This window comes from Elephas maximus, chromosome 3, assembly GCF_024166365.1.
Source record: "Elephas maximus indicus isolate mEleMax1 chromosome 3, mEleMax1 primary haplotype, whole genome shotgun sequence".
NCBI lineage: Eukaryota > Metazoa > Chordata > Mammalia > Proboscidea > Elephantidae > Elephas > Elephas maximus.
In genome coordinates, this window is record NC_064821.1 from 196,813,933 (window position 1) to 197,102,290 (window position 288,358).

Genomic DNA, 288,358 nt, shown 5'->3' on the forward strand with positions numbered 1-288,358 from the left:
CACCACAAAAAAAGAAAATTACAGACCTATATCCCTCATGAACTTAGATGCAAAAATTCTCAACAAAATTCTACCCAATAGAATTCAACAACATATCAAAAAATCAGTCAGCATGAACAAGTGGGATTCATAGCAGCTATGCAGGGATGGTTCGACACCAGAAAAACAATTAATGTAATCCATCATATAAATAAAAGACAAGAACCACATGATCTTATCAATTGATGCAGAAAAGGCATTTGACAAAGTTCGGCACCCATTCATGATAAAAACTCTCAACAAAACAGGAATAGAAGGAAAATTCCTCAAGATAATAATAATAATGCAAAGCCAAGAGCCAACATCATCCTAAATGGTGAGAGCCTGAGGGCATTCCCTTTGAGATCGGGAACCAGACAAGGATGCCCTTTATCACCACTCTTATTCAACTTTGTGCTGGAGGTTCTAGCCAGAGCAGTTAGGCTGGATAAAGAAATAAAGGGCATCCAGATTGGCAAGGAAGAAGTAAAAGTATCTATTTGCAGATGATATGATCTTATACACAGAAAATCCTAAAGAATCCTCAAGAAAAGTACTGAAACTAATAGAAGAGTTCAGGAGAGTATCAGGATAGACGATAAACATACAAAAATCAGCTGGATTCCTCTACAGCAAAAAGAACATTGATGAGGAAAACACCGAATCAATACCATTTACAGTAGCCCCCAAGAAGATAAAATACTTAGGAATAGATCTTACCAGAGACGTAAAAGACTTATACAAAGAAAACTACAAGACAATACTGCAAGACACCAAAAGAGACCTACGTATGTGGAAAAACATACCTTGCTCATGGATAGGAAGACTTAACATTATAAAAATGTCTATTCTACCAAAAGCGATCTACAGATACAATGCAATTCCAGTCCAAATTCCAATGACATTTTTTAATGAGATGATGAAACAAATCACCAACATCAAATGGAAAGGAAATAGGCCCTGGATAAGTAAAACATTACTGAAAAAGAACAAAGTGGGAGGCCTTACTCTACCTGATTTCAGAACCTATTATACTGCCACAGTAGTCAAAAAAGCCTGATACTTGTACAGCAACAGATACACAGGCCAATGGAACAGAATTGAGAATCCAGACATAAATCCATTTGCATATGAGCAGTTGATATTTGACAAAGGCCCAAAGTCAGTTAAATGGGGAAAAGGCAGTCTCTTTAACAGAAAGTGCTGGCATAACTGGATATCCAACTGCAAGACAAAAAAGTGAAACAAGACCCATCCCTCACAGCATGCACAAAAACATCCCTCACAGCATGCACAAAAACTAACTCAAAATGGATCAAAGACCTATGTATAAAATCTAAAATGAAATAATAGAGATGATAGGAGCACTAATACATGGCATAAACAGTATACAGAATATTACTAACAATGCAGAAGAGAAACCAGATAACTGGGAGCTCCTAAAATCCAACATCTATGCTCAACCAAAGAATTCACCAAGAGTACAAAGATTACCAACAGATTAGAAAAAGTTTTTCGCTATGACATTTCTGATCAGCATTTGATCTCTAAAATCTACATGATACTGGAAAAACTCAACTGCAAAAAGGCTAATAACCCGATTAAAAAATAGGAAAAGATATGAACAGACACTTCACTAAAGAAGACATTCAGCTAGCTAACAGATACACGAGTAAATGCTCACGATCATTAGCCATTAAAGAAATGCAAATCAAAACTACAAAGAGATTTCATCTCACTCCAACAAGGCTGACATTAAATCAAAAAACACAAAATTATAAATGTTGGAGAGGTTGTGGAGAGACTGGAACACTTATACACTGCTGTTGGGAATGCAAAATGCTACAGCCACTTTTGAAATTGATTTGGCGCTTCCTTAAAAAAACTAGAAATAGAACTACCATACAGTCCGGCAATCCCACTCCTTGGGATATACCCTGGAGAATTAAGAGCCTTTATACGAACAAATTATGGATAACATTGCAAAGAATGGGAATTCCAGAACACTTAATTGTGCTCATGAGGAACCTTTACATAGACCAAGAGGCAGCTGTTCGGACAGAACAAGGGGATACTGATTGGTTTAAAGTCAGCAAAGGTGTGTGTCAGGGTTGTATCCTTTCACCATACCTATTCAGTCTGTATGCTGAGCATATAATACCAGAAGCTGGGCTATATGAAGAAGAAAGGGGCATCAAGTTTGGAGGCAGACTCATTAACTACCTGCGTTATGCAGATGACACAACCTTGCTTGCTGAAAGTGAAGAGGGCTTGAAGCACTTATTAATGAAGATCAAAGACCACAGCCTTCAGTATGGATTGCATTTCAACATAAAAAACACAAAAATCCTCACAACTGGACCAATGTGCAACATCATGATAAACGGAGAAAAGTTTGAAGTTGTCTAGGATTTCATTTTACTTGGATCCACAATCAACAGCCGTGGAAGCAGCAGTCAAGAAACCAAGACTCATTGCATTGGGTAAATCTACTGCAAAAGACCTCTTTAAAGAGTTAGAGAGAAAAGATGTCACTTTGAAAACTACAGTGTGCCTGACCCAAGCCACGGTGTTTTCAATTGCATCATATGCATCTGAAAGCTGGAAAATGAATAAGGAAGACCGAAGAATTGACGCCTTTGAGTTGTGGTGTTGGTGAAGACTTTCGAATGTACCATGGACTTCCAAAAGAAGGAACAAATCTGTCTTAGAATAAGCACAACCAGAGTGCTCCTTAGAAGCAAGGATGGCGAGACTGTGTCTTACATACTTTGGACATGTTGTCAGCAGGGATCACTTCCTGGAGAGGAACATCATGCTTGGCAAAGTACAGAGTCAGTGGAAAAGAGGAAGGCCCTCAACGAGTGGATTGACACGGTGGCTGTAGCAATGAGCTCAAACATAACAACAATTGTAAAAACAGTGCAGGACCGGGCAGTGTTTCGTTCTGTTGTGCATAGGGTCTCTATGAGTCGGAACCGACTCAACGGCACTAAACAACAACAACAACAAAGGGTGGAATGCCATGGATTGAATTATATCCTCAAGAGATAAAAAGGAAAGGAAAGCAAGCAAGCAGAGAGTTGAGGACCTCATACCACCAAGAAAGTAGCATTGGGAGCAGAGCGCATCCTTTGGACCTGGTGTCCCTGCACCTGAGGAGCTCCTCAACCAGGGCAAGACTGATGACAAGGAATCTGCCTTCAGAGCCAACAAAGAAAGAAAGTGGTCCCCTGGAGCTGATGCCCTGAATTTGGACTATAGCCTACTAGACTGTGAGAGAAAAAATTTGTCTTTGTTAAAGCCATCCACTTGTGGTATTTCTGTTATAGCAGCACTAGATAACTAAGACAGTAAGGGTAACCAGCTGATATGCATAATAATTTTCATACATTTCTTATTTATTTTCATAACAGTCCTATAAATAATGGAGTTCAGAAACTCCAACACTTTTCATATGAATTTTATATGCAACAAAACCCCACTGTGAAATTCATGTCCTTTGTGAGAGTTCACACTGTTGATTAACAATGAAACTGAGAAAAGGATTCAAGAACTTTGCCAGGCTTATATATCTGGATTTTCGTTAAGATCACACACTGCTTTTCTATGATATAACCTTCAGAGTATTTCTACATTTTTGCTGAGGATATAAAGAATTGTTAATGTGTTTATCTCATTTCCTGCCTTAATCACGGTGTGCTCTGCCCAGATTATTCCTAAACACTCCTCTCTGGCAAATATTAATAAAATACCATGGCATAATTCTTCAACATTGGCTTTTAAGCATCTTCATTTTACAGAAAGCGGTGCTTATTTCCAGCCTTCACTCATGGATTTTCCTAGGCATGGAAGGTGTAGGTTCTAATGTCCTGTTTACTCATTTCGATCTGTCTTAACATATCCCTTATACTCAAAACTTAGTATCTGATAGTCATTGGAAGGCCACAGTCATGAATGGTGTGTTCTTAAAAATACTTAGATTTCACAGAAACTTAAAAACACATCTTACACAATATATGCAGGGTGGCTAATGCACGGTGCCTTCCTTGTCAGAAATGCCTTACGTCTACGAATTGCAATCCAGTGTGTCATAATCTTGCCTACACAAATTCCTCATCCTTTATATGTTTAGATAATTTAATCAGTATTTTTCTTTGTACACACCATAACTTGTCCAGGACAGCCAGCAATGGATTGCCAGAGCCTAGTATCTGTAGGGATATGCTTCCTCTGATAGTAGAAAAGGGATGGATTAAACAAATTTCTTAACAAGTTAAGGAGATATCTGTTATGGTTTAGGATCCAAAGTTTGTAAAATGTTCCTCATATCTTAAACTCTGGAAAAGAGGAAGTGATACAGGTTCCTCCAGAGGTCACAGGGTAAATGTCCCTCTGCCTTCTGCAGACATTCAATAATGCCTTAAACCAGCAACAGTAATGCAAGATCATTTATTCTAGGTTATTATCTTTCCCACCACCTTTCTAAAAGCATTCTTCATGTCCTTATTCCTGAGGCTGAAAATGAGGGGGCCGAGGAAAGGAGTAATAACAGTGTAAGGGACAGCTATGAGTGTGTCATCTCCCCACGAACCCTCTGGCTTCAAGTAAACAATAGATGCAAAACCAAAATGGATTATCACCACTGTGAGGTGGGAGACACAGGTGGAAAATGCCTTTTGCTTGCCCTCAGCTGAAGGGATCCTTAGGACAGTGGAAAGTATGAAGACATAAGTGAGGGTAATGAATAGGAAAGTACCCAGCAAACCCAATACTGAGATCAATGTTACCATAAATTCTGTGAGGTTGCTGTCTAAGCAGGACAATCTCACCACTGCACGCATATGGCAGAAGAAGTGTTTGACAAGGTTGGGACTGCAGAAAAAGTCTCTGAATATCAATGCTGTCTCTATCAGAGATACAAAGAAGCCTCCAGCCCAAGCGGAGGCCACAAGTTCCCCACATAGGATGTGGGTCATAAGCAGTGGATACCTGAGAGGGTTGCAGATGGCCAGAAAGTGATCATACCCCATTAAAGTTAGGATGATGCAGTTAGTGCCCCCAAGTCCTAAGAAGAAATACATCTGTAAGCCACAACCTATGACCGAGATGCTTCTGTTCTTGGCCAGTAGATCTGCCAGCATTTTGGGGATGATGCCCAAAGTGTAGCAAGTCTCAGAAAAGGAGAGTGCACTCAGGAAGATGTACATAGGGGTGTGGAGGGCTCTGTCCACCCAGGTTAGACCCATGATGGTCAGATTACCCAGGATGGTGAGAAAGTAGAGGCAAAAGAAGACGACAAATAGTAATATCTGTACATCTGGGTAAAGAGAAAAGCCAATGAGGATGAATTCCTTCACTCTTGTCTGGTTGATTTGCATAGTTTGAAGGTCTTCAATCTGAAAGAAACAGCAAATAAACCATCAACTCTCCATTATTCTTGGATATCAGTAAATAGGAATTTTGGTGTTAATAAGACGAATCATTCAAGAATTCCAATTACCGATTGATTTTTCATTTAGTTTAGCAAAGCACCGTGTTTATGTAGGTGATGTGTTTCCCTTCGTTAATTTCTTCATTTTCTCAGCAACATATTACCAATTGTCTACTAAGTGCCAGAAAGGATTCTATGGCCAATTTCTAAAAAGATTTGTGTTGGCTGGTAATACAACAAAAGAAAAACACCCCAAATTAAATCTAGGTGAAGGAGATTCAGGTGCACTCGGACAGTCAGGTTTGGTTCAGATTCTGAACCCTAAAAAAACTCTTGATAGGGTAATAGACCGAGTTAGGATTAGAAAGAGCAATATCCAAAAAAATACATGGTTCTGAAATATCTACTGAGTGAAAGTTGAAAGTTTATTTCCTAGTAATTTTGGGATCTAGTCTGGACAATGGATTATAATCATTAGTGAAGCCGGATGAAATTATCTCCCCTGGAACAGGCATTTAGATTCTGAAATGGTAAAGGAAAGTGAATAATATGCACCCTTACCCCTAATCTGAGGAGCAGAAAAGAAGAAAGCTAGGATACCTCAGGACCCTTAGGATTAATAGTGATCAGTTAGGGTATATGATGGCATTGGTAAACAGCCCTTTTACACAAGTATAGTGCAGGTGACACTTGAGATTTTTACTATTTCTTCATTGCTGAGATAAGCATCCCAATAAATGCTACTTAGTCACTCTCTGAATCCTGTAATAAATCTACATTAGGTTTAATGTCGCCCTCCTCTGAATTCTACAACATGTTCCCTGTCCTTACATTTAACACGTTCCCTCTGCCTTGAATCATATTGAGCCGTTGCTTTTCCTGCCCTCACGCCAACACATTTAGTAATTAGCATTTTATAAACTCTATGTATTGCCAAATTCTTTCACATTTTTATTGATTTTACTCCTTTTGGCATACGATGAAGTGCAGAGAACAACCTGAAGTTTGTAGGGCAGCTGTGATTATTTTACATATAATATCATTGTTTCTAGGAAGCCACATATTTGCAACTAAAACCAAATTGTTTTGACTTTAATTGTACTTTCTACTTGTCTAAACTTCTTCCTTAAGGAAGATTATGAATCATATATTTCTGTATTTCCCAGGGTGGTAATATAGAGAATTTTAAAAAAGGTAATAATGTTCAATGAACTTTGGATGGATAGGCCAATAATCAAAAATAGTGCTTATTCTAAAAATCGTTTCTGTTTCACTTGGTTATTCAGTGTAGTACAGGGTGTGGTTTGTGAGCATGGAGATGAAAAGATCTTCTGCTCTAAGTTTGGTTGGGGCTAAACGAATGCAGTCTCATAGCAGACTCTAGCTGGTTACAAAGAATCAGAGGAATCAGTAGGAAAGTAGTCTAAATTACTAATGTTACGTAAATAACCCACAACCCAGTGAATGCTACCTTATAGGTCCCATTTGATTCTTTTGGCCTCTTAGACCTGAAAAGATCCTAATTCTTTATGGTCAAGTACCCCTACCCTAATATTTTTCATTTCCTATCAACCCTTTCTCTTTTCCAGTTACCTTCTTTCTCTCACTGCATCCATACCTTATTACATGTGAATAATCATAATTAGGAAATACAAATTAAGATTCACTCACAAAAGAATTACATATTCTTTCCAAAGTCAAAGAGAAATGATGATTTCTGAGAAAATATGTAATTTTATCCTGAGGATTCTTTCTTTTTATAGTGGCAATTAATTATAAGGAAAGGGCAGCCAACCTGTTCAGAATAGTTTCCTACCTTTTGTACTTTATCAGTGTTCCAAAGCCCGTTCAGCGCCACAGTAATATTTTTCCAAAAAACAGTCTTCACATTTTTGGAATCATGCTTCTTTTTTTCTCTACTCAAAAGAGACAGAGATTGAAATAGTATGAAAAGAACTGATCTAAGAGTCTGAATTCTTCTCTGTATCACCCCTACTTCGGTGGCTTTGAGAAAGTCCCTGCACATTCTAGTCCTGAGTTTCCCTAGTTGGGAAGTGAGGAAGAGGGTCCAGAGCTCATGCAAGCTTCACATTTCTATGGTTCTAGATTTTTGTGACTTGAGCTGTGAGGCTGGGCCATGTGTGCTGTGATCATTCCTCCATACCTACTAAATGACAATGGTTTAGAAACTTTCCCCCTCCCAGTTTAAAGATATTGTCTGTTTATCATCAGGGCTTGAGGTTCCTCAGCTCTAGAGGTTTGGTTCTGGTTAAGAGACGATAGGGGATTTCCTTTCTCCTCATTAGAGGGAGAAGAGAACTTTCTTATCCAACTTTGTAATTTGCTCTCATTAGTTACAGGGCTTTGTGTAACATGTGACTTTCTAAACTCTTCTAGGAATCTCTGGGGATTTAAATCTTGCAGAGTTCATATCCTATCTTTAACAAGGGTTCCTGCTACTACTTAAGTTGTTCCAGTATGGAGGGGGTGATTGGGAAGCTGCATTCCTAGTACTTATTCACTTCACTTTCCCGTTCGCTAGCAACATTCTTACCCTTTCACTCGTATCCCTGATTCTCTCCTGGGAACTTAAAAAGGGCCTACAAGACATTGTCGGGATTGCAACCACGTCACAGAACGATTTCTATATAAATTGTTTAGAGACAAATTTATTTCCTCTGTAAAATCTCCTAAAGCACAATAAAAAGAAAGAAAGAAAAAGGGACCACAGTGTGTTTAAGATTGCACTAAACACTGTGGGAAAACTCAGAAAAGTGTAAGACATAATATCTTCTTACAATGGGTTTATACTTTGGTGGAGGAAAGAAGATGGCAGCCATGAAACTTCAGTGTTTTGAGAACTAAAACAGTGACCAATCAGTAAAGGTAAGACAAAAAACAACTGGACCCCTGCAGTCTGAGAAGATTCAATGGAGGAGAGGTGTTGGAAGGTGCTTCCAAAAATAAGCAACGTTGGGATTTCTGTTCCTGGTATGACATAGTCTCTTGTGGCAGTCCAGTACTTCCAATTATGCAAGTATTAGAAAAAATTGATTAAATAAGCATATTTCAAAAGTATTAATTATGACAATGATATTTTAAAAACCTATTTAGCCAAAGAATACATATGGATGGGAAATAAGCTCTTGAAAAGATGCTCTACGTTGTTAGCCATTCCCACCTATCATTGTCAAGACGATTCCAATTCATAACTACCCTGTAGGAGAGAGTGGAGCTGTCCCATAGGGTTTCCTAGGCTGTAAATCTTTACAGAAGCTGACTGTCGCATCTTTTTCTCTCGTGGAGCAGCTGACGAGTTTGAACTGCCCACCTTTCATCTGGCAGCCAGGTACTTTAACCACTGCACCTCCAGTATTCCCCTGTCAGTCATTAAAAAAAAAAGGACACATAAATATGAAATACAATGGGATTCTGTGATTCCACTGCTTAGCTTTTAGAATGTCTAATTCTATGCTAGTAACTAAACTAATCTAATGACTATACTGGGGTTAGTGAGTATGTCAAGGAACTAGCTGTCATGCACTGCTTGTAGGAATGCAAAAATATGTAATCCCTTTGGAAAACAGTTTATCAATTTATTTAAAAGTATATTGTATTCCGACTGAAGCACAAGATATTATAAACCCCCTTTTCCCGGCTCGTTACCTCTAAAACAATTATATAACCTGGAAATAATTCAGCAGACAATAAGGACTTTGGAAGGTTTAAAGGAGAAGGTGGATTGGCTAGGAACCTCAGGATCTGAAGAACAATACCACAATGAGCTCCCACTGTTTCCTTTGTATCCTCCATGTATCCCAGACAGGAAAGCCTTGCAGTCTGCGACCTGGAAACATCAACAGGCATAGATTTAAAAAAAAAAAAAAGAAGGAAATGAAAGGAAATGCCTGCTGTCTCTGGCCAGAGAACCAAGAACTGGTAAGTCCAGCAGGGACTTAAAGGGGAGACCTGTGGCCAATAACAGCAGGATTCTGATCTGACTACAGTTGCAGCATCAGCAGAGCTCTGGGGCCAGTCTGTATCCTACCTCACATGGGCCATCTAGGCCTCTTCCACCAACAGTAGTGCTGCCAGCAGAGGCAGGGGTGGAAAATACATCCCTTGTCTCATACCCACAGAAGTAGTGATCTTTTTGTGGCAGTGTCACCAGGAGAACTTGGGGTGGGGCAACCCAGCCTCCACCTCACAGCAGCTGGTAGTAGCAGGGTGATCCTTCCAGCAGAGTCAGCGGGCTAACCTTGCCCCAGTACTGGTAGACAGGGGGCCCGTCTGCTCCCCAGAGGCAATGCTATTGGAGTCAGGGAAGGCCACCAGAACCTACACACTAAACGTAAACAAGGCTTGGTTTGCATCTGTTTCTCTGAATACCTAGTTCTCATCATTAGAGAGTCTAGCCTGAACTTCTTTACATGGCACCTGGCTTTCAAGAAGGTGAAAGTGGCAATTGCTAGGCTTTTAATGGGCAGGCCAAGAACAGGCACAGCTTTTCTTCCACCATGTTTTGTTGCTCAAAACAAATCATAAGTCCAGGCCAGATTCAACTGGAGGGGAGATGGAGTCCATCTTCCTCTGCTTTTATTTATTTTTTATTATTATTATTTTTTTATTAACTTTTATTGAGCTTCAAGTGAACGTTTACAAGTCAGTCTGTCACATATAAGTTTACATACATCTTACTCCGTACTCCCACTTGCTCTCCCCCTAATGAGTCAGCCCTTCCAGTCTCTCCTTTCCTGACAATTTTGCCAGCTTCCCTCTCTCTCTATCCTCCCATCCCCCCTCCAGACATGAGATGCCAACACAATCTCAAGTGTCCACCTGATACAAATACCTCACTCTTCATCAGCATCTCTCTCCTACCCACTGTCCAGTTCCTTTCATGTCTGATGAGTTGTCTTCGGGGATGGTTCCTGTCCTGTGCCAACAGAAGGTCTGGGGACCATGGGCGCCAGGATTTCTCTAGTCTCAGTCAGACCATTAAGTATGGTCTTTTTATGAGAATTTGGGGTCTGCATCCCACTGATCTCCTGCTCCCTCAGGGGTTCTCTGTTGTGCTCCCTGTCAGGGCAGTCATCGATTGTGACCGGGCACCAACTAGTTCTTCTGGTCTCAGGATGATGTAGGTCTCTGGTTCACGTGGCCCGTTCTGTCTCTTGGGCTCTTAGTTGTCCTGTGACCTTGGTGTTCTTCATTCTCCTTTGCTCCAGGTGGACTGAGATCAATTGATGCATCTTAGATGGCCGCTTGTTAGCATTTAAGACCCCAGATGCCACATTTCAAAGTGGGATGCAGAATGTTTTCATAATAGAACTATTTTGCCAATTGACTTAGAAGTCCCTGCAAACCATGGTCCCAAAACCCGCACCCGTGCTCCTCTGACCTTTGAAGCATTCATTTTATCCCGGAAACTTCTTTGCTTTTGGTCCTGTCCAATTGAGCTGACCTTCCACGTATTGAGTGTTGTCTTTCCCTTCACCTAAAGCAGTTCTTATCTACTAATTAATCAATAAAAAACCCTCTTCCTCCCCCCCCCCCGTAAACACAAAAGTATCTGTTCTTCTCAGTTTTTACTATTTCTCAAGATCTTATAATAGTGGTCTTATACAATATTTGTCCTTTTGCCTCTGACTCATTTCGCTCAGCATAATGCCTTCCAGGTTCCTCCATGTTATGAAATGTTTCAGAGATTCGTCACTGTTCTTTATCGATGCGTAGTATTCCATTGTGTGAATATACCACAATTTATTTACCCATTCATCCGTTGATGGACACCTTGGTTGCTTCCAGCTTTTTGCTATTGTAAACAGAGCTGCAATAAACATGGGTTTGCATATATCTGTTTGTATGAAGGCTCTTGTATCTCTAGGGTATATTCCGAGGAGTGGGATTTCTGGGTTGTATGGTAGTTCTATTTCTAACTGTTTAAGATAACGCCAGATAGATTTCCAAAGTGGTTGTACCATTTTACATTCCCACCAGCAGTGTATAAGAGTTCCAAACTCTCCGCAGCCTCTCCAACATTTATGGTTTTGTGTTTTTTGGATTAATGCCAGCCTTGTTGGAGTGAGATGGAATCTCATCGTAGTTTTAATTTGCATTTCTCTAATGGCTAATGATCGAGAGCATTTTCTCATTATCTGTTAGCTGCCTGAATATCTTCTTTAGTGAAGTGTGTGTTCATATCCTTTGCGCACTTCTTGATTGGGTTGTTTGTCTTTTTGTGTTTGAGTTTTGACAGAATCATGTAGATTTTAGAGATCAGGCGCTGGTCGGAGATGTCATAGCCGAAAATTCTTTCCCAGTCTGTAGGTGGTCTTTTTACTCTTTTGGTGAAGTCTTTAGATGAGCGTAGGTGTTTGATTTTTAGGAGCTCCCAGTTATCGGGTTTCTCTTTGTCATTTTTGGTAATGTTTTGTATTCTGTTTATGCCTTGTATTAGGGCTCCTAGAGTTGTCCCTATTTTTTCTTCCATGATCTTTATCGTTTTAGTCTTTATGTTTAGGTCTTTGATCCACTTGGAGTTAGTTTTTGTGCATGGGTCCTGTTTCATTCTTTTGCAAATGGATATCCAGTTATGCCAGCACCATTTGTTAAAAAGACTATCATTTCCCCAATTAACTGACACTGGTCCTTTGTCAAATATCAGCTGCTCATACGTAGATGGATCTATATCTGGGTTCTCACTTCTGTTCCATTGGTCTATGTGCCTGTTGTACCAGTACCAGGCTGTTTTGACTACTGTGGCTGTATAATAGGTTCTGAAATCAGGTAGAGTGAGGCCTCCCACTTTTTTGGCTGTTGGCTTTGCATAGATGCCCTTTATTATGTTGAGGAATTTTCCTTCAATTCCTATTTTGCTGAGGGTTTTTATCATAAATGGGTGTTGGACTTTGTCAAATGCCTTTTCTACATCAATTGATAAGATCATGTGGTTTTTGTCTTTTGTTTTATTTATGTGATGAATTACATTAATGGTTTTTCTGATATTAAACCAGCTTTGCATACCTGGTATAAATCCCACTTGATCGTGGTGAATTATTTTTTTGATATGTTGTTGTATTCTATTGGCTAGAATTGTGTTGAGGATTTTTGCATCTATGTTCATGAGGGATATAGGTCTGTAATTTTCTTTTTTTGTAATGTCTTTACCTGGTTTTGGTATCAGGGAGATGGTGGCTTCATAGAATGAGTTGGGTAGTATTCCGTCATTTTCTATGCTTTGAAATACCTTCAGTAGTAGTGGTGTTAACTCTTCTCTGAAAGTTTGGTAGAACTCTGCAGTGAAGCCGTTCGGGCCGGGTCTTTTTTTTGTTGGGAGTTTTTTGATTACCGTTTCAATCTCTTCTTTTTTTATGGGTCTATTTAGTTGTTCTACTTCTGAATGTGTTAGTTTAGGTAGGTAGTGTTTTTCCAGGAATTCATCCATTTCTTCTAGGTTTGCAAATTTGTTAGAGTACAATTTTTCGTAATAATCTGGTATGATTCTTTTAATTTCAGTTGGTTCTGTTGTGGTGTGGTCCTTCTCGTTTCTTATTCGGGTTATTTGTTTCCTGTTTTTCTTTAGTCAGTCTAGCCAATGGTTTATCAATTTTGTTAATTTTTTCAAAGAACCAGCTTTTGGCTTTGTTAATTCTTTCAATTGTTTTTCTGTTCTCTAATTCATTTAGTTCAGCTCTAATTTTTATTATTTGTTTTCTTCTGGTGCCTGATGGATGCTTTTGTTGCTCAGTTTCTATTTGTTCAAGTTGTAGGGACAGTTCTCTGCTTTTGGCTCTTTCTTCTTTTTGTATGTGTGCCTTTGTCGATATAAATTGGCCTCTGAGCACTGCTTTTGCTGTGTCCCAGAGGTTTTGATAGGAAGTATTTTCATTCTCGTTGCATTCTATGAATTTCCTTATTCCCTCCTTGATGTCTTCTATAACCCAGTCTTTTTTCAGGAGGGTATTGTTCAGTTTCCAAGTATTTGATTTCTTTTCCCTAGTTTTTCTGTTATTGATTTCTAGTTTTATTGCCTTGTGGTCTGAGAAGATGCTTTGTAATATCTCAATGTTTTGGACTCTGCAAAGGTTTGTTTTATGACCTAATATGTGGTCTATTCTAGAGAATGTTCCATGTGCACTAGAAAAAAAAGTATATTTTGCAGCAGTTGGGTGGAGAGTTCTGTATAAGTCAATGAGGTCAAGTTGGTTGATTGTTGTAATTAGATCTTCCGTGTCTCTATTGAGCTTCTTACTGTATGTCCTGTCCTTCTCCGAAAGTGGTGTGTTGAAGCTCCTACTACATATGTGGAGGTATCTATCTCACTTTTCAATGCTGTTAAAATTTGATTTATGTATCTTGCAGCCCTGTCATTGGGTGCATAAATATTTAATATGGTTATGTCTCCCTGATCAATTGTCCCTTTTATCATTATGTAGTGTCCTTCTTTATCCTTTGTGGTGGATTTAAGTCTAAAGTCTATTTTGTCAGAAATTAATATTGCTAATCCTCTTCTTTTTTGCTTATTGTTTGCTTGATATATTTTTTTCCATCCTTTGAGTTTTAGTTTGTTTGTGTCTCTAAGTCTAAGGTGTGTCTCTTGTAGGCAGCATATAGATGGATCGTGTTTCTTTATCCAGTCCAAGACTCTGTGTCTCTTTATTGGTGCATTCAGTCCATTTACATTCAGCATAATTATAGATAAATAAGTGTTTAGTGTTGTCATTTTGATGCCTTTTGATGTGTGTTGTTGACAATTTCATTTTTCCACATACTTTTTTGTGCTGAGACGTTTTTCTGATTAAATTGTGAGATCCTCATTTTCGTAGTGTTTGACTTTATGTTAGTTGAGTCGTTACGTTTTTCTTGGCTTTTATCTTGAGTTATGGAGTTGTTATACCTCTTTGTGGTTACCTTATTATTGACCCCTATTTTTCTAAGTAAAAACCTAACTTGTATTGTTCTATATCGCCTTGTATCACTCTACATATGGCAGTTCAATGCCTCCTTTATTTAGTCCCTCTTTTTCATTATTGTGTTTTTTTACACATTGATTTCGGTGATTCCCTGTTATGAGTATTTTTTTTAATTAATCTTAATTTGTTTTTGTGATTACCCTATTTGAGTTGATATCAGGATGTTCTGTTTTGTGACCTTGTGTTTTGCTGGTATCTGATATTATTGGTGTTCTGACCAAACAATATCCTTTAGTATTTCTTGTAGCTTTGGTTTGGTTTTTGCAAATTCTCTAAACTTGTATTTATCTGTAAATATCTTAATTTCGCCTTCATATTTCAGAGAGAGTTCTGCTGGGTATATGATCCTTGGCTGGCAGTTTTCCTCCTTCAGTGCTCTGTATATGTCATCCCATTGCCTTCTTGCCTGCATGGTTTCTGCTGAGTAGTCTGAACTTATTCTTATTGATTCTCCCTTGAAGGAAACCTTTCTTTTCTCCCTGGCTGCTTTTAAAATTTTCTGTTGATCTTTGGTTTTGGCGAGTTTGATGATAATATGTCTTGGTGTTTTTCTTTTTGGATCAATCTTAAATGGGGTTCGATGAGCATCTTGGATAGATATCCTTTCGTCTTTCATGATGTCAGGGAAGTTTTGTGTCAGGAGTTCTTCAACTATTTTCTGTGTGTTTTCTGTCCTCCCTCCCTGTTCTAGAACTCCAATCACCCGCAAGTTATCCTTCTTGATAGAGTCCCACATAATTCTTAGGGTTTCTTCATTTTTTTAAATTCTTTTATCTGATTTTTTTTCAGCTATGTTGGTGTTAATTCCCTGGTCCTCCAGATGTCCCAGTCTGCATTCTAATTGCTCGAGTCTGCTCCTCTGACTTCCTATTGCGTTATCTAATTCTGTAATTTTATTGTTAATCTTTTGGATTTCTACATGCTGTCTCTCTATGGATTCTTGCAACTTATTAATTTTTCCACTGTGTTCTTGAATAATCTTTTTGAGTTCTTCAACAGTTTTATCAGTGTATTCCTTGGCTTTTTCTGCACTTTGCCTTATTTCATTTGTGATGTCTTGAAGCATTCTGTAAATTAGTTTTTTGTATTCTGTATCTGATAATTCCAGGATTGTATCTTCATTTGGGAAAGATTTTGATTCTTTTGTTTGGGGGGTTGTAGAAGCTGTCATGGTCTGCTTCTTTATGTGGTTTGATATGGACTGCTGTCTCCGAGCCATCACTGGGAAACTAGTTTTTCCAAAAAATCTGCTAAAAAAAATGCAGTCAGATCCCTATCAGAATTGCCTTTGGGTTATAACTGCTACCTTGTTCCCTGTAAGGATGAAAGTCTGAGATTTGGATTATACATGCTTGGCTGTAGCTGGTTCTGTGTTTTTAGTCCAATTAGGGGTGGATTTTTGGTCCCTGGGGCTTTTTTTTGTTGTTGTTGTTCCTTCTCTCAGGCTGAAAGAGTGGGTTAGGAAAAGACCAAAAGAAAAAAAAAGGGGGGGGGGAAGCAAAGCTGCTGCGGAGCCGGAGCCATTCTCCCTCTGGCTCAGGCATTTCCAATGTTAATGAAGCCGCCTGGGAAGGGTGGGGGAGGGATCAGAGAGATAGGAGAGTAACACCTCAGAATATAGCCAGAGTTGCTTGTCTTGCTTGGAATGACTATTATATCTGAGATTCCCGCGGGGCGTGTCTCCTATGTGTGCTGGCTGTGTGGAGATTGCCCCCGGGGGTCTGGCCCTCTGACGCCACCTGCTGCCAGTCTAAATCCTAGCGTGAAGGTTCCCCTGCTGGGACGCTTTACTCCCGGCTCCAAAATCAGTCGCTGCCTCCCGGGGACTTCTCGTCCCACCAGCCTTCACCGCGCCGCCTCCGCGGACTGGCTGGGCCCCCTCGCGGGGTTAGTTCAGGGGAGTGGAGTAGCTTTCAGTGCTTGTGCTGTGCCAGCACCCAGTCAAAATCCCGGCGGGACGTTTCCCCGGCTGGGACACTGCTCTCCCAGCTCCAAGACCAGTCACTGCCTCCCAGGGACTTCTCCCACCGGCTGCGTCGTCACGCCGCCCACGCGAACTGGCTGGGCCCCCTCCCGGGGTGAGTTAAGGGGGTTGGGCTGGGCCCCTTGTTTGCTCCATCTGCTCCCCTGGGCTCTGCCCTAAATAGGGCGCCAAAGGTTACCTGACTGGGACGCTGGCTTCAGGCTCCGAAAACAATCACTGCCCCCCGTATTTGTTCATTTTCCGTCTCTAAATCTGTGTTTGTTGTTCAGGGTTCGTAGATTGTTATGTACTTGATCGATTCACTTGTTTTTCTGAGTCTTTGTTGCAAGAGGGATCAGAGGTAGCGTCTCCCTAGTCCGCCATCTTGGCCCCACCCCCCCTTTTATTTTTTTTAAAAATATTTTATGGGGTTCTCAGTGAAAGCTTACACAGGGAATTAGATTCTCATTTAACAATTTTTCAGAGTCCTGGTGGCATGGTGGTTAAGAGCTTAGCTGCTGAACAAAAGGCTGGCAGTTTGAATCCACAAGCCACTCCTTGGAAACCGTATGGGGCAGTTCCACTCTGTCATATAGAATCACTGTGAGTTGGAATAGACTAAATGGTTACAGGTTTGGGTTTTTTTTTTTTTTAACAATTTCTATACATATTTTTCAGGAACATTGGTTACATTCTTCACAATATATCAACTTTCTCATTATTTCCATTTTGTTCTTCTGTTCACATTAATCTAACTTCCCTGTCTCCCCTAGCCTTCTCATCGTTGGTCTAGGGTAAATATTAACATTTTGTTTCATCTTGGTGGTTATTTCAAGAAGCGCAGTACTCACAGATGATACTACTCATTTTATGGACCAGTCTGTCATTTGGCTGAAAGGTGATCTCTGGGAGTAGTCTGAGTTCCAGGTTTAAAGAGCCATAGTCTTGGGGGTTCATCTAGTCCTTACTGGTAGAGAAGTCTGGCCTTTTTTTTTAAGGAATTTAGTTCTGTTCTACATTTTCTCCCATTCTATCCAGGACTATCTATTGAGTCCCTGGTAGGACAGTAGTTGTATTGGGGAGCCATCTCGATCTTTGGGTCTCAAGGTAGGTGATGTCATTGTTCATTTAGACTGTTGGTTCTGTAGACTAGTTTCTTCTTTGAGTCTTTGGTTTTCTTCTTCCTGCTTAGCTCTGAATAAGAGGAAAACCAATAGCTGTGTCTTAAACTGTCACCAGGAAGAGTTTAAGACCCCATATGGTACTTACTCGAGGATGTAGAACATTGGCCGAGTTGCCTGCCCCGTAAGGCTATGGTCCTAAACTCCCAAACCCAGTTGGCCAATTCCATGAGGTATTTGGTTGTGTGGAAAGTATTCATAACTGTACCCTCTATGTGCTTTATTTTATACTTGAAATTATATGTGGCACACATAAACATGAATATACAGATGCATACAATTTTTATATATGTCTTCCTGTACGTATTTATACATACTTGTTTATCTACATAACCAAACATATTTTTTAGTTGTTATTACTGTTGTTGCAAAGCTGTATATCCCACAATGAATTTTTTTTTTAATTTCCAGATAAACTGTTCATTGACATTAGTCACATTTATCAGAATTTGTTAGTGTCTTCATTCATTGTGTCTATATCCTTTTACTTATGCTCAAACACTCATCTTTGTTATGGTTGTTCTGTGCTTAGTGCTTCTGCACTCAAAGGCACATTTCCCATCACCAAAAGTATCACATCTGTTAAGGTCTAAAGCATGGTTACCCCTCCCCCTTCTCCAATGTATATTGGTCTATCTATATTTATCTGTTCTTGTCTGCTTATAAAAGAGGAATCATACAATACTTGTCCTTACATGCTTGACTTAAGTCACTTAGCATTATGCCCTCCATCTATGTTATAACGTATTTTGAGAACTCATCATTGTTGTTTAAGCTTGCATAGTATTCCGTTGTGTGTATGTACCACAATTTGCTTATCCATTCATCTGTTGATGTGAGCTTTGGCTGTTTCCATTATTTTGCTATTGTGAATAAAGGTGCAATGAATGTATTTTAAAAAAAAGAAAAGAAACCATTGCTGTTGAGTCAATTCTGACTCATAGTGACCCTGCAGGATAGTAGAACTGCCCCCTAGGGTTTCCAAGGAGCAGCTGGTGGATTCAAACTGCTGACCTCTTGGTTAGCAGCCAAGCTCTTAACAACTGGGCCACCAGAGCTCCTCAATGAACATAGGAGTGCATATATCTGCTCATGTCTGTAGTTTCAGGTCTCTAGGGTATAATTCCTAGGATTGGGATTGCTGGATCATATTTCCATTTTTTGAGGAAGCGCCAAACCGTTTTCCATGTGGTTGTAGCAATTTACAGTCTTACCAGCAATAAATAAGTGCTCCAATCTCCCCACATCCTGGCCAAAATTGGTTATTTTCTTCCTTTATTTTTCAAATCAGTTCCATTTTAGTAGGAGTGAGGTGGTAACTCATTGTATGAGAGTAAGTCACAAAGTACTGCTACTAGGGTTCCAGTTCATACATGCACAGGTTTATTCCAAACCAAATGTGTTTAAACATGTCTCTGCCATCAGTGGATAGCTGTAGACAAGTTCTGTCAGTAATACGCTTGTCTTAGTCTTCTTAGGGTGCCTTCAAGAAAAAAAAAAAGGATATTTTTGTGCCATGGAAAAAAACGATTTTGAGATCAGGGTTAATATCAAATTTGTAACAAAACTCAAGTGGATATCTTCTCAAATCATTGGAGCTTACCAAAAAGTTTATGGCAGAGAGACGTCCCACATAAAACAACAGTTTTTAAATGGATCAAATGTTTTAAGGAAGGTTGGGAAGACCTCAAAGATGAGTCAAGTGAGGGAAGGCTTCTCAGAAAGCTATGGAGACTGTTTTTCGGGATTCCAAAGCGGTCATCTTGACAGATTTTCCTCGATGGACACAGGACGGACACAGGATGATCATGGAATCTTATTATGAAGAAGTTCTAAGAAAATTGAAAACTGCATTGGTGAGAAAAAGACCAGGAAATTTGTGTCGAGGAATTATTTTCCATCATGTCAACAAACCTGCTCATTGTTCGAGGGTAACAGGGCAGTCCTATAAAAATTTTGCTGGGAAGCATTATCCCTTCCATCCTAGTGCCCTGATATTGCCCCTTTGGACTTTTTTTATTCCCAAAACTCTAAGAACGTTTAAAAAGAACATAATTTGTCCCTTGAGGATGACAAAACTGCCGTTTTGACGTGGTGTAAATAGCAGAGCTCAGCATTCTTCGGGGAAGGATTAGAGAGATGGATACATTACCTTCAGAAGTGTATAGACCTGGAATGAGGATATGTTGAGAAACAATAGCTTCCTATTTTGATATTTTTGTTTAATAAAGATTTCCATGAATTTGTAGCAATACTTTTTGACTTGCCCTCATAGTTTTCATTTGCATCTCCAGGGTCACTATAAATCGGAATCAACTCGACAGCAATGGGTTTGTTTTAATGGCTGGTGATAATGAACATCTTTTCCTGTGTTTGTTGGCTGCTTGGATGTCTTTTAGTGAAGGCTCTGTTCTTGTCCTTTTCCATTTTATAATTGGGTTGTTTGTCTTTCTGTTGTTGAGTTGTTGACGTTTTCTATAAATGCTGGACATTAGACCTTTATCTGATATGTCTTTGGAAGATTTTATTCTTTTCCAAGAATTTTTCCCAGTGTGTAGGTTTTGTTTTTACTCTTATAATAATGTATTTTGATGAGCAGAAGTTTCTAATTCTCATGACATCTCATTTAGCTTTTTTTTCTTCTCTCTTTGTGCATTTGCTTGTTATACTATTTTTAAAGAAGATTAGTCTCCTTCAGTTTTCTCCATATGTTTTCTCCCAGGAATTTTATGGTGGTTTCAGATTTGACATTTTAGGTCTTTGATCCATATTGAGTTAGCTTTTGTGTTTGGTGTGAGGTATGGGTCCTGTTTAAAGTTTCTACAGGTTTATATCCAGTTTTGCCAGTACCATTTATTATTTCTGCCCTACTGGAGGGATTTTGACCCCTTGTCAAAGGTAAGTTTTCACAGATGTCTGGATTTAGTTCTGAGCTCTCAGTTCTATTCCACGGGTCTGTGTTTCTGCTGTGAAACCAATACCATGCTGTTTCAATTACAGTGCCTATTCAGTATGTTTTAATATCAGGGAGTGTAAACCCCCCTAATTTGTTCTCTTCAAGGTTTCTTTCCTTTCCTTATGAAGTTGGTTGTTAGTTCTTCCATTTCAGTAAAGAATGCTGTTGGAATTTGTATCAGGATTGCATCGAATGTGTATATTGCTTTAGGTAGTATTGATATTTTCACTATATTAAGCCTTCCTATCCATGAGCACTGGATATCTTTCTATTTTTGAGGTCTCTTTTAGTCTCTCGTAGCAGAGTTTTATACTTTTCATTGTATAAATCTTTTATGTTCCTAGTTAGGTTAATCTCGAGGTATTTTATTGATTTGGGGCTATTGTAAATGGTATATTTTTCTTGATTTCTTTTTTGGAGTAGTCTTTGTTAGCGCTGAGGAATCCAATGGATTTTGTGTGTTGTTCTTGTATTCTGCAATGTTGCTAACTTCTTCTATTAGTTCCAGTAGTTTCCCTGTGGAATCTTTAGGGTCTTCTATGTATTTTTTTCTTATATATAGGATCATGTCATTTGCAAATAATGGTAATTTTACTTCTTCTTTTCCAATTTGGATACCTTTATTTCTCTTTCTTGTCTTATTGCCTTGTCTTGGATTCCAGTACAATGTTGAGTAAGAGTAGTGATAATGGGCATCTTGTTGTGTTCCCATTCTCAGAGGGAAGGTTCTCAGCCTTTCTCCATTAAATATAATGTTGACTGTTGGTTTGTCATATACACCCTTAATTATGTTGAGGAATTTCCCTTTCATTCCTATTTTGCTGAGTTTTTTATCAGAAAAGAAAGCTGAATTTATCAAATGCCCTTTCTGCATCAATTGATATGATCATGTGGTTCTTTTCCTTTGTTTTATTCATGTGGTGGATTACATTGACTGATTTGCTGATGTTGAAGCACCCTTGCAACCCTGGTGTGAATCCCACTTGATCATAGCGTATGATTTTTTGATATATTGCTGTAGTCTGTTGGCTAGAATTTTTGCATCTATATTCGTAAGGGACATTGGTCTGTACTTTTTTGTGTGTGTGACGTTTTTGCCTTGTTTTGGTATAGGGGTTATGCTGGAGTCATAGAGGAGTTTGGTAGTGTTCCTTTCTCCCTATGTTTTTGAGGAGATTGAGGAGGATTGGTGTCAACTCTTCTCTGAATGTTTGGTAGAATTCCCCAGTTTAACCATCTGATATCTTTTTTTTTGTTGTTGAGGGGGGCACTAATTTTTGACGACATTTTTAATCTCTTGTTTTCTGATGGATCTGTTTAAATTTTCTCTTGATTCGTGAAAATTATGGTAGCGTGTTTCTTAAAACACTTTAAGTCAAATGATGCATTGCATTGGGGAAATGTGTTGCAAATATGTCACCTTGAAGACTAAGGTGCTCCAGATAAAGACATGGTGTTTTCAATCACCTCATATGTATGCAAAACCTGGACGATGAATAAGGAAGACCAAAGAATTGATGCTTTTGAATTGTTGTGTTGGCAAAGAATATTGAATAAACCATGAACTACCAAAAAAAAAAAAGGAACAAATGTGCCTTGGAAGAAGTACAGCCAGAATGCCCCTTAGAATCAAGGATGGTGAGGCTATGTCTTACCTACTTTGTACATGTGATCAGGAGGGATCAGTTCCTGGAGAAGGACATCATGCCTGGTAAAGCAGAGGGTCAGTGAAATAGAGGAAGATCCTCAATGACATAGATTGACACAGTGGCTACAATAGTGAGCTCAAGCATAACAATTGTGAGGATAGCACAAGACATGACATTGTTTCCTTCAGTTGTTCATAGGGTCGCTATAATCGAGACCAACTCCACAGCACCTAAAAACAGTGTGTTTCTAGGAATGTGTCCATTTACTCTAGGATTTCAAATTTGTTGGTGTATAATTTTTCATAGTAATAGGTTATGATCTTATTTATCTCTGATGGATCAGTTGTAATATTACCCATTTCATTTCTTAATTTTTTTTCATTGCTTTTTCTGGGTTTTTTCTTTTCTTAATCTAGCTAGTGGTTTGTCTATTTTGTTGACCCTGTCAAAGAACCAACTTGTGGTTGTGTTAATTCTTTCCATTGTTTTTCTATTTTTTATTCATTTATTGTTGCCCTGATTTTTATTTAGTTATTTATTTGCTTGTTGTTTTTTGCTTGTTTTGCTCCTCCTGTTCTATTTGTTCAAGTTAGTGATTTTGGATCTTTCTTCTTTAATGTAGGCATTTGTTGCTATACATTTCCCTCTGAGTTCTGAGTCCCTCTTCTGCTGTGTCCCAAAGCTTTTCATATGCTGTGTTTTCTTTTGATTCTAGAAATATTTTAATTTCACTTTTGATTTCTTATATGACCGAATGGTTTTTTAGTAGTGTATTAATTTCCATGTTTCTATTTTTTTCCCTAATTTATCCTGTTGTTGATTTCCAGTTTCCTAGCGCGATGGTTGGAGAAGATGTTTTGTATAATTTCAATCTTTTTAAATTCGTTGGGACTTGTTTTGTGTCCTAGCATATGGTTGCAGTGCAATGAATTACTTAATATGGCCCTTCTGGCCATGGCCTTTGTAACTCACACACAGTGACTGAGTGGGACTATGCAAATAAGTACATGGAACCTGTAATGGTTGAGGTTATGTGTCAACACGGCTAGGCCATGATTTCCGGTATTGTGTGGTTGTCCTCAGTTTTATGTGTTGTGGATCTTCACCTCTATGTGTTGATGAGAAAATTTTGGTATAAGGTGTGTCTTGAGTTGTAGCCTTGTAGGAGGGCATGGTTGAAATCTCTCATCCATCCTTACTACAGTCATGCCCTTCCCTGGGGTGTGGCCTACATCTAAGATATATATGTGTGTCCTGGCGAGGCTCTCTCTCCATATCTGGATCTCATGTTTGGTTCGTGATCATTTGATCTCCCCAGAGGCCTGCTGTCTGACCTCCTGATTCTGGGATTTGCCAGTCTCCACAGCCCCTTGGGAAGGTGGCCTGTCTTGTGACCTGAACTGCCAGCTTCTTTAGCCTTGTGAGCCAGCAGCCCATGATCTGAACTTCCAGTTTGTGTTCATCTGCTCTTACAGCCACGTGGGTCTGGGGAAGCCTGCACCTACCATGTTTTTTGAGTGTTTCATATTTTGTTTATCATGCTGTTTTTTCTGTTTCTGTTTGTATTGGGCCGTTTCTTGTGAGGAGCCTTTTTGTTAACTTGCTTCTTTTCTGAGTGTTTCTTCTTAGTGATTTCTTAGAGGTTACCACATATATTACATTACAAGACTTAGAATTTCTATAACATCTAGAGTAAATAACTGTTAACATACAACCTTTATATAATAAATCTATTCCTGATATGCTTCTCCCTTCCCCATTTCTGTTGTTGTGCCTCCATTAACACCAATGTATAACCTATATTCAATAGGTTCAGTTAGTACTTAGTTCTTAATGCTCTTCCTTTTCAATTTGGAATACTCCCTAGAGTGATACTTGCAAAGCTGGTTGGTGGTAGCAAATTCCCAGAGCTTCTGTTTATTTGGGGATGTCTTGATTACCAACTCATTTTTAAATGACACTTTTGCTGGGTAAAGTATCCTTGATTGGCAATTGTTTTATTTCAGAATTTTATATATGTTACTCCATTGTCTCCTGGCCTCTAGAGTTTCTGGGGAAAAATCCACACTGATTCTTATGAAAGATCCTTGGTGTATTAAATTGTGCTTTTCTCTTGCTGCTTTCAAAATTCTTTCTTTGTCTTTGGTTTTCAAGAATTTTATTAGGATATGTCGCATTGCCGATCTTTTTGTGTCTCTTCTGATTGAGGTTCGTGTAGCTTCCTGTATTTTTATGTTTGGTTCTCTGTTCAGGCCTGGGAAATTGTCTTTGATTATCTCTTGGAAAATTGTTTCTATGTCTTTATTGCTGTCATGCTTCCCTGAGATTCCAATAAATCTAATCTTAGTTTCCTTAACTGAATCCCACATTTCTCTTTGGGTTTGTTCTCTTTTCTTTTTTCTTTTCTCTTGTTTCTCTTGAGATTTTGTAAGTTCAGATATTTTGTCTTCTAATTCAGATATTCTACCTTCTGCTTTGACTCCATTGATTAGCGTTTCTCTTGCTTTTTCTAATTCTTTATTCTTCAGTTCAGTAGCTCTCTCTTTTTTTAATGTTTTAAAATTCCTTGTTGAATATCTCACTTAGTTCCTCCATTTGCTTCTTGAGCTCTACAAGTTTGTTTTCTGTGTATTTTTTGCTTTATTTAAACATATTTAGCACCATAGTCTGAAAATTTTCAGTTATTTGCAGTATTCCAGCCTTGATAGGAGAGATTTCCTCTACTTCATGTTTTGCTTTAGAGGGATATTTCTTCTCTTGTGCTTTTGTGTCTTTTAGCAGCTTTTGTTGAACTTGAGCCATTTTGTTATTTTTCTTTACTTTTTTAAATTCTGTTTACTATTGGAAAATTCAAGAGATTTGTAAGCTTGTTCTCTGGAATTCAATAGTCATATATGATTGGGGGAGGCTCGTTTCACAGGACACCTCCACTGTTGTGTACAGTGGGGATCGACTTTATTGTGGTGGTGGTGAGGGATTTTTTTAGCCTTTCCCTCACTGGCACCCCTGCATTGTCGCACTCACTACTCACAGTGTCCCGCTGGGGACTGTATCCTGCTTGCCTGTCAGCCTGGACTCTATCTCTCCTCCTGTTGCCCTTGCAACTCATTGTGCCCTGGGGTCTTAGTGCCCATTAGTTCAGGCCCCAGTAAGGTTCAACAATACTCCAGTAGTCTCATGTAGCACTAATCTCTTATTTTTCCCCATCCCACTTGTGAGGCCTGCAAACTCCCACTTCCAATTTGTACCACCTTAAAAAAAAATCTGGCTAGTGTTTCCTCAGATAAGCTCCCCTTTTGTGTTGCCTGCTTGAGGAGTTACCCAGGCCCATCCCAAGATACCCCATGAGCTCACACTCCCAATTTTAGTGGGTAGAATCTCTCAGCCTCTGTGCTGACCTAGTTCTTCTTCTCCCCTAGATAAGAACTCATCCCAATTCTCCAGTTCCTCAACTGCTGTTTGGAATTCCAAGATCTCAGTCTGTGTTTGCTTTTACTTGTTGTTCAGTGTGTTAGTTGCTGGGGCTGTGGATGAAAGCATCAACTCACTTTGCCTTCTTGCTTCACTCCTGAGAGCATTATATTTAAATGGGGAAAGTAAAAAGAACTAATGCTTGTAAAACTTCAATGGCTAATTGAAGTGACAAGCTGTTTATATCAGTAGGTTGTGACAAGTTGTGTATGTATATTGTAGTATGTATGGCAACTACTAAAATAACTATACAAAATGATATAATTAAAAACACTAAAAATAAAGTAAAATGTAATCCTAAAAATATGTTTGAATAACTCTCAGGGCAACAAGAATAAAGTATTACAGGAATGAAACAAAATAAATAAAATGGAAGACTTAAGCCCTTTTATAGCAATAATTTGGAGCCCTGGTGGTGCAATGGTTAACAGCTATGGCTGCTAACCAAAGGATTGTTAGTTTGAATCCTCCAGCCACTCTCTGGAAACCCTAAAGGGCAGTTCTACTCTGTCCTATAGTGTGCCTATGAGTCAGAATCAGCTCAACTACAACGTGTTTGGTTTGGCTTGATTTATAACATTAATTACTTTAAATTTAAATGTGGTAAATGTACCATATCAGGAATTAATGTTAGAAAAAGAGCTTTTAGACTGATACCAAAAACATGAGGCATAAAAGGCTAAGCTGATGAGCTGGATTTTATTAAAATTTAAATGTTTTGCTCTGTGAAAGAATTAAGAGGATAGGAAGACAAGCTTCAGACTAGGAGATTACATCTGAAAACTGCATATCCAACAAAAGTCCACTATCTAGACTATATGAAGAGCTCTCAAAACTCAACAGGAAAACAAACAACAACAACAAAAACATATGACCTAATTAGAATATGGGCAAAAGACATGAAGAGCCATTTTACCAAAAAAAAAAAAGAGTGTATATAAATTACATATAAGCACATGAAAAGATGTTCAACATAATTAGCTATTAGGGAAATCCAAATTAAAACCAGAATGAACTACCACTAAACACTTACCAGAATAACTATTTTTAAACATAGTTACAACATGAAATACTGGTGACAATATGTAGAAACTAAATCACTCATTGCATAGTGAGAATGTAAAGTGGTAGAGCTGCACTGGAAAACAATTTGGCAGTTTTACGAGAAATAAAAATAGAATGTAATTGCCATATAACCCAGAAATTGCACTTTGGGGCATTTATCCTAAACAAATGGAAATTTGTGTTCACACATATCGGCAATCAAAATCATGAACTATTGACATTCTTAACAACTTGTGTGAATTTCCATTTCCCAAAGGTTATACACTAAAAGCCAATTCCAAAAGGTTACATAATAAATAAAACTGCCAAATTGTTTTCCAGTGCAGCTCTACCACTTTACATTTTGTTGTTGTTGTTTGTTTTCCTGTTGAGTTTTGAGAGCTCTTCATATAGTCTAGATAGTGGACTTTTTTTGGATATGCAGTTTTCAGATGTAATCTGAATTTGTGACATCCTTGAAATAACAAAATTATAGAAGTTGAGAACAGATTCATAGTTACCAGGTTTTAGGGAAAGTGGGGTGGGGGGAGCTGTTGCTGTTGTTAGGTGCCTTGAGTTGATTCTGACTCATAGTGACCCTATGTACAAGAGAAGGAAACACTGGTTGGTTCCTGCACCATCCTCACAATTCTTGTTATGCTTCAGTCCATTGTTTCAGTCACTGTGTCAGTCCACCTCCTGGAGGCTCTTCCTTTTTTCTCTGACTCTCTAATTTACCAAGCATTATTCCCTTCTCCAGGGAACGATCCCTCCTGCAAACATGTCCAAAGTATGTGAGACTTTGTGTAGCCGTTCTTGCTTCTAAGGAGCATTCTGGTTGTATTTTCAAGACAGATTTGTTCATACTTTTGGCAGTCCATGATATATTCAGTGTTATTCACCAACACCACAATTCACAGGTGTCAATTCTTCTTTGGTCTTCCTTATTCATTGTCCAGCTTTCACATGCATAAGAGGTGATTGAAGTCACCCTGGCTTGGGTCTGGCACGCCTTATTCTTCAAGGTGACATCTTTGCTTTTCAACACTTTAAAGAGGTCATGTGCAGCAACTTTACCCAATGCAATGAGTCTTTTGATGTCTTGACTGCTGTTTCCATGAGCATGGACTCTAGATATAAATAAAATTAAAACCTTGACAACTTCAATCTTTTCTCCATTACTCATGATGCTGCTTATCAGTCCAGTTGTGAGGACTTTTGTTTTCCTTTTGATGAGGTGTAATCCATACTGAAGGCCGTGGTCTTTGACCCTCATCAATAAGTGCTTCAAGTCCTCTTCACTTTCAGTAAGCACAGTTGTGTCATCTGCATAATGCAGGTTGTTAATGAGTCTCCTTCTATCCGGATGTCCCGTTCTCCTTCATATAGTCCAGCTTCTTGAGTTATTTGCTCAGCAGACAGATTGAATAGGAACAGTGAAAGGACCAACCCTGACGCACACCTCTCCTGATTTTAAACCATGCAATGTTCCCTCATTGTGTTCAAACATGTGCCTCTTGATCTACATATAGGTCTCTTATGAGCATAATTAAGTGTTCTGGAATTCCTATCCTCTGCAGTGTTATCCATAATTTGTTAAGGTCCACACAGTTGAATGCCTTTGCATTGTCAATAAAACTCAGGAAAACATCTTTCTCGTATTCTGTGCTTTCAGCCAGGATCCATCTGACATCAGCAATGATAACCCTGGTTCCACATTCTCTTCTAATCTAGCTTGAATTTCTGGCAATTCACTGTTGGTCTATTGATGCAACAGCTTTTGAATGATCTTCAGCACAATTTTACTGGTTTGCTTTATTAGCAGTATTGTTAGATAATTTCCACATTCTGTAGAATCATCTTTTTTTAGAATGGGCACAAATATGAATCACTTCCAATTGGTTGGCCAGATAACCCTCCTCCAAATTTCTTGGCATAGATGAGTGTTCTCCTCCAGCACTGCATCCGTTTGTTGAAACATCTCAATTGGCATTCTTGTTTTTCACCTGTGTCTTCAGTGCAGCTTGGACTTCTTGCATTAGTACCATTGGTACCTGATCATATGCTACCTCCTGAAATCTATTCTTAAGACAGTCTCTAAATTCTAGTGGGGTATATTCAAGTTCTTTCTTTGACTCTTGTGGACTAGTTCTAATTTTTTTTTAACTTGAACTTGCATATGAGCAATTAATGGTCTGTTCCACAGTCAGCCCCTGGTTTGTTCTGACCAATGATATTGAGCTTTTCCATCATCTCTTTCCGTAGATGTAGTTCATTTGACCACAGAGATCACTCGAGAGAATTTTGCAAGAGCAATGACCTCTGAATATCAGCAGTCAGAGCAAGGCTGGGGGCCGACTTCAGAACAGACCATGAATTACTCATATGCGAGTACAAGTTGAAAGTGAAGAAAATTAGATCAAATCCACCAGAGCCAAAACATGACCTTGGGCATATCCTACCTGAATTTAGAGACCATCTCAAAAGTAGATGCGATGCATTGAACACTAATTGCCAAAGACCAGATGAGTTGTGGATTGACAACAAGGGCATCATACATGAAGAAAGCAAGAGATCATTAAAGAGACAGGAAAGAAAGAATAGACCAAAATAAATATCAGAAGAGACTTTGAAACTTGCTCTTGAACGTCCAGTAGCTAAAGTAAAAGGAAGAAATTATAAAGCCAAAGAGGTGAATGGAAGATTTCAAAGGGTGGCTGGAGACAACAAAGTTAAGTATTATAACGACATGTGCAAAGACCTGGAGATAGAAAACAAAAAGGGAAGAAAACACTTGGCATTTCTCAAGCTGAAAGAACTGAAGAAAAAATTCAGTCCTTGAATTGCAATGTTGAAGAATTCTACAGGAAAAATATTAATTGGCACAGGAAGCAACAAAAGAAGATGGAAGGAATACACAGAGTCACTATACCAAAAAGAATGGTCCGTGTTCAAACATTTCAGGAGGTACCATATGATCAGGAAATGATACTGGAGGAAGAAGTCCAACTACACTGAAGGCTTTGGCAAAACACAAGGCTCCAGGAATTGATGGAATACCAATTGAGATGTTTTGACAAATTGATGCAGTGCTGGAAGTGCTCAAGAAATTTGGAAGACGGCTACCAGGCCAACTGACTGGAGGACATTGATATTTATGTCTACTCCCAAGAAGCTGATCCAACCAAATGTGGAAATTTTTGAACAGTATCATTAATATCACATACAAGTAAAACTTTGCCCAAGATCATTCAAAGGTGGCTGCAGCATTATATCTACAGGAAACTGTCAGAAATTCAAGCCAAATTCAAAAGAGGATGTGGAGCCAGGGATATCATTGCTGATGTCAGATGGATCCTGGCCAAAAGTAGAGAATACCAGAAAGATGTTTACCTTTGTTTTACTGACAATGCAAAGGCATTCGACTGTGGATAACATTGTGGAGAATGGGAATTCAAGAACACTTAATTGTGTTCACGAGGATCCTATACATAGATAAAGGGGCAGTTATTTGAACAGAACAAGGGAATACTGCATGTTTTAAAGTCAGGAAAGCTGTGCGCAAGGGTTATGTTCTTTCACCATACCTATTCAATCTGTATGCTGACCAAATAATCCAATAAACTGGACTATATGAAGAATGGGGCATCAGGATTGGTGAAAGACTTATTAACAATCTGCACTGTGCAGATGATACAACCTTGTTTAATGGAAGTAAAGAGGACTTGAAGCACTTACAGATGAAGATCAAAGACCACAGCCTTCAGTATGGATTTCACCTCAAAAACAAAAATTCTTTTGACTGGACAGAAGCAACATCATGATACATGGAGAAAAGACCGAATTTTTCAAGGATTTCATCTTACTTGTATCCACAATCAACACTCATGCAAGAAGCAGTCAAGAAATCAAAAGATGCATTACTCTGGGCAAATTTGTGGCAAAAAGTCCTCTTTAATGTATTCAAAAGCAAACATATCGCCTTGTCAACTCAGAGGTGCGTGACCTAAGACGTGGTATTTTCATTCGTGTCATATGCACGTGACTATTGGTGGATTTGAAGAAAAATTGATACTTCGAATTGTGGTGTTGAAGAAGAGTATTGAATATACCATGGACTGCAAAGAGAACGACAAGGAAATCCATCTTGGAAGAAGTATGACCAGAGTGCTCCTTAGAAACAAGGATGGCAAGACTATGTCTCACATACTTTGGGTATGTTATTAGAAGGGATCAATCCTTGGAGAAAGATATCATGCTTGATATAGCCGAGGGTCAGTGAAAAAGAGAAAGACTCTAAAAGAGGTGAATTGACCCAGTGGCTGCAGTAATGGGCTTAAGCATAACAAGGATTGCGTGGATGGCTCAGGACCAGGCAGTGTTTCATTGCGGTGTACACAGGGTAACTATGAGTTGGAACGACGGTTGCTAACAACAACAACAACAATGGCTTCTTCACTGAAAATACCCTCTTTCAACAACATAAACAGCAGCTATACATGTGAACCTGGCCAGATGGAATACAGAGGAATCAAATGAACTACAACTGTGGAAAGAGACAGTGGAAAAGCATTTACTGTATTTGTGCCATATTCTTGCATACTTCTCAGTGTCTTTCTTTGCCTTCGTCATGTTGTGCTGACTTCCGCCATTTTGTGTAATGCCTTTCCCTTCACCTGATTTAACCAAGTTTTTTTTTTTTACTATCTAGTTAAGGGGTTCTACCTCCATTCCCCTCGCATTCCTGGTAACCATCAAGGAATGTTTCTTTCTGTGTGTAAATCTATTTTTGACTTTTTATAGTAGTAGTCTCATACAATATTTGTCTTTTTGTATTTGATTTATTTCACTCAGGATAATGTCCTTCAGATTTAACCATGTTGTGAGATGTTTTGCAGTTTCATCATTATTCCTTATTATTCCATAGTGTTCAATTGTATGTATGTTTCACAATTTTTTTATCTATTTTTCTGTTGATGGACATTTAGGTTGTTTCTATCCTTTTGCTATTGTGAATAATGTTGCAATGAACATGGGTGTCCATTCTTGTCACAGCTGTCATTTCTCTAGGATATATACCAAGGAGCGGGATGGCTGGATTGTATGGTATTTCTATTTCTACCTATTTACAAAAGCACCGTACCTTTTTTCCTTAGTGATTGTACCATTTTGCAGTCCCACCAGCAGTATTGAAGAGTTCCATTGTCCCCACAGCCTCACCTCATTTGTTATTTTCATTTTTTTCATCAGTGCCATTCTTGCTGGGGTGAGATGGTGTCCTTGTACTTTTGTTTTTTATCTGTCTAATGCCTAATGATCACTAGCCTCTTTTCATCTCTCTGTTAGCCTCCTGAATGTTTTCTTTGGTGAACTGTTTGTTTTTGTCCTTTGCCCATTTTTTAGTTGAATTGTTTGATTTTTTTATTGTTGAGATGTTGAAGTTTTCTGTAAATTGGAGAGTCTGGACCCTTTTCAGATATGTGTTGCCCCAGATTTTTCCCAGTCTGTAGGCTCTCATTGGGTATTACCAGGGCCTCAGTGGAAAACCTGGGCTTTTACCCCTACTTGACAGCAAAGATGGAAGTTGCTGGAGGTATTAGTAGAAGCCAATTAAAATGAGGTTAAATAAGATCCAGAGCCTAATAACATAAAACTCCCAATGTCACACCAAGAAATCAAAAAAATTTCCCTTTGTTTTCTTTTCCCATATTCTATTTCTTTACTAAGGCTTTCTATTTCTTTGATGAGTGAACAATAAACAGGATAAACCCAAATAAATCCACATTAAGACACATCATAGTCAAACTTCTGAAAATGAAAGACAAAGGAAAAAATCTTTAAAATAGTGAGGGAAATGATACCTTACCTGTAGGAAAGGAACAATTTCAATGACAACATATTTCTCATCAGAAAGCATGGAAGCCAGAAAAAAGTGTTTTGCAGAGAGAAAAACATCTCTGGCTGCTGGTGGTTGGTGTCTGAACTCTTAACAGGAAAACGTGATTTTCAGGTTAACCAATATTTCATGTGTAATATGTGCAACCATTTAATTGTTTAAAGTTTGATATAAATGATCTAACTTTCACAATCACTTCATTTCAAGTTTTTAAGATCGTGAAAATGCCAGCTTGTATGTAAAACACAATTGAGGATATAATTGATCTAAAGTACACTTGTTAGGTTTAGAAAGCATTATATTTAATTTGTTTAACTTATATAATTAAATGGAAATAAGAAGTATGTTTATGATAGTCTTAAAAAAGAGAGATGTGAATCATGACTCATTCAAAACATGAACCACTCATTTAATTAAAAAAAATTCAGTGTAATAAACCAAGGTACTTTTATAGTTTATATACTTGCTGTAAATTTCAAATATTTTCTCATCCTTCCTTCCATGTAAAGGCATTGTCCAAGAAGATATTGCCAAGCTTTATTATCTGCAACTTATTTTATGAAATCAATTTTAAAAATGAGGAACAATTTAAGTATAGCAGAATGCATAAACCATGAGTGTACAGTTAGAGTTTTGACAAAAGCATGTACATGCGTAACCAACTCGGAAATCAATATATAAAAAAAAAAACAATATATACAGCTTATTTATCACACAGAAAATCTGGTCATGCTTTTTCAATGAAAGCCCCAGAATCAGTCAATTACTTGGTTTCTATAACAAAGCTTTCTTGTTCTCCAAAGCCATAAGTGGAATCATATATTAGGAACTCTGTTGCTTATGACATTTTACACTCAACATAATTTTTTGAGATTTATCCATGTTGTTGCTATATCAGTATTTCATTTCTCTTTATTGCTCGATATTATATTTTTTAAATATTCTAGGACTTGTTTATCCATTTACCTGCTCACAGACATTTGGAATGCTTTTAGTTTCTCATTCCTGTGAAGTAAACAGATAAAACATAGTTTTACATGTCTTTATGTGGAATTTACATTTTAAGTGTATGTTTAGCTTTATAGAAATTGCTATTTCTTGTAGAGTGGTTGTGGACCTCTGGTGGCACAGTGGTTAAGAGCACAGCTGCTTACTAAAAGGTCTCTCCTTGGAAACCCTATGGAGCAGTTCTACTGTATATTATAGGGTCGCTATGAATTGGAATCGACTGCAACGCGTTTGGCTTTTTGGTTTTTGGTATAGAGTGGTTGTAGCATTTTATAGTCTTATTCTCTTTGATAAACAGAAATTTTTAATTTGGTGAAGTTTTATCTTTGCCTATCCCAAATAATGAAGATATTATTCTTGATTTCTTCTAGTTGCTTTATATTTTTAGTTTTTACATCAAGGTCTGTGTTCCACCTTGAATAATTTATGTGTATGGAATAAAATCTGGACACATTTGGTTCTTTTAAATAATTTCTGTCTCTTTATTGTTAGTCTCTGTTGGATGTCTAAATGTTATCATACCCTCCATTACATTTTTATCATGTTCTCCTTTAGTTCTTTGAATGTATTTCAGATGGCTACTTCAAACTCGGAACACTCTGTAATTGAAAAGTACAATGACTGGAATGAAATTTAATTTGAGGAGCTCAACTGTAGGTTTGAACTGACAGAAGAAAGAATTAGTGACGTTGAAGATAGATGGGTAGGCTTTATGCGTTTCATAGAACAGAGAGAGAAATTAATGCAATAAGTAAGAAAGTAAGTAAATAAATAATCTACATTCAGAGAAATGCAGAACACCATTAAGAACAGCAACATAGACGTAGTTGGAGTACCAGAAAGGGAGGAAAGAGAGAAACTGAAAAATATTTGAAAAAGTAATGGTTGAAAACTCCCCAAATTTATTTTTTTTTAAAAAATCAAACACACATCCGAGGAAGAAATGTACAGAAAAAAATATGTGTATATGTTTCTTAGTATGTTTTATATTGCAAAGCAGTTAAGAATAGTTTGTGTCGATTTTGATTTACCTAAAAATGCCTTAATTTTGGCTATATTTGTGAAGTATTGTTTAGCTTGATATAAAATTTTTAGTTAAGAGATATTTTTCTTTCATGTTTCAGTATGTCATTTTCAATGTCTCTGTCTTCCCAAGGTTCTGATGAGAATGTTGCCTTCACTTGTATCAATATTCTACTCCATGTAGTAGGTAATTTTCCTTACTCTTTCTATATTTTCAGCTTTCAGCATTTTTACTATAATGTGTATAGGTGTACCTTTATTTTGTATTTCTCTTGTATTTCAATGAACATCTTTTAGTTGTAAGTCTGCTTTCCACAAAATCTGTGAAAATTTCAGATATTTTTCTTCAAAGTTTTTACTTTGCTTTTTGTTTCTTTTTGAGGTTCCAAAGCCAATATTTTGGACCACTTGCTATTTTCCAAAAGGACTCCAAGAATTTGTTTATTTTCTCTCCATTTTTTCCCCTATATTCTTCAGATGGATAATTTCTACTGATTTATCTTCAGATTCACTGATTCCTTCTTCTACCATCTCCAAATTGCAGTTAAGCCCATTTCATAAATTTTCATTTCAGGTATTGTACTTTTTCTCACTAGATTTATAACTGATTCTTTTTCATAATTTCTATTTATCTGCTAATATTTTTAATCCATTCATTCTTTAATGCCATATTTCTATTTCATTTTTTGAACATATTAGCAATAGCTGATGTGAATGCTTCATCTACTAAATCAAAATTTAGGTTCATTTGGAGTCAATCTATGTTGCTTTTTTTTTTAAATGTGTATGGATCAATATTTCTTAATTTACTTATGCAAAGAAAACTACTATACACTTCTGCAAGAAACCAAAAGAGACCTACATAAGTGGAAAACATACCTTGCTCATGGATAGGAAGATGTATCATTATAAAAATGTCTATTCTACCAAAAGCAATCTATACATTTAATGCAATTCTGATCCAAATTCCAATGACAGCCTTTAATTGGATGGGGAAAAAAATCACCAACTTCATATGGAAGGGAAAGAGGCCCCGGATAAGTAAAGCATTACTGAAAAAGAAGAACAAAGTGGGAGGCCTTACTCTACCTGATTTTAGAACCTATGATACTGTCACAGCAGTCAAAACAGCCTGGTACTGGTACAACAACAGATACATGGACCAATGGAATAGAATTGAGAATCCAGAAATAAATTCATCCACATATGAGCAGTTGATATTTGAGAAAGGCCCTAAAACAGTTAAATGGGGAAAAGATAGTCTTTTTAACAAATAGTGCTGACATAACTGGATAACCATCTCTAAAAAAAATGAAACAAGAGGCATACCTCACTCCATGCACAAAAACCAGCTCAAAGTAGATCAAAGACCTAAATATAAAATCTAAAACGATAAAGATCACTGAAGAAAAAATAGGGACAATGTTAGGAGCCCTAATACATGCATAAACAGTGTATAAAACATTATTAAGAATGCAGAAGAAAAACTAGATAACTGGGAGCTCCTAAAAATCAAACACCTATGCTCATCCAAAGACTTCACCAAAAGAGTGAAAAGATTACCTACAGACTAAGAAAAAGTTTTTAGCTATGACATTTCTGATCAGTGCCTGAACTCTAAAATCTACATGCTACTGCAAAAACTCAACTGCAAAAAGACAAATAACCTAATTAAAAAATGGGCTAAAGATATGAACAGACACTTCACTAAAGAAGATATTCAGGCAGCTAACAGATACATGAGGAAATGCTCACGGTCATTAGAGAAATGCAAATCAAAACTACAATGAGATTCCATCTCACTCAACAAGGCTGGCATTAATCCAAAAAACACAAAATAATAAATGTTGGAGAGGCTGTGGAGAGATTGGAACACTTCTACACTGCTGGTGGGAATGTCAAATGGTACAACCACTTTGGAAATCGGTTTGGCATCCCCTTAAAAAGCTAGAAATAGAACTACCATACAATCTAGCAATCCCACTCCTTGGAATATATCCTAGATAAATAAGAGCCTTTACACGAACAGATATATGCACACCCTTGTTTATTGCAGCACTGTTTACAATAGCAAAAATTGGAAGCAACCAAGGTGTCCATCAACGGATGAATGGATAAATAAATTACGGTATATTCACACAATGGAATACTACCCATAGATAAAGAACAGTGAGGAATCTGTGAAACATTTCATAACGTGAAGGAACCTGGAAGGTATTATGCTGAGTGAAATTAGTCAGTTGCAAAACCACAAATATTGTATACGGTCACTACTATAAGAACTTGAGAGAGAAGAAAACATTCTTTTGTGGTTACGAGAGGGGGGAGGAAGGGAGGATGGGAGAGGGGTATTCACTAATTAGATAGACGATAAGAACTAGTTTAGCTGAAGGGAAAGACAACACACAATACAGGGGAGGTCAACACAACTGGACTACACCAAAAGCAAAGAAGCTTCCTGAATAAACTGAGTGCTTTGAAGGCCAGCGTAGCAGGGACAGGGGTTTGGGGACCATGGTTTCGGGGACATCTAAGCGAATTGGCATAATAAAATCTATTAACAAAACATTCTGCATCCCACTTTGAAGAGTGGCTTCTGGGGTCTTAAATGTTAGCAATAAGCCATCTAAAATGCATCAATTGGTCTCAACCCACCTGGATCAAAGGAGAATGAAGAACACCAAGGACACAAGGTAATTACAAGCCCAAGAGTCAGAAAGGGCCACATGAACTAGAGACTACATCATCCTGAGATCAGAAGAACTAGATGGTGCCCGGCTACAACCAATGACTGCCCTGACAGGGAACACAACAGAGAACCCCTGAGGGAGCAGAACAGTGGGATGCAGACCCCAAATTCTCATAAAAAGACCAGACTTAATGGCATGACTGATACACCCCTGTGGTCACAGCCCCCAGACATTCTGTTGGCTCAGGACACGAACCATTCCCAAAGCCAACTTGTCAGACATGGATTGGACTGGACAATGTGTTTGAGAGGGATGCTGGTAAAGAGTGAGCTTCTTGGATCAGGTGGCCACTTGAGACTATGTTGGCATCTTCTGCCTGGAGGGGAGATGAGAGGGTAGAGGGGGTTAGAAGCTGGCGAAATGGACATGAAAAGAGAGAGTGGAGGGAGGGAGAGGGCTGTCTCATTAGGGGGAGAGCGATTGGGAGTATGTAGAAAGGTGTATGTAAGTTTTTGTGTGAGAGACCTACTTGATTTGTAAACTTTCACTCAAAGTGCAATAAAAATTATATAAAAAAAGATTTCTTAATTTTTTGTATATGTTAAAAATCTTGGTTGAAAACTGGGCATTTTAGATATGACATTGCAGTGATTCTGGAATCTATTATAGATGTTCCTGAGGATTGTTCTTTTATTTTTCAGTGGGCAGTTGGATTCCGTGGGATAAATGTACAAAACCTTTGTCATCTGCAGTTTGCAGTAGCTGGTGTCTCTGCTCAGATTGTTTTGTTTCCATATGTTGCCTTGTTTCAGATATTTGGGATCTCCCTTCCTATATTTCCATAAATTTCCAGTTGCTTTGCTGATCCTGTGTTCTAATCTCCAACAGCTCAGGCCAATAAGGTGTCACATTCAGTATTCATGTACGTGTTGTAGTAGGGGAATAAACTCAGTCAAAGACACAGAAAACTCACAAAGCTTATGGAGCATTTTTGTCTTTCAAGAATATATTCCTCTGTTTTGTGTATGTATATATAAATATTTTTTCCATTGTAGTCTCTGTAATCAGTTATTGCTATGAGTAGAGATAATACTCAGATGTGAGATTTCACCTCTTCTATAACTCTTAATTTACAAAATTTCTTCTCTTAAAGATTCAATTTTGCTGCAGATCTCAGCTCTATTATCTGTCCATTGAGGTGAGAGGTGAGGTGTGTTGGGAAATGCTCTCAGGCAAAATGCTTCAAAGTCACAGTGTCATCTAATGGGATAAAATAACATTTTAAGACGAACAGTTTGTCAAGTTTCTTACTGTCTTTGGCCATTTTCCAGTGCCTTCCAGTAGTGATTTTTAATAATTTTGTCCACGTTTCATAATTTTTAATTTATGGATAGAATCACTAGATCATTTTCAAACATTGTTACCACTTTCCCTTCCACTTTATTCTCAACATCTTTACTTTCTCTACTTCTGCTTAAATATCCCACCCCTTCAACCTATGCCTCCATCTAGGAGGGCCATGTGTTCTTAGCTAGGCCAGTCAGAGTGTATTAGACTCTACCTGCAATCACTGGAGTAAGCAGTGGGCAGGTGCATAAAGACAGGTTATTACATATTTTTCTTTTCTTCTACATGATTTGTGGTTAAAGAGGAAAACATTTCTAGCTGACTGATAATAAAAACAAAATCTGCTGAAGTTTTTTGACTGCAGTTAAAGAATTGTTTAAGGGAAAATTTGTAGTTTTAATTCTTAAATTAGAAAAGATGGAATAGTTAAAGACATAATCTGAGATAATTATTACAATAGGAGGAAAAAAGTCAAATTTACCCAAAAGAAGAAAGAAAATAATGAAGATAAGAATAAAAAGCAGTAAAATAGGAAAAATAAAATAAATAAGCAATGCCAAAAAGTGGGTCCTTGAAATTCTTCATAAAAAAAAAAAAAGTTATGGTGTCAGGTAGGGTAACTTTCGTTTTTCTTATATAATTGTTTTCCTATCACCAATTAATGAAAGGTCTGTCATTTTCTCACTGCTATATAAAGCTGTATATGTCATAAAGCAAGTTCCTATATGTACATGGGTCTTTGGAGGGTATCTATTCTACTCCCTTTTGTCTTTTATTTGTGTCAATACCACACTGTAGCTGTGTAATGAGTCTTGTTACCTGGTAGAATAAATCTTCCTATCTTGTTCTACCTCAAGAGTGTGTTGTTTATTTGTGAGCCCATATAAAATTTGAAATCACCCTACACTTTTCCAGGGAGTCCCTGGGTGGTACGAATGTTTAATGCTGACCAGAAGGTTGGCAGTTGGAGTCCACCTAGTGATGCTTTGAAAGAAAGACCTGGTGATGTACTTCTGAAAAATCAGCCACTGAAAACTCTATGGAGCACAGATCTGTTCTGACACAAACTGGGACACCACGAGTTGGATGGATTTGATGGCAACTGGTTTTACAATTGCACATTGCCCCTCCAAAAAAAAAAAAGACTTGGATTTTCATTGGAATTCTTTTGAACCTCATATCAATTTGGGAATAATAGATATTTCTACAATATGAAATCTTCTAATCCATAAAATGCGTATCTCAACTTTCATATAGTTATTTTAAAATTATTTTAATAATGTTCTATACTTTCATTGTAGGGGCTTGAAATCTTTAATTCTAGTGCTTTGATATTTTTGAAACTTTTATATATTACATGTTTTTAAAAAATCATATTCCAATTGTTTATAGGAATCATATTGTTTGGTTTATAAGCCATGTATCCAACAACATTATCTGATAATCTATGTCATGACTCTGGGTTTTATAGCATTCACAATTATATTATTCATTTAAAATGACTTAACATGGTATTTACCCACAAGTAAATGGTTAGTATGTATATCCTATACCTTATAGTGCCTGAGTTGGAAACCCTGGTGGTGTAATGGTTAAGAGCAACAGTTGCTAACGAAAAAGTTGACAGTTCAAATCCAACAGGCTCTCCTTGGAAACTTTATGGGGCAGTTCTACTCTGTCCTGTAGGTTCGCTATGACTCTAAATCGGCTCAACGGTAATAGGTTTATTTTATAGTGCCTAGATGGTGTAAACGTTTTGTACTCTGGAAGGTTGGCGGTTCAAACCCACCCAGTGGCACCATGGAAGAAAGGCCTGGTGATCTGCTTCTGTAATAATTGCAGCCACGAAAACCCTGTGGAGCTCAGATCTACTCTAGATCACATGGGGTAGCCACGAGTGAGACCTGACTCAATAGCAACAGCTTTCTCTTTTTAGAAAAATAGCTACCCTAGATTGAATAAGCAGTCCTCAGGAGTGGGAACAAAGCAGAAGAAACATTCCTGACAATGAAGCAGTGATCACACACTGAAGAAGGAAGAGATTCTGCCTGCACATGCACCATGAAAAAGGTCCCAGAAAAGGAAATTGAGTCACCGTAACAGTTAAGCTGAAACAGCTGGTGTGCATAATTTTCATACATTATCTTTATTTTCATGGCAGTTCTATAAATAATGGAGCTCAGAAATTCTAACACTTTTCATATGAGTTTTATATGCACCGAAACCTCAGTGCAAAATCTGTGTCCTTCATGAGAGTTCACGCTCCGGTTGATTAACAGTGAAACCGAGAAAAGGATTCAAGAGCTTTGCTAGGCTTGTATGTCTGAATTTTCATTAAGGTAACTCACTCTTCTTCCGTGATATAACCCCCAGAGTGCTTCTACTTTTCTTCCTGAGGATATAAAGAATTGATTATGTGTTTATCTGATGTCATGCCTTAATCTCTGTACCCGCTGCCCAAAGGATCCCCCAACACCTTTCTTTGTCAAATCTCAATACCATGACATTATTCTTTACCATTTGTTTTTAAGCATCCTCATTTTACAGGATGTGGTGCTTAGTTCAAGCCTTCACCCATGGATTTCCCTACGCATGGAAGGTGTAAGCTCTTATGTCCTGTTTATTCATTTCTATCTGTCTCGAAATATCCTATATCCTAAAAATTTAGTATCTGATAGTCATTGGAAGGACACAGTCATGAACAGTGTGTTTTTGAAAATGCTTAGTGATCACAGACAGTTAAAAACACATGTAATCCATAGATACACGGAGGTTACTATATGGTGTTTTTCTTGTCAGAAATGACTTATGTCTTGGGAATTGCCTAGACAAATTCCTCATCCTTTATGTGTTTAGATATTTTGATCAGAAGTTTTTTCTCCTTGTACACATCGTGACTGGTCCAGGATACCTAAAGATAGATTGGCATGGCCTAGTGTCTGCAGGGACATGCTTTCTCTAATAATAGAAAGGAGATGGAGTTTACAACTTTCTTAACAAGTTAAGGAAATGCCTGTCATGATTTAGGATTCAGAGTTTATCAAATGTTCCCTATATTTTAACTTCTGGAAAAGAGCAAGTGATACAGATTTGTCCAGAGGTCACAGGGTGAATGCCCCTCTCCTTTCTGGAGACATTCAGTAATGCTTTAAAACAGCACCAGTAATACAAGATCATTTATCCTAGCTTACTATCTTTCCCACCACCTTTACAAAAGCATTCTTCATGTCCTTATTCCTGAGGCTGAAAATGAGGGGGCTGAGGAAAGGAGTAATAACAGTGTAAGGGACAGCTATAAGTGTGTCATCTCTTCGTGAACCCTCTGGCTTCAGGAAAACAACAGATGCAAAACTAAAATGGATTATGACCACTGTGAGGTGGGAGGCACAGGTGGAAAATGCCTTCTGCTTGCCCTCAGCTGAAGGAATCCTTAGGACAGTGGAAAGAATGAAGACATAAGTGAGGATAATGAGTAGGAAGGTACCCAGCAAACCTGATTCTGAGATCAATGTTACCATGAATTCTGTGAGGTTGCTGTCTAAACAGGACAATCTCACAATGGCACGCATATGGCAGAAGAAGTGTTTGACAAGGTTGGAACTGCAGAAAAAGTCTCTGAATATCAGTGCTGTCTCTATCAGAGAGATAAAGAAGCCTCCAGCCCAAGCGGAGGCCACAAGTTGTCCACATACTATGTTGGTCATGAGCAGTGGATATCTGAGAGGTTTGCAGATGGCCAGAAAGCGATCATACCCCATTAAAGTGAGGATGATGCAGTTAGTGCCTGCAAGTCCTAAGAAGAAATACATCTGTAAGCCACAACCTATGACCGAGATGCTTCTGTTCTTGGCCAGTAGATCTGCCAGCATTTTGGGGATGATGCTCAATGTGTAGCAAGTCTCAGAAAAGGAGAGTGCACTCAGGAAGATGTACATAGGGGTGTGGAGGGCTCTGTCCACCCAGGTTAGACCCATGATGGTCAGGTTACCCATGAGGGTGAGAAGATAGAGGCAAAAGAAAATGACAAATAGTGATATCTGTGCATCTGGGTAAAGAGAAAAGCCAAGGAGGGTGAATTCCTTCACTATTGTCTGGTTGGTCTGCATAGTTTGAATGTCTTCAATCTGAAAGAAACAACAAACAAGGCATCAACTCTCCATTATTCTTGGATATCAGCAAATAGGAATTTTGGTGTTAATAACACAAATCATTCGAGAATTCCAATTACCAATTGATTTTTCATTTTTATGTAGGTGATGTTCTTCCCTTCATTGATTTCTTCATTTTCTGAACAACATATTACTGGTTGTCTGGTATGTGCCAGAAAGGTTGCTCTGGCCAATTTCTAAAAAGATTTGTGTTGGCTGGTACTGCAACAAGGGAAAAATACCCCAAATTAAATCTAGGTGAAGGAGATTCAGATGCACTCAGAGACTCAGATGTGGTTCAGATTCTGAACCCGAAAAAACTACTGATTGGCTATAGATTGAGTCAGGATCGGAAAGAGCGATACCCCCAAAAATATATGGTTCAGAAATATCTACTGAGTGAAAGTTGAAAGTTTATTCCTAGTAATTTTGTAATCTAGTTTGGACAATGGCTTATAATTGTTGGTGAAGCCAAAAGAGACTATCTCTTCCTGGAAAAGACATTTAGATTCTGAAATTGTAAAGGACAGTTAAGAATATCCTTCCTTACCCCTAATCTGAGGAGTGACAAAGAAGAAAGCTAGGATACCTCAGGACCCTTAGAATTAACAGTGATTAATTAGGGTATGTGATGGTATTGGTAAACATACCTTTTATGCAAGTGTAGTACAGGTGACAATTGAGACTGTGACTCTTTCTTTAATGCTGAGATAATCATCCTAATAAATGCTACTTAGTCTCTCTATGAATCCTGTAATAATTCTACACCTGATTTAATGTCATCCTCCTCTGACTTCTACAGCATGTTCCATGTTCTTATATTTAACACATTCCCTCGGCCTTGAATTATATTGAGCTGTTGCTTTTCTGTCCCCATGCCAACACATTTAATAATTAGCATTTTATAAACTTTATGTATTATCAAGTTCTTTTACATTATTATTGATTTTACTCTTTTTGGCATACTGTGAAGTGTGTAGAACAGTCTGAAGTGTGTAGGGGAGCTGTGATTATTTTACTTATTTCACTAATAATATAATTGTTTCTAGGAAGCGACATATTTGCAACTAGAACCAAATTGTTTTGATTTTAATTATACCTTCTTTCTACGAGTTTAAATTTCCTCCTTAAGAAAAGAGATTATGAATCATATATTTCTGTATTTCCCAGGGTGGCAATATAGAGAATTTTAAAAAGGTAATAATGTTTGATAAATTTTGAATGAATTGGCCAATAATCGAAAATAGTGCTTATTCTAAAAACAATTTCTGTTCCACTTTGTTATTCAGTATTGTACAGCTTGTGATTCATGAGCATGGAGATGAACAGACCTTCTACTCTAAGTTTGGTTCGGGCTAAAAATAAGCAGTTTCACAGCAGACTCTAGCTGGTTACAAGGAGCCAGAGGAATCAGTAGGGAAGTGGTCTAAATTACAAATGTTTCATAAATAATCCACAACCCAATGGACTCTAATTTATAGGTCCCATATGATATGATTCATTTGGCCTCTTAGACCTCACAAGATCCTAATTCTTTAATAGTGAAACACTCTGACTGTAATATTTTCTCATTTCCTATCAGCCCTTTCTCTTACTGCATCCACTCCTTATTATATGTGAATAATCATAATTAGGAAATACAAAATTACAATCCACTGACGAAAAAATTACATATTCTCTCCAAAGTCAAAAAGAAATGATGATTTCTCAGAAAATATGTAATTTTATCCTGGGATCTTTTCTTTTTATAGGGATAATTAATTATGAGAGGAGGGCAGTCAACTTGTTGAGAATAGTTTCCTACCTTCTGTTCTTTATCAGTGCTCAAAGCCCATTCACTGCCACAGTAATGTTCTTCCAAAAACAGTCTTCACATTGTTGAAATCACGCTTTGCTATCTACCCAAAAGAGACAGAGATTGAAATAGTATGAAAAGAATTCATCTAATAGTCTGGATTCTTCACTGAATCACTGCTACTTCAGTGACTTTGAGAAAGTCACTTGTAGTCCTAAGTTTCCCTAGCTGGGAAGTGAGGAAGAGGATCTGGAGCTCATGCAAGCTTCAGATTTCCATGGCTCTAGATTTTTGTGACATGAGCTGTGAGGTTGGGCCATATGTGCTGTGATCATTCCTCCATACCTACTAAATGACAATGGTTTAGAAACTTTCCTCCTCCCAGTTTAAAGATATTGTTTGTTTATCATTAGGGCTTGAGGTTCCTCAGCTCTAGAGGTTTGTCTGGTTAAGAGACCATAGGGGATTTTCTTTCTCCTCATCAGAGGGAGCAGAGAATTTTCGTATCCAACTTTGTAATTTGTTCTCATTAGTTATAGGGCTTTGTGTAATATGTGACTGTCTAAATTCTTCTAGGAATCTCTGGGGATTTAAATCTTGCAGAGTTCATATCCTATCCATTAACAAGGCTTCCTGCTACTACTTGTTTTGTTTAGGCATGGAGGGGGTAATTGGGAAGCTGCATTCCTAGTACTCATTCAGTTAACTTTCCTGTTCACCAGCAACGTGCTTACCCTTTCACTCTAATCACTGATTTTTTTCCTGGAAATTTAAAAAAGGCCTACAGCATATTGTTCGGATTGCAATCAACATTACAGAACAATTTCTGTAAAAGATGTGAGACAGAAACTAATTTCCTCTGTAAAGTTTCACCTAAAGCACAATTAAAAAGAAAAAGGAAGAGAGAGAGAGAGAAAGAAAAGGAAGAAAGAAAGACTACAGTGTGTTTAAGATTGCACTAAGCACTGTGGGAAAACTCAGAAAAGTGTAAGAAATATCTTCTTACAATGGGTTTATACTTTGGTAGTGGAAAGAAGATGGCATCCATGAAACTTCAGTGTTTTGAGAACTAAAACAATGACCAGTCAGTAAAGATAAGACAAAAAAACAACTGGACCCCTGTAGTCTGAGAAGATTCTGTGGAGGAGAGGTGTTGAAAGGTGTTTCTAAATATAAGCAGGGTTGGGATTGCTGTTCCTGGTAAAAAAAAAAAGAAATTTATTTATTTATTTATTTTTAGGATGTAATATCTCACAGCAGTCTGGTACTTCCAGTTATGTAATATTAAGAAAAAATTGATTAAATCAACATTTTTCAAAAGTATCAACTATGCATTATGAAAATGAGGTTTTTAAAACACACTTAACCAAAGAATATATATGGATGGGAAATAAGCTCTTGAAAAGATGCTGAACATTCTTAGTCATTCCCATCTACTGCCGTTAAGACGATTCCTCGTGATAGCAACCCTATAGGACAGAGTGGAACTGTCCCATAGGGTTTCCAAGGCTGTCATGTCTTTGTCCTGTGGAGCAGCTGGTGGATTTGAAATGCCAACCTTTCTTTTAGCAGCAAAGCACTTTAACCACTGTGCCACCAGTGCTCTGCTATCAGTCATCATGAAATACAAATACAAAATACAATGTGATTCCACTGCACAGCTATTAGAATGTCTAATTCTATACCAGTGACTAAACTAGTTTAATGTCTATACGAGTGTTGGTGAGTGTGTCAAGGAACTAACTCTCATATGCTGCTTATGGGAATGTAAAAAGAATATAATCCCTTTGGAAAACATTTTATCAATTTCTTTAAAAGTTTATTGTATTCCGATTGAAGCACAAGATAGTATAAACTCACTTTTTCCTGCTCCTCACCTCTAACTACAGCTATATAACCTGGAAACAATTCAACAGACAATAAGGACTTTGGAAGATTTAAAGGAGAAGATGGATTGGCTAGGAATGTTAGGACTTGAAGAACAATACCACAGTGAGCTCCCTCTGTTTTCTTTGTATCCTCCATATATCCCAGATTGGAGATCCTTGCAGTCTGTAACGTGGAACCAGCAACAGGCTTAGGTTAAAAAAAAAAAAAAAAGAAGGAAATGAAAAGGAAAACCTGTTCTCTCTGGCCAGAGAACAAAGAAATGGTAAGTCCAGCGGGGACTTAAAGGGAAGACCTATGCCCAATAGCAGCAGTATTCTGATCTTCCTGCAGTAGTAGCATCAGCAGAGCTCTGGTGCCAATCTGTATTCCACTTCACATAAGACATCTAGGCCCCATCCACCCATGGGAGTGATGTCAGCAGAAGCAGAGTTGGAAAACCCAACCCTTGATTCCTACCCACCAGCATATAGAGATCTGCCTGTGGCAGTGTCATCAGCAGAATTTGGGGTGAGGGCAACCCAGCCTCCACCTCACAGCGGCTGGCAGTAGCAGGATGATCATTCCAGCAGAGTCAGTGGGTTAACCTTGCCCCAGTGTTGGTAGACAGTGGGCCAGTCTGCCCCCAGAGGCAATGCCATTGGAGCCAGGGAGGGCGCCAGAACCTAGACACTAAGCCTAAACAAGGCAATTGGCTGCTAAAATAGAAGATTTAAATAAGATCAAAAATCTCCTATCGTGATATCCAAAATGTCCAGGATACGTTTGGAAGTCACCTGCTACAGAAAGAATCTGCAAAATCTCAACTTAATGAGAGAAGGCCATCAAGTAATGCTGATACTGGGTGAATCAGATATTAGAACTGTTTGGTGAATATTTTAAAGCAGCCATCATAAAGTTCATTCAAAAAACCGTTAGGAATACCCTTGATTTATACAAAAATAGAAAACATAAAAAAAGAAAGAAATACAAGTTACAAAAATAACCAAAAGGAAATGATAAAAGTGAAAAATATAATAGTTAAAAAAAAAAGTATTGCAGAAAAGGCTCAGTAGTAGAGTGGAAATGGAATCAAGGAACTTGAATTCAGGTTAATAGAATTTACTCAGTCTGAACAACAATGAGAAAATAGACTGGGGTGAAAAACTAACAGAGCCTGAGGGAATTAATCTAACAGTTTCTAATAGAATTAACATTTGTACTGCTGGCATCCCAGGAGAGAAGGAAGAACATTGGGCTGAAAACTATTTGAAAAGACAAGTGTTTAAAGAAAACGTCATAATTTTGGCAAAATATATAACCCTATTTCAAGAAACTGAGAAAACCCCAGATAGGATAAAACCCAATAAAATTCATGCCAAGATACATTGTAATTAAGCTTTTGAAAACTAATGACAAGGAAATATATTAAAATTAACCAGGGAGAAATGATGCATACCAATTTTAATGACAGTGGACTTCTCATCTGAAACCATGGAGAAGTGGCACAACATTTTTCAAGTCCTGACGGAGAGAAAGAAAGAAAAAAAAGATGTCGACTCAGTATTCTATATTGAGCAAAGTTATTCTTCAGGAATTCAGGGAAAAGAAAGATATTTTCACAAGAAGAAAAACTAAAACAATTTTTCATTTGTAGACCTAACCTTAAAGAATGGTTAAAGATAACTCTCCAAAAGAAAGGAAATGATAACAAGAAGTTTTGGAACCTCATAAAGGGAAGAAGAACAATCAAATCAGTAAACACAGGAGTAAATATAATGGACTATTCTCATGAATTTCTTAAGTCATTTTTGGTTGTTGAATAAAAAAAAAAGTATTTATTGTGGCAATGAATGCTTGTAGAGGAAATACTTGAGGCCATTTTATATATATATATATATTTATATATATATATATATATACATATATATATACATATATATATATCCCCCCACCGTGGCTCCAAACAACGATGATTTATTATTTCTCACAATTACGTGGTTTGATTAGAAGGTTCTTCTGCTTTGTGTGGTCGCATCACTTCGTGCTTAATTCAGCTGTCAGTTTGGCTGGTGCTGGAATGTCCAAGATGGCCTCATTCACATGACTAGGGTCTTGGCTTGCATCTATGTGTTCTCTCTCTACACATTGTTTCTCATCATTGGATAGTCTAGCCTAAACTTCTTTACATGGCATCTGGCTTTCAAGAAGGTGGAAGTGGCAGCTGCCAGGCTTTTAATGGGCAGGCCCAGAACTGGCAAAGCATTACATCTACCATATTCAGTTGTTCAAAACAAATAAGTCATAAGGGCAGGCCAGATTCAACAGGAAGGGGAATAGACTCTATCTCCCCTCCCCTTTTATTTATTTATTAAAATCTTTTATTGTGTTTTTGGTGAAACTTTACACAGGAAATTGTGTTCTCATTTAACAATTTCTAGGAGTCCTGGTGGTGCAGTGGTTAAGAGCTTGGCTGCTAACCAAAAGGCTGGCAGTTCGAATCCACCAGCTGCTCTGTAACCTGACATTTTCACATCTGCTCTCCATGGCCAGAAAGACCCAGAGAGCAGATGAAAGCAAAAGAAGAAGCTTTATTTAGTTGGCCAGGTAAAGGAATACACCAGGACTAGGGTAGCCAAGATATGACAGGCCAAAGGGTTTACATGTGTGAAGTAAATCTGGTCTGGGGTCCCCAGGGTAGGGCCAGCTTGCTGATTGGTTTGGCTGGAGAAGGAGCTCTCCGGGTGGTCCAGTCTTCTGTGCCTGTTCAGTCTGAAAAGGGGGCCACAAGGATGGCGGTTTGCTCATGTCCAGGGTGGAGACGGGAGTGTGTTTTTCGGCCTGTGACATCAATAAGTCATCTGACGAATAAGTCCTTGGTACTGAGCAGTTCAGTCAGGCCTGAACTGGACCAAGACTGGTTTTGGCGGGACTGAAGACTCCAGTCTCTTGTTTTCTTTAACTGAATCAGAACCTAAGTATATCTAATCTAAATAAGAAGATACCCTAAAAGCAGAGGTTAGTTCCTATATTACCTGATAAGGGAATAGCTCAAATGCTGGGAGTTAGCTCTCTATATTACTGAAGATGACAGGCACGGCCCCTTCTTTATTCAGCATTGCTGGCATACTACCTGTCTCAGCTCCATGGAAACCCTATGAACAGTTCTACTCTGTCCTATAGAGTCGCTGCGAGTTGCAGTAGACTCGGTGGCAACAAGTTCGGGTTTTTTTTTTTTTTAAATAGTTTCTATACATATTGTTCAGTGACCTTGGTTACATTCTTCACAATATATCAATATTCTTGTTATTTCCATTTTGGGTCTTCTGTTTCCATTAGTCTGGTTTCCCTGTTCCCCTTAACCTTCTCATCTTTGGTCTAGGGTAAATGTTAACCATTTGGTTTCAACTAGATGATTATTTTAAGGAGCACAGTACTCACAGGTGATACTATTTATTTTATGGACCAATCTGTCATTTGGCTGAAAGGTGATCTCTGGGAGTGGTTTGAGTTCCAGGTTTAAAGAGTACCTCAGAGCGATAGTCTTGGGGGTTCATCTAGTCCCTACTGGTCCAGAAGTCTGGCCTTTTTTGTTTGTTTGTTTCAGAATTTGAGTTTTGTTCTGCATTTTTCTCCCAATCTATCCAGAATCATCTGTTGAGTCACTATTGGACAGTAGTAGTAGCCGGGCACCATCTCCTTCTTTGGAGATGAAGGTAGGTCTCAAGGTAGGTGGAGTCCTTGTTCATGCAGACTTTTAGTCCTATAGACTAGTTTCTTCTTTGAGTCTTTGGTTTTCTTCTTTCTCTTTAGCTCCAGGCAAGTAGAAACCAATCGCTGTATCTTAGATGGTCACTGGCAAACTTTTAAGACCCCATATGCTACTCACCAAACTAAGGTGTAGAACATTGTCTTTATGGACTATATTTTACCAGTTGACTGAGTTGCCTGCCCCATGAGTCTATGGTCCTAAATCATCAAACCCAGTTGGCCAATACCATGAGGTGTTTAGTTGTGTCTGGAAAGTATCCATAACTGCGCCCCCTATGTGCTTTGTTTTATACTTGAAAATATATACAGCACACTTAAACATGCATATATTGTATGCCTACAATTATTCATATATGCCTTCACGTACATATTTATGCATACTTATTTATCTATGTAATCGAACACACTTTTTAGTTGTTATTACTGTTGTTGCAAAGTTGTATATCCCACAATGAATTGTTTTTACAAATTTCCAGATAAATTGTTCATCAACAGTAGTTACATTATCACAATTTGTCAGCGTTCTCTTTAATTGTGTCTGTACCCTTCTATTTGTGCTCAAACACTTGTCTTTGCTCTGGTTGTGCTGTGCTCACTGCTTTCACACTAACAGCCACATTTCCCATCACCAAAAGTAACACGTCTCTAGGTTCTAAAGGATACTTACCCCCCCCTTCTCCCTGGTAACCACCAATGTATATTGGCCTCTCTATATTTATCTGTTCTTGTCTTCTTATGAAGGAGGGATCATACAGTATTTGCCCTTAAGTGCTTGACTTATGTTACTTAGCATTATGCCTTCCATCTGTTATGTTTCAAAGACTCACCACTGTTCTTTACTCATGCATAATATTCCACTGTGTGTATGTACCCAATATCCATTCGTCTATTGACTGCCACTTTGATTATTTCTATTGCTTTGCTTTTGTGAATAAAGCTGCAATGAACGTACCAAAAAAAAAAAAACTTGTTGCCGAGCTGAGTTGATTCTAACTCATAGCCACACTATAGGACAGAGTAGAATGATCCCATAGGGTTTCCAAAGAGCAGCTGGTAGATTCGAACTGCTGACCTCTTAGTTAGCAGCTGAGATCTTAACCACTGGGCTACCAGGGTTCCACAGCAAACATAGGAATTCATATATCTGGTCATGTCAGTAGCTTTGTGTCTCTAAAGTATATTCCTAGGAATGGGATTGATGGATCGTATTTCTAGTTTTTTGAGGAAGCGCCAAACAGTTTCCATGTGGTTGTACCATTTTACAGTCCCAGTAGCAATGAATAAGGGTTCCAGTCTCCCCACATCCTGGCCAACGTTGGTTGTTTTCTGTTTTTTCTTTAATCAGTGCCGTTTTAGCGGAGTGAGATGGTATCTCATTGTATGAGGGTAAGTCAAATAGGATTGCTACTAGGGTTTCAGCTCATACATGCACAGGTTTATTCCAAACCAAATGTGTTTAAACATCTCTCTGCCATCAATGGGTGGCTGTAGACAAGTTCTCTCAGTAATACTCTTGTCTTAGTCTCATTACGGTGCCTTCAAAAAAAAAAGATACTTGTTGTGCCATGGAAAAAAATGATTTTGAGATCAGGGCTAATATCAAATTTTTAATGAAACTTAAGTGGACATCTCCCCAAATCACTGAAGCTTAGCAACAAGTTTATGGGAATGCTGCCCCACATAAAACAACATTTTTAAATGGATCAAATGTTTTAAGGAAGGTCGGAAAGACCTCGAAGATGAACCAAGAGAGGGAAGACTCCTCAGAAAGTTATGGAGACTTCATGGGGGGATTCCAAAGGGGTAATCTTGATAGATTTTCTTGATGAACACAGGACGATCACAGGGTCTTATTATAAAGAAGGCTTAAGAAAACTGAGAACTGCATTGGTGAGAAAAAGACCAGGAAATTTGTGCCGAGGTATTTTTCCCATCATGATAATGCACTCGCTCATTCTTGGAGGGTAACAAGGACTGTCCTACAAAAATTCCATTGGGAAACCTTACCCCATCCACCCTACAGCCCTGATCTTGCCCTTTCAGACTTTTGTTATTCCCAAAACTCAAAAAACATTTAAGAGGAATACGATTTGTCCCTCCAGGATGCCAAAACTGCCATTTTGATGTGGTGTGAATCAATGAGCTCAGAATTCTTCTGGGAAGGATTAGAGAGATGGAAATATCGCCTTCAGAAGCGTATAGACTTGGTGGAGTATACGTCAAGAAACAATAGCTTGATATTTTGGTATTTTTGTTTAATAAAGATTTCTATGATTTTGTAGCAATACTTTTTGACATACTTTTCATTTCCTTCTCTCTATCAGGGTCGCTATGAATTGGAATCGATTTGATGGCAACGGATTTGTTTGTTTTTATGGCTAATGATCATAAGCATCTTTTTATGTGTTTGTTGGCTGCTTGGATGTCTTTTATGGTGAAGGTTCTGTTCATGTCCTTTTCCCATTTTATAATTGGGTTGTTTGTCTTTTTGTTGTTGGTGAAGTTTTCTATAAATGTTCGAGATTAGACCCTTATCTGATATAACTTTTCTGAAGATTTTATTTTCTGAAAATTTTCCGCAGTGTGTAGGTTCTCTTTTTACTCTTTTGATAATGTCTTTTGATGAGCAGAAGTTTATAATTTTCATGACATCCCATCTATCTATTTTTTCTTCTCTAGAATTTGTTGTAATGTTTGTTATCCTATTTTTAAAGAAGATTAGGTCTTGTAGTTTTCTCCCTATGTGTTATTCCAGAAATTTTAGGGTTTTAGGTTTGACATCTAGGTCTTTGACCCATATGGAGATAGTTTTTGTGTCTGGTGTGAGGTATGGTTCCTGTTTCAGATTTCTGCAGGTATATATCCAGTATTCTTAAAGACACTGTTTCTGCCCCACTGGAGGGACTTTGGCCCCTTGTCAAAGATTAGTTTTCACAGATGTTTGGGTTTAGTTCTGAGTTCTCAATTCCATTCCACTGGTCTGTGTGTCTATAGTTGAACCACTATCAGGCTGTTTTGATTACAGTGGCTATAAATATGTTTTGATATCAGGGAGTGTGAGGCCTCCTGATTTGTTCTCTTCAAGGTTTCTTTCCTTCCCATATGAAGTTGGTGGTTAGTTTCTTCATTTCAGTAGAGAACATTGTTGAGGTTTGTATCAGGATTGCATTGAACGTGTAGATTGCTTTAGTTAGTATTGATATGTTCACTATATTAAGCCTTCCTATCTTTTTTTTTTTTTTTTTTATCTATGAGCACTAGATGTCGTTCCATTTTTACAGGTCTCTTATAGTCTCTTGTAGCAGTGTTTTATAATTTTCGTTGTATAAGTCTTTTATGTTCCTGGTTAGGTTAATCTCGAGGTATTTTATTGATTTGGGGCTATTGTAAATAGTATATTTTCCTTGATTCCTTTTTTGGAGTAGTCTTTGTTATTGTCGAGGAATCCAACTGATTTTCGTGTGTTGATCTTGTATACTGCAATGTTGCTAAATTCTGTTAGTTCCAGTAGTTTTCTTGTGGAATCTTTAGGGTCTTCTATATATAGGTCATGTCATCTGCAAATAGTGGTAATTTTACTTCCTCTTTTCCAATTCGGATACTTTTATTTCTCTTTCTTGTCTTATTGCTCTGTCTAGGATTCCAGTAACATGTTGAATAAGAGTGGTGATAGTGGGTATCCTTCTCTTGTTCCCATTGTTAGAGGGAAGGTTCTCACCCTTTCTCCATTCAGTATGATGTTGGCTGTTGGTTTATCCTAAACAAAAAAAAAAAAACAAACCCAGTGCCGTCAAGTCGATTCCAACTCATAGCGACCCTATAGGACAGAGTAGAGTTTCCAAGGAGTGCCTGGAGGATTTGAACTGCCAACCGTTGGGCTAGCAGCTGTAACACTTAACCTCTACGCCACCAGGGTTTCCTTGGTTTAATCCTATATGCCCTTAATTAGGTTGAGGAATTTCCCTTTCATTTCTATTTTGCTGAGAGTTTTTATCAGAAAAAGGTGTTGAATTTCATCAAGTGCCCTTTCTGCATTGATTGATATGATCATGTGGTTCTTTTCCTTTGCTTTATTTTATGTGGGGGAATTCATTGATCGATTTTCTAATGTTGAAGCACACTTGCATACCTGGCATGAATCCTACTTGATCATGGTATATGTTTTGTTTTTGTTTTTGATGTGTTGCTGTAGTCTATTGGCTAGGATTTTGTTGAAAAATTTGCATCTATACTCATAGGGATATTGGTCTGTATTTTTCTTTTTTTGTGATGTTTTTGCCTTGCTTTGGTATAGGGGTTATGCTGGCTTCATAGAAAGAGTTCGGTAGCATTCCTTTCTCTCCTGTGTTTTTGAAGAGATTGAGTAGGATTGGTGTCAACTCTTCTTTGACCGTTTGATAGAATTCTACGGTTTAGCCATCTGGTCCTGGGTTTTTTTTGGAGAGGTGTAATTTTTTGATGGCATCTTCCATCTCTTCTTTTATAATGGGTCTGTTTAAATTTTCTCTTTATTTGTGAAAATTATGGTTGTCAGTGTGTTTCTTAAAATACTTTAAATCAAATGACTGATCGCATTGGGCAAATCTGTTGTGAAGATGTCACCCTGAAGACTAAGGTGCACCCCTCACAAGCCACGGTGTTTTCAGTTGTCTTATATGCATGCGAAAGCTGGATGGCGAATAAGGAAGACCAAAAAAGAATTGATGCCTTTGAATTGTGGTGTTGGTGAAGAGTATTGAATACACCATGGACTGCCAAAAGAATGAACAAATTTGTCTTGGAAGAAGAACAACCAGAATGCTCCTTAGAAGGAAGGATGACAACACTACATCTCACATACTTTGAACAGGTTATCAGGAAAGATCAGTTCCTGGAGAAGGACATTATGCAGCAAAGTAGAGAGTCAGAGAAACAGAGGAAGACCCTCAATGAGATGGATTGACACAGCAGCTACAACAGTGGGCTTAAGCCTAACAAAGATTGTGAGGATGGCGCAGGACTGGGCATTGTTTTCTTCTGTTGTACACAGTGTTACTATGAGTTAGAACTGACCCCATGGGTCCTAACAACAACAACAACACTGTGTTTCTAGGATATTGTCCATTTCCTCTAGGTTTTAGGTTTTCAAATTTGTTAGAGTATAATTTTTCATAGTAATAGGTTATAATCTTTATCTTTGATGAATTGGTTATAGTGTCAGCAATTTCATTTCTTAATTTGTTTATTTGCCTCTTCTGGTTTTTTTTTTTTTTTTTTTGTCAGTCTAGGTAGTGGTTTGTCTATTTTATTAATTCTTTCAAAGAACCAACTTCTGGTTTTGTTAATTCTTTCAGTTGTTTTTCTATTTTTTAATTCATTTATTTCTGCCCTGATTTTTTTTTTCTCCTGAAAGTTTTTTTTTTTTTTTCATCTTTTATTCTTCCTTTTCTATTTGTTCAAGTTGTAGGTTTAAGTTAGTGATTTTGGATCTTTTTTTTTTTTAAATAACTTTTATTAAGCTTCAAGGAATGTTTACAAATCCAATCAGTCTGTCACATATAAGTTTACATACATCTCACTTCCTACTCCCACTTGCTCTCCCCCTCTTGAGTCAGCCCTTTCAGTCTCTCCTTTCTTGACAATTTTGCCGGCTTCCCTCTCTCTCTATCCTCCCATCCCCCCTCCAGACAAGAGTTGCCAACACAATCTCAAGTGTCCACCTGATATAATTAGCTCACTCTTCATCAGCGTCTCTCTCCCACCCGCTGACCAGTCCCTTTCATGTCTGATGAGTTATCTTCGGGAATGGTTCCTGTCCTGGGCCAACAGAAGGTCTGGGGAGCATGGCCGCCGGGATTCCTCTAGTCTCAGTCAGACCATTAAGTTTGGTCTTTTTCTGAGAATTTGGGATCTGTATCCCACTGATCTCCTGCTCCCTCAAGGGTCCTCTGCTGTGCTCCCTGTCAGGGCAGTCATCGATTGTGGCCGGGCACCAACTAGTTCTTCTGGTCTCAGGATGATGTAGGTCTCTGGTTCATGTGGCCCTTTCTGTCTCTTGGGCTCTTAGTTGTCGTGTGGCCTTGGTGTTCTTCATTTTCCTTTGCTCCAGGTGGGTTGAGACCAATTGATGCATCTTAGATGGCCGCTTGTTAGCATTTAAGACCCCAGACGCCACATTTCAAAGTGGGATGCAGAATGATTTCATAATAGCAGTATTTTGCCAATTGACTTAGAAGTCCCCGCAAACCATGTTCCCCAGACCCCCGTGCTTGCTCCGCTGACCTTTGAAGCATTCATTTTATCCTGGAAACTTCTTTGCTTTTGGTCCAGTCCAATTGAGCTGACCTTCCATGTATTGAGTGTTGTCTTTCCCTTCACCTAAAGCAGTTCTTATCTACTGATTAATCAATAAAAAACCCTCTCCCACCCTGCCTCCCTCCCCCCCTCGTAACCACAAAAGTATGTGTTCTTCTCAGGTTTACTATTTCTCAAGATCTTATAATAGTGGTCTTATACAATATTTGTCCTTTTGCATCTGACTCATTTCGCTCAGCATAATGCCTTCCAGGTTCCTCCATGTTATGAAATGTTTCAGAGATTCGTCACTGTTCTTTATCGATGCGTAGTATTCCATTGTGTGAATATACCACAATTTATTTACCCATTCATCCGTTGATGGACACCTTGGTTGCTTCCAACTTTTTGCTATTGTAAACAGAGCTGCAATAAACATGGGTGTGCATATATCTGTTTGTATGAAGGCTCTTGTATCTCTAGGGTATATTCCGAGGAGTGGGATTTCGGGGTTGTATGGTAGTTCTATTTCTAACTGTTTAAGATAACGCCAGATAGATTTCCAAAGTGGTTGTACCATTTTACATTCCCACCAGCAGTGTATGAGACTTCCAATCTCTCCGCAGCCTCTCCAACATTTATTATTTTGTGTTTTTTGGATCAATGCCAGCCTTGCTGGTGTGAGATGGAATCTCATCGTAGTTTTAATTTGCATTTCTCTAATGGCTAATGATCAACAGCATTTTCTCATGTATCTGTTGGCTGCCTGAATATCTTCTTTAGTGAAATGTGTGTTCATATCCTTTGCCCACTTCTTGATTGGGTTGTTTGTCTTTTTGTGGTTGAGTTTTGACAGAATCATATAGATTTTAGAGATCAGGCACTGGTCGGAGATGTCATAGCTGAAAATTCTTTCCCAATCTGTAGATGGTCTTTTTACTCTTTTGGAGAAGTCTTTAGATGAGCATAGGTGTTTGATTTTTAGGAGCTCCCAGTTATTGGGTTTCTCTTCATCATTTTTGGTAATGTTTTGTATTCTGTTTATGCCCTGTATTAGGGCTCCTAGGGTTGTCCCAATTTTTTCTTCCATGATCTTTATCGTTTTAGTCCTTATGTTTAGGTCTTTGATCCACTTGGAGTTAGTTTTTGTGCATGGTGTGAGGTATGGGTCCTGTTTCATTTTTTTGCAAATGGATATCCAGTTATGCCAGCACCATTTGTTAAAAAGGCTATCTTTTCCCCAATTAATTGACACTGGTCCTTTGTCAAATATCAGCTGCTCATATGTGGATGGATCTATGTCTGGGTTCTCAATTCTGTTCCATTGGTCTATGTGCCTGTTGTTGTACCAGTACCAGGCTGTTTTGACTACTGTGGCTGTATAATAGGTTCTGAAGTCAGGTAAAGTGAGGCCTCCCACTTTCTTCTTCTTTTTCAGTAGTGCTTTGCTTATCCGGGGCTTCTTTCCCTTCCATATGAAATTGGTGATTTGTTTCTCTATCCCCTTAAAATATGACATTGGAATTTGGATCGGAAGTGTGTTAAATGTATAGATGGCTTTTGGTAGAATAGACATTTTTACTATATTAAGTCTTCCTATCCATGAGCAGGGTATGTTTTTCCACTTAAGTATGTCCTTTTGAATTTCTTGTAGTAGAGCTTTGAAGTTTTCTTTGTATAGGTCTTTTACATCCTTGGTAAGATTTATTCCTAAGTATCTTATCTTCTTGGGGGCTACTGTGAATGGTATTGATTTGGTTATTTCCTCTTCGGTGTTCTTTTTGTTGATGTAGAGGAATCCAAGTGATTTTTGTAGGTTTATTTATAACCAGAGACTCTGCCAAACTCTTCTATTAGTTTCAGTAGTTTTCCGCAGGATTCCTTAGGGTTTTCTGTGGATAGAATCATGTCATCTGCAAATAGTGATAACTTTACTTCTTCCTTGCCAATCCGGATACCTTTTATTTCTTTGTCTAGCCTAATTGCCCTGGCTAGGACTTCTAGCACGATGTTGAATAAGAGCGGTGATAAAGGGCATCCTTGTCTGGTTCCCGTTCTCAAGGGAAATGCTTTCAGGTTTTCTCCATTTAGAGTGATATTGGCTGTTGGCTTTGCATAGATGCCCTTTATTATGTTGAGGAATTTTCCTTCAATTCCTATTTTGGTAAGAGTTTTTATCATAAATGGGTGTTGGACTTTGTCCAATGCCTTTTCTGCATCAATTGATAAGATCATGTGGTTTTTGTCTTTTGTTTTATTTATGTGATGGATTACATTAATGGTTTTTCTGATATTAAACCAGCCTGGCATACCTGGTATAATTCCCACTTGATCAGGTTGAATTATTTTTTTGATGTGTTGTTGGATTCTATTGGCTAGAATTTTGTTGAGGATTTTTGCATCAATGTTCATGAGGGATAGAGGTCTATAATTTTCTTTTTTTGTAATGTCTTTACCTGGTTTTGGTACCAGGGAGATGGTGGCTTCATAGAATGAGTTGGGTAGTATTCCGTCATTTTCTATGCTTTGTAATACCTTCAGAAGTAGTGGTGTTAACTCTTCTCTGAAAGTTTGGTAGAACTCTGCAGTGAAGCCGTCCGGGCCAGGGCTTTTTTTGTTGGGAGTTTTTTGATTACCGTTTCAATCTCTTTTTTTGTTATGGGTCTATTTAGTTGTTCTACTTCTGAATGTGTTAGTTTAGGTAGGCAGTGTTTTTCCAGGAATACATCCATTTCTTCTAGGTTTTCGAATTTGTTAGAGTACAATTTTTCATAATAATCTGAAATGATTCTTTTAATTTCATTTGGTTCTGTTGTGATGTGGTCCTTCTCGTTTCTTATTTGGGTTATTTGTTTCCTTTCCTGTATTTCTTTAGTCAGTCTAGCCAATGGTTTATCAATTTTGTTAATTTTTTCAAAGAACCAGCTTTTGGCTTTGTTAATTCTTTCAATTGTTTTTCTGTTCTCTAATTCATTTAGTTCAGCTCTAATTTTGATGATTTGTTTTCTTCTGGTGCCTGATGGGTTCTTTTGTTGCTCACTTTCTATTTGTTCAAGTTGTAGGGACAGTTCTCTGATTTTGGCTCTTTCTTCTTTTTGTATGTGTGCATTTATTGATATAAATTGGCCTCTGAGCACTGCTTTTGCTGTGTCCCAGAGGTTTTGATAGGAAGTATTTTCATTCTCGTTGCTTCCTATGAATTTCCTTATTCCCTCCTTGATGTCTTCTATAACCCAGTCTTTTTTCAGGAGGATATTGTTCATTTTCCAAGTATTTGATTTCTTTTCCCTAGTTTTTCTGTTATTGATCTCTAGTTTTATTGCCTTGTGGTCTGAGAAGATGCTTTGTAATATTTCGATGTTTTGGACTCTGCAAAGGTTTGTTTTATGACCTAATATGTGGTCTATTCTAGAGAATGTTCCATGTGCACTAGAAAAAAAAGTATACTTTGCAGCAGTTGGGTGGAGAGTTCTGTATAAGTCAATGAGGTCAAGTTGGTTGATTGTTGTAAGTAGATCTTCCGTGTCTCTATTGAGCTTCTTATTGGATGTCCTGTCCTTCTCCAAAAGTGGTGTGTTGAAGTCTCCTACTATAATTGTGGAGGTATCTATCTCACTTTTCAATTCTGTTAAAATTTGATTTATGTATCTTGCAGCCCTGTCATTGGGTGCATAAATATTTAATATGGTTATGTCTTCCTGATCAATTGTCCCTTTTATCATTATATAGTGTCCTTCTTTATCCTTTGTGGTGGATTTAAGTCTAAAGTCTGTTTTGTCAGAAATTAATATTGCTACTCCTCTTCTTTTTTGCTTATTGTTTGCTTGATATACTTTTTTCCATCCTTTGAGTTTTAGTTTGTTTGTGTCTCTAAGTCTAAGGTGTGTCTCTTGTAGGCAGCATATAGATGGATCGTGTTTCTTTATCCAGTCTGTGACTCTCTGTCTCTTTATTGGTGCATTTAGTCCATTTACATTCAGGGTAATTATAGATAAATAAGTTTTTAGTGCTGCCATTTTGATGCCTTTTTATGTGTGTTGTTGACAATTTCATTTTTCCGCATACTTTTTTGTGCTGAGGCGTTTTTCTTAGTAAATTTTGAGATCCTCATTTTCATAGTGTTTGACTTTATGTTAGTTGAATCGTTACGTTTTTCTTGGCTTTTATCTTGAGTTATAGAGTTGTTATACCTTTTTGTGGTTACCTTATTATTTACCCCTATTTTTCTAAGTAAAAACCTAACGTATTGTTCTATATCGCCTTGTATCACTCTCCATATGGCAATTCAATGCCTCTTGTATTTAGTCCCTCTTTTTGATTATTGTGATCTTTTACCTATTGACTTCCATGATTCCCTGTTGTGTGTATTTTTTTTTTAATTAATCTTAATTTGTTTGTTTTTGTGATTTCCCTATATGAGTTGATTTCAGGACGTTCTGTTTTGTGACCTTGTGTTGTGCTGATATCTGATATTATTGGTTCTCTGACCGAACAATATCCTTTGGTATTTCTTGTAGCTTTGGTTTGGTTTTTGCAAATTCTCTAAACTTGTGTTTGTCTGTAAATATCTTAATTTCGCCTTCATATTTCAGAGAGAGTTTTGCTGGATATATGATCCTTGGCTGGCAATTTTTCTCCTTCAGTGTTCTGTATATGTCCATCCCATTCCCTTCTTGCCTGCATGGTTTCTGCTGAGTAGTCTGAACTTATTCTTATTGATTCTCCCTTGAAGGAAACCTTTTTTTTCTCCCTGGCTGCTTTTAAAATTGTCTCTTTATCTTTGGTTTTGGTGAGTTTGATGATAATATGTCTTGGTGTTTTTCTTTTTGGATCAATCTTAAATGGGGTTCGATGAGCATCTTGGATAGATATCCTTTCGTCTTTCATGATGTCAGGGAAGTTTTCTGTCAGGAGTTCTTCAACTATTTTCTCTGTGTTTTCTGTCCCCCCTCCCTGTTCTGGGACTCCAATCACCCGCAGGTTATCCTTCTTGATAGAGTCCCACATAATTCTTAGGGTTTCTTCATTTTTTTTAATTCTTTTATCTGATTTTTTTTAGCTATGTTGGTGTTGATTCCCTGGTCCTCCAGATGTCCCAGTCTGCATTCTCATTGCTTGAGTCTGCTCCTCTGACTTCCTATTGCGTTATCTAATTCTGTAATTTTATTGTTAATCTTTTGGATTTCTACATGCAGTCTCTCTATGGATTCTTGCAACTTATTAATTTTTCCACTATGTTCTTGAATAATCTTTTTGAGTTCTTCAACAGTTTTATCGGTGTGTTCCTTGGCTTTTTCTGCAGTTATCCTAATTTCATTTGTGATATCTTTAAGCATTCAGGAAATTAGTTTTTTATATTCTGTATCTGATAATTCCAGGATTGTATCTTCATTTGGGAAAGATTTTGATTCTTTTGTTTGGGGGGGTTGGAGAAGCTGTCATGGTCTGCTTCTTTAAGTGGTTTGATATGGATTGTTGTCTCCGAGCCATCACTGGAAAACTAGTTTTTCCAGAAAAATCCGCTAAAAAAAAAATGCAGTCAGACCCCTATCAGAGTTCTCCCTCTGGCTCAGGCTATTCGGATGTTAATGAAGCCGCCTGGGGAGGGTGGGGGAGGGAACAGAGAGATAGGAGAGTAGCACCTCAGAATATAGCCAGAGTTGCTTGTCTTGCTTGAAATGACTATTATATCTGAGACTCCCGCGGGGCGCGTCGCCTATGTGTGCTGGCTGTGTGGAGATTGCCCCCGGGGGGTCTGGCCCGCTGGAGTCACGGTCAGATCCTCTGCTTCCAGCCCCACGCCCAGCGTCGAGGCTCCCCTACTGGGACGGTGCACTCTCGACTCCAAAATCAGTCTCTGCCTCCCGGGGACTTCTCGTCCCTCCAGCCATGTGGCCCTGCCGCCCCCGAGAACTAGTTGGGCCTCCTCCCGGGGTTAGTTCAGATGGGTGGAGCAGGTCCCCGTGCTTGTGCCGTGACCGAGTGTCCCGGCTGGGACGCTGTTCTCCCCGCTCCAATACCAGTCGCTGCCTCCCGGGGACTTCTCCTATCGGCTGCATCCACGCCGCCCGCGCGACCTGGCTGGGCCCCTTCCCGGGGTTAGTTCAGGGAGGTGGAGCAGCTCTCCGTGTTTATGCCGTACCTGCGTCCAGTCCAAATCCGGGTGAGAAGGTTCCCCGGCTGGGACGCTGCTCCTCCTGCTCCAAGACCTGTCACTGCCTCCCAGAGACTTCTCCTACTGGCTGTGTCCCACGCCACCCGCGGAACCGGCTGGTCTCCCTCCCGGGGTTAGTTCAGGGGGGTGGAGCAGCTCTCTGTGCTTGTGCCGTACCTGACTGGTACGCTGACTCCAGGCTCTGGAAACAATCGCTGCTTCCCCGTATTAGTTTGTTCTCCGTCTCTAAATCTGTGTTTGTTGTTCAGGGTTCGTAGATTGTTATGTATGTGATCGATTCACTTGTTTTTCCGTGTCTTTGTTGTAAGAGGGATCCGAGGTAGCGTCTGCCTAGTCCGCCATCTTGGCTCCGCCCCTTTCTTTTTTTTTAATGTAGGCGTTTGTTGCTATATATTTCCCTCTGAGTTGTGCTTCTGCTGTGTCCCAGTGGTTTCGATATGCTGTGCTTTCATTTTCATATGATTCTAGAAATATTTTTGCCATCTTGTCCCCCCAGCTCAGGACATTATATTTTAAAATGGGGAAAGTAAAAGGAACTAAATGGTTGCAAATCTTCAATGCCTCATTGAAGTGATAAATTGCTTATACCAGTTGGTTGTGACTAGTTACATACATATATTGTAATATGCATGCAATTACTAAGATAACTATACAAAATGATATAATTATAAAAAAACTAAAAATAAAATAAAATGTAATCCTAAAAATATGTTAAACAAAGAGTTTTTAGACTGATACCAAAAACATGAGGCATAAAGGCAAAATTGACAAATTGGATTTCATTAAAATTTAAATATTTTGCTTTGTGAAAGATAACATTAAGAGGATAACAAGACAGGCTACAGACTAGGAGACTATATCCAAAAACTGCATGTCCAACAAAGGTCCACTGTCTAGATTATTTGAAGAGCTCTTGAAACTCAACAGCAAGACAAACAAGCAACAACAAAAACATGTGAACTAATTAGAATATGGGCAAAAGACATGAAGAGATGTTTTACCAAAGAGTATATATAAATTTCAAATAAGCACATGAAAAGATGTTCAACATTATTGGTTATTAGGGAAATTCCGATTAAAACCAGAATGAACTATCACTAAACACCTATCAGAATAACTACATTTAAATATAATTACAACATGAAATTCTGGTGACAATGCAGAGAAACTAAATCACTCATTACATAATGAGAATGTGAAATGGTACAGCTACTTAGGAAAACAATTTGGCAGTTTCATAAAAAACAAAAACAAAATGCAATTGCCATACAACCCAGAAATTGCACTTTTGAGTATTTATCCTAAAGAAATGGAAATTTGTGTTCACACAGAAATTTGTAAGATGTATATTCATATATCAGTAATAAAATAATGAACTCTTGATATCCATAACAACCTGTATGAATTTCCAGGGAATTATCCTAAATAAAAAAAGCCAGTTCCAAACGGTTACGTACTAAATGATTCCATTTACATAACATTCGTGAAATGACAGAATTACAGAAATTGAGAACAGATTCATAGATACCATGTGTTAGGGCAAGGGTGGGACGTGGGGTGGGGGAGAGAAAATGGTAACGAAATTGTATCATTCTGTAATGGTGGACACATGACATTACACAGTTGTCAAAACCCACAGAACTGTACAACACACAGAGTAAACCCTAGTGCAAACTATGAATGTTAGCTAATAATGATGTCTCAATATCGATTCAATAGTAACATATGCATAACATTACTGTGAGATGTTAATTATAGGGAAACTAACATGTGGGAAGGGAACAATTTGTTTATTCATTCACCTAGTAATGGCTCTCAGGGTTATTTGTAGCTTTTCGTTATTGTGAATTAATAATAAGTATCAATTACTAACGAATTTTTTTTAATGAATTAGTAATCTAAGCTATACTTCAAGTCTTTATGTGGAAATAAAAATACTATGTATATGTTTATAGAAATTACTATGTCTTATAAAATGGTTATACCATTTTATACTCCCATTACGCTCTGCACCAAATTTTTGAAAAATCTGATGAAGTTTGATTTATCAATTTTTTTAATGTCCAGTATTTTTAGATTTCCCACATACATACATATATATATGTATATGTATGTATACGTATATATAAACATACATATATAAAAACCTGTTGCTATCGAGTCAATTCCGACTCATAGCAACCCTATAGGACAGAGTAGAACTGTCCGATAGGGTTTCCAAGGAGTGGCTGGTGGATTCAAACTGCCAGTCTTGTTGGTTGACAGCCGAACTCTTAACACTGCACCACCAGGGCTCCATATATACATGTGTATGTGTATATATATATATATAAACTTTGCCTATCCCAAAGGTACTGAAGATTTTCTTCTATATTTTCTTTTAGTTACTGTCTTAGTCGTCTAGTGCTGCTATAACAGAAATACCACAAGTGGGTGGCTTTAACAAAGAGAAGTTTATTCTCTCACAGCCCATTAGGCTGGAAGTCCAAATTCAGGGTACCAGCTCCAGGGGAAGGCTTTCTCTACTGACTCTGGAGGAAGGTCCTTGTTATCAACCTTCCCTTGGTCTGGAGCATCTCAGTGCAGGAACCTAAGGTCCAAAGGACGTGCTCTTCCTGGCTTTGCTTTCTTGGTGGTATGAGCTCTTCCTGTCTGCTAGCTTCCCTTTCCTTTTTATCTCTTGAAAGATAAAAGGTGGCGTGGGCCACATCTCAGGGAAACTCCATTTACGTTGGATCAGAGATATGACCTGGATAAGGGTGTTACAATCCCATCCTAATCCTCTTTGACATAAAATTGCAGTCACAAAATGGAGGACAACCATACAATACTGGGAATCATGGCCTAACCAAGTTGACACATATTTTTGGGGGACACAGTTCAATCCATGACAGTTACCTTATATTTTTAGCTTTTACAATTAGGCCTGTAATCCATTTGGATAATTTATATGTACAGAATGAAGTGGGGATTAAGATTTTTTGTTTTTTGACTATACTGAATGCCATTGTGCCAGCATATTTGTTGGAAAGACTTTTCTTTCTTTGTGGAATTGCACAAGCACCTTTGTTGAAGTTCAACTGACTCTATGTATATGAAACTATTTTTGGGCTTTCTATATGATTATTGATCATTTTACCTTCTGGTCAATATTACACTGTTTTCATTATTGTTGCTTTGTAATAATTTTGAAAAAATTAAGTCCTTCAAGTTTTTTTTTTATTATTTTAGTTTTTTTTTTTTTTAGGTCTTTGCATTTTCACATGTTATTTAAAATTAGCTTGCCAATTTCTAAAGTATGTTAGAATTTAGAGTTTGTACTGAATCTGTGGATCAGTTTGGGGAATTCACATTTTTAAAGTATTGGGTCTTTTTTATCCAGGAACGTGACACATACCTTAATTTATTTAAGTCTGCTTTAATTTTAACTAATTAATATTTATGGTTTTAATTATGGAGTACTTCCCCCTCTTTGGAGCCCTGGTGGTACAGTGGTTAAGAGCTCAGCTGCTAACCAAAAGGTCAGCAGTGCTAATCCACCAGCTGCTCCCTGACAATCCTATGGGGCAGTTCTACCCTGTCCTACAGGGCCTCTATGAGTCAGAATCAACTCCCTGGCAGTGAGTTTCCCCCTCTTTGGGTAAAATTAATTCTAAGTGTTTTGATGCTATCAAAATTGTCATTTTAACATTTCATATCACATTGTTTGTTACTAATATATAGAAAAATGATTGATTTTTGTACATTGAAACTATGTCCTGAGACCTTGTTGAATGCACCTATTCATTGTGTAGATTTTTTTTTTTTAATTTTTTGTTGATTGGGTAAGATTTTGTGGGTACTAAATCATTCAACTGCACATTAAGACAGTTTTAGTTACTTCTTTCAAATCATCATGCCTTTTATATCTTTCTTGAATCATTGCACCATTTAGGACATATAGGACATGTTGTGTAGAAGTGGTGAGAGTGTATATCTATGCCTTACAATGAAGTGTGAGTTAGCTTTGGGCTCTTCATAGATACAGAGATTTTATCAAGATTGGCATTTATTTTTACAAATACTTTTCCTGCAAATTTTGAGAAAAGCAGATTTTTTTTTAATCTTTATGTTGATGTGGTAAATTATGGTAGTAGATTTTCAAATAGTAAATCTTTCTTGTATTCCTGGATTAAATCCCCTTTGTTATGGAATAGTATTCTTTTTGTATATTGCTGGAAAATATTTGGTCATGTTTGTTCAATTTTTTTTTTTTTAAACAATGTTAACATGGTTGTGGTCTGTGATATTTTGTTTTCCTGTAACATGCTTGTCAGGTTTAATTTAAATTTTAGTGTTATACTGGTCACTTAAAATGAATTATGAAAAAGTTTGTGTAAGCTTGTTTTAATTTTTTCCTTAATTATTTGGAAGAATTAACCATTGACACCATCTAAATATGGAGTTTTCTTTTGGAAAGTTTTATAATTAGAAATATTTTCTTATAAAAATTTGGGCTATTCAGATTTCCAATTAATTTTATGTCTCTTTGACATAAAATGTTGTGTTTTTAATTTTATTGAAGTTTTCTAATTTATTGACATTAACTTGTTCACATTATTTCCTTATTAAACTCTAATTGTCTGTAACATCTGAACTAATATTCCCTATTTCATTTCTGCTTGTTGTAACTATTTTCTCTTTATTCTTGACTAGTCTATATTTATAAATTTAACCAAGAAGTTCATAGACCCAAAATTCAGCATTTCTGATTTTTCCTTTTTTATTATTTTCTATTCTTATCTTTATTATTTTCCTTTTTCTCCTTACCTGTGGATTAATTCGACTTTTTTCCTAGATTCTTAATTTATTAGATCGGATCATATTTTTAAATCTTTCTCTTTTTATATATAAGAATCACTCTAAACTTGCCATTAGTAATTCTTCAGCTTAACTCCACAAATTTCAATGTTTGCTTTAATTATCATTTATTTATAAATATCTTTTTATTGAACTTGTGTTTTCTTCTCTAACCATGAGTTATATGTAAGTAGAAGAGATATTTACTAGGCAGGCTTTTTTTACCTGCCCACTACTTTCTCTTTGTAGCCAGTGACTTATATATTCTGACTAGTTCAACTAAGATAAAGATATCCCTCTTGGATCTAAGTGTGAGCTGAGGAGGTATAATATTTTACCACAAGTAAAGAGAGCGAGGATGTTGGACACAAACTAAAAAAGAACGAAAGGGGGTAATAATTATGTGAAGATATTAATTGATTACTACAATAGATTACAATTATGAAATGTGGACAAAATATTAATAACAATTATTTGAAGGCACTGAAAAATTACCAAAGGCAAGCAGAAACTTGAGAAAGAGTTAATCTTAAAAGACTGCTATTTCGTCACACGTGACAAGCTCTGTGATTTTGAAGCTTTTTTCCCAGGGAGCAGTCTCCAGCCCATCTCACCCCCTGCCTCCAGAAGTCAGATAATAGAGTTCAGAGCAGCACCAAAATTGAAAATTTATCAAATTTTGTAAATGAGAGAGCTACATGAGAGACATGAAAGCCCAAACATGAGCATTATGTCTGCCCCAAAACCAGATACAACCTAAAGAGAAATATGCTCTGATAGATAGAACTGCTTCTGGTAAGATTTGTGAGTGTATCCCCCTTTGACTGAGTGTGTTCCATTATCAGAACACAGACTTCAGGGCTGAGTTGCTGAAGAGTAGAACTGAGAAGTAGTAAAGCAACCAGAAAGTTAGGGAACTACAGAATGGGAGAGTTCTGAGAACTGAGAGTAAACTTTCTCCAAATCTTTGATGACAGCTAAACTATGCACAGACAGGGGAGATACCCAGGAGGTCAGATGTATCTGGAAGTCAAACACATTGAACAAAGACATAAGCTTCTGAAAGCTGCAGGTGAGAAAGAGTTTCTATTTTTATTCCAGAGATATTAACTGCGACTAGATGAACAAAAGAAGAGCCCTCGGGAAAAAAACAAAACAGATTTCAAAGTCACTACAAATGTCTTACCCAAAATGTTCAGTTTTCAACAAAAAATTTTACACATACCAAAAATTAAGGAAGCATGATCTAAACACAGAAAAAAAGCAAAAGATTAGAAATTGACTACAGGTGAACCCAAAATTTGAATGTAGTAGGTGAAATACTCCTATAAAATATTCCATGAATGAAAGGGAAATATGGTATGCAAGAGTGAATATATGGAGAATATTAACAGATCAGTGAAAACTATAAAAAAGAACCATTTTGAAATCTACACGTGAAATTAAAAACAAAAACAAAAAATCATGATACAGGTTCAACAGCAGCTTGGAGATGATAGAAGAATCAGTGAATTTGAAGATAAATCAATAACAATTATTCAATCTGAAAAAGAGGAAAACTCAGTCGTCCAACATATATGTAATTGGAATCTCAGAAAGAGACAAAAAGAAAAAGAGGAAGAAAAAATATTATTGGGATAAATAATACTGAAAACTTCCCATATTTTCTGGCAAACAATTAACTTACAAATTAAAGATGCTCAACAAGCCACAAGTAGAATAAACACAGACATAAAAGCACAGCTAGGCATACCATGGTCAGACTGCTCTTATCTAAAGCTAAAGACAAAATATTGAAACATCTAGAGAAAAATAGCCCATTACATACAGTGGAACAATGATACAAGTAATGGCAGCATTCTTATCAGAAATGTTGGATAACAGAATTGAAAATTCTATATTGAAAGATAAAAGAAAAAGGATCTTTCAGCCAAGAATTTTGAGGTTAGCAAAACAATACTTCACAAATAAAGGCAAATTGAGACATTTTCAGATAATCAAAAATGGAGATAATTTGTTGCTCTCAGATCTGCACTATAAGAAATACTAAGGGAAGCTCTTCAAGCTGAAAAAATAAAACTTATGGTAACTCAGGTATACAGGAATGAATGTACATCACTAGAAATGGTAAATGTGTGGTTAAATATAAAATTATATCTGTCCTATCTATCATCTATCTATCTATCTATCTATCTATCTATCTATCTATCTATCTATCTATCTATCTATCTATCTATCTATCTATCTATCTATCTATCATCTATCTATCTATCTATCTATCTATCTATCTATCTATCTATCTATCTATCATCTATCAATCATCTATCTAATCTCTCTATCTATCATCTATCTATCTATCATCTATCTATCTATCTATCATCTATCTATCTATCTATCTATCTATCAATCATCTATCTAATCTCTCTATCTATCATCTGTCTATCTATCTATCTATCATCTATCTATCTATCTATCATCTATCTATCTATCTATCTATCTATCTATCTATCTATCTATCTATCTATCTATCTATCTATATCTATCTATCTATCTATCATCTATCTATCAATCATCTATCTATCATCATCTATCTATCTGTCTGTCTATCTATCTATCTACCTACTTACCTACCTACCTACCTGTCTGTCTGTCTATCTCTCTCTCTCTCTCTCTATCTCTCTATCATCTCTCTATCTATCATCATCTATCTTTTCTTCACCACCCATCTATTAGTTTGCAATACTGTGATGGCTTGAGGCTTTCATGTTGCTATGATGATGAAAGGTATGCCACCAGTATTTCAAATATCAGGGTCACCCATAGTGGACAGGTTTCAGCAGAGCTTCCAGACTAAGATATATTAGGAAAAAAGGTCTGGCAATGTACTTCTGAAATCAGTCAGTGAAAATGTATGGAACACAACAGAACATTGCTCAATGTAGTGCTGGATTGGGCAATGTTTTCATTCTGTTACACAAAAGTAGCCATGAATTGGAGTCAACTTGATGGTAACTAACAACGTGTATATAAGTACATATATTTTTCACTGACTTTAAAGAGTCATATGGCTGCTTAAAAATTACATCAGTGTATTAGTGGATTTATAATGTGAGGTAATATATAAGCCCACTGCAGTCAAGTTGATTCCAACTCATAACAATCCTATAGGACAGAGTAGAACTGCTCCATAGGGTTTCCAAGGCTATAAATCTTTATGGTAGCAGATTGTCACAACTTTCTCCTGTGGAGTGGCTGGTGGGTTTGAAATGCCTACCTTCTGGTTAGCAGCTGAGCACTTTAACCACTGCTTCACCAGGGCTCTGGGGTAATTTATAGATGAAAAGTGACAGAAAATAGGACTGGGGGTAAATGGAAATAAATCATTGCAAATTTTCTATATCTTTAAGGGAAGTAATTCAGTATTAAGGAACCCTGTGGTACAGTGGTTAAAGCCCTTGGCTGCTAACCAAAAAGTTGACAGTTTGAACCCACTAGACACTCTTTGGAAGAAAGATGCGGCAGTCTGCTTCCATAAAGATTGCAGCCTTGGGAATTCTATGGGGCAATTTTACTCTGTCCTCTAGGGTCTCTAGGAGTGGGAATTAACTGGACGATAACAGGTTTTAATGCAATGTTAAATTTACATAGATTATGTTAAATTAAAGATGCATGCTGCAATTCCTAGAGTAACCACTAAAAAAAAGTAGTGCAAGGAAAATAGCTATAAAGCAATAGTTATACTACTGCTATCAGAGTTTCCACATCTTAATTCCTTTTTTTTTTTTTGGATCCTCATATCAAATGCTGGGTATCAATAATAGTGTGGTACTTAGAGTGAGTTTTTGACTACACATGCTGTGTTATCTTTGTTAAATTATTTAATTTTTTCATATCTCAGTTTTCTTATCTGAGAAATTGTTGTTAGGTGCTGTCAAGTAGGTTCCAACTCACAGCGACCCTACATACAACAGAATGAAACACTGCCCAGTCCTGTGTCATCCTCACAACCATCTCTATGTTTGAGCCCACTGTTGCAGCCACAGTGTCAATCCATATCTCCTTGAAGGTCTTCCTCTTTTTTGCTTACCCTCTACTTTACCAACCATGATGTCCTTCTGAAGGACTGGTCCCTCCTGATAACATGTCCAAAGTATGTAAGACAAAGTCTCCCCATCCTTGCTTCTAAGGAGCATTCTGGCTGTACTTCTTCCAAGACAGATTTGTTCTTTCTTCTGGCAGTTCATGGTAATAGAAATAATAAAAATACTTAAGTGTAATGGATTTAGGAAAATGTCTGTCATTGGATATGTATTAACATTTATCATTATTGTTTCTATTGAATTAGTAAATGAATGAGGGTGTATGTTGTAACTCCAAGTATTCACATCATCAGTATATTAGAGTAACACACACTTTGAAAGTGAAGAGTCAGATAAAGCTATTCTTAAATTAACCTAGGTGGACTTTCTAGACATTTTGAGGCTTCAGGATGACCTGACTGGTGGAAAGTAGATTTGAAAGCTGGGTGCAGACATTATATCATTGTGGAAAGAAAGAAAGAGGATGAAAATAAGGTAATGTGGCTTTTAAAAAAAGATGTGTCTAAAAGAAGTAAACAGATGAGGATACAGGAAGAAATTGAGACTGATGGAGATGAAGATATTCTTCAGAATGACTTTGAAACTGGACTCACACTGAAAATGGTTACCTCAGGCTCTTAAGACAACAGTAGGGGAAAGGAGAATTCTTGTTTTTTGCTAGACATTTTATAGTGTGGATTTTGAAGCATACATTCTGAGTTCTGTGATCTTAGGTGGTCACTTAAACTCTATTAGACCAGTTTTCTCTCCTATGAAGTGAAACTATTAACCCTATTTCATTAGGTTGTTGTAAGTTTTAAAAGCTATTTAACATGTGAAAGTAATTACTTCACACCTAAAAGACATACAAACTATTCTTTGAATCAAGATCCTAACATCTCTTTGTTCATTGTTCCTTTTCTCCTTCCCCCAAAAGGATATTCCCAACTAATGACGAGATGTGCAATTAGGTGTACTTCCTGAAACTGCACCCACTGGGATGGGGCAATCCTCAGAGAGAGAAGCTGTTTTGATGGAAGCAGATACAATTCATCACCTGGGGGAAGGGGTGTGGGAGCAGGTTTCTTGCTATCATTTGGGAATGTGGCTCTTTGATCAGAAAGGAGTTTCTGAGATAGTTCTCCAGTCCTTTCTGCTGCTTGCAGGCCTGCTAGGCGGCGGTCTAGTACATGTCTACTGAGATACAGGACTTGCCCTCACTGTGTGAGCCCCCTCAGGTGAGTGGAGAAGCCTCCCTTGCCTCAACTCCCCCATGCCTTGGTTTTACAGCAGCTGTTTTGGAGGCAGCAAACCCTGATGGCTGAGAGATACTCAAAGCCCAACCTGCTTTGAGTTCTGATTCTCCCTGAATGCTTGCCATAGACTCACATGTAAAAGGAGCCTGCCCTCCTCTGCTCAGGCAGTTTTGAAATGATAAAGGAGATTATGAGATGGCCAGATGATGTATGAATTATTATTGAGTAAGATGATTCTCATTCTGTGTCCTGATAGTGAATGTCTCACAGTGTCTGAGGACAGTTGTGTAGGGGACATACGTTAGATTAGCATTAAAGAAACTTGTTCTCTAGTCCTGGCTCTGTGTGACTTAAGGCATGTCACTTCACCTGTCTTGGCCTGTGCTGCCTGGTCTATAAAATAATTTCCATCGAGCCCTCGCATTCCAGGTTCTTACTGGAAATAGGTATGTGCGTTGTGTGTCTGGTAACATATGTGTGGTGCATGTTGCTCCATCTGGTATCTAATTATACATTCATTTGTAATGTGTGTGCATGCCTGATATATTTCTGGATATGTTCAGTCATGGTAAATGTGCAAAATGTGGTTTTGAATGTGTGAAATGTCCATATTTGTGTGGGAATGCTTTGTATGTGGTATGTACATCTGCATGTCTACATGTATGTTGTCACGTATGTGTTTGTGTGAAAGTGGTGCATAAGAATATTTGTCATGACTGTATTTGTGCATGTGTGTATGCACATCTGTGCATGTGAGAATGGATCTATATATGGGTGTGTCTAGTGTAATGAATGTCTCCTCTTTGATTGCAATCTAAATCACAGCTTCCTTTTCAAGTTACAACAGGCACAGAGAAAAAAGAACCCACTTCATCCTGCCTTCTAAAGAAGCAAGGCATCTACCAATAAGGTGGAAGGAACTGACAGATCCATCAGGGGTATCACTCAGAATGGGGCAGACTAATATAACCTCCTGGGGGGGCTTTGTCTTTTTGGGCTTCTCCAGCTTTGGGGAGCTGCAACTCCTGCTCTTTGCCATATTCCTCTCTCTCTATCTCATCACTCTGGCCAGCAATGTCTTCATTATCGTAGTCATTAGGCTGGACAGCCAACTGCACACCCCCATGTACCTCTTCCTTTCTTACCTATCTTTTTCTGAGACTTGCTACACCTTGGGCATCATCCCTAGGATGCTCTTTGGCCTGGCTTTGGGTGACCAGGCTATCTCCTATGTGGGCTGTGCTGCCCAGATGTTCTTCTCTGCCTCGTGGGCTTGTACCAACTGCTTCCTTCTGGCTGTTATGGGCTTTGACAGGTATGTGGCCATCTGTGCTCCACTGCACTATGCCAGCCGCATGCATCCTACCTTCTGTGCCCAGCTGGTTGGTACCTCCTTCCTGAGTGGGTACTTCTTTGGGCTGGGGATGACACTGGTCATTTTTCACCTCCGATTCTGCAGCTCCCATGAGATCCAGCACTTTTTTTGTGATACGCCGCCAGTGCTGAGCCTGGCCTGTGGAGATGCAGGCCTGAGTGAAGTGGGGATCCTCATCCTCAGCCTGCTGGTCCTCCTGGTCTCCTTCTCCCTCATCACCATCTCCTACTCCTACATCCTGGCAGCCGTCCTGAAGATCCCCTCTGCCAAGGGGCAGAAAAAGGCCTTCTCCACCTGTGCCTCCCACCTCACAGTGGTCATTGTTCACTATGGCTGTGCCTCCTTCATGTACTTGAGGCCCAAAGCCAGCTACTCTCTTGAGCGGGATCAGCTTATTGCTGTCACCTATACTGTGGTGACCCCTCTCCTCAACCCCATTGTTTATAGTCTAAGAAATAGGGCTGTGAAAGCAGCTCTGAAAAATGCTTTCCAAAGATTAGTGGGTAAAGGATCAGAGGGAGATCAATGAGACAGTCTCCTCTGAGTAGGCTGGGAATAGGATGGAAGCCCACCCAGTAGGCCAGATATTTAGGGACTTAGGCCAAAGCTGCCCCACCTTGAAGCTCCTGGAAGAGCTCCAACCTGCCTTCTGAACTTCCCCCAGGGCTGCTTAACTTTCTGCTCTACTTACCGAGCTCAGCTCATGCTGAACTCAAGATGTGAATTTTCACTTTTAGTCTTCGGTGCCACCCTAGTTATGGAAACTCAATTCCCTGAGATATTTTCTAACTGATTCAAACAAAATGAGGAAGTTTGGAACAATCCAGTTCAAGGCAAGGCTGACGGGGCGCTATCAGGAATACTATAGAAATTTCTAAAACAATTGCAAAGTTAGATTTACATGAAACTGTAGGGTTCTTCTAAGATCTGAAAGTCAGTGAATATCAGTTTGACAGGTCAGTTAGAAGTTCTTGCTCAATTAAAAAGTAGGATATTCTCTCTCTCTCCCACCAGGTATCTTTTTATGTAGTGTCCTCTCTCCTGTTTGCCTCTGGCTCATTATTACTTTGCTCTCTTCCTTTTAATTAGTTCTCCTAGCTGGACACTACATTCTATTTTCAGGAAATGTATTTATTTCCTAGTTTTCTTGATATATGGTGCTGTTCTCTGGTAGCCACATAATCTTGAGTATCAAGGATCCACCTCATTTGGGTCACTTTCCAACATGCCTTCTTAAATCTGTGGCAGGATTACCTATCCTGCCTATTTCCCTATCTGCCTGCAATGCAGCCTGCATGGTGCCAGAAATTCTTAGGAAAATACAAGTGTAATTAACTCATATAGCATCAGGCAGGAGCTTGACTCTGGGCTCTGCTCTGGAACTTACTAGATGTATGATCCTGGTAAGTTCTTTAACCTTTCTCTTCTTTGATGTCCTCTATAAAATATAACTTCAGAGTTTTGTGTTGCTGACTAAACAAGAGTGTTAATGTAAAGAACTTTGTACAATAATCAGATTATAGTAACCTCCATATATATATATTTTATTTGTAATATGCTCAGCAAAAGATGGTGCCAATGGTTCATGTGCTCTGCTGCTGATCAAAAGGTTGGAGGTTTAAACCCACACAGAGGCACCTTGGAAGAAAGGTCTGATGATTTGCTTCCTAAAAATCAGCCATTGGCAACCACGTAGAGCACATTTCTACTCTGACACACATAGGGTAACTATGAGTCAGAGTTGATTAGACGGCAGCTGGTTACCGGTAAGAAAAGTGATAGTGGCGTTTAGAGGGACAGGTTGCTCTACGTGGAAGATCAGAAAGGGCTTCATGTCTGAAGTAGTACTTGAACTTGTCCCTAAAGGGTGGATGTGCTGAGTGAGGAGAAAGGACATTCTGAGAGAGCAACATAACTAAAGACTTGATAGCAAGACATTATAGGCCTATTTCAGAGTGTGGTGAATTGTCCAGACAGATTGGAAATCTCCCACCAATGATGCTGAAAAGTTAGATTGGGTCAAGACTCCTTTGTTGAGGACAGGCAGTGGTCTGAATACCTTGCTTTAGACTTGGTCCTTTTGGAAGTGGGAGTTAGGACACAGAAAACCTTTGAACAGAGAATAGAGTAGCATCTGAGAAATGATTTAGGAAAATTGATCCAGCAGCAAAGAAGATGATGAGTTTCAGCAGAAAGACACCAGAGGCTAGGAGATCAGTGAGAAATCCATTGCTGTCATCCAAAAGAAAAGAAAAGCAGGCCTGAATTTGGATAGTAGTGACAGAAACTGAAGAAAATGAAAAATAAAAGAGATTTTGCAAAGGTAGGATCCACAAGATTTATCAGTGAATTAGAAGTAGGTCATGACTAGAGAGAGAGGGAAGAATTTACATCAAAAGGATTTCTTTTTTTTAGAAAAAAATCCATAATTTTCCATACTCTCAGGAAATACATTCTCTACAAAAACTTGTACACCAATGCTCACTGAAGCACTTTCTTCAATAGCCAAAGGTGGAAATAACTGAAATATTCATTAACAGATGAATGGATAAACAAAATGTGGTTTACAAATACGATGGACTATTACTCAGCCACAAAGAGAAATGAAGTCCTGATGCAGCCCACAACATGGATGAACCTTCAAAACACCATTTCAAGTGAAATAAGTTTCACAAAAGGACAAATACTTATGATCTCACTTATATTAAATAAGCAAATATTTATATAGAAACCAAAGATTATTAGTGGTTACTGCAGATGGGAGAGAGGAGGAAAGGGTGAGTTTTTGGTTAAAGGGAATTGAGTTTATGTTATTGTGAGGGAATAATATGGAAAAGGCTGGTGATAATGGTTGCACATGAAGAATGTAATCAGTGTCCTTAAATTATAAATGTAGAAACTACTGAATTGGCAAATGTTTTGTTATACATAGTTTCACTACAATAAAAAGAAGGAATAATATTAAAAAAAAAAAAAAAGGAATTGGTCTCTGTCTGGAGCAACAGAGGAAGGAGAGCCAGGAATAGGAGAAAAAAATGATTGTGTGGCAAATTGCTTCCACGAACAATTGCCTCATTTGCCAGGAGACCAGAAGAACTGGATGGTGCCTGGCTACCATTGCTGGACATTTTGATCAAAGATTTTGTAGAAGAATCCTGATCAAAAAGGGGAAAATGTAGAACAGAATTTCAAGTTTTCATGGAATCCATATTTTCTGGAGCCATGGAGGCTGAATGAACCCCTGAAATTATTGCCCTGAGAATCTTTAAGCCTTAAGCCAAAAATATCCCCTGAAGTCTTCTTAAAACCAAACAGTGACTTAGATTAACTAGTAAAAAATGTCTGCCTTGAGCATTGTGCTCTTTTAAGATCTATCTATATGGGATCAAATTGACAACAGCAGCTCAAAAGATTAGATAGGAAATTTAGGGGGCAGTGACTTTATGTTAATGAAGGAGGAACAACTCAGAAAAGGAGGGTGAGAATGGTTTCACAACTTGAATGTAATCGATGTCACTAAATTGTATATGCAGAAACTGTTGAGCTGGTGTATGTTCTGCTGTGTATATTCTCAACAAAAACAAAAATAAAATAAATTATAAAGAAGAAATACTTTATTATAGAATCAGGAAAAAAAATATGTAGAACCTAACAAATAACAAAATAAAGACTTGGCACTCCTCTGCAATGACTAGTTACACACAAAATAAGCCCAGAGCCCCCTCTCCTCCACCTCTTTGAACCCCTTATGTCTCCCAAGCTTGAAATTTTTTAGGTCCTGCAATAAATGCAATGAGGGCATGCGCACACACACATGCACGTGCACACACACACACCCACCCCAACACTACCATTTTCCCTCCCTCTACCCTTGCTTGTCCCCATGATCCCCAATACTTTCCACCACACTAATCTTTTCTATTATCCATGAAGAACTGTTTATCAGTTGCCAAAGTGGGAATTGGTGAAGACAACATAGTCATAGCCGGCACGGTGGCTTCGACCCTGTGGGTCCACATATTGCTGCATACGTGAGGTACAGAATGACACTTGTTCTGGAGTTAGGGCCTGAAAAGCATAAAAAAAAATAGCGACCCTATAGGACATGAAAAGCATAGAAAGAGAGAAATACATACTGTAGTTATAGGGATTCAAAGAAAGCTGGTTCCTTGAGCTTGCCCAAATGCCCTAAATTCAGGGGATGGAGCTTTGGAAGGAAAAACCAGCCTGTTCCCATCACACACTTCTCTCATAAGTTTATGGTTTCTAATGAAGAAGACCAACTCAGCTGTTTTCCAAAGAATCCAATCTGACTTCGACCACACTATTAATTCCATTCCCTAAATTTGGTTTATTAAATAAAAGATAATACCTTAAAAACTGAGTTGAAGTCTTTGGATTAAGTTCCATAGTCAACAGACAACCCCTGTAGGTTTTAGAGCTGGGTCAAGACAAATGAAGTAGGGACCAAAGAAAATGATATCTTGTACAAGAGGAGGTCTAAGAAAAAAATAAAATAAGGGTCTATGGCAGGCATCCAGGCCTGAGATGACCAAAATCCAGATTGTGACAAGAGCATGATGAGAATGGAAGCAACCAAAATCTGACCTGCTTCATGTCCTCTTTGGTAATATAATCCTTTCCCTCTGCCAGGGCACGGAAGGCACTCTCTATATCGTCACTGGACTTGATGTTCTCTGACTCCTTGTCGATCAAGAATGAAGTATATTCTTCCAATGTGATATAGCCCTTTCTGTGGGAGAAATGGATCAGGAGCTCTGCCCTCTCAAGACTCAGAGAGGAAAGCAGGCCCCTTTCTTCATCCTACGCAGTGTCTCAAAGACAGAGGGAAACCAGATTCTCCACGTGCCTCTTCTAACTAACTACTCAGAGGCTATGGCCAAGTTCTTCGTTTTGATCCCCCTCTTCACTCTTCTTATAGTGAAATAAATGCTGTTTGCTTCTTAAGTTCCAGGCTCTGTTTCATATGGGTCAGTCAGCCTGACTCTTTTCATAGAGCTTTGAAATTTCCCTTCAGTACTTTAAATAATTTCTGGTCTTCTCTGGTCCTTGGTGTTAGAAAGTATTAGTCCCTAAAAGGAACTTGAATCCTCTATGTCCCAACCGCACCATGACAACACATACCAACCCCCACCTATGTTTCTTAGGACTTCAAATACATGTTCCCTCCTCAGAACCAGCTGAAATTCATAGATCAAACACAAACCATAGATTGAACAAACTGCAAAACTGATGCCTGAGTTGGAGTTAGGACCATTGCCTTCTAGGCTAATTCTGAAAGGGCATCAAGGGCTGCCCAATTCATTTATGGTAGTCTATATGAGTCAGAGTTGACTTGATGGCAATTGGGTTTTGTGTGTGTGTGTGTATTCTTATTATAAATGTGTTTGTTTCAGGATGTTTGGATCATTTTTTAGCATCTGTGCTTGTCCTTCCAAGCCCCAGTGGCTGCCATGGTCTGGCCCTTGGTCACCCTCCTACCTCCCTGGGTCAGCGTCACTCAGAAACTTCTGAAACATGGGCTCAGGTTCATCCTCCTCCACCATAGGCAAGTAGAAATCGAGTCCTCTTAGGCAGGACCGGAACTCCTTGTAAGTCAAACGCCCCGTCAAATTTTCGTCAACGTGTCTAAAGAAGAAGGACATTGCATCAATATCAGTAGAGAACCAGATGAGAGCAGAAAAGAACCATTCTTGTTGGACCAGCTGGGGCTTTATTAACACTTTACAAGGTTGCCTGAGAACTGAACAGAGAGGCTGCGTGTGTCTCTACGTTTCTAACATAATGGGTGGAGGGAGAAGCATAATGCTTTGAACGTGGAAGAAATGCATTTTCTAAAATCCAGAAATCTCATAGGCATATTAAAAGCCATGACTGAAGCTAATTAACATATCTGGATATTCATTCAAGGCCTATTAGGTCTCACTGAGGAAGATGAATATTATTTGGATAATCATTATTAAATGTCTGGAAAATACAGAACCAAATCTACTATGAAGTTATACTCACTTAAAGATTCTGCTAAACTCCTTTAGCCTCTCCTCACTCACACCTATTGTGTCCCTAAAAGAAAAAAAAAAATTATTCAATGAAATAAAATGTAAAAGATTTGCAGAAAACATGGCATGTAAAAAGGAAAAGGAATTTTAGTGGACATTATGGAAGATCAGGGGTTGGCAGAATCTGGTGCACCATCTGTTTTTGTACCATCCATGAGCTAAGAATGGTTTTTACATTTTTAAATGATTGAAAATAGTCACAAAGTAACATTTTGTAAAACATGAAAAGTATGTGAAATTCAAATTTTAGTATCCATAGATAAAGCTGTATTGGAACATGGCCATGCTCATTCATTTACTTGTTATTTATGGCTGCTTTTGCAATAGTACATCAATCTCTTGCCAGCCTCTTGGTGTTAAGTTGCTAATACCTATCCTCAACCTTCTGCAGCCCTCAGTACCTGGCTTGGATCTGTTGTTCCAGGTTGTGTTGCATCCGCATACCAAGCTCGTAAAGCTGGTCCCACTGCTGGGCCAGTCCAATGGTGCTGTATTTCATGTCGAGGATCAGTGCTTCCTCCATTTTGTCTCCCAGGTCCTCAATCTTGGTCAGCTGACGTTTCATGGCTTGGATCTCCTTCTGCTTCCTCTAGATAAGAACAGAGGAAGGAAAGAGACAGTCACCCAGGGCACCAACTCCAAAACCCGGGGTAGGAGGAGAAAAAAGAAACTGATGATTTGGAGTTTCCCCTAATTGCTTCATTTCAATTATTTTCAGGAATCTTCTAATCTTCAGTGAAAATGAACTATTCAGTAAAAACACTTCACTTCTGTAGTTCTCATTTATAAAACAGGGGCTAGATAAAATGACCTTTAAGATATCTGGAATTTTGTAATTATATAAATCTAAGGTTTGATAGTTATATACTGCAGATAAAGAAGAGTAGAATTTTCAGGATCCATGTGTCATCAGCTCCTAGTGATCTATATTGTGAATTACCTGCACTATTAATTATGGATGAACTCTCAGGCCCACTTAAGTGCCTGCTGTTCATTCCTGGGCCTCGTGCATCAGACTGGGCAGATGTCCACAGCCTGCTCCCTGTCATCCAGGGATATTATATGCCAAATTTCTTCATCTAGCCCATGTTTTCTCAATGAGGAATTGTTGTCCCCAAGGAGAAGAGGTGATTTGGTTTGGGGAGGAGGGAGGTAAAAAATCTTAGATCTTACAATGGCTTGTGGCCCACCAAAGATCAACCTTACCTGACAAAATTTCATTCTTTTGTTTTTAATTTATTGTATATATGGGGGAAATTAAATTTAATTAATTAAAATTTTATCCTGGGGATGAAATCATAGAAATAAGGTTGAGAAACACTGTTTAGCATATTGCTTCACCCAGTTCTCAAAAGATGTTCTAATATTCAACACATTAAATGGTCACAGAAATTTGCCAGTGTTCCAGGTTGTAGGCTAGGAGTTTTGCATGGGTTCCCTTATTTAATCCCTACTGAAACCCAGCAATGGAAGCACAAATTAAAGTTTAGAGATATAAGTAAACTGAGGTCCATATCCAAGAAGTGGTAGCATATGGTTAGACAACAAATTAATGGCAAAGTTGGGACCAGAATCTTAAACTCTTGACTTTCAACCAGAGAGTTTACCTAACAGTATCAAGAGAGTTGTCTCTGAGTTGTTTTTCTTACATTCTTTTTGTAATTCTGGCTACATCCTCAGATAATTAACAAACATCACTTACTTTATTTGCTTCCAATTGGGACTCCAGAGTTCCTGTTTCTTGGAGCAAAGATCTAGTTAAGAACCAGAGGAAAACATTACTCATAATATCAGATGTCCATATTTCACACAGACATACCGACTCAAAGCCCATACACTTCTCTACTTCCACTTCTCTCAAGTTATAAGTTCTTGTGAATTTTCGTGGTCTCTGTTATGCATTGAATTGTGTTCTACAAAAAGATATGTTGACAGAGAACCCCTGAGGGAGCAGGAGAGCAGTGGGATGTAGACCCCAACTTCTCATAAGACCAGACTTAATGGTCTGACTGAGACTAGAGGGACCCTGGTGGTCATGACCCCCAGAACTTCTGTTGGCCCAGGACAGGAACCATTCCCAAAGCCAACTCTTCAGACATGGATTGGGCTGGTCAATGGGTTGGAGAGGGATGCTGGTGAGGAGTGAGCTTCTTGGATTAGGTGGACACTTGAGACTATGTTGGCATTGCCTGCCTGGAGGGGAGATGAGAGGGTGGAGGGGGTTAGAAGCTGCCAAAATGGACACAAAAAGAGAGAGTGGGCTGTCTCATTAGGGGGAGAGTAATTGGGAGTGTGTAGCAAGGTGTATATGGGTTTTTGTGTGAGAGACTGACTTGATTTGTAAACTTTCATATAAAGAACAATAAAAATTAAAAAAAAAGATATGTTGAAGCCCTAAACCCTGTACCTGTGAATGTGATTTTTGGGGGGAAATATGGTCTTTCTTTGAAGATATTATCAGTTAAACTATACCAGAATAAGGTGGGTTCCAGTCCTATTCCCTTCTGAGGGGTATCTTATAAAAGGGGAGAGCAGACTTGGAGAGACAGACATAGAGAACGGACACAGGAGGAAGTCAGAGGCCATTTGATGATGGAAGCAGATGAATCTATAAGCAGCCTAGGAATGCCAAGGATTCCCTGTAGCCACTCGAAATTAGGAGGAGGCATGGAGCAGTTCCTTTCTCAAAGTCGTCAGAAGGGATCGACATGTTCAATACCTTGATTTGAGTTTTTAGCCTCCAGAACTGTGAGAAAATATAAATTGTTGTTCTCTAAAGCCACACACTTTGTGGTATTGTATTGTGGCATCCGTAAGTAACTAAAACAGTCCCAAACCTTCTGTCTACTGGCAACCTTGTCAGATTGAAGAGAAGGGAATTAGGCCTGCCCTCTCGCTCTCTGTCCAGGGGAGGGCTCCCACACCTCCCTCCTAGTTCTTATCCTCAGACATAACCCGGACCTAATGGAGACAAGACTGCACCTTGCTGGGTGTAGAGCCAGAATGATATATTCTGTGTTTCTCCTTCTCACCCCATATTTTTATTTAGGCACTATTAGATTGTGACAGGATAAAGATATCTCAGTACAAAAAAAAAAAAAAAAGTACAAAGCCCTCCCTAAAAAATTCCTCCAGAATAAGACATAGCAAAATGGGCATAATACAATTAAAAAATGGGCAAAAGATACTAACAGACACTTCACTAAAGAAGACACTCAGGTAGGTAACAGATACATGAGGAAATGCTCACGATCATTAGCCATTATAGAAATGCAAATAAAAATTACAATGAGATTCCATCTCCAACAAGGCTGGCATTAATCCAAAAAACACAAAACAATAAACGTTGGAGAGTCTGTGGAGAGATTGGAACACTTATACACTGCTGGTGGGAATGGTACAAGCACTTTGGAAATTGATTTGGTGCTTCCTTAAAAAGCTAGAACTACCATACGATCCAGCAATCCCACTCCTTGGAATATATCCTGGAGAAATAAGAGCCTTTACGTGAACAGATATGTGCACACCCATGTTCACTGCAGCAGTGTTTAAAATAGCAAAAAGATGGAAACAACCAAGGTGCCCAATGGATGAATGGATAAATAAATTATGGTATATTCACACAATGGAATACTACGCATTGATAAAGAACAATGAGGAATCTGTGAAACATTTCATAACATGCAAGAATCTGGAAGGCATTATGCTGAGTGAAATTAGTTGCTAAAGGACAAATATTGTATAAGACCACTATTATAAGAACTAGAGAAGTAGTTTAAACAGAGAAGAAAATATTCTTTGATGGTTACGGGAGGGAGGAGTATTCACTAATTAGTAGATAAGAACTACTTTAGGTGATGGGAAAGACAACACACAATCGAGGTGAGGACAGCACAACTGGACTAAACCGTGAGCAGAGAAGTTTCCTGAATAAACTGAAAGCTTCAAAGGGCAGTGTAGCAGGGGCGGGGATTTAGGGACCATGGTTTCAGGGGACATATAAGTCAATTGGCAAAATAAAATCTATTAAGAAAACATTCTGCATCCCACTTTGGAGAGTGACATCTGGGGTCTTAAATGCTAGCAAGCGGCCATCTAAGATGCATCAATTGGTCCAGCCCACCTGGACCAAAGGAGAATGAAAAACACCAAGGACACAAGGTAATTACAAGCCCAAGAGAGAGGGCCACATAAACCAAAGACTACATCATCCTGAGACCAGAAGAACTAGATGTTGCCTGGCTTCAAGCAACGACTGTCCTGACAGGGAACACAACAGAGAACCCCTGAGGGAGCAGGAGAGCAGTGGGATGCAGACCCCAAATTCTCATAAAAAGACCAGACTTAATGGTCTGACTGAGACTGGAAGGACCTCGGTGGTCATGGTCCCCAGACCTTCTGTTGGCCCAGGACAGGAACCATTCCCAAAGCCAACTCTTCAGACAGGGATTGGACAGGACAATGGGTTGGAGAGGGATGCTGGCGAGGGATGAGCTTCTTGGATCAGGTGGACACTTGAGACTATTTTGGTATTTCCTGCCTGGAGGGGAGATGAGAGGGTAGAGGGGGTTAGAAGCTGGCAGAATGGACACGAAAAGAGAGAGTGGAGGAAAGGAGTGGGCTGTCTCATTAGGGGGAGAGCAATTGAGAGTACGTAGCAAGATGTATATAAGTTTTTGTGTGAGAGGCTGACTTGATTTGTAAAGTTTCACTTAAAGCACAATAAAAATTAAAAAAAAAAAACCCTCTCTTTTTAAACCAAACAATAGTTTAATTAGTAAAAAAAAAAAAAGTCTGCTTTAAGCATTGTGCTGTTTTAAATAACAATCTATATGAAATCAAATTGACAACGGCACCTCAAAAGATTAGATAAGAACTTAGGGGACACTGAGTTTATGTTAATAGGGGAGGAACACTGGGTGAGAATGATTGCACAAGTTAATGTAATCAGTGTTACTGAACTATACATGTAGAAATTGTTGAAATGGTGTATGTTCCACTGTGTATACTCTCAACAACAAAAATAAAAAGAAATTATTAAAATGGGAAAAAATATGGACATAACATAAAATACTGACCCATCCAGAAAATAAGCCCTGGTCGTGGAGTTCCAAAACAGGAATCAGAAGAGAGAAAAAGAAAATCATCTGTTAGCATGAATTACTTCAAAGATCTTATTTCCTCAGATTTATGAACAGTCTTAATCCCTTTTAGGCATACAATATGAGCCTGTCCCATCCACTGTTCCCAAAGCCTTTCCCACTTGGAGAAAGAAGCTCAGAGCCTTCTGTGAAGCTCCTTGCTTTAGGACAAAGAGCACAAGGGTTACCTCAGGATATGTCAGTGCTGGGCCCACCCTGCAGGGGATCCTATGACAAAGGGACCGAAGCCAGAGGCAAAGAAGGATGAGCTGTGCTTCCTTTGCTTTCTGTCATATTTTCTTTAGCCATTAACACAGGATTGCCTTTTGTTTATGGTCTGATTTACCCTTGTCAATAGGTATGCAGGAATAGTAAATATCATGGATTGTCTAAATCACCATTTCAACCCTCAAAACTCCACAAGTCTGATCCCCCTACTGGATACAGTGTCCCAACCCTGTCCATTTATTCTAATGCATGGCACCTGCTAAGTCTCTTTTCTTCCAGATCATTTACCCCCAGAAGATGTGACAAATGTTACCTTCACATATAGAACATTTTGCATTTAATAAAATCAACTAGCATATATTATCTCCCTTGATTCTCATTACAGTTTTAGTAGGTAGGCAGCATAATAGCTTCATATTAGGTGTTCACTGTAGGCTCTGCTTCTGGTTATGCCAGTAAATGGTTATGTGACCTTGAACAAGTCAATTTATCTATTTGAACATCTTTCCTCATTTGGAAACAGAGGCAATAAAATCTCTGCTGCCCACTTTTCAAGGTTGTTCTGAAAGTTGAGTGAGGTAATAGATACTTAAGTACTTTGTAAAGTACAAAAAGGCATGCAAACATAAGGAACTGTTAATAGTTTTAGACTGTAATTACAGGAAGAAAGGCAGGAATATTCAGGAAGAATACAGAAAGATAGACAATGAGTAGCAGATTGAAATTCCTGTTTCTTGATTTTTGCCAAGGATTGATTTAGAAAACAGTCAATTCCAACCATAAGACAGATACAGCACATAGTAATTTCAGGACAGCATAAATGCAATAGAAGTCTTTCTTCACCCCTCAGGCATGTGTTCAGAAACACATGTGAATTGGGTGTGCAGCATAGGGATCATGGGCTGGGGGGTAGCACAGCACACCTGGTCTCCATGATCCATTGCAGGAAGGTGCTGGCATTCTGTTCAAACTCCTGGCACATGTCAAAGTTCTTGACCTGTCTTTCTTCCTCCTTTTGCAGCTCCTGCTCCCGTTCCTAAAACAGCAAACCACAGATAGCGGGGCCCCATTAGAAGGCCATCCTTTGGAGTAAAATAACTGGTTCCTAGCATCAGCTGGGAAACCCTGGTGGTGTAGTGGTTAAGTGCTATGGCTCCTAACCAAAGGGTTGGCAAATCGAATCCACAAGGCACTCCTTGGAAACTCTATGGGGCAGTTCTACTCTGTCCTATAGGGTTGCCATGAGTTGTAATCAACTCAATGGCAATGGGTAATGGTAATAGGTAAACATCAGCTGAAATCCTCCCTCTTCCAAATCTCACCTGTTTTTATAGGCAGGAGAATTTCTACTCATATTTTTTCCTATCCCACCTCTTCTCACCTCCAAAATGTGAAGAAACCCCACATTATTTCTCGTTAATTCTTGAAGGAGACTCTAAGACCAAGCCCAGTAACAGGTACCTCACTCATCAAGGCAGATTTTACCTCTTCTCAGATTTTTTTTGTGGGTAAAACTTCATTTAAGTGAACATAAGATCAACCTTAAAGGAAGAAACAAAGGAGTTGCCATCTAAAGATAGTGTTAGGATTGAATCGTGTGCCCCAAAATATGTGTTGTAAATCCTAACCCCTACACCTGTGGTTATAATCCCATTTAGGAATGGGCTTTCTTTGTTATGTTAATGAGGTAGTGTTAGGGTAAGGTATGTTTTAAATCAATCTCCTTTTGAGATATAAAAGAGCAAGATTAAACAAGCAGAGAAGCAAGCAGGCGCCACACTATGTAAAGATCACTAAGGAACAAGGATATTTCCCCAAGGCTGACACAGAAAGAAAGGTTTCCCCTGGAGCCGGCATCCTGAATTCAGGCTTCTAGCCCCCTAAACTGTGAGAAAATAAATTTCAGTTTGTTAATGCCACCCATTTGTTGTATTTATGTTATAGCAGCACTAGATAACTAAGACAGATAGTGATATTATGGCAGGGGTTTCCTTTGTTGAAATTTTCTATTCTTACCATGGTTTCTATTGTCAACATTGTTATATAAAAAAAAAAAAAAAATTTTTTGTTATAGACAGATAAAAATTAAAAATAAACACACAAAAAGTCACCCTTAGAGGTGTAAATAAAATAGGAAATTGTTGTTAGTTACCATCAAATTGATTCCTACTCATGGCAACCCTATCTGTGCAGAGCAGAATTGAAGCATAATGTTTTCAAGGCTGTGACCTTTTGGAAGCAGATCACCAGGCCTGTCTTCTGAGGCATCTCTGAGTGGGTTCGAACTGCTAACATTTTGGCTAGTAGTCGAGTGCTTAATCATTTGTACCACACAGAGAGATTCTAAAATAAGGAACAAATGCCTTGGATAAAATACACATTTTATATATATGTGTGTGTGTGTATATATAGATATACATATATATCCTACCACCACATATCTGTCAGTTTGTTGTACTGTGGTAGCTTGCATGTTGTTGTGATGCTGGAAGCCCTACCACCAGTATTCAAATACTAGTAGGGTCACCCATGGTGGACAAGTTTCAGCTGAGCTTGTAGACTAAGACTGACTAGGAAGAAGGGCTTGGCAGTCTACTTCTGAAAATCTTTAGCCCGTGAAAACCTTATGTATAGCAGCAGAACACTATTTGATATAGTGCCAGAAGATGAGCCCTTCGGATTGTAAGGTACTCAAAATACAGCTGGGAAAGAGCTGCCTCCTCAAAGTAGAGTCGACCTTAATGATGTGGATGGAGTCAAGCTTTTGGGACCTTTGTTGATGTCGAATGACTCAAAATGAGAAGAGATAGCTGCAAACATTCATTAATAATCAGGACCTGGAATGTGAGAAGTATGAATCTAGGAAAGTTGGTAGTTGTCAAAAATGAAATGGAACACATGAACGTTGATATCCTAGGCATTAGTGAGCTGAAATGGACTCGTATTGCCATTTTGAATCAGACAATAATGTGGTCTACTATGCTGGGAATGACGACTTGAACAGGAATGGCATTGCATTCATTGTCAAAAAGGACATTTCAAGATCTATCTTAAAGTACAACAGTGTCAGTGATAGGACAATATCCATACGCCTACAAAGAAGACCAATTAATACAATTATTATTCAAATTTACGCATCAACCACTAAGGCCAAAGATGAAGAAATTTAAGATTTTTTACCAGAGTCTGAAGTCTGAAATTGATCAAACATGCAATCAGGATGCATTGATAATTACTGGAGATTGGAATGTGAAAGTTGGAAACAAGAAGGATTGGTCATTGGAAAATACCGCCTTGCTGATAGTAATGATGCCAGAGGTCACATGATAGAATTTTGCAAGATCAATGCCTTTTTCATTGCAAATACCTTTTTTCACCAACATAAACGGTAACTATACACGTAGACCTCGCCAGGTGGAATACACAGGAATCAAATCAACTACATCCATGGAAGGAGATGATGGAAAAGCTCAATATCATCAGTCAGAATAAGGCCAGGGGCCAACTGTGGAACAGACCGCCAATTGCTCATATGCAAGTTCAAGTTGAAACTGAGGAAAATTAGAACAAATCAACAATAGCCAAAGTTCGACCTTGATATCCCACCTGAATTTAGAGACTAACTCAAGAGTAGATTTGATGCGTTGAACACTAATGACTGAAGACCAGACAAGTTGTGGAATGACATCAAGGATACCAAACATGAAGAAAGCAAGAGGTCATTAAAAAGACAGGAAAGAAAGAAAAGATCAAAAAGGATGTCAGAAGAGACTCTGAAACTTGCTCTTGAACGTCGAGTTAGCTAAAGTGAAAGGAAGAAATGATGAAGTAAAAGAGCTGAACAGAAGATTTCAAAGGGTGGCTCGAGAAGACAAAGTCAAGTATTTTGATGACACGTGCAAAGAGCTGGAGGTGGGAAACCAAAAGGGAAGAAGACGTTCTGAATTTCTCAATCTGAAAGAACTGAAGAAAAAATTCAGGCCTCGACTTGCAATAGTGAAGGATTCTACGGGGAAAATATTAAATGACTCAGTAAGCATCAAAAGAATGTGGAAGGAATATACAAGGTCAATATACCAAACAGAATTGGTTGACATTCAACCATTTCAGGAGGTACCATATAAGCAGGAACCAATAGTACTGAAGAAAGAAGTCCGAGCTGCACTGAAGGCATTGGTGAAAAACAAGGCTCCAGGAATTGATGGAATACCAATTGAGATGTTTCAACAAACAGATGCAGTGCTGGAAGTACTCACTCATCTACTGCCAAGAAATTTGAAAGACAGCTACCTGGTCAACATACTGGAAGAGATCTATATTTATGCCTATTCCCAAGAAAGGCAATCCCACCAAATGTGGAAATTATAGAACAATATCATTAATATCACACACAAGTACAATTTTGCTGAAGATCATTCAAAAGTGCCTGCAGCACTACATGGACTGGAAACTGAAGAAATTCAAGCCAGATTCAGAAGAGTATGTGGAACCAGGGATATCATCGCTGATGTCGGATGGATCCTGGTTGAAAGCAGAGAATACCAGAAAGATGTTTGCCTATGTTTTATTGGCTTTGCAAAGGCATTTGACTACTGTGTGGATCATAACAAATTATGGATAACATTGCAAAAAATGGGAATTCCATGAGGAACCTTTACATAGATCGAGAGGCAGTCGTTGAAACAGACTGAAGGGATACTACATGGTTTAAAGTCAGGAAAGTTGTGCATCAGGGTTTTATCCTTTTACCATATGTATTCAATCTGTTTGCTGAGCAAATAATCTAAGAAATTGGGCTATATGAAGAAGAGTGGGACAGCAGGATTGGAAGAAGATTCATTAACAACCTGCGTTATGCAGATGAAACAACCTTGCTTGCTGAAAGTGAAGAGGACTTGAAGCACTTACTCATGAAGATCAAAGACCACAGCCTTCAGTATGGATTACACCTCAGCATAAAGAAAACAAAAATCCTCACAGCTGGACCAATAAGCAACATCACGATAAATGGGGAAAAGATTGAAGTTGTCAAGGATTTCATTTTACTTGGATCCACAATCAATACCCATGGAAGCAGCAGTCATGAAATCAGAAGACACATTGCACTGGGCTAATTGGCTGCAAAAGACCTCTTTAATGTGTTGGAAAGCAAAGATGTCACCTTGAAGAGTAAGGTGTGCCTGACCCGAGCCATGGTATTTTCAATCATCTCATATGCAAGCGAAAGCTGGGCAATGAGTAAGGAAGACTGAAGAAGAATTGACACCTTTGAATTGTGGTGTTGGCAAAGAATGTTGAACATACCATGGACCGCCAAAAGAATGAACAAATGTGTCCTGGAAGAAGTACAACCAGAATGCTCCTTAGAAGCAAGGATGGCGAGACTGCATTTTACATACTTAGGACATATTGTCAGGAGGGATCAGTCCCTGGAGAAGGATATCATATTTGGTAGAGGGTCAGCAGAAAAGAGGAAGATCCTCAAGGATATGGATTGACACAGTGCATGCAACAATGGGTTCAAGCATAACAACAATGGTGAGCATGGTGCAGGACCGGGCAGCATTTAGTTCTGTGGTACATAGGGTCACTATGTGTTGGAACCAACTCGACGGCACCTAACAACAACACCATGTATATGTATTGGAAAACCTGGTGCCATAGTGGTTAAATGCTATGGTTGCTAACCAAAAGGCTGGCAGTTCAAATCCATCAGGTGTTCCTTGGAAACTCTATGGGGCAGTTCTAGTCTGTCCTATAGGGTTGCTATAAGTCGGAATTGACCCGCTGTCAAGGGGTTTGGTTTTTGTTTTTTATACACTTATGTATAAAATTTATAGATTCATTTATATATTATATCTATAAATATATATGATATACATATACACATGTTTTTGTGAATAGTCTCCTGAAGATTATTTCATAACTAAATACTAGAGCCACTGATTACTTCCCTGAATCACTCCTCAACACAGATTCATGAGACTGTCCAAACTATGGGACATTTCCCAGTTTTTCTTGGAGAGCCCTGGTTCATGCCGGTTGTCCCTGTGTAATTACTAATAGTGCCCCATTCTTTTACAGAATTCCCTAAACTTGTATAGTGAATTAAGTGATCACGCTCACTATAGCCAAAGAAAGGCTCTGTTGTGTCCCAGGTTACCTTGATGACATCAGATAGGTGGTTCCAGATCCTTTCTAGTGTCTTCACTGTAAACCAGGTATAAGGGCTAGAGGGGACATTTAAGGCCTTAATCTGCTTGTCTAGCTCCAGCAAATGGTTGAAGTCAGCTTGAGTCTCTACCAACGAGGCCAAGAAGGCCTCGTGGTCCTTCTTCAGCTGCCGAATCTCATTCAGGGAGTTGCAGCGCACTGGCTCAGACAGGTCCTCCTCAGCATTCTCACACCAGTTGTTGAAAGCTGAAGCTTTGTTTGCAAATTCCATGAACAGCTCTTCTGTCTGCAGAGAGAAAAGGAGATACTGCCATCTTTCCTGGCAAAGCCCCTTAGTGGAAGAGAAGACTGAAAATAAAAATAATGACCATCATCAAATATTTGCAGGGCCAGTGCTCCAAGAGGGCAGAAGTAAGACCAATGGGGGGCTGTGTGATCAAATGGGCAGACATGTGAGTCAGAGGTACACACCCTGGTCTTGGCATTTTTTCATTGTGGAAAGTTGGTTAAGCTTTCCACCATTTACAAATGAGGAGGTTAAATGACTTGTAAGATGATTTCAGCTCTAAGATTCCAAGCATGGTGAGGGTCATTTTCAATTATAAGATTTCATGATTCCTTATTCTTACAGATTTTAGTCTGTGTTCCTACCTGGAACATGTTATTATTATGTTGTTAGGTGCCATTAGCACTTCCAACTCAGCAACCCCATGTACAACAGAACGAAACACTGCCTAATCCTGCACCATCCTCAAAATATTGCTATGTTTGAGCTCATTGTTGCAGCCACTGTGTCAATCCATCTCATTGAGAGTCTTCCACTTTTTCGATGACCCTCTACTTTAGCAAGCATCATGTTCTTCTCCAGGGACTGGTCCCTCCTGATAACATGTTCAAAGTATGGAATTTATTTCATCAATGGGTTTGGAAACATGGGTAATGAGCCCTGGTGGTACCAAAATCATTAAAAACTCATAGTTGTCCAGTCAGTTCAGACTCATAATGACACTACAGGACAAACTAGAACTGCCCCATAGGGTTTCCAAAGCTGTAAATATTTACAGAAGTTGACCGTCACATCTTTCTCCCATGGAGCTGCTGGTGGGTTTGAATCATTGACCTTTTGGTTAGCATCTGTGCTCTTAACTACTGCACTACAGTCCTTCCTTCCATAAGGACTACAGCCTTGGAAACCCTATGGGTTTGCTATTAGTTAGAATAGACTCAATGACAATGTGTTTGGTTTGGTTTTAAACATGGGGGTTCAAGAGGAGAAAATTGACCTAAATGGAGGGGGGATTGCAAAGGTACTATCCTATCATTTCTCACCCTGTACTCATTTTAGCAGCCAATATGGAAAATGACGGAATACTGACAAAAGTAATATGACCTCCACCTAGGAAGGACATGAGAACCTAAAAGGTACTTCATGGTACTTTCATAATTTTAGGTATTAGGTGAATATTTTACAATTATTTTATAATAAAAATATAATTTAAAAAACCCTTCAGTTTGAAAATTAAGCAAAATAGAATAAAATGAGAACTATCTTTCTATGAAGCATTACGTATGTGTATAAAGTTGTGCATTTAATTGATTTAATTTTTTCACTTAAGATTTATTTCCATAGGTCCTATGTCTTTTGATAAAGTAGAAATTAAGTAAGGGTCTAGACTCACTTTGAGTTTTATTTATGTGTTTGCTTCCTAATTCCCCTTTCTACCCTGTGCTGAATTGTTGCCAGGTTTTTTTTTCTTTTTTTGTTCTAGGAGTGCTCAATAATTTCACTGTTCATCTTGATTTCCTTTACTTATTGGTATTATTTATGATCAATACCTAATGCTTTAGCTGTCACCTCTAGAGAGAATGTTTAATCACATATACCTGTACAGATCTTAGTGGTTTAGACTGCATTTTAGATCCATTGTGTTTTTTAATCGTAATAACCCAGATAAGGCAGGCAGGGATGGTAATATCATCCTCATTTCTTAAACGAGGAAATAAAGTTTCATAGGTGTTAAGTGACATATACATACTCCCTCAGCTAGGACAGGTCAACACAAGATGAGCACGCAAATTTTCTGAATACTTATCCAATGTACCTTTTACTTGAGTTAGAGAAAAGTACAGAGACAACCATGACTCCTGCCTGCCAGTTTGAGTTCTACCATACACAGTGGTTCTCCATCCTCTTGTTCCACCCACCTCTTCCACTACATGCACTTGGCTTCCAACTCCAGTCAGCTGGAGAATTGGTCAATCGATCAAAACAAAAACAATAACAAAAATTTCCCCAAATGAACTACTTCTTGCTCACCAAGAATGTCTTCCTAATCCCTCTCACTACACTCAAATCTCTATAGATTATCCAACCAGTGCTGTTGGTTTCTTATTCTGGATTCCATAGCTAATATACAATTAACAGAGGCCTGATCATTTTCTTTTTTACCTCCCGTAGGGGCAACTGCTTCTTTTGTAGCTTCTTTCTATGGGCTGCAGCAGCTTCCAGCAGCTGTTCCCAGTGCTTCAGCAGGGCAGCATGGCGCTCCTCAATGGCTTTGGTCTGGTTGTGCTGAGCTGCCACCAGCTGGTTCTTCAGGTCAGTAATCTCTGACAGCCTCTCTTGCTGGAAGCTCTGAAGACTAGCATCCAGGGTGTCCTGAGAAAGACCCACAAAAAGGTTATGAATGGGGAAACAGTGCAGGTTTAAAGGTATCATTCACACCTGGGTTCCACCAATTTTTGGTCACGGACAAGTTAAGGGTTAAGCAAGGGTTAGGGCTGTAAGCAAGAAAATGAAAATATGACTTAGCGGTTTAAGTGAAGGTTTGGGGTTGGAATTACATTTGAGTTCCAGGTGGATGTATGTATTATGTGCACATTTGAGGCTAGATGTAAATATAATGCTAAGGAAAGATTGGATCATGATATGATATTCCAAAACTTTCCAATCAAAACTAAAGACTTCCTACAGCACATATTCTCTCTAAAACTCTCTTATATTACTTATTACATTTTGTTTTCCGATTAGTTGTAGCACACTTCAGGGACCTCAGAAATATATAAACTAAAAAAAGCTCTCCTGTGGGTGCCAGGCATATAAAAGAATTTTCTGCTGAAATGTTGGTGTCAAAATTACAAAATTCAGGGAGTTTCACTTACTGCTTTAACAGAGTAGCTTGTATTAGACCAATTATCCCTTTGAGGACAACTATAAAAAATGGGATATAAGTACAAAAGTTAGATGTTTGAAAGGGAACAGAGGGGAAAGGGGATAGGAAAGGAGATAGGAGAAGATAGGAAAGGAGAGAGGCAAGAGGTGAGAGAAGAAATTTAACAATACCAGGAATGAAAAAGGAGAACATATTACAGATCCTAAAAACAATATTAAAAAATCACAAAATTCAGAAATAATCCTGGAAGACTGAGCTGTGTGTCATGTGGGTCTTAGTTTTCACTGGCATCTCTCAACAAGGCAGCCCTGTACTCACCTGCTTTGTCAGGAGAGCATGGAAGGCAGCGAGGTCTTCACCATTGCCATTGGTCTTCAGGCTTGTTTCCTTCTCAGCTAAAAGGCAAAAAACAATCCATAAGTGGAGAAATATATTTGGTCTGTATCAGCCCTGGTAACGAGAAAAGGAATGTTGACGATAGACAGTCTCATGACTATCAAAGTGGGTGCTTCACTGGAATCTGGGAGTAGTGGAGACCAGTGGGTTGTTTTCCTAGGTTTATGTAGGATAAAACTGAGAAACAGAGCTAAGGCCAAGAGAATAGAGTATTTCATAGAACAAAGGGAAATTGTAGATTATCCATAAATTGTAGTTGAATAAAACACACAGTTTATTTCCTAGAATGATTTTCTCTGGCCCTACCTTTCTACATATCACACATGAAATCATCAATTTTCAAAAAATGCATCCTCTGCAATCATCAGCATGTTTCTCTCTGTGTGTGTGTTTGTATATGTGTGTGTGTTTATATACGTATGTGTGTGCTTGTAAACGTGATTGTAATAGCATGTAGAAAGGATTGGGGTGATTGATGCTGGAAGCACCCCTTTTCCCCAGGTAAAAGAAAAAGCCCTCAGAAACCATTCTACAAATGGGATTTATCGACATTTCTCAAACACAGGACCCTACACGTCATACCTATCCAGGACTCTACCACATCAGCCTTCCAGTTAAATTGCTGAAAGGCATAATCATTCTCCAATTGCAACTTCCAATCAGCTATTGCCTTGGCCAGAATCGGGGTCTTTTCATTCAGAGCCTGTATCTTGCCAGAAATCTTCTCCTTGTGCTGACTTTCTTCCTGAAATACCAAAGTTGTGGGGAGAAGGAGAGAGGCAGATATACTGATGAGCATCCAGGACTAGAAATTTGGATTTCTTTAGTATCGTTACAAAATGTAATCCCAAATACACAATTACTCTCCTCTTTGTCTAGTATAATTAGTCTAGTGTCTGTCTATGTCTCAGATGGTTATTTCTTTTCCAGCAACTTAAAAGTCTTCTCATGTCTGTTATATAATTATGACTTTCTTCATTGATGTAGGCTTCAAGACCATATGGAGTCATCTCTATGTAGCGCTTAGATCAATGAGGCTTTGTAAAACCAAACATTTAAACAGAAGAATGAATTTCAAATTACAAAGAGGTTTACACAGAAATTTCTTCAGATTCCTACAGTACTCTGTGGCCAAAGCCAGTGATAGGTTTTTATAAACACCACATTTCTCATACCAGTAAGAGTGTTAAAAGAATTTAAGGAAAATTGAAAGCAGGAAAGAAAAGAATTTCTAGAAGAAAAGCAACTGAACAGGCAACTATTTGCTGAGGGGCGGGGAAAAAAAGGCAGCACAAGAAAGATTAATAAAGTTGGGCCAATCCCATTTGAAAACAGAGTTAGACCTGGAATCTCTGGATTGTCTCACCTTACTTAGAATGTCTTCTCCTTGAGCACATACTTCTTGCACTCGGGTCTCATGGACACCAAAGTCAAATTCCAAAGCCTCATGCTTCTTTAGCAAATTCTGTGTAAATAAGTCAGTGAGAATGAAAATATCCAAGGCTAGAAAATCTATCCCACCCATGTTCTGGTTCGCTTTGCTGTCATTCACCAGGACTAATTGATCTAAACTGGAAGACTAGGTGAGTGTCCATTTCCTGCTGCATGTTGCTGTTGCTGTGTGCCGTCAAGTTGATTCTGAGTCATGGCAACCTGGACAAAGTAGAACTGCTTCATAGGGTTTCCTTGAATGTAATCTTTACAGAAGCAGATTACCTCATCTTCCTCCCGTGGTGCTGCTGATAGGTTCAAAGAGCTGATGTTTCAGTTAGCAAATGAGTGCTTAACCACTGCAGCACCAGTGGTCCTTATTCCTGCATAGTTCTACTAAATGCATCTCCTAAAATTCTTCACTTGTCAAAGAGAACAATTTTACCAAAATGAGCCAAAAGAATACAAGGGAAACTGTTGCTAACTCACCATGTGACCTTATGCCTTTCTGGATTTTGGAACTACAGTGTTGATTGAGATGATATATAAGGATACTTCCATATTTAAATTTGTGAAGGTCTATGAACATTTTATCTATTGGGAAAATATTCAGTATTAAGAATATCGTATAGTAAGAATTGGCCTTAAAAACACTGAGCTCTATTTCCATATCACTCCAAATCTGCTGTTTCTGGTGGCTCTATGGAGCTATGATTCTTATTTGGCTGGAAAAATGGAGAGAGGAGTGAGGATGAGGTATGAAGAGCAGTACTCTTCCATATTCACTAGTATCCTCTTAAGATATATCTGTAACATTCCTCAGCACCACCACCACCACCACCACTAACACTGCTGCCTTTTATAACTGCCTCTTTTTTTCTAGTTATATATTCCATTAATTTTTTTTTTCCTGTACCACATAAGCATCAGGAGCCCTAGTGGTGCAGTGATGAAGAGCTATGGCTGCTAACCAAAATATCGGCAGTTTGAAGCCACCAGCCACTCCTTGGAAACCCTATGGTGGCAGTTCAACTCTGTCCTATAGAGTTGCTATGAGTTGGAATTGACTTGATGGCAATGGGTTACATATAACTCCAGCCTAAAGGAAAAAAAAAAAAAAAACAGAATCCATATAACTAATATATCTCTTATAAATCACTTTTGATAATAAACACATTTTTGATATATCATATTCTTAGGCATGAAAATAAAGTGGTTACTCCTTTTAATACAAGATTGCCTACATTATATTTTATGACTGCATTATATTTCAGCTTTATGCAAAACTATAAATGGAGACTGGACAGATGATCTCATTTGGAAGATTGAGATACTTGGTTTAATCATATTTTTATGTATGTATAATGCATGAAATGTAGTCTCTTTAACATCTTCACCTCTGTTTCCAATTTTTTTCCAGAACTTCTTCTCCTTGAGCACCTTAGACAGTTCAGGTACTGCACATCTAATATACAGTTCCATTAAATAAAATATAGTCTTCTCTGTTTAAATATATTCCTAAATAGCCTCCATGGTGCCATATTAAGGGTAAAAAAGTTTGAAAGAGCGCTAAAGGCTTATAATATGTCTATTGTGGTTCTAATAGTTATAAGTAATTTATCAGGAACATTGTTTCTCTTCACATAGGAAAAGGAGAAGATAGGGTAAATTGAAAGAAAATCCTCATTTGCACATTTGGTGAACATCACTTCTTTCTGTTATCAGGCAATCTATGTGGACCAAGAACCTGAAAAAGCAGAAGGTCATTTACTTTTTTATGAAAGATGACAAAGAAGGATTAGGTGAATATATATTTTAGTTAACTAACAAGGATTAAAAAAAAAAAAAAGCAGCGCTAGTGGCACAGTGGTTAAGAGCCCAGGCTGCTAACCAAAAGGCTGGCAGTTCGACTCCTTGGAAACCCTGTGGGGCAGTTCTACTCTGTCCCTATAGGGTTGTTATGAGTTGGAATTGGCTCGATGAAAATGAGAAGTTTTTTAATAAGGATTATTATTAATAAAGCTTCATAATTTTTTTTAGCATTTACATGCTGGACATTAAGACTTTTCTTTAAAAGTAAACCTTTGAATGTAAATCATCTAAATATACAAATTAAACCATGGAGGTTGGCAGAGTGGACTTAAAAATTTGACCCAACTATGTGCTGTCTACAAAAAACTCAGTTCAAATATAACAACATGGACAGGTGCAAAAGCAATTCAGTGGAGGAAAGACAGCCTTATCAACAAATGGTACTGAAGCAATTGGACATGCATAGGCAAAAATATGAACTTGGTCTAATGAGTATTGTATACATCTTACACAAAAAGTAATCCAAAGATGGATCATGGACTAAGTATAAAATATACAGGTAAAATTTTTTGGGAAAAGACATAGGGGAACATCATAATCGAGCATTAGGCAAAGAGTTTTGAGATGATACAAAATTAAAACCCATGTAAAGAACTGCTAAATCTCAGCAGCTAAAAAACAAAAACCCCAAGCAATCCAGTCATAAAATTGGCAAAAGACATGAAGAGCTATTTCACTAAAGAGGATATACAGATGGCAAATAAGCACATGAAAGGACGTTAAACATCATTAGCCATTAGGGAAATGCAAATTAAAACCATAATGGAATATCACTGAACACTTACTTAAGAATGGTTAAAATAAAAATGACAATACCAAATGCTGATAAGGATGTGAAGACACTGAATCACTCATACATTGTTGGTGACAGGGTAAAATTGTATAGTCGACTAGGAAAAGAGTTTGGCAGTTTTTTGTTTTTTTTGTAAAATGAAACATGCAATTACAATGCATTCCAGTTGGACTCCTTGGCATTTATCACAGAGAAATGGCAACTTATATTCACAGGGGAATCTGTCCATGGACTTTTGTATTAGCTTTCTTTACAGGTAAAAACTGGAAACAACCCAGATATCTCTTAATGGTTGAATGCTTAAATAAACTGTGGTGCGTCCATACCATGAAATACTACTCAGCAACAAAAATAAAGGAAGAAGTGTCACATGCAACAACTTGAATGAATCTCCAGAGAGTTATGCTGAGTGAAAAAGCCAGTCCCAAAAAGTTATATACTGTATAATTTCATCTTATATAACCTTCTTAAAATGACGAAATTCTAGAAATGGAGAACAGAATAGTGGTTACCAGGAGTTAAGGAGGGTATGGGGACAGAAGGGAGGTCAGTGTGGCTATAAAAGAGCAGCATGGGGGATGATTGTGGAGATGGAAATGTCATGTGTCTTGATTGTATCAATGCCAATATCCTGGTTGTGATATTGTACTATAGTAATTGTTTGATGGTGCCATTGGTAGAAATTGAGCAAAGGGAACACTGGATCCCTCTGTATTATTTCTTACAGCTATATGTGAATCTACATTCTCAAAAGGCTTATTCATTTATTTTTTTAAATAAAAGCCTTTTGAGTGTTCAGTATAAAACCTTAAAACACATGACCATGAATGGGGCCAAGATGTTGGCTTAGTTAGACACACCATGCTGTTCCTCTATAGCAAAGACCCATGAAACCACGTGAAACAGATGTAGTTGACAATCCTGGAATCCTGAACATCAAATGGTAGGATAAAGAATAGAAGCAAACACTGACTGGAGGAAGAAATTGAAAGAATGCAGTGCATGAGGAATGATACTGAGCAGAGGTGCTCTACCAGCTGTTCCAGTTCAGCATGGCCATTTTGAGACAAAGCCAGTGGCAACCCTGGGAGAGGAGTACAGGAAGGCAACTTCACGATATTCCCAATTAATGAAAGAGAAACTGTGTAGACACACCCAGAGGGAACCAAGGTGAGTGGAACATGATCTGGATATATATCCAGCAAAATTGTCTCTCAATATGACGGTAAAATTAAGGCATTTCCAGATAAACACGAATTAAGGAAATTTGTAAAAACCAGACCAAACTTACAAGAAATATTGAAAGGAATTGTTTGGACAGAGAACCAACAACATCAGACAACAACCTGAGATTAAGACACATGACAGCATCAGTCAGATAACAACTCAGATATTCTCAAAAATAAAGTTAAAGACTAAAAACAGGGTGCCAGAGACATCAATCTGTAAATGACAACAACTTCAAAACAACAAGGGGGAATGGATGGTGTAGTTATAAAGCTTCCATATGGAAAGGAAGTCAAGGCAATATAAAGAAATAAAAGACTTTTAAATTAGGAAGAGAAGGTAGATTTCAGGGTAACCACAAAGAAAATTAATAAACCTACTTATCAAAAGAAAAAATCATGAAGACTTGGTAAACACAAAATCAACAACAATGAAGAGAAACAAAAAGAAAATCCATGAACAAAAACACTCAGCACAGAAAATTAAGAACAAAGAAACAAGACAAAAAAGGCATAACAAAATGACAACAGTAAATTCATACCTATCAATAATCACACTGAATGTAAGTAGTTTAAATGCATAAGTCAAGAGACAGAAAGTGGCAGAATGGATTAAAAGAAAAAGACTCATCACTATGTTATCTGCAAGAGACACACCTTAGACACAAAGATATAAATAAGCTAAAAATCAAAGGATGGAAAAAATATATCTAGTAAACAGTAACCAAAAAAGGGCAAGAATGGCAATAATAATCTTAAATAAAATGGACATTAAGGCAAAAGACAAGGTAGGGTATTATACAATGATTAAAGGATCAATTCACCAAGAGGACATAACTGTAATAAAAATTTACACATGCAATGAAAGAACTCCAAAATACATAAAACTAACACTAACAGCATTGAAAAGAGAAATAGACAGTTCCACAACAAGAGTAGGAGACTTACACATCACTTTAGGTGAAGGAGAGAACAACTAGAAAGAAACTCAACAAAGACACAGAAGATCTAAATAACACCATCAACCAACTTGATCTCATAAACACATATAGAACACTCCACCCAACAGAGGCAAAATACATATTCTTTTTCAATACACACGGATCATTCTCCAGAACAGACCATATTTTAGGCCACAAAGCAAGCCTCAATAAATTAAATAACACTGAAATAATACAAAGCATCTTCACACTATAACAATAGAAATAAATAACAGTCAGAACAAAGAAAAAAAATACATGGCAACTGAATAACATCTTGCTAAAAAAAACACTGGGTCATAGGATAAATTAAAAATTCCTAGAATCAAATGAGAATGAAAACACATCATACCAAAATGATGAGACATAGCAAAAGCTGTACTCAGAGGAGAATTTATAGCAGTAAATTAATACATCGAAAAAGAAGGGCCAAAATCAATACCTTAACCCTGAAACTCAAACAGATAGAAAAAGAGCAGGAAAAGAAGCTCACAGTCATCAGAAGAAAGAGAATAATAAAGCTATAAGCAGAAATAAATGAAGCAAATCAGAAAAGTAACAGAAAGAATCAATAAGACTAGAAGCTGGATCTTTGAAAGGATTGATAAAATTGACAAAGCAGTGGCCAAACTGATAAAGGAAAGCAATGAGAAGATGTAAATAACCAAAATTAGAAATGAGATGGTTGATATTACACCAGAACCAACTGAGATAAAAAGGATCATAACAGAATATTATGAAAAATTATACTCTAACATATTTGAAATCCTGGAAGAAATGGATAAATTTCTAGAAACATACTACCTACCTAAACAAACAAACTGAGGCAGAAAATTTGAACAAACCAATAACAAAAGAAGAAATTGAGGAGGTCATAAAAAATCCACCCCCCAAGAAAAAGAAAAAAAAAAAGCCTTGGCTTAGATGGCTTCATTGCAGAATTCTACCAAACATTCAGAGAAGAGTTGACACCAAACCTACTCAAATTATTCCAGAATGTAGAAAAAGAAGGAACACTGGAATTCATTTTATGAAGCCAGCACAGCCCTGATACCAAAGCCAGGAAAAGACACAACAGAAAAAAAAAAAAGAAAGAAAATTACAAACCGGTATCTTTCATGAATATAGATGAAAAAACTCTCAAAAAAAAAATTCTAGCCAACAGAATTCAGCATCTTATAAAAAAATTAATAATACATCATGTTCAAGTGGGATTCATACCAGGTATGCAAGAATGGTTCAACATTAGAAAATCAATCAGTGTAATCCCACACATAAAGAAGAATCTCATGATCAACTCAATCAATGCAGAAAAGGTATTTGATAAAACACAACACTCTTTCCTAAATAAAAACTTCCAGCAAGATAGGAATGGAAGAGAAATTCCTCAACATAATTAAGGGCTTGTATATAAAACCAACAGCCAAAATTATTCTCAACGGAGAGAGACTGAAAGCATTCCCCTTGAGCACAGGAACCACACATGGATTATCACTATCACCACTCTTATTCAGTATTGTACTGGAGGTCCTAGATAGAGCAATAAGGCAAGAAGGGGAAATAAAGGACATCCAGTTTGGTAAGGAAGAAGTAAAACTATCCCTATTCACAGACGATATGATCCTATACATAGAAAATCCCAGAGATTCCACAAGAAAGCTACTGGAACTAATAGAAGTGTTCACCAAAGAGGCAGGGTACAAGATCAACATACAAAAATCAGTTGAATTCCTCTACACTAACAAAGAGAGAGAAGTACAAAAAGGAAGTCTGGAAAACAATACTATTTATGATAACCCCCTCCCCCAATAAAATACTTAGTAATAAATCTAACTAGGGACATAAAAGACTTATACAAAGAAAACTACAAAACACTACTGCAAAAAAAAAAAAAAAAACAAAGACCTACATAAATGGAAAAACATACCAGGCTCATAGATAAGAAGACTTAACATTGTGAAAATATCAATACTACCCAAATCGATCTATAGGAATAATGCAACCCTGATCTAAATTTCCAACATTCTTTAACAAGATGGAAAAACTAATCACCAACTTTATATGGAAAGGAAAGAGGCTCCAGATAAGTAAAACATTACCGAAGAAGAACAAAGTAGAAGGCCTCACATGTCCCAATTTCAGAACCTATGATACAGCCATGGTAGCCAAAACAGCCTGGTACTGGCACAATAGCAGACACATAGACCAATGGAACAGGACTGAGAATCCAGAAATAAATCTATCCATCTACGGGTGGCCGGACGAGTGCCCAAGAGCCCTGGTGGCGAAGTGGTTAAGAGCTGAGGCTGCTAACCAAAAGATCTGCAGTTTCAATCCACCAGCCACTCCGTAGAAACCCTATGGAGCCTTTCTACTCTGTTCTATGGGGTTGCTATGAGTCAGAATTGACTCAACACCACACATCAACAACAACATGGGCAGCTAATCTTTGACAAAGGGTCAAAACCCATTAGATGGATGAGTTAGTCTCTTTAATAAATAGTGCTGGCAAAACTGGATATCTTCTTTCAGAAAAATGAAACAGGATCCATACCTCACACCATACAAAAAAAAAAAAAAAACTCAAAATGGATCAGAGACCTAAATGTAAAACCTGAAACTATGAAGTTCATGGAAGAAAACATATGGACAAACCTAGAGGCCCTAAGTTATTGTATAAGTAGACTATCAAACATAACTAAAAATTCACAAACAAGACTATATAAATTAGATAACTGGGACCTCCTAAAAATTATATAATTATGCTCATCAGAAGACATCACTAAAACAGTACAAAGAGAACCTACAGACTGGGAAAAAAATTTTGGCAATGATATCTGACAAGGGTCTTGCCTTTAAAATTTTATAGAAAACTTCAACACCTCAACAACAAAAACCAAATAATCCAGTTAAAAAATGGGCCACGTACATGAATAGACACTTCACCAAAGAAGACATTCAGACTGCCAACAAACACATAAAAAGATGCTCTTGATCATTAGCCATATAGAAAGATGCAAATCAAATGTACAATGAGATACCATCACACCCCAGCAATAATGGCACTGATCAAAAAAGAACAAAAACAAACAAAAAACAGAGAACAACAAATGCTGGTGAGGTTCGGGGGAGATTGGAACCATTATGTACTGCTGGTGGAACTGCAAAATAGTACAACCACTATTGACAATGGTATAGCACTTCCTTAAAAAGCTAGAAATAGAAATACATACAGTCCAGCAATCTCACTCCTAGGTATACATCCTAGAGAGGTAAGAGCTGTGACACAAAATAGACATATAGCTGTGACACAAATAGTCATTGCAGCATTATTTGCAATAAGCAAGAAGAAGGAAACAACCTAAGTGGCTATCAACAGATGAATGGATAACCAAAATGTGGTACATACATACAGTGGAATACTACGAAAAAATAAAGAACAATGATGAATCCGTGAAAAGTCTTACAACATTGATGAATCCGGAGGACATTATGTGGAGTGAAATAAGTCAATCACAAAAGGTCAAATACTGTAGGAGACCACTATTATAAAAAGTCAAGAATAGGTTTATACACAGAGAAAAGCATTCTTTGATGGTTACCAGGGACGGGAGAGGGAGGGAATGAGAATTGCTAACTAGATAGTACATAAGTCTTAATTATGGTGAAGGGAAAAGCAATACAGAATATAGGGAAAGCCAGCACAACATGACCAAGGCAAAGGAAGACACTGAGAGGTACCCAAGAATCAAGGGCAATATGTAAATTCTGTAACATATAAAAACCTGCAACAACCATAATAACAAACAACATTTTGTGAGTAGATACATAGGTAAATATGCTAAATAGGTGAGGGAAGTCGTAAAGGAGTACACCTGCGTACATACATGAGTATGGTTGTGGATATTTCTACATATAAGTCTGTAAATGCTGCATGTAAACTCAAATATGTAATAGAGCACATAGGAGGCACAGTTATAGAAACTACTTAGACAAAGGGACTGAACTACTGGACTTGAAGGCTAAGGACCTTAGTCTTGGGTGTCATCTAAGTCAACTGGCAACACACAGTACATAAAGGAAACGTTCTACATCTTAGTCTCGTGAATAGCATCTGCGGTCTTAAAAGTCTGTGAATGGCCATCTTAGAAGCAACTATTGGTCTCTTCCTGCCTGGAGCAAAGAAGAATGAAGAAAACTGAAGACTCAAGGAAGCAATTAGTCCAAATGACTGCTAATGGCCCACATAAACCACAGCTTCATCTAATTTGAGACCAGTAGAACTAGATGGTGCCTGGCTACCACTACTGACCAACCTTACCAGGACCACAATAGAAGGTCCCAGTTAGAATGGGTAAAAAAATGTAGAAAAAAAATCAAATTAGAAAAAAAAGAAAAAAGGACCAGACTTATTAGTCCGAAAGAGACTGGAGGAGCCCCCAAGACTATCACCCTAGACAGCCTTCTAACTTGAAACTGAAGACTCTCCCATAGGCCACCTTTCAGCCAAATGATACATGGGCCCATACCAAAAAAAAAAAAACCATGAAGAATGTGCTCCTTAAAACTATCAACTGTGTGAGACCAAAAGGGCAACATTAGCCCAAATCCAAGGAAGGGAAGGCAGGAAGGGACAAGGAAACTGGACGAATGGAAATGCGGAAACCAGAAAGGAAATGGGGAGAGTGCTGACACATTGCAGGGACTGCAACCAATGTCACGGAACACTTTGTGTGTGAATTACTGATTAAAAACTAATTTGCTATGTAAACTTTCACCTACTGCACAATAAAATGTTTTTTTTTTTAAAGCATGAATACATGCAGCAATGTTCACATGCCTTAAAAGACGTTTGTTAGCATTTAAGACCCCAGACGCCACATTTCAAAGTGGGATGCAGAATGTTTTCATAATAGAATTATTTTGCCAATTGACTTAGAAGTCCCCTCAAACCATGTTCCCCAGACCCCTGCCCCTGCTCCGCTGATCTTTGAAGCATTCATTTTATCCTGGAAACTTCTTTGCTTTTAGTTCAGTCCAATTGGGCTGACCTTCCATGTATTGAGTGTTGTCTTTCCCTTCACCCAAAGCAGTTCTTATCTACTGATTGATCAATAAAAAACCCTCTCCCTCCCTCCCCGCTTCGTAACCACAAAAGATGCATCAATTGGCCTCAACCCACCTGGAGCAAAGGAAAATGAAGAACACCAAGGTCACACGACAACTAAGAGCCCAAGAGACAGAAAGGGCCACATGAACCAGAGACCTACATCATCCTGAGACCAGAAGAACTAGTTGGTGCCTGGCCACAATCGATGACTGCCCTGACAGGGAGCACAACAGAGAACCCCTGAGGGAGCAGGTGAACAGTGGGATGCAGACCCCAAATTCTCATAAAAAGACCATACTTAATGGTCTGACTGCGACTAGAGGAATCTCGGCGACAATGCTCCCCAGACCTTCTGTTGGCACAGGACAGGAACCATCCCCAAAGACAACTCATCAGACATGAAAGGGACTGGTCAGTGGGGGGGAGAGAGATGCTGATGAAGAGAGAGCTAATTAAATCAGGTGGACACTTGAGAGTGTGTTGGCAACTCTTGTCTGGAGGGGGGATGGGAAGATAGAGAGAGAGGGAAGCTGGCAAAATTGGCACGAAACGAGAGACTGAAAGGGTTGACTCAATAGGGGGAGAGCAAGTGGGAGAAGGGAGTACGATGTATGTAAACTTACATGTGATAGACTGATTGGATTTGTAAATGTTCACTTGAAGCTTAATAAAAGTTAATTAAAAAAAAAAGATGTTTGTAACTAGGAGTTGGTAGGTTGAGTTTTATGCTATAAAGGTTTCAAGCTTTCTTTTGATAGTCTAATAGCCCTTTCTTATATGTCATGAAACAATCTTTACAAAGAAAACCCCCAAGTTTTCTGGTTATTAGGTATAGTTCTCACGGTCCCTAGAGCAAGAGTGTTTTGCAATCGCTCTCAAAATCTGTCAAAATCCATATTAACCTAAGATCACTGAGAACTTGTCCATTTCTTTGTTGGGAAACATAATCTCACATTTAAAAAGGTATCTCTAAATGCTGGACTGTATCCAGAAGTTACTTCCCCTAAAATTATATTTTCTAGAAGCCATAGCTAATGGACATTCATAGATTTTTTCCAAATTAGTGTTAACATCAGGATTGGAGGAAACTTTAGAAAATCTAGGCGTTTCTGGGTGCTGCAAATGGTTAACACACTTGGCTGTGGGTTCAAAACCACCCAAAGGTGCCTCAGAAAAAAGTCCTGTCAACCTTCTTCTGAAAAATTATGCATTGAAAGTCTTATGGATCACAGTTCTATTATGACACACACGGGGCTACCATGGGCTGGAGTCAACTCTATGACAACTGATACTTGTTATCAAATCTATCCCTACGAGGAAAGGCCTGCCCATCTTTAACCAAGATGACTTTGACTCATAGATCACAAGAATATGATTTGAGGCTTGCCTTCACACCTGGTTGGTTCCATGACCTTGGACAAGTCACTAACATCTTTTCATCTTGATTTTCCCATATTTGAAATTGGAAGAATAATCCATATTTCCCTCATCTCCTTCCCCACGATGAGAAAAGTTCGGACTTCTCAGGTGAGAACACTGCTTAAGAAAAGGCCCAGATTAAAGAGAAGAAAATTGATCTATTCAGACCGTTGCTCACCTCAGTAGCAGCCAAAGTATCTCCAGAATCCCCTCGGGCAGCCATAGCTTGCTTTTCACTGATCCAAGCTTCTTCCTCCTCAGCATTCTCCATGAATTCCAAGTATTCCTTGGACTGTTCCAAACGAAGCCCTCTATAATGGGGTAGGAGTAGAGGTAAGAACCGATACAGAAAGGATAAGGAAAACTGGTAGCCAGTGAGAGTGTAGCAGGGCAACACAATCTCATCAAAACAGACTGGCTTATTGCAGAAGCCAGTCACAATGGAACTAGACCAGAGCCCAACCTGATATGTGCCTAGTGGCCATCTGTACTGATCTCCTGTGCAGCTGAGGAGACACCAGCCCAAGAAGCTCAGTTTCATAGCATTGTCTACTCTCTAGGAAGCTTTAAGGAAGCGCCTAGATTTCAGAGTTGAAGAATATCAGCAACTAAGCGGTGTCCCCCTCTGCTCTGATCACTGCATTCTTTATTATATCATGAAGGCACCACAAAGCTCCAGAAGCTCCTTCTTACTTCCCCGGGAAGAAATGTCTTCCCATTGCAAACAGACATGGAATAATAGGCATAAATTGTTCAATCTTGGCTAAATGCTGCACACAATTAAAAACACAATTTTAAAACAGGAGATAACACAAAGTAAAACAGATAAGTGGCTAATAAACTGGTATGAAGAATAACATGTTATCAATGATAAAAGGCAGATAACTGCAAATAATGCAGGAGGAGAGGTGTATTCAAACACAGAGGTAGTGATCACTATTGGCTGGTGGAAACAGGTAAAAGCTTCATGGAAGACTTGGCATTTGAGCAAGGACTTAAAATATATAGAGGCACAGGTGACTGGGTAGAGGATCAATGCTAAGCAGGCACTTAAGTATTCTTCTAACACCAACCCGATACCAGCAACCCAGGAAGAGCACTGAGCCTCCTATCCCTCACTCACCTAGCCTTGGCCAACTCTTTCAGTTGCTCCCAGTGTTGAACAAACTGAGCCAGCCGCTCCTGGATCTCTTCTCGTCCTACAGCAGCCTTGTCTCCCAGACTCTCTGCCATATCCAGCACATTCTGAAGAACATACCTCTTTCATGTTCTATCACCCCACAATCTCTCCCCATTTAGCCACAGTCCCCTGGCAAAATACCTATCCCTTCCTACTTTCCAGATCACTTACGAACTCCACGTGACTTGGAGTGGTCCTGAAAATCCTGGTAGAATGAAGAAGATCTATCATGCTAAACTTGTCCAGGATTTTTGGTAAATATCTCAGCACTTGCACTAGGCTGCCCTCTATAGAATGTTCTATGGGTTATTCAGGGTCATATGTTGACTCTGCTGCCAAGCCAGGTCGAGAATTACATTTTTCCCATATTGCTCAAGTACAACTTTCCCAGTCGTCCCAATCTGCATCTTAATTGTCAAGAACTGGCCCAGGAGTATTACAAGTGTTTTCTGCCAAGTAAGACCATTGGTGTACAGAATTCTTTTATTCATGGGAGATAAGATGTGGAGGAGAAAAGAACACTTGTAAACTCTATACCTATGTGACCTGCACAGGCTACCTTCACATCTTCTAGCCCCATCCTATTTATCCATAATAAGAAGGACTGGTACTAAGTGATCTCTGTCTATCCAGCTCAGATAGTCTATGATTCCTACCTGGATGGCGGGCTCATGTGCCACCAGCTCTCCTTCTAAGCGTTTGTGTTTCTTCAGTAAGTTCTGAACGCCCTGCAAATCCCTCCCGTAGTCTTGGGAGCTCACTCTTATCAATTTCTCCCTGGAACCAAGGAAGAAAAAGGAAGCTGTCAGCCTAGAACAATTGTTTTCTAAGTGTGTGTGTATGTGTGGCTGGGACTCTGGGAGGGGTAAATTCTGCAACAACCCAGTGCCAATAAATAAAAATATAATTAGTGGCTATCAGCAAAACTTCTGACTTATTTCATTATGAGTTAAAATAACATGCTGATCTCTTCCATATGCACACCATCCTAAATAATACATTTAAGTAAATATGGCAGGTTGATTTGATAAGAGTCATGGCAGTTGGGATGGTTCAGAGCATAAAAAGTGGAAATACCGTCATGAGGCACAGTCAGAAACTACGCAGAGAAGATTATCTTATGGTTTCTAAAATGGTTTAGGATTGTCCTACTTGCTGCCCTAAGAGTAAAGTTAACAGTCAGAGGGGAAATCTCTATGTACTGTGCTTCCCTTAATTCATTGTCAGTAGCAAGAGTCAGCAGATTTGTAGGAGAGGAACATAATGAGGAAGGCTAAATAGGAAGTAAGAAAAATAATTTGATTTGCTAAGATATTCCCAATCATATTTTTTACAACAGAAATACAGTTAATAAGTAAACCAGGGCAGGTACTATGCAGTATTCTCTGTCCGGTGACCAGTTCAGAATCATATAAGATATATTTGATACAGACAGAATAATGACAAGGATCTCATCAACTAGGTGAGTGATGTAAATGCCCAGCTGTCTCCATGAGTATTACACAGTTTATGAACTATCTAGAACAAACATATATGGCCTTTTCATTTTGTTCCCAACATGTATGAGCAGTTCTCCAGTCACTGTATGATCATCTCTCTGTTTACCTGCATCCAGAGAGGAAATTTGAGAAAAACAAAATCAATGTTAACTTCAGGCTGAGACAAACATGATGAAGTAATACCAACTGCATCCAATAATTGCATAGTTCATTCCAGCATTAAATAAATACATGTTTGGGGGATTATGTACTGTCTTGGATCATTCTCCCACCATGAGTTGGTGGTACATACTTTATCCAGGATTCCTCATCATCCAGGTTCTGGAAGAACTGGAACAAGGCATAGGTTTCTTTCAGGTTTTCATGGTGTGCAGCAGCCAAGTTCTGGACATTCAGGAAATGCTCATTGACACTATCCCTTTTCTGTATAATCTGGTCCTCATTGAAAGACACACTGGAGAGCAGTTCAGCAGCCAATTCATTCAGCTCCTTGAGCACTTCCTAAAAAACCCGAGTGTGCTTAGTGAACAGTACAGACACAGTAAGTAGACCCAAGACCTTTGACAGCCTCTAGTTCAGGTTCAAAGACTAAGTCAAATAGATTGCTTTTGAAGATAGTGAATACCATGTTGCATCCTGAGTTATCAGATTGGAGAAGGGGCAGAGCACAGAGCAGCATGGATAGCATTGCTCTGTTACCCAAATTGCACATTTGGTCTTACATGCCTTGTTCTATCTCCTGATGTTTTCAGCTGTATTAGCCTTCTCTCCTCAACTAGAAAGTAAGATCTTGATGAACAAGCACTCTGTCCCCATATATGAATTTTTTCTCTCAACAGCAGTGAATCTGAGAGTCACAGATAGAAGGATTGATTGAAATATTCAAAAAGAACTACTCTATTGGTAAAATTTTTTGACTGGCCATACAACACACCCAGGAATTTTACAGCCTCTTTGGTATCTATTCCCATTCTAATCCTGTCACCTAGTGAAGTCACAGGGGACATCACCAACTCCTGAAGCCATGTACCTAGAAAGCTTTTGACTTCCTTTCTGGTGTATCTGTATAATCTGTATAATCAAATAAAATTGGTGATATAAAAATTCTAATATGAAATTGGCACCTGGCAGCATGTCCTTCACTCCTCCCACCACCAATTTCTGGTGGAAATCAGGATGCAACTAAAATCCTTCATGAAATTTTCAGAGTGTATATATAGTTTTGAGTATACTTTACAACTTCATTTCATACATCTCCATCTGATTTCATTTTTCTATTAAATTCTGTAAAATAAACTTTTTTTTTTCCAAAGACAAGGTCAAATAGCTTTAGAAGATAGTGAGTTTATATGCATGTACCAATTAAAAAAATAAACAGGATAACCATAGGATCCACCTTTTTATAGCTTAATGACGACTGGTTAATAGTGACTGTTAAAATGACTGAAACCCATGGATTTGACCTCGTTATAATGACTGCTGGCTGAGAATGCTAAGGTTAGTTTTGTGAGGCTGTGCTCTCAAATGGTCTCTTACAACAGAAGAGAGGAAAGTCAGAAGAACTTTCATTTTGGCCAGGGAGTGGAATTCCAGGACTACTGACCTCTTGAGCCAACATATCAGTTTCCAATAGCTGATGCTTCTTGAGCAGGTTGCCTGCTGTAGCCAAGTCCCTGGCCTGATCTTTCATGGCCAGCAGTGTGTCTGCCTGGTAATGGAAGAAATAAAACTGTCAGATAAAAACTGTTTTTAAGGAGAATATGATTAGTAACTATGTCCTCAAACTTTTCCCCAAAAAGCGTCAAAGAAAATCATTCAGGCATGCATTTGTTTACCTGACAAGTATTTATTAAATGCTTACTAGATGTCTGGCACTCTGTTTATTACTGGGGATAGTATAATGAACAAATTTGATACCTTTCTTATGTAAAATCTCACGGATTTTACGCTTATGTTCATGCCACACCCCTGCTTTGGTGTTCACTTCAAAAGGCCATCATAAGGTACTGATTTCGTATAAAATTTTCCATTTGAATTTCTAAAACAACATGCTCCAAGTAGTCCAAAGCCATTTGATCATTAAATATTTGGTAAATTATTGAATCAGTGGAATAAAAGACTTTCGACAAAGCCTATTTTCTAAATACTTAAGTATTAAAACAAAGCTGGTGGTGAACAGCAACAGAACACATGATTACATTTCTCAACCCCGGGAGAAGAGTAGTATGATGTAAGGCATATAGGCATTGGAGCCATACTTGATCAGAATTCCAGCTTTCCCACTTGGAATATTTGAGTTTGGGGACCAACTATCTAACTTTTCTGTAAGCACTCGTCTCCATATCAGTAAAATTTGGGCCTCTAATTAGAATTAAGTGAATTAACATATATGAAGTGCCTGGCACATAGTGATTGCTCAGAAATCAGTAGCTGCGTTCCAATGTAAAGAGTATTGATGTATTTTAAAAGAGTTTTGGAGAATAATGCAGCAGATTCCCAAGTGACACTCCAGCAAAGACAAGAACAGAAGGACACCTGGGCCTAACCTCCTGTCTCCATCAAGGGACCAGCAGTGATGGTAAACTAGACAGAGCTGTGGAACCCTCAAAAACTCTTGCATATGTTATAATTATGAGATTAGTAGACTTTGGAGAGACATCTTAATAGAGTTGAGAATTGAGTTCAAGAGAGTATAGGATGGAATATATGAGAACCTAGGGGAAAACTGCTCTAATATAAAACTGGAAGAAGAAAAGGAAAGAGTTGTCTAAATTTCTTGATACCCATCTGAAAAATGAAGTTGTGAGATAAGACCCAATAAGATTTTTTAGAATCAACCAGACCTGCATTTATAACCTGGCTCTACCATCCACTAGCTGTCATATTTAACATTTCTGAGTTTCAATGAAAGATTGCTCTGTGTCTCTGTTTGATAAATCGCTCGCAGTGGTGATGGTAGGGCTAGTATCATTAATATTATTAAAATCCCTTCCAGCTTAGACACCTTAAAATCAACAAACATCTTGATGGGATACTAGTGAGAGAAATTTAGAAGGACCTATACTTCCATTTTATTCCTCAGTATGGAATCAAAGTTTGGATCTGGGCAGAACAGAATTGGAGCTCACTTTTTCCTAAGGTGAAAACTCCACTTCCCATTTCAGCTGATTTGTCTTTTTCCTAACACAACTTCTCTTTCATTAAGCCTTTATACTGGATAGATGTTGTCCTGTCACATTCCACCTAGCAAAGGAGTCACCAACAATCTGAGGCTAATTTGTATAAGGAGGGTATTCTGAACACTGAAAGAAATAGATGACTCTATCGTCCACTGATACTACCGCCCTTCAATATCAGGCCTAGTTCTGGTCACCATCCTTGGAGAGGTAGAATGAATTAAGCATCTTCAGAACAGAATAATCAGGAATGTAAGTGGATTTGAAACCAATCAATATGAAGAAAATGTTGAAAGAACTGAAGAGAAGAGCCAAGAAGAAAACTAGACTCATTAATTTATCCAGGGAAAATGCCCCAATGGTGAGATCTTCCCAAAGGTAGAATGATCTTCCTTCGAAGGTAATTGTAATGATTTTCCTGCCATTTGAATTATAGGCCAAAACCTTTCTTTATAGAGATTCACAGAAGGGATTTCTGGATTTGATGGATTATTGAATTAGATAATCTTCAAATTTCTTCCCAATCATCTCATGATTCCCCATGACACAGATTTCCCCATGAGATCCTGGCATGGATTCCCACCATTTCTGTTGATTTGCCTGGTTACTGGGTAGTTTAGTGGATTACTTACATCTTTACTGTATGGAAAGACTTAGATTCTCAATTCCGTCTTATTACAAAACAAGGATTCCTCATCTTCACCTGCCTGAAGCTCCTGCGACTCATGCATACCTAGGTGTAATTACCTCTGAGAGCCAGAATTCAAAAGCCCGGATTCCTGTGTTGAACCTCTGCTGGCGACTGGCCTCATTGAGCTTTTGCCCTTTGTCAATTGTTTTCTCAAACAGATTCTTCCAGTGTTCCTCCAGCTTTTCCAGTTTCTCCTAAACCAAAGAGAGTGAGGAATCATTTGAGTGGTTAGGACTCTGATGCCAGTGACAACCAGAGAGGACAGTGAAGGGAGGCTCTAGAGAGAAGAACGAATCCAAATTTGCTGGTACATGAATATCATATGTGTTAAACTAGTTATGCTTAACCTGGGAAACAACAGGGGGCATTGGAAAGACGGGAACATTTTAGGACATTGTCTTGGCCTGATTACAGGGATTGACCTCCGAATGTTAAAAGACTCTTGACAGCATAGATAGAAAATGTAAAACAAGCATTGCAAGACTTAGAAACTACCAAGCATGGTAAGAATTAGGAATTAAGTCTAAAGCTTTCTCGGAGTTCTAAGTTCTGGGTATGATGAGAGCAGAAGATTTGAGCATCGCTGTTTTCCTCCTTCTTTGTGCAGCAATCAGAGGAAAGGCTATTAACCACAGTATATGTGCTTTATCTCGACCTTTTGGTCAGCGGCCTAAGCTCTTAACTCAGGGCCCCACACATGGAAACACTGAAAGAATAAAACATTTTTTTCATGTGCCTTTCTGGACAGAGCCTAGTCTGAGCAGAAACCCCTACCTTCACAGTCTCTTCATTGCCATCACATGCCCTTCGCTCAATCAGGGAGTTCCCCAGGTCGATGACTCCTTCTACTAGCTCAGCTCGGCCTTTGACCTCATTTTCAAAGGCCTGATGCTTCAGGTATTTCCTCTGAAGGCAAATGGAAACAAAATTACCTTCTCATTTAGGAAAGCAGGATAAAGTAAATGCTGATGAAAAGGAAGAGTTAATACTTCTGTCATAGCATTTCTCAAGGTAGTGATGACTTCTGAAGGACCCACTGCACATTTGACTCAGAAGTCCATGCCAGCAGGGTCAGCAGCCTCAACAGTAAAGGAGTGGTCAGTATAGTGGGATGCCCATTCAACCAACAATCTGGGTATGGTGAAATTTTCTGAGATTTCTATTTTGAACTTACCTGAATGTTGGTAGGATCTTTGTAGGATTCATCACAGGCTGTGGGCAGCATCTCACTGATCCATTCTTCTAGTTCCTCAAAGTCAGAGTTAAATTTTTTCAGGTCAGCAGAGTCTCCAAGTTTTGTTTTCTCGGCTATTAGCTGAGCTTTGAGAGCATTCCACCTAGAGCGGGGGACTAGATCACTCTCTGCCCTTTGCCTTTCCTCTAAGCTCTGATACCATATCTATGAATCTTTCCATTCACCAGCCTGTCCCTTCCCCTCTCACACAGTCTCATTATTTTCAAATATAAAATGCAGTGGTTGAGCCAGATAATTTCTAAGACACTCTTCAGATCTTTCATTCTATGAGTCTAGGTCAAAAAGTTTCCCAAGGTGTTAAGATAGTTTTAGGCATCTGGAATGGAGAAGAAGCCAAAGTGTCACCTCCATTTTCTATCAAAGAAGTTTTTTTGCTACATCTTCGTGTAGCTCACAAAACAATCAATCAGGTCTGACCTGTCTAGCACCTGTTGAAGCCGAGCAGCAATCGCCTCCTTGGCATAGTGGTCATCATCTATGAGCTGCTTAGCAAAATGTTTCAGGTCAGTGATCTTCTCTTCCTAGTGAAAGGAAAAGGAAAGAGTCCAGATGTCTGGAGATTAGTCCCTTGGTACAATCCCAGATTCTCTCCGACAAAAGGGCAGACATATTCTTTGTGGTCTGGGGGGCAGCACCAGGACCAAAGGTTATATGTTTTTACAGCGAGGTGGATTTCAATTCAGCAAGAGAAGAAAGATTTAATAATCAGTGCTGGTCAACAAGTAAATCAGCAACTTGTGTGGAACTGAGTCCTCTGGAGAACAGCCATTTCCCAGGGTAATTTTAGAGGGTTATTCCTGCAATGAATGTTGAAATAGTTTATAAAATCTCTTTTAGTTCTGAAAGTCAGGGTTTTTTTTTTTTTAATTCCAAATTCTGCCTATCTTTTGAAATTTTCTAGTATAAATATCTTGAAAGGTAAAACCAATTCTTACTCTCCCCACCTAATTATTGATCAAATATTGAAAGTAATGTTTCTTAAAATTCAAGCCTATTGTATGCTTTCAATGCTGAGTCAATATTTGCTTGTTATCTGATAAGACTATACATTTATGAGAACACTTCTAAAATACAACTGCTATATTTTTTGTGATCTGAATAACTTGTGTGAGCATCTTAAAAATGAACAAACTTGATTTTAAATTTAGGATGAGAGATGGGATAAAATTGATTACTGGTTAAGAGTCATTTCATAGAATCTTCTGTTTCATTTATTAATTTATAAGTACAATAAATAAAAATTATATTGAATGATTTATAAACTTTCACTTGAAGCACAATAAATAAAAAATAAATAAAAAGAGGGGGGATATGTTGAATGAAGTCCTTTCAATGAACTTGGTACAAATGTTGTCTTCCCTACTTTTTAGCTAAACAATCAGTCATGTGATTTCTCTGGGACACTTAGGTTCCTACTCTATAGACTGAGGATGACACTAATCTACAATCTAGAGTTTTTGAAAGAATTATTTGAGATATGTTTGTGAAACTGATGTATAAGCTACCATGTGCTAAGTGATCATTCGTTTTTGTATTCCTATAAGAAAATAAATTCATCTGTCTCTCTGAACCTAGAGGAGATGGAGACCTGTCTTTTTCTATCTACCTACCTACCTACCTACGCACCTTTCTGTCTATCTATGTATCTACGTATCTATCTGTGTATCTATATCTATCTATCGTCTATCTATCTATCATCTATCTATCTATTTTCTAGACTTTTTTTTTTAGTGCAGTTTTACGTTTACAGAAAAATTGTGTAGAAGTTACAGAGAGTTCTCGTATACCTCTCGCCTTGCACATGGTATCTTTACTTGTTAATTTTATTGCCACTGACAAATTTTGAAGCATTGCACTGAGCATTCATATAAGATGGTCACAACTTTAGGTTATCTATAAGGAAGAATAGGAAAATAGAAATGCTAACCCTTTAGTTTAAGAGGTAAGCTCTAGAGAAATCCCTTTAGACTGTGTACCAAACAGTTATCATAATTTTAAACATACGCAAAAATAAACTTCTTCACACCTCAAGCCTTGCAGGTTAGTGTGGCTCACTTTGGCAAATGAAGCTGTTTTAATGGGTTTAGCCTGGGGTGAATCCAGCTTTTGTGATATCTGAAGCTTAGACAATTTGAGGGCCCTCTTTCATTAAAAACAAAATGAAAGAAACCCAAAGCCTCAATTACAAAATTATGTACAAAATAAGTACCTATTTAGGTTGAGGAAAAAGGGGGCCTTGGTAAGGATCTGTGCAACATGGGGGCTCATTAGCGTCCCAGTATATTCACTGCTGGGCTCAATTGTTAAGCGGATTAAGTGGTTTCCACTTAATCCAGTCTAAGCACAGAGCCCTTTGAAGCTGCTTGTCTTTCCATTTCTGCTAAGCAATGAGCCCAGGGAATATTCATCACTATCGCACCACTTCTATAGCATATCTATGTTGGGTTTGGAGTTGAAGCCTGAAAAATAACAATACAAATTTAAAGTGAGAAATGCACGTGCCACATGTGACTTGGGCAAGACTAAACCACACTGCAATGCTGCCCTGCCTACCTCAGTTTTTAGGGAGAAGAAAATGAGTATCAAAATACTTATAAATCGTAAAACCACACAAATGTTGTTATTACCAATAGTTATTATTGGAATAATTATACTCATTATATTAGTTGTTATTACCTGGTCAGTGATTGCTTTGTCCAAATCATCACGTTGCTTGCTCAAGGCCTCCAGGCTGTCTAAGGAGCCCTTGTCCTCTGATCTCAAGAAATTCTCACGTGCCACCATCCAGCTCTCAATTTGATCACAGTCCCCTTGGAACTCCTATGGGGAATGAAGTTAGAGGTATATGGTACATTCCACATTCATTCCGGGGTGGGGGACAGAGGAAATGATTTTACCTCTCTCTCGTGATATTGTATTGATATAAGAGATCCTGCAGGGGGTACTTATATTCTTCTAAGAAGTACGTGAGAGAGAGAGAGAGAACGATAGATTGAGAATTAGAGGGTGGGGTGGAGTATAGACCATCAGGTACTTAATCCCACCTCTACTTACCATTTCAATACACTATTCATCTTACTTAGGTGGCCATTAGTTCCCTGGAAACTTTTTCTGGGTTCTGGCCCCATTCATTCATTCACGCAATTGTTCAATATACACTTTTACATATGGGTATTTACCTGGAATAATTAACAAATGCTTTTAATTGTTTTCAAAATGTAACAGCAATATTTGTTATTGCCAGACTAATTCTTAGACAGGTAGTAAGGTCTTCAGAGAGGAGGGTAGGTTATTCCTAAGAGTCTCTAGGGACCAGAGCTTCAGAATTCTCATTGGTGGTTTGGGGGCTTTAGGGATAAGGAGAAAAGTCTCTTCCACCTCCTGGAAGCCTCCACTTCCAGGAAACTTTGACATTCTCTATTATTTCAAGCATTTAAAATTGGCAGGTATATCTGAGAAAGACCTGAGCTACGTAATTCTCAATAGCTGCTTCGTAGTAGTACCAGTGGCGAAATGAGCTGTGGACTTTTAAGAACAAGAAAGGGCCCGTGAAGCTTTGCTCAAGAAAAGAAGACTTTATTTTATGACAACCTTCTAGTCATCTCTCAAGTCTCCGCAGGTCAGAGACATGTGAAATTTAGATGAGTTTGGGGAAAGTCTCCTCTGACCTAAGGTAATTTAGAGGTATTGAGATGATTAGGAAAATTAGGATTTGCCCTGTGAAAGACGGCCGCAAATGAAAGGGAGTCACTGAGAGGTTTGGAAAAGAGAACAATTATCTCCATCAGTCAGGAACAGACTGGAGCTTGTGTGCTTTTATAGCCAAGACCCCAAATCCCGAACATCCATGGACACAGACAACACACACACACACACACTTCATAGCATCCATACCTTGAATTTTAGCTATTTGGTTCTTTCACTATTCTCTAAACATGCATTTTAAGTTTTTATATAAGCTATATACCATTCTTGGGATGCCCTTCTCTATATTCTATACCTGGTGAATACTGGCCAGTTACTTCTTTAAAACTTTGGTAAACACTATCCTTCAGGGTAGCCGGTGACACTTCTACTCTTGATCCCTTCCCCGCAAAAGATTATTTGCTCCCTCCTCGTTAGTCTCCAAGCAAATTTTGTACATTTTGTTTTATTAATCATCATACTGTTGTACTAGAATGATCCGTCTACATGTCTGATTTCACTACTTCAGTAAAGGGATCCTATCTTACTAATCTTTGTGTCCCTAGGGTGCTAAACACAGTAGGTTCTCAATAAAAATAAGTCAGTAAATAAATGACAATGATCGTACTTAATGCCCAGAGCTCACCTCTATCGAGTTTGGCTCTTCTAACAAGGGTAAGAGAAAAGAATACCGCAGCTATTAGTCTACAAAACAGAGAATCCCGTATCAGAGAACATAAGATGCCCTTCTGCTTATAGCATGGAAAGGCCAGTGAGTTGAAAACCTGTATCATGTAAAACTGCATAGAAGAAACAGACTGAGGTTGATCCTACTTAATAGGATGATTGAGAATTTGCTGTACCTGCAACTTCAGACATTGTTCTAGCATCTTCTTGCGTTGTTCCCAAGCTTTCTCCAAATCATCTCTCTCTTGTCTGACATCTTGAAGCTTTTTTCCAATGACAACGCTGGCACGGTGTCTGCTATCTATAAGTTCTGCACCGGAGTCCTCCAAGGCCTGAAAGGTGGGATCCTCAGCCTTCATGTCAGCATGTTGTTCCTATGGGAAAAAGGGGCAGAGACTGCTGAGGCCAATCCTACTGCTAAAAATTGCAAAATGAGGGGTGTCTGTGAGGTCCAGTGATCCATGGCTATGGCTTTTGTAGCTATACCTGGTGTCGCTGCAGTAAGATCTCTGTGCCAATTAAGTCCTCAGCCAGCTCCTGTGAGGATACCATGTCATCAATGCCACTGATCCAATTCTGTAGTTCCCTAGAGAATTAGACAGAATAATGGCATTGACAAGAAAACCTTGCAACTTGCTACACGACTGTCTACCTATTACTTTTCTCTTTCTAGAGAGGGATTGATGTCTATCTGACTTTATATGCTTTACAGATCTCAGGTTTGCTATTTGCACTGTATTACTTAATGATAGCAATCCCTTGCATTTGAAAATCTCTTCAAATACATTCTCTCTTTCACTTATTATAATCCTGTAGAGAGCATGAGTAATTTATTTGCTTCCATTTTAGAGATGAGAAAATCAGACCGGAAAAAGTGATTAGCCCAATGTGACATAACTAAAAGGAAATATCTGACTGGAACCCAGACTTCTGGCACCCTGAGCCAGTATGTATTTCATTTTATTAACTCCTCCCCCTTTTAAGTAACTTCTTGGGTTTAAAGACCTATTTTATTATTGAGTCTCAAGGAAGGCATGCCTTTCCTTTCATTGTTATTCACCACAGAATTCAGTACGGGCTTCTGCTCACTAAACACACGATGTTGATTAAGTCATGGGTCTGTTTCCCATTCTCTTAGCAGTCAAGAAGAAGAATAATGCAGACCTAAGGTCTGTCCTCCCCAGAAGACAAATGTCAAGTAGCTATGCATTAACTTAAAATTATATATAGCAGTCCAATTAAACATAAAGCGTGCCCTGACCCCTGTTTGCTGAATAGAAATCATTAGCTTTGTTCTAGGGCTGTCTCCTATAAAATCATCCATTTATTTATTCAAGCAACTAAGTTTTATTGGCATTTACTAACTATCTAACATTGATAAAAAAGACATATTCTTGCCTTCTTGGAGCTTACACTTTACACTGAAAGAGAAAAAAAGCAAACAAAACATAGACAGTACTAGCTATTAAAAAAAATAAATAAACCCTGAAAAACATAAGTGGAAAAACCAAGATTTTAGAGTTTTCAGAGGATGGGAATATTAATTTTGCAATCTTGAAGAGTAACGCTTCATACAGGAAAGGACACAGTATTTGGTCTGGAACCTGAAGCCTAGATAGAATCTATATCTGAAGAAACATATGCATTTGGGGAATGGACGTGGGTGGTATTTATTTATACTACACGGAAGACTACAGCTTTCCAGAGGTGATGCATGGTGGAGGAAGAGGCCAAGAGCAAGCACAACAATTTGCCAAAATGTGCCTTCTTTCTTCTCTAACATCATTGCATTGTGAGCTATTCCCAGACTCCCCACTCTAAATGCTCCTTCTATAGACTAATATGATGGGGCAGAATATAGGAATAGTTCCATAGATAAAGTATATATTTCCAGGTGGTTTTTCAACTCTATCTTTAAATTATTTAACAAAGCTTTCAAAATTCTCCAGAATTTGATCCCAATGTTTTAAAATTTCTCTCTTGCTACTTCTCCTTACCCTCTGACATACAAGCTTATGCTCTAGCTGCTCCTGTTCCATGAACAACATTCTGTGCCTTTCTTGTTGCGTGGCTTTGTTTGCATAGCTCCCTCTACATGTGTATCTTCCTCTTCTGTCCCACTTGTTAAATCCTGACTGATAAGACCCAGTAAAATGTTACATTTTCTACAGCGTATCATCTGTTCTCTCCACCTCCAAGTTCACACTGTTGTTTGTTAGGATGTGCGTTTGGGGCCATATTATATTCTACCATGGTTCTTTGTATTCTCCTCTGTCTCCCCAACAGAATGAAGTCCCTATCCCCAAAACTCCTGATGCATTGCCATATACATGCAATATATACTCAACAGAAGCTTAATTAACTGGCCTATATGGCCTCACATTTTTTCCAACTTCAATATTTTATGGTTTGGAGTATTGAGCCTCACATTTTTGTGTTTTACCAGAACTGGACATAGTGGTGTCCACAATACCCAGCAGTGAACAGCAAAGCACTTGTACCCAGACTTCTCCCATAAGCGCTACTCAGGGGACAAACATGGGGCTTACCCACTCCATCTGTGGAAGTCTACCTTTTAAGCTTTACCTGGCCTTGCTGAGGAACACGTGGAGTTTCTGGGACTCGTCTAAGTTCTCCTTACGATCCTTCGTACGCCCCAACAGGTCATCCCAGGCCTCATTCAGCTCTCTTCGCTGCCTCTGCAGGTCGTCAGTGGCATTTGGATGGGACTCACTGAGCCGCTCTGCTGTTTCGCCCAAGTTGGTCACCTGGGGAGGTGCAAGAGCTCTGCTAATCAGCCTAGAGTAATTACAGCCTAATTACAACTGAGTCCTAGCAAAAGAAGAGACCTGAGCCTTGTTGTTCATCTTTCAAAATAGATATCACGGATATAAAAAAGCACATCTTGTTACTTCATAAAATAATAATACTAATCCTTTAAGTTCACGCAATAATTCTGTGAAGTAGTCAAAATTGATATCACCATACTTCTTTTAAAAATAAGAAGGCAATGGGGCAGGGTAGTTAAGTGATTTTGCTGACTAGTGGCCCTGGTTCTTAATGGAACCTGAGGTACACATTCTTAATGTGAAGATCTTTCCAGTATAGACATCAGCACTTTTTGTTCTGCATGAAAATGCCAGGTTGTGCAATGCCTATGATTTATCCCAGAGTATTGCTGGTAAGCTCAAGAATTTGCTTTGGAGTTGGGACAGGATTGGTAAGCTCATGTGAATTCCGGTTGAAGAAATTCTGCACCATTCTCAGGCATAGGCCTGGCCATCCTGGGTGTGGCCTCCAAATAGCTTCAGGCAATTTCTTGTCGTTTGTAATTCACTAAAGTGGCAAGGAAATATGGCAAGTAGGAGGTTTGCTTCCAACGTGATTTCCCTCTGTGTTAATGGTTGTGGGTCGTGTCCTTTTAGTGGCCTTGCCTTAAGGAAATAGTACAAAGAACAAGGATAGAATAAGATAAAGAGAAATGCGAGACCGAGAAGCTGGGGAAGAAAACTAAAGAAGGACATTGGTAAATGTAAACTTGAAGAGGAAAGTATTGGAAAAACCTGGGAGCACATGCTGTCTCACCTTTTCCCCCAAGGGCTTAAGGTCTCTCTCGAAGCTCTCGTGCTGTCGCTGAAGGGCCTGAACACTGATCAGGTCCTTGCCAGGGTCAGCAGCACTAAGGGCCTGGCACTTCTGCTCAATCTGCTCCTTCGTGTCATCTGCTTCTCTGGTACACAGGACAGTAAAGAGTGATTTTGCTGGTTAGTTGCAATGATATGTGCTGTGTAGCAAAGGAAGACTAGCTGGGCTCACATGTAAGTCACCCCCACCATAGTTGTGTTTGTCATTGTAGTCAGCCTTACCCTCATCATCATTTAATCCTTACAACAACCCCCAGAGGCATACTTACTATTGTCATTCCCAGGCTTAATGAGGCTAAATATTTTCTCAAAGTTATATCGCTGACAAATGTTGGAGCCTAAGTTTGAACCAGGTGGTCTGACGGCAGAGCCACATGCTTAACATTACATTCTATAGCTTCCCATTTTAAGTCCTTCTGAACAGCCAGACCAACTGACTCTCAGTTTTCCCTTCCCCAAATCTTTAAAAATGTATTTATATACAGCAAAGGTATTTGGCTTCTATTTTGTTTGTTCATTTGCTTTTTTTTTTTTTTAATGTAGACACAGGTTTGGAAATCAGATATAAATAATTGTTGAATGAACAGTTAGAGTCAATGTGGTATTTGTTGCCCTTTACTATCCATTTTTGGTTAAGCAGTGCAATTCATTAAACCACTTGTTTCTACTTAAGTTTCATTCAGTATAACTGGAAAATATATATATATATATATTTATACACACATAGACTACCAATTATGTTCCAGGGGCTAAGCCTAGACAATAGAAAAATTGAAGTTGATAGTCGATTGTCTTGGAATATCCTATATGCCAAGTAAGGAATCTACTACTGGAACCCCTGTTTTCCTACTGGCAAATTGTCTCTGTCTCAGGAAGAAGGGTTGCACTAAAAGCTGTGATTCTACCATAGTAAATAGAATTGGGGTCTTTGAGTGGGTATTAGAGCAGCACCACTTTCTGAGGTTAAAATTCTCACCTGTGAAACATCTCGACAGCGTGGGCACTGCCCAGCAGTTGGCTCTGTTCCTCTGCCAGCCTCTGCAGGGACCCCCAGCGGGCATTCAACTCCTGAAAGTGGGCCAACACATCAGACTTTAGCCAAGGAGATAACTCAAATAGCTCAGTGATGTCTCAAGACCAGATGGAATTTAAATCATGTTTGGTCTCATGTTACCTCCTTTAGAAATTGCATAGCTTAACTTCTTTCTTGGATATTCTAAGCTTGGGCCTCACTTATTCTGAGGTGGTAGAGAAAAGGATTTATTTTCTTTTCAAACTGATGTTCCAGATTGGAACTACCAACCCTGGAGCAGCAGTCACTGAATGCTGCCAGAGACTTCATTGCAACCTCCAAAAAATGAGTGGAAGTTTGCCCAGGTAGTTAGAAGCTATCACATTTCTCTAGAAAAAAATCCAATACTTTTAGGCATCCTGAATTGAAGAAACCTAGTGACCCCTTAAAGGCCTACTTTCTACACAAAGTAAGTAAATTTTTCACATGCACACTCCTTCTCCTTCTTACCCCATGATATCCACCACAAAATGGAGCAGAGAGTTTGTTCTCAGTGGTTATGACAATCTAGAGAGCTGGACTGGACATTTCATAAATGTACATCAGACCTGTATAGAACCACAGTCCAGATCAATGAATCAGACACAGAATGCTCCCCCCTGCTGCTTCTACTAACCTATATTCATGTCTTTTTCAGTATGTTTATTAGAAACCACATCTTCTAGCAAGCTTTCTTGGATAATCTCTTTCCACTATAATAGTCCCTTTATTTGTTGGTCTGTATTTTCTTTGCATTCAGGCATTTGAGCACTGGATTTCTTGTGCTTGTGCATCAGTGGTGATGGGGTGAGTAAGTATGTGTTGCAATTTAAAGTTTTCTGCTCAGTTCAAATGTAATTATACACATTTTTCAATTAGAGAGTTAGATTTGGGGCAGGCAGGGCCAAGATGGTGGATTAGTCAGATGCTTCCTGTTATCCCTCCTACAACAAAGACCCCCCCAAAAAACAAGAGAATCAATTACATATGATGATATAGGAGCCCTGAACATCAAAGGCAAAGTTGAGGAATCAGACTGAGGAGCAGGGGGAGGGACAGACAGGTTCAGAAGCAGCAAGGAGTTGCCAGACCTCACCTGGTGAGAACCAGCACCCTTCAGGCCAGATCCGCTGGCATGAGCGCAGTAAGGCAAGCAGTGGCATTCAGGACACATTTTTCACATCAGGAGAGACTGAGCGGCTGAGAGTCCACTCATGCCTCCAGAATCAGTGAAAAGCGGCACTCTTGGCCAAAGACAAGTACTGCATCTAATCTACCATGCAGACTAAAAAACACTCCTTTTGGGGAAAAACTCTCTCCCATTTACTTGCCCCCTTCCTGCTCTGCACTGGGTCCTGAGCTGGCTTCAGTGATAGCCACTTTCTCTGGGCCAGAAGTAGGATCTGTCATGTACGTTGAGCCATTATTCTGGCCTTAGAGAAGGAACAAATTAACAAACAGGGAAAAAATAATCTACCAGCTCCCCTAAGATAGGAACTCAGGGCAGAAACATCTCCTTTGCCTAGGTGCAGCCATAAGGGGTCCATGGATTTTAATGTCTTTCACCCTTGCATAGACCTATGTGGGTCCATTTCAACAGCATAGGCCCTCTTTACCACAGTACAACAGGGTACATACCTGAAGTCTAACTTAAACTCTTTTAGCTATATGGTGGAGAGGTAGGTTCATGACTTTTGACAGTGCTGTTCCTATTAAGCAGGGTCTTCACTAGCCAATCATGACGGGGGTCCAAGGATAAGTGGTGCCTCCCAGCCCTTACAGCCAGCAGCACTGGGTGTCCACAGTCTGGCTGCAAAACCCACCCACCAAGGCACTGTAGGGAACAGGGACATGATTTCCTCACAATCAGGGGTGGTTGTCAGCCCCCTGCCTTGCTGAGTGCATGCCCCCCTACTGGGGCCAGATACCTGTGCCTACACCAATCACCCCTGTTCATCTAAGACTATAGGAGACAGCCTGAACTTCACACTTGGTGACCAACTACCTTGACACCTAAGCTGAATCCATACAAGAAAATTAAGTGGACTCCTGGGCTCATATACCTAGTAACAGCTCAAATGCACCAATAATCAAACTAGCCCACTCAAACATCCTATTGGAGTGTGTCAACAAAGAAGCTAGGACACAGTAGGCAAACATAAAATAAATAAATACAATAACTTATTGATAGCTCAGAGACAACATCAATATCAAATCACATAAAAAGGCAGACCATGGTGGCTTCAGCAAGCTCCCAAAACAATCAAGAAATCTTCTGGATGAAGAAACATCCTGGAATCACCAGAGTTTGAATACAAAAGACTAATGTACAGAACCCTTCAAGAGATCAGGAAGATCAAGCAAAACACAGAACAAGCCAAGGAACACACAGACAAAGCATTGAGAAACTTAAGAAGATTAGGGAAGAGCATAATGACAAATTTTATAGGTTGCAAGAATCCACTGAGAGACAGCAAACAGAAATCCAGAAGATTAACAATAAAATTTCAGAATTAGACAACTCAATAGAAAGTCAGAGGAGCATAATTGAGGAAATGGAAGTCAGAATTAGTGAGACTGAAGGTAAAGCACTTGATATCAACAAATTTGAGGAAAAGTCAGATAAAAGGATTAAAAAATGAAGAAATCCTAAGAACTATGTGGGATTCTATCAAGAGGAATAACCTACGAGTGATTGTAGTACCAGAACAGTGGGTGATAACAGAAAATACAGAGAAAATTGTTGAAGATTTGTGGCAGAAAACTTCCCTGATTGTGAAAGATGAGAAGATATCTGTGATGTACATTGAACCCCACACAAGGTAGATGCTAAAAGAAAGTCACCAAGAATACAATAATCGAACTTGCCAAAACCAAAGATAAAGAGATTTTTAAGACTGGCTAGGGATAAACGAAACGTCACTTACAAGGGAGAGTCAGTAAGACTAAGCTCGGACTACTCAGCAGAAACCAAGCAGGCAAGAAGGCAATGAGATGATATATGTAAAGTAATGAAGGAAAAAAAAAACTGCCAGCCAAGAATTATATATCCAGCGAAACTGTCTCTCAAATTGAAGGTGAAATTAGGACATTTCTAGATAAACAGAAGTTTAGGGAATTCATAAAAACCAAACCAAAACTACAAGAAACACTAAAGGGAGTCCTCCGGTTAGAAAATCAGCAACTTCAGATAACAACCCAAGACCAGAACACAGGACGGAGCTATCAGATATCAACCCAGGTAGAGAAATCACAAAAAATAAATCAAAGCTAAAATGCTCAAAACAAGGATACAGAGACATCATTACGTAAAAGATGACAACATTAAAACAAAAAAGGGACTAACATATGTAATCATAGATCCTTCATATGGAGAGGAAGTCAAGGTAATATAAAGAAACAAAAGATTAATTTAAACTTAGAAAAATAGGGGTAAATATTAACGTAACCACAAAGGAAACTAACAATCCTACACATCAAAATAAAAAAACAAGAAAAATATAAAGACTCAGCATATATAAAAGCAATATCAATGAAAATGAGGAAAAGACAATATATAAAGGAAAATGACTCAGCACAGGAAATTAAGTGGAAAAAACAAACTCTCAATAACACACACAAAAAAGACACCAAAATGGCAGCAGTGAACTTATACCTATCAATAATTAAGCTGACTGTAAATGGATTAAATGTACCAATAAAAAGACAGAGAGTGGCAGAATGGAAGAAACAAAATCTGTTTATATGCTGTCACAAGAGACACGCCTTAGACTTAAAGACACAAACAAAAACTCAAACAGTGAAAAAAGAAAATCGCCCAAACAACAATCAAAAAAGAGCAGGAGTGGCAATATAAATTTCTGACAAAATAGAATTTAAAATAAAATCCACGACAAAGGATAAGGTAGGCCACTATACAATGATTAAAGGGTCAGTATACGAGTAGGATATAACCATAATAAATATTTATGCACCCAATGACAGGGCTCCAAAGTACAAAAAACAAACTCTAACAGCACTGAAAAGAGAGAGAACTCTACAATAATAGTAGGTGACTTCAACACACTACTTTCGGTGAAGGACAGAACATTCAGAAAGAAGCTCAATAAAGACACGGAAGATCTAAATGCCACAATCAACCAAATTGACCTCATAGACATATACAGAACACTCTACCCAACAGCAGCCAAATATAATTTCTTTTCCAATGCACATGGAACATTCTCCAAAATAGACCACATATTACTCTATAAAGCAAGTCATAACAGAACCCAAAACATCAAAATTTTACAAAGCAACTTTTCTGACCATAAAAGTAGAATCAATAACAGAACATGCAAGGAAAAAAAATCAAACACATGGAAACTGAACAACACCTTGCTCAAAAACTACTGAGTTATAGAAGAAATTAAGGACAGAATAAAGAAATTCAGAGAATCCAGTGGGAATGAAAACCCTTCCTACCAGAACCTTTGGGACACAGCAAAAGCCGTGCTCACAGGTCAATTTATAGCAAAAAATGCACACATCCAAAAAGAAGAAAGGGCTAAAATCAAAGCATTAACCCTACAACTTGAACAAACAGAAAGAGAGCAGCAAAAGAAGCCCACAGGCACCACAAGAAAGCAAACAATAAAAATTAGCAGAATTAAATAGAGAACAGAAAACCAATTGAAAGAGTTATCAAGACCAAAAGCAGGTTCTTTGAGAAGACAAACAAAATTGATAAACCACTGGCCAAACTGACAAAAGAAAAACAGGAGAGGAAGCAAATAACCTGAATAAGAAATGAGATGGGTGATATCACACAGACCCAGCTGTAATTAAAAGAATCATAACAGACTACTATGAAAAATGGTACTCTAACAAATTTGAAAATCTAGAGGACATGGACAAATTTCTAGAAACTCACTACCTACCTAAATTAACACAAACAGAGGTAGAACAACTAAATAAACATATAACAAAAGAAGAGATTGAAAAGGTAATTAAAAAACTCCCAACAAAAAAAGCCCTGGTCCTGATGGCTTCACTGGAGAATTCTACCAAACTTTCAGGAAAGAGTTAACGCTACTACTACTGAAGGCATTTCAGAGCATAGAAAAGGATGAAATACTCCCAAACTCATTCTATGAAGCCAGCATAACCCTGAGAGCAAAACCAGGTAAAGAAACCACACAAAAAAAGAAAATTACAGACCAATATGTCTCATTAATTTAGACACAAAAATCCTCAACAAAATTCTAGCCAATAGAATTCAACAACATATCAAAAAAATAATTCAACATGACCAAGTGGGATTCATATCAGATCTGCAAGGATGGTTTAACATTAGAAAAACAGTCTATGTAATCCATCACATAAATAAAACAAAAGACAAGAACCACATGATCTTATCAATTGATGTGGAAAAGGCATTTGACGAAGTCCAACATCCATTCATGATAAAAACTTTCAGCAAAATAGGAACAGAAGAGAAATTCCTCAGTATAATAAAAGGCATTTATACAAAGCCAATAGCCAACATCATCCTGAATGGAGAGAGCCTGAAAGCATTCCCTTTGAGAATGGGAACCAGACAAGGATGCCCTTTATCACCACTCTTATTCAACGTTGTGCTGCAGATCCTAGCCAGAGCTATTAGGCTAGATAAAGAAATAAAGGGCATCCAGGATGGTAAGGAAGAAGTAAAAGTATCTCTATTTGCAGATGACATGATCTTATACATAGGAAACCCTACAGAATCTACGAGAAAACTAACGAAACTACTAAAAGAGTTCAGCAGAGTATCAGGATACAAGATAAACACACAAAAATCAGTTGGATTCCTCTACACCAATAAAGAGAACTTCAAAGAGGAATTCACCAAATCAATGCCATTTACAGCAGCCCCCAAGAAGATAAAATACTTAGGAATAAATCTAACCAGAGATGTAAAAGACCTACACAAAGAAAACTACAAGACACCACTGCAAGAAACCAAAAGAGACCTGCATAAGTGGAAAAACCTTCCTTGCTCATGGATAGGAAGACTCGACATTGTGAAAACGTCTATTCTACCCAAAGTGATCTACAGATACATTGCAATCCTGATCCAAATTCCAATGACATTTTTTAATAAGATGCAGAAACAAATCATCAACTTCATATGGAAAGAGAAAAGGGCCCAGAGAAGTAGAGCATTACTGAGAAAGAAAAATACAGTGGGAGGCCTCACACTACCTGATTTCAGAACCTGTTATACCTCCACGGTAGTCAAAACAGCCTGGTACTGGCACAACAACAGATACATAGACCGATGGAACGGAATTGAGAATTTAGATGTGAATCCATCCACTTATGAGCAGCTGATATTTGACAAAGTTCCCAAGTCTATTAATTGGGGAAAAGACAGTCTCTTTAACAAATGGTGCTGGCATAACTGGATATCCATCTGCAAAAGAATGAAACAAGACCCATCCTCACACCATGCACAGAAACTAATTCAAAATGGATCAAAGACCTAAATATACAATCTAAAATGATAAAAATCATGGAAGAAAAATAGGGACAATGCTAGGATCCCTAACAAATGGCATAAACAGTATCAAAACATTAGTAACGATGCACAAGCACCAGAAGAGAAACTACATAATTGGGAGCTCCTAAAAATCAAACACTTATGCTCATCCAAAGACTTCACCAAAAGAGTAAAAAGACAACCTACAGCCTAGGAAAAAGTTTTGGCTGCAACAAATCTGATCAGCATCTAATCTTTAAAATCTACAAGATACTGCAAAACCTTAGCAACAAAAAGACAAATAACCCTATTAAAAAATGGGCAAAAGATACGAGCAGGTACTCACCAGAGAAGACATTCAGGAGGCTCACAATCATTAGTCATTACAGAAATGCAAATCAAAACTAAAATGAGATACCATCTCACACCAACAAGGCTAGCATTAATGCAAAAAACACAAAATAATAAATATTAGAAAGGTTTTGGAGAGACCTGAACCCTTATACACTGCTAGTGGGAATGTAAAATGGTACAACCACTTTGGAAATCGATCTGGCATTTCCTTAAAAAGCTAGAAATCGAACTACCATATGATCCAGCACTTCCACTCTTTGCAATATATCCTAGAGAAATAAGAGCCCTCACAGGAATAGATATATGCACACGCATGTTCATTGCAGCACTGTTTACAGTGGTAAAAAGATGGAAACAACCAAGGTGTCCATCAAAGGAAGAACAGGTAAAAAAAAAAAAAAGTGATGGTATATTCACACAATGGAATACTATGCAATGATAAAGAACAACGATGAATCCATTAAACATCTCAGAACAAATACGAATCTGAAAGGCATTACGCTGAGTGAAATTAGTCAGTCACAAAAGGACAAATATTCTATGAGACGACTATTATAAGAACTCAAGAAAAGGTTTAAACACATAAGAAAACATTCTTTGATGGTTATGAGGGTGGGGAGTGACAGAAAGGAGTATTCACTAACTAGACAGTAGATGAGAATTATTTTAGGCAAGTGGAAGGACAACACAATACAGGGGAAGTTAGCACAACTGGACTAAACCAAAAGCTAAGAAGTTTCCTGAATACAACCAAACACTCTGAGGGACAGAGTAGCAGGGGCGTGGGTCTGGGAACCATGGTTTCTGGGGACATCTAGGTCAACCAGCATAACAAAGTGAATTAAGAAAACATTCTGCATCCCACTTTGGTGAGTGGTGTCTGGAGTCTTAAAAGCTAGCAAGCAGCCATCTAAGATGCATCAATTGGTCTCAACCCACTTGGAGCAAAGGAAAATGAAGAACACCAAAGAAACAAGGAAAATATGAGCCCAGGAGACAGAAAGAGCCACATAAAACAGAGACTCCATCAGCCTGAGACCAGAAGAACTAGATGCTGCCTGGCTACCACCAATGAATGCCCTGACAGGAAATCCATGATGGAGCAGGAGAAAAGTGGGATGCAGACCTCAAATTCTAGTAAAAAGGCCAGACTTAATGGTCTGACTCAGACTTCAGGGACCCAGAGGTCATGGCTCCCAGATTCTCTGTTAGCGCAAAACTAAAACCATTCCTGAAGCCAACTCTTCAGACAAAGATTAGACTGGAATAAGACATAAAATGTTACTGATGAGGAGTGTGCTTCTTAGCTCAAGTAGACACATGAGACTATGTGGGCAGGACCTGTCTAGAGGCAAGATGAGAAGGCGGAGGCAGACAGGAGCTGGTTGAATGGACACGGGAAATACAGGGTGGAGAGGAGGAGCGTGCTTTCACATTGTAGGGAAGGCAACTAGGGTCACATAAGAATGTGTGTATAAGTTTTTGTATGAGAAACTGACTTGAATTGTAAACTTTCATTTACAACACAATAAAAAAAAAAAGAAAGAAAAATAAAATCTTTTAGGACAAAAAAAAGATTTTGGGGTATGGGTAGAGACAAGCAGTTTAGTTTCAGTTTAGTGGAGCACAGAACAGAAAATTAAACCAAACTTAAAGACTGTGCTTTTAAGTGCTCTTGCTTTAGTGCTTTTAAGTGCTCTTGCTTTAGAGATGTGGAAATTGAGGTCCTTAGAAATGAAGTGCGTTGCCCAAGGATATGCAGTGAGACTGGGTAGAGCCAGGACTTAAACCCAATTTTGCTGATGTCCATTGCAATATTCCATGAACTACCTAATACTGTCTCTTGAAGCTAAATCTGAATTCCCTGTTCTGATACTTTCGCCTCCTTCCCAACACATCCACATAATTCCTATTCTGGGAGCACAGAGGACACTCAGTGGATGTAATAGATAAACATGCTTTAATTAAGTCCCTTTTGACAGTAACAATGGCTGGACTATTTGTCCTTGATTTTTCCTGTAGCCATTTCCACACTGCCATTACTTTCTTCATGTTCCTAGCTAAACTGTGGAATATGAAGTTGAGTATATTGAAAAGAAATGGGGACTCAAGAAGTCCAGGCTGGTGGTGAGAAGGAATGGAAGAGTCTTAGTTACCTGCTGGATTTGAGCTCCTTCTGGTGTTAGAAGACGTTCATATAGCAGTTCATCAGCCACCTTATTTATTTCTCTCAGCCGTGGCTCATTTGTCTTCAAATCCTGCATGAGACATTTGCCCAAAATAGTGTAAATCCCCTTCTCAGGAATTACCTGCTCATCTTTCCCTGTCTTGGCTGAATATTAAAGCATATTGCAATCTCAGTTACAATATACAATGACTGTCTTCCTCTAATCTGCAAATGAGTAGAGTACATTCAAACTCCCTGATGTCCAGTGGCTATCCAAAACTTGCCAAAAGAGCTAATATTTATCTAAAAAGTATGCATATCCATAGCATACACTTAGAAACTTTCTGGCTGTAAGGTCAGGTTATTCTTTCCCTCTTCCCACTCAACCCCTGCCCCATGGTTAGACCTGACACAGAGTCTCACAACACCCTATCTCAATCTGGGCATCAGGAACACATTATGGTAGTGGGAAAATTTTGAAGAATTCAGGTAGACTAACATTCCCAGCAGAATTTGGGAGTGTCAGAGACTGCAGCTTGTAAAGATGGGGTGACTAGTTTCCTCTGCACTCTTTTTGAGTTTTTTTAATGCCTACAACACCCAGGGAAGTATTTGGGCTGTGGAGCTCTAAGTAGCTTTGGGAAGGATATTCAGCAAATATTAAATAAATTAAGAGGTCACATAGAAGGAGACATGGGATAAAGGAAAATCATGACATCCCTCCAAAGATGTCAAAGGAAAAGGGCTTTCTTTCTCACCGCTTGGAACTCATCAAATTTTTTCTGCAACTCCCAAACATCTTCTAGTTCCACCCCAGTGTTTTCTGCCTTCTTGTCTCGGATCCAGTCCAGCATGTCTCTCGCCTCATAGGCCAGAAAAAATTCTTTGTAACGTTGCAATAGATGACGTCTGCGTTCCTCCGCCCGATCAAGGAGGGAGCGGTACCTGAGTGGTGAAGTCAAGAGAATGGGAAAGGTGGGGTAAAAGATGGAGAAAACACAAAAGAGTAGAGATATGGTGAGACATAAAGAGAAAAAAGAGAAGAAATCAAGAGCATGTAAATGAGAGGAGGAAATAAAGATAGAGGAAAAATAGTGTTAGAACAGAGAGACAAGCATACAGTTTTACATTTAAAAATGATCAAAAAGTCAATGTCCCAACAGCACGGACGGCAACATTCCTTTCTCCTTCTATAAAATGAAATTTTCACGTCATATGGCAACTGGACATAGCCTGATATGGTAAACAGAGTTCATATGGAAGTTAGGACCTTTGATAATCTTAAAAGAATCCTGGACAGGGAGTCAGAACACATGGTTCTATTCAGTTTCTGACCTCACACAATTGACTTAATGGTTCTGGAGATCCCGTTCCTCATATGAAGGTATTTGAAATACTCTAAGTTTCCTTTCAGCTCCTAAAATCTGTGAATTTGCAATGATATCTCTAATTTTCTAAAGGAAGCAAAATCAGAAAAAGAGTGTCTTTGACAGAAAAGGAAATGTTTGCCCAAATACTGTCCAGGTCTCCCGCCTTCAGAATTTACTGGTTCTCAATCTTCTCCTGACGCTGGGTAATGCTGCCTGGCTTTTCTCGACGCCTCCGTGGAAGCTTCGGGAACTCATCAGGGGCCAGTTTCTTGACATAGACAGCTGGGACAAAGCCCTGGCGGTCACCAGCTTCCACCTTCCACCAGTCCTGAAGGGAGAGAAAATTCCCATACCTTCCTTAGTTCTGGAGAAAGCCAAAATTAGGAAAAGCTTCAACTCTTATATCTAAGTAGGCACAGGCACAAGTTTGATGGCCAAGGGAAGCAAACCATTGCTTATGGGTGGCATATACCTTTCACGTGTTATAAAGAAAGTAGAAGAAAAGGGCATGAGCTCCAGAGATAAGTCTCTGAAATCTAGGATTCAGATGTTTGCTGCTAGAACTTTAGGTTTGAGAAGGCTTTCAAAACCAAAGACCGTTCTCTAATGATGGGGCACTTCGTCCACCAAGGAATTCGTACATGCACATGAACACACACAGACATACACACACACAAGCAAGATAAAATTTAACTAGGCTTCTTGTGGATGAAGCAGCTATATATGATAATGTTACACAACATTTATCATCTCCCCTATTCCTCTCCCCTACCCTACACCCAGAGCTCCTAAAAATTGTGGATTGCCCTAAAATTTACTTCTCTGAATGGTTTTTACTTAAGTATCACCCTGATACCTACAGAGTATTTTGGAGGTATGACTATACCACACAGAAACCCTGGTAGTGTAGTGGTTAAGTGCTATGGCTGCTAACCAAAAGGCCAGTAGTTCGAATCTACCAGGCACTCCTTGGAAACTCTATGGGGGCAGTTCTACTCTGTCCTGTAGGGTTGCTATGAGTCAAAATCAATTCCATGGCAATGGGTTATGGGTTTGGTTACTATACTACCCACTCTGGAGTTAATGTTATCAGAGGATAATGTGGTAAAGTGGACAGGCCTGGGCAAAGAGAGAGGAGGTCTGGGGCATAGCTTATTTAAGAATGAAACATTTTGTCTCTTCAAGAAATTAACTTACTCTCACAGTAATAATATCCTAAACTTTCTTTCTCCCCAAGTATTTTTGGAGATTCATTGGGTATTAGAATAAAAAAAAATACTTGAGCTCTTATGAAAAACATGGCCAATATTTTGTTACTGTACTCAGGTATAAAGTCTAAAGATAAAAGACTTAGAATAAACTGAAAATCTTTTCTTAGGCTCTTCCTAACCCCAGGTATTTTTACCCCATCACTAGGAACATTGGCGCAGAAAAGCAAAGGGCAAAAAGGCAGGAAGGAAAGGGCAATTTAGTTCTTTAAATATATTACAGAATTGCCACTCATGGTTTATGTGTCATCGGCAAACAACTTAAGCTCTTTGAAACTTCCTTTACTTAACTGTAAAACTGGAATTATAATCTTACCTCACAGAGTTGTTATAAAGATTGGAAAAGATACGTACAGGATCTTACGCAATATCTGGAAGAAAGATACTACTTAATAGACTATAGTTATTTAAGAGATAAAGTGATAGAAGAATGTTGGCTGGCCAAAATGTGAACACCTGATAGTGTTAAAAGCGTTGGCGGTGAAAGAGATCCCTTCTGGTGGACAAAAATTTAGAAAGGAAAGTCACCTTGTTGATGGAACTAAGCAGGGTTAAGACATCATTTTTCTTCACGGTGACTTCTTGGGGGATGCGGGCCTGGAAATCATATAAAGCCATAACCCTCGCTTCTGGACCAGCTCCCTCCACTGGTGCAGCCTGTTTTTGCTGAACAAAAACAGTAAACAAGCATGTCAGTCACTTCTTGGAAATATCTCCCTGGCTCCTCCCTCTCGAGCCTACAAGTGTTGGGCAGTCCCCGGGCCTGATAGAAGAGGATAATCCCTGAGAGGAGCCTCTTTATAGGCTGCTAGCTCTGGTGGCTTAGTGGTTAAGAGTTTAGCTGCTAACCAAAAGGTCAACAGTTCAAATACACCAACTGCTGTTTGGAAACCCTAAGAGGCAGTTCTACTGTCTCCTCTGGGGTCACTATGGGTCAGAATCCACTTGAAAGCAGCGGGTTTTTAGCAACAGGGAAATTGCAAAATGTGATCTTCAGAGATACTTCCCTACCTAATACTTCTCAGAAGATCAGCTGGCTGGGAAATGTGACAGAGGGTACATAAATGAATACATAGTTTGTCCACATCATATTGAGCGTTCCAAGCCACTGGTTTTCAAAAGTAGGAGGGGAGATATACATTTTTAAGAAGTTCAAAAAGGATTATACACATCAAAGTTTCAGAAAGTTGTGTCTTAAAGTGAAAGGCCCTCTATCTCTCCCCACCTTCCCCATTCCCTGGGTCTCCACTGATAATCCTTTTCACCCCTTGGCCTTTAAGTTATTGTGCCAAGGAACTGTGGACTTTCTTTTTAGGAGATAGGTGATCTACAGCCCATGAAAGGCTACCAGATTTTTGAAAATAAGAAGAAAGTAAACTAATATCATGAAAAATATACTACGTCTCTCTTTGGCGAGTAACCTACTCTTCAAGGTAGAATCTTTTTTTATTTTACTTCCTGTAAATATCGTATCTCTGAGAGAATGAGCAAAATAGACACCCTCTTCCTAAGCCATGATGCAGCTTTTCTTTAGATTGGGGTTCAAGATGTATTTCCCCTTACAAATCCCTCTGATGCCATCCTTCAAGTACTATGTTCACTCACAACTCTTGTTTGGGCACCCACTATGCATAGGCTGGTAAAGGCGCAACAAAGGAGTTTGGTATGTATATCATTGACTTCACATGCTGATCCCATGTCTTTTGTTTACTCCCAGGATATGTATTCAGAATGTCTCCTTAGAAATAATTTCTTGAATACAAGAAATGTCTCTTTTTATCTTCCAGTACACATTGGAGACACTGTTATATCATTGTCTGACTCTGACTTGATTCCACCTTCTTCAGTCTTCATGATATTCCCCATCACCTTGCACCCTAGCCATTCTCATATTCTCAATGGTTTGCATTTTCCTTTTCCCAAGTACACTTGATTGTTTTATGCCTCTCTGCATTTGTTCTCATAGCTTATTAACTAGAATAGACCTTCCTCCTTGACTTCAAGTAAACTACATATTTTTTTGTAAACTCAGATACATTGGTTCACCTCACTTATGAAAATTTTCTTATCTTCCAGCACTCTAATTTCAGAAGAATTTAAATATCCCTTTCTTTGAGGCCATTTTTCTGGTTTGTACGACCATTATATGCTAATATATTTAAATTTATGACCTTCTAATTGACATTTTATAAATCTTTGTATACAAAACAAGGGAAAGAAGAAAATTAAGAAAGAAAAAAAGGAGAGAAAACAAAGAAAGAAAAGTAGAAATAGAAAAGGAAGGGATAAGAAAGGAATAAAAGAATCAATGGACACATGACATTTTTTAGAACATCTTTTAGACTATATCTTTGTAGAGGCTGCAAAGATGCTTACAATTCCTGCCTATAAACATCATAGACCTTAGTGTTTTCTTCACAATTGTTTTCTGGATTATAGGAAGTAGAAGCCCATGATAAAAAGAATTCCTTTTCCTTGTGGTAGGAAATGTGGATTCCTGTTATCCCTCCTTACCTCACAGTCTTTTGCCTGATCTCGCAGAGCTTGCATACTGTTTCCAAATGCTTTGAGATCCACTAGGAAGGCCTCATGCTTCTTTAGAAGAGCCTGAATTTGTTGATGGGAAGATCATCAGAGGAAATACAAGAGGAACACCAAACACCACTGGGGGATGCTTCAACTACTATTATTTTGGGCTATGCCAGTTTTTGTCTAAATTCTGAGTAAGAGCCAAATTCCATCCAATGTGAAGTTCTTTTTCAACCTAACTTTCAAAGCATCAAGAAAATAAGGGTTAATAAACAAGTAATGATTTCAATATACTTGCTACAATCAAAATGAACTAAAAGTCACACAAGTGTTTTATCAATACAAATCATAGCTGAAAAAGAATACTGCTGATAACATTAATTTGTAGGATGAAACATTAACATAAATGTAAATGCCAGTGTCAATTATTTCTAGTGCCAAAGGTTTGTAAAATAATATACCAGTTTCCCTTTATTTCCAATTAACAAAGCAAAGAAATTCTTATAAAGGTCAGAGATGACCTTTGAGTTTCTTTTTACCCCAGTGTATGTGTCTGATTGTATTTCAGTAAATTAATTAATGTGTTTATACCTTAAGTCCCTGATTGCTTTGTGCAACCCCAAGGTTACTCTGAAAAGTTGAGGTTGAAACCAATACAGTCATAGATCTCTGGTCATACCTTTCTGGATTTAGATAATCTCTAAAAAGTTTGTAGATCTCTGATTAGAAAAAAGTGGTGTATCTCTTGAGATCACTGTCAACTCTGAGAATATTCCAGCAGAAGAACAATAATGGTAGTCATTCTGGAAATTATAAGTAATCTAGCAGAATACTTAATGGTCCCACAATCCAAGCAAACCCTGCATTATTAATTTGGCACCATTTGATGAGACAATGGTATTCACTGAGACAATTAATGTCTCAATGGTATTCATGAGACAATGTCCATCCCCACACTCCACCTTACCCCAGCTGCTTCTTCATCAGCCCCATAGTTAGTATTGTTCACAATAGGCTCCTTCTCTCTAATCCATGCTTCTGCTTCACGCAAGTCAGCCAGGTATTGCTGGAACTGGACGTTGGCCTCAAGGTCACTCTGCCGCCTAGCAGCTCGAGTCCGTAGAGACTCCATACTCTCATTCAAATGCTTCACTCTAGAGGCCACATCATCTGAAGCAAAGTGTCCTGTGGAGTAGTTACAGAAAAGGTGAGTGTGACCCTCATTAATGTCAGCCATACTCTAATCCTCTTGGTAAAAGAAGGAAAAGCAAGAACGGGTTGATAAAGTCTACTCCCACTCAGATGAAGCAAAACTACTGTCTCCATTTATTTTCTCCAATCAAAGAGTGTAGAAGTTCTCAAACATTTTGCTCTTGGAATCCCTCCATAATTTTAAAAATTGTTGAAGTTCCCCAAAAGCTTTTGCTTATTTGGGTTATATCTATTGATAGTTGCCACATCAAAAATTAAAAAGGAAATTTAAAAAGAAGAAAATACACAGGTTTATCTTCCATTAGCCATGAGATAAATAACATCATCACAGCTCATGTAGGTTCTGGTAAACTTCACTGTACACTCATGAAAAATATATTAAGTTTGTGTTCTCCTTAAAAATATCTCAAGGACCTCAAAAGGTCCCCAGACAACAAATGTGCCATAGAAGAAGCACACATACACAAACACACATATGCACGAACACAACAGAACCATAGCTAATAAAGTGATATGGAGATAAAATGGAATCATAATCTAAAGCTCCAATCCAAAAATCCATATCCAAATTTTAAAAAAAGGAAAAAAAATGATGGCAAAAGAGACAACAAATAGGGAGATGCTAGATTTAGTTTCAACCATATTGATAATTGCATTAAGTGTAAATGGTGTAAACACTCTCATTAAAAGGGAACACTGGATAGAATAAAATAAAACCAAGACCTAACTATATGCTGTCTATAAGAATCCACTTTAAATATATATATATTAAAAAATAGAGCTCAGGTAAGTGTGGTGAAGTATGTGCCACGCAAATATCAATCAAAAGAAGCTGGCATTGCAATATTAAAATCTCAGTAAGCAGACTTCAGAACAAGGAACATCCCTGAGAATAAAGTGGTATTTTTTACAGTGTTAAAGATTTCAATTTATCAAGAAGACATAACAATCCAAAAAGTATATTTGCCTAATAACAGAGCTTCAAAATACATGAAGCAAAAGCTGATCAAACTGAAAGGAGAAATAGGCAAATCTATCATGATATTTGGAGGTTTCAAGAAAAAAAAAAAAAAAGGTAATTCTCTATACCCAGTGCCGTCGAGTCGATTCCGACTCATAGCGACCCTATAGGGCAGAGTAGAACTGCCCCGTAGAATTTCCAAGGAGCGCCTGGCAGATACAAACTGCCAACCCTTTGGTTAGCAGCTGTAGCACTTAACCACTACGCCACCAGGGTTTCCGAGTCTCTATAGTAACATAAAAATTGCTGTCAAGTCTACTTTGGCTCATAGCGACCCGAAGAGTATCAGAGTAGAACTATACTCCACAGAGTTTTCAATGGCTGATTTTCCAGAAGTAGATATCCTGGCCTTTTTACTTGTTTGAATCTCTCAGTTGGGATCTGAATTTTTTTTTCTTTTTTTATATTTATATATATTTTTTATTCTGCTTTAAGTGGAAGTTTACAAATCAAGTCAGCCTCTCATACAAAAATTTATATTCATCTTGATATGTACTCCTAGATGTTATCTCCCTAATAAAACAGCACACTTCTTCTCCCCACCCTGGATTCCCCTTGTCTATTCAGCCAGCTTCTATTCCCCTCTGCGTTCTCATCTCCCCTCCAGAAAGGAGCTGCCCACATAGTCTTATGTGTCTACTTGAGCCAAGAAGCTCACTCCTCACCAGTATAATTTTCTATCTTATAGTCCAGTCCGATCACTGTCTGAAGAGTTGGCTTTGGGAATGGTTCCAGTCTTGGGCTAATAGAAATTCTGGGGACAATGACCTCCATGGTCCTTCTAGTCTCAGTCAGACCATTAAGTCTGGTCTTTTTAAGAGAATTTGAGGCCTGCATCTCACTGCTCACCTGCTCCATCTGGGATTCTCTGTTGTGTTCCTTGTCAGGGCAGTAATTGGTTGTAGCCAGGCACCATCTAGTTCTTCTGGTCTCGGGCTGATGTAGTCTTTGGTTTCTGTGGCCCTTTCTGTCTCTTGGGCTTATAATTACCTTGTGTCTTTGGTGTTCTTCATTCTCCATTGATCCAGGTGGGTCAAGACCAATTGATGCATCTTAGATGGCTGCTTGCTAGTGTTTAAGACACTAGACGCCGCTCTCCAAAGTGGGATGCAAGATGTTTTCTTAATAGATTTTATTATACCAATTTCCCTAGATGTCTCCTGAAACCATGTTACCCAGACCCCCACCCCTGCTACTCTGGCCTTCAAAGTGTTCAGTTTACTCAGGAAACTGCTTTTGGTTTAGTCCAGTTGTGCTGACCTCTCCTGTATTGTGTGTTATCTTTCCCTTCACCTAAAATAGTTCTATTCTGTTATCTAGTTAGTGAATACCTCTCTCCAGCCCTTCCTCCCCACCTCTGTAACCATCAAAGAATATTTTCTTCTCTGTTTAAACTATTTCTTCAATTCTTATAATAGTGGTCTCATACAATATTTGTTCTTTTGCATCTGACTAATTTCACTCAGCATAATGCCTTCCAGATTCCTCCATGTTATGAGATGTTTGACCGATTCATCACTGTTCTTTATCAATGTGTAGTATTCCATTGTGTGAATATACCACATATATTTATCCTTTCATCCATTGATGGGGACCTTGGTTGCTTCCATCTTTTTGCTATTGTAAACAGTGCTACAATGAACATGGGTGTGCATATATCTGTTCATGTAAAGGCTCTTATTTCTCTAGGATATATTTCAAGGAGTGGGGTTGCTGGATCTTCTGTAGGATATATTCCAAGGAGTGGGGTTGCTGGATCGTATGGTAATTCTATTTTTAGCCTTTTAAGGAAGCACCAAATTGATTTCCAAAGTGGTTGTACCATTTTACATTCCCGCCAGCAGTGTTTAAGTGTTCCAGTCTCTCCACAACCTCTCCAACATTTATTATTTTGTGTTTTTTGGATTAATGCCAGCCTTGTTGGAGTGAGATGGAATCTCACTGTAGCTTTGATTTGCATTTCTCTAATGGCTAAGAATTGTGAGCATTTCTTCATGCATCTGTTAGCTTCCTGAAATGTCTTCTTTGGTGAAGTGCCTGTTCATATCCTTTGCCCATTTTTTTAACTGTGTTATTTGTATTTTTGTTGTTGAGTTGTTGCAGCATCATGTAGATTTTAGAGATCAGACACTGATCAAAAATGTCATAGCTAAAAACTTTTTCCCAGTCTGCAGGTAATCTTTTTAGTCTTTTGGTGAAGTCTTTGGATGAGCATAGGTGTTTGATTTTTAGGAGCTCCCAGTTATCTAGGTTTTCTTCTGCATTGTTAGTAAAGTTTTGTATACTGTTCTATGCCATGTATTAGGACTCCTAACGTTGTTTCTATTTTTTTCTTCCATGATCTTTATCATTTTAGATTTTATATTTAGGTTTTTGATCCATTTTGAGCTTGTTTTTGTGCGTGGTGTGAGGTATAGGTCTTGTTTCATTTTTTTGCAAATAGATATCCAGTTATGCCAGCACTGTTTGTTAAAAAGACTGTTTTCTCCCCATTTAACTGTTTTGGGGCTTTTGTCAAATATCAACTGCTCATATGTGGATGGATTTATGTCTGAATTCTCAATTCTGTTCCATTGGTCTCTGTATCTGTTGTTGTACCAGTACCAGGCTGTTTTGACTGCTGTTGTGGTATAATAGGTTCTAAAATCAGGCTGTGCGAAGCCTCCCACTTTTTCTTTTTCAGTTTGCTTTACTTATCCAGGGCCTCTTTCCCTTCCATATGAAGTTGGTGATTTGTTTCTCCATCTCATTAAAGAATGTCCTTGGGATTTGGATTGGAATTGCATTAAATGTATAGATCGCTTTTGGTAGAATAGACATTTTTATAATGTTAAGTCTTCCTATCCGTGAGCAAGGTATGTTCTTCCACTAATGTAAGTCTCTTTTGGTTTCTTGCAGAAGTATACTGTAGTTTTCTTTGTATAAGTCTTTTACATCTATGGTAAGATTTATTCCTAAGTATTTTATCTTCTTGGGGGCTGCTGTAAATGGCATTGATTTGGTGATTTCCTCTTCGATGTTCTTTTTGTTGGTGTAGAGGAGTCCAACTGATTTTTGTATGTTTACCTTGTATCCCGATACTCTGCCGGACTCTTCTATTAGTTTCAGTAGTTTTCTTCGGGATTCCTTAGGGTTTTCTGTGTATAAGATCCTATCATCTGCAAATAGAGATACTTTCACTTCTTCCTTGCCAATCTGGATGCCCTTTATTTCTTTATCTAGCCTAATTGCTCTGGCTAGGACTTCCAGCACAATGTTGAATAAGAGTGGTGATAAAGCACGTCCTTGTCTAGTTCCCGATCTCATTGGGAATGTCTTCAGGCTCTCTCCATTTAAGGTGATGTTGGCTGTTGGCTTTGTATAAATGCCCTTTATTATGTTGAGGAATTTTTCTTCTATTCATATTTTGCTGAGAGTTTTTATCATGAATGGGTGTTGAACTTTGTCAAATGATTTTTCTGCATCAATAGATAAGATCATGTAATTCTTGTCTTTTGTTTTATTTATGTGGTGGATTACATTAATTGTTTTTCTAATGTTGAACCATCCCTGCACATCTGGTATGAATCCCACTTGGTCATGGTGAATTATTTTTTTGGTATGTGTTGAATTCTATTGGCTAGAATTTTGTTGAGGATTTTTGCATCTAAGTTCATGAGGGATATAGGTCAATAATTTTCTTTTCTTGTGGCGTCTTTACCTGGTTTTGGTATCAGGGATATGGTGGCTTCATAGAATGAGTTGGGTAGTATTCCATCCTTTTCTATGCTCTGAAATACCTTTAGTAGTAGTGGTGTTAACTCTTCTCTGAAAGTTTGGTAGAACTCTGCAGTGAAGCTGTCCGGACCAGGGCTTTTTTTTTGTTGGGAGTTTTTTGATTACCTTTTCAATCTCTACTTTTGTTATGGGTCTATTTAGTTGTTCTACCTCAGTTTGTGTTAGTTTAGGTAAGTAGTGTGTTTCTAGGAATTCATTTCTTCTAGGTTTTCAAATTTGTTTGAGTACAGTTTTTCATAGTAATCTGATATGATTCTTTTAATTTCAGTTGGGTCTCTTGTAATATCGCCCATCTCATTTCTTATTTGGGTTATTTGCTTCCTCTCCTGTTTTTCTTTTGTCAGTTTGGCCATTGGTTTATCAATTTTGTTGATTTTTTCAAAAAACCAGCTTTTGGTCTTGTTAATTCTTTCAATTGTTTTTGTTTTCTATTTCATTTAATTCAGCTCTAATTTTTATTATTTGTTTTCTTCTGGTGTCTGTGGGTTTCTTTTGTTGCTCTCTTTCTATTTGTTCAAGTTGTAGGGATAATTCTTTGATTTTGACCCTTTCTTCTTTTCAGATGTGTGCATTTATTTTTATAAATTGGCCTCTGAGCACCTCTTTTGCTCTGTCCCAAAGGTTCTGGTAGGAAGTGTTTTCATTCTCATTGGATTCTCTGAATTTCTTTATTCCGTCCGTAATGTCTTCTATAACCCAGTCTTTTTTGAGCAGGGTATTGTTCAGTTTCCAAGTGTTTGTTTCTTTTCCCTGCTTTTCCTGTTATTGATTTCCACTTTTATGGCCTTATGGTCAGAGAAGATGATTTGTAATATTTCAATGTTTTGGATTCTGCTAAGGCTTGCTTTATGTTCTAATATGTGGTATATTCTAGAGAATGTTCCATGTGCACTAGAAAAGAAAACACACTTGGTTGCTGTTGGGTGGAGCATTCTGTATGTCTGTGAAGTCAAGTTGGTTGATTGTGGCATTTAGATCTTCCGTGTCTTTATTGAGCTTCTTTCTGGATGTCCTGTCCCTCACCAAAAGTGGTGTGTTGAAGTCTCCTACTATTATTGTGGAGCTGTCTATGTCACTTTTCAATGCTAATAGAGTTTGTTTTATGTAAAAATATGGAACGCTTCACAAATTTGCGTGTCTTCCTCGTGCAGGGGCCATGCTAATCTTCTCTGTATTGTTTCAGTTCTAATATATGTGCTGCCGAAGCAAGCACCCCACTAACTTTTTTGTGCTGAATAGTTTTTCATTGTGTATTGTCTTTTCCTCTGATTTTTTTCCTGTCGATTTTGTTTTTGTGGAGTGTTTATGTTTTTCTTCTATTTTATTTTGATGTTTAGGATTGTTAGCCTGCTTTGTTGTTACTTTAATATTTACCCTTATTTTTGTAAGTTTAAACCAAACTTTTATTTCATTATATTGCCTTGACTCCCTCTCCATGAGAAAGATCTATGAGTACATTTTTTGTCCCTCTTTATTGTTTTAATGCTGTCATCTTTTACATAATGACAGTGTTGTTTCCCTGTTTTGAGCATTTTTTTATCTTGATTTATTTTTGTGATTTCCCTATCTGGGCTGATATCTGGTTGCTCTATCATGTGTTCTTGTCATGGGCTGATATCTGATATTACTGATTTTCTAACCAGAGGCCTCCCTTTAGTATTGCTTGTAGTTTTGGTTTGTTTTTTCACAAATTCCCTAAAACTTCTGTTAATCTGGAAATGTCCCAGTTTCGCCTTCATATTTGAGAGACAGTTTTGCTGGATATATGATTCTTGGCAGAAACCCTGGTGGCATAGTGGTTAAGTGCTATGGCTGCTAACCAAAGGGTTGACAGTTCAAATCCACCAGACGCTCCTTGGAAACTCTATGGGGCAGTTCTACTCTGTCCTATAGGGTTGCTATGAGTTGGAATCGACTCGATGGCACAGGATTGGGTTGGATATGATTCTTGGCTGGCAATTTTTTTTTTCCTTCAATGCTTTATATAAGTCATCCCATTGCCTTCTTGCCTGCATGGTTTCTGCCCAGTCGTCTGAGCTTATTCTTATTGACTCTCCTTTGTAGGTGACTTTTCATTTATCCTTAGCTGCTCTTAAAATTCTTTATCTTTGGTTTGGCAAGATTGATTATAGTCTGTCTTGGTGACTTTCTTGTAAGTTCTACCTTATATGGGGTTCGAAGAACTTTTTGGATAGATGTCTTCTTATCTTTCACAATATCAGGGAAATTTTCTGCCAACAAATCTTCAACAATTCTGTCCATATTTTCTGTTATCCCTCCCTGTTATGGTGCTCCAATCACTTGTAGGTTATTTCTCTGGATAGTGTCCCACATGATTCTTACGGTTTGTTCATTTTTAAAAATTCTTTTATCAGATTTTTATTCAAGTATATTGGTGCCAAGTGTTTTATCTTCAATCTCACTAATTCTGCCTTCCGGTCCCTCAGTTCTGCTCTTCTGACTTTCTATCGAGTTGTCTAATTCTGAAATTTTATTATTAATCTTCTGAGTTTCTGAATCTCTCTATGGATTCTTGCAGCCTATTGAATTTTTCATTACTTTCTTGATTAACCTTTTTAATTTCTTCAAGTGCTTTTTCTGTGTGTTCATTGTATTGTTCTGCATTTTGCCTGGTTTGCTTCCTGATCTTTTGAAGACTTCTGTATATTAATCTTTTGTATTCTACATCTGGTAGTTCTTCATCTGGTAACATCTTCGTCTGGACTATTCCTTGATTCTTTGATTCGAGAGCTTGTTGAAGTGATTGTGGTCTGCTCCTTTATGTGATTTGGTATTGGATTTTTTTTCTCTGAGCCATGTATGTTATTGTATTAATTTATTTTATGTTTGCTTACTGTATCCTACCTTCTTGCTTTGTTTTGATGTGCCCAAATAGGCTGCTTGAGTGAGGTAGCTTGATTATTTGCACCTTTGAATCTCTAATGTCCTGTCACCAGATGGCTAGAGCTGTTACCAGGTATATAAACCTAGGAGTCCATTCAATTTTCTTGTATGGATTCACCTCAGGTGTCTAGATCGTTGGGCATCAAGTGTGTAGTACAGGCCCTGTTCTACAGTCTTAGAGGGGTAGGGGTGATTGGTGTAGGCACGGATATCTGTTTGCAGCAGGGGGTCATGCTCTGCACAAGGCAGGCTGCTGACAACCATCCCCCGAGTGTCTGTGAAGAAAGTGTGTTCCTGTTCCCTAAAGCGCACAGGTGAATAGGTTCTGCAGCCATAGCATGGGCACCCAATTCTCTGGGAGGCACCATTTATCCTTGGACCCCTGTTGTGGGTGGTTATGTGACAAGGGTGGTGCCACCAGTCCTCAGGCCACTGATGTGGGTAGGTGAGGACCCTGTTTAATAGGCAAAATGGTGTCAAACATCAAAAAAAAAAAAAAAAGCCTCCACCACATGGCAGAAACAGTTGAAGTCAGATCTCAAGCGCATGCACTTTGCAGTCTGCCAACAAGGGCCTACTATTCTGAAATGGTCCATACAGGTCCATGCGGGGGTGAAAGGTATTCAAAGTTCGTGGACCGTTTGTGCCTGGACAGGAGCTGCTCCTGTCCTGAGCTCCCCAGCTTAGTGGAGCTGGCAGATTATCTTTTCCCCTGGTTATTAAATTTATTCCTTCCCCAAAGCCAGGAGAATGGCTCAGGACAATCAGTAGGACATATCTCAGGCCCAAGGGATATCAACAGCCACTGAAGCTGGCTTACAGGCTTGGGGCATGGTAAAATCAATGCAATTACTTACCTTTTGCTGAGAGCACTGTTCTTGTCTGGTTCTGGAGGTGTGAGTAGAGTGTGGGGCTTGCTGTCTCTCCCTGAGGAAACTGCATCCCAAACACTACCACCAACCCCGCCATGGTTGCTCCAGGGGATTGTGCCTGAGGTGTGCTGGTTCCCACTGAGTAAGGTCCAGCAACTCCTTGCCACTTCTGAACCATCTCTCCCTCCCCCTGCCATTCAGTCCGATTTCCTAAGTTTGCCTTTGATGTTCAGGGCTCCTAGCTTGTCATATATATAATTGTTTCATTTGTTTTGGGGGGGTCTTTCTTGTAAGAGGGATCACCAGAAGCGTCTGACTATTCCACCATCTTGGCTCCACCCCTCTGGGATCTGAGGTTTTGCTCAACTGTCTGAATGTTAACCTATACATTTTTTAAAGCTGGACATGGGCTGGCAGCAATTTATTCTTCAATTAATAGATGTAATCTGCATTGCCTATACCAAACCTAGCCTATGATGTTTAGTTCTGAATATCCTATTTAAGCAGCTGGAGTTTCTGAAGATGGGAAACCAAGATAAGGAAACGTATTTACACTGTATAAAGTGAAAAATTAAGGAATACATACTGTTTAACATAAAAACAATAATGTACTGGGAACTTCAGTGTTGTCTTCACAGATCTGGAAGCTACCAAATGGGAGTGGGATCTGATTTGTTTTATGAGGCTTTGGAGCTTAAATTCTGAATTCCTCTACAGAGGAGCATATTTATGATTATGGTAAAATATATTTTATTTTTAACAGTTTTGGCTTTGCAAAAGAGAGGAAGGACTGGCTCATGAGATAGGGTGATTGTTATTACTGGAATATGCAAAGATGTATACCTAGCTGTTAAAAATGTCCAAAGGGAATTTCTGCATTGAGTAGGAAGATGGAAGCCCTTTGAAGCCCTAAGATGCTGCAAGCTTCTTCACAGAGGTCTGGAATAGTGATGATTTAGCCAACCCAATTTGCACCATACATACCTTCCTCTACCATTTTGTTTCCTCTCTCTGTTATCACTTGAATGTTTGGCTCATGGCTGGCAATATCAGCCAAGATAACTTGATGCCTGTTCAGGAGATTCATGGCGGCAATCACGTTATTACCTGTATAGGAGAAAGATTTCAAGTTATGAGATTATCCTGATGTATGGAATAAGAAAATCCTATCTCATTTTATTAGAACTCTTGGGCCAACAAGTTCTTCCATTTGAGGTTATACTCAATGAGTGGGTTTCCTGAAACTTATACCATCAGAATTAACTCCACTCAGCTTTTTTCTTGCTCTTGTCTCTTCATACTAAGAAAATTCAATTAATTTTTCTACAGAAGATAATGAGGAAACCACTGTTTTCTTTGAAGATAGGTAGGAAGGAGACTTCTAAACTCAAATTTCTAATACCATGCAACTAATTTTCTTTTCTCATATCATAGCATAAAAAGCAATATCTACCACTTGCTAATTTCTATGGACTTCAGAAAGTTCTTAAATCATTTAAATGTAAGTTTTTTTCACGATGATAAGGGCATCCTTGAAGTTTTCTTTGTAAGGATGAGAAATAATAATGTGTCTCACTTTATGCTTAACATTAACAAATAAACACACAATAAGTACTACCTATTGTGAATTTCCTACACCTTCTAATATTCCCAGTTCCTGCTGTCTACTTCATCCTGCCTGTCTCCCATCCATGTGTCACCACTCTTTCCTCTGAGCTTTTCTTCCTTCTACTTTTCATTCAAACTGCCTCTCCAGAAAATCTCTGCCAAAGGCTCATCTCTCCCACTCTTCAAGTAAGGCTCAGACTTCTCTCTTTTAGGAAGCATTCTCAGACTAACCTCACCATTGTCATCATTGTTCAGTCCCTCCTATATACTCCTAGTACATGTGTGCAAAATTTCCACTGTATTTGTATGCAGCTTTTCCTGTCTTGCAATGCAAGCACCTGGCAACTAACACCGGTGAAATGACAGCTTCCAAGGAAAGAACAATATGTACTTTATCTGCTTCATCCTTTTTTATCCCTGTAATAGCTCATATAATTTAAAAAGGGGGTCATAGACAAAAATATAGAACAAGGAGAGTGGCACTAACAGCCTAGATGAAAATATCTGGTACCTGAAACATTAACCGTAATTACTTTGCCAAGGACTTTCACAATAACTAAAGGTACAGCAAGCTGCAAGAAACACTGAGCACTTTAGCTCTTCCCAGAGGCCCTGAAATCATTGCACTGTTCGTGTCTGCTGTTTTAGAGGTGGATTCTTCAGTCTGAATTTGTTTTACAAAATCTTCCTGTGGAAGACTGGACAAATTCTCATGAGTCTGAAGGAGAAGAGCTGAGAGCACTTTCCACCCCCTCACTGTATCTCAAATCTCTCCATCCATCTGCAGACACCTTGGTCCTTTCCTGTGGCACAGCCAGCTCAGCCTGTACTAACCAAGGTAGGTAGAAGCTGCTGAGGGTTCTGTCTCTTCAATCCAGGCCTCCTCATCCTCAGTGTCTCTGCAAATCTGCTGCAAGTGCAAGAGGTCGATGAGCTTCTTTCTCCGGGTGGCCAGAGGCTCTTTCAGGGCTTCATATCGGGAAACCAAGGACTCCTGCCTGGACCGTATGTCCCCAGCATTAGGATGGTCTATTTTTTCAAAATATTCAGCCAGGTCTGTGAGGATGTCCGCCTGATCCTGAGGGAGAAATAGAAAAGATTATAAAGGCAGAGATTGGGGCTTGGGGGAGGAGTGCATGGGGAGAATCAGCTCTCATATATACCATGTTACCTGTTAAAAACCCCTTGCCATGGAGTTGATTCTGAATCATATAGACCCTAAAGGACAGAGTAGAACTGCCCCATAAGGTTTCCAAGGAGTGCTTGGTGGATTCGAACTGCCGACCTTTTGGTTAGCAGCCGTAGCTCTTAACCATTATGCCACCAATGCTGCTATACCATGTTAGAAACTCTAATTTAACTAGTGGAAAAGAGTAGGAGAAGTTACTACAGCATGGAATACCTCATCGAGCTGAGAGTAATAAATGAGACAGTAGCTCTAAAACTACATTTCGAAAAGGACAAAATGTTTATAGGGATGCAAAGCTTAAATATTTGGGAGTGTTAGTAAATCGTGGCTCTGAGAAAGACACTGGGAGGTTTTTGTCACCTCAGTTCCATTTCCATCCTGTATTACTCTCTTTAAAATGAACTACAAATGTAAATAAAATTGAAACTTCTAAGGCTTAAATTTGTTGTATAGCAGAAACAGGACCTATGAGCTGAAACATGATGCTAAGAAAACAAATTTCAGAAAATGTCAGAACCACAGAAAAGAAATGCAAAGGCATAGCCTTAGCCAGTACCTCCTTGTATGAACTTGAGAAAATCATGGTCCCCATTTGGACCATGTTGGAGAAAGGAAAACAATAGAAACAGGGTTTTGAAGTGTCTTCCTAGAAACAAGACTTTGGTTGTATGTCTGTATGGTAAAATAGATGCAAGAGACATATTTCATCTTCACTAGTCAACCATTACTGGCCTGGCAGAAACACAGTACTCAGGTTTACTGTTTGTCTATTTGTTTTGTTTGTTTGCTGTTGTTGGTGATGGGGGCGTGAATTACACGTAAGAGAAATAGTTAAGAGACAGGGGAACAGCAGACGTTGGTTTTACTTATTCTATTTTGCCATCCAGGGCTCAACCTGTTAAGAGTTTGATCTATGTTTTCTCAGTGTAGAACAAAACATTGACCATAAATAACTTCTTTGAACACATACCCACTTCTTCATAAAAAAATTAAAGGCTACATAAAGAATTAAAATAAAAGTCTTTGACTAGCCAACAGTTAGGTCACTTTGACTTTGGAGCATATCATAGTATAATAGAATGATTTTCAAATGTCATCATTATCATCAACATGGATCCACAATGCTCTTTTGCTATGGATTGAAATGTATCTCAAAAAATATATGTTGTAAATCCTAACCTCTATGCCTGTGGTTATAATTCCATTTGGGAATGAGTTTTGTTTTGTTAATGAGGCAGGATTAGTGTAGGGTGTGTTTTGAGTAAATCTCTTACAAGAGATAAAAGGAGTAGATTAGGCAAGCAGAGACGGGAAAGATTGATGCCAAGCTACAGAGAGACCTCCAGCGAACCAAGAAAAAGAGCTGAAGAGACAATGACATTCCCCCAGAGCCAACAGAGAGAGAAAGGCTTCCCCTAGAGCCAGAACCCTCAATTCAGACTTCTAGCCTCCTAAACTGTGAGAAAATAAATTTCTGTTTGTTAAAGACACCCACTTGTGGTATTTCTATTGTAGTAGCACTAGATAACTAAGACAGAATTTGGTACCAGAAGTGGGTGTTGCACTAACCAATACTTAAAATGTGGAAGTTTTTCTGAAGTTTGGTAATGAATAGAGACTGGAAGAGTTTTAAGGTGACTAGTAGTAAAAAGCTTAGATTGCCTTGAAGAGAATGTTGGTAAAATGATGGACATCAAAGATAATTCTGGTGAGTGCTCAGAAGGAAGTAAGCAGAACTATGGAGAAAGTATCATCATAGAGAATACATATGGTACCAGATACAGAATGTTACTAGAAATGTGGACATTAAATGTGCTTCTCGTGATGCTTTAAAAGAAAATGATGAACATGTGATGGGAAAATGGAAAAAGAGCAATGTTTTTTATGCAGTGCCAAAGAATTTGTCTAAATTATGTTCATATTCATAAGGTTTTCACTGGCTAATGCTTTTCAGAAGTAGACCGAAGACCAGACGAGTTGTGGAATGACATCAAGGACATTATCCATGAAGAAAGCAAGAGGTCATTGAAAAGACAGGAAAGAAAGAAAAGACCAAGATGGATGTCAGAGGAGACTCTGAAACTTGCTCTTGAGCATCAAGCAGCTAAAGCAAAAGGAAGAATTGATGAAGTAAAAGAACTGAACAGAAGATTTCAAAGGGCCTCTTGAGAAGACAAAGTAAAGTATTATAATGACATGTGCAAAGAGCTGGAGATGGAAAACCAAAAGGGAAGAACACGCTCGGAGTTTCTCAAGCTGAAAGAACTGAAGAAAAAATTCAAGCCTCAAGTTAAATAGCAAAGGATTCCATGGAGAAAATATTAAATGATGCAGGAAGCATCAAAAGAAGATGGAAGGAATACACAGAGTCATTATACCAAAAAGAATTAGTCGATCTTCAACCATTTCAAGAGGTGACATATGATCAGGAACCGATGGTACTGAAGGAAGAAGTCCATGCTGCTCTGAAGGCATTGGCAAAAAACAAGGCTCTAGGAATTGATGGAATATCAATTGAGATGTTTCAACAAACAGATGCAGTGCTGGAGGTGCTCACTTGTCTATGCCAAGAAATATGGAAGACAGCTTCCTGGCCAACTGTTTGGAAGAGATCCATATTATGCCTATTTCCAAGAAAGGTGATCCAACTGAATGTGGAAATTATAGAACAATATCGTTAAAATCACACACAAGCAAAATTTTGCTGAAGATCATTAAACAAATGGCTGCAGCAGTATATTGACAGGGAACTGGCAGAAATTCAGGCTGGTTTCAGAAAAGGACATGGAACCAGGGATATCATTGCTGATGTCAGATGGATCCTGGCTGAAAGCAGAGAATACCAGAAGGATGTTTACCTGTGTTTTATTGATCATGCAAAGGCATTCGACTGTGTAGATCATAACAAACTATGGATAACACTGCAAAAAATGGGAATTCCAGAACACTTAATTGTGTTCATGAGGAACCTTTACATAGATCAAGAGGCAGTTGTTCGGACAGAACAAGGGGATACTGATTGGTTTAAAGTCAGGAAAGGTGTGCGTCAGGGTTGTATTCTTTCACCATACCTATTTAATCTGTATGCTGAAGAGATAATACGAGAAGCTGGACTGTATGAAGAAGAACGGGGCATCAGGATTGGAGGAAGACTTATTAATAACCTGCGTTATGCAGATGACACAACCTTGCTTGCTGAAAATGAAGAGGACTTGAAGCACTTACTAATGAAGATCAAAGACCACAGTCTTCAGTATGGACTGCACCTCAATATAAAGAAAACCAAAATCCTCACAACTGGACCAATGAGCAACATCATGATAAATGGAGAAAAGATTGAAGTTGTCAAGGATTTCATTTTACTTGGATCCACAATCAACAGCCATGGAGGCAGCAGTCAAGAAATCAAAAGATGCATTGCATTGGGCAAATCTGCTGCAAAGCACCTCTCCAAAGTGTTGAAGAGGAAAGATGTTACCCTGAAGACTAAGGTGTGCCTGACCTAAGCCGTGGTTTTTTCAATCACATTACATGCATGTGAAAGCTGGACAATGAATAAGGAAGACCGAAGAAGAATTGACGCCTTCGAATGGTGGTGTTGGTGAAGAATATTGAATATACCATGGACTGCCAAAAGAACAAACAAATCCGTCTTAGAAGAAATGCGGCCAGAATGCTCCTTAGAGGCAAGGGTGGTGAGACTGCGTCTTACATACTTTGGACATGTTGTCAGGAGGGATCAGTCTCTGGAGAAGGACATCATGCTTGGCAGAGTTCAGGGTCAGCGGAAAAGAGGAAGACCCTCAAAGAGGTGGATTGACACAGTGGCTGCAACAATGAGCTCAAGCATAACAATGATTGTAAGGATAGTGTAGGACTGGGCAGTGTTTTGTTCTGTTGTGCATGGGGTGACTATAAGTCGGGACTGTCTCGACGGCACCTAACAACAACAACATGTTCATATATTTGGTGGAAAGTAGAACCCATAAGTGATGAACTTAGATATCTGTCTAATGAGATTTCTAAGCAAGAGCTTGAAGGGGGCACATGGTTTCTCCTTGCCTATTACACTAAATGTGAGAGGAAAGAGATGAACTTAAAAATGAACTGTGCAAAATCAAAACAGAGCTTAAAAATTTGGAAAATTTTGTTGTACAAACTAAGAACATGTGTCCTAGAATGTTCACCAAAGATGTGGCTGTACAATCTTTTTTTAAGCAGATTAAACCTGTGACTGATGGATTAAATCAACTACCACAACAGAAAACACATCAACTTAGACTAAAAGTGATGGAGACAGGACTAAAGGAAAGAAAACTTTCTGCCTGTTGGAATTCTACAGACAGAAAACAGGCCAAAAGAACTTCATCTGTTGTTCTTCAAGAAAAGAAATGGACCATCCCTGGAGCAGCTCAGAGATCAGCAGAACTGTTGGAAGGAATACAGGAAGCAGAGCCTTCTTGGTTTCAAAGGGAGTGGCCATGGTTTCCTGGATCTCAAAGGGTGGGACCACAGACTCCTAGGTTTCAAAGAGTTGGATCTTTACCAACTGGGCTCCAGAGTGTGGGTCTGCTGTTAAGGTGTACCAGGGGGATGAGGCCGCCACCCAAAACTGTGGATGTGGGGCTGCCTTGCTCAAGGAGCAGAAAACAGGATCTGCTGGGGCCAAGGGGGTGGAGTCACCACTCAGATATACTAGGAAAATGGGGCTGCCATAAGCTCACGGAGCAGAGTTGCCATCCCAGAGGGCCTGGATGGCAGAGCCCAGGGCCAAGGGACCTCCACCCAGAATCCAGAGGGCATGGCCAACACCCAGAGTTTGGGAGGCAGAGCCATTGCCCAGCTGGTCCAAAGAACAGAGAATTATTTTCAAGCCTAGAGAAAAAAAAAAAAGCCTAAAGAGCTACTATAAATTGTTCTACTGGGATTTAGACTTGCTGGGTGCTGTTATTCATTTTTTCCCTCTAATTTCTCCCGTTTGTTATGGAAATGTCTACGTTGTACATGTTCCACCATTGTACTTTGGAAACAGATAACTTGTAAATCTAGATTTCACAGGTTCTCAGATGAAGAGGAATTTGGCCCCAGGATGAAATATGCCTTACATCTGACCCGTATTTGATGGACTTGGAATTGATTTAAGACTTTTGGCATAATGTGATAGGGTGAATATATTTTGCATGTGGCAAGGACATGATTTTTGGGGTGCCAAAGGGTAGAATGTTATAGATTGAATTGTGTCCCCCCAAAATACGTGTTGGAAATCCTAACCTCTATGCCTGTGGTTATAATCCCATTTGGGAATAAGTTTTCTGTTTTGTTAATGAGGCAGGATTAGTGTAGTGTGTGCCTTGAGTTAATCTCTTACAAGAACTAAAAGTTGTGGATTAGGCAAGCAGAGGTGAGGCAAAGACTGATGCCAAGCCACATGGAGATCTCCAAGGAACCAGGATAAAGAAGCTGAAGAGATAATGACCTTCCCTCAGAGCCAACAGAGAGAAAAAGTCTTCCCCTAGATCTAGCACCCTGAATTCACACTTCAAGCCTCCTAAACTGTGAGAAAATAAATTTCTGTTTGTTAAAGTCACCCACTTGTGATATTTCTGTTGTAGCAGCACTAGATAACTAAGACATCTTTGAAAACCACTAATGTAGTGGTTGACGCCCCACACTAAGGAAATAAGAGACCTGGATTCTGCCCTTGGATGTCACTCAATATCCATGTAATATTGGGAAAGATCTTTCATCTGTTTTGACCTTATTTTCCTCATCTATTTTTTTTTTTTAGAATGAGGAGTTTGAACTAGAGCATATTAAAAATCTTTTCAAGCTTTAACTCTTTGTACCAAAAATTTCCTTTGAAAGCATCATGTCTTAGCATCCACCCCTACAAGGAAAACCAATTCCCAGGAATGGCTGCCCTACCATTCTCAGGTAGGGGCACATATTAAGTATTCACATATGCTGTTTCTCCTGTCCCTCTGGATAACTTTTTTTTTTTTTTTTACTTTTCTCCAAATCTCATCTTTTCTTTCCTTCAAAAATCTGTTCTCCCTTTATCACCGCTCTTATTCAACATTGTGCTAGAAGTCCTAGCCAGAGCAATTAGGCTAGACAAAGAAATAAAGGGCATCCGGACTGGCAAAGAAGAAGTAAAATTATCTCTATTTGCAGATGACATGATCTTATACACAGAAAACCCTAAGGAATCCTCCAGAAAACTACTGAAACTGAGACAAGAGTTTGGCAGAGTCTCAGGTTATAAGATAAACATACAAAAATCACTTGGATTCCTCTACATCAACAAAAAGAACACCGAAGAGGAAATAACCAAATCAATACCATTCACAGTAGCCCCCAAGAAGATAAAATACTTAGGAATAAATCTTACCAAGGATGTAAAAGATCTACACAAAGAAAACTACAAAGCTCTACTACAAGAAATTAAAAAGGACATACTTAAGTGGAAAAACATACCTTGCTCATGGATAGAAAGACTTAACATAGTAAAAATGTCTATTCTACCAAAAGCCATCTATACATACAATGCACTTCCGATCCAAATTCCAATGACATTTTTTAATGTGATGGAGAAACAAATCACCCACTTCATATGGAAGGGAAAGAAGCCTCGGATAAGCAAAGCATTATCGAAAAAGAAGAAGAAAGTGGGAGGCCTCACTCTACCTGATTTCAGAACCTATTATACAGCCACAGTAGTCAAAACAGCCTGGTACTGGTACAACAACAGGCACATAGACCAGTGGAACAGAGTTGAGAACCCAGATATAGGGAGCAGCTGATATTTGACAAAATTGTCAGTTAATTGGGGAAAAGATAGTCTTTTTAACAAATGGTGTTAGCATAACTGGGTATCCATTTGCAAAAAAATGAAACAGGACCCATACCTCACACCATGCACAAAAACTAACTCCAAGTGGATCAAAGACCTAAACATAAAGACTAAAACGATAAAGGTCATGGAAGAAAAAATAGGGACAACCTTAGGAGCCCTAATACAAAGCATAAACAGAATACAAAACATTACCAAAAACGACAAAAAGAAACCAGATAATTGGGAGCTCCTAAAAATCAAACACCTATGCTCATCTAAAGACTTCACCAAAAGAGTAAAAAGACCACCTACAGACTGGGAAAGAATTTTCAGCTATGACATCTCCGACCAGTGCCTGATCTCTAAAATCTATGATTCTGTTAAAACTCAACCACAAAAAGACAAACAACCCAATCAAGAAGTGCGCAAAGGATATGAACACACACTTCACTAAAGAAGATATTCAGGCAGCTAACAGATACATGAGAAAATGCTCTCGATCATTAGCCATTAGAGAAATGCAAATTAAAACTACGATGAGATTCCATCTCACTCCAACAAGGCTGACATTAATCCAAAAAACACAAAATAATAAATGTTGGAGAGGCTGCGAAGAGATTGGAACTCTTATACACTGCTGGTGGGAATGTAAAATGGTACAACCACTTTGGAAATCTATCTGGCGTTATCTTAAACAGTTAGAAATAGAACTACCATACAACCCAGAAATCCCACTCCTCGGACTATACCCTAGAGAAATAAGAGCCTTCACACAAACAGATATATGCACACCCGTGTTTATTGCAGCTCTGTTTACAATAGCAAAAAGCTGGAAGCAACCAAGGTGTCCATCAATGGATGAATGGATAAATAAATTGTGGTATATTCACACAATGGAATACTACACATCAATAAAGAACAGTGACAAATCTGTGAAACGTTTCATAACATGGAGGAACCTAGAAGGCATTATGCTGAGCGAAATTAGTCAGAGGCAAAAGGGCAAATATTGTATAAGACCACTATTATAAGATCTTGAGAAGTAGTATAAACTGAGAAGAACACATACTTTTGCGGTTACGAGGGGGGGAGGGAGTGATGGGAGGAGAGGGTTTTTTACTGATTAATTAGTAGATAAGAACTACTTTAGGTGAAGGGAAAGACAATAGTCAATACATGGAAGGTCAGCTCAATCGGCCTGGACCAAAAGCAAAGAAGGTTCCGGGATAAAATGAATGCTTCAAAGGTCAGCAGAGCAAGGGCGGGAGTTTGGGGACTATGACTTAAGGGGACTTCTACATCAATTGGCAAAATAATTCTATTATGAAAACATTGTGCATCCCACTTTGAAATGTGGCGCCTGGGGTCTTAAATGCTAACAAGTGGCCATCTAAGATGCATCAATTGGTCTCAACCCACCTGGAGCAAAGGAAAATGAAGAACACCAAGGTTACAGGACAACTAAGAGCCCAAGAGACAGAAAGGGCCACATGAACCAGAGACCTACATCATCCTGAGACCAGAAGAACTAGTTGGTGCCCGGCCACAATCGATGACTGCCCTGACAGGGAGCACAGCAGAGGACCCCTGAGGGAGCAGGAGATCAGTGGGATGCAGACCCCAAATTCTCACAAAAAGACCATACCTAATGGTCTGACTGAGACTAGAGGAATCCCGGCGGTCACGGTCCCCAAACCTTCTGTTGGCACAGGACAGGAACCATTCCCGAAGACAACTCATCAGACATGAAAGGGACTGGACAGTGGGTAGGAGAGAGATGCTGATGAAGAGTGAGCTAATTATATCAGGTGGACACTTGAGGCTGTGTTGGCATCTCCTGTCTGGAGGGGGGATGGGAGGATAGAGAGAGTTGGAAGCTGGCAAAATTGTCATGAAAGGATAGACTGGAAGGGCTGACTCATTACGGGGAGAGTAAGTGGGAGTATGGAGTAAGGTGTATATAAACTTATATGTGACAGTCTGACATGATTTGTAAACGTTCACTTGAAGCTCAATACAAGTTAATAAAAAAAAAAAAAAATCTGTTCCTCCATGTAGACTTCCAAGCGATCTTTGTATGGCTTTGCTACCTCCAGCCTTTTATTTTATTTAGAAACTGATTAAGCTATCCTTAAAGTTATATTAATGACTTTTGTTTTTCTGTTTTCTGTAGATTATTCTGTATTTTACAATTGACCCTGAAGAATCAAAGAGAAGACATTATAAATGTTTATTTTAACCAGACAGATAGTAGGGCCTTCTAGTAAACAGCATAATCATTTTTAAATCCAAGCCAGGATTTCTGGAATGAGAAATCAAATCAACTGGAATTGGACTTCCACTGAATTCTCCAGAAACTCTTATGCACTATCCATGCTCTAGAAACTTACTGAATAAGTTTACTTAAGTAACAGTCTGGTGGGGAGTAGGAAGAAGAATCCCTCCCACAAGTAGCTTAGATATCTGCATCATAGTTCTGGTGCTGCTGTTAATTTTCTCTGTGACACTGGGGAGGTCACTATTTCTCTGGCCTTTTTGGGTGTTGGGTTTCAGTTTTCTTAATTAAAACAATAAGAGAGTTCAAGATATTTTCAAGCTTTAAATCACAGAAAATCAGAACAGGAAGAGGCAATTTTATCAAAAACCCTTATCTTACAGCTGAGAATACCAAGGCACAAAAAGATGAAGTTGCCTACAAAAGGTCATGTAACTGGTAAGTAACAAGACTGTATACAGAATCCAGACCTCTGGATTGAGAGAACACCGCTTTGTTTAGAAGAGTCAGAGGAGATACTGAAAAGGGGAAGTTGGCAAACTTAAAAAAAAAAAATGAGTTTTGACCTTTAGTCCCTTTCTTTCTTGGCATTATTTCTTGTGGATCTTTTTAGAGTTTATATACCAATTTCCCACAATCGGTGAAAGAGCTAGCAACAAACCTGATGAGCAGCCACATTTGACTCCAGAAAGCCATGTTTCCTGAGTAGATTCTGGACATCTGCCAGATCTTTCCCATAATCCTCCGAGGTTACTTGCTGCTCCACCTCCGTCAGCCAGCGCTTTAGATCTTCTGCATTGTTTTCAAATTGTAGCTGCTGGCTAGCTTCATACAACTGTGTCGCTGGGAGAAGACATACGATAAAAGGCATTAGGTGCCATACTGCTCCTTTCTGCAGTATAATTTACCTTCCCTCAACTTAAAGAGCAATATAGCATTTTTATATTCCAAAGGGAGAATACGTATATATATATATATATACATATATATATACACAACTGTCTCACTTGAGATTGTATCTGAAATCACCTTAAATTTGTAGAATTTTGATGGTATTTGTTTTTGAGTATAGTAATGTTCTCAAAACAAAATTAAACAGGCTCTATTTCCTGGTGAGATAAAGCACTGCTGCATCAAGGTTTTTTAACTATCTCAGGTATTTTCATATGGTATTTGTTCCTCTCTTATCAGATCTCATTTTTAAACAGATTCAAACCCAAACACCATACTCTCCAAGAGAGGTGGAAAACTTGGGATTGGCTCAGTTTAAAATTTAAAGTGTCTCTTCCAGAAAATCTGTCTTGATTACTCATACTGTTCTAAATTCTTTATTCTATGATCTTACAATATTATTTACATTATATCCACAATGGCTGTGTCTCCTGATGGTGGGAAAGTTAGGGGTAGAAGCAGAGACTTCTTATTGCTACAGTCAAGTTGGATTTTTTTTCCCTAACCAAAAATCAGAATGATATCAAAACAAATCAGTCTGACATAACTTCTGTAACCAGAGCAGAGTCTTATCTATAAATGATCTTCATAACAAGGGGAAGATTGATGGCAAAATTTATCACTTGCTTTTTTTTTTTTTTAATTACTGTAAGAATTGGGGTTAAATACAAGTAGAGACTATTCAGAAAGATGTGGAATTTTTTTTAAGAGCATACAGCAGATCCTGAAAACTTTCAGATAAAAAGCAACAATTGTCAAGTCCTATTCACAAAAAAAAAAAAAAAATATTGTAGGAACAGTGCACGTGGCATCGATAATCTTTTAATGTCTAGTTTAATAACCTAAATCATAGTACAGGCTGTAGACTACAGTCTATAGACTGCAGTGTATTGTGTCCTGAGTTTTTTTTAATTAGTGGCCTAATTTAAAGGCATTAATTTTAGATGGAGCCCTGGTGGCACAGTGGTTAAGAGCTCAGCTGCTACCCAAAATGTCGTCATTTCAAAACCACCAGCCACTCCTTGGAAATTATATGGAGCAGTTCTATAGGGTCACTATGAGTCAGAATCTACTCGACAGCAATGAGTTTGTTCGTATGTTTGTTTTTAATTTTAGATACATAGCTGATAATGAGTCCATTGTTCCTGAATATTTATAAAAGAGAGAAAGAAAAAAGTAAGAGAAAAATGAAAACAAAAGTAATTTCAGTTAAAAAACAAAACAACTCTATATGAGTGAAGAAAGCAAAATTGTATTAAAATATCATGTGGTGAATTTATGTTGCACTTTAAGAGCTTCTTGACCAACAAGAAGGAAGACACCAGGAGGACCAGCAAACAGGTAACATCCCTTTGTGCAGAGGTCATCAGGTAAATTCATGGTGGTAAAGATAAGAAAGCTAGGTTTCAGAATTTAAGAAATGTCTTTTCACCAAAACTTCTGCTTCCAACCTTTTTGTGCGGTAGCCTCCAACAACTCCTCCCAGAGGCTGACAACTTCACTCACAAGAGCAGCCACTTCGTCAGAGGCGTAGTGACCATCCTCAATCATTTTCTGGCCAGTTTTCTGTATGTTATTGAGTAGGATCTTATTATCTGCCAATTCCTTTTCAAAGACTTGCTGCTTTTGTACTCGACTCTTCAAATTCTGTGTATCCTGAGACAAGATATAAAACAAAACAAACAAACAAAAACAAAAGGACATCATTCCTTGAAAAATGAAGAACAGAGATTTTGAAGACAGGGTTATTTCTCACTATAAATATAATTGTGTCAAGATTAGGATGTAAGAGAGGACTGGTCTAGTACAAGTATGGAGCCAGATATTGCTTGGGACACTCATACCACCACTCCCTGCTTCTAGACACATGGCAGGAATGGCTAATCAATCCCAGCATTTATTTATACTTGGAGTGGATATGACCGAAGCTTCTTTGGAATATGGCCACTTCAGCTCTAAGACTGAAATTCCATGAAACTAACTCCCAATGAGTATGTCCAGGGCTGGAACACCCTATCTACCTTGTAATCTTCATCATCTGCCAACTTTTTCTTCTTGTTGATCCAGTTCTTTAGGTCATCTAAGTCTTGATACAGTCGCTGCAGAAGCAATGAATCCTCTAGCACTCTACGTCGAGTGGCAGCCCTTTCAAATAGGGCATCCCTCCAGTTCAACAGCTGCAAAAAACCATAAGCAACCTTACTGTCAGCAAAACCAAATGTGGACACATGAGCTTCAATACCCATCCTGGTCACCACAACCCCAGTACTTTCTTTGACCCCAATTCACAGGCAGACCAGTGAACATCTGGGGCCTTGGACATACCTTATCCCGTATATCAGCAATTTTCTCTGAATCATAATGGTTATCGTCAATCAGTTTTGTTGCTGTCTTGTCTAAGTTCTGAAAAAAAAAGGGGATAGTTCTTCAGTTATTTGACAACTGTTAGCTTTTATCAGTGAGAATCAATAGGACAGACATATGAATTAACAAATAACTATATTAAGCTCTGTATTGATTAAAGATTATTAGTGAAACTTTTAATTTGTTATTGTTGTTGTTGGTGGTGGTGGTAGTTGTGGTTATTTAAAGCCAGCACCATCTTAGAAGACAGTGAAAGATATACAGTATAATGGACCCATGAAGTCTTCCTTATAATACTCTGAGCCCTGCTTACATATTGACCAGCTTTCTGGGACATTAAACTTAAGGATCACAGGAAAACTCTGTAGTAGTATTAGAAGAGAAATACAAAGATAATTCTATAAATGAAAACAATAAATATTACTTTGATATGTAGATATTAATAATGAAGAGAAAGCTAAGTGTAGATTTTACTGTTGTATTGTTATGTGCCATCGAATTGGTCCTGACTCATAGTGACTCTGCGTATGGCAGAATGAAACACTGCCAGGTCCTGTGCCATCCTCACGATTGTTGCTGTGTTTGAGCCCATTGTTATAGCCACGGTATCAATCCATCTCATTAAGGGTCTTTCTCTTTTTTGCTGATCTTCTACTTTACCAAGCATGATGTCCTTTGCTAGGGACTGGTTCCTCCTGACAGCATGTCTAAAGTACGTGAGACGTGTGCATACTTCTTCCAAGACAGATTTATTCATTCTTCTGGCAGTCCATGGTATATTCAATATTCTTCACAGACACCATAATTCAAAGACATCAATTCTTCTTCTGTCTTCCTTATTCATTGTCCAGCTTTCACATGCATATGAGGCAATTAAAAAATCCAATAGCTTGGGTCAGGCACGACTTAGTCCTCAAAGTGACATCTTTGGTTTTTAACACTTTAAAGAGGTCTTTTGCAGTAGATTTGCAAGCCACCATGCAAGCCACCACAGTATGACAAACTGACAAATGAATGGTGGATGGAAGGTATTACTAGAGAAGAAAAAACTAAAAAAAAATCTAAATAATGCATTTCAAATGCTTACGTAATGATTCTATATTGAACATAGATCCAATAGCTTCTGTTCACACTGAAGAAAAAAACAAGACACAATCATGCACTACATCAAAAAATAGATAAATAAAAAGGGCCTGACATTCTGAAAAGCTTTCTAAATATGCTTTACAGAACTAAAAGTGTGTCGTTGAGAACATATATGAACTTATTTTTCTCTGTGTCATTTCTTTTAAGAATCATCCTCACGTGATATCCGGTGGTTATAAAATAATACAAAACAAAACCAGTTGCCATTGAGTGGATTTCAGTTCATGGTGACCCCAAGTATGTCAGAGTAAAACTGTGCTCCTTAGTTTTTTCGTCACTGATTTTTCAGGAGATTGCCAGATCTTTCTTCTGAAATGCTTCTAGGTTGACCTGGACCACTAACTTTTTGGTTAGCAGTAGAACATGTTGACTGTTTGTATTACTCAGGGACTCCTTGGTAGTTATAGGGTGGCTTTATCTAAGGTCAGGTGTTATATGGATGAATTATAAAAACATGGATCCCAATACCCAAGCCAGGAATCATTTCTTACCGTGATCTTCTGTTCTTGGGCAGTAAAAGCTCTCTCAAAGTCATCATGCTTCTCAAGAAGGGCCTCTGCGCTTCCCAGAGAGTGTCCCAGTTCCTCATTATCCAGGAAGGCCTGTAGGAGACAGACAGATATACTACATGTGTGTCTCATTGGTAAGAAAGAGTCCCCTTTAAATATCCATGAGACAAAGAATAAGGAGAGAGGTGAGGATCCGGAGAACAAGGTTAGTGTTAGCACAATGAGGGGTAATAGGTAAAGACAAACCTCAAATACCAGAAGCTTAAAACCTCCTTCCCATTCCTCTCATTCAACTTTCTTACCTATGTCTCTGGATCTGCCCCCATAGCATTCTCCCAATCAGTGTAGGCACTATTCTGAGCCATCAAAGCTCCCTCAAGAGGACAGCTCACCTCCTCCAAAAATCCTTTCTTGATTAACCTTGCCTGACTCATCATAATTTTTTCTTCCTGATCCGTTAGTAATTTGGTGTTCATTTTATCTTATGTTAATTGTGATAATAGTTTCTATGCTATGTATTTAAGTATTCCTCTATGCATTTGTCCAAGAAGAAATTGTAGAATCTTCTTCTTGTGGATCACCCTCCAATTCTCAGAACAAGCTTTGATCCAGAAAAGTAGTTATGAAGATGGTGATGGTGCTCATAGTGGTATTGAAGGGGTGGGAGCAATGATTTATGGATTGTTGGGCTTGTTCTGTTACCTCTTGTCTGCTCATCCAACTGTCTACTTGCTCACTGTCTCGGTAGAACATGTGCAAATCCAAGCACTGCTCATATTGATGCTGACGCTTGTCCCACAGGTCCAGCAGGGCAGTCCAGCTATTGGCAAGTGTTGTCATCTTTGGAAAGGAGGAGAGAGTGTAAAAGAAAGATATTTAATTAATTCAATGTATCCTACATTTACTGAGCATCTAATAAATGCAAGACTTTTTGAAGGATACAAAGATGAACAGGAAATGGGCTTTTCCCTTAAAGGCTGTAACATTTAAGCAAATAAGTGTAGTACAGGGAAAAAATGGGATAAATGCCATAAAAGAGGTATAAGGCTCTTAATATGTATAAAGGAAGAAGAAAAGATTAATTCTGACTAGAAAACTCAGGTAGTGAAAGTATGGGAAAGATTGTCCAAACAGAGATTTAAAGAGCGGTAGGGATTGGGACTGTAGGATGACATGATATCCTGAAAAAAAAAAAAAAAAAATCCTGAGCAAGTGGTATTATTGGAACTCAAATAACTATTAGATTATACAATGCGCTTCAGAGGAAAGTGCAGTGTCTCAAAAGGCTGTGCATTTGATGAAGTTCAGGTTCATATAGCACTTAAAATGCCAGACTGAGAAGTTTCATTTTATTCTGAAAGCAAATAAGAATCATCAAAGAAAGGGAAACTGAGCACTCTTAAGCTTATAAAAACCTTTGTTGCTGCCCAAGTATTTGCCCAAGGAATTTCATCTTATTATAGATGCTGTCATGTTAACTTCAAGCTGTCAAGGACTTAGAGACTTCCCTATTCCTTCTGCAGAAAATCGTTAATAATAAAAATCCATATTATAATGTTACCGCAGAGTTCTGGAGGAACCCTAAACATTGTTATCTCAACCTCCTGTATCACACACTGCTGAAGACTGTCCTTGAAATCTAGGGAGATTAAAAACAAGATTGTAAGTCATATCCTTTTCGATGGCGAAGTAAAATGAAATGGGGGTTTCAAATTATGTAAAAGTCAGGGGGTTGATTAAAAAAAAAAAAACAGGCACAGAGGTGAGAAAGCACGATGCGTGCCTGGGAATTACAAGTGATCCAATTTAACTAAAGCATGACATACTGGAAAGAGAGCCATATGAAAGCTGGGTCATATTATTATCATGTTTGGATGGTTTCTGTTCCTTTTCCATTTGAAGTTTACTACGTTATTATGGGATTAAGCGACGGATAACTATGTCATTGAAATCTCACAAACTCTGTTAAACTAGGTTACCTTTTCCTTAACTTCTGCAGAGGCTTCATGACTGGCATCCAGCAGGTCTTTACCAGTCTCTTCAGCAAGTTGAAATCGGTGATCATAAGAGTCAATCTCATTCTGTGGTCACAGGATAAAATGTCTCAAAATGTAGCGAGGAACTTGGTTACCACCCTCCTCCTCTTAATGGGGAGAGCTTCCCCCTGCACCTTATGCTGCTGATGCCTGTCCAGTAGGGCTTCCCCCCCGGCCACATCTGCAGGCAGCTCATCAGCACTGATTAGGGCGGTCTTCTCCTTCATCCAGCCTGAGAGTTCATCATAGTCAGATAAAAACAGGTGATACCTATGAGGAAGGTAAGAAAAGGGCAGGAAGGAGAAACCAGACGTGAAATGATTTTGAGCAGAGAGTTAGGGTTGAGTTCTGCCAGGCACTCCTAATCCTAACCCAAGCCCCTCCTATTCCCCTGATGTCCTTCCTGCTGTTGACAGTCCAAGTTCCCTTAGTGGCACAGGTTATAAATCTTTGACTCCGGTTTGTACATTCCTACAGAAGGTGTGGTGCCCTGGTGGCACAGAGGTTAACAGCCTGGCTGCTAACCAAAAGGCTGGCAGTTCAAATCCATGAGCTGCTCCTTAAAAGCCCTATGGGGCAGTCCTACTCTATCCTATAGGGTCACTATGACAGCAACAGATTTGTTTTTTTGCAGAGGTGTGTACTTGTGTGATGGTATGTGTGACTGTTATGTCCACACAATACTACAAACTCACATTTACCCTACAGATCATTCCCACTATAGAACTGCAGCAAAGTCATAAATGGGAAAGCACAATAGAAACAACAGCTGAAGTTTCTTTACGTTATAACCAGCTGCTGTTGAGTCAGCTCTGACTCATGGCAATCCCATGTTCATCAGAGTAGAACTGTGCTCCATAAGGTTTTAATAGCTAATTTTTCAGAAGACGATCACCAGACACTTATTCTGAGGTGCCTTTTGGATAGCAGCCAATCGGGTTAACCATTCCCACCATCCGGGGGCTGCAATGATAGCTCTCTTTCTCTCCCCTTCTTTATCTATCATCTATCATCTATCTATCTGTCTATCTATCTATCTATCTATCTATCTATCTATCTATCTATCTATCTATCTATCTATCTATCTATCTATCTATCTATCTATCTATCTATCTATCTATCTATCTATCATCTATGTATCTATCTATCTATCATCTATCTATCTATCATCTATCTATCTATCTATCATCTATCTATCTATCTATCACCTATCTATCTATCTATCTATCTATCTATCTATCTATCTATCTATCTATCTATCTATCTATCTATCTATCTACCTACCTACCTATCATCTATCTATCTATCATCTATCTATCTAATCTATCTATCATCAATCATCGATCTATCATCTATCTATCATCTCTCTCTATCTACCTCTCTCATCTATCTGTCTGTCTATCTGTCTATCATCTATCTATCTAATCTATCCATCTATCTATTATCATCTATCTATCCATGCATCCATCTATCATCTATCTATGTATCTATCTATGTATCTATGTATCTATCTATGTATCTATCTATCATCTATCAATCATCTATCTATCATCTATCTATCTACCTGTCTATCATCTATCTACCTATCTATCTACCTATCTATCTATCTATCTATCTATCTATCTATCTATCTATCTATCTATCTATCTATCTATCTATCTATCTATCTATCTATCTATCTATCTATCTATCTATCATCTATCTATCTATCTATCATCTATCATCTATCTATCTATCTATCATCTATCTATCTATCATCTATCTATCTATCTATCATCTATCATCTATCTATCATCTATCTACCATCTATCTACCTATCTATCTAATCTATCTAATCGATTCTATCATCTACCTACCTACCTACTTGCCTGCTTATCCACCTATCTGCCTATTCACCTATCTCCCTGTCTACCTATCTACCTACCTATATATCTATATTATCTATCTCACAGTTAGCCTTTGTCTGGCCAGAGATTGCAAACTTATTTCAAGTAAATGAAGTTTAATCCACCTCTATCTCTTTCCTCTACAAAGAAGAATTATACGATGCATCCCCAAACCCTTAACTTCAAAGATACATGAAATGGAGTCAAGTGCACACAAGTAAATAAGTACATGCCGTGTAAATAAGAAGAAGCACCTTGGGGGAGAGGGAGGCTAGAGTTAGAGTTAGGAGCACCTCATATCCCTTAGCTCACCTTTAACTCTATTAATAAGAATAAAAAGTTACTTATTCAACAAAATGAAGTGTTCACCATTTAGTTTTAAATAACAACAAGAGGAACACTATCTTCTGTTGATTTAATGACTAACCGTAACTACTGAAATGATGCCCATTTATGAGTTTTTTTTTACTAAGTTTTTAACCCAAATCCACGAAATAATTTTAGGTTTATTTTGATGTTATTTGGCTTTGAGATTTTATTTTAGCTCCAAAGCTATTGACAGGGATTTGAAATGTTCCTTCAGCTCCTTTTCCAGCTTAATGGGTTACTTCATAGCAACCTACAACTATACAGACAGGGAAGACAGAAAGGGTGGAAGTGAAGGGAGGTGTGAGGCTAAGGATTAGGCCAGCCTGCAAAGGACTTCCCTTGGTGAATACAAACTTCTTTTGCCTCTGCTAAGCAGGCAGGAGGACTGGGCCCCTGGTTGTTGTACTCCCTTCACTCTTTTATTTCTGCTTTTGGTATTACACCTGAGCCCTGTAGAGACAGGTAAAGAAATAGGAAACAGAGATTTCCTACCCATAAGATGTCTGCAACTTTTCATATCTGCTGGTAGCCAAGGCACGGATATGATTCCAGTTGCAGACCAGATCCTCTTTCATCTGCTGGATCTGGGGTGCATCCGAAGGATGGGAGACCACCAGCTTGTCTGCTTTGGCACATAACTCCTTCACCTTTGGGGTGAAAAAGAAACTTAGTATGAAATCCAAGCACTCTTACTCCTCCTAGCAAAAATGTACATATGTGTGGTGTAGTAAAACAGTAACATAAATAATTTATTTATATCATTATTTTCATATTAATATACTAACGCTCTGTATTAATACTAATAATTTCCTGAGTACATTTTGTCTAACATTGTGCTAAGTGCTTTATGTGTACACTCTTATTTAATATTCTTCATTTAATAATATTACCAGACAGATACTATTCTTAATTTCCTTTTACATATGTGAAAACTGAGGAGTAATTTATTTGCTCAACTAGCAAGTGTCAGAAGCAAAGTTTAGGTCCAAGCCTATCCTTCACAGCCTCTCTGTACTATTTCTCAATATATTACTGTGAGTCAGAAGAACATTTTTTTCCCAACAGGCTAAGAAAATTCCAGTAATGCCAGATCATTCTGAGTGTAATTTTTGAGGGACAGAGTTTCTAGGACAAAAATCTGGACATGAGTGACTTTTCATCTGCTACCATTAGGCTCTCTCATTATACTCAGCCATAATCAGGAGTTGTCTAAGGTTTTGGATTTCATTATTCGTTCTTTATGAAAAAAAGACCAAAAACCAAGAATGGTGGAAGAGTTTTCAGAAACTGGATACAGAGACAGAGTTATGATGAATACATGACAAGTATGGATCTCTCTGTGGGCTGGCTTTCCTGTCGGCACTCAGTAGAAATTGGTTTAAGTTATGGATAAAGTTTTGAGAGGAAGTAGTAAAGGATATGAATCATTCAGAAATATTGGCTTGCTTCAAGTTCTAGCAAGTCTATGCCTATTTCTCCATGTAAAAGAGCTGAGATTTTCCAGCATTAAGAAGGGAACTCAAAGGTGCATTCAGTAAAGCGTTTTAAGTATCTCAAAGTTTATTGTAAAAGGAGAAGAAGAAAACACCTAATTTATCTACTTGGTAAAGAACAAAAAGAAATGGGATTTACCTGCAGCAGAAGAAAGTGTGGTTAGATGAAAAAGAAAATTTCCTGGCCTTAGAAGTATTATATTTTACTGAGTGAGATTAGGAAACCATCCTTGGAATTATCTTTTTTTTCTTCTTAATTGTGAGTTATATCAGAATAAAACCACAAGACTATATAAATATATGTGTAAATTTAAATCAAAATATTAAATAAATTAAGTAATGGACTAGAATGATGAGGTATTTTTAAGTACCACTATATTAAAATGAAGCCCTGGTGGTGCAGTGGTTAAGAGCTACAGTGAGCTATGGCTGCTAACCATAAGGTCAGCAGTTCAAATCCACATACCAGCTGCTCCTTGGAAAACCTACAGGGCAATTCTACTCTATCCCATAGGGTTGCCATGAGTCAGAACCGACTTGACGGTGAAGGGTTTGGTTTTTTTGGTTTTATATTACAAACACTGAATTTACTGTGCCCTCTGGAGGCATAGTATAAACAAGATGACCACCATTTGCCTCTTCTAGGTCAAAGGGACAGCCATTCCTCAAGTAGTGGCTTACCTTGTCATCCATGACTGCAAGGTTCCTCTCAAGTCCTTTGTGACTGTGGAACAGTGCCTCAGAGTTAACAAGGTCTTTGCCATAGTCCTCAGAGGTAAGAAGAGGCTCTTTCTCCTTGATCCAAGTGATGGCTTCATCCACATCCCTGCCAGACAGCCACATGAGCTCCAACAAAAGAAAACGGCAGCATCCCAGGAACAGCAGAGCAAAGAAGCACACAGCAAGGACTGCCCTGGTTCACCCAGCGTGACAATTACACTGCCCTCTTGCACATAAGCAAAAAGCAACATAAAGGGTTTTTGCTTGGTAGTGGTTCCCACTGAGATACTAGAGGCCTGAGCCTTCTGATGGTTGAGCCTCTGGAGATACTACCCATATTTGGGTCAGCTCTTCATGAATGCATTTCTTCCCAACTTTCTTCCTCCACCCCCATCTGATTCTTAATCTGCTTTCCTTGCCTCTGCAAAGCTTCCATGACTAATTCCCTGGTACTATTTCTATTGCTTCGGGTTTCAATCTCCATACACCTGGCCATAGTGAAAATCACAGTTTTCTTAACTACCCCTTTTTTTGCTGCCACAAAGGCAAGCACACAATCCTCTTCGTTTAGAGTATTGGCTGCTACTTACTAGTGGGAGTAGACAGAAGCTAACAAACATAAGTATGGTGCAATTTCAAAATTTTCCAAAATGTAGTGGCCAAGTCCATACCTTTTAAATCGTTGGAGGTCTGTAGCATCTGATAGGGCTTTCTGTCTCTGGAGAGCCAGGCTATAGATACGATCCCAGGCAGTATTTACCTCATCTTGCTTTGACTTAATCAAAGGCAGCTCAGGGTGTTTCTCCTGTAGATGGAAACCCGTGCTGGAGTTACGATGAGGGGAGATTACACCAAAAAGCAATTAAGCACTTCTCAGCTCACACTGGCCCATACTTCGTTAGAAGTGGAAAATAACCATGGTAGCCAGCCACTGAGCTTCACTTTACCCCTCCCCCCAGCTCTGACCTTATCCACATTACCAAAACCTAGAAAACCAAACTGCCACATATTGCATCTTGTGCTTACGGTATTAGACTAGCCTAATAACAAAGATTGCTCAACCCTAAGGTTATTTGGTCATTTTCAGAATGCTACTTTGTTGATGCCTGCCAAATCCCTTGGAAATTCTGGAAAGGAAGAAATAATTCTCTTTATGGAATCTAATTTGATTTTCCAAAACTCTAGGACTGTGGTTCTTAATACTTTTGGGGTCCTGATACCTTTGAGAAGCCAATGAAGATATTTTCCTCTTTCCAGAATAATAAATACAGGCATATACATACAATTTTGTAGAAAATATCAGTCATTTTTGCCAACCATCTGAAGCCATGGGATCCAAGAATACTAGCATAAACTTTCAACATCAGAATTTGGATAGTTGGCAATTTTGAGGAGTTCCCATATGTCCAAGTCTCCCTACTCCTCCTGCTCCCATTTCTTTGCACTGTCATTCCCAAAACTCCAGACAAAAAAATTCCACATTCCCGTTTCTTGAATGGGTGGTCCTTTCTATTGTAGTTGGATGGGCCTCACTCCAAAAGAGCAGAAGATTTACTCTTCCTGTGTTAGTACATACTTCCTGTGGTCATGCTATTTTGCCTCTCCTCCTTCCAAGAGATGGAGTCTCTTTCTTCACCTTTTGGATCTTGGATGGCTTTGTGACTTTCTTGAACCAATACAATGGCACAGAAGTGACATTCTATGAGCTCTGGGAACCAGGCCTCTAGAGGCGTTTCAGCTTTTGTTTTTACCCTCTTGAAACACTTACATAGAAATAACCACAGTCTACTGAATGATGAGAGACCACATGGGGAAAGTCTTCATCATTCTTTCCAAGGCCCCAGACATGTTAGCTCCTCCACTCCAGCTGAGCCATCACGTAACTGCAGCTACCGGAGAATACCAAGTGAGGCCAGGAGAACTGCCTAACTGAGTAGTTCCAATATCTGGCTCACTGAATGAGGAACAAATAAGATGTTTGTTATTTAAGTTTCGTGGTGGTTTGTTAGGTAGATAATAGATAACTAAAAAACTTTCTCAACCAAGGAAAAGTGGTAAAGGGGAAAAATTTAGATTCTGTTAGAAAAGTGGCCTAGAAAAAAAATGGGAGACATGAGTTATTTTCCTTGCTTCAGTAACCATTTGTCTAGTCTACAATATTGGTTCTGTAATACAGAAAGATCATTCCCACTACAAAGCTACAGTCAAAATAAATTTAAACCACGCATGGGAAAGCACAATATAGCCAACTGTTGAATTTTTTTTTTTAATTTTATGCCTATATGGAGAGAGAAGATTGCAAATTTATTGAAGTATTTTCTTAATTAAATGAAGGTAAACCTGCCTCCTTTCCTTCCCCCGGCAAAAAAAATATCAGATAAGGTATTTCAAAGCTTAACATTATTTTATACTCTATGCTACTTTATTCTTGTTCCTCTTCATAAAGAAAGACTGCATAAGCCTGAGTGACCTGTGAATTGTGCAGTGTAGGTGTTAGGAATGTGCACTCTTCTGTTTTCTTACTACTTCCTATCTTCCTCCAATCCCGTCTACTATTGGCCACAGGTTCTCCTTGAAGATCAAAACCCTATTCTGGAATGACTCTGTTAGCTCTACCTCACCTCAGCACACTGATTGGCATACTGGTTCACTTTATCCACTTTCCTCTTCCGAACTTCTAGGTCTGCTTGGAACTCTTCAAACTTCTTATGTAGAACCTCTGTGCGCTCCCAGTCCTCACCCAGCTCCACTGATGTCACTATGGCCTCCTATAGACATAGAAAAGTCTACTGAGTTACCAGAAAGAATTTAGGAAATTTTGCAGGTCAAAAGCCCAAGACACTTGCCTACATTTCCAGAATTACTTAGATGGAGATGCTGGTGGTGCTTGAGAGGGCCCCCGCCAGGAAGACCCAGAAGCAAGAGTGTATTACCCTGCCCCAGGGGACAGGAAGCTTTGGGGCAATCCTTCAGAAGGGCCAGAGGGCATTATTGGGCAGAACCCCCGGAAGCACCACTTTTGTGTTTTGGAACATGAACAATAAATTCTTCCTGATTTTACTCAATTCAGCATACTGAGTTATCTATAAAAGCAGTATGCAAAGAACTTCCTTGAATAAATCTTCAGTGCTAACTATAAGATTATTCTGTAGATAATAGGCACTAGGGGACAAGGGATTAGGGAAAGAGCTGGCTATAGTCTCAGCCTGGCCCCAGAGTAAGAGCAAAAACCCATGGGAAGCAGCCAAGGATTATGGGAGATAGATCATCTTTCAGCACACAGTGTTCGTGTCTTTCCTTCTCCATACTCAGATTCATAAGTTTAGACTCATCCTCTACAAAATTAAGAATCTCCAGGACATCTATAATTCTTTGCCCAAATCCCCACCTTCTAAGAAACAAAGCCCAGAAAAAGATCCCGGCTTCTTTACTAATAACCTGCAGTAAGGTGCCTGGGACAGATGATTGGGAAGTCCTATGTGCAGGTGTTTGGTCCTATACCTTTTCTCCAATCCATTCCAAGATGTCAGCACACTCCTGTAAGTACTGCTGTAGTTGCAGGACCTGCAGCAGAAGGAAGCCCTTCTCCTGGGCCAGCTCTTTCAGAAGGTCCCACAGGCGGCGCAGTTCCTCCAGGTGGGCCTTTGGGGAGGAGAGGAAGAACCACTCAGGCACAGAGGCTGTGGAATAGGTAGACTCATAGGCTTGGACTCACAGAGAGGGACTTGGATAAAAATTCTTCCTCCATTCACCCATGCATTAATTGCTTAACAAATATTTAAAGGCAGAAATAGAATCTATATGGAAATAGCTATTAAACCAAGCCAAATATGATCTTCCATAAGAGAAAAATTTTTTAAAAATGATTTTGAGTTTTAGAGAAGGGAGCGATTACAAACTGTAGAATAGGAAGGAGGAAAGATTCATGGAAGAGTACTCAGTTGAACTGGGGCTTCAAGAACAGATAGAATTTTGACAGGCAGATGACGGGCAAAGGGTCTTCCAAGCACAGCAAACAACACCTGCAAGGGCACAGAAGAAACTTAATATGAACTGTTTCCCAGAAAGGATAAGAGATACAGTTTTACTTAGTAATAAAAAAATCAGTGGCACCAAGGCAGTAAGAGTATCATGAGACTATATAGTTGAAGGCTTTGAAAGCCATGTTAACGCATAAGATCATCTATCATATATCTTGTGAAATTGAAGTTATCATCCATGTCATGTTTTTAAGAATCTTATATTTTTTAACTATTCCATTGCTCCAGGTACCATATAGAGCTCCTTGTTCTCTAAACCGTATGGCGGTACAGTCTGACATACCACGATCATACAAGACTCTCATACCAGTGATTCCAATAGATGTGAGGATGTCTTAAACATTTCTCAAATATTTTAATTAATGTGAATAATACAAATCTGTAAATAATACAAAAATAATTTCTATTTTATATCAGTGAATAAGTCTTGAGATTTTTCTGTTTTAGATAATTCTTTATAATTAAGATTTGCTCTGGTTAAAAGTCTGTGTTCCCTGACCACATTTTGTTGACAGTAAAGTGGGCTGGACTTTGTACACTAAATATGGAAAGACCAGTTGCAATTTTAAAATATGCAACACAAACTTGTTTTGACAAGTACAAGAAAATACATATACAGTAAAAAAATCCTGTCACACAAAAAGAGATCCTGAAATGACTATCAACATAAACTTATTGGAAGAAAACTGGTACATGGATTGTTACAAAATAGCTGTTACATTAAAAATGAGTTCCAGCATGATAAATGTTTATTAAAATCAGTGATCTTCAGTTCTAAGTATTCAGAGAAGATTTTATGAAGACATGGGATTTCAGGAGTTTCTCAAGGCGAGCAAAAGAGGGTTCAGAGAACTGCAATAGTAGTTCTAGGGTGTGGCGGTATGAAGAGAAACAGGCGTTGTAGACAAAGTTTCAGAGAAGACCCAAATGAGAAAACAACCCTTGTGTGAAGTGAGGGGTAGGAGAAAAGGACCTTGAGATTAGAAGAAAGAATTAGAAAGGACATTGTGAAAGCCAATTCATCTGGGAAATGTGAAATATAGTGGGAGGAGGATCTTGATCTTGAGCCAAGATATCCTCCAGTGGCATAAAGAGGAGTGTGATGTCATCTGTTACGGGATTTAATTGTGTTCTCCCAAAAGACGTTGAAGTTCAATCCCCCTGTACTTGTGAATGTGATAATATTTGGAAATAGGGTTTGCAATCAATCTTTAATCAAGTTAAAATAAGGCCACTTGGGTGGGCTCAAATCCCATACGTCTGGTGTCCTTATAAGAAAAGGAGCAGAGACACAGACACAGAGGGAAGATAGCCATATGAAGACAGAAGCAAAGATTGGAGTCATGCTGCCTCAAGCCAAGGAACACCTGGAAGCTGGAAAAGGCAAGGAAGGATTCTTCCCTAAAGGATTCAGGGAAAGACCTGCCCAGCTGAAAACCTTGATTTCAGGCTTACAGTCTCCAGAAATGTGAGAGAATAAATTTCTGTTGTTTTAATCCACTCAGTTAGTGGTAATTTATTACAGCAACTCTAGGAAATTAATATGACATCTAACGATAGCTTTCATATCAGAGCTCTTCCTTCCACCCCTAGGAGAACAAGGAAATTCAATTATCGTATTTTTCCTGCCCCAATTCCAATAGAAGATAGGAGGCAGGAGCCCTCATTCCAAGCCAGGTACTTAAAGCTTTATACCCATAAGAATCAACCAAAAGTCTGATGACGTAATCAGCAATTAGAAACTTCTCCTCCAGAACCCTACCGTACGTTTACCTTTGTGTCCTCATGGGCAAAATGCCCCTCAGGAAAACGTTCTTCCCTGATTTCTTCCAGTTCAGGAAGGACCTTTGACTTTGCTTGCACCTCTGCTTCGAAGGACTCATGTTTCTGGTATTTCACCTGCAATTTAAAATAAGAGTTTATAGTTAATGAGCCTAGTCTCCCTGAACCATGGAAACGTCCTTTTGTTCCTCTTCTTATTTTCAGACGAAACTATGCATTTGTGAAACTACATTAAGTGATAACCTAAAACCATGCTAGAATGGTCACACCCTAAAAGAAATAGGCACTTTAGGTAGAGGTTTTCAAAAGGTCCTAGACTCAAAGTCAGAGACAATAAAGAAAGACATTTTCCTATCCCCACTATTTTGGGGAACTTCTTCGTAAATGTCCTATTATTTTAAAGGCTCAATCGCCTTCTATGAGAATAGAAGATTGTAGCATATAGTGCTTCTTCTCTAGTGGCTAAGAGCTCTGGTGCTAACCAAAAGGTCAGCAGTTCAAATCCACCAATCTCTCCCGGAAACCCTATGGGGCAATTCTACCCTGTCCTACAGGGTCGTTATGAGTTGGAACCGACTCAACAGCAGTGGGTTCTCTTCAGAAAAGAGGAGTAACTGCTATCGAAGGTAGAACACAATAAAGACGATGGCGATTATAATAATGATTTTTTTTTTTAATTTAGAAGTTGCTAAATGTTAGGCTCTGTCCTTGTTGTCATGTAAGAATTAACCCATTTAACAGACCTCATTTTGCTCATTTTATGAGTGCTCCCTCTCCAACATCAATTGTCCCTTTTAGGCATGTAACCCTTTCTTCTGATCTCACTATGCCACATCCACATGCTACAGCACTAGGTGTGGGGTGCTTCCACCAAACTTCTCTTCTTAGGACTTTTCATTTAGACTAACAAGGACATGAGTAGCCACTTGAGAAAAAATGGATACCCTGGTTGCATATGTCTTTCTGAGTGGTGTGGAGAGCAGGTACAACAGAGGTATTGATATCTCTTTATTCCATCCTTAATGCCACCAAATATTGAAATCACCTGGTATGCCATGAATTCCTTGAATTGTTCACATTGAATGATTTGCTCATGGTTTAACTTCAGATGAATATTGTATCCATTGAATACTATCTAGAATGACATTTTTTGGTCCAAATAAGACCATGAAGCTTAAGAAGTTGAAGATCTGAGCTGTTCAGAGGCAGAATTACTGCCCCTGACAGATAAGTCTAAACTTTCTATTACATTGTTCTTCTACAGTTAACCAGATATATACTTATTAGAATGTAAACTCTGAATATAAGTTCAACAATCCACAAAGTGCCTCCTTCTCTGGTTTTTTCTTGTCCCATCCCTCCAAAGTCTTATCTTACCATTTAATAATGAAAAATGCAACTTTAGATTTTTTTTCTTAGTTCAATTCCTTCAACTTCCCATTCCACTAGATTATTTTTGTTTTTCTAAATGGAATCTGATTGTACCCACACTCACTTTTTAATATTAACATACACTTCATAACCAAACTTCTTTTTTTTCCCCTCTTTAGAGATCTTATTGTCTATTCTGAGGAAGTTAATGAAACTGAGTGACCTGTATGTTAGTCGGGTCTTCATAGCTTTTTTCCTCTGCAATCTTTAGTTTCTCCAAGATCCACTTTTCCAAGTCATCTGCATCCCGCCTGAAAACCTGGTAGTAATAGGACTCTTCGAGCTTCTGACCTCTCTCCGCAACCAGTTCCTTGAACTTCTGGTAACGAGTCAACACCTTCTGACGCCTCTTTTGGATCTCTTCAGCTGTTTCCAACAGCTTTGGCCCAGTGCTCTCCATAACCTGCAAGTCAAAAAGCTTTTATCCACTGCTCCAAAAAACCAAACCAAACCCAGGGCCGACGAGTCAATTCTGACTCATAGTGACCCTAGAGGACAGAGTAGAACTGCCCCATAGAGTTTCCAAGGAGCACCTGGCGGATTCGAACTGCTGACCCTTTGGTTAGCAGCCGTAGCACTTAACCACTACACCACCAGGGTATCCACTGCAAGTTCCAGTTATATAGCATGGAGCCCCTCTTATTCTTCCCAAAGTATGTATATGTGTTACTACTATGTTCCGGTTTCTTTACACCTGTAGAAGAGCCTTAAATGTTGTCAGATGAACTATAGTACATGCATATCATTTTAACCATATATAGCTAATACGTAGGCTAGTAATTCTTTTTTTTTTCCTCTCTCTTATTTATTGTGCTTTAAGTGAAACATTACAATTCAAGTCGGTTTCTCATACAAAAACTTACATACACATTGTTATGTGACCCTAGTTATTCTCCCCATAATGTGACTACACATTCCTCCTCTCCACTCTGTATTTCCTGTGTCTGTTCAACCAGATCCCGTGCTCTTCTACCTTCTCATCTTGCCTCCAGATGGGACCTGCCCACATAGTCTCATCTGCTTGCTTGAGCTAAGAAGCACACTCTTTATCAGTATCATTTTATGTCTTACAGTTCAGTCTAATCTTTGTCTGAAGAGTTGGCTTCAGGAATGGTTTTTTTAGTTTTGGACTAACAGAGAGTCTGGGGGCCATATCCTCTGGGGTCCCTCCAGTCTCAGTCAGACCATTAAGTCCAGTCTTTTTACTGGAATTTGAGTTCTGCATCCTACTTTTCTCCTGGTATAAAAACCAAACACCAAACCCACTGCCATAGAGTCAATTCCGACTCATAGTGACTCTATAGGACAGAGTACAACTGCCCCATAGAGTTGCCAAGAGTGCCTGGTGGATTCGAACTGCCAATCTTTTGGCTCTTAACTACTACATCACCAGGGTTTCCACTCCTGGTATATTGACACTTTAATCATTATATAGTGTCCTTCCTTATCCTTTAAGGTGGATTTTACTTTAAAGTCTATTTTGTCAGAAATTAATATTGCCACTCCTGATCTTTTTTGACTGTTGTTTGCTTGATATATATTTTTCCATCCTTTGTTTTTTGTTTGTGTCTTTAAGTCTAAGGTATGTCTCTCGTAGGGAGCATATAGGTGGATCATTTTTTAACCCATTCTGCCCCTCTCTGTCTCTTTATTGATACATTTAATCCATATAAATTCAGTGTAATTATTGATAGGTAAGAGTTTAGTGCTGTCATTTTGAAGTCTTTTTTGTGTGTGTGTTGTTGACAGTTTCTTTGTTCCACTTGATTTTCTGTGCTGAGTCATTTTTCTTTATTTTCTTTTCCTCTTTTTTTGTTAGTTTTATGTTGCTGAGTCTTTATGTTTTTCTCGTTTTTTTATTTTGGTGTGTAGAATTGTTAGTTTCCTTTGTGGTTACTTAATATTTACACCTATTTTTCTAAGTTTAAACCAATCTTTTATTTCTTTATATTGCCTTGACTCCCTCTCCATATGAAAGCGCTATGACTACATCTTTTAGTCCCTCTTTTCACGTAACGACAGCTCTGTTTCCCTATTTTGAGCATTTTAGTTTTGATTTATTTTTGTGATTTCCCTATCTGGGTTGATATCTGGTTGCTCTGTCCTGTGTTCTAGTCTTGGGTTGTTATCTGATGTTATTGATTTTCTAACTGGAGGACTCCCTTTAGTTTTTCTTGTAATTTTGGTTTTGTTTTTGCAATTTTCCTAAACTTCTGTTTATCTGAAAATGTCCTAATTTCACCTTCATATTTTAGAAATAGTTTTTCTGGATATGTAATTCTTGGAGGGCAATTTTTTTTTTTTTTCTTGAAAGCTTTATATATGTCATCCCATTGCCTTCTTGCCTGTATGGTTTCTGCTGAGTAGTCCATAGCTTAGATATATTGACTCTCTTTTGTTGGTGACTTTTTGTTTATCCCTAGCTGCTCTTAAAATTCTCTCTTTATCTTTGGTTTTAGTGAGTTTGATTACAATATGTCTTGGTGACTTTCTTTTGGGATCTACCTTGTGTGGAGTTCCATGTACCTTGTGTGGAGTTCCTTGTGTGGAGTTCCATCTTGGATAGACATCTTCTCATCTTTCATGATATCAGAGAATTTTTCAGCCAACAGATCTTCAACAATTCTCTCTGTATTTTCTGTTACCCCCCACCCCCCCAGTTCTGGTACTCCAGTCACTCATAGATTATTCCTTTTGATACAGTCCCACATAATTCTGGTACTCCAGTCACTCATAGATTATTCCTTTTGATACAGTCCCACATAATTCTTAGGTTTTCTTCATTTTTTTACATTCTTTTATCTGATTATTCCTCAAATAAGTTGGTATCAAGTGCTTTACCTTCAATCTCACTAATTCTGACTTCCATTTCCTCAATTCTGGTCCTCAGACTTTCTATTGTTTTATCTGATTATGAAATTTTATTGTTAATTTTCTGGGTTTCTGTTTGCTGTCTCTCTGTGGATTCTTGCAGCATATTAAATTTGTCATTTTGCTTTTGTCTAGTTTTCTTAAGTTCCTCTAAGGCTTTATCTGTGTGCTGCTTGGCTTGTTCTACATTTTGCTTGATCTCCTTCCTGATCTCTTGAAGAGTTCTGTATTAATCTTTTGTATTCTGCCTCTGGTAATTCCAGGAAGTTCTCTTCATCTGGAAGATTTCTTGATTGATTGTTCTGGAAAGTTGTTGAAACCATCATGGTCTGCCTCTTTATGTGGTTCGATACTGACTATTGTCAGTATCAATAAGTTATTGTGTTCATTTATTTTATGTTTGCTTACTGTGTCCTAGCTTCTTGTTTTGTTTTGATATACCCAAATAGGCTGCTTTTGTGAGCTAGTTTGATTACTGGTGCCTTTGAAGCTCTAACATACTGTCACCAGGTGTTAGAGCTGCTACTGGGTATATGAGCCCGGGAGTCCGTTTACTTTTCTTGTATGGATTAAGCTAAGGTATCCAGGTAGTTGGTCACCAAGTGTGTGGTCAAGGCTCTCACCTAATTCTTAGATGAGCAAGGGTGATTGGTGTAGGCACAGGTATCTGGATGCAGTACGGGATCATGTGCTGAGCAAAGCAGGGGGATAACAACCACCCTTGAAAGTGCGTGAAGAAAGTGTGTCTCTCTTTCCTAGAGCATGTAGGTGGGTAGGTTTTGCAGCCAGACTATGGGCACCCAGTGCTGTTGGCTGTCAGGACTGGGAAGCACTGCTTTTTCTTGGGCCCCTTTTGTAGGTGGCATGGGTGGAGCCACGAGACTTCAAGGCCCTGATATGGGTAGATGAGGACCCTGCTTAATAGGCAGAGCAGTGTCAAACATCATGAACCTGACTGTCCACCACGTAGCTGAAACAGTTGAAGTTAGAGTTCAGGTATATACGCTGTCGTACTTTGCTAATGAGGTCCTATGCTGTTGAAATGGGTCCACACAGGTCTATGGAAGGGTGAGAGGCATTCAAAGTCCATGGACCCCTTATGCCTGTGCCTAGGCAAAAGAGTTTTTTCTGTCCTGCGTTCTCCTCTTAGGGAAGCAGGCAGATTATTTTTTCCCCTGTTGTCAATTTGTTCCTTCCTCAAAGCTGGGAGAGTGGCTCAGGAGGCGTGACAGGTCCTAGTTTCAGCCCAGGGAAAGCAGCTATTACTGAAGCTGACTCAGGACCTGGTGCAGACAGTGGACGAGTCAGGTAAATGGGAGAGAGTTTTTTCCCAAAGGGATATTTTTTGCTCCATGTGGTGGATTAGATTCAAGTACTTATTTTTTTGCCAGTTGCATCCTGCTTTTTTTTGATTCTGGAGGCGTGAGTGGACTCTTCACCGCTCGGTCTCTCCTGATTCGGAAAATGCATCCCTAATGCCACTGTTTGCCTCATTGCGCTTTCACCAGTGGATTTGGCCTGAGGGGTGCCGGTTCCCACCAGGTCAGATCTGGCAACTCCTTGCTGCTTCTGAACCGTGTCTCCCTCCCTCTGCCACTCACTCTGACTCCTCAACTTTTCCTTTGATGTTCAGGGCTCCTAGATTTTTATATATAATCGATTCATTTGTTTTTTCGGGTCTTTGTTTTAAGAGGGACCACAGGAAGCGCCTGACTACTCTGCCACATTGGCCCCACCTCTAGGCTAATAATTATTGGTTGTCCAGAAGACTTTCCCAACTTTTCACATAACCTTGTGCCAATATTTATGAAGTTTTATAAATAGAGTTACTTTGGGCTAATAATAGAAGATGAGTTTAATTTAGTAAAATCACAGAATTTCAGATGGATAAAAATGAAATATTTTATTGCTTTCAAAGGTTAAAAAAGTGTTGACAAGTAGAGATCATTCTAAACTGAATTTAACAAATAATTTAAAGTGGCTTGCAATTAGTGACTAATATTATACACAAGGAGATTGAAAACTTTGTTTTCTTCATATTTAAAAATGCACCTCATATAGTGTTTACTCTTTTAATTTGTATTATTCACAGAAACTATAAAACAAAAGTTCAGACCATCTTCTACCCAATTATCACAAATGTCAAATAATTAGGATCTCAGTAATTAGCTCCTAGACCATAAAACTCAGTACTGTCAAACAACACAAACTACCCCTTTCATACAGAGGAATCAGATCCGTTTGTTACAAATTCCAGCAAAATACCCATAAAGTCCACCTCATTCATTAGATTTGGGCACAGTTTCTCCAAACTTACCTTATCCAGGACATTAATATAGAGTTTAAATTTTTGTTTCTCTTTATTTCTCCTAAATAATAATTGCTACTCTGTGGGTGGCCATTGTTAGTGTGGCTATAGTATTAAATCATCCTATGGAGATTCATATCTCTATTGAGTATTATTTTGTTGCAGGTTACCTCATTGCCTTCTATATGAACTGCCTTAAACAGGTCATTATTGGATTTTGATGCTGTTTCAAGACATTAGCTCAAGGTCATTGTTCAAAGTGAGACATTCAAAAAAGAGAGTTAAAATCAAACCAATTTTTTAAAAAATTTGTGGTAAGTACATATGTAATAGAAGGAGCCTTGGTGGTGCAATGGTTAAGAGCTCAGCTGCTAACAAAATGTCGGCAGTGTGAACCCACCAGCTAATCCACTAGAGAAAGGTGTGACAGCCTGCTTCTGTAAAGATTATAGTCTTAGAAATCCTATGTGGCAGTTCTATTCTGTCCTATAGTTTTGCTATGGGTAGGAGTCAATTCGACAGCAATGGGGTTTTTTATATATCTAACAAATTGTCTTTCAACATTCTTTACCTGTACAATTCAGTGACAGTAGCTATGTTTGTCATGTTCCATCATTACTATTATTCATTTCCAAATTTTCCCATCATCCTTAACAGAAGCTCGATGTCCCCTAAGCAGTGAGTCCCCCTTTTCCCCTCCCTTCCATCCACCCCTGGTAACTATTAATAAACTTTGGTTTCTATACACTTGCCTATTCTAGATATTTCATATAAGTGGAATCAAACAGTTATACTGATACATGCTACAACATAGATGGACCTTGAAAACATTATGCTGAGTGAAATAAACAACATCTAAAAAGTAAAGAAAAAAATTCTTAATGTCCCTGCCAAGGATAGTATAGAAAGTTCAAAGAACAGAGCTTTCCTGATTATATTAGCAGCAAATTTTACTACAAAGAATTCTGTACTCACAGTTTCCTTTGGAAAGTGCTCTATTTTTTCTTAAAGATCTAGAACCTGGCAACATAAAATGTATCCACAAGAGAGAAAGGGAGACAATTCAAGTAGAACTGTCTGGTCTAATTCAGATAGAGATGACAGAAAACGTTAAATATTTGGCAGAGAGAAAAAAAAAAAAAAAGAAGCTTCTTTCTTGGGCCCAGAATCCTGCCAGCCATAGACAAGCCATGTTATCTTCAGGAGACAGATTCAGCGGAGGCAGCTGCTAAATTTCACAGATGCTTGGTGACTCAGCAGTTATGGAGGGCTAAGGCTCTCAAAGTTTCTCAACAGGACTTCAAAAAAAAAAAAGAAAAAGAAGAAGAAAAGCTTTTTAGGTGGAAAAAGGGAAGAAAAAACAATTAATGACATAATATAAAAAGGCTATGTTAAGATCGTGCTTTGTTTTTTTGATTAGTTTTAGATTTAACACTGTCTGGGTTCTCACTCCTCAAACTGTCTGCACAACTGTAAGAACACAGAGCATACGTATGTTCTTGTTCCAACATATCTGTAGGAAATACAACTCAGTAACTTCATCAAAACCCAAATGTAGATTTTTAACTACCTTTAAAATAAGTCAGTAATAATCTTGATGTTTGATATAGACCCCTTTCCCAAAATAAGGAAAAGATTATATTCCTGGTCTCATAAATTGCTTTTTAAATTCTATTTACCTGTACCATTTATCATTTAAATAGGAGGAATAAAAGAAATAAGAGATATGAGTGTGTGTATTTCATGAAGCAAAAATTAGGATATCTCATTTGATAAACTATGTATTGAAGTCACAAACATTTGAAAATGAGGCTGATTTCTAAAGTGTGGGATAAAAGTCACACTATTTTACATATAATTTTTTATGGAAAAAAAGGAAGCAGAAATTCTCCAAAAGCAGAGTTCTGTTAAGCAACTTTACAAAAGCAAAACAAACAGAAAATAGTGGGGTGCTTTAAAGACCCTCCCACAAAACACTGGTGCAATCCATGTCAAACTTCATTTCAATGTAAATTTCAATTTGAATAATCTACTTTTTATGGCCCATGGAGGGAGATTAAACTTCTATATTTTTGGTTTTCTTCTTCCTGGATCATCTCATCCAGAAAAACTGAGAGAACTTTAAGTTCTCTTCCTGAGAGCCTAATATTATTTTCCTGTTCCTGATGGTTTCATTATATTCAAATCAAATTTAGCTACTAAAGGCAGGAACACCAGTCTTAGAAAAGGTGCTATATCACATATCGCCAGCAGCCTCTGGAGTTGGATGTGATATTATTCGACCTTTACCCAGGAAATAAGAACCACCATCTACTGAGTATCTAACCAACCCAAACCCATTGCTGCCGAGTTGATTCCAACTCATAGGGACTTAATAGGACAGAGTAGAACTGCCCCATACGGTTTCCTAGGAGTGGTTGGTGGATTCGAATCGCCAATTTTTGGGTTAGCAACCTAGCTCTTAACCACTGTGCCACAAGGGGTCCATTGAGTAGCTAGTTTATGTTAATTTACATACTGAAATAATTAATTTGCTTTAATTTTTAATCTTCAGAAAATTCCATAAGGCAGATATTATTCCCCCCCCTTTTTTTTAAATATAAGAAAACAGTCTCAGAGAGGTAATGTCTGATCCTGTAGGCATTTGGCTTGTAAATATTTAAATAAAGAGTCAAATCCTTGTCAATATGGCCATCGCGCCTTTCTGTTCCTCATCTGTTGTAGTGTATCTTCTCTTAGCTCATCAATATTTCTGCCCACCCCTATTCTTGGACCATCTGAAGTGCCAACATGAAATAATATGGCCTGACCATCAGGACTGGTGATCATGAAATAAAAGGGAATAAGAGCCATAGTGTTTAGAACAACGTAGCAATGTGAAAGTCCACAGGAGACACTCGGGGGACAGGTTTGGTAGATAACAGGCTTCTGTTCTCTGAGTTTTCAGCCATTGTAGTCAGGAGAGACCCATGGTAATAGTTGTTCTGACAGTGCCCTGGCTTTTATTCTGTCAGCTGCTGACTTTAAATTCAGTCCTACTCTGTCCTCCCAGTCCCAAGGGAGCATCTCCTCAGGATTGATAGAGGGAAAGAATGAGAAAATCTTACACTCTTGTGACTTTACACATGGACCTTTGACCTTCTGCTTGTCACTTTTATCATCTTCCAAGAAAGCTCATTGGTTTTGATCATAGAAACCCTGATTAGAGGATTAGTAGAGAAGACAGAGCTCCTCGCCTTTACAAAGTTTTAGGAAATAGAGGAAACTGGGTAAAGACTCAGGTAAAGAGTGCATGACAGATATTATGGAGGTATAGAAACATGTACAATCTATTGCATACTGTACATAAGTGAGTGCTAAGAAGCTATACGAGGAGGTACATTCGATCATAGCGTCATTAAAGAGAAATCTACATGCAGTTTTAAAAGGGCAGGGGCAATTTGGAGGGCCGTTGTATTTGGCCATGGTTATCAGCTGTGGGCAGATCTGAACTTCACATAGTAGTTTAATCAGCACTGTCCAGCTTGACGCAGCCTCTGCTCAGGCATCAGAATGAAGGAACATGTTTGATCCCCTCTGAACTTAGAAACTATAGGAGATGCTTTACATCTAAAAATTCTTAAGTCTTCCCAACCTAGATCATTAAAATTCATACCTGCTTACTGTGAATTATTTTTAGTGTTCCACTTTCTCAGCTCGTTTACCAAAAAGGACAAATAATTTAACCTTATGAAAAATTAAAATTTCTTCCTTAAAATAGGGAGTCATCATTTTATTATTTACTATTGTCATTTATTACTTTGAAATTTATTTTTTGTTTCTCCAGAATTATTTCTCATTTAAAAATTTCTCCTATTTTTATCTCCTAAACAGATCAGAACAGTAGATAAATAGCATTTCACAAACCAACAAAAGACCTTTTGCCGTTAACTGTATCTACTTTGACTCATCACTCCAGGTCTTCTGAGATTATTTGCCGCTTAACTCTACTTGCAAATTTATATATTACTCAAGTTTAGAATTCTCCAAACAAGGAATAGAAATCTTTCCTCATCATCTCTCATTCTCCCTATTTAATTTATTTATATATTTTTAATTTTTTCAGTTTTCTTCATTTGGTTTTACTACACTAAGTAAAGAAAAACAACAATAACAACATGGTGTTTCCTTTGTACAATGAACTATGTAATTTAAGAGTTTGAAATAATGGAAAAGACACTGAATTTGAAACTGAAACTTCTGATTTGAAGGCTTGATTCCACCACTTAAAGATAAGATCATTCCTGAAAATTTATTTAAATTTTGTTGAGCCTGTAATGGGAATAATAAAGACTAACATGCCTTTCCAGAGAATTGTTATATGGCTCAATTCAGATGGTAGCTTAAAAAGCAATTTGTAGTAAATTCTACACAGTAAAAGAATTGTTATTGTTAAATGAAGTGAATAATACTAGCCATGTATATTTTAACTATTCAAGTCAGGGATTTCATTCTGAATCATTAATTTTGAAAATTAGAATGTAAAGGGTAGAAATCTAATACAGGAGAATTTTTCGTAAAGCTAAATGCTTATCTTTTAAAGCCTGCTTTGCAATGTAACTTCAGCTAATCTTACATAAAATTGCTTGGTGCTCCCATCCACTAATAATTATTTCAGGGCTCAGCAACCACAAAGGAAACCATGTAAGCCTAAATCCCTTATAAACATTATAAAACCAACATATATGATGACCTGTTCTCATTCAGAAACAAACTTAGAAATCAATTGAAAATTATGATCTCTCATTAGAATAGTAGAAACTAGGAAATAGAACTGAGTGCCAGGACAAAACATATTATTTTTCTTCACAACCATTACTAAACTTTGAAATTTAATTTTTATATTTAAGTGACTAGATTCCCAAAATATCAGTGGAAGTCCTATTCAACATCTAAATACATGCCAGTAAGTGGCTCATCTGTTGCTTGGCTTCTTTCATTGTTAAGAATTGCCTGTATGTGCAAATATACTATGATTTTGTCTTCATCCATTCTCTCTCCTTCCTCTGCCATTCTCTCTTGAACCTGAAAATAATCTGATTTTTTTCATCATAATATCATAACTTAAGAGGCATATATGATGTGCAAACTGTTGTATGATGTAGACTAAAAATTATGCTAAATGCACATGAAGAGAGGCTGAATGTCATTAGTTATTAGGGAAATGTAAATTAAAATCCGCAATGAGATATCACTTCACATCCACTAAGATGGCTATGATTAAAAAAATAGAAAACAACAGGTGTTGGCAAGGATTGTAAATGGTACAGCCACTGTGGAAAACAGTTTTGTGGTTCTTCAAAAAGTTAAACATAGAATTAACGTATGATCCAACAATTCCACTCATATATATGTATGCATATATATATATATGCATACATATATATATGTATACCCAAAATAGTTGAAATCAGGAACACAAACAGATACTTATACACCAGTGTTCATTGCAGCACTATTCACAATAGTCAAAAGAGAAACAGCTTAAATTTCCATCAACAAGCGAATGGATAAACAAAATGTGGTACATACATACAATGGAATATTACTCAGACATAACAAGAAATGAAGTCCTGAAATAAGGTACAACGTGGATGAGTGTTGAGAAAATTATGCTGACAATTAAGTTAGTCATAAAAGGACAAATATTGTGTGATCCCACTTTCATGAAATATATACCCAAACCAAACCAAACCCAGTGCCATTGAGTCAATCCCGACACGTAGCGACCCTATAGGACAGAGTAGAACTGCCCTATAGAGTTTCCAAGGAGCGCCTGGCGGATTTGAACTGCCAACCCTTTGGTTCGCAGCCATAGCACTTAACCACTATACCACCAGGGTTTCCATGAAATATATAGGATAGGCAAATGTATAAACACCAAAGTTTATTAGTAGTTACCAGGAGCGAAGAGGGGAGAGGATAAAAAGGAATGTCATTGCTTAGGGGACACTGAGCTTCTCTTTAGGGTGATGTGATATTTGGAAACAGGTAATGGTGATGGTTGAATAACATGGTAAGTATAATTAATGTCACTGAATTCTACATGTGAAGAGTGTTGAAATGGCATATACTTTGTTACATATATATTTAACACAATAAAAAAAAAAAAAAAAAAGCTAAATAGAGGCCCAAGCAATGTTTTATAGAAACACAGAGTAAAGCATATTTGTTACAGTTTTATTACATTAGGGAAGATTTCAGGGCAGAGGCAACATTTTCTGTGAGTCCTTCTGGATTCAAAGAATGAGTAAACTAGGGAACTGTGTGAGTTTTTAATCCCACTTCCTTTGGATTTGATGATTATTTACTAAGTTCTCAGAGATAGTCAGAATGGCTGAAGGTTCCACTTACTATCAATGCGCAGAAAAATAAACACAGCAGCAGCAAACACACTGAAACATTAATATAGCTATTTTATGTATATACTTTCTTAATTAATAGGTGTGCATTTTGTCTTATTTGATATGATGTATAAATAGAGTCAGTTGGCACATATGCTTTTTTATGGCTTCCTGGATCTCCTTATTCCTTAGACTATATATAACTGGGTTGAAGAATGGTGACAACACTGCAAAATTTAGGCTGATGGCTGTGTTCCAGAAAAAGGAGTACTTGGCAGAGAAACGCAGATACATCAGGGCCACACTTCCAAAAAATATCAAGAAAATGGAAAGGTGGGAAGCACAGGTGGAAAAGGCCTTCTGGCGTCCATCAGCAGAGTGGATACACAGGATTACTGCAATGATGCGGACATAGGCCAAAGCCACAAGCATTACAGCGGTGATGATCTCCATAGCATGTACAACATCCACAACCTTGATTAACACAATCGTGCCAGTGTCCATACATGCCAGATTCAAGATGGGGTCAAAGTCACAGAAGATATTCCGAATTTGATTTGGACCACAAAATGACAGTGTGGATATCCAAGCAATTTCAGGGAATGGCGTGAAGAAACCACAGAAGCAACAACCCAGAGTCAGCTGAGTGTACAGCTGAGATGTCATGATTGTAGGGTAGCGGAGGGGGTTGCAGATGGCCAGGTATCTGTCCATCGCCATGGTGGTGAGCAGGCAAACCTCAGTGATGCCGAGGGAATGAAAGAAATACATCTGCAGGAGGCAGCCCGCAGGAGAGATGGTCCTATGTTCACTCACTAGGTTGGACAGCATCTTGGGGATGGTGGTAGTGGTATACCAGATCTCCAGGAAGGAGAGGACACTGATGAAAAAATACATAGGAGTGTGGAGGCGGGAATCCAGTTTAACAGCAAAGAAGACCATGAGGTTCCCAATGATGATGAATAGGTATATGAGGACCAAGAGGATAAAAAACAACAGACCACCTTCCTGAAAATGAGGAAAACCAGTGAACACAAATTCGGTCACTGCCGTATGATTCTTATTTGTCATCCTCTTAGCTGTAGGAATAAAAAGAAGAATTAAGACTTCTGGGCATCTAGTTTAGAGAATTCATTGAATAATCAATTCATTTGTTCAAATTCAAATATTTGGTATTTGATGTGTTATGGAAACCCTGGTGGTATAGTGGTTAAGTGCTATGGCTGGTAACCAAAAGGTCAGCGGTTCAGATCCACCAAGCGCTTCTTGGAAAGTCTATGGGACAATTCTACTCTGGCCCATAGGGTCGCTATCAGTCAGGATTAACTTGTCGGCAACGGGTTTGGTTTTTGATATGTTGTATGCACTGTGCAATGTACAATATGCTGAAATGTAGGGATAACTGAAAAAGAGCCAAGGTTCTAAATATATAAATTACTGTATTTCTTCTAGCCAGTCACACCATGAGATTGAATTTATATTGTCAATTGCCTCTGCTACCTAAGAACACACTTTTACTATTAGTAGATTTTTTTCTTCCTTGCACTTCTTTATTGTTTAGAAGAAATGTATACTCTTCACCTTTTTCCTTCTACTTTCTGTATTGGATTCTGTCCTGCTCAGAAAAATAATAAATCAAGACTCAGCTCAAATAGTACCTCCCCACAAATGCTTCTAGTCGATTTATTTATTTATTTTTCTCTCCTTGCTACTCCCATGACAATTGATTTTTCAAATCCTATATCTTGACTTGTATTACAATATCATGTCTGTTTTCCCAAATTACTGTGTATAATATATTTCAACCTGATGTTTTGCACCAGTAAGTGTTCAGTAAATGTTGATGGCAGTGAATTGTATGGAATGTGGACAGATAAGTAGTATATGCCTAAACAGGCTGGTCACACAACCATGGCAACTGCTGCCTGAATTCTGAAAATTCAAGAAGTTTGTCATCTTTCCTTTTGCCTGGAGATTGGTGTAAGAAATTAAATTCTTCTTTGTGGAGAGTCTCTGACAGAGCAGGAGAAAAGTGGGATGCAAAACTGAAATTCTAGTAAAAAGACCAGACTTAATGGTCTGACTGAGACTACAGGGATCCCAGAAAACATGGCCCCTGGAATCTCTGTTAGCCCAGAACTGAAGCCATTCTCTAAGCCAACCCATCAGACAACGATTAGACTGGACTGTAAGACATAAAATGATACTTGTGAAGAGAATGTTTCTTAGCTCAAGTAGATTAAAAAAAAAAAAAAAAAAATTTTTTTTTTTTTTTAGGCAACTCCTGTCCAGAGGTGAGATGAAAAGGCAAAAAATGAAAGGAGCTGGCTAAATGGACATGGGAAACACAGGGTAGAAAGGAGGAGCGTGCTGTCACATTATAGGGAAAGCAATTAGGGTCACATAACAATGTGTGTATAAATTTTTGTATGAGAAACCAGCCTGAATTATAAACTTTCACTTTAAGCACAATAAAAAAAAATGCAAAAAAAAAAAAAATTCTGTGTGGGCATATCCTATGTGGAGCCGGCAAATAACAGAAAAAGAAAGATAAAATTGGAGGTTCGGAAAAGTGATTTACTACTTGATCACCGATACTTTTTCGGAAAATGGTAGGGAGTAAATAAATACATAAATGAAACAAATACCTTAACCCAGTTAATAGAAACTTCATTCTTCCAGTTCTTTAGGCCAAATTCCTTGAAGTCAATCTTGTCTCCTCTTTCTCATATCCTATTTCCAATCATTAAGCAAAACCTCTGTTATACTTTCAAAACATATCCAAAATCCAATTACTTTTCACCACATTCACATTGTACCCTGGTTCAAGCCATCAACCCATGCCTGGATTCTTCCCATAGCCCCCAAACTTGTATGCCCTTGCTCCTTTATAGTCTATCAGCACTACACTGAGAGAGATCCATTTAAAGACAAATTAGATAATGTTACTTCTCTGCTGAAATCCCTCCTGTTGGCTTCCAGTTCACTCTAAGTGAAAGCCAAAAGCTTTAATAATAGTCTTTTTAGTCCTTTTAATACCTGGTACCACAATGATTTTTCTAACTTTATCTTCTACTTCTCCACACCCACCCTAGCCCCTCCATCCACACGACACCTGGAATGCTCCTACCTCACAGCCTTTGCACTTGCATTCCCTTACCTAGAACATTCCTCACTAGAATATCTACATGGACAACCTCTTTTCCTTCACTTCTTTGGATCATTGTTCAAATATCACCTGCTAAGGGAAACCATTCCTGATTCATGATACTTAAAATTAATCACACTCAGCCCAAATTCTTTCTAGTCCCTAACTGTATCTTCTTATTTTTTTCTCCATAATATTTCTTACTACCGAACATATAATTATACTATATTTAAGTTATTATACCACCTACTCATATGTAAACTTCATGAGGGCAAGGATGTATGCCTTTTTTGTACACTTATATCTCTAATGCCTAGTACACCGATTGGAACACTGTAGACATGTAATAAATATTTTATTACTTACTTAATTGTAATTTAGAAATAGTATGAAATATGTCTTTCTACTCCTTCGAAGTTGCTCTTGTGTGTAGAGCAATTTCCTCTAATGCCCAAAACCCAAAACCCAATGCCATTGTGTCGATTTTGACTCATAGTGACCCCATAGGGTTTCCAAGGCTGTAAATCTTGTAAATCTCTATGGAAGCCGACTGCCACATCTTTCTCCTGTGGAGCCGCTGGTGGTATTGAACTGCCAACCTTTTGGTTAGCAGTTGATCACTTTAACCACTATGCCAACAGGGCTCTCTAGTGCCCAATATAGAATTATTTCAAAATCTTTCTGGCTCATGGGAAAGTTGTAATTAGGAAACTGTGCTCTCAAAATATAGTGGAAAAGTAGTAGAAGTAATAGCGGTATCATTTTATGAATATGTGGATATGTTAGATTGGTGATAGAAGGTGAAATTCTGGGCTTAAGAGTAAAATATCTAAGAGAGATATAGATAGCTTCCTAGCTGCAGAATTACCCACGTTTTCAAGCCCTCAGCTTTCTATAAAGTTTTGGAGTGTTAGTACATACATTCAGGTAACTGAACGTAAAGCTGTTAGTACCAATGACTCCCTTTTTCCTGGGAGTCCAGGTACCCTGTTTGAATAGCCATATCTCTAAAAATCTGGTATTCAAGCTGCAGAACAGTTAAACAAGAATAATAAAATGGTAGAATTGGAGCGGCAACACTTACTACCTTCCATTTGTACTCTATATAGATACAACCATACAGAAAATCATAAGTCATGAATTAATTCAACAGTCATTTGTTAGGTTATTGATTTGTAGAGCCAAGTGCTAGAAATGAGGTACAACGGAGATATTATCCAAAAACCACTGTGTCTCAAGTCAGGTATACGACTGATAATTCAAGGTAGAAAGCAATTAGTGTTACAGATAAAGTTCAGTGAGATTTCAGAGAAGTTACTGGTCATTGAAGTTCATGTTCTGAGTCTACTACATTTTTGGGAAAGTTATTCATCTGCTCTCTATCTCTGTTTTTCATCTGCAAACTAGAAATGATGAAACCATTCACCTCATTATATTGTGAACATTAAATAAAGTAGCAGATGTAAAAACACTATGTGCATGGCACATAGAGACAATGAACGTTAACTAATCATCATCATCATTATTATTACCTAGAAGGATGGGAATAATAATGATGATGATGATTAATATTTATTGTTATTATTATTACCTAGAAGGATGGGTGTGTGCCTGACCCAAACCACGGTGTTGTCAATCACATGATATGCATACAAAAGTTGGACGATTGATAAGGAAGACCTAAGAATTGATGCCTTGGAATTATGGAGTTGGCAAAGACTATTGAACATATCATAGACTTCCAGGAAACTCTGGTGGCGTAGTGGTTAGGAGCTATGGCTGCTAACCAAAAGGTAGGCAGTTCCAATCCACCAGGCGTTCCTGGAAACCCTATATGGCAGTTCTACTCTGTCCTATAGGGTCGCTGTGAGTCAGAATTGACTTGATGGCAACAGGTTTGGCTTGGTTTTTTTTATGGACTACCAGAAGAAGGAACAAATCTGTCTTGGGGGGAGTACAGCCAGAATACTCCTTAGAAGTAAGGATGGTGAGACTTTGTTTCACATATTTTAGACGTGTTATCAGCAGGAACCAGTCCCTGGAAAAGGACATCATGCTTCGTAAAGTAGAGAGTGAGCCAAAAAGAGGAAGACCCTCAACTAGATGGATTGACAAATTGGCTGCAACAATGGGCTCAAGCATAACAATGATTGTGAGGATGGTGCAGGATCAGGCAGTGTTTCATTTTGTTGTACATAGGGTCACTATAAGTCAGAATCGACTTGATGGCACCTAACAACAACAATAGAAGGATAGGTAACAATATAAATGTGTTTACTGGGGAGACTTTAAGCTTAACATCCTCAGTAATACTGAGACAGCACTACCGTAATTTGTTTTGGTGAGGAAAACACTCAATTTGAAGACTGGACCTGTTTTGGTTACTTGTTCTATTATTAGCCGACCCTGTGACCTTAGACAAGTTAGCCGCCCCCCACCCTTTTTTGTTCATACAATGGATATGGTAATACCTAATACATTTGTTATGAGGATTAAATAAGGCAGCACAATGAAAAATCACTCTATAGGCATTTTTGCTCTTGTTAGGTGCCATCAAGTTGGTTCTTACAGGCCTTAATTCTTGTTAAAACCAGGCTAACACTCTCATACCCATGTGAAGAGGAGCAGACTTTTGTGTGCAACCTACAAAGTGAAAGGGCAAGTTGTATTTGTTCACATCGCCCCACATCTTGCACAACCACCAAATACAAATACATCCTTTTTGTCCTTGATATGTTTGACCAAAACCAGTTATTTTCACCTACTTAAAGTGTTCTAGGTTCTATCTCATAGTCAATGAAGCTACAGTTGAGGGAATATATTCCCTTCTCAGTCCATGGTACTGCTTTCAACTCTCTGACATCTAGCTCCATACTTACCTCTGACTAGCACACTCTTCTGCCTTCTTCTAGTAAAGAGGATGAGAACATGCACCACAGATTTCTTGGAGATTATAAATGACTCGATTCCCTCCCCAACCCCGAGAGTTTTTTCTAAGGTGTCTGGGGATTTGGAGCATCAAAACAAAACAATCTATTCCCATAAGAATAGTTAGGGAAAGCATTTGACTTGCTAGCCTTCACTTTACTCACTAATTCCATAAGTCATAGTATAGTCAGGACTTTGAAAAGACGGGGAAAGAGTCGAAAGGGGAAGATGTAAAGGAAGAAGGGGAAAAGAAAAAAGAGGTTATAAGAGAGGAAGGACAAAGAGAGGCAGAACAATCGGTCTTATCTTTGTATCTTCTTTGATTCTCCAATGTCTAAGCCAGCTTCCTTTACTTAGCCCTGCATAGGTCTTTATACCTCAGGTTTCACTTTCTTCCCCTAAGATGAAATCTAAATTAAGTTGTGCTTAATCATTATGTCCTTTTGTCTTCTATGACCTGATCACTTATCTTGAGCATATGTGCACTGAGGGGAAAGATTTGAGTGGGTAGAAAGCAAAAGGTATTTTGTAAGCATGTGCTACTAATTTTTCTTACAGCAATCTCCCCAAAATATAATAAGTAGTTTGGTAAGGTGGGAAGCACAGTGAGAGAACACTGCTATCAGCAATGTGAACTGAAAGGATCACTGTGATACGGAGATCAGCAGCACTAGCAGGATGTTACAGTGACCTGCAGTCTGAATGGCGTTCTCAGCCTTGACCATCACACATTGCTACTGTACATGCAGTCCATACTCAAGATTATAGCAAAGACCCAGAAGATACTTTCAATTGGGTTTGGGCCACAATATGAGATGTTGGTTGATAACCATATAATTTCTGGGAAGTGTATGATAAAAACCACAGAAATAGCAGCCACAATTTAGAATTGTAGAGTTATGAACATTGTCCAGGATATGACACATGGCCTTGGTGATCAGTGTGGCCTTTTCTGAGATTCCAAGTAAGTGGGAAAAAAATATGTTTTCAAGATAAAGTCTGTGGCACTTCTTTTCACTGATCAATTTGGAGAACATCTTTGTTGTAGCAGATTTCTAGGAATGATAATGCACTGTTTAAAGAACTCATGGGGTGGGGAGACTGGAATCAATATCAAAACAGTAAAAATCATTAGATTTTCAACAGCAATGAAGAGCAAAGAATTACTGAGTAATTCTCCATCACCTTAATAATATCCTCCTAAATATGAACAGTTTTTTTTTTTTTTTTAACCATGTTTCATGCTTTAAACAGTACTCACGTAGCTGAACTCCATCAGACAGAAGGTGGGGAAGAGCAAATGTTAAGCCCGTTTCAATTTTTAATAAAAATATTTCATGTTATCCTATCACTTATGAAAGACTTTACTAATCTTTAGCATTCTGTTTGTTTTTTCCTTTTCCCTTTACTGTGGATGGAGTAAAGAGTGATTGCTTACTGGAAGAGGAAAAATAAAAGGACCATTCCAGTTTCTTCCTTTTCTTAAGCTCTGGTTCCTACTAGACTGTGAAATTCAAGATATCAGGAAATTTACTTCGGAACCACGCTGTTCCAACACTTACCACAATTCCTTACACATGGTAAATAATTTAAAATTTTTCCTTGAAGAAATAAATAAAAGTATGTCAATCATACTAACAATAAGTTCAGTGTTTCTCTTGAAGGTTGTCTGTGGTTCTTAGTTGAGAATATCTTTCCTATGTCTCTTTTTCCTCAGGAAAATGGCCATAGTGTTAGGAAATGTAGCATAGTGATTATGAAAGAATAAGGCTTTTGAAGTAAGATAGGCCTCGACTCAAATCACTGCTAGGTTTCTTACTAAATGTATGTCCTTAGACAAATCATTGAACTCCTAGAAGCCGCAGTTCCTTCCCTTATAAAGCAGGAAGGATAGTAACAGCTATTGCATTAAAAAAAAAAAGTTACTATCAAATCGATTCCCGACTCATGGGTACCCTATAGGGAAGAGTAGAACTGCCCCATAGGGTTTCCAAGGAGCAGATGGCGTATTCTAACTGCCAACCTTTGTTTAGCAGCTGAGCTCTTAACCACTAAGCCACCTATTACATAGGGTTGCAGAAAGTAGCATACAGAAGACATTTAGTACAATGTCTTAAATATGGTAAGTGCTCAATAAATGGTAATTATAATACTGTTTTTATCAACAAATGCTACAATTGTAAATATATTGCTATTTTAGTAATATAACAAAAATATGATTAAATGCATCAGAGTATTCATTATTCACGGTAGTTTTGGTCTATGAAGACCTCTGGAGTCAGAATGCTGAATTAACAAATACCAAACCAGCCTTGTTCAACTGCAGCTGGGGAGCCCTTGACACTTTGTGCATACACATGTATGTGAATATCCACTAGAGTGCTCTGGGAGTTTTCGTTTTAGCAAATGGATTTCTCAAATAAGAAATCCTTGGATATTGAGACTCAACTGTATACCTAGTAAAATTACTTTATATTCATGATTTGTAGTGAGGGATGGTTTACTCATAGGAAGTTTTAAACCAGGATGGTACGATGACCGGAAACTCTGGTGGTGTAGTGGTTAAGTGCTGAGGCTGCTAACCAAAGGGTCAGCAGTTCGAATCTGCCAGGTGCTCCTTGGAAACTCTATGGGGCAGTTCTACTCTGTCCTATAGGGTAGCTATGAGTCAGAATTGACTCAATGGCACTGGGTTTGGTTTTTTTCTTAGTATAATGACCAGATCTAAGTTTCAAAAAATAGCTCTGCCTGCAGTGGAGAGAGCAGTTTGAAGGAGCAGCTTGAAGTAAGGTAGAGTGGGAAAGAGAAGTAGTTTTAGTTACATTTTTAGGTAGTTTGATATCTGGGAAAGAATTACACAGTATAAAATGAAAAAAGGGAGAGAGCAGAAAAAAATGGTGTGTTCCTTTCCAATTCTGGAGATTTATGTGTATAAATTCTGTAACAATATTGCCCTTAGGAAAGTGCAGTAAAAATAATCAGTAATTTCATTCCTTATGTCTTTTGAAGGGCATTAAAGAAGATAGGCTATTTAAACCCAGCAATGTTTCTTGCATCTCTTTTTCACTCTTCCTTCATGTTTCCGTTGCTGTTAGACATCCTTGACTTGGTTCCAACTCATAGTGATCGTATATACAACAGAACAAAACACTGCCCGTTCCTTTGCGATTCTCACAATCGTTGCTACGTTCGAGCCTATTGTTGCAGGCACTATGTCAATCCATATCATTAAGGGTCTTCCTCTTTTTCACTCACTCTCTGCTTTACCAAGCTTGATATCCTTCTCCAGGGACTTGTCCTTCCTGATAACGTGTACAAAGTATGTGAGAAGAATTCTCCCCCATCCTTGCTTCTAAAGAGCATTCTGGCTGTATTTTGTCCAAGAGGGATTTGTTCATTCTTCTGGTAATCCATGGTATATCCAATATTCTTTACCATCACCATAATTCAAAGACAGAGATACTTTGTCTTCCCTTATTTATTGTCCAACTTTCACATGCATATGAGACGATTGAAAAGACCATGGCTTTTGCAACAGATTTGCCCAATGCAGTAAGTCGCTTGATTTCTTGCCTGCTGCTTCCATGGGTGTTGACTGTGGATCCAATTGGGGATTTAGACATTTTATGTAAGAGGTCCGTTGTTTGTGCTTGGTTTGTTCTAAGAACTCTCCTTAAATTAAATTTAGGGAAATATTTAAAGGTAAATATATAGTAAAGGCTCTTCAAGTCTCAGAAAACATACAATTTTACACAGATTGTGGAGGCTCAAATTCTTTTACCAAGTATTCTCGGAAGCCTTTCTTTGACCAAAACTACTCAAACCACAACCTATGATTTTTTCTGTCATTTTCCTTCTCTTCTCCATTCTAGCTCTTTATTAAAAACTATTAGCCTCTTTTTATAAAACCTTTCCTTTTACTTACATCTTTCCAACCAATTTTTAATTTTAAGCTTTAGGGGTTACTGTGCGGGAGGTGCTGTGGTACAGGAGTGGGGAAATTAGGCCGACAATTCTAGGACTTGTGTTGATGAGCAAAGAAAGAGTAAAAATCCACCTACATTGGCACAGTGATAAGATTTATCCCATCCCAGCAGGGGCATGAGCCCTGAAAAAAAAATCCTTCTTTATGAAGCAGGCATTAGAACTCCGCAAAAGAAACAGATCTTGACAAAAGGCAGAAGAAAAAAGATAGGCTAAGAGCATGAAAGCCAAGGGAGGAGAGAGCATGAAAAGTGAAGAGCTGAGTCCAGTAGAGTTTACCAGTGAGCTGAAACAATCAGAATGCAGCATAGTGGTAGTGATGTATTCACTCTTCAGGTATTTATTATTTATTACCTAATATATGCAATGTATTTAATCACAGCGAAAACAAAGTTTAAGTTTTTTTGTTTTATCATTAAAAACTGGTTAATTTTAGGAATTGTTAGATTAATTACTGATCAACACATGAATACCCAGTTTAGAAAATAGAACCATTCTTGAGGCACCACAGGAGAGCTTAGTCGTAAGAAGATAATTTTTTAAGTACCATGTCTTACAAAAAAAGGCTTTGATTATTTTTAAATTAAAGCGAATATTTACCCAGATTATTTCAACAAAATGAATTTACCTAAATAAAGTGGGATGGCAGAATGTTTAACAAAATCAGATCCAAAAAGATGTCAAAATGAATAAGGATTGAAAGGAGGTTATTGAATTGAGCAATCAGTGGATTTTGTTTATTGGTGACCATTGGGAGACCAGTTTCAGTAAAAGGCTGATGGGAAAAAAACAGAGCTGTTGAAGATGAAAAGGAGCCGGGAACTGTATAAACTTTTCACTATAAGATCTTATTTGAGATTCCTGGTCTTATGAAAAAAGGTTTTAGCTTGACCCATGTGCTTCTTTATAGCTTCTTTTATTTCTTTATTTCTCAGGCTATAGATGATAGGGTTAAAGAAGGGGGACAAAACTGCGAAGGCTAGAGCAATGGCTGTATCCCAGAATAAAGAGTAGGGGGCAGAGAAGCGTAGATACATGAGAGCCACACTGACAAAGAACAGCAAAAAGACAGTGAGGTGGGAGACACATGTGGAAAATGCCTTGTGACGACCTTCGGCTGAACGAATACGCAGAATCACAGCCACAATACCAACATAGGACATGACAATGAGTATCACTGCTGTAATAATCTGCACTGCATGGACGATGTCCACTACCTGAATCATGACAATGGCTTGTGTGTCTGTACAGGCCAGGCGTAGCACTGGGAGGAAGTCACAAAAGATATGCTCAAGGTGATTAGTGCCACAAAATGGCAGCGTGGAGATCCAGGCAATCTCGGGGAAGGGTGTAATAAAGCCACAAACACAGCAACTTAAAGTCAGTTGGGCACATAACTTGGGGGTCATGATGGTGGGGTAATGAAGAGGGCTGCAGATGGCCAGGTAGCGGTCAAAGGCCATAGCTGTCAATAGACAAACTTCACTGATGCCTGTGGAATGGAAGAAATACATCTGCAGCAGACAGCCATTTAAGGAAATACTCTTCCTCTCACTAAGCAGACTAGAGAGCATCTTTGGGATGGTGGCTGTGGTATACCAAATCTCCAAGAAAGAAAGGGCACTAATAAATAAGTACATGGGTGTGCGCAAGTGAGTATTCAGCTGGACTACTGTGATGATGACCAGGTTTCCAACAACAATGAAAGTATAGATGATGAGCAGTGGTACAAAGCAGAGGACAGAATCTCCCCAGGAATAAGGGAAAACTGAGAAGATAAACTCCCAAGCAGTGGTCTGATTAGGGCTGTCCATCTCCTGGATATGAGGATTTCAACTCCCTGTAGACTCAAGACTTCTATGAGGTATCTACCACTGGTCAGAGGTAAATGCACTTAACAAATTTCAGTCTCTGGATAGATCTCTGTATTGGGAATGAAGAGGAAGAAAAAGGAGGCAAGAAATAGTCCATATTCCAAAATTGTCACATGAAAAACATTCAGGCAAAAAGCACGTCTAATATTTTAGATCAATCCTCCATTTCTAAAAACACAAATTTCTGGGCCCCATCTTCAGAGTTTCTAGTTCAGTAGGTCTAGGGAAGGGTTCAAGAATTTGCGTTTCTAACAAATTCCCAGGTGTACTGATCTTGCTGTCAAGGGGCCGTATTTTAAAACCACTGCATTTAGAAAAATATGAAAGTAAACAAAGAGCTGAAAGGATAACAAATGATTAAGGTGTTTTTTTTTTCTGCATATTCATGTGTCATTGATTCCCTAACAATCTTCCCATAACTGTTTCAAATTTTTTTCTTGAATTTTCCCAGTTCTTCATCTGATCCTTGGCATATGATTTTATTGAATATTTTAAAGACAAAGCCATCACTAGTGAATTCTACCCTTTCTGCCTCTAAATGACTGTCCCTCCATATATGTGTGTATATATATATGAGCATTGGTGCCATAGTGGTTAAGAGCTTGGCTGCTAACCACAAGGTCAATAATTCAAATTCACTAGCCACTCCTTGGAAACCATATGGGGCAGTCCTACTCTGTCCAATAGGGTTGCTATGAGTTGGAACACACTGGATGGCACCTAATAACAACGAATATATACATACTTATTTATATTCATATATATGTATTCCTTGTTAACAATGACTCAGAGGAGCAATACATATATGTTGTTTTTTCTTCTTTTAAAAGATGGGCCATTCTACCTCCCCCAATTGTTTTATTCTGTATCCTCTAGGTAAGTGGTTTTCAGACATGTTTTGTACTAGAAGTCACTGAACAAATGAAACAATTCAAGGAAATGGAATATAGTAAACAATAAAGGCAGAGCTGATTTAGTAAAATTTGATGGGGAGTGACGGAGATGGCAGAACTTTTCTCTCTTGCTTTATGGAATACAACTTAAAAGCCACACACTATAAGATATTGTCTTATTACTTTATTCCTTTTTCAGGATGTTTTCTTTTTCTCTCTTCTTTAATTTCTTCTCTTTTGCTATCATATATGCACAAATTTCCTTATGTGGGAGAAAAGTACAACTGAACCTTTTGCTCTTCTGTCTCTACTTAGATTATTTTTCTCCTTTCTAGCAACACTGTTTTTTTTTTCTTTTTTCCCAACATGTAATATATATTTATTGTCATCATTCCCTTCTGAAACTCTTTGAACGGATTACCTACTCTAGACTTTCCCTATCTCTTTTCTTAAGATATACCAATGCCTTTCTGATTGAAAGTCCAAATGGTCTCACTCTGTCTCCATTACCACTAACATCCAAAGAACAAGCAGCACATCCATGAAAGTTTCTCCTTCCCTTGCATCCTTGACACCATACTATCCCTCTTTCCGTCATTGGCTTTTCTCTCTTCCACTTCCCAAATTTGGTGATAACTCAAAATTCTGTCTGTTTCTTTTCTCTGTTCATTTCATATTTCCTTCCACAGAGATAACACTCATTCAAGATATTTTTCAGCTTCTATTGTCCTTCAACTCTCATCTATTTATGTGACTTCAGAATCCCCTGAGTCTCTCCTGAGTCCCACATTTTCTGTAGAACTCCCCCACTCAGAAGCCTAACCTTGACTCAAACTTACCACCTCCACCTTACCCTCAGCACTCACTTTCTGAATCTGACTTTTTTATTTTCACCTGGATACCAATTTTACTCATTTTTACATCTATTGTGTATTGTTCCCTCAGTCTTCAAATCGAGTGAATCACCACGGTTTACTTAATTTATTTTTTCCTTTTGCTATGTCACTTTTGTTGTTGTTGTTAGGTGTTATTGAATCGATTTTTGATGCATAGCAACCCCATATGACAGAGTAGAACCATCCCATGGGGCTTCCTAGGCTGTAATCTTTACAGAAGCAGATCACCAGCTCTTTCTCCTGCAGAGGCACTGGGTGGATTCAAACTGCCAACCTTTTGGTTAGCAGCCAAGTACTTAGCTGTTGCACCACAGAGCTCCTTTGCTGTATCACTAATATGCTTCTATTTCCACTATCTTCACCTTAATTTTATGCCTTGTCGTACTGCTCCCACTAGATCTCAAAAAAAAAAAAAAAAAAATCTGCTTCCAGTCTTACTTTTTTCTGTTCAAGCCTCCATTCTCTCAAGTTTACTTTATAGGGCCTCAGTTTCCTTACGTGACTCCCCTTCCATACCTGTGTACACGTTTTACATTCTTACTATTCTTTCTCCAAATTGCTTCTCTTTAAAAAGGAAACAGATCTCAAATCCTTTGGGTAACTCTTTTGTAATAACTAAAACAAGATATGATAAACTTCCCTTATTGTCAGTCGTTGATGGTTATCTTGCTTTGTGCATGTCTTAGGAAAGAACATTTTATTAATAGTTTCTTATTTATATTAGCTGATTAAGAGCTTGGTTGCTAACCAAAACGTCAGCAGTTTGAATTCACCAACCTCTCCTTGGAAACATTATGGGGTAGTTCTACTCTGTCCTATACTGCCACTGTGAGTTAGAATCAGCTCGATGGAAACATTTTTATTGTTGTTTTTTTTATGGATCTATTTGTTTATTAATTACAAGATTCAACCTCATCAAACTCCTAACTTTTCTACTTACAACAGCTAGCATCATCTTACTTTAATATTCTACTGAAATTTATGTTGCATTATTTTTTGCAGAAAACAAAGCTTTATCTCTGGTTGCTATGGTGGCTTGTTAATTACCAATCCAGTATAGCAAACCTGTTATTATTATAAACACATCTCTTCCATTTTCTAGTTTCTGAATATTTCTAAAAAGAACCTCTACCTGAAATATCCTCCTCTTGCCTCCCTTCCTACCTTTGTCTCCTTTTTTCCTTACCAAGTTTCACATGTGTCTTCTCTAGGTTTGAAAAAGCTGAAAACTAATATCACCTATTTCTAACAACTCTATTTCACACTTTTTCTCTCTTACATATTAATTCTTACATATTCATCCTCTTCAAATATTTTTAAGTCTCTAACATTAGTCACCACATCTTCTAACCATGACACTCAGGACAGGGTTCTACAAGTTAAATCAAGCTACTGGTTCAAGAAGGTGCCTTCTGTGCAGACTCAGGCCTGATTCCCTAATCTCCTAAAGGGATGTGGTCAAGCCAAAGAAAAGATAGGTAAGATTTGAACCAAAGAGCCAAGCCTGCTCTCCCCACCCCCTCCCACACATCAGTTTTATTCATTGAACACTATCTTCATCCAAAATTCAGTAACAATAAGTCTAGTGCAAATGTCACTGACACAAAATGCCCAATAGCTAACTGAAGATTTCAGATCTGTGTCTTGAAACACTGATTCTAAATGATTTCAGAAATCAGTTCACAATGCTTGTGCGTGATTTTAAAGCAATCGCTTGAGCTTTAGCCCTGTTTGCATCCTACCATTTCCTGGGAAATTAAGTAATAGAAACCTTTATACTTGTGCTAATTTGCCCTACACCATGCTTTTCTAGCCCTTTCTTGCTCAAAACCTTCCCAATAGCTACTCATGATATCTCCATGCCCAGTGGGACTGTCTATTACTATGGAGGTGGGTTGTCCTCTCTCTGAATAACTCCCATTCCCACAGGTTAGTTAATTCACTGACCTTGCTACTGTTGGGTTCAAGAGTTGGAATAAACAGATTGAAGACTGTCTTTCCCTACTCTGATGTGGTCAAACTTATAGAATTACTAAGACAAACTTACTTTACTTTTCTGCTTTGTTTCTTCCATGAATCCTTCAACTAAAGTATGTATTCTTCATCAGTAAGCAGTATATAAACATGACTCTCCCTGTAGAATTTTTTTCTTACTCTCTTTCCCTCCCTCTGTTTCTACCCCTCCCCACACCATTATCTTTTCCTGAGTATAACTAGAATGGGGAGAGAGACTCTATTGGGAATTCTACTCAACTGACTCAAAATAAGTAAGAAAACAACAATTTGCATAATGGCTTCAATTAGGAAAGAGTTCAGGCTGGTTATTAGAAGAATCTAAATCCCAGGAAACTACAATCCAAGACAAATGAGATAGTCTGGGTGCTCTAGGCAACGAGAGCGCTTTTTCTTCTTTTCTTTTCGTTTCTGTAGTACTTGTGAGTGGATTGGCTTTTTTTTTTTTTTTTTAATAATTTTTCCTGAGCTTTAAGTGAACGTTTACAAATTAAGCCAGTCTGTCACGTATAAGCTTAAATACACCTTACTCCATACTCCCACTTACTCTCCCCCTAATGAGTCAGCCCTTCCAGTCTCTCCTTTCGTGACAATTTTCCCAGTTTCTAACCCTCTCTACCCTCCGATCTCCCCTCCAGACAGGAGATGCCAACACAGTCTCAAGTGTCCATCTGATACAAGTAGCTCACTCTTCGTCAGCATCTCTCTCCAACCCATTGTCCAGTCCCTTCCAAGTCTGATGAGTTGTCTTCGGGAATGGTTCCTGTCCTGGGCCAACAGAAGGTTTGGAGACCATGACTGCTGGGATTCCTCTAGTCTCAATCAGACCATTAAGTCTGGTCTTTTTATGAGAATTTGGGGTCTGCATCCCACTGATCTCCTGCTCCCTCAGGGTTGTCTGTTGTGCTACCTGTCAGGGCAATCATCGGTTGTGGCCGGGCACCATCTAGTTCTTCTGGTCTCAGGATGATGTAAGTCTCTGGTTCATGTGGCCCTTTCTGTCTCTTGGGATCTTAGTTATCGTGTGACCTTGGTGTTCTTCATTCTCTTTTGATCCTGGTGGATAGAGACCAATTGATGCTTCTTAGATGGCCGCTTGTTAGCATTTAAGACCCCAGACACCATATTTCAAAGTGGGATGCAGAAAGTTTTCATAATAGAACTATTTTGCCAATTGACTTAGAAGTCCCCTTAAGCCATAGTCCCCAAACCCCCGCCCTTGCTCCGCTGACCTTTGAAGCATTCAGTTTATCCAGGAAACTGCTTTTGGTCCAGTCCAGTTGAGCTGACCTTCCCTGTATTGAGTATTGTCCTTCCCTGCACCTAAAGAAGTTCTTATCTCCTAACTAATCAGTAAATAACCCTCTCCCACCCTCCCTCCCTCCCCCCTCGTAACCACAAAAGAATGTGTTCTTCTCAGTTTATACTATTTCTCAAGATCTTATAATAGTGGTCTTATACAATATTTGTCCTTTTGCCTCTGACTAATTTCGCTCAGCATAATGCCTTCCAGATTCCTCCATGTTATGAAATGTTTCACAGATTCGTCACTGTTCTTTATCGATGCGTAGTATTCCATTGTGTGAATATACCTCAATTTATTTAACCATTCATCCATTGATGGACACCTTGGTTGCTTCCAGCTTTTTGCTATTGTAAACAGAGCTGCAATAAACATGGGTGTGCATATATCTGTTTGTATGAAGGCTCTTATTTCTCTAGGGTATATTCTGAGGAGTGGGATTTCTGGGTTGTATGGTAGTTCTATTTCTAACTGTTTAAGATAACGCCAGATGGATTTCGAAAGTGGTTGTACCATTTTACATTCCCACCAGCAGTGTATAAGAGTTCCAATCTCTCTGCAGCCTCTCCAACATTTCCTTTTTTGTGTTTTTTGGATTAATGCCAGCCTTGTTGGAGTGAGATGGAATCTCATCGTAGTTTTAATTTGCATTTCTCTAATGGCTAATGATCGAGAGCATTTTCTTATGTATCTGTTAGCTGCCTGAATATCTTCTTTAGTGAAGTGTGTGTTCATATCCTTTGCCCACTTCTTGATTGGGTTGTTTGTCTTTTTGTGGTTGAGTTTTAACAGAATCGTATAGATTTTAGAGATCAGGCGCTGGTCAGAGATGTCATAGCTGAAAATTCTTTCCCAATCTGTAGGTGGTCTTTTTATTCTTTTGGTGAAGTCTTTAGATGAGCATAGGTGTTTGATTTTTAGGAGCTCCCAGTTATCTGGTTTCTCTTCGTCATTTTTCGTAATGTTTTGTATTCTGTTTATGCCTTGTATTAGGGCTCCTAAGGTTGTCCCTATTTTTTCTTCCATGATCTTTATCGTTTTAGTCTTATGTTTAGGTTTTTGATCCACTTGAGAGTTAGTTTTTGTGCATGGTGTGAGGTATGGGTCCTGTTTCATTTTTTTGCAAATGGATATCCAGTTATGCCAGCATCATTTGTTAAAAAGACTATCTTTCCCCAATTAACTGACACTGGGCCTTTGTCAAATATCAGCTGCTCATATGTGGATGGATATATATCTGGGTTCTCAATTCTGTTTCATTGGTCTATGTGCCTGTTGTTGTACCAGTACCAGGCTATTTTGACTACTGTGGCTGTATAATAGGTTTTAAAATCAGGTAGAGTGAGGCCTCCCACTTTCTTCTTCTTCTTCAGTAATGCTTTACTTATCTGAGGCTTCTTTCCCTTCCATATGAAGTGGGTGATTTGTTTCTTCATCACGTTGAAAAATGTCATTGTAATTTGGATCGGAAGAGCACTGTATGTATAGATGGCTTTTGGTAGAATAGACATTTTTACTATGTTAAGTCTTTTATCCATGAGCAAGTATGTTTTTCCACTTAAATAGGTCCTTTTTAGTTTCTTGTAGTAGTACTTTGTAGTTTTCTTTATATAGGTCTTTTACATCCTTGGTAAGATTTATTCCTAAGTATTTTATCTTCTTGGAGGTTACTGTGAATGGTATTGATTTGGTGATTTCGTCTTCGATGTTTTTTGTTGATGTAGAGGAATCCAAGTGATTTTTGTATGTTTATCTTATAACCTGAGACTCTGCCAAACTCTTCTATTAGTTTCAGTAGTTTTCTGGAGGATTCCTTAGGGTTTTCTGTGTATAAGATCATGTCATCTGCAAATACAGATAATTTTACTTCCTCCTTGCCAATCCAGACGCCCTTTATTCCTTTGTCTAGCCTAATTGCTCTTGCTAGGACCTCTAGCACAATGTTGAACAAGAGCGGTGATAAACGGCATCCTTGTCTGGTTCCTGTTCTCAAGGGAAATGCTTTCAGGCTCTGTCCATTTAGAGTGATGTTGGCTGTTGGCTTTGGTTTTTTTTTTTTTAAGACGTCCTTTATTATGTTGAGGAATTTTCCTTCAATTCCTATTTTGGTGAGAGTTTTTATCATAAATGGGTGTTGGACTTTGTCAAATGCCTTTTCTGCATCAATTGATAAGATCATGTGGTTTTTGTCTTTTGTTTTATTTATATGGTGGGTTACATTAATGGTTTTTCTAATATTAAACCAACCTTGCAATCCCACTTGGTCGTGGTGGATTATTTTTTTGATATGTTGTTGAATTCTATTGGCTAGAATTTTGTTGAGGATTTTTGCATCTATGTTCATGAGGGATATAGGTCTGTAATTTTCTTTTTTCGTGATGTCTTTACCTGGTTTTGGAATCAGGGATATGGTGGCTTCATAGAATGAGTTAGGCAGTATTCCGCCATTTTCTATGCTTTGAAATACCTTTAGTAGGAGTGGTGTTAACTCTTCTCTGAAAGTTTGGTAGAACTCTGTAGTAAAGCCATCCGGGCCAGGGCTTTTTTTTTGTTGGGAGTTTTTTGATTACCATTTCCATCTCTTTTTTTGTTATGGGTCTATATAGTTGTTCTACTTCTGATTATGTTAGTTTAGGTAGGTAGTGTTTTTCTAGGAATTCATCCATTTCTTCTAGGTTTGCAAATTTGTTAGAGTATACTTTTTCGTAATAATCTGATATGATTCTTTTAATTTCAGTTGGGTCTGTTGCGATATGGCCCATCTCGTTTCTTATTCGGGTTATTTGTTTCCTTTCCTGTATTACTTTTGTCAGTCTGGCGAATGGTTTATCAATTTCGTTAATTTTTTCAAATAACCAGCTTTTGGCTTTGTTAATTCTTTCCATTGTTTTTCTCTTCTCTAATTCATTTAGTTCAGCTCTAATTTTTATTTTTTTGTTTTCTTCTGGTGCCTGATGGATTCTTTTGTTGCTCACTTTCTATTTCTTCAAGTTGTAGGGACAGTTCTCTGATTTTGGCCCTTTCTTCTTTTTATATGTGTGCATTTATCGATATAAATTGACCTCTGAGCACTGCTTTTGCTGTGTCCCAGAGGTTTTGATAGGAAGTATTTTCATTCTCGTTGCATTCTATGAATTTCCTTATTCCCTCCTTAATGACTTCTATAACCCAGTCTTTTTTCAGGAGGGTATTGTTCAGTTCCCAAGTATTTGATTTCTTTTCCCTAATTTTACTGTTATTGATTTCCACTTTTATGGCCTTGTGGTCTGAGAAGATGCTTTGTAATATTTCGATGTTTTGGATTCTGCAAAGGTTTGTTTTATGACCCAACATGTGGTCTATTTTAGAGAATGTTCCATGTGAGCTAGAAAAAAAAGTATACTTTACAGCCGTGGGGTGGAGTGTTCTGTATAAGTCTATGAGGTCAAGTTGGTTGATTGTAGCAATTAGGTCTTCCCTGTCTCTATTGGGCTTCTTACTGGATTTCCTGTCCTTCTCCGAAAGAGGTGTGTTGAAGTCTCCTAATATAATTGTGGAGGTGTCTATCTCACTTTTCAGTTCTGATAAAGTTTTTTTTATGTATCTTGCTGCCCTGTCATTGGGTGCATAAATATTTAATATTGTTATATCTTCCTGGGCAATTGTCCCTTTTATCATTATGTAGTGTCCTTCTTTATCCTTTGTGGTGGATTTAAGTTTAAAGTCTATTTTGTCAGAAATTAATATTGCTACTCCTCTTCTTTTTTGCTTATTGTTTGCTTGATATACTTTTTTCCATCCTTTGAGTTTTAATTTGTTTGTGTCTCTAAGTCTAAGGTGTGTCTTTTGTAGGCAGCATATAGACGGATCGTGTTTCTTTATCCAGTCTGAGACTCTCTGTCTCTTTATTGGTGCATTTAGTCCATTTACATTTAGTGTAATTATAGATAAGTATGTGTTTAGTGCTGTCATTTTGATGCCTTTTTATGTGTGTTGTTGACAATTTCATTTTCCCACTTACTTTTTTGTGCTGAGACGTTTTTCTTTGTAAATTGTGTGTTCCTCATTTTCATAGTACTTGACTTTATGTTTGCTGAGTCGTTATGTTTTTCTTGGTTTTTATTTTGAGTTATGGAGTTGTTATACCTCTTTGCGGTTACCTTAATATTTACCCCTATTTTTCTAAGTAAAAACCTAACTTGTATTGTTCTATATCGCCTTGTATCCCTCTCCATATGGCAGTTCTATGCCACCTGTATTTAGTCCCTCTTTTTGATTATTGTGATCTTTTACATATTGACGTCAATGATTCCCTGTTTTGAGCGTTTTTGTTTTTTTTTTTAATTAACCTTAATTTGTTTTTTTGATTTCCCTATTTGAGTTGATATCAGGATGTTTTGTTCTGTGACCTTGTGTTGTGCTGGTATCTGATATTATTGGTTTTCTGACCAATTTCCTTTAGTATTTCTTGTAGCTTTGGTTCGGTTTTTGCAAATTCTCTAAGCTCGTGTTTTTCTGTAAATGTCTTAATTTCGCCTTCATATTTCAGAGAGAGTTTTGCTGGATATATGATCCTTGGCTGGCAGTTTTTCTCCATCAGTGCTCTATATATGTCATCCCATTACCTTCTTGATTGCATGGTTTCTGCTGTGTAGTCTGAACTTATTGATTCTCCTTTGTAGGAGACCTTTCTTTTATCCCTGGCTGCTTTTCAAATTTTCTCTTTATCTTTTGTTTTGGCAAGTTTGATTAAGATATGTCTTGGTGTTTTTCTTTTTGGATCAATCTTAAATGGGGTTCGATGAGCATCTTGGATAGATATCCTTTCATCTTTCATGATGTCAAGGAAGTTTTCTGCCAACAGATCTTCAACTATTCTCTCTGTGTTTTCTGATATCCCTCCTTGTTCTTGGACTCCAATCACACGCAAGTTATTCTTCTTGATAGAGTCCCACATGATTTTTAGGGTTTCTTCATTTTTTTTAATTCTTTTATCTGATTTTTTTTTCCAGCTATGTTGGTGTCAATTCCCTGGTCCTCCAGAGCTCCCACTCTGCATTCTAATTGCTCAAGTCTGCTCCTCTGACTTCCTATTGCATTGTCTAATTCTGTAATTTTATTGTTAATCTTTTGGATTTCTGAATGCTGTCTCTCTATGGATTCTTGCAGCTTATTAATTTTTCCACTATGTTCTTGAATAATCTTTTTGAGTTCTTCAACTGCTTTATCAGTGTGTTCCTTGGCTTTTTCTGTAGATTGCCTTATTTCATTTCTGAGTTCATCCCTGATGTCTTGAAGCATTCTGTAAATTATTTTTTTATATTCTGTATCTGGCAATTCCAGGATTGTATCTTCATTTGGGAAAGATTTTGATTCTTTGGTTTTGGGAATTGTAGAAGCAATCATGGTCTGCTTCTTTATGTGGTTTGATATCGACTGCTGTCTCCGAACCGTCATTAAGATATTGTATCGATTTATTCTATATTTGCTCACTAAGCCTTATCTTGTTTTGTTTTCTTTCAATATACGTAGATGGGCTACTAGATTGCGCTGTCTTGAATGTTGTAGCCCTTGACTTACTTATTCCTATTACCAGCTGGTTTGGGCTGTTACCAGATGTATAAGCCTGAGTCCATTCTCTATTCTTGAGTAGAATCTGATTTTGGGTCATCAAGTGTGTGGAGCAGTCTGTCACCTATCCACCTAGAGAATAGTGGTGATAGTTGTGTGCACCACATTCTAGTAGCAGCAGGGGGTCACGCTCCAGGGGGGCAGGATGCTGACAGGCTTCCCCCAAGTGCCAGTGAGGTAGATGTGTCTCTATTCCTAAAGCTCTTTGGTGGGTGGGCTCTGCAGCTGTACCTTAGGCCCCCAATGCAAGTACCTCTACAGATTGGTAGGTGTCACCCTCCTTAGACCCCTAAGGCAGGAGGCTGGGTGGTCTGGGGGGAGCTTCAGTCCTCAGTTCCCTTTTGTGGGTCAGTGAGGGCTCTGTTGACTATGCAGAGATATCAGACCTGGGAAACTTGTCTTTCCAGTATTCCACTAAAGCAATTACAGTCAGATCCCTATCAGAAATGCCTTTGCATTATAATAACCACCTTGTTCCCTGTAGGGATGAAAGCCCAAGACTATGGATCACATGCTTGGCTGGAGCTGGTTCTGTGTTTTTAGTCCAATTAGGGAAGGATTTTTGGTCCCTCGGTTTTTTGTAGCTGCTTCTCTCAGGCCAGGAGAATGGGTTAGGAAAAGACCAAAAAGAGAGAAAAACCGCAAGCAGTTCACTCTCTGGCTCAGGAAATTCCAATGTTAATGAAGCCGCCTGGGAAGGGGAGGGGAGGGTTCAGACAAATAGGAGAGAGTAGCACCCCAGAATATAGACAAAGTTACTTATTTTGCTTGGGATGACTGTTTTATCTGTGATTCCTGAGGGGTGCATCGACTGTGTGTGCTGGCTGGGTAAAGATTGCCACCGAGGGTCAGGCCCACGTCCTGTGCTTGCGCTGTCTCAGAAGCTGTGGTTAGTTCCTCCGCTCCCAGTCCAAAGCCCAGCGCCAAGGTTCCCTGGCTGGGATGCCGCACTCCCAGCTCCAAAACCAGTCGCTGCCTCCCACGTCGCTGCGCTGCCTGTGTGCACTGGCTGGGCTTCCCCTGAGGTCAGTTCAGGGGGCTGGGGCTGTGCCCCGTGTTTGCGCAGTCACAGGATGCCCTGCTCAGCTCCCTTGTGCCCAATCCAAGGCCTGGCTCCAAGGTTTCCTGACTGGAACACTGGCTCCAGGCTCCCAAAACAGTCGCTGCTTCCCCTTGTTGTTTGTTCTTAATCTCTGTCACTCAGGTCAACTCTTTAGATCTGTGTTTGATGGTCAGCGTTCGTAGATGGTCATGTATGTGATTGATTCACTTGTTTTTCCGAGTCTTTGTTGCAAGAGGGATCCGAGGTAGCTTCTACCTAGTCAGCCATCTTGGCCCCCAACATCTTCACTTTAAATGAAACAATGAATGGATTGGCTTTTTAATGAATCAAATGCTGAAAATCTAAGACTTAGATTTTAGGGTTGTTGATTCAGTTGTTGTTTTTAGTTGCCACTGAATCAGCACCGACTCATGGTGACCCTACCGATAACAGAATGAAATGCTGCCCAGTCCTGTACCACCTTCGTGGTCGTCAAAATGTTTGAACCCATTGTTGTGTCTATTTCGTCAGTCCATCTCATTGATGGTTTCTCTTGCTTTTGCTGAACCTCTACTTTACCAGACATGATATCCTTTTCTAGTGATTGATCTTTCCTCATGACACGACCAAAGTAAGCAAGATGGAGTCTTACCAGCCTCTCTCCTAAGGGGCTGTTTTAGTCTGGGTTCTCCAGAGATGCAAAACCAATAAAGTGTATAAATATATAGAGAGAAAGATTTATATCAAGGAAATAGCTCATGTGGTTGTAGGGACTGGAATCCCCCAAGTCCCTGGGTCAGGCTGGAGGCCTCTTCTGGTTCACATAGCCACAGGGGCTGGCAAAACAAAGATTGGCAGGTCAGAGAGCAGGGCTCTTGCTCACAGGCTGCGAAGACTGACAAATCCCAAGACTGGCAAACAAGATGGCAGGTAAGCTGCTAGCTCAAGTCCCAAGAACTGGAGGTCAGATGGACAGGAGCCAGCTGCAGGATGGAGAGCAAGCAAAAGCCCATGAGCCTTACCAGAAAGTCCACCTATATTGGATGCAGGCATACTCCCAAGGAAACTCTCTTTCAACTGACTGGCTACTCACAGCAGATCATAGAGGTGATCACATTATTTCAGATCTCATTGTGGAAGTGACCACATCATCATATGACTACCAAATTACATCATAATTGCCAAACCATTGAGAACCATGGCCCAGCCAAGTTGACACACAACCTTAATGATTATAGTGGCAATCTGGTTGTATTTCTTCTGAGACTAATTTGTTCATTCTTCTGGCAGTCTCCGATATATTCAGTAGTCTTCACCAACACCACAGTTCAAATGTATCGATGCTTCTCCTGCCTTCCTGTTTTATCACCTAACTTTCACATGCACTTGAAGCTATTGAAAAGATTATGGATTAGGTCAGGAGCACCTTAGCCATCAAAATGGCATCTGTGTTTTTTAAAACTTTAGAGAGGTCTAAAATTGATTCAGTAAAGGGTAGGATATCAGAGGAACAATGGAAAGTGGGAGCTGGGCTTATATCCTGCTTTGTTTCTAGGCCATTTAGCCTATCTTAGGAAAAAATAATTGGCCTTGTACATAGCCCATGTACTTGTTTCACGTTGAAGTGTGGGCCAGTGTTTTAGCTAATCATGTGTGCTTTCCCCCTATTTTGCCTTTTTTTTGTGCATACCTTTCAGAGATCTTTCTAGGAAGAAAAATAACTGAGGCAGGGCAGTCTCCCTGAGGCTAAAGCAAATTAACAGTTTTTTATGCTACTTTTATCAGAATTGTTTTCATGTTTTTATTTAGTCATTAACATTTCTGATTATAAAACAGGAGCGTGATGTAATTCCTTTTCTTTGAAAGAAATCACTAACTAATTTAGACGACAGAAATTGATATAAATTAAAATACGAGATGGTATGCTCCCTACGAATACAAGAACAAAGTGTGTGAAGAAGGCAAATAATTCTCCCTTAAGAATTCAGACAAGGCTTCATCGAAAATTGCCTGAAGTCTAAAAGAACATAAATTGCTCAAGGTCATAGGCTTGGAAGTAGTGGAGTGAAGATTCAATCCTGGCTTTGACTGACTCCTGAAGGTCTCACTCTTGTATAGATAAGTAGAAAAAGTAGGAAGACTTCATCCTCGTGCCAGTAGGGGATATGCTGTCTTCCTATACTCTGCAAAGCTGTGTATGAAGTCACACTTGCTGTCTTATGAAATCAGGATATAACAACCAGGTCTTACTCTTCATTTTAGTGACCAAGTCTTCCCATTTCTTCTCAAGCTATCCTCTAATAAAGGATTTTTGATAGCAAATTATTCACAAAACCAAGGTCATAAAAGCATTTTTTTTTTAACTAATTACATTTATTATTAAAACAGCAGCTATATGTAGTAGTAGAACTCTTCCACATTCTTCTCTTCTTGTTAATCTTCTTCCTGTGTGTTGGGGGAGTTTGGAGGAGAAATGGAAGCATTTCTGTACATTTTGGGAGTTGAGAAGAGAAGAACACTCATTAGAATGGTGGAGAGAGCAATGGAACAGTAGTAGGAGGGACTGGCAGCCCAGAGGTGATAGTGATAAGATCTTATATTGATAAGATCAAAGGCCAGTGGTTATAAACACCTCAGAAAAAACATCTTATTTACTGAAGGGAAACTAAGCAAATGAGGTTGTTATATCTGCTGCTGTTGTAGCTCTTGTGTGTCGTGATGATGCTGGAAGCTATACCACTGGTATTTTGAATACCAGCAGGGTCATCCATGGTGGACAGGATTCTGTGGAGCTTAAGGCTAAGACAGGCTAGTAAGAAAGGCCTGGCAATCTACTTTAGAATGTTAGTTAATGAAAACTTCATAGATCACAACAGAACGTTATTCAAATCACTTGCTTTGGACACAACATCAGAAGGAATCCATTGCTATAGGAAGATCAAGTTTGGTGAAGCAGAAACCCAGAGATGTCATGGAAGAGGCTCAGTGAGATGGATTGGCACAGTAGTCACATAAGATTGTCATGAGTTGGACTTGGCTCTATGGCCACTAACAACAACAATAAAAGACAATGTTTATTCAGCATTTACTACAGGGTAGGAACTATATTAACTCATTTAATCTTGACAAGGACTAGTATTATTACACAAATTTTATAGACAAGGATACTGTTGCCTAGAGAAATCAAGTAACCTGCTCAGGGTCACACATCTTGCAAGTGGTTGTGCCAGATTTCAACTTTAAAAGTCCAATTCTAGAGCCTCTGCCACAATTAACTCTCAAAGTTTCTGTTAGTTTAAGAGTTTTGTTAAATCTCTATTATTATTATTACTATTAACATATAAGTGAATGCTACTTGAATTTCTCAAGGGTCTCTCCAAAGTGCTGATCTCGTTTCAGCTCTTATTGGATGATATGGAAATGAAGATGCAATTGTATATGAAAGTCCTTAAAATGCTTTTGCAATTAAGGACATAAATAAGTATCTCTACTGGTAATAAAAGAATCTCAAGCTAATATTTATATTATTTATTTTAATATTTAATATATTGAACATATTTTAATACTTAATATAATATTGATTCTTGCTAATAAATGTGTTTGGATAGACTTATATCTTGAACTTTCATAAAACCAACATACGAATTTATTTTTTTCTCAATCAATCCAAATCAAATATATTAGTTATTCCAAGAGAAAAAAAGAAAAAAAAGGTTTTGAATTGAATGGCTTTTTTTTCTCTTTTTTTACTGTCATTAAGGATATATAAGGACCCTTGGGTGGCACACTGGTTAAGCGCTTGGCTGTTAACCAAAAGGTGGGTGGTTCAAACCCACCAGCCACTCTATGGGAGAAAGATGTGGCAGTCTGCGTCTGTAAAGATTATAGCTTTGGGAAGCCCTATGGGGCAGTTCTACTCTGTCTATAGAATTGCTATGAATTGGAATAGACTCAATGGATATGAGCTTTTAGAACGGACACATAGCTTTTATAAGCTTAATTTATTTTTAATTGGCCATATATTTTTTATTCTCATTTATTTTTAAAAAAATTTTACTCTAGAATCTTGTGAATATCTTTTGTGGCTTTTAAGCCACAAAATATTCCACTCTCTCCTTGAATTTCTTCTGCCCTAAAATATAGAATAAACTCATCTTCAAAAAGTTTTAATTCCTTTTAATGAAGATGACTATCAAAAATCAAAATCTGAATTTTAGAAAAATACATTTTTTTCTATGAGTACTAGTTCACATGGAAACTGACAGCCAGAAACATATTTTCTTAAAGCTCTCGTTTCACATTGACTATTCCAACATAATGCCAAACGTTGTACTGAAACATGCATAACTGATTATCGATTTTAAAGCTGTAATTAAAACAATTTTGCACTTGTATCAGGAATGATTTGAACTTCAAGGTGATTCTGACTGATAGTGAGCCTATAGAACAGAGTAGAACTGCCTCATAGAATTTTCAAGGCTATAAAGCTTAATGGAAGTAAACTGCCACATCTTTCTCTCACAGAGCAGCTGGTGGGTTTGAACCATTGATCTTTCAGTTAACAGCCGAGTGCTTAACTGCTGTGCCACCAGGGCTCCTTGAGCTTCAAGTAATAATCTATACAGTATATACAAATCTATATAGTCTATATGTATTTCAATCTCTAATTGATAAACTGATCCTCTTGGCCTTTTTCTCATGGTTGCAAAATGAGTCTCTAAACTCCAGGCATTATATGCACGTTCAAGGCAGTAAATTGTGTAACAGGAGTGACAAGCTCATGCAGAAACCCAAGCAGATTTCTGCCCATAACTCCATGGTGAGAACCCCTTTAGCAAAAGTAGGCAAAGAATAAGGAGCTTGAATATAGGTTTTGGATTGACAGCTGAGCCTGCAATATGTGCTATATTCCTTTCCATTCTAAAACATTACTCAGAAATTTTAAGTGGAATGTATAGGTCTGCATAATTTTAAGCATTGTATTTACTTAATAAGACTCTATAAAAGACTTTGGTTACTTATACTGTAAGATATTTAGTTGTAGATCCATGATTATATTTAATGCCATACATCAGTTACAAAACCAAGTAATGGTAGTACACAAAGGCATAGCTAGGAAATTTACATAGTAGCAATCGTTTTAGATTTACTGAAAAAAAAAATCCAATATTTTCATAGATTATAATATGCCTCATAGACACTTTTTTTAATTTTGTAATTGCCAAACCATTATAACAATAATGAAATAGCAATTTTTCAATGAATTGAAATTTATAAAACAAAGAACTCAATAGAAATATTGGCAATAGATAATACTTAAGCAGTTAACAACAACAAAAAAGAGCTAAACTAGCTAGTAAGCATATGCAAAGCTATTCTATTCTGGTGATTTTCAAATACATATAAATTTAAATTAGTTTTGCCTAATTAGACTGGCAAAGAATACAAGGAGTGATATGCCATTTTTGGGATAATACGCTGAAATAGGTACTCTGAATTAAATTTCCTGGGTGTATACATTTTTATAGTGTTTGGACTGGTGACTTGGCATTATCTATTCAGTTTTATGCTGCAGTTATACTTCTAGGAATAGATCTAACAACAACATTACAGTGTGCAAACATACATAGATTTTAACTGTGGCCTTATTTATGAATACAAGTAATTGAAGAAAACTAAATTTTCAGCATAGCAATTAATAAGATAAAGTACAGTCATAACGGAATGTTATGCTGCAGCCTTTTAGTATGGAAACAACACACCTCTATGCTATGACTTGCAAATACATAAACAAATGTATTTTTAATTTAGAAAGCAAATTTCAGAACACTGGTTCCATGTGAATTTTTTTATGAAAAACATTTTTACATATACAGTTTATATTTGAAATCTATTCTTTGTTTATTACCATTTATTTTCATTCCCTTTCCTATTTTTTCCTCTATATAAAACTATTTTAGTTTGACACATATCTTTGTCTATGTATGTGTTCTCATAAAACATGCATTTTTGTTTCATGTACACGTACTTTTAATTTTCATTAGTTATATTGAGTTGATTTCACTGCATTGCTGAATTTTTTTTACTAAGAATAATTTTTTAAGAATTATTTATGTTGCTTTATATTTACTAAGTTCATATCTAACAGCTGCTCCATCCTCTGGAATATTCCTTCAATATATTTTAAATACCTTTCCATATAATACGTCCCCAGATTGCCTCCCACTACCCAATACTCCAAACAATAACCATTCATGTCAACTTACCAACATGCGAAAATGTGTTTGGAAAACAATCCTAAAATCAGTATTGCTAGTACAGAGGATACACCTGAGTTCAATTTAACTTCTACTGAATTTTTCTCTGAATGTCTCCACGAGTTTACATTCCTATCGGCTGTGAGCGTGCTTGTCTTTATCTCCACATTCCCACTAATGCTTGGCATTACTAAAGAGTCTTTCTCTCCATAATTATTAGTATTTTGGGTTTCTCTTCTATAACTTGCCCATATCATTTGCTAATTTCTCTACTAGAATTTTTGTACTTTCTTGTTGCTTTGAAGGCATTTTTAAAGTAAACTTTTTTTTAAACCCCAAAAGCAAATATACAGGCAATATTGTTCCCGAACCCTAAAAGGTGGTTTCTTGTCTGGTGTGCTCAGACTTGCCAATTAACTGGACAATGGTGTTTGAGAAAGACAAAGTAAATTTACTGCAATGCACAGAGCAAGGTGCCAGGAGGAAGTTCCTCAGATCCAGCTCCCCAAGCTAACCTACTGGGAAGCAGGGCTTATCTGTGATTTGGGCAGCAAGATGGCAGCTGCGCAGGTGTACTAGGGAGGAAAATTCTAGAAGGCAGCCAGGAAAGAGGAGGTGACATGGTTCTTGCTGGACTTCTGGCTTCAGAATAGGGTCTGAGTGATAATTTTCCTCCTCATTGGTTCCTCCTGTTGCTGCATCCTTTGTTGAGGTCAATTAGCAGTCACAGCTGGCCCTTCTGAGCATGTGGGCTGGTCCAAATCTGGCTTGGGCTAGTTTAAGGACTAATGGAAACTTACTGGCATTTGTATAGTCAGGTTACAATATTATTCTTTCAGGCAAAGGTACACAATTTACGTGACACATCAGTCTCTAGGCACTGAATATCATATAAGTGCATTTTAATTTTGTACCATGTTTGGATTAACTGAAAACATTTTGCTCATGTACAAAAACAAACAAAAATATATACCCAGTAACCCAGTGCCGTCAAGTTGATTCTGACTCATAGCAACCCTATAGGACAGGGTAGAACTGTCCCATAGAGTTTCCAAGGAGCGCCTGGAGGATTCAAACTGCCAACTTGTTGGTTGGCAGCCGTAGCACTTTATATATATATATATGAAAAATGGTAGCATCGTCTACCATCTTCAATCTGTTGTGGACATTCCCTATTTTCATGCTTTGAAGAAAATTTGCAATTAGTCTTTATTTTACCTTAAAATATTTTTAATGTTACAACTTTATTTTCAAGCACAGTTTAAATACAAGGTGACACTGAGACACAAAAATAATGAAATAAATGGTGTAGAAAAGAGAATAGAACTTCCAAAGAATGACTATCTTATATCCCTCCCACACCACCCACCATCTAGTATCAAATCTTCAGCTCATGCTTTTTTTTTCTGAAATATCTCAGATTATTTTAATTTGTAAAAATGCTTTAGTATGTCAAGCAGACAACATGGTTTAAGAACTATACATTTGATGCAAGTAATCATTCTGGAAATGATAGAATTAGATTTAAAAGCAATTCTACGAACCTGACAACCTAATATAATATCTTAAGGTTCAGATAACAACCTCTAGCTAATATATTTCTGCCATCTCAGGATGCATGAGTATTATTAAAGCAACAATCATTTGTTCTCACCCTTATGAATCTGTGAGTCTGCTGCAACCCACCTGAGTTAAGATGAACTTCAGGCTCTGGGTTCCAGGTTTTGGACTCTGGCACAAAGCTTCAGGCCACAGGCTGAGTTCAGATCAGCTGCACATGTCTGCAATCCTCTGAACCATGGCCTCGTTTTGTGGGCAAAGATGAAAGAGAAGTAGCTACTTGGGCTATGTTTAACTTTTATGGTGGATCACCAGAGCATAAGAAGGCAAACCCAACTACAAAAGGACATTTTCAATTTCAGTAATGTCCATCTAACATCTCAATAACCAATGAAGGAAAAATGGCCAAGTCCGAAGTCCAGGATCAAGAAAGTATACTTTATCCTCCAAGATTCCATTCATTGCAAGGTTATGGATATGTATTTCTGTTACAGGGAGGTGAAAGACAGAGACTAATAACTCAGTCTACCGCAGTACACTACTACAGCAGTGCTACAATTTCAATTTACCAGTCAAAGAATTGATATTCTCCATGGAATAACCAGATCTCTTTACTTAATCTGTATGTAAATGCAATGTTATTTAAGTTGTATTGAAAGTGTCACATTAATGCATTATTTGTACAACCTTTTAAGAAAGCAATATTTTCCCTAGAATCATAAAGATATATGCATAATTTCTTTTAATAAGACAGCTTCTTGGAATGTATTTTGAAGCAAAAATTTTAAAAATAAGAAAAGGTTTTATACAAGAAAATTATCATCAAATTTATTATAATGGTAACAGGCTAAAAACAATATAATCATTCAAAATAGAGAAATGATTTAGCATATTCAATCAGCAAAATAGACAACATTAAACTGATGGTTATAAGCACTGTATGGGAATATGAATAATTCTTAGAACATAACTGTGAGTTTTAAAAAGTATAGATTTTAAAATGCATTTGTATTAAAATTACTATACAATTTTATATTTTAGTGCTAATATGAAAGGCAAAATAAACAATTATTTTAGAGAAATGAATTAAATAGCTAATAAATTTCACTAACTATAAATATAAGCACATGCAATTAGTATGTGTTAACACTCCCTTCCATTGTCTCCACATGAGATAGAAACTTTCCAGACTTTCCAATTGATCTACTCAATTGCTCTGTATAGTAAACCAATATCAAGTACAGTTCAGTATTCCCATGATAATGACAGTATCACACCTGGATCATACCGGTGCATGTCTTGTAAAATCACTGAGGAAAAGGCACAGAGTTAGGAGATAAAGTCTGCAATCTGGGTGTCGGAAGCCATGCTTCTCTTTGTCCAGTATCTTACTAAGTGGTTTTTGACAAATAACCTTAGTATCATGGGGAATTAACATGTACTCTGTACCATGTAGACTTTGTAAGGACATTAACGGTATTGTAAAGACAGATTAAATATCTAAGGTGGGGAAGAGGTTGAATAGTGAAGGTAATACATGCAAGTATTACTATTTAAATAATGGTCCATTTTGAAGTAAAAGAGATAATTAAAACTAAACAAATAACGTTAGAGATGTAGAAAATATTCCCAAGTCCCTAGAAAGTGAGAGAAGATTTATTTTCTTTTTGTCATCTCTGCAGATCTGCAGAAGGCTATCACTGTTCTCCAGCTTATATCAGAGAAAATTGAATTAATTGCGTAATTGTTTTAATTCATCTTTTTGAGGTCAATATGTTGGGAATAAGTACTATTTATACAGAGATCTGTAGCCTAAATTACCTCTCAGATATAGTAAACACCTTTTGAGAACAAAGGAGCTTCTTAATAGCCTCTTTCATATCCTTATTTCTCAGGCTATATACAATGGGATTGAAAAAGGGTGCAAGTACAGAGAATGTCAGAGCAATAGCGGTGTCCCAGAAGAGTGTATAAGTAGCAGAAAATCTAAGATACATGAGGCCCACGCTGCCAAAAAAAAGTAAGAAGACAGCAATGTGGGCAGAACAGGTGGAAAAGGCCTTTTTGCGGCCCTCAACTGAAGGGATGCCCGAGATCACAATGATAATTCTGATGTAAGAAAGAGAAATAATCAGAGCTGTCGTTAGAATGGCAAGAGCATGAATCACATCTTGCACCAGGATCACGGAAGCATCTGTACAGGCCAAACTCAATAAGGGGGAGAAATCACAGAAGACCTGATAGATTTGGTTGGGACCACAGAAGGGTAAGGTTGAAATCCACACAATCTCAGGTAGAAGGATGAGAAAACCAAAGATGCAAGAGCCTGCTGAGAGCTGAGCACATAGCCGGGGGGTCATGATTGTTGGGTAGTGGAGTGGGCTACAGATGGCTATATACCTGTCAATGGCCATGACAGTCAGCAAGACACCTTCAGTGTTCCCAAGTGAATGGAAGAAGTACATCTGCAAGAGGCAACCAATGAAGGAGATGGTCTTTTGTTTGCTGATCAGATTGGAGAGCATTTTAGGGATGGTGGCTGTGGCGTACACATCTCAAGGAATGAGAAGACACTGATGAAATTATACATGGGATTGTGGAGACGTATATCGATCCTCACAGCAAAGAAAATCATTAGGTTCCCAGTAACAATAAAGATGTAGATGAAAAGTAATGGAAAGAAGTACAGGAAACCACCTTCATGGAGCTGGGGGAACCCAATGAAGATAAATTCAGTCACAGTTGATAGGCTTGCATTCTCCATATCCCCAGCAGAGCTACCTATGAATAAGGAAGAGGGCACACATGAATAACGGAAATTGTTGCAGTATAAACATAAATATTATTTTGGTTAGCTGGTATTTTTTATTATGACCTTTCCCAATTCAAAACAATTAGTAACTTGCCTATATCTTTCAATCATTTTTTTTTAATTTGAGAGATCATATAGCATAATAATTAAAAGAGTGAGCTCAATTTAGATAGAATTCTTTCTGTCTCTTATTACTCTAGTAATACTTTACAAGTTACATTACCTCTCTGAGCCTTAACATCTTACTCTGTAGATGCAGAATAGTAGTGTCTATCTAAAAGAGATAGAGGCCTCATGTACCTTAGATTTTCTGCTACTTATACACTCTTCTGGGACACCACTATTGCTTTTACATTCTCTGTACTTGCTCCTTTTTTCAACCCCATTATATTTAGCCTTAGAAATAAGGATATGAAAGAGGCCATTAAGAAGCTCCTTTGTTCTCAGAAGGTGTTTAATATATTTGAGAGGTAATTTAGGCTACAGGTCTCTATATAAATGGTACTTCTTCCCAACATTTTAGCCTCAAAAAAGATGAAATTTAAAACAACTATACAATTAGTTCAATTTTCTCTGACATGAGCTGGTGAAAAGTGGTAAATAAAGTCCTCTTTTTTACCTCGTAATAGTAGAGCTGTTAAATTAATTAATATATGAAAGTGTCTAGTTAAATGCTCAATAGATGTTAGCTTTGTCATTCCATTCAGAGCCAAGCTTTCTAAAAGAACAATGTAAACAATATTTCCTAAAAGAGATACACTCCTAATCCATATGCTGTTTGACTTCTTTCTATGCTTATATACAGAAATCATCTGCCCTGTTTATCAGTAATGTTGTTGTTAGGTGCAGCTGAGTAGGTCCCAACTCGTAGCAACCCTATGTACAACATAACAAAACACTGCGGCCCTAACATGTTGAGGGTCTTCCTCTTTTTTGCTGACCTTCACTTTTTCTAGCATGATGTTCTTCTCCAGAGATAGGTCCCTCCTGGAAACATGTCCAAAATATGTGAGATGTAGTCTTGCCATCCTTGCTTGTAAGGAGCATTCTGGTTGTACTTCTTCCAAGATAGATTTGTTCATTCTTCTAGAATTCTATGGTATAGTCAATATTTTTCAAAACACCGTAATTAAAAGGCATAAAATCTTCTTTGGTCTCCTTATTCATTGTCCAGCTTTTGAATGCATATGAGGTAATTGAAAATACCATGGCTTGGGTCAGGTGCACCTTAGTTCTCAAGGTGACATCTTTGCATTTTCATACTTTTTAAATAGATCATTTGCAGTACACTTGCCCAATACAATATGCCATTTGATTTCTTGACTGCTGCTTCCTTCCATGGAAGTTAATTGTGGATCCAGCTAAAAAGAAATCCTTGAGAAGAAGGGCCTGGTGATCAGTAACATACTAAATCCTAAAGCAATGGAAAAATTTCAGTCTTTATATTATAACTCCATCTTTGCATGAGAAATTGCTTATTACTTCTCCTTGAAGGCAATTTCTCTTGGTTTACATGAAACTAATCAATCTCTCCAGTTTTATCTTCTACTTATGTGGAAGCTTCTTCTCCAGCATTTTGTTAGTGTATGTTTTGTGTTTATGTGTGTGTGATTTTATATCTCATGGACTTATCTTCTTTTACCCATTCTGCAGATGAGTGTGACTCCAGGTCCATGCTCTGGTCTCTAATCTCATATTCTCGTGTTCTCTGTTGATGAACTCCTATTGCACAATTTTCAGTTATTCCATATCTCTGTCTCCAGCACAGATCTGTCTCCAGAACATTAGACCAACATATTCAAAATTCCCCGTATGCTAGTGTCCCATGCTGCACTACAGGTAGTGTTCCAAATTCACTGTGCTAACCCATTGATAACTGATTTTTTGAACGCTTAACTCCTTTCTTGGAAGATCCTCTTATTCGTTCTTCTTTACCTTTTAACTCTCAGGTTTTCTTCAAGTTTTATCTCTGACATTGCCTCCTTCAGGAATCCTTCCAACTGCTCCTGCGGCCTTGTGTCCTTCCCTTCCCTACACACACACACACACACACATCTGTGGGTTTTTTGTTTTTTTTTTCTTTTTTGGAGGGGGGAGGGTTGTTCTCTAGCAATCCTCTGCTGTAGCCCTTATCACGTTGTGTTGAAGCTGTCTGGTTTCTTTTTCACCTTCCTTAAATTGTGAGCTCAGTTAGGGTGTAGTTTGTCTTTATCTTTCACAATTCTTGGCATGCATTAGGCATATAAAAGTAGTTTATTTTTAAGTGACCGTATTTGGATCAGACTTCCAAACATAATTACACCTAGAAAAAGCCAAGAGTAAGACAGGTAGGAAGGGAAAGTATAATTGACTCTAAAAGGAAATCCAGCATGTCTGAACAACAGGTTGTTATTTGCAGACGCCAGAAATGGACTTTCTCATAGCCTCATGTTTAGTTTTATGCCAAGATTCAAGCTTCCTCAAATCTTCATTAATTGAATCTGTAGAGTGTGAATCTTCTCTTCCCAAACATAGGAAATGAATATATTCTCCCCATACTTCAGTGAAATTATACTCACCTGTGCCAAAGACCAGATGGGCTCGTTCCTTTCCCTGGGTCTCTGCATTCCTAAATATACCCGTATGCCCTCCAGAAGGGGAGTTATAGCCACAGTCACAGGTCTCACAGGGAAATGACAGAAATGAAGGAAGGCTCCACTGAGCTTTTTATCCCCTCAGAATAAATAAAAAGCAGCTTCTTCCCTCAGGGGGTTAATTAGCAGAAAGTTACCCTCTGCACCCTTCTCTCATTAGATTTTCAAGAGGGGAACCAGTGCTTAAAGGAAGACTTCAAATTTTGCTGAAATTTGTTAGTCCTAAATAATAAATCACTATTATCATTTAACCAGCCACTCTCTGATAGGTGTGGAGTTAGATTGAGCCATTTGAAGAAGAATTTTGATAGGACCCATTTTTCTTATATCAATACAAGAAATGGAACCATATTAAAGGTGACTTATTGACAATATGTTGAGTATTGTCTATAAATATATAAACAAAAATAAAACTATTGCCATCAAAAACATGTCTGTTGGAAAATTGTGCCAATACTGAATAAAAGGGAAGAATATCAAGTTTTCTTCCCAACCATGTGGTCAGGGCTCTCCTTCAGATCACTCATATTGATTCAGCTGAAATCTTTATATTTCTTACTTTTTATCACAAAATATGTCAAAGATTGGTTGGTGCTTCTTGTATACCATTTGGTTTCCTCCATTCTCTCCTTAACTGTCTATAATTTTCTTTTCACTTCTCTGCCATGTGAAAATAGCTCCAGCAACTTTATGACCATATCATGTTGCCATCAAATATTGAGTTCTTCCCTCTATGGGAAGAGTTATTAACATAAAATATTAATTTTTCTAATATAACATATTTTGCCATTCAAAAACAAACACATTGATGTTTTCTTATTTGTGGTTGTATAAGTAACTAGGCAAAATAATTTAAAAGTGCTTATGTTGTGTAAATACTTGAGGATAGCCAAGGAAATCTGGAAAATGAAGACAACTGAGACAAAACTTTTGCTGCTAGATATTTAAATTTATCATAGGTTGTAATTATGCCATCGATATAGTATAAGAACATGAATAAATGAATAAATCAGAGGATCATAAAAGATAGTCCAGAGATAGCTAGGAAAAAATTAATTGTTATTATAGAAAAAAGGTGGCTTTACTACTGTGGGAGAAAATTGATTTATTTAATTTAAAGTCCTGGAATAATTAGCTATCCATGTTAAAAAAAAAAATTAAATCCTCACCTTACACTGTATCCAAAAATTAAATAGCAAATAGAAGGAAAAAGACTGATTGAAAGAAAATTTAAGAGCCTACTTTTATCAATATGGAGTAAGGGAGAATTTCCAAATCAAGATAAACACATAAAACCATGAAGAAACAGAGATAACTGGTTATGCACAATTTTAAAAGAAAAAAAAAGCCCAAATGAAAACATAGTTGTGCTTTTTCAAACAAAATATTTTATTCATATTTTCATATACAAAAAAGTGGAGACATCATAAATGTATGCCTGACTTGCTTACTTTGGACACATTATCAGAAAAGATCAACCACTAGAAAAGTATATCATGTTTGGTATAGTACAGGGTCAGTGAAAATAAGGAAAACTCTCAGTGAGATGAATTGACACGATAAATGGAAAAATGGACTCAAACATACCAACAATCATGAACATGGTTCAGAACTGGACAACGTTTCATTCCGTTATACATAAGGCCTCCGTGAGTCCGAGCAGACTCAGCATCAACTAACAACAACAATAATTACATTTTGATGAGCTTTGTGGGGTGTAACTTTAAATTGGGTTATTATGTTAATCAAGTCCTAGCCTAAATGCTTTTCAAACTTATACAAATAAGTATTTTGATTCTCCAGCATACTGAATTTGAGAATTACTTCAGTCTCCTCGGCAAAGGATAAGTAACAGGTTGTGAAAGGTAATGTAGTATAGAAGATTCCACTATCACAAATTCTCTAGGGTTTAGGAATAGTTTAGTAAGGTCTTTCACAAAAAGATCTTGGAGAAAATGGGACCGATCTAATAGAACATTATATAATCATGAGCTCTACCAATGTTGGAAAGGACTTATATAAAGTCACTTTCAAATGCAATTATATCACCTGTGTCATTCTGGCTTCTGATTGCTAATAAGGAATCATACCACTGTTAAATACCTCTAAGTGCTGAAAGTTCTATTTGTATATATTTTGTTCCTCTTGGTCTTATTGTCCCTGGAGATTCATAGTCTGTATTTAATTTTTCACCTACACAATGGCCATTTAAATATATGAAGATAGTAATTTAAGTTTCCCTTACAACACCTTTAACCTTCTTTGATCTTCATGATACTTCAGAGCTCACACATCCCTCAAAATACTTGTCAGTTTTCTCTGGGTGCAAAGAATATTCTATTCTTTTTTTTTTTTTTTTCATTCCTGTTATAAGGAGTAGTCTCCTTTAGTCTTTTTCAAATCCCAGTTGCTATTCATATTTTCTGTGTTTTGCCCATTTTTTAGAGCCCGTGGGTAGTGCAAATGATTAATGGGTTTAGGTGTTATCCGAAAGGTTGAAGGTTTGAGTCCACCTGGAGGCACCTCCAAAGACAGGTACCTACTTCTGAAAAATCAGCCCTGAAAATTCTATGGAGCACAATTCTACTTTGGCGTACATAGGGTCACCATGATGAGAGGGCATCATGAGATGGTACATTCTGCATGTACTGGTGCTTTCCGAGTGCCTCCCATAAAATCTTTTTTTTATTTGTTTTTTTCAATCTTTGGCATTAAATAGGGAATCTGACTTTCTGTGAATCCACATAAAGAATGAATCTGTCCGAAGTTTTTCCAGATTTGAGACTCTCAGTCTAGTTATAGCAACACACACATATCTCCCAACACATAGATCTAAAGTAAAGGTGAAATATCTCAAATGATGCCAGGCAATGCATCCTAGAGAAGAATATTGCTTTAAAAACCCAAAATCAAAGATTTGGGAATTATTGATACAATATACGGAAGGGTATCAGAGATAAAATGAAAAATGGAGAGTGGGCTTGCATGATTTGTTTCTATTTCACTTAGCCTACCTTGGTGGCGGGGGAAACGACAACAACAACAACAAAAAATTGGTCTTCCACAAGGTCCATCTACTAGCTCCATATTGAAGTTTGGGGCCAACGTTTTAGATAATTATAATGGTTTTCCTCTGTTTTGCTTTCTTTGTGCATCTATCTCAGAGATTTTTCCATGAAAAGAAATGACAGAGGCAGTGTCCTGGGGCCTTCAAGGAGTACATAAAGGCATATCTAGGAAATTTATATAATTGTAGCCATTTTAGATTTATTGAAAAAATTCCAATATATTAATAGATTATAATATGTAATATATATATTTACATTTGGTAATTACTGAAAAATTATAATTATATACATAGTTATTTGTTTAATGAATGAAAAATTACAAAACATAAGGCTCAGTTAAAGAATTGACAACAAATAATAACAAAGCAGTTAAAAGTAACTCTAAAAAGCTGCAACTCACTATTAAACATGTGAATAGTTATTTTACTTTCTCTTCATATTCCACCATTTTAATTCATTTGACACATTTATTTCTATATATTATTTCTTTTATATATATTGTCCTGGAATCCTTGTTGAAATCCATTGGCCATAGATGTATGGGTTTATTTCTGTATACTTAATTCAATTTCATTGATCTATATATCTGTCCCTATGCCAGTACCGCACAGTTTTGATTCCCGTAGCTTGTAGTAAGTTTTGAAATCTGGAATTGAGAGCCCCTCAACTTTGCTCTACTTTTTCAATATTGTTTTGGTTATTTGAGGACCCTTTCAATTTTTTTTTTTTCATTTCCATTATGAATTTGAAGGTCAGTTTTTCCATAAAGGCTATTGAGATTTTGATAAAGTTTGAATTGAATTTATAGATCACTTTGGGTGGTATCACCATATTAACAATATAAAATCTTCCAAACTGTAAACATGGAATATCTTTGCGTTTATTTACGTCTCCTTTAATTTTTTTTAGCAATGTTCTGTAATTTCAGTATAGCATTTTTTCATGTCTTTGGTAAAATTGATTTGTGGATAGTTTATTCTTTTACCTGCTGTTGTAAATGGAACTGTCTTCTTTCTTATTGTTTATTATTGAAAATAGGATATCAAAATTTCCAACTATTATCATAGAACTGTCTATTTCTTCCTTCAAATCTGTCAGTATCTGTTTCTTATATTTTGTGACTGTGTTGCTGGAGGCATATATGTTTATAATTTTCATGAATTCTTGATGGATTGACCCATTATCAATATTTAGTGTCATTGTTTGTGTCTTGGACACATTTTTGACTTAAAGTTTATTTTGTCTCATAGTAATATAGCCACTCAGCTCTCTTTTGGTTACTACTTGCTGGGAAAATCTTTTTACATCCCCTCATTTTTCAATCTATTTGTGTATTTGGGTCCGAAATGAGTCTCTTGCAAACAACACATAGTGGGACCATTTTTTTTTTTAATCCATTCTGCCAATCTCTGCTTTTTAGTTGGAGAATTTAATCTATTTACATTTAAAGCAATTACTGATAAGGAGCAACTTATGTATGATATTTTGCTATTTGTCTTCAAAATGTTTTACACCTTTTTTGTTCCTTAATTCCTCCATTACTGCCTTCTTTTTTGTTTAATTGATTTTTTATAGTATAGCATTTTGATTCCTTTTTCATTTCCTTTTCTGTATATTTTTTAGTGATTTTTCTTAGTGATTGCCATGGGGATGACAATTAACCTCCAAAATTTAAAACAGTCTCTTTTGAATTAATTTTTTTTGGTGTCTCACGGGTCTCATAGGGTCTGTTCATTTTTCTTCTTTTGTTTTTCTTTCTGCTTCTCATATTTTATTTTCAGTGGCATACAAAACTGCTCCCATACAGCTCTTTCTCTTTTTCTCGGTCACAAATTACACCTTTACATATTTTGTGCTCAGCAATATATATTTACAATTATTGTTTAATGCATTTGTCTTTTAAATCATATTTGAAAAAAAGAGGAGTTACAATGATATGGGCATTTGTGTTTACCTATGTAGTTACCTTTATCAATATCGTTCCTTTTTTATACAGTCTAAAGTTATTGTCTAGTCTCCTTCATTCTGCTTGAAAGATTCCCTTCAGCATATTTTGAAGTGCAGATCTACTAATGACAAGTTTTCTCAGCTTTATTTATCTGGAAATGTCTTAATTTTCCTTTATTTTTGAAGGTTATGTTCCCTGGGTATAGAATTCTTGGTTAATTTCTCTGTATATATACCTCTATCCCTATCTCTCAGCACTTAAAGATGTCATCCTACTGTCTTTAGGCCTCTATGGTTTCTGTCAAGAAATCTAGTATTTGAGGACCACTTATAATTCCTTCTTTTCTGCCCTTTTTCAAGATTCTCTCTTTGTTTTCGTCTTTTGTCAGTCTGTTCATAATGTGTCTGTGTATTTATCTTTCTTTGTGTTTATCCTTCTTGGAGTTTGTTGAGCTTTTTGGATGTGTATAAATTTTATCAAATTTGGGGAGTTTTTGGGATTTCTACAATTATCTTTCTGCCTCTTTCTTTCATCTCTTTCTGAAATGTCTATTGTGTGTATGTTGGTAAACTTGATGGTGTCCCACAGGTCTTGTACTGTGGCTTCATTTTTCTTTCTGCTTCTCAAATTGGATTATTGCAATTGACCTATCTTCAAGTTAACTGTTTATTGCTTCAGCCTTCTCAAATATACTGTTAAAATCCTCTAGAGAAGTTTGCATTTAAGTTACTGTATGTTTCAGCTCCTGAATTTTTGTTTATTTCATTCTTATAATTTCTTTCTTTATTGATATTCTCTTTGTTGAAATATTGTTCTCCTGATTCCCTTTAACTCTTTGGCCAAATTTTCCTTTAACTCTTTGAGCCTATTTAAGACAATTGATTTAAAGTCTTTGTCTAGTAAGTCCAAAGTCTGTGCTTCCTCAGGGACAGTTTCTATTAATTTATTCTGTGAATGGGCCATAATTTCTTGTTTATTTGCATAGTTCATAATTTTTTTTTTTTTGTTGAAAACCGTGCCTTTTGAATACTACAATGTGGTAACTCTGGGAAACAGGTTTTCACCCTCCTCATGATTTGTTTGCGTTGCTTAATGTTAGCTATAGTTTTTTTTTTTTTTTGTATGATCAATTTTTTAAAGTCTTTTCTAAATACTGTATTCTTTATCATGTATGGTCTCTGTTTCTTTAGCTTATGACTCACTAGTGTTTTGACAGAAAATTGTAGAAGACAAAGCAACAACAGCAACAACAACAACAACAAAAGATGAAAAGAAAAATAAAGAAAATATACTCTTTCTGCATTTATGTACTGGTTCTGTGTTTGGGCACTACTACAATGCTCAGCCAAGCCATTCATATCTCTTCCTTATCTTTCACTTCTTGCTTACACTGAGACTAAAGATCAATGAGTCGTGAGACCTGAGGGTCTCCTCAGGTACTGAATATTTGTTCTGCCTTGGGCATCCATGCAGCTTTCTAAATTCCCTGTATACACAGGAACTTTCAATGCCCAATTTCCCCAAAGAACTTGTCTTCCCAACTTTTCCTCTCAGGATTTTTGTGTGTTTACTGTTTGCCTCTACTATAATATTTTGCTCCAGGAAACTGTGGGTTGTTTATTTGCTTTTCAATATTTTCAAAGAATGCCCTCCACAAAGCCACTTTCCTTCTTGACAGAATTCTGAGTTAGGAGAAACCAAGGCAACTACCGTGTCTCAGTCCTTCAGGTAGCCTCAGGACAAGTCAAAATAAACACAAGTTTTAATAACAAGGTCTGCTTTGCTTCCCCTGGAAGCAGAGAACAGTGTCCCACACCTGGAACACAGGCTGGCATCTTCAAGACCACCATAGAGCCGGGGAACAGAGTTTAGCAAGAGCAATTAAAAATGGTGCAAAGCTCCCCTATAGTTTTTAAGTGGCCTTTTTTCTTGATTGCTTGAAATTTTGACTATTTCCTAGAGTTCCAGCAAATTTAATTCATATAGTTTTGCTCATACTTTTTAGTGTTTCTGTAAAGGAATGGGCTTTTGGAGCTACCCACTCTGCCCTCTTACCATTTTTGTTGACTTCATTCCTTTTCTCTCTCCCTCTCTCTCTGTGGTTGCTTTTATGCTTGCTAATCTTTGTAGAAGGAAAAATTTTTCTAATCCAATTATGTAAGAAATTGTGTATGTCTCCCATAACATAGTTTAGCCACAAAGGAAAAGAAGTGAATTTTCCTCCTCCTTGCTTGTAACCTCTCTCTCTCCCTCCCTTCTATGGTCTTTGTGTCTTTGTCTTCCTGTCTTCCTTTCTTCCTTCGTTCTTTCTTCTCTCCCTCCCTCCCTCCTTTCCCTTCCTCCCTCCCTCTTTCCCTTCCTTCCTTCCTTTCTTTCCTGCTGTCTTTCTTTTACTAGATTATTTGGGCACTATGTAGGAAGGTAGCTCTGGCTACTCACTGAAAGGTCCGCAGTTTGAACCCACCAGCTGCTCCCTCCGTGGAAGAAAGATGTGACAGTCTGCTCCTTAAAGATTTACAGTCTTGGAAACCCTATGGGAACAATTCTACTCTGTCCTATAGGGTTGCTATGAATTAGAATTAACTCAGCAGCAATGTTTTTTTTTTTTTTTTTTATGTATATAGGTACTCATGTATACAGTTTCTGCAGTTTTTCACTGGAGTGAATGCTGTACTTCAAGGTCTTTTGCACCCATTGTTCGTTTTTCTCTCCAACCCATGCTGCTAAAAACTTAAGGAAAGTTTGCATATAAGTTTTGAGTTCTGGTTGCCCATGGAAAAATAATACAGATTTCCTGGGGAAGCTGCCATAAAGTTGTGAGGCACATTCCTTGGTCAAGAAGGGTTTTTGTTGGTGACATTACTGTTTGTTTGTTTTTCTGCTTTAGAATTCTTTCTTTTTTAAAACTATTAATCTGCTTCAGGTCCAAAAACAGTTGGATACAGTTTCAAACACCATGCAGAATCAACATTTTAAATCCAATCAAAGGGACTCTTTTCCTCACTCCCAGCTGCCCTTTTAAGAAGCCCTTTAATTTTAGTTATTTTTTTGTTAGGTCAGAGGTCTAGTTCTTATGACAAGAATGGTGTAGCTACCTGCATATCCAAGATCTGTTACAGACAATCATGAATGTGCATTTTTTTTTCCATTTTTAATTGTGGAACTCTAAACCAGGATTTCTGTAGCTAGATGTCACAAAAAAAAAAAAAAAAGACCCCAGTGCCATCGAGAGATGTCATAGCTTTACTTATTATTCCAACTCTAATGAAGACTAGGAAAGAAAATATCAGGGCCAGCCACTTGATGTACAGGGACATACCAGATACCAACTGACTCGCCCTCCTCTTCCCCATCCCCATCTACATATATCAAACTCCAACTTGCTCTAGACATGGAATTGCCAACACTTTTATTGAAATAGTTACTTCAAAATTGCCTCTCATATAGGCTGTTTTCTTGAATTCCCTTGAATTTTGTCATCTGCACCATTATTCAAATTTTGTCCACTTAAGTCATCCTCCCCTATTTCTCAGAACTTATACAATTTTTTTTTTTTTGGTAGGGGGGTTAAGATCATGTATGTTGGGAAGGCTGGTTTTGTATTTTGTTTGGTTGTGCTAATATATTGATATAACCACTACTGTTAGTTGCCATTGAATGAATTCCTACTGACGGCAACCCCATGAGTACAGAGTAGTAGTATTCTGTAGGGTTTTCAAGGCTGTGACTTTCATAAGCAGACTTCAGGCTTGTCTTCTGAGGCACCTCTGGGTGAGTTTGAACTGCCAAGGTTCTGGCTAGTAGTTGAGCACTTAGCTGTTTGTGCTACCCAGGGACCCCTTTATTGCTGAATTACTCAATAGAAAATCGTGGTCTTTATGGAATTAACTCAACAGCAACTGGTTACTGGTATTATTTTTTTCTGCATTTAGGGCCTTAAAAAAATTAATCTGACCTTGTCTTTGGCCATTTTATTAGCTTATTGAGAAAGAAAAGTTAAACATATGGGATAAAACTGCTATCTTCATGCCAACATTTATACTTGTGTTTTATAAAAACAATTATAATGGTTTTGCATAAATGGTAGTAGAGAGTTAGTTTAGTAGTGGATATGACAAGAGGGTGAAATTTTTATAGTTATTTAATTAAAAGATTAAATACATTATGTTTTTGAAATGACCATTCTATAGATACAAAGATGGATTTTAACTACAAATTTTTAAAGGAAGGTGAAGATGCCTAGCCCTGAAAAGGCAAACAATGACTAAAATTCTTATCTCTGTGTACCAAAGTTTATTTCTGTAAATAGTATTCCACACTATAATTTTATCTCAAACACATCTGGAAACATTAATAATTTAGTCTTGTTAAAATATATATACTTATTATTCTAATAAAGAGTTAATTTCTTAGCTAAAAATAAAAGTAAAACTTACTTTCTTAAATATTATTTTGGCTTTTTCTTATATATCTCCTTCTGGATAAACCCAATCAGGTAATTTATGATCCATAATCCTACCAGAAATATTTCTCAAAACCTGCTACCTGAAGGGAGACAAAATACACGGACAGCTTCTGAAGTACAAACCTTGCAATTCTAAACCTCGAAAGTGCTGAACAATTTTTTGTTAACTATAGCCCTTTAAGAAAAGAAACCAAAGGTACTCAACCATATAAAAAAGTTCCTGATAATGTACACAGCAAGTTTCACAATGATGACACAAAGAGTTATAAGCATTTTTTTTTATAGACACAGGGAAAATAATCAGGGTAACAGATAGAAATTTCAACGCTGAAAAAAGTAGGTATACAGTAATTTCATGTTCTAAGGGGCCCTAGAGGCGCAGTGGTTAAAGATATTGACTGCTAACCAAGAGGTTGTCTAGTCAAAACCACCAGTGGCTCTGCAGGCGAAAGATGTGGCAGTCTGCTTCCATAGAGATTTACAGCTGTGGAAACCTCATGGGGTCGCTCTGAGTCGCAATTGGCTCCACATCAGTGTGAAAAACATTAAAACAATAGACAGCAGTCTGTGACTCAGAATTAACTCCAGAAGTGTTCAACACTTTTTGAAGGCAAGAGAGTTTTTTAATTGCATCCTTCATATCCTTGTTTCTCAGATTATAAATAATGGAATTGAAGAATGGGGTAAGGACAGTAAATTTTAGTGCAATGACTGTGTCTAAAACTGGTGGGTAAGTGGCATTGAAACAAAAGTACACGAGAGACACACTGCCAAAGAAGATTAGGAAGACAGTGAGATGGCCTGAACAGGTAGAAAAAGTCTTTTGCCAACCCTCAGCAGAGGGAATCCTCAGAATTACAGTGATGATTATATAAAGATAAAATATGATTAGGACAGCAATGATGATGGCCATAGGATGAATCACATCCTCAGTAAGAATCATTTTTTTTTAGGTGCCTATACAGGTCAGGCTCAGTACAGGGACCACGTCACAGAAGATCTGATGGATTTGGTTGGGCCCACAAAAGGGCAGTGTAGAAATAATCACAATTTCAGGAAGCAGGATGAGAAAGCCAAAAATACAGGAGCCTGCAGAGACCTGAGCACATAGCGGGGGCGCGGGGGGGGGGGTCATGATCATCTGATAACGAAGAGGGTTGCAGATGGCAACATATCTGTCAATGGACATGGTGATCAGTAAGAACCCCTCTGAATTTCCAAGTGAATGAAAGAAATACATCTGCAAGAGGCAGCCAGTAATGGAGATGGACTTCTGTTCACTGATGTGGTTGGAAAGCATATTGGGAATGGTGGCTGTGGTGTACCAGATCTCCAAAAATGAAAAGATACTGATAAAATTATACATAGGATTGTGGAGATTGTTGTCCAACCTTACAGCCAAGATCAATAGGTCATCAATGACAATAAACGTATAGATGAAAAATAAAGGAAAGAAGTAGAAGAGGCTGCCACCCTGAAGCCAGGAAAACACCGTGAAGATAAATTCAGTCACTACTTATAGATTTCCAGTTTCCATATCCCCAGCAGAGCTGCACCAGCTCATGAGGAGGTGGAAAAGAAAATAAATAAGATGTATGGTTTAATAGGAAACCCTGGTGGTATAGTGGTTAAGGGTTACGGCTGCTAACCAAAGGGTCAGCAGTTCAAATCCACCAGGCACTGCTTGGAAATGCTATGGGTCAGTTCTACTCTGTCCTATAGGATCACTATGAGTTGGAATCCTCTCGACAGCACTGGGTTTTTTTTTTTTTTTTTTTTCTGGTTTATGGTTTAATAATTTCTTGGGGAAATAGCTTGGAGGTTTTTGTCTGCTTGTTTGTTTTCTAATTTCACATTGTTGTACATATGACCAATATTCCATTTTTTCCCCTCATTAGCTCCTCCAGATGCACTTCTGCAGAAGTAGTAGTCTCCGACTGATTTTAATGGTACAAACACATGAGTAAAATTTTAGCTTAACCTCTAATATTAGTATTTGTGTTTATAACTTACACACATTTATTATAATATACTACTACTATTACCCATTGCCAATGAGTTGATTCCAACTCATTGTGACCCTATAGGACAGAGTAGAACTGCTCCATAGGGTTTCCAAGGCTGGAATCTTTATGGAAGCAGACCAGCACATAATTCTCCAGCAGAGCGGCTGGTGAGTTTGAACCGCAGACCTTTTGGTTAGCAGCTAAGTGCTGAAACATTGCACCACCAGGTCTTCTTACTATAATATGCAAAATATATGTATTTCTGTAATAATGCATTTTAAAAGTAAGAAGCTTGAATAAACACAAAAATAAGTTCCATTTTCCTTCCCCACCCAGACCATCTTGCACATTCCTCTTTGGAGGCCTCCGTTCTAGGGAATTAGAATGTAGCCTGTGGTCTACATTGGAATCCTGACTAAACACATTATTACGTATGTGTCATTTGTCTTGATTCATGGACCCATGATACCCAGTTATAGGAGAATCAGTGCCATATTTTGGGTGCTGGTTTAGAGCATATATACCCTCCTAGAGAACACTGCCCCAACCCATGTAGCTGGCATCTTAATTGTGTCTTTAGAAGGCCACTCAATCATTCTACCAAGCCAGCCACTTCAGAATGACGGGGAACACGATAAGACCAGTGAATTCTTAGAGCATGGGACCATTTCTACACTTCATTTACTGTGAAGTGAGTCCTTTGATCCCAATGCTGTGTGGGATACCATGAGGATGGATAAGGCATTCTGTAAGTCCATGGATGGTAGTTTTGGCAGAAGCATTGTGTGCAGGAAAGTCAAATTCATATCCATATTGTCTATCTCAGTAAGAACAAAACACTGCCCTTTCCATGATAGGAGCCGTCCCATGTAATCAACCTGCCACTGGGCTGCCGGCTGATAGCCCTGAGGAATAGTTCCATATCAAGTACACAGTGTTGTTCTCTGCTGCTGGTAGATTGGGTACTCAGCAATGGCTGTAGCTATATCATCTCTGCCATCATTGCCACTTTGTTCATGAGCCAACTGGGCAATGATGGGAGTGACTGGAGAAGAGGATAACTGATTTCCACAGAACATGTCATTCTACCACTTGATAGTTAAAATCTACCTATGCCAAAGTCACCCTTTGGTGGGCATTAGCATGAGACACAAATATCTTGAATTCTTTGGCCCATTCGGAGAGGTCTATCCACATCTTCTCCATACCTCCTTGTCACCTATTTTCTAATCCCTAACCATACAGCCAAACTATTGACCAGAGCCCATGAATCAGTGCACGATCGCACATCTGGACATATTTACTTCCAAGCAAAGTGAACAAACAGGTGCACTGCTCGAAGTTGTGCCCATTGGGAGGATTGCTTTTCACCACTGTCCTTCAGCGAGTTCCCAGAAAGGGGCTGCAGTGCTGCCACTGTCCATTTTGAGTAATGCCTGCATATCATGTAGAATCATCTATAAACCAGATATAAATTTTCTCTTCCTCAGTCAACTGATCATAAGGAACACTCCGTGAGGCCATAGGTACTCACTGGGAGAGTGAAGGTAAACTGACAGGAGTTGAGGCTGAGAGCATTTGGGCCATTTCCTTATGTAACCTACTTGTGCCTTAGGTTCTGCTTGAGTCCAATCCCCTATATACCACCTCCATTTAATGATGGAGTGCTACCATGCATGTCCAACTTTATGACTCTGCGGGTCAGACAACACCCAGTTCATGATGGGATGCTCAGGCCACGTGGTGACTCAGTAGCCCATGGTTAAGTGTTCAGTCTCTACTAAGGCCCAGTAACAAGCCAAAAGCTGTTTCTCTAGAAGAGAGTAGTTATCTGCAGGGAATGGCAGGTCTTCGCCACAAAATCCTGAGGGCCTGTGCTGTGATTCACCAATAAGGGCAACCAAAGACTCCACACAGTATGTCTACCAGCCACTGACACTTCAAGAACCACTGAATTAGCTGGATCATATGGCTCAAGTGGCAAAATGGCTTACATGGTAACCTGAACCTGTTGCAGAGCCTTTTCTTGTTCTGGGCCCTCTTAAAAAATAGCAGCTTTTTGAGAGGTGGAGCGAAGATGGCAGAACAGACAGACACTTCCAGCAAGACTTCTTTATAACAAACACCAAAAAAAAAAAAAAAAAAGAAAGTGAAACGAGTATATTTATGACAAGCTAGGAGCCCTGAGCATCAAAGGCAAGCTTAGAAAACGAACTGAAGGGCAGGGAAAGGAAGAGACAGTTCAGAAGCAGAGAGGAGTTAGTGCACCTGAATTGAGGGGAGCCCTCAAGCACCATTCCCGGGAACAGTGGCGGCAGTCTGGTACTAGTGTTTGGCTGCGGTTTCCTCAGGAAGAAGCAGCCAGCCACACAGTAGAGTCACACCTCCGGAGCCAGAGAATAACGGCACTCTCGGCAAAAGCTAAGTACTTGCATATATTTTACCGCACCCCTCCCCAAGCTGTCTTCAGTGGCTGAATTCCCTGGGCCGGAGATAGGCCCTATTGAGCACCTAGAGCCATCCTCCCAGCCTTGGAGAAGGAAAAAATTTGCAACTGGGGGAAAAGATATTTTGCCAGCTCCACTAACCAGGTGAGCTCAGGACAGAAGCACCTCCTGTCCAGGCATAAACAGTCCATAGACTTTGTGTACCTTTCCCCTCTGCGTGGACCTGTGTGGGCCTATTTCAGGAGAATAGGCCCTTGTTGATGGGCTCCAACCGTTTCAGCTGTGTGGCAGAAGTTGGGAGTTTGATGTTCGACATTGCTTTGCCTATTTAACAGGGTCCTCACCTGCCCACATCAGAGGCCTAAGGACTGATAGCTCCACTCAGGTCACCCAGCCACCTGCAACAGGGTTCTAAGGATAACTGGTACCTCCCAGTCCTTACAACCAAAAACATTGGGTGCCCAAGATCCATCTGCAGAACTCACCCACCTGCACACTGTAGGGATCAGGGAAACGCTTTCCTCAGAGACACTAGGGGAACGATTCTTAGCCCCCTGCCTTGTTCAGAGTGTGACTCCCTGCTGCAACCATATACCAGTACCTACACCAATCACCCCTGTCCCTCTAAGACTGTAGGACAGAGCCTGTAATACACACTTGATGATCAGCTACCTGGACACCTGAGCTGAATTCATACACGAAAAGTGAATTGACTCCTAGAGTGATATACCTGATAATAGCTCTAGCCATCTGGGGACAGGATATCAGAGCTCCAAAGGCGAAAATAATCAAGCTAGCTCACTCAAGTAACAAACTTGGGCATATCAAAACAAAACAGAGGGCCAAGATGGCTGACTAGGCAGATGCTACCTCGGATCTCTCTTCTAACAAAGACTCGGAAAAATAAGTGAATCTATCACATACATGACAATCTACGAACCCTGACCATCAAACACAGATCTAAAGAGTTGACCTGAGTGACAGGTGAGCGAAAAGCTGCACCCTGAAGCAGCGACCACTTCTGGAACCCGTGATCCACCCCACAGCCTTGAATCCCCGCCGTTCCCTGGTGCCGACTGGCTGGACTGATCACAGCTTGCTGAGGTGGGGCAGGCACGGGACACAGCCCTAACCTCTAGCCCCTGGGGTAACCTCCATAGAGACACAGCCAGCACAAGCAGGCTGCACTCTGACGGGGCTAACGACAGAACAAACAACCACGGGGAAGCAGCGACTGTTTTCAGAGACTGGAGCCAGAGTCCCAGTCAGAAAACCTTGGCACCGGGCTTTGGACTGGGCGCAGGGGAGCTGAGCACAGCATCCTGATATGGTGCAAACATGGGGCGCAGCCCTAGCCACCTGAAGTGAACCCGGGGGAAGCCCAGCCAGTGCACTCAGGCAGTGCAGTGACGCGGCTAACAGGAGGAGAAGTCACTGGGAGGCAGCAACTGATTTTGGAGCCGGGAGTGTGGCATCCCAGCCAAGGAACCTTGGTGCTGGGCTCTGGACTGGGAGCAGAGGAGCTAACCACAGTTTCTGGGACAGCACAAGTACAGGACTTGGGCCTGACCCTCAGGGGTAATCTCTACCCAGCCAGCTCACACAGTCGACATGCCCCTCAGGAATCTCAGATAAAACAGTCATCCCAAGCAAGATAAGTGACTTTGTCTGTATTCCTGGGTGTACTCTCTCCTATCTATCTGATCACTCTCCTCCCCTTGCCAGGAGGCTTCATTAACATTGGAATTTCCTGGGCCAGAGAGTGAAGTGCTCTGCTGGTTTTTTTTTTTTTTTTTTTTCCTTTTCTTTGTTTGTTTTGTCTTTTCCTAACCCATTCTCCTGGCCTGAGAGAAGCAGCTAAAAAAAACCAGGGACCAAGAATCCTTCCCTGACTTCCCAAAATTGGACTAAAAATACAGAACCAGCTCCAGCCAAGCAATTGTGATCCACAGTCTTGGGCTTTCATCCAAAAGGGGCTATTATAATGAAAAGGAAATTCTGATAGGGATCTGACTGTAACTGTTTTAGCAGAATACTGGAAAGACAAGATTCCCAGGTCTCATATCTCTGCGTATTCAACAGAGCCCTCATTGACCCACAACGGGGAACTGAGGGCTGAAGCTCCCCCCAAACAACCTAACCTCCTGCCTTAGGGGTCTGAGGATAGTGACACCTACCAATCTGTACAGGTACATGCATTGGACGCCTAAGGTACAGCTGCAGAGCCCGCCCACCAAAGTGCTTTTGCAATAGAGACACAAGTACCTCACTGGCACTTGGAGGACGCCTGTCAGCATCCTGCCCCCCCTGGAATGTGACCCCTGCTGCTACTAGAATCTGGTGCACACAACTATCACCACTACTCCTCTAAGCAAATAGGTGACAGTCTACCCCACACACTTGGTGACCCAAAATCAGATTCTACTCAAGAATAGTGAATGGACTCTTCGGCTTATATTTCTGGTAACGGCCCAAACCAGCTGGTAAGAGGACACAAGTGATTCAAAGCCTACAACAATCAAGACACTGCAATCTAGTAGCCCATCTATGTATACTGAAAGAAAACAAAACAAGATAAGACTCAGTGAGCAAATATAAAATAAATCATTACAATATCTTAAAGATGGCTCAGAGACAAGAGTCGATATCAAACCACATAAAGAAGCAGACCATGCTTGCTTCTACAAATCCCCAAATTAATGAATCAAAATCTTTCCCAAATGAAGATACGATCCTGGAATTGCCAGATACAGAATATAAAAAACTAATTTACAGAATGCTTCAAGACATCAGGGATGAACTCAGAAATGAAATAAGGCAATCTACAGAAAAAGCCAAGGAAAACACTGATAAAGCAGTGGAAGAAATCAAAAAGATTATTCAAGAACATAGTGGAAAAATTAATAAGCTGCAAGAATCCATAGAGAGACAGCATGTAGAAATCCAAAAGATTAACAGTAAAATTACAGAATTAGACAACTCAGTAGGAAGTCCGAGGAGCAGAACAGAGCAACAGGAATGCAGAGTGCGGGAGTTAGAGGATAAAGCAATTGACACCAATATAGCTGAAGAAAAATCAGATAAAATAATTTAAAAAAATGAAGAAACCCTAAGAATCATGTGGGACTCTATCAAGAAGAATAACTTGCACGTGATTGGAGTTTCAGAACAAGGAGGGATAACAGAAAATACAGAGGGAACAGTTGAAGATCTGTTGGCAGAAAACTTCCCTGACATCATGAAAGATAAAAGGATATTTATCCAAGATGCTCATGGAAACCCATACAAGATTGATCCAAAAAGAAAATCAACAAGACATATTATCATCAAACTTGCCAAAAACAAAGATAAAGAGAAAATTTGAAAAGCACCCAGGGATAAAAGAAAGGTCTCCTACAAAGGAGAATCAATAAGAATAAGTTCAGACTACTCAGCAGAAACCATGCAGTCAAGAAGGCAATGGGATGACATATATAGAGTACTGAAGGAGAAAAACTGCCAGCCAAGGATCATTCACCCAGCAAAACTCTCTCTCAAATATAAAGGCGAAATTAAGACATTTACAGAAAAAAACAAGCTTAGAGAATTTGCAAAAACCAAACCAAAGCTACAAGAAATACTAAAGGAAATTGTTTGGTCAGAAAACCTATAACATCAGATAACAACACAACACAAAGGCACAGAACAAAACATCCTGATATCATCTCAAATAAGGAAATCACACACAAAAAAATTAAGGTTAATTTTAAAAAGAAAAAAATGCTCAAAACAGGGAATCATTGAAGTCATTATGTAAAAGATCACAGTAATCAGAAAGAGGACTAAATACAGGAGGCATAGAACTGCCATATGCAGAGGAAAACAAGGCGATATAGGACGATACAAGTTAGGTTTTTACTTAGAAAAATAGGGGCAAATATTAAGGTAACCACAAAGACGTCTAACAATTCCATAACTCAAAATAAAAACCAATAAAAACATGACGACTCAGCAAACATAAATTCAACTACTATGAAAATGAGGAACACACAATTTACAAAGAAAAACAACTCAGCACAAAAAAGTAACTGGAAAAATGAAATTGACAACAACATACACAAAAAGACATCAAAATGACAGCCCTAAACACATACTTATATATAATTAGGTTCAATGTAAATGGACTAAGTGCACCAATAAAGAGACAGAGAGTCTCAGACTAGATAAAAAAATACGATCCGTCTATATGCTGCCTACAAGAAACAGACCTTAGACTTAGAGACAAACAAACTAAAACTCAAAGGATGGAAAAAAATATATCAAGCAAACAACAAGCAAAAAAGAGCAGGAGTAGCAATATTAATTTCTGACAAAATAGACTTTAAACTTAAATCCACCACAAAGGTTAAAGAAGGACACTACATAATGATTAAAGGGACAATTAACCAGGAAGATATAAAAATATTAAATATTTATGCACCCAATGACAGGGCTACAAGATACATAAAACAAACTTTAACAGAACTGAAAAGTGAGATAGACACCGCCACAATTATAGTAGGAGACTTCAACACACCACTTTCGGAGAAGGACAAGACTTCCAGGAAGAGGCTCAATAGAGACACGGAAGACCTAATCGTTACAATCAACCAACTTGACCTTATAGACTTATAAAGAACATTCCACCCAACGGCTGCAAAGTATACTTTTTTTTCTGGTGCACATGGAACATTCTCTAGAATAGATCACATATTAGGTCACAAAACAAACATTTGCAGAATCCAAAACATTAAAATATTACAAAGCATCTTCTCAGACCACAAGGCCATAAAAGTGGAAATCAATAACAGAAAAATCAGGGAAAAGATATCAAATATTTGGAAACTGAACAATACCCTCCTGAAAAAAGACTGGGTTATAGAAGACATTAAGGAGGGAATAAGGAAATTCATAGAATGCAATGAGAATGAAAACACTTCCTATCAAAACTTCTGGGACACAGCAAAAGCAGTGCTCAGAGGTCAATTTATATCGATAAATGCATACATACATAAAGAAGAAAGAGTCAAAATCAGAGAACTATCCCTATAACCTGAACAAATAGAAAGCGAGCAACAAAAGAATCCATCAGGCACCAGAAGAAAAGAAATAATAAAAATTAGAGCTGAACTAAATGAATTAGAGAACAGCAAAACAATGGAAAGAATTAACAAAGCCAAAAGCTGGTTCTTTGAAAAAATTTACAAAATTGAGAAACCATTGGCCAGACTAACTAAAGAAATACAGGAAAGGAAACAAAAAACCCAAATAAGAAATGAGATGGGCCATATCACAACTGAAATTAAAAGAATCATATCAGATTATCATGAAAAATTGTACTCTAACAAATTTGCAAACCTAGAAGAAATGGATGAATTCCTAGAAACACACTAGCTACCTAAACTAACACAAACAGGCAGAACAACTAAATAGACCTATAACAAAAAAAGAGATTGAAAAGGTAATCAAAAAACTCCCAACAAGAAAAAGACCTGGCCTGGATGGCTTCACTGCAGAGTTCTACCAAACTTTCAGAGAAGAGTTAACACCACTACTACTAAAGGTATTTCAAAGCATAGAAAATGATGGAATACCACCTCACTCATTCTATGAAGCCACCATATCCCTGATACCAAAACCAGGTAAAGACATGACAAAAGAAGAAAATTACAGACCTATATCCCTCATGAACATAGATGCAAAAATCCTCAACAAAATTCTAGCCAATAGAATTCAACAACATATCAAAAAAATAATCCACCACGACCAAGTGGGATTTATACCAGGTGGCTGCTTAATATTAGAAAAACCATTAATGTAATCCACCATATAAATAAAACAAAAGACAAAAACCTCATGATCTTATCAACTGATGCAGAAAAGGCATTTGACAAAGTCCAACACCCATTCATGATAAAAACTCTCAGCAAAATAGGAATTGAAGGAAAATTCCTCAACATAATAAAGGGCATCTTTTTTTTTTTTTTTTATACAAAGCCAGCAGCCAACATCATTCTAAACGGAGAGAGCCTGAAAGCATTTCCCTTGAGAACGGGAACCAGACAAGGATGCTCTTTACCACCGCTCTTGTTCAACATTGTGCTAGAGGTCCTAGCCAGAGCAATTAGGCTAGACAAAGAAATAAAGGGCATCTGGATTGGCAAGGAAGAAGTAAAATTATCTCTATTTGCAGATGACATGATCTTATACACAGAAAACCCTAAGGAATCCTCCAGAAAACTACTGAAACTAATAGAAGAGTTCGGCAGAGTCTCAGGTTATAAGATAAACATACAAAAATCACTTGGATTCCTCTACATCAACAAAAAGAACATCGAAGAGGAAATCACCAAATCAATACCATTCACAGTAGCCCCCAAGAAGATAAAATACTTAGGAATAAATCTTACCAAAGATGTAAAAGACCTATGTAAACAAAACTACAAAGTACTAGTGCAAGAAACTAAAAGGGACCAACATAAGTGGAAAAACATGTCTTGCTCATGGATGGGAAGACTTAATGTACTAAAAAAGTCTATTCTACCAAAAGCCATCTATACATACAATGCACTTCCGATCCAAATTCTAATGACATTTTTTAATGTGATGGAGAAACAAATCACCAACTTCATACGGAACGGAAAGAAGCCCTGGATAAGTAAAGCATTACTGAAAAAGAAGAAGAAAGTGGGAGGCCTCACTCTACCTGATTTCAGAACCTATTATACAGCCACAGTAGTCAAAACAGCCTGGTACTGGTACAACAACAGGCACATAGACCAATGGAACAGAATTGAAAACCCAGACATAAATCGATCCACATATGAGCAGCTGATATTTGACAAAGGCCCAGTGTCAGTTAATTGGGGAAAAGATAGTCTTTTTAACAAATGGTGCTGGCATAACTGGATATCCATTCGCAAAACAATGAAACAGGACCCATCCCTCACACCATGCACAAAAACTAACTCCAAGTGGATCAAAGACCTAAACCCAAGACTAAAACGATAAAGATCATGGAAAAAAAAATAGGGACAACGTTAGGAGCCCTAATACAAGGCATAAAGATAATACAAAACATTACTAAAAATGACGAACAGAAACCAGATAACTGGGAGCTCCTAAAAATCAAACACCTATGCTCGTCTAAAGACTTCACCAAAAGAGTAAAAAGACCACCTACAGATTGGGAAAAAAAATTTCAGCTATGACATCCCCAACCAGCACCTGATCTCTAAAATCTATATGATACTGTTAAAACTCTACCACAAAAAGACAAACAACCCAATCAAAAAGTGGGCAAAGGATAGGAACACGCACTTCACTAAAGAAGATATTCAGGCAGCTAAGAGATACATGAGGAAATGCTCTCGACCATTAGCCATTAGAGAATGCAAATTAAAACTTCGATGAGATTCCATCTCACTCCAACAAGGCTGGCATTAATCCAAAAAACACAAAATAATAAATGTTGGAAGGGCTGTGGAGAGATTGGAACTCTTATACACTGCTGGTGGAAATGTAAAATGGTACAACCACTTTGGAAATCTATCTGGCGTTTTCTTAAAAAGTTAGGAATAGAACTACCATACAACCCAGAAATCGCACTCCTCGGAATATACCCTAGAAAAATAAGAGTCTTTACACGAAAAGATATACTCACACCCATGTTTATTGCAACACTGTTTACAATAGCAAAAAGCTGGAAGTAACCAAGGTGTCCATCAATACATGAATCGTTAAATAAATTATGGTACATTCACACAATGTAATACTATGCATCGATAAAGAACAGTGACGAATCTATGAAACATTTCATAACATGGAGAAACCTGGAAGGCATTATGCTGAGTGAAATTAATCAGAGGCTAAAGGACGAATACTGTATAAGGCCACTATTATCAGTTCTTGAGAAATAGTATAAACTGAGAAGAACACATTCCTTTGTGGTTACGAGAGGGGGGGAGGGAGGGAGGGTGGGAGAGGGTTATTTACGGATTAGTTAGTAGATAAGAACTACTTTAGGTGAAGGGAAGGACAATACTCAATACAGGGAAGGTCAGCTCAACTGGACTGGATCAAAAGCAAAGAAGTTCCCGGGATAAACCGAATGCTTTGAAGGTCAGCAGAGCAAGGGCAGAGGTTTGGGGACTATGGCTTAAGGGGACTTCTAAGTCAATTGGCAAAATAATTACTATTATGAAAACATTCTGCATCCCACTTTGAAATGTGGCGTCTGATGTCTTAAATGCTAACAAGTGGCCATCTAAGATGCATCAATTGGTCTCAACCCACCTGGATCAAAGGAGAATGAAGAACACCAAGGTCACACGGTAACTATGAGCCCGAGACAGAAAGAGCCACATGAACTAGAGGCTTACATCATCCTGAGCCCAGAAGAACTAGATGGTGCCCGGCCACAACCGATGACTGCCCTGACAGGTAGCACAACAGAGAACTCCTGAGGGAGCAGGAGAACAGTGGTTTGCAGACCCCAAATTCTCAGAAGAAGACCAGGCTTAATGGTCTGACTGAAACTAGAGGAATCCCAGTGATCATGGTCCCCAAACCTTCTGTTGGCCCAGGACAGGAACCATTCCTGAAGACTACTCATCAGACATGGAAGGGACTGGACAATGGGTGGGAGAGAGATGCTGATGAAGAGTTAGCTACTTGTATCAGGTGGACACTCGAGACTGTATTGACATCTCCTGTCTAGAGGGGAGATGGGAGGGTAGAGATTGTTAGAAACTGGCAAAATGGTCATGAAAGGAGAGACTGGAGGAAGGCAGCAGGCTGACTCATTAGAGGGAGAGTAAATGGGAGTATTTAGTAATGTGTATATAAGCTTATATGTGACAGACTGACTTGATTTGTAAATTTTCACTTAAAGCACAATAAAAATTATTTAAAAAAAAAAGCAAGAAGATACAATAGTGTAAGCAAACATATAATAAACTAATACCATAACTACCATTTGGCTCAGAGACAGAGGTCAATATCAAGTCACATAAAGAAACAGACCATGATCACCTCAACAAGCTCTCAAAACAAAGAATCAAGGGATCTTCTAGATGAAAGTGCATTTCTGGAGTTAATATACAGAACTCTTCAAGACATCAGGAAGGAATTGAGGCCATTCACAGAACAAGCCAAGGAACACACAGCTAAAGCAACTGAAGAAATTAAAAAGATTACGCAGGAACATAATGAAAAATTTCATAAGCTGAAAAAATCCATAGACAGGCAGCAATCAGAAATTCAGAACATTAACAATAAAATTACAGAAGTAGACTACTCAACAGAAAGTCAGAGGAGCAGAACTGAGCATGTGGAAAGCAGATTTTCTGAACTTGATGATAAATCACTTGGCACTTATATATTTGAAGAAAAATCAGATAAAATAATTTAAAAAAATGTAGAAACCTTAAGAATCATATGGGACTCTATCAAGAGAAATAACCTACGATTGATTGGAGTACCAGAGCAGGGAGGAATAACGGAAAATACAGAGAGAATTGTTGAAGATTTGTTGGCAGAAAACTTCCCTGATATTGTGAAACACGAGGAGATATCTATCCAAGATACTCATCGAACTCCACATAAGGTAGATGTTAAAAGAAAGTCACCAAGACTTATTATAATCAAACTTGGCAAAACCAAAGATAAAGAGAGAATTTTAAGAGCAGCTAAGGATAAACGAAAAGTCACTACAAAGGAGAGCCAAAAAGAACAAGCTCAGACTACTTGGCAGAAACCATGCAGGCAAGAAGGCAATGGGATGACTTATATAAAAATTGAAGGAAAAAAATTGCCAGCCAAGAATCATATGTCCAGCAAAAATGTCTCGCAAATATGAAGGTAAAATTAGGACCTTTCCAGATAAACAAAAGTTTAGGGAATTCCTAAGAACCAAACCAAAACTACAAGAAATACTAAAGGGAATTCTCTGGTTAGAAAATGAATAATATCAGGTATCAACCCAAGACTACAACACTGGGCAGAGCAATCAGAAGTCAACCCAGACAGGGAAATAAAAAAAACAAAGCAAGATAAAAAAAAAAAAAACTCAAAACAGTGTAATAGTGATGATATTATATAAGAGAAGACAACATCAAAACAATAAAGAGAGACTAAGAAACGTAGTCATAGATCTTCCATATGGAGAGGAAGATAAGGCAACACAAAGAAATAACACTTAGGTTTAAATTTAGAAAAATAGGGGTAAATAATAAGGTAACCACAAGGAGACAAACTATCTGACACATGAAAATAAAATACCAGAAAAAAATAGAGACTCAGCAGAAACAAAATCAACAACAATGAATATGAGGAAAGCACAATATGTAAAGATAATCTCCTCAGCACATAAAATTCAGTGGGAAAAAGAAACTGTCAACAACACAGAAAAAAAAAGACTTCAAAATGATAGCACTAAATTTGTACTTATCCATAATTACAGTGAAAGTCAATGTACTAAATGCACCAATAAAGAGACAGAGAATGGCAGAGTGGATTAAAAAACACGATCCATCTATATGCTGTGTACAAGAGACACACATTAGACTCAGGGACACAAACAAAATAAAACTCAAAGGATGGGGAAAAAATATATCCAGCAAAAAAAAACAATCAAAAAAGAACAGGACTGGCAATATTAATTTCTGACAAAATAGACTTTGAAGCTAAATCCATCATAAAGGATAAGGAAGGACACTATATAATGATTAAAGGGACAATACACCAAGAAGATATAACCTTACTAAATATTTATGCACACAATGAAAGGGCTGCAAGATACATAAAACAAACTCTATCAGCATTGAAAAATGAGATAGACAGCTCCACAATGATAGTAGGAGACCTCAACACACCACTTTCAATGAAGGACACTACATTCTGAAAGAAGCTCAATAAAGACACAGAAGATCTAAATGCCACAATCAACCAACTTGACCTCATAGACATACACAGAACTCTCCACCCAACAGCAACCAAGTATACTTTCTTTTCTAGTGCACATGGAACATTCTCTAGAATAGGCCATATATTAGGTAGGTCATAAAGCAAGCCTTAGCAGAATCCAAAACATTGAAATATTACAAAGCATCTTCTCTGACCATAAGGCCATAAAAGTGGAAATCAATAACAGGAAAAGCAGGGAAAAGAAATCAAACACTTGGAAACTGAACAATGCCCTGCTCAAAAAAGACTGGGTTATAGAAGACATTAAGGATGGAATAAAGAAATACATAGACTCCAATAAGAATGAAATCACTTCCTATCAGAGCCTTTGGGACACAGCAAAAGCAGTGCTCAGAGCTCCATTTATATCAATAAATGCACACATCCAAAAAGAAGAAAGGGCCAAAATCAAAGAATTATCCCTACAACTTGAACAAATAGAAAGAGAGCAACAAAAGAAACCCTCAAGCACCAGAAGAAAAGAAATAATAAAAATTAGAACAGAACTAAAAGAAATAGAAGACAGAAAAACAGTTGAAAGAATTAAAAAGACCAAAAGCTGATTCTTTGAAAAAATCAACAAAATCGATAAACCGTTGGTCAAACTGACAAAAGAAAAACAGGAGAGGAAGCAAATAACCCAAATAAGAAATGAGATGGGCGCTATTACAACGAACCCAACTGAAATTGAAAGAATCAGATCAGATTACTATGAAAAATTGTACTCTAACAAATTTGAAAACCTAGAAGAAATGGATGAATTCCTAGAAACACACTACCTACCTAAACTAACACAAACTGAGGTAGAAAACTAAATAGACTCATAAAAAAGGAAGAGATTGAAAAGGTGATCAAAAAACTTCCAACCAAAAAAAGCCCTGAACCCAGTGGCTTCACTGCTGAGCTCTACAGAACTTTCAGAGAAGAGTTAACTCCACTACTACTAAAGGTATTTCAGAGCATAGAACAGGACGGAATACTCCCAAACTCATTCTATGAAGTCATCATATCCCTGATACCAAAACCAGGTAAAGACACCACTAAAAAAGAAAATTACACACCTATATCCCTCATGAACGTAGATATAAAAATCCTCAACAAAATTCTAGCCAATAGAATTCAACAACATATAAAAAAATAATTGACCATGACCAAGTGGGATTTATACCAGATATGCAGGGATAGTTCAACATTAGAAAAACAATTAATATAATCCATCATATAAATAAAAGACAAGAATCACATGATTTTATCAATTGATGCAGAAAAAACATTTGACAATGTTCAACACTGATTCATGATAAAAACTTGCAGCAAAATAGGAATAGAAGGAAAATTCCTCAGCATAACAAAGGGTATTTATACAAAGGCAATAGCCAACATCATCCTAAATGGAGAGAACCTGAAAGCATTCCCACTGAGATCGGGAACCAGACAAGGATGCCCTTTATCACCGCTCTTATTCAACATTGTGCTGGAGGTCTTAGCCAGAGCAATTAGGCTAGATAAAGAAATAAAGGGCATCCAGATTGGCAAGGAAGAAGTAAAATTATCTCTATTTGCAGATGATAGGATCTTATACACAGAAAACCCTAAGGAATCCTGAAGAAAACTACTGAAACTAATAGAAGAGTTCAGCAGAGCATCAGGATACAAGATAAACATACAAAAATCCATTGGATTCCCTACACCAACAAAAGGAACATTGGAGAGGAAATCACCAAATAATACCATTTACAGTAGCCCCCAAGAAGATAAAATACTTAGGAATAAATCTTACCATAGATGTAAAAGACTTATACAAAGAAAACTACAGAACACTCCTGCAAGAAACCAAAAGAGACCTACATAAGTGGAAAAACATACCTTGCTCATGGATAGGAAGACTTAACATTATAAAAATGTCTGTTCTATAAATTTAATGCGATTCTGATCCAAATTCCAACAAAATTCTTTAATGAGATGGAGAAGGAAATCACCAACTTCATATGGAAGGGAAAGAGGCCCCTGATAAGTAAAGCATTACTGAAAGAGAACAAAGTGGGAGGCCTTACTCTACCTGATTTTAGAACCTATTATACCGCCATAGTAGTCAAAATAGCCTGGTACTGGTACAACAGATACATAGACCAATGGAAGAGAATAGAGAATCCAGACATAAATTCATCCACATGTGAGCAGTTGATATTTGGCAAAGGCCCCAAAACAGTTCAATGAGGAAAAGACAGTCTTTTTAACAAATGGTGCTGGCTTAACTGGATATTCATCTGCAAAAAAAAAAAAAAAAGAAACAAGACCCATACCTCACTCCATGCACAAAAATGAACTCAAAATGGCTCAAAGACCTAAATATAAAATCCAAAAAGATAAAAATCATGGAAGAAAAAATAGGGACAACATTAGGAGCCCTAATACATGATAAACAGTATACAAAACATTGCTAACAAGGCAGAAGAAAAACTCGATAATTGGGAGCTCCTAAAAATCAAACACCTATGCTCATCCAAAGACTTCACCAAAAGAGTAAAAAGATTACCTACAGACTGTGAAAAAGTTTTTAGCTATGACATTTCCGATCAGCAGCTGACCTCTAAAATCTACATACTTCAAAAATTCAACCACAAAAATACAAATAACCCGATAAAAAAATGGCTAGAAGCTATGAACACACTTTACTAAAGAAGACATTCAGGTAGCTAACAGATATATGAGGAAATGCTCACAATCCTTAGCATTAGAGAAATGCAAATCGAAACTACAATGAGATTTTGTCTCACTCCAACAAGGCTGATATCAATCCAAAAAACACAAAATGATAAATGTTGGAGAGGCTGTGGAGAGATTGGAACACTTATACACTGCTGGTGCGAATGTAAAATGGTACAACCACTTCGGAAATCGATTTGGCACTTTCTTAAAAAGCTAGAAATAGAACTACCATACAATCCAGCAATTCCACCCCTTGGAATATATCCTAGAGAAATAAGAGCCTTTATATGAACAGATACATGCACACCCATGTTCATTGGTGTACTGTTTACAATAGCAAAAAGATGGAAGCAACCAAGGCGCCCATCAAAGGACGAATGGATAAATAAATTATGGTATATTCACACAATGGAATACTATGCATTGATAAAGAACAGTGATGAGTCTGTGATACTTTTCATAACATGGAGGAATCTGGAAGGCATTATGCTGAGTGAAATTAGTCAGTTGCAAAAGGACAAATATTGTATAAGACCACTACTATAAGAACTGAAGAAATTGTTTAAACAGAGAAGAAAATATTCTTTGATGGTTATGAGAGGGGGGAGGGAGGGAGGTGGGAGAAGGGTATTCACTAATTAGATAGTAGATAAGAACTACTTTAGGTGATAGGAAAGACAGCACACAATACAGGAGAAGTCAACACAACTGAACTAAACCGAAATCAAAGACGTTTCCAGGATAAACTGAATGCTTCAAAGGCTGGAGTAGTGGACACTTGAGACTATGTGTGCAACTCCTCCCTGTAAGGGAGATGAGAGGGTAGAGGGGGTTAGAAGCTGGAGAAATGGACAGGAAAAGAAGTGGTGGGAGGGAACAGGCTGTCTAATTGGGGGAGAGAAATTGGGGGTATATAGCAAGGTGTATATGGATTTTTGTGTGAGAGACTAAAGCACAGTAAAAATTAAAAAAAAAAAGTAGCTTTTGAAGTCATTTGATAAATAGACTGCAGTAAAAAAAAAAAAAAAAACACCAGTAGCATGCCCAAGTGAGAGATATGTTGCCTCCAAAATTCAAAGAGGCCAACCAGACTTTGTGCTTCATTTTTAGTTGTGGAAGGGTCCAAATGGGACAACTTATCCTTCACTTTAGAAGGAATATCTTGATGTGGCCCACACCACTGGACTCCTAGAAATTTCACTGAGGTGGGAGGCACATGAATATTTTTCGGGTTAATTTCTCACATTCGATAATGCAAATTTCTTACCAATAAGTCTAGAGTCATTGACACTTCTTCCTTACTAGTTCCGATCAGCATAATGTCATCATTGTAATGGACCAGTGTGATGTCTTGTGAAATGGAAAGGCAATCAAGGTCCCTGTGAATTAAACTATGACATAGGGCTAGAGAGTTGATATATCCTAAGGTAGGACACTGAAGGTGTATTGCTGGTCTTGACAGCTGAAGACAGACTGCTGGCGGTCCTTTGAAACAGGTATTGAGAAAAAGGCATTAGACAGATCAATAACAGCATGCCTGGTACCAGGAGATATATTAATTTGCTCAATCAATGAAACCACATCTGGAACAGCAGCTGCAATTTGAGTTGCCACGTGGTTAAGTTTACAATAAAGCACTGTCATTCTCCAAAATCCATCTTTTTTTTTTTTTTTTCCGCACAGGCCAAATAGGCAGATAATGAGGAAGCTGAATAGATTGAGCCCCTAAATTCCATTGAATCACTTCTGCCAAGAGAACCAGCCCACTTACTCCCATCTGAAGAGATTAGTCCACCTTTGTTTGATAAGCCCCGTCCACAGTATCTGTTCCACCCCCATGTGACGACATTAACCCAGCTGTGGCTGAAAAGCCTTTCTCTGAGATTTTATCACCTGAGGCAGCATGTGGGGCATTGCTGAATGTCCCCAGGATTCACCCCCACCACCCATTTTTGCTTCTGTTAGACTTGAGTCCCAGGGAGCCCCAAGAGGTGAAGTACAAAGTGTGACCCATGAGGAGGTATGATACACTCCAAACAACAAAAAAAAATGCTTGATTTTTCATTACTGTATATACAAACAGAAACCTGGGGGATATGTGTGGGAATGGCTATTAAGGGTGCAGGATACCGGTGCAAGGAATATAAAGTTGGATCGGCCTGAGTTTACTGATATGGGACCATTAAGCACAGATTATTCACTCAATCTTTCAGCTTGAGAGGTTAGGAAAGATCTGATAGTTTATTTGGTTGGTTCAATAAGCACGGATTAAGGGTGACCTACACTAAATCAGGTTGAAATGCCAGACCTGCCTTGTTATACTGTAGAAGAAGGTATTCAAAGGCTTAGGTAAATTGTCATGTTAGAATGGATTTATCAGGTTGGATCCACAGACCCCATATGGAGTGCCCAGAGGGCACACTTTTCACTACAAAAGTGAAGAACAAGTTTGTGAAGGGAGCCCCAGTATTCTTGAAGATTGCCGTGACTGCTATTTTATGTAAGTCAGTTGCGACAGTGGGAACTTCCTTAAGTGAATTAAGACATCTAACTACAATGGGGTTGATTGGACCCTGGAGTGGTAGGGTCCACTACTTGTAGTGGCACTTCATTGCCAAAGACAAGGTAGTTGTGGTTACCATAATGGACAGCAGAATTAAAGCTCTGATCAGAATAACCTGACTCATATGGAATTACAGCACTGGCTGCTTAGTAATGGTATCCCTCAGAGAGAAATAGATGAAGTCTACTAAATTTTTACTTGATCTGTACAAGCAGAAGAATTCTAGGTAAAAATGAAAGGCAGTCTAACTCAGAACACCAGAATACAGAGTCATAGTCTCTCAATCAATTCCCAGACTTGAGCCATTTTCCGGACACAAAACACTTTGAATGAAACGGAGGCCCAAAATTTATACTGTTAATCTTTCTCCCAGCCTTTCCCAAGGAAATCTACAACATTTTAGGAGAGTTATTATTCACTGGGGAAAAGGAAATAATCAGAATTGTCCAGAATTACTGGACACTGGCTCTGAATTGACACTACTTCCAGAAGACCCAAAATATCACTGTGGTCTACCAGTCAGAGTGGGAGCATATGGAGGTCACGTTATTAATGGAGTCTTAGCTCAGATACATCTCACAGTGGGTTCAGTGAGTCTGAACATTTCCACAATTTACCACCTCTATTTTTTTATTTTATTTTATTCATAAGTGTAAATATGTTTTAAATGCTTAGAGTGCCATCAGGCATATAGTAGATGCTCCAAAATATTGGGTGTTATAACACTGGAGTTCCTATATTATAGTACTTATTATACTGTATTATAATTATCAACTTACTTGTGCTACCTTCTCTGAACTTTGAGTTCTTCCTCTAAGGCTGTAAATATCATTTGTCTATCACAACAATTATAACAGGACCGGCGCGTAAAAATGGTTGGTGCCAAATATGTTAACTTGGAATCAGGCCACTCGGCGCAATTAAAATTAAGCCCACAAGAAAACCATGGATAAGTGAGCATAGAAAATTAGGGACTCTTTGGAAAGGGAAGTAGGATAATACAGTTCTAATAAGAGTCCTGGAAACCCTGGTGGCGTAGTGGTTAATCAAGTCTGGCCTAAATGACCTCTCAAAAGATGGCATCATAAACGTGGTATCCTCTTTCACATATACCCATGACTAGCTTAGCACCCCTGAAGGTAGAGCTTCCTCCTAAATTTGTCACTGCTCCTATCTACCAATATCCAAGCCTTCTAAACTCTTTAATAATAGAGACTTTGTTATTTGATTAGTATTCATATGCACAGGAAGTGAATTCCTTCTTCCCAAGTCATAATCTTCTGCACTCACCTCTGGCAAAGACCACCATCTCTCTGGGTGTCCCAACCTTGCTATTCCTTCAGCCTCTCCAGGAGGAGACTTATCGTTATCACAGCAGGCATCCCAGGGAAGTGGGCTGTACAGGGCATTCCTCCCCTGTACCTTAGTGGAGAACAACGCCTTCGCTTATGAAGTTAATTAGTAAATGTTTCCCCATTTCATCCTCTTTTCACTATATTTCCAGATCAAAGTTGTCAATAAATATTTTTTCTCTCTGATTGTGCTCACCTTTCTGAACATTGTTAGCTACTTTCTCCAGCACTATCATTGTTTCAGCTGCTTGTGGGTCCATGTGGGGACCATGGAAAGAACAGTTTTCTTGTGGTCCTGCCCTTTTTACATGAACACACAGATGTGGATAGTCTTGAAGGGAAATACTGACACCAGAAAGATCATCTTAAAAAACTAACAGAAAGTAAGAACATTTCAGAATAAACATGTCATTGGGGGTTTTGCGCCAATATTGGAGAACGCCAGGGAATGATGCCATTTTTTCTTAGCCTACCAGCGTGTGCGAGTCTTTTCTACTCTCAACAACTCACACTGACTCTGCTGACCTTTCTATTGACCAGTCAATCCCTCACTCTTTCTTCATCAATTTTTTTTCAAAAAATCAGTCAGTATTCCATGCTCTTGATCCACTGCCCTGTTGAAAACTCAGTGTTCTTTCTTTTTCCAAATCAAGTTGCTTTTATCATATTTTCTTCTCCTTGGAAATATGTATTACGTTCTAGGATGGAAAGATGTACGTTTGTCTCTCTGGTTTTGTCTAGCTTTTCTTTCTGTGATTTGGGGCCTATTTTCCTTTTCTAACTTATAATACTATGAGTCAGAATTGACTCGACAGCACTGGGTTTTTTTTTAACTTATAATATGAAAACCCTGGTGGCGTAGTGGTTAAGTGCTACAGCTGCTAACCAAAGGGTTGGCAGTTTGAATCTGCCAGGCGCTCCTTGGAAACTCTATGGAGCAGTTCTAGTCTGTCCTATAGGGTCACTATGAGTCAGAATTGACTCGACGGCACTGGGTTTGGTTTGGTTTTTTAACTTATATCTTTTTTTTTCTTAAAATTCAAAAATTTCAGCAGAGTATGTTGTAAAGTTAATGATTTGGCATAGCACAAAATGTCCTCTTTTGATCTGGTAACTCAAGCATTCTTCAGCTAAAGTACATTTTCCTTTTATTTGAATTATTAATGTCACTCTGATTTGTTTCTTTCATTCTAGAATTCCCCAGAACCACTTATTTGATCTGTAGAACACAGCAATACGTTCCATATATATATATATATATATTTTCCTTTTGCATGACATCTTTGGTTTTTCACAGTTTCTCTAAATTCTAAGATTTTTTTCCAGACAATCTTCTAAGTCACCAATTTCATTGTCTACAGCATTCAATCTCTCTTTCAATAGCTCGATTACATTTTATATTCCGTATTTGTTTCATTTACTGGTAATTTTTGCTAGTAGAAACTACTTTTACAAAGCACATTGAGAGTTTAAATGATGTTTAATGATTTTGTTTAATTAGACGTTTTTAGAACTAGTCTGTTTAATGAGAGGGCATTTGCTTTCACTCCCAAAGTCTCTGTCTCTGTGTTCTCTCTCTTTCTCTTTAATTACAGTGATTAGTCAACTAATTATTGGACCATGCATTTGACAAAGTTAATGTTCTTAAAAACATAGAGTGTAGGGAAAGACTAAAGTAATTAAAAAAAAAAAAAGGCAGTCTTTGTATGTGTGCGTGTCTGCATATATGGGTACACAAACAAAAATTAAAAAAAAAAGAGAGAAAAATGTGTCCTAATTGCTCATGGCAAATACGCACATATCTGCTATGAAGTCTAATAATAGGTACAGATGACTGCCATTGTGCCAAGAAGTTGTATTTTTCTGTTTTTGTTTTGGCAGTTTGAGGTTATCCGCATACACTCTAACTTCTCTGGTTTGTGTTTCTCAGACTTACTTTGAATGATACAGTCCATGGGACAGGTCAGCTATGATCTGGGAACTTCTGTGGGTCCTCTGATCCATTCCCTCCATCCAGAGTTCCCAGTAGATCCTGGCTCTTAGCACCTGTTTTTCCAAGCTTTATTTTCCTATAGCTTTAGTGTAGAATCTCATCAAATTAATTCTCCTCTCTCTTTGGTCAACATCTGGCAGAATAATACTTCCTTCAATTGGATATCATCTGCATTCATACTTGAGGAAATGTTTCAAGTCTGGGAATATATTGAAGACCTTTTTTTTTTCTGGACTGGTGACATTTTGGTTTTCTTTTCTTTTTCCTTTATTCTCATGTTGCTTCTACTTTTCTCGTTAACATACATCTTTGATCATTGCAGGATGATCCAATAGACTAAAGCAGTGTTCTAGGTACTTTAGCCAGACAGGGACATTATTACTTTTTCTTTTCTTGAAAGGAATAAGTACACTATATTTCAGGATATTAAAGTAGTATAGTTATCATGAATGTATTTGTGCAAACCTATACATAATTTATACATTATTATTATATCTTTAACTTTTTTAGTGCTTAACCCATTGCCACTGAGTTGATTCTGACTCAAAGTGACCATACTGGACATAGTAGAACTGCCCCATAGGGTTTCAAAGTTGCCCCTGGTGGATTCAAACTGCCGGCCTTTTGATTAGCAGCTGAGCTCTTAACCACTGTACCACCAAGGCTCTTTTTTAGTATTTAGGGCTATAAAAGTTTATCTAGTTCTGACTCATTTATTTAAATAGGATTTTTGGTGGAAGGAAATTTAAATACATGGGTTTAAATTGTTATCCTAATAAACCCAAAACTCACTGCCATTGAGTCAATTCCAACTCATAGTGACCCTATAGGACAGAGTAGAACTGCCCGATAGAGTTATCCAAGGAGCACCTGGCGGATTCAAACTGCCAATCTCTTGGTTAGCAGCTGTAGCACTTAACCACTACGCCACCAGGGTTTTCTGTTATCCTAATACAGAACACTAAACTTGCATTTTAGACAATTATTTTTGGTGACAATGCACAGCACACATTTCAAAGGGGACAAAAATGAAGGCAAGAATATTGTAGCTCAAAAAAAAAAAAAAAGCAACTAAGTATTCCTGTGTGTATTTTTATTTTTAAAATGTTACTCTTACAGCATTTCTAAAAAATACACACAGCAGCAAATACTACTAATTAGTGGAAAATAATATGAACAGCCCACACTTATTTTGCATTTGTTCTGCTATGTGCTATCTTAAGTAGTTGCATAATTTTCATAATAACCATATCCAGCCCTACTTTTAAATATATTACTTTTGTATGTCTTTTATAGATGGCGAAACAGGGACACACAGGGGTTAATTAGTTATTTGCTCAAGGTTATAAAGCTAGTATGTCGTAGCACTGAAATATGAACCTTGGCCTATTCTACAGATATTATGCTCTTAACCATTGTGTTTTATAATCTGTAGTTATTATTAATAGTTATTATTATAATAGACTTAATTTTCATAAAAAGCATAACTCAATGGCTTAAACATCATATTACCTTTATATTTTTTATCTGTGTAACTCTACACAGGTAATCCATGGTATCCTCATTGAACATGTATAAGCAAAATAAACATGTACTCTTAGACATAGGAAGAACTAGAATAACAGACACAAAATATCAATGTGACAGCAAATGAGTTATACGTGAATTTTACGGTTCAGAGTAGTAGGTACGTATGAGCTAATATTAACTTACAGATGCATTAAACACCTTGTGAGGCCAGAGAAGCTTCTTAATTGCAATCTTCATGTCCTTGTTTCTCAAGCTATAAATGATGGGGTTGAAGAAAGGAGCAAGGACTGCAAACATCAGTGCAATGGTTGTGTCCAAGATTGGTGGAAAAGTGGCAGAGAAACGCAGGTACATGAGTGACACACTACCATAGAACATCAGGAAGACACCAAGATGGGCTGCACAAGTGGAAAAGGCCTTCTGCCGACCCTCAGCAGAAGGAATCCCCAGGATCACAATGATGATTCTGATATATGACAGAGCAATGATCAGTACTGAGAAGATGATGGCAATAGCATGGATCACATCCTCAACCAGAATCATGGAAGTGTCTGTACAGGCCAAGTGCAGCACAGGTTCAAAGTCACAGAAAATCTGATGGATTTGATTGGGGCCACAGAAGGGCAGTGTGGAAATCCATGCGATCTCTGGGAGCAACACAAGAAAGCCAAAGATGCAGGAGCCACCAGATAGCTGAGCACACAGCCGGGAGGTCATGATGATCGGGTAGTGGAGAGGGTTACAGATGGCAACATATCTATCTATAGCCATGGTGGTCAACAAAATCCCTTCTGAGTTTCCGAGTGAATGAAAAAAGTACATCTGCAAGAGGCAGCCAGTCATGGAGATAGTCCTCTGCTTACTGATGAGGTTGGAGAGCATCTTGGGAATGGTGGCTGTGGTATACCAGATCTCTAAAAATGAGAAAATACTGATGAAATTGTACATGGGATTGTGGAGACGGGTATCCATCCTAACTGCAAAAAACACAACGAGATTCCCGATGACAATGAATATGTAGATGAAAAACAAAGGAATGAAGAAGAGGAGGCTACCATCTTCAAACTGAGGGAATCCAGAGAAGAGAAACTCTGTCACTGTAGTAGTTTGATTGCTTCTCGCCATAGTCTCAACAGTCTTAACTCTTATGGGTAGAAAGACACTGATCACCTCTTAGATGGAGCATAAAAACTAAATTTTATTGGCTCATTTGAGGCCAAATGAAGCATATGCTTTAGGCAGGTTGTTTATTTATTCATTAAACAGGTATTCACTTAATACCTACTATGTGCCAAGCACAGTTGTGGGTATATTGAATTCAGTGGTGAAGAAACGTGTCTCTACTTTCATGAAGCATATATTCTAATTAAAGAGACAAATAATCAGCAAATAAAATATTAGTAATGCTATATTTATAAACTAAACTAAGGAAAATAAAGTAGAATAATAATATATTAATAATAACCTTTTACAAAAACATCCAAAATTCTTTTGAATTCCCAGATAAATTTTCTAAAAGTTCTTGGCTACAGATTAAAACAAACCAAAACGAAACTCATTGCCATAGAGTCAATTCTAACTCATAGTGACCCTACAGGACAGAATAGAACTGCCCCACTACAGATTAGACAATCAAAACTTTTAGTTCTCCTCCCCCAACCCCAACAGTCGTTATGAGGTTACCTTCCCATCTTCCTGAATATTCCCAGTTTCAAACATTCTGCTCTTTAATCAGACCACAGAGCAGCTTTGAGTGTGATTAGAGAAGAGAATAACATTTTTAGGCACAAATATCAAGGTAAAGCCTTGATAAAATATTCTATTTCCAGTAGCAGAAAAATTAAACTAAGAGAAATTGGCCAGCACAGAAAGATGGAACCTGTGAAAAACTGAGCAGTAGAAGACTTTGGAAGTATCAAGAAGACCCAGCAGGTAAGCTGTGAGTTCTATCTTTAGAACCTGACCGGTGAAATATTTTCATCCAGGCTTCTAAGAATTACGTTGAGAAGAATCAGAAATTCTTGATGAGTACCCAATCTTTTTATTTATATCCTGACAAAAACCACTGGGGAATGAGAAGGTAAAAGTCAAAATCTGGGATTCCATCACAGTTTAGGTAGTTCTTGCTACCATGTATCTTGAAATTGGCCTGAAATATGAAGATGCTATCTCGAAAAGTAGTGTGAGGAAACTCATCAGGTGCACTTAGGGATTATCCCCAGGTAATTAAGAAAACTGGCCTAATAGAGAGATAGAAAACCAGCCCAGGAGAAATATTTAGAACAGGGGGAAAGTTTGAGAAATAAGTTCTTTTGGGGGATAGTGTGGAGTCATTTAAAAATAAACTTTTCATTTAATTAAATGAAAACACTTGATTTCAAAAAAGTCAACAAACTGCAAGCATCTGTGAACAAAGTTCTTAATAATAATAATAATAAATTAGAGCACTTGATTATGCTGTATGCCAGTAATTTTCCTGTAAGACAGCAAGGTATTTTCCCTAAACTAATATTATTTGAAAATTATTTGTGAGCAAAGTTAGTTTGTAACTCCATGGAGTTTGATTGAAGGATGTTATTTGAAATTCCAAATTAAAACAAGGGATTTGAAACATAGATGGAGCCAATGAGAAATATTTTGCACACTTTGGTGCTCAGGAAGGTTCTCATTTCAGAGCAGTGTATACCTGGAACAAATTCTATGAAGAACTCCTTTATATTGATTAAGTTTGGCAAACGTTACCTTGGCAGCTTCTGGAAAATCAAGTGCCCATGGGGAGTTAGAACATGTTGATTGTTCTTGTGCATGCTAGTTCTTCGTATTATAATAAAACAGGATTATTACAAAAAGAAAAATGTTACTGCTCCACAGGTATCAATGCGTCATTGATTTACCTGCTGTTTATAGATCAACTGGATATATATCCGGTGGTATAGTGGTTAAGAGTTCAGCTGCTAACCAAAAGTTCAGCAGTTGAAATTCACCAGCCGCTCCTGGGAAACCCAATGGGGCAGGTCTACTCTGTCCTATAGGGCCACTATGAGTCAGAATTGACTCAACAGCAATGGGTTTGGATTTTTTTCTTTTCGTTTTTATAGGCAAAATATTGAATGACAGAGGAAGCATCAAAAGAAGATGGGAGGAATACAGAGTCACATTACCAAAAAGAATTGGTCAGCATTCAACCATTTCAGGAGGTAGCATATGATCAAGAACAGATGGAACTAAAAAAAGAAGTCCAAGCTGCACTGAAGGCATTGGCAAAAAACAAGGCTCCAGGAATTGACAGAATATCAGTTGAGGTGTTTCAACAAACTGATGCAGCGATGCTCACTCGTCTACACGAAGAAGTTTGGAAGGCATCTACCTGAACAATTGACTGAAAGAAATCCATATTTGTGCCCATTCCAAAGAAAGGTGATCCAACAGAGTGCATTAGTATCACATGCAAGTAAAATTTTTCTGAAGATCATTCAAAAGCAGTTGCAGCAGTATGTCAACAGGGAACTGCTAGAAATTCAAGCCTGAATCAGAAGAGGACATGCAACAATGTATATCATTGCTGATGTCAGAGCTGTCTTGGCTGAAAGCAGAAAATACCAGAAAGATGTTTACCTGTATTTTATTGACTATGCGAAGGCATTTGTGTGGATCATAACAAATTATGGATAACATTGTAAAGAACGCAAATTCCAGAGCACTCAGTTGTGTTCATGAGAAACCTGTACAAAGACCAATACGGAGTTGTTCAAACAAACAAGGGGACACAGTGTGGTTTAAAATCAAGAAAGGTGTGTGTCAGGGTTGTATCCTTTCACCATGCTTATTCAGTCTGTAAAATGAACAAATAATCCAAGAAGCTGGACTATATGAAGAAGAATGGGGCGTCAAAATTGGAGGAAAACTCATTAACAACCTGTGATATCCAGATGACACAATCTCGCTTGCTGAAAGTGAAGAAGACTTGAAGCACTTGCACCTAAAGATCAAAGACACAGCCTTCAGTATGGATTGTACCTCAACATAAAGAAAACAAAAATCCTCACAACTGAATTGATAAGCAGTATCATAATAAATGGAGAAAAGATTGAAGCTGTCTAGGATTTCATTTTACTTGGATCTACAGTCAATATCCATGGAAGTGAAACAGGCTGCTCAGCCATATCTTGAGCAGCACCTGAGCCATTTTTTTTTCTCTTCTTTCCCTTCCTTAGCCCGTCTCTATCTCCAAGTAAGATCCTGCTGTTAGCTCCCCCAAAAGGTTAAGTGTTAACCAATGTTGCCTCTAGGACCCTGGAAAACAAGTGATATCTATCTAAGCCTGTCAAACAAGAAGGATGGTGCCAGCCACCCCCTGGGCCTATGGGATAATGACAGGAAAAGATCAACTTGTTTAAGACCACGGGAACCAAACAGGAGAAAGAGAATGCATGTTCCTCGAGTCCCTAAAACTTATGGCCCTTTTTCCCTTTAAAACCCTAACTGGCCTGTAGTTCTGGGAGACAGATGGCTTTAGGGGGAGATCATTTCCCTCTATCTCCATATACCAGTATATCCAATAAAGTTCTTGCTACCCAACTTACCCCTGTCTCAAGAACTGGCTGTTTGCAGCAGGCGGCTTTAACTTGTGAAATTGTGTTAACAGAAGCAGCAGTCAAGAAATCAAATAACATATTATATTGGGCAAATCTGCTGCAAAAGACCTCTTTAAAGTGTTGAAAAATAAAGACTACACTTTTTTTTAATTTTTATTGTGCTTTAAGTGAAAGTTTACAAATCAAGTCAGTCTTTCACACAAAAACTTATATACACCTTGCTACATACTCCCAGTTGCTCTCCGCCTAATGAGACAGCCCGCTCCCTCCCTCCACTCTCTCTTTACGTGTTGATTTTGCCAGCTTCTAACACCCTCTACCCTCTCATCTCTCCTCCAGGCAGGAGATGCCAACATAGTCTCAAGTGTCCACCTGATCCAAGAAGCTCACTCCTCACCAGCATCGCTCTCCAATCCATTGTCCAGTCCAATCCCTGTCCAATGAGTTGGCTTTGGGAATGGTTACTGTCCTGGGCCAACAGAAGGTCTGGGGGCCATGATCACAGGGGTCCTTTTAGTCTCAGTCAGACCATTCAGTATGATCTTTTTACAAGAATTTGGGGTCTGCATCCCACTGCTCTCCTGCTTCCTCAGGGGTTCTCTGTTGTGTTCCCTGTCAGGGCAGTTATCGGTTGTAGCCAGGCGCCGTCTAGCTCTTATGGTCTCAGGCTGATGTAGTCTCTGGTTCATGTGACTCTTTCTGTCTCTTGGGCTCATAATTACCTTGTGTCCTTGCTGTTCCTCATCCTCCTTTGATTCAGGTGGATTGGGACCAATTGATGCATCTTAGACAGCTGCTTGCTAACGATTAAGACCCCAGATGCCACTCCCCAAAGTGGGATGCAGAATGTTTTCTTAATAGATTTTATTATGCCAATTGACTTAGATGCCCCCGAAACCATGGTCCCCAAATCCCTACCCCTGCTACACTGGCCTTTGAAGCATTCAGTTCATTCAGGAAACTGCTTTGCTTTTGGTTTAGTCCAGTTGTGCTGACCTCTCCTGTATTGTGTGTTGTCTTTCCCGTCACCTAAAGTAGTTCTTACCTACTATCTAATTAGTGAAAAATCCTCTCCCACCTCGAGGCTCTAACTGCTTGCACTTTAGCAAATGATCACTTCAGAATTTCAGAGTAGGCTTCAACTCTTCTGTCCTATTTCAAGATTATTGAAGCACTCGTGTTTACTACCTCTCTGATATTATGCAGAATAAAAATCACATTGCTAAACGAAGCTTATGAGAAAGTTTATCTATTTCACAGCTAATTCACAAGTTTTCAATATCCTTGTTATGGTAAAGATACAATTCTGAATTTTTAAAACTGAATGCCAAGGAACCAGTTAGTGGGTTTCAGTTCCTTTGAGCTGGTTATTATCAATGAATTGACTGAGGAAAAAGAAAAAAAGGATACATAAATTAACCTGAGGACATAATAGAAACAAGCCTTTGCTAAATTACAAGGTGGTTTAGCAAGAACCAATTCTGACAATCAGTAGTCATAGAACAAGATATTAAATTTGTTGATTCAGAATGGATACCGATAAGAATAATTATTTTGGCTTTTCTCTGAGGAAAGCACTAGCTGAAGAACAGAGACTGACCATAAAGGAGGAAAACGAAACAAAGTAAATAAAAACAAAACAAACAAAAAACAAAAGCAAAACAAGCAAACAAAAATCTGACATCAATTGGAGCCCAGTTTAAATACTTTTAAAGATAAAATAATTTACTTTTAGGAGATGAGTCTGGTTGCATTGTGTAGAGTAGATTACAGGCAGAGAAGACAGAAGGCAGAAAAACAAGGTTAGAGGCTAAAAGGTCAATATATAAAATCCAATTATATTTTTATACACTAGCAATAAGCAATTAGAAATCAAAACTTAAAAATAATGCTTTCACAATGACACCAAAAAATAAGAAATATTTGGATTAAATCTAAGAAAGCATATGCAGAATCTGTATGACGAAAACTACAAAACATTGATGTTAGAAATCAAGAGGTCAATTATAAGGTGGCATCATGAAGGGATTTGGAGGGGTGGGGAGTCTGTTCTGTATCTTGATTTTGGTGGTGGTTACATGACTCTGTGCATTTGTCAAAACTCACAGAACTTCACACCATAATTAGTAAATTTTACCATATGCAAATTAAAAATAAAAAAAAACCAATTAGAAACTTATGGCTGAAAGATTTGAATAGAAATAGACATATTAGTTATTTAGGATAAAAAATCACAAATAGTTATAAACTGTATGTGGAACATGGAGAAGAAATGTATAAATTACAAATAATTTTTACATTGGCAGCTGAGTCAACTATGAATAATTAGACAAAATGAGTGTAAATCAATAATGTTTTCAATAAACTCGGTTGTGTAGAGAAAGAAGATATTAGCTCCTGGGCATGTGGAAGAAAGAATGAAGGTTTTTGTTTATGTGCTTACTTTACATTTTACCTAGTGAATACTTATATATTCAAGAGGAACGGCAAATACAAAGGAAAAAGCCAAAGCACAAATACAGGAAAGCATGTTAGGGAGATGGAGTTTATGCAGGAACCAGTCAGCTTGGAAAGCGAGGATGAGACTGGAAGAGAGAAGCGTTAAAGTACAGCTAAAAATTAAAGGAAGAATTTATGTAGGAGAAAAAATGAAGAGATTTCTCAAATGAATTACAGATAAGATAGTGTTCTTAGACTAAGATAAGAATTTTAAGGACAGAAAATTTTGGAGAAATGGCTGAAATGGCCCAAGGGAAAAAAACGAGCTAATTAATATATTCAGTAATTTCCATGGTACATTCTTGGCTTACCTAAGGTTGGAGACCATGCTTTCATTTTTTCCTTCAGCAACATTCAGGAATTTGGGTATAGTATCTAAAATGTTAAATGGCGGCATTCACACATGACTTTTCATAGATTGACTGTTGTCCAAGAGAGAAAGAAACTCAAAGATAATGGCAAAGGGTATTGTGATTTATGGATTCTGGAATTTAAGATGGGTGGATAAGAATGTGAAGACAACAGGGCGTTGGTAATTATGTAAAAATAAGGGATGTAGAGACCGAACATTTCAAGGGGGTAAAGAGTAAATATCAGAAATAACCTAACTAATGAGCTAAAAAGAAAGGATTTCATGCTTAATGAGCAATATATTAGAGTTTAAAAATTTTAAAGTGGAATAGTTGCCATACATCTAGGGTCTAAACATGAGAAAAAATTGATAATACAGAAACAGGTTCGTGTGGTAAAGGATTATAAGAAAAGATGTTAGATAAATTCAACACTATGGACTTTAATGCCCTCTGATGATCCAATCTGGGCTGAAGGGGAAATTTATCAAGCCACCTATCAAGGGAACAATCTTTGGTAGCAGCAAAGAGATTAATTTCAGTTAGGAAAAAGGTAAATAGACATTGTGGGCATAAAAAAATAGGAGGGTTATTTTCCAGGTAAAAATTGTTGATGGGTGTACATGAGAAAAGATAGCAAGGAGTAATACTAGTTGCGAATAGTAAGAACAGCTATAGCGGGAAAGTCTACGAGAGAGAACAAATGATAAAATGCTATCATATTGTGTAATTGGGTATGTCAGGAATGAGAAGGATGTCAAAGCCTGACCTGGAACTTGGCTTAAAGATTTTTCCCTATTGGTTCAGAGAATGGCTTCTGAGGCTAGATAGTGTTTTCCATTGGTAGTTCAGCTGGCAAGTCTTTGCTCAGACTTCCCAACATAACATCTAAGCAAAAAGATTTCCTGCCGAAACAAATCTCAGCTCCAGGTGAAGGAAAGACAATCAGCAGTAACTTTTGCAAAATTCAACACACTTGCAAAACTCAACAGCAAATAGAGAAGGGTAGTGGTGCAGGTCTGTTGAGTCCATTGGAATAGACTTATCATTCCTGGTTATCTGGACTCTGCAAACCTTAGCAGACGTTAATGGGCAGGCTTCGAGATAATCAAGATGTAATTTAAGGACCAGGGCTGACCTGAAATTCACAGAAATATTACATTGGCCTAAAACCCAAGGGGAAAGAGTCAGATTGTGGTTAATGCTTGACTGGAAGAGAAAGAGAGGAAATGCAGGATTTGCAAAAGTTTTCAATAAAGGTGGTGGAGGTAGGAGTTCTACGTATAGTAATAAAAGAATAAGGGAGTAGAAGAATACCACCCTCCTGGCCCCAAACACATGTACACACAAGAAGAGATAAAGAGAAGAGTCAAAGAAGATTAAAAACTATTTTCATTTGCAAATCAGTATAAAGATGATTATTACTAATTCCTGAAAACAGGCATTTTGGACCTCTAAAACAGGCACAATTAGTCTAGTGTTACTGACATCTCTATTTGTTTCCTGAAGTGATTGTTGTCTATCTTTTTAATAGAATCTGGGTGCCTATATTTTAGCAAAATCAGTGCTCTGCTCTACAAAGATTAATACTCCAAAGTATATCTGCTGGAAACTGGAAGGATAGGTACAGGCTGATTCCATCCCACTGGGAGAAAGATGTGCATAAAAATTCGATCTGGGAGAGAGACTGTGATCTGTCTGAGTCATTGCCCTGGGATAATATTTTCACTTAACATGCTCCTCTGACATCTCTGACCGCTCTTTATTCGTGATATTATTTGATACATATTCATTGGACTTGGATCAGTCAGGGATCAGTGTGTGAAACGGCGACCTCCTGGAACTAACTAAACTAAGTTAGAGAACTCTGAAGATGGGAAAGCAGAGGAATGATATCATTAATAAGAAAAAAAAGCTTAATTATTCAATTCTTCACACCCCAGATAGAACACAACATTCTCATTGAATTTTCATCCTATAAGCATATCGCCTTCCCAAACCTCTAAGCCTGATTACATTCAGTCACTTATACAATCTTAAATGTGTCCTCAAATATTATTATTAAGTCAACAGAAGGAACACTTGCTAAGTGTGTTTTTCCCTCTACATAGCAGGCAATTTATTTTCTTGACATAGGACAAGCCTGCATCCTGGATCCATGTGCATCCTCTTCTTACCTCTGGCAGAGACAATGGGGTCCTTTTCCTTCCTGGGTCTGTGCAGTATAAGGTCCCTTTAGTCTGGTAGGAAAGACTGTTATACTCGTTTCTAAAGGCTTCTTGGGGGGATTTTTCTACTGGGGATTTCTCCCTGCTGACTAGAACATAACAGCAATTCCATTTCCCCATGGGTTAATTTATAGAAGCCTCCTCTTCTGATCTTTTCTAATTAGTCCTCCTTGGTGTTAGGAACTTCAACAGTGTTGGTAAAGTACAGATTTTTTCAGGATCAATAAGCTATATGATTATACCTTCTTACGAAGAATTGTTTTCAACATGATTAGGTTTTTTTATCCCCCCCCCCCCTTTTTTTTAATTCTACTACTCTCTGAATGGGCTGTGGCATTTTTCAAGGTCTGTTTAATATCCCTGTTATGTTAGGAACCATCAAGTTTGCTCTGACTCATAGCAGCTCCGTGTATAACAGAAAGAAACATCGCCTGGCCCTGCGCCATCCTCACAATCATTGCTATGTTTGAACCCATTGTCCTTTGTCTTTTAGTACTGATATTTCCATTGTTGACATCTCTCTCTTCTTCCTTTGCCTTTTGGCTGAACTCCTGATATTTATGATATCACCGACAATTGCCCTGTGTCCTTAGTTTTTTTCTCACACGAGCTGGGCAAAAATCTTCTTTTTCTAGAATTAATTTCCTCGGTCCATAAAAACAGTAATATAGTTTTATGGGAGAAAGACAGGGACATTAATTCCAGAGAATAAAATGTGTATGAACTTTTTTTTTGTACTTTAGATGAAGGTTAACAGAGAAAACTAGCTTCTCATTACACATATTGTTTTGTGACATTGGTTACCAAACCCATGACGTGTCAGCACTGTCCCTTCTCAACTGTGGGTTCCCTATTACCAGCTCTCCTGTCCTCTCCTGCCTTCTAGCCCTTGTCCCTGGGCTGGAGTGCCCCTTTAGTCTCATTTTGTTTTATGGGCCTGTCTAATCTTTGGATGAAGGGTGAACCTCAGGACTGACTTCATTACTGAGCTAAAAGTGTGTCCATGGGTCATACTCTCAGGGTTTCTCCAGTCTCTGTCAGGCCAGTAAGTCTGGTCTGTTTTTGTGGGTTAGAATTTTGTTGTACATTTTTCTCCAAATCTGTTGGGGACCCTCTATTGTGATCCCTGTCAGAGTAGTCAGTGGTGGTAGCCAGGCACCATCTAGCTGTGCTGGGCTCAGTCTGGTGGAGGCCATAGTAGATGTGGTCCATTAGTTCTTTGGACTAATCTTTTCCTTGTGTCTTTGATTTTCTTCATTCTCGCTTGCTCCTGAAGGGATGATACCAGTGGAGGATTTTAGGTGGCCACTCACAAGCTTTTAAGACCCCAGACACTACTCACCAAAGTAGAATGTAGAACATTTTCTTTATAAACTATGTTATGCCAATTAAGCTAGGTGTGCCCCAAGACCATGGTCCCCACAGCCCTCAGCCCAGCAATTCAGTCCCTCAGGAAATTTGGATGAGTCTGTGGAGCTTCCATGACCTTGGCTTGTACAGGATGTGCTGGCTTCCTCATTATTGTATACTGTATTATCCTTCACCAAAATTATCACTTATCTGTTGTCTATTTAGTGGTTTTCTATCCCCACTCCTCCTCTCCCTCCTAACCATCAAAGATTGTTTCTTTTTGTGTGTAAACATTTTCTTGAGTTTTTGTAGTAATGGTCTCATACAATATTTGTCATTTTGTGATTGAAATGTCCTCCAGATTCATCCATGTTGTGAGATGCTTTCCAGATTCATTATTGTGTAGTACTCCATTGTATGTATGTACCATAGCTTGTTTATCCACTCATCTGTTGATGGGCATCTAGGTTGTGTCCAACTTTTTGCTATTGTGAATGATGCTGCAGTGAACATGGGTATGCATTTGTCTATTCATGTGATAGGTCTTATTTCTCTAAGATATATTCCTAGGAGTGGGATTGCTGGATCATATTGTATTTCTATTTCTAGCTTTCTAAGGAAGCACCATATTGTCTTCCAAAATGATTGTAGCATTTTGCATCTCCACCCTGAGTACATAAGAGTTCCAGTCTCCCCCCAGCATCTCCAACATTTGTTATTTTCTGTTTTTTTGATTTGTGGCAGTAATGCCAGGGTGAGATGATATTTCACGGTGGTTTTGATTTGCATTTCTCTAGTGTATGAACTTTTTAGTGGTGAGTATGAGTTTCATAGCAGAGAAAAAAGAAGAAAAGAACATTCCAGAGCAGAAAAAAAATGAGAACAAAGATGTTGAGGAATGAAAATATCTTGTCATTTAAGCAGAACAAGAAACAATTCAATTTTAATAATAGTGATCTTAAACTAAAAAAAAAAGAACACAAGATATAACTATATACCTTTGCATAATTAATGCCTTTGCTTTTTTGGTTCCAAGCCTAAATGTTCTATCTATTTAACTTTTAATCTCCCAGAAGTGTCAGTTCTAGAATCTTCAAAGCAATGTGAAACATAATACACAAAGGAGTTGAGAATAATAGCATGGCACAAACATCACAAAGTCAGTGGTTTAATGTGCCACTGTCATTGTAATGTACTAGAGGATAACCTGTATAGAGATAAAGATTGTGAGTTAAATGTCAGGAAGCCAGGCTTCTTACCCAGACCAAAACCACACCTCTGTTATGTATCTCATTAATCTTTTTAACATGAAAAAAAAAATTATATGAAGATATTGTGAATATAGCATGAAAGAGTAGGTAGGGGAAATACATAGACACGCAAGTAATACATATGGTTATTTGTTAGCCCAGTATACTTTATTGATTTGAGATGATAACGCCACACTATTTGCAGTTACAAAGTAAAGAAAATATTCCATTATAATCTAAGAATGATACCAATGTAAGTAAGTCTGCAGAAGACTTCCTCTATCAGATCAAACAATAGTTCTTAGATTAGAAACAGGTACAGGGAACACACAATTGACAACATGAAAAAAAAACACGCATAATAATTTTAATAGTTGATTTATTAATCTATTAAAGTTATAGTGATGATAAGATCTCCTTGAACAGATGTGTGGGAATTCCATTTAACTCCCAGAGACATTGAACATCTTTTGAGAACAGAGGATTTTCTTGATGGCATCTTTCATATCTTTGTTCCTCAGACTGTAGATTATAGGGTTGAAAAGTGGGGCAAGGACAGCAAACATAAGTGCTGTGGCCTTGTCCAGTAGTGGGGGGAAAGTGACAGAGAAGTGCAGGTACATGAGGGTTACACTGCCAAAAAACAACAAGAAAACACTAATATGTGCTGCGCAAGTGGAGAATGCCCTCCGACAGCTCTCACCTGAGGGTATCTTCAGGATCACAGTGATTATCCTTAAATAGGAAAGAGTGATGATGGAGACAGAAGTCAGGACAGAAATAGCATGGATCACATCCTCCACCAGAATCATGGACGTGTCTGTACAGGCCAAGTGCAGTACAGGTTCAAAGTCACAGAAGAGTTGATGGATTTGGTTGGGGCCACAGAAGGGAAGGGTGGAAATCCACACAATCTCTGGCAGTAACATAAGGAAGCCAAAGATGCAAGAGCCAGTGGAGAGCTGGATGCAGAGCTGAGGGGTCATAATGACTGCATTGCGGAGTGGGTTGCAGATGGCAACATACCTATCAATGGCCATCACTGTCAAGACGAGGCCTTCTGTGACCCCAAGTGAATGGAAGAAATACATCTGCAGAAGGCAGCCAATGAATGAGATGGTCTTCTGCTCGCTGACTAGGTTGGAGAGCATCTTGGGGATGGTCACTGTGGTGTACCAAATCTCCAGGAAGGAGAAGACACTGATGAAATTGTACATGGGATTGTGGAGATGTGTATGCAGCCTGACAGCAAAGAAGATCATAAAATTTCCAACAATGATGAACACATAAATAAAGAGTAAAGGAATGAAGAATAAAAGGCCCCTGTTCTCAAACTGAGGGAAATCAGAGAAATAAAACTTAGTCACCATGGTCTGATTCTCTAGATCCATATTTTCAGTCGTTTCACTTGTTGGCTGATGGAATCAAATACAAACAGTCATAACTCTAAGTACATTCAAAGCATAAATAGAAACTCCCTTTCCAAGCAGCTGAACAGCCCTGAAACGAAGTTTGTTAAATAAAATGTGCTAATATATACTACATGAATTGCTTTGCAAATTATGAAGTGATGCTGTCAAATCCGCAAATGGTTTTAGTAATTACAATATCTTATGTTGTCAACTATTAGATAAGCAAAAGCAAATTTGTTCTTTGGACATATAAATTGATAAGAAAAATTTTTAGTGGCAATTTGACAATTTTTATTGACAGTCTGTTTAGCACTTTTTACCATATAGCAAATTATTTTAAGTATAAAAGATGTCCTTAAAGGTATTCATTGGAATATATATTATAATAAACCCCATTGCTGTCAAGTGGATTTCAACTCATAGTGACCCTATAGGACAGAGTAGAGCTGCCTCATCAAGTTTCCAAGGAGGGGCTGATGGATTTGAACTGCGGACTTTTTGGTTAGCAGCCAAATTCTTAAGCACTTTGCCACCAGGGCTCCATATATTATAAAAGCAAATAAAAAAAAAAACCTTCGGAAGTATACATTTTTTTTTAATTTCTTGAGATGAAATATTGGGGATACAAAATACAAAGTGACAAAAGGTTCCCCTCAGTGAATTAGGATGAGACCATTTTTAATATAGGCATCATAAAAACAAAAATGCAGGCACTAGATTTCCTTGGTCAACTTCATTATTACTCCAGATTTGCAACAGTGTAATAAGAAAAAGTCAAATATTCTTTTGAACGTAATTTACTTTGAAACACAACATCTTAGACACATGTGGTATATATATATATACATATATATGCTTTCATATGTTCCCTAAAGATGGTTAGTTAATAGTCGACATGCTCCAAGAGTGGTTTGATAACATTTGAAAGACTTTAACTAGAAGTCTACAGATTTGGCAAGCGTTTCAAATATCCATATCTAAAGGCACACCATAGGTATCTCTGATTGGCACAAATAGTTAAGCAGTGAACAACTAACCCAAAAGTTGTCAGTTCAAATGCACTTCAAAAGAAAGGCTGGTGATCTGCTTCCAAAAGTTCACACCATTGAAAACCTATAAAGGGCAGTTCTATTCTGACACACACATAGAGTTCTTTAAGTAGCATAGGGCAGTTTCTCAATTCCAGGACTCTTAACATTTGGGACTGGATAATTGTTTGGGCTGAAGACTAAGGTGCGCCTGACCCAAGCCATGGTATTTTCAATCACATCATATGCATGTGAAAGCTGGACAATGAATAAGGAAGACCAAAGAAGAGTTGACGCCTTTGAACTGTGGTGTTGGCGAAGAATATTGAATATACCATGGACTGCCAAAAGAACGAACAAATCTGTCTTAGAAGGAGTGCGGCCAGAATGCTCCTTAGAGGCAAGGATGGCGAGACTGCATCTTACATACTTTGGACATGTTGTCAGGAGGGATCACTTCCTGGAGAGGAACATCATGCTTGGCAAAGTAGAGAGTCAGCAGAAAAGAGGAAGACCCTCAATGAGGTGGATTGACACAGTGGTTGCAACAATGAGCTCAAGCATAACAATGATTGTAGGGATGGCACAGGACCGGGCAGTGTTTCGTTCTGTTGTGCATAGGGTCGCTATGAGTCAGAACCAACTCGATGGCACCTAACAAAAACAACAATTGTTCGGGAAGGGGAGGATGTCCTGTGTATTGCAGGATATTCAGTCAGTAGTACTTTCCCTCTACCCTAGTCATAACAACTTAGTATGTCTCCAAAAATTATAAATGTTCCCTGGTGTGGGGCCAGCAAAATTGCCCTTAGCTGAGAACCACTGGCTTAGAAAATGTTAGAAATAATTTTGTATTGGTGAAAAACAAGGTGATCAAAATATGTGGATTGGCTAGAAATATACCTATAACTTTGAAGCAATAATGGGAATATGGTATGTCAAGACAACTAAAAAGCTTGGAGAGATGAAGTAGGCCCAGGATCTATTCATTCCTGTGTTCTTCTCTTAATGGAAGATTCTACACTTGATCTCACCAGAAGGTTAGCTTTTCTACAGGTGATGATTTTGTCACATTTTGCCTTTCATATAATCTTCCATTGATCCTGCTAATTGGAGATCTTAAAGGACAGAGAGGTAGGACTTCAAGGAGCTTAATAGCGTTTTTTGTGCCTACTTGCTAATAAATATTTGTATACATGCCAGTATTCTGAGACTTGCTTTAATTTTATTAAACTACGTGGTACAGATGGTATTGGAGATGGCAACTCTAAAGGAAGGAAGCTATTGGCATCTATCAAAGAGTTAGACAATTGTGAATGACAAATAGATAAAGTAGGTAGATAAAATTATTTTGAAATCTGAAAACTTCTATTTAGAAAACAGATTCACAAAGAAAAAAAATTATGCTGTGATCATTTTTGACTGAGTTATTCTTAAGTGAATTTGTTTTCAGACTTGTCCTGCTCCAATCCATGCTCTACTCAGCTAGCAGAATCATCTTTCTTAAATGAAAAGCTATCAGTTCTCTGAAAACCTTATAGTGGTCTCAGGAGACTTCAAAATCACTTCTAAGCATGGCAAATGATATGAACATATGTGAGATATTTTAAATCATTTGACATCCTCAATATCTTTTAGTTTTATTATTCCTAATCTGTTTTCTTGGTCTGATTGATAATAACATCCTTAAATTGTTTTGAGTTCCTCTTTCTAAGGCAGTTGGGAGACAAGCAGAGCCCTGGTGGCATAGTGGTTAAAAGTCTGCCTGCTAACTAAAAGGCTGGCAGTTCAAATCCATCAGCCATCCTTGGAAACCATATGGGGCAATTCTACTCTGTCCTATAGGGCCGCTGTGAGTTGGAATTGACTCAACAGCAATGGGCTTGGCTTTTTTTGTTTTGTTTTGAGAGATAGGCAAGGAAACTCACATAAAGTTTATGGCCAGTACTTTTAGGAATTAGAAAATTGAAACTTGAAAAAAGGAAAAAATTGGCAGGTCTTCAGGAACTTGATTATTAGGAAGGAAAAAAAAAGATGCATATAGGGAAGCAGTTTGATGTAGATATTTGGAACCAAAATCATATATAACAGGATTCCTCCTATACTTTCTAGAAGGACAGATAGCCCAGAATTTCACCTAGTAAGCTCCACTGGCAGTCCTGGAATTCCTTTACTTGTAAGGGCCATTCTTGACTTCACTAAATAAAACGCATGATGCCTGGATTAGAATTCAACACAGAAATTGAAGGAGGTGAAAAGGGTGATAGGACTAATGGCCTAGACAAAATTTAACAGATTTCTCTAGGTCTTTGTTATCTTATGACCATCCTTAGTCCTAGGACACTGACTCACCAAAGCCTCCAGCCTTGAGGTATATATACATTTCTTCCACTTCCTTCACGTACCCTCAGAACCTCAACAAAATTTCCACAGGTATTTTCTTCATTTCAGTACAAGAAAAAAAAATATGGTTCTATGAGAATCCTCCCCAATACACAGCAAACAAAAGCATTGACCTTTATCTGAGAGTACAGAGCCTTATTCTATGCCCACCTCATTCAGAAATCAAGAGGGCTTCCTTTTCTTTCCGAAGTGTCTTCATCTTCATTGTTCTCTATCCCAGTGAATAAGGTTATAACCACAACCACAACTCAATGCTTCTCAGGGAATAGCAAAATGGGAGAAATGATTTCTTCTGACGAATCCTTTCTCAATGCCTAGAGGAAATCAGCTCCATGCCCCATGTGACTAATTAGCGGGAAACTCATACTGAGTTCCTGTTCGTGAGGTTGGCACACTTATGGGAAGTCAGGTCTCTAGGTGAGGCCAGAAATCAGACTGAAAGAGAGACTTGGTTTTACTTCCTGCCAAAGGGGTGAAAGAACTGTTCACATACAAGGTGCCTGCGGGTACAGGGGAGCATATGGAAGTACTGTCTTAGTATCCAGATAACAAAATGTGGTTCAAGGGCAGGAGGATCTTCCCTACTCTTTACTGAAGCAACTTCAGAGGAGTTCACTGCTAACACAGCACGGCTATGATGTATATTATCGTAGAATATTCAGCCAACAGCTGCACAGCTGAACTTCTTCAGAAGGATCCAGGGAATTACAGGGCCATTAGCAGTAGTGGCAGGAGTGAGGGACTCCCACGAGATGACACAGGCTTCAGTTGTCCCAATGACAAATGCCCCCAAGTGGCTGGAGGCAAGAGAGTATTTGAGGACAACCTTTCTTCTTACATGAAAGCCGTATTGATGAGCACATGTGAGTTAGCCTCCAGAGGGACCTGTGATTTGAAAAGTCCCCCAAATATTGAGTGAGAAATATGACCAAAGGAATACTTTTCATTTTTTTTTTTTTGCTTTTTTCACACTGAAATTGAGACATCCAGGTGCATAGAGCCAGAGAAAAAAGAAACACACAGCACATGACATTGTTTTTCTTATCTACAAAAAGATATATAAAAGAAGCACAAAGTGTTAAATATCTAATGGAATACTAGCAGTGGAAATTAAAAGGAAAATAGAATTGGAAAACAGATTTCAATTTAAAAAAAAAGAAAAAAGAACGGAGAAGATGTGGATATACATGGTGCAAAAAAGTGTCAGAGCAGAGGTGGCTCTACTGACCCCTAAAGAATATACTAAAAAGAGGTGATATTTTTTAAAGACAGGCACTCTTTAAATGATGAATCGATACACCCACCCCTCACTTGACAGCTTGGTTAGATTCCAAAAACCAGATCCTTAAGCAAAAATTAGCGTTACGTGAAAATGAAGGATGACCACATCAATCACAAAATGGAGGATGACTACATCATTACACAGCTGTCAAATTGCATCATTACATAACTGCCAAATTTCATAACTGTCAAACCACTGAGAATCATAGCACAGCCAAGTGGACTCATAACCTTAACCATCACAGGCAGCGTAACTCTCACCTTGCACCTCGGTATTTGTTACTGCCAGACATGTGTCGTTAATGCACGTAATAGCTGGAGAGTAGATTTTTAACTATTGTCATAAATGGAAAATGTCAGATAATGAGACAATCGGTACATGAGGAGTGGGTGTATGTGGTTAAATGAATAAATAATTTAAAGAATGAATAAATGAACAAATTAATTAATTTTAAGAATCAGGTAGTGTTTCAAGGAAAGACTTACCTGCAGCCACACTAAAGTTTACCCCCTTCTCTCTAGTTTCACTTGAGAAGACTTCCCATCTGTCTAAGAAAACTCCTCCCCTTATTCTCAGAAGCTCTGTGTCTTGTCACATGCAGAGGTGTTACTTTTTCTGTTGTCCTACTAATTTATATATCCTCAAGTTCTTCCTCTATATTTAACTCTGTCCATTGAGCTTATAAACATGCTCAACTGTATCCACCTTAAAGTATAGACTCTTCCTTTACTCATTGGTGCTTTCAGGCTACCGTATTACCATTCATTTACCCTTCCTTATTTTCTTAAAGAGTAATTTACTGTTTTATCTCCATTTCTGTCTCCACTTTTTCACCTCTCACTGACATGAACCTATTTCCCATCTTGAGAAATAGAACATTATCAATGACTTTCGGGTTCAATTCTGAACCAATGCTCCTCAAACTCAGCCACCACCGGTCTGTCAGTGGAGGCTTCTACGTTGCTACGATGCTGAACAGGTTTCAGCAGAGCTTCCAGACTAAGATGGACAAGGAAGACAGGCCTGGTGATACACTTCCGAAAATCAGCTCATAAAAACCCTATGTATCAAAATGGTCCTATCTGCAACTGATTATGGCACAGGACTGGGAGGCATTTTGATCCACTTTTTGGGGGGTTGCCATGAGTCAGGGGCCAATCTGGTGGGAGGTTACAACAATAGTCTTCTTACCAATCCAATTATTTACTTCCATATTTCACTTCCTTTCTTTTTATCAGAAATTACTACTAATCTGAATTTTTGTTTATTACCCTCTTAAGCACGTGTATGTGCAGTCGAAAACAAATATTGTTTAGTTTTGCTTGTTCGTAACTCTATATAAATAGAATTATACTTTATGTATTAATTTATAACTTGCTAGTTTGTTCAACATTATGTTTTTGTGAATCACTCATGTCAATGTATCTAGAAGCAGCTTTCAAAGAAAATGGCTGATGTATACATGTGACATAATTTGATTATCCATTAGGCATAAACTACATGTGTTATAAGGTATTTGTATCCTCAACTTTTACTGCCAAATTATTTTCCAAAGTCCGTGTCTCACCACCAGTGCATGCATTTCTAATGTTACATATCTTTTCCAACATTTTGTGTGGTCATATTTGTGGCTATTTGGTTGTTATATAAAAAAATGACCAATCATTGAGTTGATCCAGCCCATGTGTTTTACAGTTGAACTCTACTCCACAGGATTTTTTTAGAAGTAGATCACCAGGCCTTTTTTCCATGGTATCTCTCGCTGGTTTCAAACTGCCAGTCTTTTGGATGGTGGACAAGTGCTGAATCATTCATTCCACCTAGAGACGCCTTATTTAAATACTATATTTATTATTATTATTTGATTTGCGTTTCCCTATTTATCAAAGGTGTTGAATATTTTTCCATGTATTTATTAACCACTGGGAATACTTATCCTCACTCTTTTGCTAATCTTTTTCTTATCATTTTGTAGAAGTTCTTTATATATTTTGAATAGTAATTGTTGTCAGTTACATTTGTTACAAATACAGATTCCTGGTGTGTATCTTGTCTTCACTTTCTCTATGGTATCATGTGGTGAATAGAAATATTAACATAGTTGAATTAATAAGTTATTTTTTCTTTATTGTTCGTATTTCTGTTGTATTAATTTTTTCCTACTATAAGTGATAAACATAGTCTCCTAAGTTTTTTTTTAGTAATTTTTGTTGAGCTTTAAGTGAACGTTTACAAATCAAGTCAGACTGTCACATATTACCTCATATACACCTTACTCCATACTCCCACTTACTCTCCGCCTAATGAGTCAGCCCTTCCAGTCTCTCCTTTCATGACAATTTTGCCAGTTTCTAACCCTCTCTACCCTCCCATCTCCCCTCCAGACAGGAGATGCCAACACGGTCTCATGTCTACTGATACAAGTAGCTCACTCTTTGTCAGCATCTCTCTCCAACCTTTTGTCCAGTCCCTTCCATGTCTGATGAGTTGTCTTCAGGAATGGTTCCTGTCCTGGGCCAACAGAAGGTTTGGGGACCATGACCTCCAGGATTTCTCTAGTCTCAGTCAGACCATTAAGTCTGGTCTTTTTATGAGAATTTGGGGTCTGCGTCCCACTGTTCTCCTGCTCCCTCAGGGGTTCTCTGTTGTGCTCCCTGTCAGGGCAGTCATCGGTTGTGGCCGGGCACCATCAAGTTCTTCTGGTTTCAGGATGATGTAAGTCTCTGGTTCATGTGGCCCTTTCTGTCTCTTGGGCTCGTAATTACCTTGTGACTTGGTGCTCTTCATTCTCCTTTGATCCAACTGATCAAAGGAGAGACCAATTGGGTTGAGACCAATTGATGCATCTTAGATGGCCACTTGTTAGCATTTAAGACCCCAGGCGCCACATTTCAAAGTGGGATGCACAATGTTTTCATAATAGAATTATTTTGCCAATTGACTTAGAAGTCCCCTTAAGCCATAGTCCCCAAACCCCCACCCTTGCTCCGCTGACCTTTGAAGCATTCAGTTTATCCCGGAAACTTCTTTGCTTTTGGTCCAGTCCAGTTGAGCTGACCTTCCGTATATTGAGTATTGTCATACCCTTCACCTAAAGTAGCTCTTATCTACTAACTAATCAGTAAATAAATGTCTCCCACCCTCCCTCCCTCTCCCCTTCGTAACCACAAAAGTATGTGTTCTTCTCAGTTTATACTATTTCTCAAGATCTTATAAGAGTGGTCTTATACAATATTTGTCCTTTTGCTTCTGACTAACTTCGCTCAGCCTAATGCCTTCCAGGTTCCTCCATGTTATGAAATGTTCCACAGATTCGTCACTGTTCTTTATCGATGCGTAGTATTCCATCGTGTGAATATACCACAATTTATTTACCCATTCATCCATTGATGGGCACCTTGGTTGCTTCCAGCTTTTTGCTATTGTAAACAGAGCTGCAATAAACATGGGTGTGCATATATCTCTTCGTGTAAAGGCTCTTATTTCTCTAGGATATATTCCGAGGAGTGGGATTTCTGGGTTGTATAATAGTTCTATTTCTAACTTTTTAAGAAAATGACAGATAGATTTCGAAAGTGGTTGTACCATTTGACATTCCCACCAGCAGTGTATAAGAGTTCCAATCTCTCTGCAGCCTCTCCAACATTTATTCTTTTGTGTTTTTTGGATTAATGCCAGCCTTGTTGGAGTGAAATGGAATCTCATCGTAGCTTTAATATGCATTTCCGAATGGCTAATGATCGAGAGCATTTTCTCATGTATCTGTTAGCTGCCTGAATATCTTCTTTAGTGAAGTGTGTGTTCATATCCTTTGCCCACTTTTTGATTGGGTTGTTTGTCTCTTTGTGGTTGAGTTTTAACAGAATCATATAGATTTTAGAGATCAGTTGCTGATCGGAGATGTCATAGCTGAAAATTCTTTCCCAATCTGTAGGTGGTCTTTTTACTCTTTTGGTGAAGTCTTTAGATGAGCATAAGTGTTTGATTTTTAGGAGCTCCCAGTTCTATGGTTTCTTTTCATCATTTTTGGTAATGTTTTGTATTCTGTTTATGCCTTGTATTAAGGCTCCTAACGTTGTCCCTATTTTTTCTTCCGTGATCTTTATGGTTTTAGTCTTTATGTTTAGGTCTTTGATCCACTTGGAGTTAGTTTTTGTGCATGGTGTGAGGTATGGGTCCTGATTCATTTTTTTGCAAATGGATATCCAGTAATGACAGCACCATTTGTTAAAAAGACTATCTTTTCCCCAATTAACTGACACTGGGCCTTTGTCAAATATCAGCTGCTCATATGTGGATGGATTATATCTGGGTTCTCAATTCTGTTCCATTGGTCTATGTGCCTGTTGTTGTACCAGTACCAGGCTGTTTTGACTACTGTGGCTGTTTAATAGGTTCTAAAATCAGGTAGAGTAAGGCCTACCACTTTCTTCTTCTTTTTCAGTAATGCTTTACTTATCCGAGGCTTCTTTCCCTTCCATATGAAGTTGGTGCTTTGTTTCTCCATCACATTAAAAAAATGTCATTGGAATTTGGATCAGAAGTACATTGTATGTATAGATGGCTTTTGGCAGAACAGACATTTTTACTATGTTAAGTCTTCCTATCCATGAGCAAGGTATGTTTTTCCACTTAAGTAGGTCCTTTTCAGTTTCTTGCAGTAGTACTTTGTAGATTTCTTTGTATAGGTCTTTTACAACTTTGGTAAGATTTATTCCTAAGTATTTTATCTTCTTGAGGGCTACTGTGAATGGTATTGATTTGGTGATTTTGTCTTCAATGTTCTTTTTGTTGGTGTAGAGGAATCCAAGTGATTTTTGAATGTTTATCTTATAACCTGAGACTCTGCCAAACTCTTCTAACAGTTTCAGTAGTTTTGTGGAGGATTCCTTAGGGTTTTCTGTGTATAGGATCATGTCAACTGCAAATAGAGATAATTTTACTTCCTCCTTGCCAATCTGGATGCCCTTTATTTCTTTGTCTAGCCTAATTACTCTGGCTAGGACCTCTAGCACAATGTTGAATAAGAGCGATGATAAAGGGTATCCTTGTCTGGTTCCCATACTCAAGTGAAATGCTTTCAGGCTCTCTCCATTTGGAGTGATGCTGGCTGTTGGCTTTGTATAGATGCCCTTTATTATGATGAGGAATTTTCCTTCAATTCCTATTTTGCTGAGAGTTTTTATCATAAATGGGTGTTGGACTTTGTCAAATGCCTTTTCTGCATCAATTGAAAAGATCATGTGGTTTTTGTATTTTTTTTTATATATATGGTGGATTACATTAATGGTTTTCCTAATATTAAACCAATCTTGCATACCTGGTATAAATCCCACGTGGTCGTGGTGGATTATTTTTTTGATATGTTGTTGAATTCTATTGGCTAGAATTTTGTTGAGGATTTTTGCATCTATGTTCATGAGGGATATAGGCCTGTAATGTTCTTTTTTTGTCATGTCTTTACCTGGTTTTGGCATCAGGGATATGGTGGCTTCATAGAATGCGTTAGGTAGTATTCCGTCATTTTCTATGCTTTGAAATATCTTTAGTAGTAGTGGTGTTAACTCTTCTCTGAAAGTTTGGTAGAACTCTGTAGTAAAGCCATCCAGGCAAGGGCTTTTTTTTTTTTGTAGGGAGTTTTTTGATTACCATTTCAATCTCTTTTTTTGTTATGGGTCTATTTAGTTGTTCTACTTCTGATTGTATTAGTTTAGGTAGGTAGTGTTTTTCTAGGAATTCATTTCTTCTAGGTTTGCAAATTTGTTGGCGTACAATTTTTCATAATAATCTGACATGATTCTTTTAATTTCAGTTGGGTCTGTTGTGATGTGGCCCATCTTGTTTTTTATTTGGGTTATTTGTTTCCTTTCCTGTATTACTTTAGTCAGTCTGGCCAATGGTTTATCAATTTTGTTAACTTTTTCAAAGAACCAGCTTTTGGCTTTGTTAATTCTTTCAATTGTTTTTCTGTTCTCTAATTCATTTAGTTCAGCTCTAATTTTTATTATTTGTTTTCTTCTGGTGCTTGATGGATTCTTTTGTTGCTCACTTTCTATTTGTTCAAGTTGTAGGGACAGTTCTCTGATTTTGGCTCTTTCTTCTTTTTGTATGTGTTCATTTATCGATATAAATTGACCTCTGAGCACTGCTTTTGCTGTGTCCCAGACGTTTTGAAAGGAAGTGTTTTCATTCTCGTTGCAGTCTATGAATTTCTTTATTCCATCCTTAATGTCTTCTATAACCCAGTCTTTTTTGAGCAGGGTATTGTTCAGTTTCCAAGCATTTGATTTCTTTTCCCTGATTTTTCTGTTATTGATTTCCACTTTTATGGCCTTGTGGTCTGAGAAGATGATTTGTAATATTTCGATGTTTTGGATTCTGCAAAGGTTTGTCTTATGACCTAATATGTGGTCTATTCCAGAGAATGTTCCATGTGCGCTAGAAAAAAAAGTATACTTTGCAGGTGTTGGCCGGAGTGTTCTGTATAAGTCAATGAGGTCAAGTTGGTTGATTGTAGCAATCAGGTCTTCCGTGTCTCTATTGAGCTTCTTACTGGAAGTCGTGTTCTTCTCCGAAAGTGGTGTGTTGAAGTCTCCTACTATAATTGTGGAGGTGTCCATCTCACTTTTCAGTTCTGTTAAAGTTTGTTTAAT

At 38.2% G+C, this 288,358-nt stretch overlaps 9 protein-coding genes, 1 non-coding gene and 1 pseudogene across 10 annotated transcripts; 1 reads left to right on the top strand and 10 right to left on the bottom strand.

Moving 5' to 3' along the window:
- Positions 1-4,475: 4,475 nt before the first annotated feature.
- Positions 4,476-5,426, bottom strand: LOC126071511 (olfactory receptor 10X1-like). Its single transcript, XM_049875697.1, has one exon. It carries the CDS (start codon positions 5,397-5,399, stop codon positions 4,476-4,478), a length of 924 nt encoding a protein of 307 aa, XP_049731654.1. The 5' UTR covers positions 5,400-5,426.
- A 36,411-nt stretch (positions 5,427-41,837) lies between these two features.
- LOC126071512 (olfactory receptor 10X1-like) lies at positions 41,838-42,788 on the bottom strand. Its single transcript, XM_049875699.1, has one exon. The coding sequence runs from the start codon at positions 42,759-42,761 to the stop codon at positions 41,838-41,840; it is 924 nt and encodes a 307-aa protein (XP_049731656.1). The 5' UTR covers positions 42,762-42,788.
- Positions 42,789-73,807: 31,019 nt separating this feature from the next.
- Positions 73,808-74,761, top strand: LOC126071513 (olfactory receptor 10Z1). The gene has a single exon (XM_049875700.1). It carries the CDS (start codon positions 73,808-73,810, stop codon positions 74,759-74,761), a length of 954 nt encoding a protein of 317 aa, XP_049731657.1.
- A 3,365-nt stretch (positions 74,762-78,126) lies between these two features.
- Positions 78,127-185,976, bottom strand: SPTA1 (spectrin alpha, erythrocytic 1). Its single transcript, XM_049880879.1, has 52 exons — positions 185,884-185,976; positions 179,893-180,132; positions 178,290-178,415; positions 175,978-176,118; positions 175,098-175,244; positions 173,148-173,281; positions 172,438-172,582; positions 170,756-170,910; positions 168,143-168,278; positions 167,952-168,053; positions 166,675-166,812; positions 165,955-166,065; positions 164,279-164,356; positions 163,975-164,130; positions 163,405-163,609; positions 161,664-161,845; positions 151,538-151,781; positions 150,080-150,202; positions 140,277-140,494; positions 139,295-139,387; positions 137,309-137,446; positions 135,689-135,840; positions 134,901-135,087; positions 134,132-134,233; positions 125,048-125,139; positions 124,013-124,157; positions 123,014-123,195; positions 120,914-121,013; positions 120,604-120,801; positions 118,733-118,876; positions 116,474-116,577; positions 115,976-116,138; positions 115,576-115,707; positions 114,858-114,995; positions 112,538-112,642; positions 111,227-111,435; positions 110,092-110,212; positions 109,379-109,500; positions 108,434-108,566; positions 96,791-96,889; positions 96,007-96,169; positions 95,347-95,423; positions 94,305-94,514; positions 91,845-92,141; positions 86,605-86,717; positions 85,391-85,408; positions 82,015-82,066; positions 80,714-80,901; positions 80,263-80,316; positions 79,735-79,881; positions 78,841-78,985; positions 78,127-78,300 (listed from the first exon to the last, which is right to left on the bottom strand). The coding sequence occupies exons 2-52, from the start codon at positions 180,127-180,129 to the stop codon at positions 78,175-78,177; spliced, it is 7,227 nt and encodes a 2,408-aa protein (XP_049736836.1). The 5' UTR covers positions 180,130-180,132; positions 185,884-185,976; the 3' UTR covers positions 78,127-78,174.
- LOC126074105 (U6 spliceosomal RNA) lies at positions 146,426-146,532 on the bottom strand. Its single transcript, XR_007516913.1, has one exon. It is a non-coding gene; the product is annotated as a U6 spliceosomal RNA (small nuclear RNA).
- A 5,429-nt stretch (positions 185,977-191,405) lies between the features above and the next one.
- LOC126071514 (olfactory receptor 6K2-like) lies at positions 191,406-192,362 on the bottom strand. The gene has a single exon (XM_049875701.1). The coding sequence runs from the start codon at positions 192,360-192,362 to the stop codon at positions 191,406-191,408; it is 957 nt and encodes a 318-aa protein (XP_049731658.1).
- A 9,827-nt stretch (positions 192,363-202,189) lies between these two features.
- LOC126071515 (olfactory receptor 6K2-like) lies at positions 202,190-203,165 on the bottom strand. Its single transcript, XM_049875702.1, is given in 2 exon segments — positions 202,190-202,223; positions 202,225-203,165. Coding segments are annotated over 2 exon segments (975 nt in total).
- A 21,451-nt stretch (positions 203,166-224,616) lies between these two features.
- LOC126073826 (olfactory receptor 6K3-like) lies at positions 224,617-225,596 on the bottom strand. The gene is given in 2 exon segments (XM_049880923.1): positions 224,617-225,350; positions 225,353-225,596. Coding segments are annotated over 2 exon segments (945 nt in total). The 5' UTR covers positions 225,564-225,596.
- Positions 225,597-238,185: 12,589 nt separating this feature from the next.
- Positions 238,186-248,093, bottom strand: LOC126073823 (olfactory receptor 6K3-like; annotated as a pseudogene).
- Positions 248,094-263,482: 15,389 nt separating this feature from the next.
- On the bottom strand, positions 263,483-264,433 carry LOC126071516 (olfactory receptor 6K3-like). Its single transcript, XM_049875703.1, has one exon. The coding sequence runs from the start codon at positions 264,431-264,433 to the stop codon at positions 263,483-263,485; it is 951 nt and encodes a 316-aa protein (XP_049731660.1).
- An 11,590-nt stretch (positions 264,434-276,023) lies between these two features.
- On the bottom strand, positions 276,024-276,977 carry LOC126071517 (olfactory receptor 6K3-like). Its single transcript, XM_049875704.1, has one exon. It carries the CDS (start codon positions 276,969-276,971, stop codon positions 276,024-276,026), a length of 948 nt encoding a protein of 315 aa, XP_049731661.1. The 5' UTR covers positions 276,972-276,977.
- Between the last annotated feature and the right edge of the window lie 11,381 nt (positions 276,978-288,358).

Coding starts and splice junctions, on each gene's coding strand:
- LOC126071511 (XM_049875697.1), bottom strand. CDS start 5,399: ATGCAAATCAACCAGACAAGAGTGAAGGAATTCATCCTCATTGGCTTT.
- LOC126071512 (XM_049875699.1), bottom strand. CDS start 42,761: ATGCAGACCAACCAGACAATAGTGAAGGAATTCACCCTCCTTGGCTTT.
- LOC126071513 (XM_049875700.1), top strand. CDS start 73,808: ATGGGGCAGACTAATATAACCTCCTGGGGGGGCTTTGTCTTTTTGGGC.
- SPTA1 (XM_049880879.1), bottom strand. CDS start 180,129: ATGGAGAGCACTGGGCCAAAGCTGTTGGAAACAGCTGAAGAGATCCAA. Junction 164,357..165,954: donor CCCAAGAACAGAAGATCACG/GTAAGAAATGAT, acceptor TTTTTTTTTCAG/AACTTAGACAAGACAGCAAC. Junction 80,902..82,014: donor CCCAATTGGAAGCAAATAAA/GTAAGTGATGTT, acceptor GTTCTTATCTAG/AGGAAGCAGAAGGAGATCCA.
- LOC126071514 (XM_049875701.1), bottom strand. CDS start 192,362: ATGACAAATAAGAATCATACGGCAGTGACCGAATTTGTGTTCACTGGT.
- LOC126071516 (XM_049875703.1), bottom strand. CDS start 264,433: ATGGCGAGAAGCAATCAAACTACTACAGTGACAGAGTTTCTCTTCTCT.
- LOC126071517 (XM_049875704.1), bottom strand. CDS start 276,971: ATGGATCTAGAGAATCAGACCATGGTGACTAAGTTTTATTTCTCTGAT.